The sequence below is a fragment of the Tinamus guttatus genome, unplaced genomic scaffold, assembly GCF_059628265.1.
Source record: "Tinamus guttatus ecotype Peru unplaced genomic scaffold, ASM5962826v1 Tinamus_guttatus_pri_ptg000150l, whole genome shotgun sequence".
Lineage (NCBI taxonomy): Eukaryota > Metazoa > Chordata > Aves > Tinamiformes > Tinamidae > Tinamus > Tinamus guttatus.
This window is the reverse complement of record NW_028288684.1, coordinates 12,092,681-12,381,038: the sequence shown is the minus strand read 5'-3', so window position 1 is coordinate 12,381,038 and position 288,358 is coordinate 12,092,681. Positions and strand designations below refer to the sequence as shown.

Below are 288,358 nucleotides of genomic sequence, written 5' to 3'. Positions count from 1 at the left end.
TTGTTTTCTTCCCTTGTTCATAGATTCATAGAATGCTTAAGGTTGGAAGGGACCTCTAGAGGTCATCTAGTCCAATCCCCGCAGGGCCACCTAGAGCACGTGGCACAGGACTGCATCTAAGGGGGTTTTGAAGATCTCCAGAGAAAGAGACTCTACAACCTCTCTGGGCAGCCTGTTCCAGGGCTCTGTCATCCTCACTGTCAAGAAATTTTTCCTTAAGTTCCTGTGGAACTTTTGGTGCTTCAGTTTCTGGCCATTTCCTCTAGTTCTGTCAGTGGCCACCACTGAAAAGAAGCCAGCACCCTCCTCCTCACTGCCTCCCTTGAGGTACTTACAAACACTGATCAGGTCTCCTCTCAGCCTTCTCTTCTCCAGGCAGAACAGGCCTTGGTGAAGTCGAGCTGGATGACATCCACTGCTCTCCTCTAATCTCTCCTATATCTCCCCAGTTCGCTGCATTAAAATATTTATCAAAAGGTAAGGTAATTCTCAACCTGAAATTTTAGCTTGTGTTCAGAACATCATCATATATATGTCTTAAGGGCAATTTAAGTACTCTTCTTGGGTGATGAAGTATACACTATCAAGTATTAATTTCTTATGCAGAGCCAGGTCTCTGCTTATATACTCGGACTGGCTATTTGGGAAGAAAGCGTAAAACAGGAGAATATTGTACTAATAGTCGTAATGAAGAATTTTGATATAAAAGTGCCTTAAAACTCAGACTGAAATAATAGATGTCTTTCTGCCTGACTATATCTTTCTTAGACTGGCCCAAAGTCCATTGAAATCAAGGATATTCTTCCACAAGCTCAGTGAGTTTTGTATCAAAGTCATCCTGAGCTTCTGGTGGTGTTCTGACTACAGAATGGAGGCGAGCAGCTTGGGGGTATAAAAAAGTCAAGGCATCTTTAGCAGAAAAGTCTTGGTATACTTGAAAAGATTTTGACTGTGAGTGAAAAGTAACAAGTTTGTAATAAAGAAGAAAGAAAAAACAAAACATATTTGAATTACATATTTATGTAAACTGTACCTGTCAACTAAGATAAAAAAAAAAACATTTTCTTGTAGCAACATTTCCTTATAAATGGTAAAATCAAAACTGAACAATCCCATGAATTTGACCACATAACTAACCTTAGTCAACTGCTTTGTTACCTATAACAAATGATAAATACATACATTTTAATGTAAGAGCTAGTGCATTGAAAATAACTGAAACAAAACTGACTTGGGAGAATATGCAGAATAGCGCTTAAAGAACAGCTGCAGTTTTGTATCCACCTGGACTAAGCAGCAGTCATTGTAAATTAGGTTAAATGTTAGCGTAAATTAGGAAATGGTATAAACTTCTACTTAGATTCTGTGTTTAATGTTTTACAGCTGCAGTGTGTTTGAAGTTTAATGACTGTGTATCTATACATATTTCATCACACAGAGATGCAAAGCATAGATCTTGTAAGGGTCTTGGTTTTGTCCCCATGCTAGTTGTTGCTGTACTCAGTAGAATTACCAATAAAGCAATATGAACACGAATGATAAAGTCTTAACAGGTAGCCCTCCACCATCACATCCTATTATCAAAGAGGTGGAAAGCAGTCCTGAAGATAAGGAATATGTGCAAGTATTCAACACTTGGAAAAGCTCTCCAGTCCTGCAACTAACTAAGCATGATTTGGCAAGGCCGGCACAGAGCCTGCCACTGATGCAAATACCACACACTGACCCACAGGATGCACTTATTGATTCAAAGCTGCTACTAATCTCTCTGTAAAATCACCACTAAGTGAAACTGCAATAGTTTATCTTTTCAGCTCTTTTCATAACAGCAATGAAGTTCCGACATCAGAACAGCATGCAGATTCAGCTGCAGGTCTGTTTTTGTTAATAGGTGTGTTTCTCTATACCTAAAAATCCATTTCAGAAAAATAAATTCCAGTGCTAAAAAATAAATTCCAGTGCTAGAAAAATAAATTCTCCTTCTCTACCCCCATTACACACTCCATCACTAAATCACTCCTCTCTCAGTAGCTCACCAATTCCCTCTCACTTCCCTTTTTTCATGCCAGTGTTGATTCAGAAAATCACTTTAAGTGCTGGACATCAACCTTAGCCCATCTTCTGCTCCAATCAGTCAGCTCAGTAAATCAGTCAGGCCTGCTCTCATCCTCCAGCACCACCTCATTTTGGCTCCATAAAATATGGTTATCTCTCAGCATCCCTTACTCTTCCCTGTAGACTCTTCAAAGACCCTGCAGAAGGTTTGTGTACACAGTAAATCTGAAGAATAAACAAACAAATCACTTTATGCCAACCAGTAATTCCTACCTTCCCTGCCCAGCTAAGCTAGTGAGACCCAAAATAATTTTTTTCTCTCATTTCAGAGCCTAACTACCTTTGGGTCTTTGGATCCATGACGTATGGCAAAGGCAGTAGACAATTCCCCAGTCTGAGGACAAGTTATTTTTATAGTCAATGGCTATTGTTCATTTTCATTCTTGGCATGAATAAATTAATACATATGTGTAGCTTTAAGATCTCCATAATCACCTATTTTAAGATTTTTTTAATATATATCGAACAGCTATGCAATTTTCAAGGCAAAAATAAGAAAGTTATTGGTGTGCATTTCATGTTGCCTTAATATGATCTCATACTTCTAATGTTTGTGTAATACCTGCCTATTTCTACTACTTTAAACACAGCTTAATGGAAAATATTTCTGAGAGAATTTGTCTTCACAGTTGTTTAATCATCCATAACATTGCTTATCCAGGGACCTTGATGCACTGGTTTTATAATTCATGATGAAATTGACCTGACTACAGGCAGGAATCTGTTTGGTGGGAGGCGACATCCTGAGACCAGGCACTGGGGATTCCTTGCACACTGAGCTCTAACTCTCTGTATAAACCTGTTCATCCATGAGAGCCCCTTTTCCAAAAGGAATGAGGCAATTTTTAAAAACATCTTGGCTGGGGAGAAGAGTATATAAGAAAGACTGTATGCAGTTTGAAATAAAGAGAGTAAGAGATAGGATGAAGCAGAGCTTAAGATGTCTCCAGGGATCATCATAGCATGATAGACTGGGTATTGACAGACCTGCAAGCAAGTCACTGCCCGATTCATGTGTGTTTCAGTTGTGCTACTTGGTGTGAACAGAAGAAGCTCAATTTTCCATTGATGGCATACAAATACAGAAGACCAATGAAAGCTTGCTTATTTTTAAAGGGAGACCTCCTTTCTCCCAAGTCCAATGGAAATGCTTTGCCCTTCCTCATTCAGTTCATTCAGGGTTGGAGATGGGAGGTGGCAAAGGGTGTCGGGAACTGATATCATGAAGTTTCACTGATGTTTTCAAAACACAAAACAAATGAACCTCTTAAATTGCAGAGAGACAAAATTAACCTCTTTCTTAGAAGTGAAGCAGAAGCAAGCTTTGAGTGTTTCATATACACTTGAGGTTTGGAAGTGAAGTTGCTGAGTGATTTACATAAGGGTTTGTTTTTAGCTTATTTTTTAACATATGTTTCAACTTTTAAATGAATAAAACAATGTGAAAAACATCACTTTGTGCAATGTATAGGAGTCTGCATAATCTTGTCCTAAAAAAAAAAAAAAGGAAAATTGTCCTAGATTTCCCATCCTATAAAACTCCACCATAGAAACAGATATAAAACTTGCATATATATATATATGTATGATATGTATGTATGTATATACACATACATATATACAAACACACACATATCAGGCTCCAAATTTATAATATGACCTATATCTTAGTCTTGTTGAAATTACAGGAATTTCTATCATGGACTTACTTGCATTTCAAATAACATAACTCAAAATTTAAAAGGCAAAAATATAAGCTCTGAAATTAGATGAATAGTGATGGAACACAAAAATAATTGAAGTTCATATTTTAACCAAATAATTTGTCAAGGAGAAGTAGGGTCAAGCGTATGTAAAAATATATTGAAGGAAGAAAAAAGAAGCTGTTGAAAACTTTATATCAAAGTTCAGTTATTTTGATGACTAAGAAAACAGGAATGCTAATTCTAAAGAAATTTATGTATTTCTGTGGTCTTAATTTGTGAATATCGTGTGTGCTTGTTTGCTGAGCTGTTAGTTTAGTAAGGGTGAACCTCTTTTTTTTTTCTCTAAAATGAAATAATATGATTAAGATTTAGAAAATGCAAAATGTGCATCCAAAATGTGTGTTAATCTAAGATCTTACATATATTTACAAATATACTACAAATCTATTGACGAACATTAGACTTTTATCATGTCTAGATGTCAAATATAAAATCATTCACTGTGTTTTTAAACTCATTTAATTTAATTTGACAGCCTAAGTGGGATTTAGACATTATTTGGACTCAATTATTCCTGCAAAAAAGAAAAATTGTCACTGATGAATGGCTATCAAAGGCACTTTTACACTGTTTGTTGTCAATTGTTCGTTGCCCTGAACCAAACATGTTAACTGGTATGTTAATTCTCTAGTTGTGTTTCAGCAGTCTACAATTCAAGAACCATTTTTTAAATGAAAGATGAGATTTCTCTCCTGTTTCCATACTTACAGAGCAGATATCTGAGTGAGTCACTCCAAGATTTCCTTTTTAATCAAAGAAAAAAAAAAAAAAAAGGCACATCTGAAGGACAAGTTCATTTGACCTCTTTTAGACATCTAAGTGTGTATCCTTCCAGATGGGTCACTGTTAATGAGCACTTGAGACTGGGGCTGAGGTGAGTAAGGGTCTGAAACGAGGCAATAGAAGTTACACTAATGCTGCTGGTGGATCCCTAGACCCCCAGACTGGGGAAACTTCAGAGACCTTCATGTTTCAAGTATCAAAGAAATAAAGGAAAAAGTAAATCTCTGAGGAGAATAGAAGCAGCCTTTAAGCATGTAAGTTCGTGTGAGCAATAAGACAAAGCCTCGGAAGGGCACATGAAGGAGCTGAGTTCATTATCAGATGGGTAGGAGAGCTGCAATAAGCTGTGCCATGAATTTGCTACAAGTCCTTCCTGGGAGGCACCACGAGTCCACTGCATCCTGTCCTTCTTGCTGCTCTTCTGCCTTACATAGTCTTGAAAACCAAATGTGGTCCACAACCAATTTGAAAACAACTAGTACCAATAATTCTATTTTTCAAACTTCTGGAGTTATTTTCAGAAGTTCTGCATTTGCATTCCTAACATGGTCATGGATTATAAAAATGTACACAGTACGTTAATTAAATCTTTATTCCACAGGCAGGTACACTCTGCCCTGGGTATCTCCTTCAAGTGCAAGAAACTGAGAGCTCCGTTAGGGCAAAAGACCTAACAAAAGTTGGTTGAGATCAGGTGCCATACAGATGAAGGAAGAACATTTTTTGACTAAAATTTTAATACTGACCATACACACAACTTGCATATGCTAGAAAATTACAGTTGTCAACTCAGTATCTTAAAAGCACTCTACTGTTAGAATGACTTGCTTCTCCAAAAAGGGAGCTGTATGACTAGATTAGAACAGTTAGAGGTATAAATCTTTCTTTAACATTACACTAAATTTACCATTTAGATTATGTCAGTATGACTGCTTGTATGTGTTTCCTACAGCTCCCTTGTTGGCTACATGCTTCACAACATTAGATATTCTGACATAGCCTGTACATTTTTTGCTTATCTTCTGTTTACTTTTCTGTTTGAAAAGAAAGATAGGAAAACCAAATCTCTCATTTTCTATTTTCCAGGCCCCTCTTCCTAGAAAAACAGACTATTATCAATTATATTTATTTTAAGTTTTTAAGACACTTTGCAAAAATATTGGGTATTTTATTATATTTTTGTACTTTGCATAATTTCAAAATGTAGTCCAACTGTTTTATTTATATTTTAATGTCTGTTACAGTTAGCTCACGGATAGTAAAAATGGAAAGCGAGCAATGAGAAGAGAGAAAGAGGAGCTGACTTGTCAAGTCAGCTGAATCCAATAGGTCTTGAAACTCAAGCCACATTTTATTACTACGTCTACTTTTAAATGTAAAATCATCTTTGAAGTACTAGCCATAAGTTTTCTGTTTTTATTCTCAGTAAGGGCAAACTTCAACTATATTTTCAAATTTACTTGCAAAAAAAATCTAGGAAAGTTCATCCATATAATTATACAGATGTATATCTATATATATCTAAACTGTAACAATTTTGTATATTGACAATGATTGTTCATTTAAAAGAGGAGTTTCATTTGCTGAATTGCTCTTTTGGCTCTGTGAGAGCTTTCCTGAACTGACACTATTCTTAAACTGGCAAATCTCAGTAATATTATTTTGAGTAAATGTGATCATAAAATTAGAGCCAGTATTAACAGATTCAACCTCTGTCAACCATGGTCTGCAAACCAGTTTCACAAGGTAATCACCATTTAGCATTATTTTGGTAATCTTTCCAGGCAGCAAACTGACCTACTTCTCAAGTTCTAATTCCCTACTTTTTGTCAACCTCTTCCTCATAGTCACCCAGGTTTTACTTTATATATATAAACATGCAGTTATGCCTGCTACCCCCTTCTACATCCAGCCCCTTTCTAAGCAGAAAATATCCTTTATTCTTCTATATAATTCTTTCGACACTTAAAAGACTTTATTGAACCTGAAAATGCATTCTTTTAATCCATTCATTTTCGTTTTTTAATTTTTGGTAACACATTTTGACAAGCTCAATCCAAATTTTCAGAAAGGTGGACTCTGCAGGTTTCATTGTCTTCAAGCTCACTTAAACATCTACTAATGAAATGCAGTCTTCTTTCCTTTACACAGCTTCCTCCCTCACCCAATTTGGCTAAAAATATATAAGAAAGTGAATTTGCTATTAATCTCATGCAATGAACACTACCTCTCTGAGCGTCAGGCTCAAGACATGCCAAGCTGAGATCCTAACATTATTCCATGTCTCAAAATTTTGGCCTAAGTATAAGAGGCATAAGAGCAAAAAGCAGAAGAATATCCAATCCACATTGTAAGCATTTGCCAGAGTTGAAAATCTGCAGGAGTTATTCCCTGCTCTGCAGCATCACAATTGGATTGTGGAAACAGAAAGTCAGAGGCTTAGTCGTAGATCACGCAGAGCTCTCTGCCAGCTTCTCAGGAGCAAAGATGGATTGAAGGAAAGAAATCCCATAGCGAACATTTAACTCAGTCTTTTCACAGTGCAGAACTGTGTTTTACCATGTGGTGCTTGGTCTGATGGAGGGTGCAGTCAGATGCAAGACAGATTGAATCAGTCTACTACATGCTTTGCCTCTGAAAGGCAGCTCTTCTGAGCCAGTTCTGGAGCTCATCCTGCCTGCCCCTCAGGGAGCAAATCCCATTCCCTAATCTAGTGGAAAAAGGAAAAAAGAAAAAGAAAACAAAAAGAAAAGGAGGGATTTTTTTTCTGGGTAGCAGAGTTGCATTTTTCTTATTGAGGAATCATGAGATCATGAGCAACAGGAATAATAGATATAGGGAAGTGAAGGTATAGATGGAGAAGGGATGAGTAGAGGTGAAAGATAAACCTATCATAACTCTTAGCAGAAAGAGACAGTATTACCTCTTTGCTCCTTCAAAGGTGTGCTAAAAGTACATATGAAACATCTAGGAAGGAAGGATTGAATACAACAATAGTATAAATTGGATGAGACATATCAATTATCTCAAGCCTCAGATTTACTTTTGAAAAACACAGAAGAAATGACACAAGTTAAAATAATAGGGAATGCATAGGAGAGTGCAAATGATTAAAAATAAAGAAAGATTTATTATTTCTGACAAGTTTCACTTCAGCATCAATATTTTTTTTCCCTCCTTGCCATGCTTGCTTTTTATATATATATAAAAGAGAGGGCCTCAGGACTATACAGAAACTGGAAACATTTGGTATAAATTTTAGAGTAAGTTAAGTAAGTTGTTCTGAGGATTGTAACATTCATTTTTCCTACCCTGAGCATCCCCACTATGTTCTAGATAGCCCCTGACAGACACAGGTGTCTTGGTGGTACATGTACCCTGCCCCCAGCACTAAAGACTCGGTATTTAGTCATCATCAGAGCAGTGCCAGGGAAATGTTTCCAGATATCACTGAGTCAGATGGGGAAGCATCTGACAGCCCAAGTATGGTGTACTCCAGACTGTGCTGACTAGGCCACTCAGTAACTCTTTTTCAGGATTTCCTGAAATCAGTCAATATCTACCCTAGCCCACAAACGCCTTCAGCAAGCAGAACAGAGGACTGAGAAATGACCTTAGCATATTCTGATGAACTGTGGGCCAGAGACTCGCTAAGATTAAGTTCAAGAGTGTGTTTTCCAAAGAAAATTGAACCAGTTCCAGGTAAAAATGAATGAAAGATACACTGCAGGCATAACAGCTTTATTCTCTGGCTTATTTTAGTCTCTTTCCACAGATTGTACCATGTAAATCACCAGTGTGCTGAAGCACTTCTATTTTGCCTCTCCACCGTGCCTTTCTTTTGCTTCTGTGCTAGAGACTAAACAGACCATCAGATATGGGCTCAGGAAGCAGAAATCCTCTGCCATATTGGGGTCATATTGGGAAGACACTGGAGGTGATAGAGGCAGGTACTCTTTTCTAACCTTTCTCTTTAGCATGGGACATGGTCCTCTTTCTAGAATCCTCTGGGTATCCCTATCTAGTCAACTCCTTATAATAGCCAGAATATTGGTTCTGCTACATGCACATCATTTCTCTAGACTTCACTGGCAGTGTAGACATAGATACTGAGGTATCACACTGCAGTTTGGAAACCTCAGAGATTGACAACAAGTAAATACCTGAGCATGAAAGCTGCAAAGGAATTCCAGTTGTATGCTTCTGAGTAAAATCTTGTCTGATTCCCACCGTGGATAACTTTACATCAGTGAAAATAAAAAATATTCATTATGTGCCTGATGTATGATTCCAGGGTGTACTGGATTTCTTTGTAAACAGCACTCAGTCATTTCCTCTCCCCAGTTCTTACTATTTTTTTCAAAATACATCCAAAAAGTCACTTGCAGAGCACACATCTGGGCATGCAGTATTATCTAAATAGAGATGCTGTCCCTTTAGGAAACGGTTCAACTAACAAAATCTGCATTTGCATACAACTCATCCAAAAATAAACACCCTAGCTAGGTCAGACAAACTGCGCTTACAATGCCTATTTCTCACAAGTACTATCAGGGAGCAATGCCTGACCAGATGAGATGATACATTCTGGACATCTACAACATAGAGGTTTAGAAGCAGCTGAAGGGAATCAAACCTTGGGTTTGTTTCATGAAAATGGTAAAAGTTTTCCTGTGATTAAAACTTAACATGTAGATGCCCATTTGGATTTCTTTACCCACAGAATTGAAGAAATGTTCAGGTTGACTGTTCATGTGTGAATAGAGTTCCCATTTCTCCACAAAAAGCAAGTTTTCTACCATACCAGTGCCAAAAAACTCTTTCAGCAAGCATTATTTCAAAACTTAGGCAGCTGGGTGATAAAGCTCAGGAACAGGTCTTAAAGCATATACATCACTGGTGGCTCTGGCTCATAAACCAGGAGAGAAATAAAACCTCTTGAACTAACATGATGTTTCATGTGAATTTTTGTTTTTCTGAGCATTTTACAATGTTCAGAGACATTAACAGTATATTAATTTTCCCATATGGAATTCTACATACAGATTAATTTAAAACTGATGAATTTTTTCAAGGTTATGAGTCCCTAACGTATTGTACAAATGCATATTAACTACTCTTTCAAAGAATTAATTAAGAAAAGAAGAGAAAATCAAGGAGAATGACTGAGGGTAAGTAAGAATGCATTGAAATCCAAAATTACTTTATTTTTTTTCTATATTATAAAATGTTAGAACAGAGAATAAATAAAAGTTTCTATAAAAAAAAAAAACACAAAACATCTCATCTATAAATGTGTTGCCTCAGTACAATCAGTACAAGAATTATTTTCGTATTGCATTCAGCTACTGCCATGACAATTTCCCTTGCTCTGTTCATGTCTTTGTATTTAAAGCTGAAATATTGCTAAGAATAAACCATGATTAGAGAATATTGTATGTGAGACAATTGGATATCTTGATCTGAAGAATCTAGGGAGGGAAAGAGACATGAGGAGAAAGTTTCCTAACTCCATGTACATTGGATGTAAGGAGGGGAGTAGGTCACCTAGACAGATTTCCTGTAAAACATGTCACTACTTCTCCATTCAGACATTCAAACTAAATCAAGGTCATGCCTGAGAGCTTCCTGAGTTCAATAGGAAAATAAAGCAGGGGAAGACTTGGAATTAAAAAAAAAAAAAAAATCTAATTTCGGTTTCAAAGTCCTTTGACATCTGGTACCTGCCACTCTGGACTCGATGCCTTCAGACATCCAGAACATCCCAAAATACTAGATCAGCTTTGTAGCAGTGAGTTTTTTAGTCAATTCAGTACTGAAAGGGACCCTACTGCTTTTCTTCTGCTAATATTGGCAGACATATAAGAAAACTAGTGCTTTGGCTTAGATTCAAGTTGTAGTTTAAGGATTGTTTTTATTTTCACAGAATCACAGAATCACAGAATGGTTAAGGATTTTTTAGAAAGAAAACGATATAAGAAAAACGGTGTTCAATGAGAGCCCTCCTCAGATAAGTTAAAAGGAAAAAAAACAATGACAAAATTTCATATAGCTAAACCCAAAATAATTTTTAATGAGCAAATTTTAATCAAATTTGCAAAATAAGCCTTCTATCGTACTGGGACAAACATGCAAAAGGAAAAAATGACGATCCTTAGATCATGAACTGTGAGCAGGGTGGTAAAAATCCTGCCTGACTCTGCACCAAAGAGGTTGTTTCTGATCCCTTCTTCAGTCTCCCTGACATTTATTTTTAAATCCACTGAACAGAGCAAGTGAAACTAATGTGTGGTTGGGGAGCTTTTGAGATGGTTATGTCTGGTTGTTAAAGGTGGATTATAGAGAGCTTCTCTCTTAATATTTGTGTAATAAGATTTTCAGCAAATGGTAAATAGGTCTGAATTTCATTTGGATGGAATAACCATCCATGGTCTATCCTAATTCTTGACTTTTAAGAATCATAATTTTGGCGTTTCTTTCCATTACTGATAATGATCCAGGCAGAGTGAGAGCAATCATAAATAAAGTTGCAATGAAATAGCCAGAAAAAAATGATGCTATCTCAAAGAAAGTAAATTTCAGCATCATTTTAAAGAAACAATGGTTTAAGCATTATACTATAAACAGCAAAATCTGACATTGAAAACTGGCAGCAAAGTAAATTCTTCTTTTAAAAATGTATAGTAAGTGGTGGCATGATCATTCTGAAAGGACAAATTGTTTCTCAAAGAAGACTCGAGCAAAGCAGTGAGGGAGGGAGATGCAGACAAGCAGCAGGAGGCTGCAGGGTAATTCATGGGCAGAGGAAGAGGAACACGAGCATGGGTCTGCACTTCTGCCGTACCTCTGAGCAATGTCACTCAGAAAAAGCAGGTCAGAGCGCCAGGCTGTGCGATGTGCAGCCGTTTGTGGGCGAGTCCTCCCGACGATGCTGCTGCTGCTGCACAACACACACGTTCAGGGCACGGTGCACTATGAAAGCAGCTGCAGCATCACAGGAAACCCCTGTCTTAACTGGGATGCAGCCCGAGCAACTGCTCAAAAATGACAGCTCTGCTTAGTCTCATAAGCCCCCAGACTAACCCTATCCTGAACACACATTCCTGTTAACTTCAGTGCTCTAGTTTTGCCAGAAACAAGCATATCCTCCCTCAGCAGCTAACCTCAGTCCCTTTTTGACAGCACACACTGGAGCAGCTCCAGAGCTTCTGAAAAATACGTTTTTACTCCGTTGGCAAGTTTTCAGCTTTGTCCCTAGGATGCCTTATAACTCATATCCTTATAATTCACACTTTTCTATTTTAAATGATATTTTCTGGATATTCATTTTATAGTGTATTGTATATACTATATAGTATAGCCATCACACATTTCTTTATATAAAATGGCCACATGATCTACACAGATTGCATTATTAAAAGTATGGTGCATATATATCCTTTTCCTGAAGCACATTTTAACTTATTATTTTAGGGAGATAGGCATGTATAACCAGCAAAATCCTGGACTCTACCAACAGTGTAAATACACAGAATTGTCCTGCCTTTTTCTTCTGTGTCCCAAGCAATCTACAGTTTTACTGCCAATTAAATATTTATACATTCAGACATTAAATGTGCTGAGAAAATATCAAAGCACTGGAAGTACCGGAAGAGAATTGCTATTGAATCCTTCTAGTAGTTAGCAATATAATTAATAGAATATAATAGTATATAATATAATTTAAAATATGACGTGATATGATATGATATGGTCAATTACCTAAAATGGTTTTCCTAAACTGAAAAATAGAGTATTTTACCCTTTTTTCCTTTCCAGCCTAAATTTATTCCTGGACAGTTTCTTCTCACTTGTTTTTGAGCCAACACTGTTCTTTAGCTTAAATAGTTCCTTCCTGTCTCTGGGTTTGCCATCCTGATGTACTTAAAGATAGCAATCTTATCCTTTCTCTCCTTTTGTTCTGCTAAAAGTCTAAGCTCTTTCAGTGTCCTTTCATGAAATAGACTCTTCCTTCCCCTGAGAATCCTAAAAGCCCTTCTCTTGCACTTTTTCAACTTCATTTTCCTTGACTATGAATGAGGAATTGAACACAATATTCCAAATGAGATCTCATCCAAGCCTGCCACAGTAGCATTAATATTCCCCTTCCTCCACTGGAAATGTCTCCCTTGACACATCCCAGTCTTTTACTTGTTTCTTTTTCACTGTTGCATTACAAGGGTAGCACACAAATTATCCTGTGATTGATGAATGCACTCATACACTTCCTTCCCATTGGCATCCAATTGATAAACCCTCAGTTTACTATAAGGGCTTTGTTTGCTTTTAATTTTATTTATTAGTCACTGATAAATAAAGTCCTTTGTATTTTATAATTTTATATGCTATTCTGTTTATATTACCTTCATATTAATGTAAACTAGGTTTCTCTTAACAATATCCTTTTACTATCCTGTATCAGAAATGCTTGTCATTTTAAATCAGTGACAAATTTCATTAGGACATTCCTACTTGTGAGTGAAGTTTATCACAACACTAAATGAGCCAAATTCCAAAATGATTCTTTAATGACTTTACTCCTTAACAGCTAGCTTAAAATTTCTCATTTAGACCCTATCCATCTTTTCTTCTTGTTGGCAGATTTCTTACTCACTTTGTACTTTCGTATTTGACTCTGTTCTCACTAGCAGTTCTCCATGTAGAATCATTTCATGCTTTATTAACAAGCAAATTTTAACGATTCAAATCAATTAGATCTTGTAAGATCCCTCTGCTCTAAAAAGCAGTTATTTTATGAAAGTAAGACATTATGTTAGTTGGTCTAATTTGTTTTTTGTATACTTCTATATAATCCCATTTCACATTTTACTGTTCTTTATTTCAAATTTTACAGTTGCCCACATCAGTCCAGAACACCTTTTCCCAAAAACTACTAGATATTCACTACCTCCTAGTCAAATATTTTCCTTTCATCCCTGCCACCTTTACCTTTCCTCATTTATCTTTAGAATTTTATTGATTTATTTCAAATTCTAACCACCAGGGCATTATTTTAAAATGTCATTTTTTTTTCAGAATTATCCATCCCAAGCTAACTTTATTAATCTTGTATAATGCAGCATCGAACTCAGTTACAGTGGTTTCCATTTCTAATGCCTTACCTAATTTCCCATATCTATGTATGCATCACCATTGCAATTAAAAGATGGGACCAGCTATTCACATAGTTTTGAGACCTAATAGATTTAGAAGTATTTCTTCCTCAACCTCTTCACATAACAGCTGTAGCTACTTCTCAATTCTTTTTATTTATTTATTTTTTTTTCCTGTAGAGCCTTCTTGCAGGCTTTGGCATTTATACTTTGATACAAGGACACAAAGAGACCAAGAACAACTACCACAACACTTGGTGGATGAAATATGCCCATAATATATATATATATATGCGTGTATATATATATATATATATATATAAAATATGAAGGTGCTGTTATTATTTAATTTTGTATATGATTGCCAGCAAGTTCTGAAAAATGTAACCCATGCATTTTATTTAAGGTGGTTTTTGAGTGTGGGTTGCTCAGACGGAGCTGTATCCTGCTCAATACCTAATGTAGCACAGGGAATGTATTCAAAAGGTCATTGAATCTCTACAGAATGGTAAGCACCAAAACTGCTTGTTGGTTTCTATTCTCTACTAGCATTCAGTTAGTTGGCTTTAATTTGTACAGTACTGGTTGGCCGCCTTATACTTTTTAACTCTTTTCTCTCCCTCCTTGGCATTTTTCTGAGGAGAGTAGAGGAGGTGAAGGATAAAGGGAGAGACCTGTACAGATGTAATTTTGCTTTTCAGAGGCAATACAAGCTTTATTCTCAGGGATATTTCAGTGTGTGATAGATGGTTGATGCTGTATTTGCTTCTTGATTGCTTATGTAAAGTGTGGGCAGGTATACTGAACACTCCCAAGCACAGCAAATTAATAGAAAAGTGTCTTGTTCAAGTGGAAAATACTGTTCAAACAGGGTAGTCCTTAGAGACAAACCGTATTTATAGGAGAAGTTTACATAACCACTGATAGTGCTACTGTTTTAAAATGTATTCCTCCTCCAACTCACATCTTAGCAAATCCTATATTTGGGCTCAAATTTTCCCAGGATAGGCTTGAAGGCCACTTCTATATGGATAAATGGTAGGAATGTATTTGTTTTTAGTGAGATGTGGAATTATTTGTGCATCCTGTAAGGCCACTTGGCACTGTGACCTAATAGAAAAACAAACCTTAAGAATTTACTATTATACAACTGCAACCTGGGGAGATAAATTCTTTGCAGAGAGAGAAGGAAGTGTAAGCTGCAGAAAATTAATAATAGTGATTTCTCTATGAGAGTGACCTACTCCAAGCTAAAATTTATTTCACCTATGTCTCATGCTTCTCACACTTTCTTATCTCCCCCAGGCATAGAGTTACACTGTTCTATTTTCCCAGCTTGTTTTCAGAGGCCCTCAACGTCTCAAATTTGGCAGACCCAAGCAGACAAGAAAGGAACATTTTGGGAAAGGTGACATCTTCTTTCTCAGTCAATAGGTTGAATAGTGTGCTTATTTTTCCCTTGTTTTTCATTCTGCTGATTCTAAAGTCGGTAAATATTTTGAATGCATCTGTAAGTATAACATAGCAAAAGTAAGATGTCAGTATATATATATTTGCATATAGAAAGGGATATTACATAGACATAGAATTCCGTAAGAGGAGAGGAAAAGTGAAGAATATGAAAACATCTGACTCTATTTAGCACATTTACTGTGCAAACAATAGGGTTTTGATATCACTTACAATGGCATTAGTCCTCCAAAGGTCAGATCAAACAGGCTTTTATGTGTTATGATCACCTATTTTCTCAGCAGAAATTCTAAATTCTTTATTAGCATTGATGAACAATTTGCTAGACTATCACCATCATTGCATGCTCTATGAGCATGATGATGACTGAAGCAGGGTATTTTTCAGCGAGTACTGTCCCTGATACCATTTCTTCTTCAGAAAAAAAAGACATATGTTGAAGAGTATCATTCCACCTTTCTCATGTTCAGCATCCTAATCTTCCATCTTGGACCCTTGCAGTACCATTTTCACCCAGATGCTGTGAAAACATAGTGGCAATACCACAACAGGAAGCCACTAGAGAAAACAGCAGTTGGAGAAGTCCATGTTTTGGATTTTCTGCTTTAGTCTTATCATAACAACTACAGAAGGATGTGGAGCCCAAATTAAGGATACCAGCAGTTCTCCTGGTGATAATTTTTTTCTGACTCTTCTCTAATTCTTGTTATGTTTCACTGACTGGGGACTGGTGTCTAAAGAAACACTGAAGATGGTCTCCCATGCCTGAATAGCACAGTGTCTTTTCTGAGCACAATGTGAAATGATCAGTTTGTGATAATGTAGACACAGGAACAAAAAGGGAGGGTGATTCTTCCTGAAAATCTTTTGTGATTATACTGCAAAAGAGGTCCAAAGGGAAAGTTATTTTATAATTGAGCTCATTTAAACAGTCCCTATGGCCAACATAGTAGTGATGCACCTGCAGCTCCAGGGACAGCCCAGTGATTACAATAGTAAGTACAGAATAGGGAGAACTGACTTCCTGCTCTTGCTTTGCTGTTGGTTTTTGTATTATCTTTGGTAACTTGTTTAGTTTTTATATTTCATATGCCCCTTTCTGCCAACAAGACTATAGTTTCTCAGTTTGTCACAGCGTTGTGAAACAAAAGGTTTTGAACCTAGGAAATGTTTAATTATTACTGTGAATATCTGCTTATGGAAGATCTTATCCTAAGAGCCATGAGGCAATAGAGAAATTGATTTAACAGTTAACATGCTGATAGCTGCAGCACAGGCATACATGGACTCAGGGTGGTGCACTCCATTGAAGAGGGGTTTGCTAGTGTGCTCCTCAAGAGTGGAGTCACCACACTGTGGGGATGCTATAACCCTCCAAGTGGCCTTATAACTGCTGAACAAATCCAGTCATCAAAGGGGAAATGACACTGCATACTCACACTGTGAGCATTTGGGTACTGTGAAGCTTTGCATTGGTTTATCTGTTGAACATCCATGCTTTTTGCCTGTTGAATATTCACACTGTTATCTGCTGAACCCCCATACTGTTGTTGTGTATATCGTTGTTGTCTGAAGCCATCTGTCCTATCGTGTAACCACGGTCAGGCATTGCTCAATGGATAATGAACTAAGCCAGGGAAAGATAAAAGAAAGTAAACCCCTGTATGTGGATTCAGCTTCACCATTGGCTGGCCTGCAGACCTGACAATCCATCCATGGGCAGGGAAATCCCTGATGCTGACTGCAAGGGAAAACCTGCATCATCTTGGCACAGCTCAAGTGTGATCAGAACAGTCTAAGGAAAACTATACCAGAGAGGAGGCCCGTGAGGGCAAGGAAAAGATTTTGATATGGTTTTGACTCTATAATGTTTTTAGCTTTGTTACACTTGTAGTTTGTAGATTGTTTAGCATTAATTGTCCAGTTTTGTCTTGTATCTATTGTATGCAGAGGACTGCTTAGCGATAATAACTGTTGATCTATTGAGTTCAGTACAACTAATCAAAGAGATAGGCAAAAATAGAAAATGTTGTGAATATCAAAGCAGAATTGCACGTTAAAATGAGGCTGTGTCCATGTGATGGTGTGGAGGCCTGCTTCAGGAACAACAGAATGGGTTGTCTTGCTAGCAGAGTAGCTAAATTCAAGGACGGCAATGCAGGTGCTCTGTCAGCAAGCTCTGACAGCAAAAAAAGAGTAAAAGAGTAACTATATGTCTGCTTCTAGAAGTTGATGTAATCCTTTAAGCTATTGGCTGTACTTCTCAAGCTTGTTGACAAATAAGGTACTATATCTGGAAAATTTATTATAAGTATGCATGCTGATGCCCTAATAAATGTCTTCTGGCTCACTGCCTTGAGACCCTGTTCCTCCTTACACCCACATGATGGAAAAGCAGTCTATCTTTTGGTATTTTATAGGAAGTATAAGCAGGCCAGGATATATCATTAAAAATACTTTTCTAAAAAATTTTAGGGACATTTAAATTTTAGAAAACTTTTTTTTTAACTGTATCTCCTAACAATGCAATGGTCTTCCATTGAATTCTGCCCAGGCAGATCCCTCCACCCTCCAAGTGGAAGCAGATCCATGGACTTGCTACTCTTCCTATCTGCAATTGTAGAAATGCATTGGATTTATGCTTGAGAGGGGCAGTTCCAACATGCTAAATCCTTCTGTACCAAAAAAAAAAAACCAAACAGGGTAAAATCTCATCAGTATACAAAATAAGCAAAATTTTATTCATGATTAGAAGGAATGAAATCCTCTGTGACATTAATTTGAATTCTTTCCAGCAAGACAGAATTCCACAGATCTGTTCTTCCAGGCTCAAAACAGATATTTGAAGGTATATATATAATTATCTATTTCAAGTCTAAGTAAAAATTACGTCACTCTTCAGAAAAAAAAAAAAAAAAAAAGTTTTGGTGGCTCATATAAAGAATCAAAAAGATCTCAGATTTTGTCACACTTAATTATAGAAAAGTGAGAGAATTAAAAGTCATAATCATAAGGTATAAAATTATATGCAAGGTCAATGGGGACAGTCCTGAAAATAATTACATTGTGCCTCATAGAAAACAAAAATATTGTCTTTTGCATCAGTAGCCATATTTCTCCTTTTGTTTTTTTCATTCCAAATGTTATAGTGTTTGTAAACTTGCATCTTCAAGCTCTTCCCTGATATTGATATGTGCAAGAACACAGCGTTTCAGAAATGGAGAAATTGCAGAAGGTCAGACTCTGCACATGGGCTAGTCCTATGAGTTCTACTTTCATGCTAGCAAGTAGAGACTTCTGGCATTTAAAAGGAAGGAAATACATCTGATGTGGTCTACTGAGAATTTACTAATATGAAGAGTTGACAAGTGCCCTAGGTATTTTGGCAGTCATGATAAAAGCTGGGATCCAAGGGAGATCATACTACATATTTGTTCACTGAATGGCAAGTGTATTACCTGCTACCAAGAAACCCCCCAGGAGAGCAAAGATGCTTAAGATAGATGTTCTGATTGTCCGATAGAATTAAAGTAGAATGTTTGATTATTGCTGCAAATGGATCCTCACTAGGTGATTTGGTTTTGAATTAACACTGCTTGTCTCTCCATACTCACCAATCACTGTAGGTGGTGTATTTGATTTCCTTTGTTTAGTTCATAAGTGAAAACCTAGGAGTGTTTTGTTTTCTGTGAAAGTTTGCTGCAGAAAAACTTCCATTGGTTAATGATCAAATATCAAGAAGGAGGGTGGAATGCCATTGTGTAAGATCTATAGATACATGCTGTCTTTCTATATGTATATGTTTCACAAAGGCAATTAGAATGGGACCTGCTGTGCTAGTTTTATCTCCACGGAACAAGCGATTTTGAAAATGCCTTTGATGTATTCACTATCAGATACCACAGCACCTATTCTCCCTAGATCTGAAAGTCACTTTAACAGCTGTAGCAATCACTCTTCACTTTTCTAGAAAAATAAAATATCCTTATGTAAAAGTGTAGTTTGCAGTGGTTCCAGTTGAACATTAAATTAATCTTTCCAAGGAGGACAGAAAAGTTATTTTGGTTTTCAAGAAGGTTAAAAAACCTCTGCCTTGAGCAACCTTTATTTAAGGCTCTGGATTTAACAGACTGCAAATAGTATTTGTTTTCCAACATTCCTCACAGCTCTTCTATACCTTTGGTTTCTGTTTTATTCTGGGAGTAATCAGCGCCAATAACTTGCTCTTGCAACATAGTCATGTTGCGTCATGTCAAATATTACTTGTGAATTTCTGATACATTTTCAGTAGGCTGATCTGCAATGAGGCAGCATAGTCACATTTATATATGACTTCCTTTTTCACAATGACAATAGTCTGAAAACTAATATCCCTCTTTGCATTAGGTAATCTCCAACAATATATATGATATAATACGTAAAAAGTGTTTTAAAATGCATACAGAATACACAGAGCCTTTAGTGTTCAAAGTTAATTGAATTGAATTATTGCAAATGTGGAATATAATCTTACTTTGCCATTAAAGTTAAAAAAAAGAAGTTTCATGATCAAATGGTTCAAGTGGTGGGTAGAAGTAGTAGAAGTAGTATGCAAATATGTCATCAAAGACATTGTAAAAGTCCATGACATTCTGTTTGCAAATGCATACGACACAGAGTACCTGTATTTCACTCCAATCCAGAGTATCAACAAAAATACACCATCCAGAAGCAAAAATAAAATAAAATAAATAAAAAAGTATCTAAAGACAAGAAAAGCTTGATTTGGGAGTAAAAAAAAAATTAATGCAAAAGAACACTTCAGTTTTTGATTCAGTGTGTTTTCCCAAAGTTTTAAACTATAATAAGCAGAAGATATTTATGCAATTTAATAAAAAGTAACTTCTTGAATAGAGAACAGTTTGTCACTCCAAAATTCCATCTCTAGGGAATATAATGACTTCAGAGGATATTAAAACCATTTGTTTGCTTGTTTCCTGTTTTATTGGTTGTACATTCCAAAAGAAAACATATATTTATTGATCTGGGTAAGCATCAATTATGATTTCAATAATGACAAATTTTCTAATTTGTGATTATCTGTTCCTAATTCTGATTCCAGTAAAGGCAGAGGTAAAATTGTGTGGAGGGGGTGCTCTTTTGGGGAGTTGCATGATTTTTTTGTCTCTCAGATTCTACCATCTTTGACCATGAGGCAGCAGTGTGCCCTCGTGGTCAAAAAGGCCAATGGGATTCTGGAGCGCATTAAGAAGAGCGTCTCCAGGAGGTCAAGGGACATGATTCTCCCCCTTCACTCAGCCCTGGTGAGGCCACATCTGGAGTACTGTGTCTAGTTCTGGGCTCCTCAGTATGAGACGGACGTGGAGCTACTGGAGAGAGTCCAGTGCCGGGCTATGAGGATGATCAGGGGCCTGGAACATCTGGTGACAGAGCACTGGAACAGGTTGTTGAGAGAGATTGTGGAGTCTTCTTCTCTGGAGATCTTCAAAACCCACTTGGACGCAGTCCTGGGCCACATGCTCTAGGTGACCCTGTGTGTGCAGGGGGGTTGAACTGGATGATCTCCAGAGGTCCCTTCCAACCTTAAGGACCTGTGATTCTGTGATTTTTGGCTTATATACAGCTTGGTAAAGAAAAATTAAAGATATCCAGGCACAGACAGGCAAAATAACAACATAATTCATGAAAATATAGAAAAATAAAACCTGCACGTGTTGATTCACATTCACATTTTCTATACAGTCAAGTGTTCAGGTCTGGTTCAGGTAGGAAAAATATTTTTGTGACTAATCTGATGCCTCATTTTCTGCTTTTATATAAGGCCCATACATAGAACATTACAGCTAAAATTATTTTCTTCAGTGGCTGTGCTATTCACTTGAAATTCTGTTTTTACTGCTCTCTAAAAGACTAAACATTTACTGTCAGAGGGACAATATCCATTACTCAAATCCAGCATTTGCTTTGTCTCTTTAAAAATATCATACAATTTTCACAGCTATTTATATTTATTTATTTGGCAAAGGTGCTAGTAAGACAGTTCTAAGAGCAGTAGGATTAGTACAAACTCTAAATATCCAGTAATTGAACAAATCTCTGTTGCAGTGCACAGCTTAAATGGAACCTGAGTGCATCACCCCAATGTGGCCAATAGTTCTGAAATGAAGATATTGACTTAGGAGCATAATAATGGCAAGATTTATTTTGGTCACTTAATGGTTACATAGCTTCTTCAAGCTAAAATTTTCCATTACTGATAGTTGTCTTATGCCAGTTCCTTCTAGAATAGAAGTGTGGTAATAACGATCTAAATTAATGTTTCATTTGAGGTCTGAAAAAAGCGTACATTTTTCAGTTAAATTGCTATTACAAAGTATGCTGTGTGGAGAGAATGAAGCTTGAACCTTGAAATTCTGCATGTGACAAAATAGCTAAGTCAAAGATGTAACAGTTCTCTTTGAACAAGACCTGCCATTGACATACTCATTGGAAGAAAAAGGGTTGTAAATGAACTATAAAAATGTTAAGCTATTTAAAGACCTTAGCTGAAACCAGAAAAGTTGCTTAAAGAATTGGACTCTTTCAGTTGAGTTGAAGCAATGGCAAGTCATTTTTACCTGCACCAAAAGAATAATGTTCTTCTTTTAGTTATTGACAGGTTTGACATATATAACAACAACAACAACAAAAATGTGTTTAGATCATGGGATAGTTATTTTATGTGTGGTATTTCAGCTAAGTAGTCTAAAATAATGTAGCTACCACTTTCTGGACTAGCTACAGGGATAATTTCTTGAGAAACATCTATTGGAGTCCTTTTCCTAATGATATACACTTTCCCTCAATACTTAGCATCCTCCAATAACCAGAAATTACTTTTACTCCCAGTACTCAAAAAAAAAAAAAAAAAAAAAACAAAATTAGGCTGCCACAATCATGGTTATTCTGTAGGCACAAGAGGTAGCTGAAAGTAGTATGCCAATGCACCCAGGACCAAATTAAGGACAGTACACCCCTGATTGTTATACTTAAAACAATCTTGTTAATCACTGAATGCTAGAGATCTTGTGTCTACAGATTTTTGAAAGGATGTTGGGTTACAAACTTGCCATATAATTCTTGCCTGAAAGATGATTCTTTCCCAAAAATACTTTCCTACATAAATCTGTGGGCTTAATGATGATTACTGAAGAATTTAAGTGAAATTAAAGGAAATACCAGATAGTATCAGTTAAAAAAACTTGTAGGTGAGCACAAACTAGGAATCTCAGCATATCACTTTATATATCAAAAAAAAATTTTGATCTTTACTCTTTTGAGAGTCTCAGTGAAGACAATAAGCTGCTTGGAGTAAATCAGGTACATGGGGGTAATAAAAGTAAATAATGGAAAAATGTAAAGAAGCAAGCAAGTGATTAAATTCAAATCTAAAGAAAACAATACCCCAGAGATGTTGCATGTGATAGCAGCACATGCCTTAAAACACAAAATACTCTCGTGACTGCCAACACGTTTCAGCACCTTGGCCAGTGCTCTGGTTTTCATGCAGGGGTTCGAGTGGAACAACAGTACCAGACTAATGATCTTCTTGCTGTAGGTCAGCAGCGTTATATACTGGCACAGTTGAGTGAGGATTGAAATAGGAGGAACTGTTTAAACAACATTTGAACGTTTAATGGGAACTAAATGTATTTCATACTCCAAACGTCATCTGTAATTTAAGGACACAAACACTTGAGGAAAGAAATATCAATAGTTACTTTAAAAATATGTAGTAGTATCAGGATATTATTTCTTAGCACTCTGATATGACTGTTTGCCTAACAGATAGCACTTATAAGAATTTCAAAGAGCAATGTGAATTTGAAAATTATTAATTAGTAATTTTACTCACTACATTTTGTGTAATCTAGATTTTGCTAATTTTTAATCGCTAGTGATTCCTAAATCACTGTGAAACAAACCAACGAGAAAATCAAAATCACAGGAAACATAAAGTGTTAGGATAAAATAAAAGAATAAATGATATTCAGAGTCTGACAAGATGCAAAGACTTAATTCTTCATTGTTAGCTGAGCATAAGTAACCTTATATCATGAAAATTTGTATTTTTTAAATATAATTGCTCCATGAGCTGCTTCTAAAAAGCTTCTCCAATAGAAATCCTCTGAGATAAATGAAACTTTAGGGACCAGCCCCAAGAGAGGTGTCTTTCAAAATCTGATATATTTTTTGTCTTACAAGAATATTTGCTATCTTGTCAAAGCTGAAGTTTAGAAAAGACTATACATCTCACATTTTGTACTGGGCATATATTTTATGGTTTCTTTGATACATACTTCCTGTCTTAGAGGAGTCTGCCTCTCAGAACCCTTGCTTTGTTTTTTCTTCTATTTTGGAAACTGAATATATGTGTAAATGTGGCATTTGGGGAAGGAAAAACAGCTGGACATAGATATTTGCTTGTTTCTGTGTCTCCTTCAGTGTTACACCACTACACAATCAATGTGTTCCTCATTATTGAGCATCCACCACTCACCTTTAAAAAATTGTAGTTTTTACATTATTACTAATAATTTATTTACCTTCCTTTTGTTCAGCTTTGAGAGAGAATTTTCCAACCTGATTTTGTGATACTTTACCCATGATCAGAGAGAGATTGCTTCTTGATTTTGTTTTTCCCATAATGTGTTAATTCCATGAGTCATCTCTCTAGAGGCTATAAGAAACTTTTGACATCGTGTTTTCAGCAGTTCCTCATTCTGTAGTCCTTGATACTACAATGTATCTGAATGAAATGATAAAGTGCTCTTTGTGGTGATCCCTCCACCTACCCAAGCCTGGCATTCCTTTCATAAATTTGATAAATTATTTTATCTATTCTAAAAAGTTTTCACTTCTAAATTTTCACCAAAGCTTTTACACTCTCAGGTAAGTGAGGAGAACCAGAGACCACTCTGTCAAGGAACAGGAGGGGAAAAAAAAATAGTATGTCTCTGTATGTGTGTACACATTCACTTTCTAAAGTTTTCCAGCTCTGCTGTAGATCTGCATTTCTGATCTAGTTTATATAATTATACTGCAGATGCTTTTGCATTTATCACATTTCAAGAGAAAATATTTTGTTTCAGTAATGTATACCATATTTTCCAAAAGATATTTTGAGCAAAGTCATCCCCTTGTCTTTCAGGGAAAAGACTTAGAGCACCCTGAGCTGGACCCATATTTCCAACTGCAGTACTGTAATCCAGAACAACTCAGATGGATTCAATTTTCATCTGTTTTACATATTAATTACATATGATTGAATACCCAGTGGTCTTTTACTATAATTTATGCTTTCTTTCCTGATTTTTTCACCATTCAAAGCCCTTCATGTATATACTTATCAAATTCTCTTAGAAATTTAGGCATATGTCAACAACCCATCTCAAATATTTTCAAATTAATATTAGGTTTTAATTGCTTCCTATAGCAGTAAAGCAAATACACTCAATATTATTCTGCCTGAAATTTTCTATGTCATTTCTGATTCTCCTTTTCTTCCTGCAGTATGGTAACCAGCATCATATATAGCATCCTCCCTCTACTTGCTTTTTGAAACTTGCCCATATGTATCACAAATGCTCATACGAATTTCATTAAAGGAACATTAAGTTGTGAACTCAGGCAACACTTGAGAACTAGGGACTGCCAGGCATATGAACTGAAGAAGAAATATTACCAGTTAAAGGACTGGTAAGGTGAAGTCCTGCTTTTCCACTATAACTATTTCTATTCTACCTTCATTTCAAGTGCTCACTGTCAGAGAGATTGTTAACTATTCATGTCCTATTCTGAGCCTGGGGAAATTAAAGCAATACAATAACATTGCTGCTGGATGTCTCCCTTCCTAGGAAGAATTTCATGACTCCCTTCTGAAGGAAATAAGAAATCAGTAATTTGGTCATTCCTGTGTTCATAGAGAAAGCTCATACTACTTCCCTATATCCTGCTATCTTTCACTTTGGCTATTCTTTGGTGTACAGCAAACATGTCTATGTGATATGTGTTTGTCCTCATAACATTTCTTAGCTTAGACAGATTAACAAAATCTTAACCAGAACAGTAAGTCATAAAAAAAAATAAAATAAAAGGTGCTCCTGAAATCCAAGAGTCCTTTTTCTGGCAAAGAGCAGAGGCCTGTGGCAAATAATGAGTGCCTGGAAGTGTAAGAAAAAAAGTTCAAAGAACACTTTATAATAGAAAGTGCATTGTCCCTTATAACTGTACAGTTCACTTGACAGTTTCCTCCTTCTCAATCTCTATTCATTTACTACTATTTCCTGACCTTGGTAGCTACATTTTTTTTTTATGAAAAAAAATTACCACTGATAATGCATTTACTAATGTCACATATTATCCTTCAATACCACACAATGTGAAAAGACTTCTTGATGTCCAGGTAGATTATGTCACTTCTCTAATTCTTGCCACCTCCCATTGTCACTTGCTCAAAGCAGTTAATTAGATTGTTTTTGCCAGACCTCCTTTTTTAAACTCATCTGATCAATTTGCCTGGTTTCTATCTCTTTTTATGAAATAGACTCAGTACTAAAATATACAAGAAGCAAGAATAACCACACAAGGATAAGTGCGAAAAAGGGAAAAAAGATGGAATGGAAGGAGAAACAGGAAGGACTAGGAACATGTAATTCCAAACTCTCTACTGAAGGCATTAGAACAGCACATAAGGCTGCAGCAGGCATGCTTATAAAATCGTCTTCACTTGATAAAGAGGTTGAAGAAACATCTCTGAGCTCTACCCAACTTACAATTTTTAGACCGTTGCTGCTACCATCATATCAAAAAGGATGCATTCGACATCTGTTGCCTAATACTGTGAGAAACCCCACATGAAATATATGTGTATGAATTATATCCAGTTTGAAGAAAAATCTCCTATTTTTCATGTGTAACGCCTCAAAGAGATCCCTTGGCTCCATCTTTATTCACAAACTGGACCTCTGTGAAATTGTTAAATACATAACCACATTGTATTTTGAGGATGCTCATTCAATTTTCATTAAAACCTGCTGTTATGTGATTTGCTACCATTTAAGCATTTGATATCACAAATAATGTATTTCCAGTAAAAATTATGTATGCTTTTATATGTACTCTAGAGTCTGTAGAAAGGTGAATGTGACCATAATGATACGTACAACATACATATTCTTAATTAACCTCTTACTCTTCACAGTTCTGCTACTGTGTTTACTCAGCATCCTTCTTCATGAAGAATACTTCTCAACAGTTACTCTGATCTTCCAGTTCAATTTTATGTTCATATGCTTGTTTAATTTCTTTCAGTTCATTTCCTACAGTATACAAATCTTCTAACAGCATTATAAAGTTTGTCTTCACATCACACCTGTGAGCTTGGGTTGTTGGGTCAGTTTCATTTTATATCTCGAGAAGAAAACTTCAGAAAAGCTGTTCTAAAGTGATTGTGTGCTCATTCCTTATGAAGTCTCTGCTTGGGAAAGCAGATCTGAAAGACCTACTCTTTCACCTACTGGATCAATATTCCCAAATCCTTTGCTCATTAATAGTCTAACTGCCAATATTCTTTCATTATTTCCTTCTTGGTCAAACAGAAATGGCAAGATGTTGGTTGGTCATTGCTATCATAAAGAAAATTGATTTTGAAGAGCTTAGAATCAGTTTCCGGTTAAATGGAGAGCTATGCTCTATTTTCTTCTACCCTTTGTATAAATTTTGCCTTGGCTGCCCCAGCTGAAGAAACCTCTGTTCCTGTCCATATCCAAAACAACAACAAAAAAATCTTCTTTAAGAACTTCAGGTTTTTGTAGGTTTAAATCTTGTTTACACTGGGTGAACTACACAGTCATAATGAAAGCAAAAGTGGTCAGACAAATATAGCCATATATATCAGATATAATATCTTAGCTGTAGAAAAAAAAAAAGACCGTTCTCAAAAATATGTCAGTACAAGGTAATTTTGATTTTTAACATAATCAAAAATATTGATTATTGAGTTTATTTTTTGTCTGTTTGCTTTTTTAAAATAAATTACTCAGTGATGACACCTGAAACTTAAAGAAGGTACGAATCTATATGGCCTGAAGCTAATGTTCCTGTACTGAAAATTCCAGCCCAAATGATTAAAGTTTCAACATAAATGATGAAAGATAATGGGAAACGTCTGGTAACCTAGCTAAATATATGTCTAATTACAGACAGTGGTGATGGTTTATCTTGGCATATACTTACATTCTTTACTAAAAGAGTAGATTTTTACTTCATCCTTTTCAGCTATCTCTGTGTCCTATATGATCTGCTCTTTTGTATGCTCTTTCTTCGGGCTACTTTGTTCTAGTCTTTGACGATCTTATGGCAAAACCAGAGGTACTCTGAATGGTGAATGATATGCATGGTCAGTCCATGAATGATCAGCCCTGACGGATATTGAAGGGATCGTGAAATGAAACTAAGATGGTAGCATTTATTCTTAATTTTAATATTAGACCCTAACAAAAAATTATAGGTTAAATCAATATAGTTTATAACTTTACATTCTAAATTCATCTCATTGTGGTCCTTTTGGAAATCTTCTGAATCACTTATTTTAAGGTGATTGATAACTTAAACTTGATTTTAATTCCACTGAAGACAGAGGTCAGAGCTTGGTCCTTTCAGTGCCAACCAGCCTCGTCCCTTTAGATACTAGTGTGGTATGCTTTTTTAAAAAAAAATATTTCATATTTTTGCTGATATACCAATTAGTTATTCTTTTCATTCAATATCTTCAATCAATTTTTCTCCTTAACACTTTCAATGGATTGTATTAGCAAAATCAAATTTTTATGCTTTTTGCATCTTCAGTGTTTTGAAAGCTGTATATGTAGACATCAGGCATTCGGCTTGCTCATAGTTTTTCATCTTTCCAGTATGTTCACACTCTATAGGCTTTTGTACAAAATCTGCCTTTAACAAAGGCCTGTGTTTGCCACATCTGTTGCCAAACTCTGTTACACTTCTTGCAGAGGTGGCAACCTGTTCGTACCATACAACTGATAAGCTATATAGAATGATAATATATCTGGTAGCCAACAATGGTGCCAGAATTGCCATCAGAAGTCCCTTCTGATGGACTTTGCTCAAACTTCTCATTCTAATCTAATTATAATACCAATACAGAACCCCATCCTAAAAGCTCAAAGGAATGACCACTCCTCACTTAGCATGTTCTCTAGATTTTCGATTAACTCGGGAGACTTTTTAAACAATCAGTAAGGGAAGTAAGTATGACTAGAATCACTCAAGCTCCACCTAAATATAAAAGAAAATATATAAAAGGTGAACTAGGGAGAGAAGTAGGGAGGAAGGAGGAACAAAAGAAGAAAAGCAGAAAGAAGGAGAGAAGGAAGAAGGAAGACTCCGTTTTAAGTTCTGGATCATTCTGAGGGGAGGAAAGGGCTGAACCCCTTTCCTCCCCTTGGGTCAGGACACTGCCTGAGGAGACTCCTCAAGACCGAGGGCCCTCTCCCATCTTTTCAGGTGAGTGATGATTGAGAATTTGTACATTAGACACTAGCTAAGAATCCCACACTGTAGTAGAGGATTTCTTGTACTGACATTTGAAACCTATTCTCTAAATGTTGCATTTGAATAAATTGTGCTATTTGTGAACTCGATTCATTGTTTTGAAGGCGATCGGACCTACAGTCGACAGACTGTTCGTGACCTCGATACTGCCAGAGTCGGGCCTATAGTTACCACAGGATTGATATTCCTATTAAAAGATGTCAGACCTCCAGTCTCTATAACCTTTGAGGATCAGCCGGAACACAAGGGGATTCATCTCTTACCAAATTTGCCCCCCCTCCATCAAACCACAACAGGCAGCCAATAGGATCCTGGTCTGCATTAGGAGGAGTATTGCCAGCAGGTTGAGGGAGGTGATCCTGCCCTGCTCTGCTCAGCTCTAGTGTCGCCACACCTGGAGTATTGTGGGCAGTTCTGGGCTACCCAGTACAAGAGGGGCATGGAACTTCTAGAGAGGGTCCAGCGGAGAGGAACAAAGATGATTAAGGGACTGGAGCGTCTATCGTATGAGGAAAGACTAAGCAAGCTGGGCCTATTTAGCCTAGGGAAGAGAAGACTGAGAGGAGATCTGATCAACATGTACAAGTACCTGAGGGGAGAATGTAGGGAGGATGGGGCCAAACTCTTGTTGGTGGCCAGTGACAGGACAAGGGGTAATGTGTACAAAGCGAAACACAGAAAATTCCTTCTCTGTGTGAGGAAGAATATCTTTCCTGTGAGAGTGACAGAGTCCTGGAACAGGCTGCCCAGGGAGATTGTGGAGTCTCCTTCTCTGGAGATCTTCAAAACCCGCTTGGACGCAGTCCTGTGCCACGTGCTCCAGGTGACCCTGTGTGTGCAGGGGGGTTGAACTAGATGATCTCTAGAGATCCCTTCCAACACTAACCATTTTGTGACTCTGTGTGATTCTGTGATTATGCTTGTATCTATCACTTGTTTGACTTTAAAAGTTAAATATTTCTAATATTTTCAAAAAAAACTCATTTTTAATAGTTCCAGTCAAAATCTTTATTAAAAAATATTGCATGCAGTGTCTGTTAGAACATATGTTTGAAGCTTTCTTGGCAGCAGGTTATATAATTGTCATTCTCTGAATCATTGCCCGATTTAATGCACATTCAGAGATGCCAATATTCTGTCAGGAATACATATTACAGTGGTCACCTTTTAAAACCATTTGAGGTAGTTCATGTGTTGAAATTATATGCAGAATATCTACTAGCATTCAGGAGTCTTAAAAACATTTTACTTGTAAAACAACTTGTTGAGAAGCTTATGAATTCCCTATCACCATAAATTAGGGAGTTCTCATCAAAGCAATTTAGTAACATAGGAAAAAGTTACCCTGATTTTCTACAGGCAAATTCAAGCACAGTGTTGAAGATACAATTTGCAGAGAAATTTGCCATTGTGTCAAAAAATGGAGTTATCTCATTCTACATGTTTTTGTACCTCTTCTAACAGGCCATATAAAAATCAAATATGTTTTTTATACCTACTTATACATTCAATAGTATACTTGTATTCAAAATGTGTAAAGACTTTGAGCTCACATGAGACTTTATGTCCCCTAATAGGACTGTACATAAGAAGAAATTAAATCTCCCTTCACCTTTTGGAAGTTGATCACATTGTTAGTTCACTTTAAATCCCATTGACTTGATAACCAACTCAAGTCTTTTTCAGACTGCTAGGAAACTTCAGCTTCACTCTACCTATACGTATCCGGATTGTTTGACCAGCCTATTGGTAAGGATCAGCATATATATGAAGTGGAACATATTTTATTTGATTATTTATTATTTTATTTAAGCAGAGCATTAGGGAGCAGCAAAAGCAAGGCTGCTCCCTAAAGAAGGATAGGCCAGGAGTCAAAGGCTGGATCTCACCAGCAGGGTGTGGTGGCACAGCATTGGAGGCAGGTGAGCAGAGCAGATGGTGACAGCATTGGATGCAAATGATAGTCCTGAGATCGTTGGGCAAGAGACCAGCACTACGGTCCATCCAGGGAGCTCTTCAAGAGATCAGTGGGGTCAGGGCTGCTGGGATGGACACAAATGAAGCAGGATCTGAAAGTCCCAGCCTGAGCTAAAAGCAGGGTCCTGGTCAGAGGGTCTTCTTGAAGCCCCCATGAAGACCAGTGAGGGAATTACTGATGCACTCAGAGCCTTGAGAGAGAAAGGTGTGCTGAGATATTTTTTGGTCTTATTCTTGTTAAGAATGTATTCATTAAATAAATATGGTGCTACAAACAATGCAATAACACCACAGATCTAGATGTTTGCCTCCGACAGTCAGTTTTGCTGAGGTGCGTTGCCCTAGTGCTATCAAGTCCAGGATCTCCTGGAGAACATAAGCCAAGCAGATCTCCATGGAGTCAGGCAGGCACCCACATCCAATTTTAGTGAAATCACATGATCTGCAGGCAACTCTTTACATTCTCACAGCTCAATGGATTCTGATTCCCTAGCAGATATGCAGCAGGTAAAACCACTGTTTATCTGAACAACAGGTTAAATTCAGGCAACATATTCCAGATTATGCTTTATATTTGGTTTGTGTTTTGGTACTTCTTGTCTGACTAATTAGTGGAATTACTCAGTTGTGAATATTTCTTTCTCAAATTCAATCTGGCAAGCACTGCTGTAATAACTATTTAGTTAGAACTCCTAATTTCTTATGTGGACCCTTAAATAAAACATCGGGATGATGACTCCAGATCACTGCAGCAATGAACACAATTATCACATTTATGCCATAGTATTGATTTAAGTCTCTGTGTTGAACGTGGATATCCTGTTTCAGATATTCTGCAATCTGTTAAATCACCTCTCTCCATCAAACTTTAAATAGTCATTCTACTCTGTTCCAGTTGACAAAGGTCAAAAGACAAGTAGTAAATATTCCTCTCTGCTTAGAGAGCAGGTATTTCCTTCCGAGACTGCTTTTAATCTGCTTATAAAACAAAAAAGCAACAGGTGAATAATAAATGAAACAGTAGTTTCATTAAATATTGCTGTTATAGTGGTGGCCATTTCTTCTTTCATTTCTAACTATTTAAAGAATACCAGTAGAAAGAGGCACCATTTTTTTTTTCCCACGAAGAAACTTGCATCTGTAACCCCTGACGAATAGTTGCACTAGTCTGCTTAAAAGCCTCACCAGGTGATTTTTCAAAAGTTAAAATTCTAAATTACTTTTCCCAGAGTGGAGTCACTGGCTTCCATTAACAAAGACATCAAAAACTATGTGCAGTGATCTACTTCGAGGAACAGTACAGCAATCTGCCACTGTTCCCTAATTCTACTGACCTGCAATAGTAAGGACTACATTAATATCAGAATGACCATTCAATCTCCATCTTTCTTGTACTCAGGTCAAATGAGGTCACAGGTTTGCTAACGTTGGGATTAGTGTAATGCAGGATTGTAGAAACTGCAGTGATTCAAATACCAAACTTCAGTGTTCATATTTAAATTTATTGCTTTCCAACTTAAATAAATGCAACATTTGCACAAAGCCCGTATTAATTAAAATAAGAAATATATGAACTTACAAATATTAAAAAATACTACTGTGACTGTAAGAAATAATATTTACGTAACTAAAGGTCTCAGTCTTGTAATTTTCTCCCTTTAAAACCCTGAGATATCATGTTGTATGCGGCAAAATCTCTTTTATGGTGTCAGAAAGCCCAGTCAGTTTTTGATCTTCTTCCCTTTCTTTCTGTTTTGCGGCAATATGGCAGACTACATCATAGTCTTTAACAATATATACACACATACACATTTTTCATTTTGATTCACAGAGTAAATGAAATTACATTAGGTCTCATAAATATATTGTCATCAAGATGGTAGGTTCATTCAACCTCCTTATAAATATTACTTTTATTATTTACAAGCTACTGTAATGCTGACTACTGTTTGTTTAGTTCCAGTAAAAAGTCTGTATGCTTTATTATATGGAGACTGAATCTTAGAAATCTATTGCACGAAGACCTGAATATGCAAAAGCAAGATTTCTAAATTGTTTTACATTTCCTAAAGGGCACAGCCATATAACTACTACTGCTAAAATGAACACATGTAAACTCAATACGAATGAAAAGAAAATTAAATGAAAAATATAGGGAGAAATAAGTAACTAGAGATTAATAAAACATATCTCCAAAAGTCTCAGATAATCAGAGATACATTTCTTCAATGCTACTAATAGAATGTATTATTAACACTTAAATGTATTATTTATTGGAATAAAATTCCAGTCCAAGACAGTGAGCTGGGCATAAGACAAATGAAGGTAAAAGACGGATGTTACACTCTCTCACCCAGGAGACCAAACACTAAATAGCAACAATTTCTACAGGAGTAGAGTGTATCAGAAAAAGTATTTGCAGAAGTTCAAGATATAGTAACGTAGAGTAATACATAGTAATATAGCAATATAATGTGCTCGTGAGACTTCCTCTGGAAACTCCATGAAGTTCTAGTTATCTTCACTCTAAGAAGTGGGCATAAAATTGGAAAAGAAGCCAAAAATCAAAAATATTTCTTAGAATGAACAGGAAAATGAGAAGGTCGACTCTATAAACAGATCTGAAAAAGTGTGACTTGTTTAGGTTACTAAAATGAAAGCCAGGATGTTGAGAAGAATTATGACTGTCTTTTACACAATCTAGGTTGAAAGTTAGAGGAATGATTTTAACACCAGAAGAGTAAAGTTCTAGGACAATCTTCTAGCTTGCATGGTGGAGACAGAGGACCAATATCTAATACGTAGATGGCATGGGCAAGACTGGCACACAGATAATGAAGAAGTCTGAGTTAAAGTCTGAGAGGTTACTATATGCAGGATCCCTGCTGGATCGGTTTGTTCACTGGAGTCTCAGAAATGAGCCCTAATGAAAGGATGGATTAAACACATGAGAAAGCATCGCTTTTTATCCCCACACCACACTATAAATGCCTCAAAAATTAGCATATGGCTTGTTGGAGGCTCCGCTTGGCTCTTGAACTCTGCATTCATTTTCAGTGACATTCGAAACAGCTGAACTGATAAGGTAGATTTTGACCCATGAAGAAAGTATTGCGTGCTCTAGTCTTCTTTTTTTCCATCATTTGATTTTCTTAACATATATTGCAGAGACTGTCTGCTCCTGATCCCTGAAATTTGGCAGAGTATAGATTTTTATAGAGCCAATCACCATGGTATTCCATCATTTTCTATATTTGGACATTTCAGCACTTGGCTTGATCAGGAATATTCTTATAACTGGATATCCAGAACAGTCAATAATCCTATCATGCTCATTTTTACTGTGTAAAAATGGACACACAAATTGTCAGTCAGAAAAAAATTGGACTGCAGCAAGATGCTAATGGTGGTCGGTTATATGCAAGCAGCACCTATCTTCCATACTCTTCTGCTGGAATTAAAAGAATCAATACAGACAATTATGTATTCAATTTCAGAATATCTAGCACAATATTAAATATAAGCTCAGAAGAAAATGTAGTCAGCTGTTTCCACTTGATTTTTCTTTGTGCTATGGCTGTATAAAAATAGGTTAATATTAAAAATGGTTTCCAATACAAAGAAAAAATTGCTGAAGAAAGATCTAAACTGAAAAAATAATCTCATCAATTATGCTAAGTACATTAATTTTGCTTCTTAATCTTGAAGGAAAAGGTCATCAGCCAGATTTCATTCTGTTAATAACTGCAGAATGACTGAGAATAAACTGAAAAGAGCTAAAGCAGCATCTGTGGTAGGCTTGAAAGTTATGTATATAACTCTGTGTAGGTCTGCATATTAAAAGACAAAGTAACGCTGCAGCTGAGCGTAAAGCCAGGCTGAGTGTAAAGCCAGGGACCAATATTTATCTGTGCATATATTGCCTTCTATGCTAAGAGCAAACTGGTTCACCCAGTGAAATGATTTATTTCCTTCCTTTGGGGGTCTTGCTGATGCCGAGGCCTTGCAGAGAGTGAGGAATGGGCAGAAATAATTTGAAATATACACTATGTGCCCTCAAAAGGCCATGCTGTGTTATTTGGTTCTATTGCCTTTTCTAACAGGACAGTCTGCTTTACAATAGATAGACCGGATACTAATTTTGTGGAAGAGTTTTTTTCTGTAAATTTAGTCCAGGAAAGAAATTCAGAATACAAACCTGCCACTCTCTTAATTATTTTTCAAATATTTCCCTGGGAAAGGGATTAATTAGCATTCTTACTGCAACTAGGACTATTCACCCAAGCTTTTGTTTCAGTAAAAGTCTGGTCTAATTCAACAAATATTTTTTGAAAGGCCAGCTACCTGAGCATTATGAAAAGCCTCTATTTCATGACATTTGAAGCTTCAATAGAAATATAGGCCATATTCTCAGACCATTTTTTTTCCTCCATACACCAGGAGAGTACAACTTGATTGCATATATTGCCTGTGGCTGCATTCCATTTGCAATTTTTGTGAAGGCAAACTATTCTTTCTCTGAGACATACTTATTATTGAGTAGTGTTATCCACAGACCACTGTATCATGGAGTCACAAAACGGTTGGGATTGGAAGGAACCTCTCAAGATCATCTAGTCCTATGCCCCTGCTCAAGCAAGAGCATGCTGCACAGGATTATGTCCAGGTGGGTATCGCACAGTTTGTATAACTGCAAAGTCTGGTCTGGAGAAAAGTGTCATATATTATCATTGTTAATGAAGGAACAAGTTTCCCTCTTCCGCTCCTCAAGTATTAGCAGGCTAAGGTTACAAAACTTAAGGAAGTTCTTGTTACACAAAATAGTGTAACTGAATCATTCTAAAGATGACTGCTTTAGAAAAAGCTGATGAAAGGTTAGAAAAGTTTAAAAAACAATAAAATGGTTCCAAAAGGAATATTTGGGATTGAGAGAAGAATAAAAATCTGTAATTGGTGTGAGGAAAAATCTGTTCAAAACTTCTGCTTTAACACTTTACTGGCACATGCAATATGGTGGAAAAGAAAAAGAAAAAAGAAACAACTCAATTGGTTATTTACAGATGAAAGTTAGAATTCTCAGAGATGCAATTTATAATGTAATCCTGTAATTCATCACTAAAATAATGTCAGCAGTATGCTGCAAACATCAGACCATAGATGAGAAGGAGACAGAAGATTAAGAACAGAGCACAAAAAGTCCCCCCACCACAGCAAAATGGTGTATATTTCCTTATCCTTCTATCAAGTTTCTCTGTCTACGCAAAGCCAAGATGAATGTAATCAGCAAAAACAGCATACTAGTTAGAGAACCGTCTCAGGTAAAATCGAGTGTGGCATTTTGCTGATCTGAGGGGAAGACATATTCTTCAAAAAGTATTCAAAAGATTAATAAAAACCCAGTTTAAACCATTTTGTGGCCAACATCCTCAATATAGACAAAAATGGGTGAAGCATTTTTCTAACCTCATGCATAAGGCCCTGACCAAGTAAAGAGCAGGGGAATTAATTTTGTTCCAATGAAAAAAACTGGATGTGCTTGAAGATCTCCCTTTTATCAAGCAAGTTACCTGTTCTGAATGCTGTAGAGTTAATCTTGTTTTTTCTCTTAAAGAATATATAAGATTCCCATGAGAAAGTTCATTCAGCTATTTTAATTGACTGAGGAAACTGTGAGTACCAGGAAAATGGGCAAAAATGTCCTTAAAACAAACCAAGGGCCATCCTGGCCATTTATAGTCATATATATTAAGGATTCTTGATTCAGCTGATTTAGCTGGGAGGGGGAAGAGTTCCATAAACAGTTTCAATTATTTTATTCACTGCTATATTCTAGTCCCAAAGTTTGCTTTTCTAGGACTTTTCAGAATATTTTCTAGCCACTGAGTTATTGAATAAAAGAGGCTGCATTATTCAATGCAGCCATTAAACACACACACCAAAAAAAGGTTAATATATTATATTCTATTTGACCTAATTTTTGGTGTCTTAAGTATACCATTTAGTTTTTTTGTGTTTTTTTTTTTTCCACTGGATCTCCTTGCTATAGACCTGTTTCTTGAAGCTGGGGAGCTTGTTCATGTGTACCTGATCCCAAATTGCTCAGGATCACCAGAAAAATTTACATGGAAAATAGAATGCAATTCCACCAAGTTCTAAAAGAAAAAAATAATTTATTTAAGTACAACATGTAGAAAAAAAATAGTAATTTTGTAAAAAGAGGTTATAAGTAGAAGGAGCCCAACTATTCATGTAGTACTGCCTGAAAATTCAAAGAATGAAGGCAGCAGGAACATATCTGATTCTCTGGCAGAGTATCACCCATGAAATTTCTCCTGAGTAGACCAGGGAGGCAATGTCAATGGGTCCTACCAAAAACCCATGCATCACCAGGCAAAGGCCAGGTACAAGGCTAGTCCAGTAAGATTAGCAAGTCAGATCCAATGCCAACCCAGGAAATCCAAGCAACATCTCCAGAGCAGAGCTCCGGGCAGGCACATGTACAGCATAGCTCAGGCAGGGATGAGAGGCAATTGGAGTCTCCCAGTAGAGGTAGGTGCAGACCCCAGGTGATGCTGGTCATGGCCAACAAGGCCTCCTTGTGTACCCAGGATCCTATGTCAGCAGAACTCTTTGGGACCTACATGATTACACGCAAAAACTCTTGTCATCCAGACCAAGGTGCAAGATCCAGGAATGTAAAAGGTACTAGGCTGTAATATGATAGGATCTCACCCTTTGCAAGCCTAGCTTCTTGTAAAAATATGTTTTTCACATTTCCTAATAAATTCTAGGACCATCTTAGATAAAGTGATTTACTAAAGCTTTTTGTTTTATAACAGAAAAAAATGTTGGATAAAAAAATGCTAATTTTATACATTTTTGTCTTAAAAAACAGAGGGTGTATGAATGCTTATTAGGACAATATACAGTTGATCAAAACAATGGGGTTTGTATAGTGTTTGGTAGCAGTGTGCAAAAAAACTGACAGCAGTATCAGGTGCCTGAGCCTTAAGGAAAATTCAGTAATGTTTCTGCCCTGTTTTGTATCTCGAGAATATATGAAATTACTTCATTACCAATACCGCAGTGGTAGCAAAGGTGAGACAGGGAGGCATCAACCATACAGCTCTCACCTGCCCAGTCTGTACTGGAGAGTACAGCACCATAGAGCTGTTTCTCTGCCAGGCTCACTGGTTTTATCCGGTATCCATTTGTCTCATTTTCTTACACTAGTACTCAATAACTGCCTTCCTAAAAGACCCAGGAGGCCATGGCATTTCATGGCATTTTAGGCTGTGTGAAGGTATCATTGCAGTACTACATTAAGGCAGTGCTGTGGAGGGTATATGAATCATCTAGGATAGGATTTTCCGGCTCCAGAAGACGACTGTCACTTGCCAACTGGACCTGACTAAATGCTTGTAGTTTATCATGCAGCTGTTTGGCTTGTGAACTCAGACATATGTAGCACCAACATGCAAGGACAACTCCCATTCTCTACAAGTCAGTGGAAAACTTTCCTTTCTTTGTGAGAAATGATGGGGGCAATTTTACATCAATCAATCAACTTTGGTCTCCTGGAATAATCAAAAACATTTTTAAAGCTTGCTTGAAATTTATTTTTCTGCTAAAAGAATCTACTGATATTGATTACCTAATCATAGACCTTACTAGTTTCTTTCTACATTTTCTAATAAAATTTACATCTGCCGTGTATCAGTAGGCATGATAAGGTTTGTTTATAAAAGAGAATATGTACTCGGAGGAAAAAGTCAATTCACTAATTTTGGTCATAACAGCTAAACTGTAGTTTGACTTTATGTAGTGTTGTGAGCTCCATCATTCCCATGTAGAATCACAAGAGCAAATAATGCTTTTCAGGTATTAACACAGACCATACAGAAAAAAAATCTGAAACTGAAATGTTTTATTTTGTTTTTTAAAAAAGTCTACTAACCAGAGCATCTAGCCAGAATTGATTATTTTCTTGATTATGTTCTTGCATCAAAAATTACTCTAGGTCTTCTCACATATTAATATACAATCAGACAGCATTATTTTCAGGCACATTTTTGCAAATGTGCAAAAAATAGCTTTGTAGAAATACCATTCAGCAGATATTTTGAAGCATTGCTCTAGAAACGAGATAAATAGTGTTGTTAATATTAAATTAAATAATAAATTAAATATATTTAATTTTAATAAATAATAAATTATTAATAAAAATTCCTAACCCACATTTCTGAAGTTTAGCAGTTCTGCCCACAATCTCTTCACTTCAGAATATTTTACATCAGTAGATTACTTCACACTTATGCTAGAAGAAAAGTCTATTAGCATAGGAAAACCAAGACTGGGAAAAGGACATGTCAAATTAATACTGATACTTTCATTTCAACTGGAGATGCAAGTATTGCTCAACTTCTGTTATAACTCAAATTTTATCGTGTTTTTAAGCATAATACCATTTCAAAGAAACAGTATCATCAATACAAAATCTATCGTATGTGACAAGTCTACATATATTATCGGAATACATCAAGATTTTGATGTATTTTTTTCCAAGGAGTATCTATGAGTAGATCATAATGCTGAGTATTAAATTTTCTATCTGTATCATCTCCTCTCCATGTCTTGCCTTGGTGATACATCTGACAAGCTTCATAGCAACTTTATCAAGACATTGAAACCTAAAACATCTCAAATTATACCTGGATATTTCTGGATATTTTACACAACACTATAAGAAAGAAAAAAAAATCTATTAATTTTGCAAAAGCATCTTTCACCTCAAAAAAAAAAAAAAAAGAAAGAAAAACTTACTTGTTTATTGAGAATCTCTCCTACTACCAAAGAATCTGAATGATTAAATTTCTGAAAAACTGGTGACATGGCAAAAAATGTTCATTGCAGAATTTCCTTTATTTTTGAATTCATTAACTTGTGAAAAACTTGTGAGTAGCAGGCTGGGATGCCAGTGCTACCAAGGGGAGTTATGATCTTAAACTCAGAAAAGTATAGTCGACGGTGCAGGAGTTCCAGATAATCACAGCATCACAGAATCACAGAATGCTTAGGTTTGAAGGGATCTCGAGAGATCATCTAGTCCAACCCCCGTGCTCCAGCAGGGACACCTAGAGCACAGGGCACAGGGTGGCATCCAAGCAGGTTTTGAAAATCTCCAGAGAAGGAGACTCCACAGCCTCTCTGCACAGCCTGTTCCAGGGGTCTGTCACTCTCACAGGAAAGAAGTTCTTCCTCACATGGAGATGGAACTTCCTGTGTTTCAGCTTACACCTGTTACCCCTCGTCCTGTTACCAGCCACCATGGAGAATTGCCTGGCCCCATCCTACCTACAATCACCACTCAGGTACTTATTCATATTGATCAAATCTCCTCTCAGACTTCTTTTCTCCAGACTAAACAGGCCCAGCTCACTCAGTCTTTCCTCTTATGACAAATGCTCCAGTCCCTTAATCATCTTTGTGGCTCTCCGCTGGACCCTCTCTACAAGCTCAATGTCCTTCTTGTACTGGGGAGCCCAGAACTCCACCCAATACTCCAGGTGTAGCCTCACCAGAGGGGCAGGATCACCTTCCTCGACCTGCTGGCAACACTCCTTATGCAGACCAGGATCCCATTGGCCTTCTTGGCCACAGGGGCACATTGCTGCCTCATCGGCAACTTGTTGTCAAACAGGACTCCCAAATCGCTCTCCGCAGAGCTGCATTCCAGCAGGTCAACCCCTAATCTGTCCTGGTGCCTGGAGTTGTTCTTCCCTAGGTGCAGCACCCTGCACTAGTTCTTGTTGAACCTCATGAGGTTCCTCTCTGCCCAACTCTCCAACCTGTCTAGGTCTCTCTGAATGGCAGCACACCCCTTGGGAGTGTAGGCCACTCCTCCCATTTTGGTGTCATCTGCAAACATGCTGAGGGTGCACTCTGTGCCCTCATCCAAGTCATTGATGAACAAGTTGAACAGCACTGGGCCCAGTACTGACCCTTGTGGGACACCACTGGCCACAGGCCTCCCACCAGACTCAGCCCCATTTATCACCATCCTCTGGGCTCTGCCATCCAGCCAGTCCTCAAACCACCTCACTGTCCACTCATCCAGTCCACTCTTCCAGAGCTTTTCTATGAGGATGTTATGGGAGACTGTATCAAAAGCCTTGCTGAAGTCAAGGTAGACAACATCCATGGCTCTCCCATCGTCCATCCAGCCAGTCACCTCATTGTAGAAGGCTATCACGTTCATCAGACACAACTTCCCCTTGGTGAATCCATGCTGACTACTCCCAGTCAAGATCTTTTCCTTCACATTCCTAAAGATTGTCTTTAGGATGAGCTTCTCAAGGGACATTGTTGTGCACCTTGAAAGCACAGCATTTATATATATATTATAGATAGATTATTTACCTATATAACAGAAAATAGAAAATTATTCTATTTATATAACAGATAATAAATACAAATGCATCCCTCTCTTGAAATCTAGTTCTACAGTTGTGCTCATAAGCTATGAATGAGGCATGATGAATGTGTGCATATGTTCATGGAACGTTCACTGGAGTAAAGGTCAAAGTATATAAAATCAGTCAATCAATCAGTCAATCAGCTGTTTCTATTGATTTTCACAGACTGTCCTTCAGACTCACAGATGTAGGATTCAAATTGTGTGCTGCTCTAAATTATGGTTCACTGGTCCTTCCCATACTTCAGCTTTGCATTTTACATGTGATAATAGTATCTTATTCTTGAAATTCTTAGAATCATTCTTTATTGTATGGACTTTGAATGGTCTTTCAGAAAGAGTGGAGTTATTTGTATGTTAAGTTATGTAAAGCGTGGATGTTTTTGTAGGATCAGGACAGTATTGCGTAAGCATTTGGGACTGACATGATGTGTAAGTTAAATTTAAAATGTTGCTGTTGAACTTGGCCCTATATTCCAGATTATAGGCTATAAGTAGTCACACTTTCAAGGTTTCAATGTTATCAATTGTTTCTTAAACTCCTATTAACACAAACTGATGTGTTGCTTTGATATACTGACACTTTGGGGTTCATCTTGTGTTAGAAAGGAAATCCTAAAGCAGCTGCAGTAAGTGTTGATCTTCTGGAAAGCATTCAAGCATGTCCACATTTATTTGGCTCAGATATCAGTGTTCTCACTACAACCTGTGATCCTTCTCAACCAGCTCCAGTTTCTTTATTTGTCTGGGAATTGTTTCCTGCCATAAACCTTTTTTTTTTTTTTTTTGGCCTATCCAAAGCAGGAACTTCTTTGTTTCCTTCAAGTATGCTATACCTGAAAGAATGAGGAGATCTCTTTAACATTTGTAGCAAAAGCAACTTCAAATATCTTGGAATTCAGAGCATGGAATTTCTACAAAATTCCTTTTTCTTCCCCTGCCTGAGAAAATAGGTCTAAACTCCTGAGGAACCTTTTTATTTAAAAAGTTCCACCAATTCTGTAGCAGTTTAAGAGCTAAAGAATAACTTTGAAAACTGACTTATTTAATGAGGAAAACCCACTAACCATTTGCTTGAAATTTTATCTAAATAAAATTCTACTTTTCAATTTGCTATAGGTTTTAGTACTTTATCATGGATAAAGATGAGCATTTGTTAACATTTCCTCCATCTCTGCGATTACTGAACATTTCTAGAGCTATCAAGGGAGAAATACAATGCACTGAGTGCAAAACAATAGACAGGATTGATGCACTATAGAGAAGGAATGAAATTAATCACCCTATTTTGTTTTGTTTGCATGATATATATATATATCAAAAAACATATAAAGCAACACTTTATCATTTGAGTGTTTCTTAAGTTCATAATTTGCTAAATATATTTGTTCCTTCATTATAACTATAATACATAAAAGTATTTTTATTTGTATGAATGAGCACTCTTGAACTGTGGGCCTTGCCTCTCTCATGAGACTTTTATCTCTCTTAGAGCAAGGTCTATCAAATGTAGAGAAAGTATCAAAATGGCATTCATTTTCTCTTATTTTTCTCCATTTAGGAGTCAATAAAAACAGGATTTTCTAATTTATTATGATCCTAAAGGATCATAACACCTAGTTCTGGTGTTGCCAATTTCTAAGCAGAAAAAATCTTGCAAGACAAGAAATAATGACAATCATCTATATCCAGATGTTATAAACTATCACAACAGCACAATTTTTCAGAGAACTGCTGGAGGAAATGATTCCACATGTACTTGTATGCATCCCCCTTCAGAAGAGGACATATATTAAGTTGCTTTTATTTTGCAGGGTGGTGTTTTTTAAATTTAAAATCTTTGACAGAATTTTTATAAGCAAGCCAGTAAGTCAACCGAAAAGGTATATCCTGGCTCTGTGTTAGGGAGGCAATAACTAGGCTTGTATTGGCTTTTTGGAATAGCTGGCTTCTCAATTTGAAATCACATATTTTAAATTAGACACTTCAGCTCTGTATGAAGGTATCTAAATATGGGACAAAGACTCATACTAAGGACTCAAGCTTGAAAATAAATCTCACAATAAAAATGACCTCCTCACAGTGGTAGGACACACAACATCAATAGAATAAAATACTAGGAATAGAAAAGATTAAAATAATACATCAACCTAATAAGAACTATACTTTTCAAAAAATATATTATCTAGAACTCAATCTAATCCTGATTTAAAATCTTTAAATTAAGGGTATTTTTATTCCTATAGATCAAGATACCCAATTCTCAAATGCAATGTCAAATCCCGTATCTTCAGGGAGTGCTAATGGTGGATCTTGAATTAATTATATAAAATATTTTACTAAAAAGGTTAAATATACCTACATTTTCCCCATTACTCACTAAATACCGAATGTGTTTCAGAAAGTATTATTTATAAAAATATTCTGTGGTTGATTGATTGAATTATTTTTAATTTTTATATTTTTTAATCTAGATAAACTATTCAGGTATAACAAATTTTCAGGTGTTCTGACTCCTCCTTTGCTCTGTAGCAATTCCCCCTACTTCCCCTTCCAGTGAGCTACAGTTTCTTTACACATACTCTGTCTTGGAAAATCTTACTGTTTTATATAGCCAGGACTTCTACTTTCCTATAAAAACAGTGCTTCAGAGCTGTTAGTAAAGTTCCCTGTAACACAGTAAACTTCATCTTCAGGAAAAAGATTCTAAAATTTTTGACTAAAGACCTATAAATCAGGAATGTGCTGTTACTAGACACTGACTTTTCAAGTACCTTTCTATAGAAAAATGCTTCTTACTGATGAAGAAGCAAACATATTTCTTATATGTTCTATCTCTCATTCTTAAAGATTTCTTTTTTATTTTAGTGAAACCCTAGTGAAACCCTAACATAACTACGGGAGATCCATATTTCCACATAGGTAGATACCAATGTGATAAAAAAACTGACCATTGAGAGTAAAAAACAAGAAAAGATGAGCAGGTTTTCCAATTCGAGTTTGGACTAAGCAATCATGAGGCATAAGACCTAATGTTTTCCATGTGTGATAGTCTGTTGTTACCTTGTTGGAGTTGAAATAACTTTTAACTTCTCACTAAGTATTATGCTATACAAGAACAAAAGCTCTGTGTCAAAATACCATTAAGAATGCAAAGTCAAGTGCTTAGAAGCATGAAAATCATGTGACTAGAGTTGCATCTTAGATTTTTAGTTTGCTGCTTTTTATACATACATCATTTATGATAATCTGCCAGTACCAAATTATGTTGAATATTTTCCACATGATCCTGACTCTGTGTATAATCATTACCCAAGTGCTCAGTGGTGAGCATCAACCAAGCTTTTCCTCCAAGAAACTTTATGGAAATGAAGAGATCTGATGAATATGGTACAATGATGCTAATAATTTCAGGAAACACTGAATTTTAAATATTCCCCTTCATTAAGTGCCCTTAAATATATATAAAATTTAACTGTAAGATCAATCAAGCATCCTTTTTCTAGGGTTGCTGAATCCTTCCTGGACAATATTATAATCTAAATTCCAAAAATGTCTGCAGAATGAACCTAGAAGTTCTAGTTATCATTTTGAAGTTCAATCTATGAAAGTATCAAAAATGGGTAGAAAGCCTCTGGAATTTAATTATGAAGGTATGGAGAAGGATCCAGACATTTTACTGGTTGTAGAGTTAGTGTAATGCACAGACATACCTATGCAAACCCTTAACTTAAAAATGAAGGAATTAGTGAAAAAAAATGCAAAAATTCCAGAAAATCTTTCTGGTAAGCAAAGTATAATGACAGATTTCTATACTAACAACTTTATTTCTATATTGCTTGATGAAGTACTAAATATGTTCCTATTGATATTTAAGCTTATGTAATATGCCACATTGCATCACAAGTCTTCTTATGGGCTTTTTTTAACATTCTTTTCATATCATTAAGTGATTAGTTGAAAACTAATAAGCTGTCACACAGAAAAACGTACACAAATGTACAGAGGAATTACTCAAATCTGACAATTGCTAAATTTTAAGCTGTCAGTGTTCTTAGTAGCACTACTCATTTCTTGATTTCCGAGTAAAATGACTAATGGCTAATGTAGTAATGTCCTTTTAATAGAGTTGTTTGACAACAATAATGTTGTAAGAAGTATCTCTTTTTGATTATGTTTACTCTCAATTTGATTAAACCGATAGTTCTAGTTTGATTAGACTACTGAATTTCTTTTTATTTATTTTTTCTTATCAGATATAATAAAGTATATACAGTACAAGGACACTTCCAAGCACATTTTCTTATTGGGTGTGCCAACAAAAGTCTTGAAAGTCTAATTTCACTTTGTGAAACCTGTTAGACATCCCAAGTGAAGAATTTCACATGAGTATTTGTCACATTATCAGAAGTCATGCATATTTTTAAATTATTAAATTTTGATTAAACCTTTTCAGAAATGTCTGGTTAAACACCAAATACAGAATGTGAGAAAGTTAAAAAGGAAGTTCCAATTTTCCAACTGTCTAGTAACAGATAATTGCCAGTATTAATCTGGAGGAATAAATTAATCTGGAGCAATTCTGGAGGAATCTGGAGGAAATAATCTGAAGGAATAAGTCATTCTATATTTTCAATGTCTTTGAGTGTTTTTTGAGTATTTGAATAATATTCAAGGAAATAAAGAAAACCACATGTTGATTGATATATTTGGTTTTGTCCAGGCTACTATGCTAGGAACTTTTGATTTAGGTTGAATGTTACAGCAAACTCCTCTTGGTAGCTTTGATTCTGTGATTTCTATTCGACCTGTGAGATGTATTTCAGAGTCTTCTTGGATCTTCATGCTAGCACTGGTATAGTGCTATCTGTGTTTCAGAGATATATTTTAAAAATAACTTGGTTCTCTAACCTACACAAGAGTCACAAAAATAACTGTCACCTAGATCCACTCACCAACAATGGTGTTACACACACTAGGCCAGTCACTGCTGATTCTACCTTGTTATCATTAACCAATGAAAAGATTGTGAAAGTAACATAACCTTAGTAAAGTAGTTTAAATCAGCTGTTTCAAAAAGTAGTTCAAATCATTGTTTGCTGCAGGTCATTAAGAAACTAGTCAACAGAATATTTAACTATGATGCTAATGTAAATTTTCTATGACAGCAGTCACTGGTACATTGCTGACAAATGACAGTACCATTGCGACATGTCCTCGGAACTCAGTAATTACTTCCACATTCATGAGTGTGCATGGCTGGAAGCTTACCTGATTTGAATTAAAAAAAAATCAGTAAAGTTCACACATGCTATGTGCGTTGAGTGCATGTGTTGCATGAATACATTAGAACTACCTCTAAATAATTTGTTCAGCTTTCACTCACTTGGGGCCATATACTCCGTGATGTCTCTACCACACAAGATTCTTCCTGAAATATTACATTATTAAACTATTGCTTTAACTCCTTACCTTACAAGATAATGCAATAAGAATAAAATGTTTCAAGGAGAAAAAATTGAAGTACTTACAAAGTATTGCAATACCTGGTCTTTAAATGTGTCCTGCCTACCTGCACAAAACCACATTTTGTTAGTTTGAACAACACTAAACCTAAGTATTTTTGATGTTCTGAGAAACACGGAAGCATAACTGCTTGATTATTATTATTTAAATAGGCTTTTAAAACCTCTAAATTACTTGGAAAAAAATATTGGGGTTTTAGTAGTTAAGGGAAAATAGCTATCATTTCTAAATGAGCTTGATATACTAAAGGGTCCAGGACCTGATTAAATTTACCTCCAAGTACATAAGGAAACCCCTAACTCTACATCTGCAGTGACTATATGGAAGAAGCCATACTACATGGAGTTAATCTCAGAAAACAAGAAAGTCTATCTTTGAAAGAGGGATAATAGAGGATACAAAGAAAGCATAATGCTCCACCTAACTATGGACTGCAGAAAAATGAAATATATTTGTTCACCATTTAGTGCTCTTCCAAGCGCCTGAAGGAGAATAAAAACAGTCAATATGAATTTGTCAAGAACAACTATATCAAACTGAACAAATTTCCTTCTTGAACAGGAAAACTGGAATACTGGATTAAGGAGAAGGATAGATTTACTATATATTGAGTTCAGTAAAGATGTTGATTAAATTCTCAGAGAAAAACAGGGCAAATGTGGTCTAGATGAAAACACCATAAGGAGAGTGTGTAACTGCTTGAAAAGAGCTTCTCAGAGAATAGTCATCGGTTGTTTCTTGCCAAATGGGATTTTCTTTCAGACTGGTTCCCTCAGAGATTACAGACCCTACTCGGTTCAATATTTTCATTAAATACATGTGTACTATAAATGGGTAAAATTTGTAGATGAAGCCAAGATGTGTTAAAGCTATAGAATTATGGAAAACAGTATTAGAATCTAAAATTGTCCCAATATAGGCATAATCAAGACTAAAAAATTAAATAAAGGTCATTCATAGTACAATAACAAGGAAGGAGGAATGAAAACTTTACATGTCAAATTAGGAAAAGATATCTAAGGAACGATGCTACTGAAACAGCATCTGCAAATTTTAGCACATAAGTAAAATGTGAGCTTTCAGGGCTATATCATCATGATGGAAGAAAAGAGTTCATCTCATGTCAAAATTTCTGCAAGTAAGATACAGGTAGTGATCACTCTGTTCTACATGTCCTCTGGGAGACTACAGCAGAAGTAGTATGAGCAGTCTGCAGTGCTATACTTTCAAACTCTAGAAGAAAATACAGGAGAAAATGGCAGGAGTGCTCAGAACTCATGATCTATGTGGGAATTTTGAAGAAATAATGTTCTTTTAACCTAGTCAAGTAAAGACTTGATAAATCTTCCAAACTATAGAAGGCTGTTAATAAGAAAGAGTAGGATCAAGTGTTGCCAACTTTTCACTAGAAACAAAGAAGAAAAAGAACACTGCTTAACTTGCAGTAAAGACTATATAGGTCAAATACTGAGAAAATCTGGACCAAAAAATAATAATAGTAAAAAAGCTTGAATAGGCCACCGTTGGAAACTCTTTTAGTAGATATTGTAAAAAACACACCAGACAAAAATCTGTGTGGGAAGCTCTATTGTATTTGATCCTTCCTCGGTGCCAGGGGACTGGACAATGTAACCTTTGGAAATCTATTCCATCTCTGTATTTCTAATTCAATGACCACATGATGTGCTTTAGCAAGAAGCATCTATGGATTTTTTTTAAAGAGTGCTCTAAGTGCGATAAAGTTAGATAATTTTGCCCTTACACAAAGCAATGCTTTCTTCCCCCAAAGGTACCCCTGCTTCTCTTTGGCCTGCTCACAGTTTACAGTGCTGTTCAGCTAAAGAAGATTTAAAAAAAAAAAAAACACTTTTTTTTGGATGATTTTATTAAACTCTCATGTCCACATGAACAATTATCACAAAATCTGACCTGTTTTAAATTAAATTTGGATAATATACTTTTCCTAGCTCCACAGAGTATAAATCGTTGTTTTTTAATGCTAAATAAATCAACAGCATCAAAAATCAAATGCTGTAAGAGAGTTTAATGCTAGGTGAGATCATTAAGACACTGATGACACTGATTTGCTTCCTATAAATTTGGCCAGTAATATAGCAGACATATCCACCTTCCTGATGATTTGGATAACTTATCCTCATTGTACCTTTTTAAAGAGGTAGAAATAGAAAGAGATAATAAGTGACTATTTCAATAACTGAAGGAACATATACCTTTGAATAAATACTAGGTCTACTTACAGTATTTAAGGCATTTAAGGTTGTTCTAATTTCCTAGGAAAATAGATTCTAGTAGTACAAACGCATAGCACATGGCTTCAGCCCAATGACAGCAATTAGCTAATCTGCAGCTTTTGCCAGTGTGGGGAGCGGGTGGTGGAGTCTGGCTAGAACTCAGGCAAACAGACAGATTTATTGGAGGTAAACTTTAGTCCTTCCAGCAAGAATAACAGAAGTACGAGTACAGAAAGGCCAAAAATGTGGGCTGAAAATGCAAGCAATATTGTATTAGTTCTAATTAATGTGGAAATAAGGAAAAAATAGAGTCTGTCTGTCGTAAGAGAAGCACTAGATTATTAGACTTTTTTTTTTTTTCCCCCGATATGAGAAGTAGCTTTAGGTAAATAACAGATGTCTTGATATAAGAGCAAGGATAGCTAGCATGGTGGCATGATTTTTCACTTGCAGATATGTTTCAGTTCGCTACCATCAAAGATAAGACCAGATCATAAGACATGTGAAAACTGTCATGCTATATGCAATAAACTCCACTAAAACTAAATTTCAATGAGCAATTCAGTGTGTTAAAGTGTAGTTACATTCCAGAAATCTGATTTTATAGAAACCAGGCTGGTTTCCTGGTTATTATGCTTGATTTCGCTAACACATTTGTCTCACTTTATGAGCTAAAAGATAGGGGTGGTTTCTCCTTGCCCTCTCTTCCCTTAAGTTTGGAATTTAGAATTGTCCTTTATTGTCCTTTTTGTTCATCCAGCATCATTAATACCAACATTTCTGTAGCTGGAGATGAGGTGGCAATTCTCCAACACTGCTTTATGAGCCAGGGAGAATCCAGCTCACCCTTTCACATGGGTGGTCATGCTAAAGAGTTGAGTGGGAGAAGTAAACTGAAACATGATCACAGGAGAAAAAAAAAAAAGAAAAGAAAAAAAAAAGAACTTTTTTCAAAGGAAATGATAATTAGGTCAATACAGCAAGAGAGCTAGCTGTTTTGGGTAGTAAACAGATGCTGGTTTTTATGCTGCTCTAACTATTACCAAACTCTGTTTAGATTATGTCAGACGCTATGGCAAGAGGTATTTTAATGAGAACAGGCTAGAAAATGGAAAGTACTCTTCATCAGTGCTTGGCAAATAATAATAAAAAAAATTAAGAGGAAAAAGAAATCCAGAATTGTATTGGAGAGTATGTGATATTTTCATATGTGTCTTTTTCTTTGTTTCCTTAATACAGTCCAAGGAGAGGTTTTTATTATTATTATTTGAAAACTATAAATATTTAGGGAAGAGTAATTTTTATTCATTATAATTCAGATGTCAAATATTTCTCATAATCCATCTCCAGTTTTCATCTTCTGATAATTTTCTTCCAATTTCTTCCTATCTTATTACACCCTAAAATTCAGTTGCATTGCAAAGTTTTCAACTCTGAGGGCATTTTTGTTTGTTTGTATGTTTGTTTTTTGTTTGTTTGTTTCCTTGTGCTTAGAAGACTGGAATTAACATCTTACAGTTAAAAAGACAACATCTAAATGACTTCAAAATTCAGGAGGGCTGTATACATGCCCCCTGATTGTATCCATAGTAGATACATCTTCTTTGTTATGGATAGCCTGTATCCTCACTTTCATGGAACCAGTAGTTTGGCAGGTCTCTGGGATCACCAGAGAGCTCAAACACAATTGAAGGAATCCTTTCTTTGCTACCTTTGATAACCACTCAAAAGGAATAAGTATAAAATCTGGAAGATAATGCACCTATGTTTGACAGCATTTCATGTAATCAGACTGACAGACTGTCTAACTCATACATCCCTAGAAGACTAGCAATAACTCATGTCTGTTTTACACTGTGGATCCAAGTATTAGAAGTGATAGGCAGAAACCAGTGCTAGCATTTCACTATATAAACATGTCCAGATGGGCTCAGGTGGGATGCATCTAAGTTGGTGTGTTTTTCTGACACACTCACCTCTAACTAATGAGGAAATTGTCCTGTTTTTTAGAACTGGCAATGAGTTTCCATGTATGTGTAATGCGTCAGCATTCGCTGCTGAATATGCTGTACTTAGGCAAGAATCTTCAAACATTCATGCTTTGCCTGGTACATCCCATGATGCAGTTCAGGTTATAAATCTGGGCCAAGAGAAACCTATTACGCCATTAAAAATGTAACAAAGATGAGATCAAATTTAAAGGCCATAGATTCCAATTTTACTCTTGCATCAAATTTTGAGGGACTTAAACTGTCTGGGAAGCATTGCAGAACCTCACAATACTAATTGATTGAGCAAAAAAAGCCAGAAGAAATTTAGTATCAAAAATGCAAAGCAATGCACATGGGAAAAATAACCTTAACTATACATATACAACAATATGCTCTAAATTAGCCATTACCACACAGGAGAGAGAACTTGAAGTCACTGTGGATTGTTTCCTGAAAACGTTGTATGCGTGCTCAGAAGGAAATGACATTTTAGGAACTATTAGGAAAGGAAATGAGTGAAATAAATAGAAACCAGTTTTACACCTGAAAAATGTGTCCCACTCTATGTGTCCTATTTTCCAGAAAGCTATAAGATGTAGAGAGAAGAGTGGCAAGAATGAGGAATACATAAATAGAATATAGGAGGACAGAATACATGGATCAGAATTCTGCACCTTAGACAAGATGTGACTGAAGAGTGTTAAAAAATATGAATGATACCGTATGGTAAAAGATTTTTACTGCTTTATTTTGCGTGTAAGGCAATATTAAAGAAGGCTTGAAAGAGATCAAACTAATTTTTCAGAATGAGATTACAGAGCTGTTGCAGAGCTGTCCACAACGTTGGGGACACTAAGGTATAAAATATGTTTGAAATGAGCTGCATAAATATATAGAAATGTTGCTCCAAAGGAATCCTTCAACACAAGGATCTCTATTACATCTTTTCCTTAAAGCGATTGTTGCCAGAAACTGTGAACATTCTCCAAGGAAGGATGTCTCCAAAGTCCCTTCAAGTTTGAAAGAAGGACTGCTCAGCTTTTTATATTCTTCCCAAACAGAACACTATCAGTTAGTGTTGGACATAGGATACTACTCTAAATTGGCCTTTGATCTAACTTAATATGGCAATTCTAAATGAGATCAGTGTCGCTATGTTTTCTAAAAATAAAATAAGAATTGTGTGGGTGTGCTTTAAAGGATAATAAGGATTTAACTATCTACAGGATGTTCACTGTAATCTCAACAGACACTCTCCTTTCCTGGTCAAAGTCACTTAGCATTTCTCACAACTGACAAATTTTCCAAAGTGTGATGTTAGCATACAATATGGTGGAAAGTAACAGGAGCAGAGGATGAATATATCCAAAGCCAAATGAACTATGCAATACTTGTCTTACTAGTAATGTAACACTCTATAATGCTCTTAATGAGAAGCATGATTAAAAATAATCACTTGTTCTCTCTACCCTAGCATTTAGATGAATGAAGATTAAGTAAATAAGAGCAAAATACGAGAAAAAAAAACAACAATAAAGTAATGTAGGGTTAGTAATATAGGTAACAGGGGTTGACCTGCTGAAAAGCAACTCCGCAGAGAGGGATTTGGGAGTCCTGGTTGACAACAAGTTAACCATGAGGTAGAAAGGTGCCCTCGTGGCCAAGAAGGCCAATGGATACTGGCTGCATCAGGAGGAGTGTTGCAGGTGATCCTCCCCTTCTACTCAGCTCTGGTGAGGCCACACATGGAGTACTGGGTACAGTTCTGGGCTACCCAGTACAAGAAGGACATGGAGCTTCTAGAGTGGGTCCAGTGTAGAGCAACAAAGATGATTAAGGGACTGGAGCATCTATCTTATCATAGAATCATAGAATGCTTAAGGTTGGAAGGGACCTCTAGAGATCCTCTAGTCCAACCCCCCTGCATACGCAGGGTCACCTAGAGCACGTGGCACAGAACTGTATCCAAGCGGGTTTTGAAGATCTCCAGAGAAGGAGACTCCACAACCTCTCTGGGCAGTCTGTTCCACAGCTCTGTCACCTTCACTGTTAAGAAATTTTTCCTTAAGTTCCTGTGAAAAAAGGCCAGCACCATCGTCCTCGCTCCCTCCCTTGAGGTACTTATAGACTATCTTACGAGGAAAGACTAAGCGAGCTGGGTCTGTTTAGCCTAGAGAAGAGAAGATTGAGAGGAGATCTGATCAACATGTACAAATACCTGAGGGGAGAATGTAGGGAGGATGGGGCCAAACTCTTTTCGGTGATGGCTAGTGGTAGGACAAGGGGTAATAGGTAAAAGTGGAAACACAGAAAATTCCTTCTCTGTGTGAGGAAGAACTTCTTGACTGTGAGGGTGACAGAGCCCTGGAACAGGCTGCCCAGAGAGGTTGTGGAGTCTCCTTCTCGGGAGATCTTCCAAACCCGCCTGGATGCCACCCTGCCACATGCTCTAGGTGTCCCTGCTTGAGCATGGGGTTGGACTAGATGATCTCTAGAGGTCCCTTCCAACCTTAACCATTCTGTGATTCTGTGAATCTCTAATTTCAGAAAGTATATTGTTACTGAAAGGAAACTGGTTCTCTTGGTGCACTGGTAAGGTACTCAATGCTGGTATCTCTTCAAAAGGTGATGTCCAACAACGTTAAAAGGGTGGGGTGTAAGAAATAGATTATTTATATTTTATTTATTTTATTGTCCAGAAGTTCAAAGTACTTCCGAGAAGATATATCTTTGTCCCAGAGTTTATAGTCTATTGGATCTATTTGACAGATATGTGAGATACAACATATCATAAGGAAGGACTAGGAAATGACAGGGTGCTGAATGAATTCTTTTCTCCATATTTTTTTTTATTGCTGAAGAATTTCCTGTGACCACACAGTGAAAACTCCAGCAACAATTGCATTTCATATGTAAGAACATATCTTGGCCAAGCACACTTCCATCTGACCAAGACAATAGCCAAAAGTTTTCAATCCTTGCTGGAGAGAAATTACATCTTATTTATGCATCTTCTGCAGCATGGTTCATGCAGGTGCAATAACAGACAACCTCTCAGCTCATGCTCTGAAGAATCCTCTCTAGCAGTGACCTCCATGCAAGACCAGTAAGTGCTGTTATGTGCCCTAAAGCAAAAACCCAGCAGTCCCTCTCCAATCCCCTCTAGCCTATTCCTTCCTCACTCTTTACATATTCTGTAAAACAATTTTCAATCATATCATCATTTCTTTGAGATTTCTGGACTTTCTGTCTTTGCAGGTCTCAGAGACCTGTCCTTCACCACCTGCCACAGCCTTCTTGCACTGCTCAGGAGGAGTAAGGGGAAGCAAGACCCCTGATCCACAATTCCAAAGTCGCTTTATGTGGAGGCCTTCTGACAGCCATCAGAAACACTTGCAAATGCTCCCTGTTGTCCTCCCCTTGCTTGGCAGTGTACTGCAGTGAGTAGCAGTAGTAGGGGTATAAAGCTTATTTCCCCTCTCTTAATCTTGATTGCATCCCTTTGCAGTAAAATCGTCTCCAGTTTTACTTTCAGATAAACATTCTGATCAATTACGTGATCATCATCCTTTCATTTCTCCAAACTTTGCTCAAATGGCATTTTTTTTCCCTTTTGACACTGCAACTTGCCTCTTTTTTCCCTTGTGTCTCTTGGACAAGATTGCTGGGGTGGCCTCCTCCTTCTTCCTTCCTCTGTTTTCCAGACTGGCAAATATGATCATGAGATCTCTAAGCAGGTGGAGTATCAAGCAGAAGATGGAATTATCTCTAGGCATGGCACTGAGCGATACTGTCACTGGAAAGGGCTCATCTTTGATAGCCAACACTAGAAACTGAAGTTAGACAAATGTACCTTTTAACAAATGAGAGTAGATAACAACTGGAACAATTTACCACAAAAGTGATGGATTTCCTGTCTCTTGAAGTCTTGGTATCAAGACTGGGTGTTTCAATAAAATATATATTCCAACTCCAACTGAAGTTAGAGTCTTGATTCAGGAATTTCTGGGTAGGACTCTTTGCCAGACTAGACTCAAGGATCTTAGAAAAAAGTTCCTTCAGACTCTTTCAAATTAATTTAAAGTGAACATATTACCATTATATTTGAAAAAGACTATAACAATACTCCTCAATTCAGCTGAAAGGCAACAGTTTGCGGTGGCACTGCAATGGACATATCTGAACTCCTACTATACCATATTATGCATGAACACATGTGACTATATTCTGAAATAAATGCATGTTTTACCTGCTTCCAAGTTAATTAGCTACTACTACAGAAGAACCATTCAGCTATTACAGAATGGAAAAAAAAATACTGCATTTTCATTATTCTTACTGTGATTTACAAAGTCAAAATTATAAATGCATGAGAATGGAAGAAAGGAGGAACTGAACTTTGATGAGAATCTAGGGACATGAACGAACACCCGGCAAGGAGAAAGAGGGGAAAGAAACTCAAGAGCAAAAGAAAAGGTCAAAATAAGTAATGGGTAAACAATGTGAAGCGTAAGGAAGTCTGTAAGTTCAGCAGAAGGAAAGGAATATGTGGAGGGAGAGTAAAGGGAAGCAGAAGACTTATTTACTGAAAAATAAATGCTCCTAAAGAATTAGCGCATCCTAAAATGAAAGAGAGGTCTGCCAGCAATCTGCAAAGAAGTCTTTCAAAGAGTAACATTTACAGGACCTTCATACTCTTGCAAACACACACAAATGTATAGACATGCAGAGTTATATATGTTTATGTGGATATGTTTACACATATGTTTTCAATGCTCTTTGCTGTTCTTCTGGTTATATGGTTGATGCTGAGGAACTCACAGTCATTCCTCAGAAAACACAATCACCCTCTGCAGCAATGAAAGCAGGTGTCTTTCTCCCCAGCACAGGAGAACTTGGGAGCATGGAGTATATTAAAAGACTAAGAAAGCAAAGCTCTCTCTGGTCATGAGAGAAATGCAAGCAAACAGAGAACAACAAAATAATTATAATAAGAAAATTAAAAACCTTAAAAATCAATATTCTTCCATATTCACAATTAATATTTTAAAATTAATTTACTGATGCTCCAACCACTTCATACGACAAAAAAAAAAAAAAAGAGAAAAAAGACATTCTCTGCAAAGCGGCATGTAAAAAGACCCCTCCTATAACATAGAGCTATTGTTGTATGATTTTATTCCTTATTGTTTATTATATATGTCTCTCAATTATTAATTGCAACAACCCCAGACCTCTGTCAGCAGCGCTGGGGAACTTCCAAGGCTCGGAAAGAAGAATCCAAAGCCACTAAAAAGAAATGTCTAGCTACACATTATCCCCCTACTTCAAAAAATAAAAATAAAATAAAATAAAATAAAATAAAATAAAATAAAATAAAATAAAATAAAATAAAATAAAATAAAATAAAATAAAATAGCAGAGGAATGGTGAAATTTTCCTGCTATTTGTTCTCTTTTGGCACCAGTGCCCAAAACGACCGTGCTCGCCGCGGGTCCCTGCTGTTTCCCATGCTCTTCCTCCTCTGCTGCAAACCCGCGGCGGCAACTCGAGGGTCCCCCGGTCCCGGAGTGCGGGCGCCACCGGGAGAAGGGGCTCCCTCCAGCCCCGACCCCGCGCTGCGCGGCCCCATGCGCCCTCTCCCCTTCGTTAATAGTAATAGGCACCCAAGAGTCCCCTCGGCCCGTCCGCGCTGCGCTGCGCGGGCGCAAGAAGGCGGCTCCGCGGCGGCTCCGCGGCGCGGGGAGGGGGCGCACGGCGCATGTGCGGTCCTGTCCGCGCCGCGCCGCGCAGCTCCGCGTATGTCCGCGCAGCGCCGCCACTAGCCGCTCCCCGCGCCGCCGGAGTCTCCACCATCTTCTGCATGTGCAGCCTCCGCGGGCGGACACAGCGCGCTCCGCCGGCTATGGAGACTGCGGGAAAAGCACGGCGAGGCGGCAGGCACTGCTAGAGGCGGCGGCCGGCAGCGGGGGAAGAGCCAGAAAACGTCAAAACAAAAATAAAAACAACAACAACAAAAAAAGGAGGAAACCTCTGCTTTTCTCCCCCTCCTTTTTTTTTTTTTTTTTCCCCTCCCCAATTCTTGATTTTGTTCGTAGCCGCCTCGTCCTCGATGCCTCTCTGAGCAGCATCCAGTGAGCGAGCGGGAGAAGGCGAGACTGAGAGGCAAGAGAGAAGATGAGGATAACTGGCAGACAGCTGGTCTTGTTGTTTTCTGGCTTTTGGGGACTAGCAATGGGAGCTTTTCCTAGCAGTGTGCAAATAGGTAAGCGCTGCATTGGGCTGCGTGCATCTGCCAGGGCTTGCGATCCTTTGCAAAGTGAGTTTGAGAGCTGGCTGCGAGGGGAGCTTGGATTCCTCCTCCAGCAGCATCCTGACTCCATGGAAAGCCCGCGCAGACACTGGTCTGTGTGTGTGTTCGGTGGGGGGCAGGATGCTTATCCTTTGCAAAGCTTTTTCCGACTCCGGTGTTTGAAGAAGGGGAAGGGGCTTGCGCGGTTTTGCAGGGATGGGGGAAGATGCTCCCAGGCAATTTCAGCTTCCTCCAGCATTCTCTTCTCCTGCCTGACTCCCGGAGGGATGGCGAGTTATCTGCCCTGCACATTGCAGTAGCTGGCAGGGGTGGGGAGTAAAGCCCAGCATTGCCCATCTTTTCCCTCTCATAGCTGGAAAGTTTGGGATTTTGTAGCTCTCTGTACAGTCCCGTGCCCCCTCTTCACCCTTTGCCCATCGCCTCCTGCTTCTTGGCTCTCCCTGTTCCGTATGGGACGCAGTTATCTGTATTCCTTGCAGCTCTGCTCCATCACTGCATCATTTCTCAGGGACTTGTAACGATCCTTCTAATAACACGGAGCTGCTCCCTGCATGCACATGGCTGCAGAAGAGCAAAGTTCATTATATTCCAGTTTAGTGCAGATCATCCTACATTGAGTTTTATTTGTTTTGGGGTTTTTTTTTTCTTTTTTTTTTCTTTTTTTTTCTTTTTTTTTTTTAAATCCAGAAAGCATCGCTCTCCTTAATCAGCACAGCACTTAGTGTAAGAGGCTGTTGAGTAGCTGATTTGCCAATGTGTTCAGTAGCAGGGAGATGGAGGCTAAACACTTTCAAAGGTCACTGTAATCATGACAAATCTGGGTATTTATGTATGAAAGGCTAGAAACTGAGAGGACAGAAAAGAAGTGGGAATGCGTCTGCGAGGTTGAAATCGATTGAGGACAGTGATTTAAAGGCAGCAGTTGTGATTATGAATATGATTAGTTCCTGATCCATTAAAGTCAGGAACAGCCTTACTGTGCAGCTCTGGGAGAGACAATTGCTTGGTGTTATAGGATAAGTAGTAGCTTGCAAATAATTCATGCTGCTTCCTTTGCTTTTTGCTCTTTTTTTTTTTTTTTTTTCCCTCTGTAGGTGGTCTTTTCATCAGGAACACGGATCAGGAATATACTGCTTTTCGATTAGCAATTTTTCTTCATAACACCAGCCCCAATGCATCTGAAGCACCTTTTAATTTGGTTCCTCACGTAGACAACATTGAAACAGCTAATAGCTTCGCTGTAACAAATGCCTGTAAGTAAACGTGCTGTTGATCTGACCAACTTAGGAGTAAATTGTAATGAAAATAACAGGAAACTACATCATCATCTTGCATTGAAAACACATCAGTAAGTCTGTCTTCAGTCTAGCTGCCCTTTGCAGAAGAGGAGAAGGGGCAACATCTTGTCTAGTTTCTAACTGGAGCAGACTCCCCTCTCCTGCCTTATGCTGACTAACCTGATGTGACATTTACTTTAGTGTTATTACTGTAGTTTCTTGCTTTCTGGTTTCTATGGAGATGAATTTTGTGGTTGTAAAGAGAAATTATGAATGTCTCGTTCAGTCAGTAAGTCCCACAGTTACTCTTGTTTGCTTTTAGCTATGGCATGCCTTGCATTTTTGAAAATATACAATAATATTTGTGATCACAACTGCTTTTCAAATAATAGGAGAGGGGATAGGGAAGCAGTGGTGTGCAGGATAATATATCTCAGTTGGTTGACGCTGCATTTGATCCGGTGATGTCACTTGAGGCAGCCCTGCTCTTATATTGTAGGTTGTAAATGTCTCTTACCATCTCGTAATGCATACATCCTGTGGATGTGCCTCTATGCATCCATACATTGGTGCCAAATCAAGTTAGCATCTGATCTACTTGATTTCACAAACCACCTCAAGTGGAACAAATATTCTCTTCCTACTATATATTATACATACACACGCACACAGGGGTATGAGCACACACACACCAGGAAAGGAACAAAAAAGGGATGCCCTTACCAGCTGAGGTAACATTTACATTTTTTTTTAACAGAGTATAATTAGCTGTGCTGCCTACATTTATATCACTTCGGGGTCCTTACCAGTGCACAGAACACATGCTGGATGCTGCTTAATCTCCAAGAGTGGCAAGGAGTTAATTCTGTTTATCTTCACATACATCAGACTTTTAGAGGGGAATTTGTTTCCATTTGCAAGACAGTAGAATATAGTGTGGTAAAGCTAGCAGAGATAGTAACATTCCTACTTTGATATTCACATTTCAGGATCCAGTTCTATAGGTTTTTCTCCGTGGCCTTTAAGTTTCAGAATCCCTTCTCTTCATTCAAGAGTGAATTGCTTCAGGAACTAGATGCCCTGAGCAACAATGCTTAGCGAGTTTAAAATAGAAACACGCTGGAGAAGGTCTTGCTGTTCATTGTGCCTTTAAAACACATACTCTGCTTCTCTCCAGTTTCTCACAGCCATCTCTTCGGCACTTTGCCATTTGTAAACATACTGTGTGTTGCACGGTTCTCATGTATAATTTATCGAATGATTGCTAAATTTATTTATACAAGTCTTTGGTTCTCCAAGTTGCAGATGACCTTGCCACCTTATCTAACAGGAAAAGCTTCTGGGCTGCCAAAATGGCTTCATTTATTTTATGCAGGAAAGACAGATGTCCCATTAGGTGTGAATTCTATATTAAGCAACGTATTAGTTGTGTTTAGCGTGAAAATCAATATCAAATTCCATAAGGAGAAAGAGTTTCAAAAGGTGCTTTGAAACTGGGAGGAATTAGATCTATGCAAGCGTAGTTCATTACAATATATGTCAAATTTTGCAGATGATGATTATATATCCTTTGAAGAGGAAATGACATACTGTTTTTTCCAAAACCTTTATTTCTCCTAGAGGAGTAGGGGACTTACATACATACATACATATATATATATATATATATATATATATATGTATCTGTAGACAGAGAGAGAGAGAGAGAGAGAAATCAGCAATATTTGACGAGGTCAGTTACCAGTATACTCAGTACAAAAGCCCTAGAGTTACCTTAGATTCTGCCTACACAGTCAGCTCTACCAAATGATTTTATATGCTATTCTTATGCTATTCTTATGTTTAAGAGTAAAAAAAACTTGCATGTTTCAGTTAGAACATTAGCGAATTATTTCTGATTTGCATATTTTTTAAATGCAACTAAACCAGTTCTACTAACCAGCAAACTAACCAGTTCTGCGAAACTTCAATATCACAAATTCAGAAAAGGTTTGCTTAAAACTTTTCTTCATTTAGACCAACCACAGCTGATTCTTATCTGTCATTCTAACCACTTTCAATTATGTTTAGTTTGCACTATTTTAACCGAGGAAAACCTGTCCCCTTATATTTGCTGTCACTTGCAAAAATAGTGATTTATAACCTGATTCTTTTTTTTTTCTTTCTTTTTTTTTAACAGAACTCAATTTCATTTCTAAAGAGTTTAATGACTCAGAAATAAGGAATCTGTACAGTATGGGGGGGGGAAATAAGATAGTAAATTTATATGTTTATTCATTTGTTTCATATTTTGCAATCTTGTGACAGTAATCTGACTTTCTTATTCTTCTTTAACGTTATAATACTAAAGAATATATATTTTCTATCAACAAATGTTCTCCTAGTGAAATGTAGGCAAAACTGACTGACAACTAAATGAACATGAACATATCACATGTCCCTTAAGCTAAATATGAGCAGAATCCTGCAAAAATCAATTGTCTGATAGCTGGAGGACACCAAGTTCCATGTGATGGCATTTGCTTGCCTGGCAGAGGCTCCAAAAGTGCAGATGTGTGAGATTTTCTAACCTAATTAACCTCGCTCCCCCATCAGCTCTGAATTAAATGATTTAATCGCAATCTACATGTGAAATAATAACTCTTTCCTGAACCGCTGTGAAAACAGAGGCTACTTGCATAGAATTTACTTAGTGCACACATTTCTCCAAATACTCAGTACAAAAGCCCTAGAGCTACTCACAATATTCATGTGAGTTTAAGCATAAAGATCTAAGACATGACCAGTTACCTTTATTTCCGCTTATTGCAGAGGTTGCTTGTAAAGATGCCTAGCCCATTGCTTGAGTTAGGGACAGTAAATTGTATTTCAAATGGTTATAGATGGCATATTAGTGGGTAAATCACTGCAGTGTTAGAAAAAAATAAATAAAAAGCACATACATAAATACTTAGGTTTGAAATTAGATTTTTTAATGTCATTTTTTTGATGATTAGGCATCTTTGTTTTCTTTTAACAGACCTAAAACATTGATATTTCTGCTCTAAATCATGAATGAATATGAAACACATTATTTAAGCAGATCGTCTCTGCTGCAGCTCAGCAAAGTTAGTCTGGTCTCTACCAGTTTGGAAGTAGCCCTCTTTATTTCCTCCTTCCATTTGTGTGTTTTATTTAAACCAGTTCGTTACTTTTGTACTCCATACATTATTCAGAGGATCTCTTACTGGCAGAGAGAACTCAAATTATTGGAAAACATGAAGAGTACAAGTTTCATACTCATCAGAACACAATACACCAAAAATGAAATATTCAACTATTGGAATACGTGGGTTTAAATATTATAAGCAGGAAATTTTGCTCACACTTTGAAACCTAGCTTCAAGTTGGTTTCAGATGTAAGAACTATGCATTCATATCTAGGGAGAATTGTATATATTCTTTAGCTGAATGCAAAAAAAATATTTTCATTGCATGCACCATCTATATTACATTCATATATCTCAACGACACGGTGAAGATTAAGCCAGTCTGCATGCATACTTTGGAAAGATAGTTGTACAGTTTTACAAAGAACTATTTACCCTCCAGCTCTCACCTAGTGGTTGTGAGTATTTGTTACAGTGTCAAAAATTCTTAATGCACAGCAAGTCTTGCAGCTTTTGGACAAGATTAGTCTAAATGGGGGGCAAATAGATGTTTCATGTGTTTTGACAGGGTTTCATATTGGAAGTAAAGATTATCCCCTTGAATCTCGGTTTGACTTTGCGTGTATTTGGCAGATTCCTAATAAGTGTAACTTGGGGCAAATCAACCACGCTCTTATTTCATCTCAGGTTTTGGAATAATTTTCCTCTTTCTCCAAGAGCTGGCCTCTTGATTTTTCTGGTTTATTTATTATTTTTCAATATTCTCTCAATTTTTAATATTCTGTCAATGTGCACTTCAGAGCTCTGGACTAGTGCAGGGGTGATGTCCTGAAGCAAGAGGCCCTGCTGCTGTCTCACCAGTGCAGGTGCAGCTCTGCCAAGGGCGCTTCACTGCCTCTCGAGGGCGGATGTGGCTCCAGCTGGTGGCTCTTGGAACATGAAGAGGTTGTGTCATTTTGGAGTTAACTCTTCTTCTGAGGCATCCATGAAGATGATCAAATGTAGCGTTGATTCTAAACTCTGAGTATGTGTCATTTTTGCTTAGAGCAGCTTCAGTTTTCATTTGCTAAGCTGTAGTATAATAGGATTTTCATTAAATTTGCTTATTAATTCTGCTTTAACAATTACATCTGGATTCAGCAGTAGGCATGTAACCTTGCTTTAATAGCCAGTATTATTTTAAAACATAGTGGTGTTCTTTACTTAGAAAGCCAAGTTTTATAAGACAGAATAGTATTTTGCATTCAGACTACTGTGGTATTCCCAAGGAATGCATTTGGAGTATATTTAGGGTTACTATGAAGGTTTACTGTACGGTCAGATTTGAACTGTAAAAGGAAGTATTTTGCCAGTTGGCTAGAAAAATAGAACTGGATTTAATGTTACCCTTCTAAAACAGGGTTGATTGCAAAAGCTGATTTGAAGTGAGTGTTTGGTTTTAATCCATGGAATTTATCTCAAGCTAGACCCTAATTATTGAAAATAATTTCCCTTCAGATTTCTATTACTATCACTTGCTGATGGAATCAAAAAATATGTGTGTTTAAGTGTTATTTGCATCAAGAGGGTATGTGTGCACCAGTGAGAAGATCTATATTCGAACAATTTTGTAGCTCTAAATGCAAGCCCAGTAAAATAGCTGTACAGCACAGAGAAAACCAACCATCCATAGTTCCAATCCATCAGAGTCTGGATTTAATTTTCAAGGTTATTATTGGGAAAATAAAATGATGGGCCTTCACTGAAATACAGGCAGATTTCTTCAGAAAATGTAGAACATTTGTCCATCTGGCTTTTGTCCAGCATGTTACTGGACTCAGGAAAACTGTAAACTCACAAGTTTATTTTAGGCTCCTAAAATAATTTCTTTTAAAGGAGGTAGTGAGGACTGAGTACCTTCTTTCCTTTTGCAGGCACAATGCAGTACTTGCTTAGGACAAAACACTTTAATGAGTAAATTAAATCGATTAATTTCAGATTTATTATTGTAATCTGTTTGTATGCTAGTCAAAATCGCTCATGCATTTTATTTTTAGGTCTTGGTTGTTTTGTGATTTGCTTGTTCCTGAGAGAGGAAGCTGTCTGCTTTGATTTCTTAACTATTTTAGATCCAGCTATAAATTGTGAAAATTCATATTGTGAGCAGATAAAGTTCTTTGGATTTAAAGATGTTGGATCAAATATTCTTCTCGCATATATCCTATTCCTTAATTTAACTGTATGACTGATGTAAAGGGGATGAACTTTATGCTAGGGAAAAAATGAAAAAATCGGTAAGGTTTCTCCTGTGTAAGTAAAATGAAAAGTTTGCCTCTGCTTTAAGTACTGTTCTTCTGCAGAGCTGTCTTAAGGCAATGCTTTTGGACTATTACAACACAATGCCTCTTTTTTTTTTTTTTATCATGGGCAGGAGCTTCTGCAACTTTGAAGTTCTTCAGTTATGGTCTGGACATGAAGCCACTCTAGGATAATTTATTCCTGTATTAAACAACAGTTCTTTTGGATTCATGGAAATGTCTTTATATTGACTCAAAAGTAACTGATCTCAGAGCCTGGTTCCAAATTTGGGCGTTGGTTTGCTTTTAACCATTTTCTTAGAAGTTCCATTAGCTTCCTCTATCTAGTTTGAGTTTTTGCATAATCTTTTTGTTTAAAGATTTTACTAGCCTTAAACAATTCTAGAATAGACATTCTGAAAAACCTCATACAAGCAATGTCTATTTTCAGGCACCCAAGTTCAAGTGGAGAGGCCTCTGGCATGCAGAGGATGTTCTGGGATTTTCCAGAGTACTTAGCAGCAGCAGCCTTCCCACTGGGAACTGCTTATTCCTGAGTACTTTGGAAACTCTGCTTTACCTGAATGGCTTCACATGGGTCTGCTATCTTGTCTCGGTGGTGTTCCTTTTTTTTGAGAGCTATGTTTCTTTCCAGTTTGCTTCCCTCATAGTCCTGGTGAAGCATCTGCACGACTTGTTCAAACAATTGCAGTTATTTATTTTATTTCTGGTTCCTTATGGTAAGAAGATGAAACCAGAGTGTCAAATATGGATCATCTTTATCTTGGTTGTGCAGTTGAAAGACCAGCTTGTCCTTCCTCTTCACTAGGTTCTTTAAAAAGGTGATTTTAGATAAGTGTTATGTTGACCTCAGTGGGGAGTACATGGATGCATATTAACAAGATACTTTTCTTGCTGGGTTTTGGCCAGCTATGCTAACATTAACAAATTCCTGTTCAAATATTGGCCTTTGTCCTGCAGTTCTTTCCCCAGGCAGAGCTGTCTGCTTTAAATAGCAACTTTACCTGAATGGGGATTGCAGAATGGAAGCCATTATAATTAAGGACTAGTAAGAATCAGATTTTATGCAGTGTGAACTGATTTGTATTCTTATGCCTCGTAGCTAAATTTTTAAAAGCATTAAGTTGCTTAACTCCTTTTTTATTATTTATTATTATTATTATTATTTTATATATATATATTTATAAATTGAGCACCTGGTGTGTAATTGCCTTTTTAAATTATTTTCTTGCATTCCACAGCCTATTTCATTGAGATGTGTGTGTGTATATGCAACAATTGCTCCTGAAAAATGCAATCTGGTGCAGTGCCTCTCTGTATTCTAAAATCATGGACAACATGAGCATGACTGCAGTTATTTTCTGCAAATACAAACAGAGCTCAAGAGAAACAAAAACTACTGGGAAGGAACACTTTTGACAATCCCACTTACTGGTTTCCTTGTGGAGAAAGCTTGGAGACACATTTTGAAGACTGATATTAAAATATATCTTCTTTTATCAAATATATAATCATAGCAGGTCTTTGGTTTTTCTCTGGAGTAAATTCAGTACCATTTTGCATATAGACTGTTCCAGCTGCTTTTATGGTATATTTGCATAGTACTCTCTTAAACCCATAAAAGTTGAACTTCAATTTTATTTGCAAGTCACCTTTTCTTATAATTCAGAATTGCTCAGTGAATATCCATTAAATAGATGTTTTAAGGAAGTTCACAGGTAATTGCTGAAAAGAATTAGGATTTTAATCTATGCTTCAGTTTTCAGATCTTCTAAAGAGCTGTAAAATTCACTTTTTCACATTTGGAGATAAGAGGCAATGTATGTATTGGGAAATTATTATGCAAAATAATTAGGAATTATTCTGCAAAATATTCTGTTTTCCTCATTTTCTTTTACAGTTTCATTCAAAACTTAGAAGTTGCAGCTTCCTTTCCTTTGGTTAAACTGATATTACATGACCTTTTTTTTTTCTTCAACAACAACAGGGTCATAGCAGTTTCCTTAGTGGATAAAATGATTAATATAATATATAACTGAGGTAAAGGCAGAGGAAAAGGAGAAAATTCCTCTATTTGTCCCCAGAAGCTTCCTGCTCTGTGATCATGTTCCTAATGTACCGTACCAGTATATTTCACACTACTAGTTAATGTGAGATATAGGTCGTACTATACTGTGATCAGATCTGGAAAATAGTTATCAAGTATAACTGCAAAATGCTTTTTTGTTCAAGTGCAGGTATATTCATGGAGTAAAAAACTATAGCATAAAATATATCAATACACTTAGTCCTTTAGGTCTTCACCCAAGTGGATGAGAAAAAGGAACAAGGCTTTATAGACTCAGCCTCAGCAGAGTCATGAAGGGCCTTTTATTGGTGATTTCCTCCTGCTTTCTGTATGGATCCATTCTGAAGCATTTTGTTCCAAACATTGTAATTCCCATTCATTTAAACCACCATCAGTGTCTAAGAATGGACTTTCCAAAACACTGCAGTTGAAAAATAATGTTTTTGTGCTCATAACTGACTCAGGAGTTTTTCTTAATCTCTCCTTTCTACTCTAAGTGGAAACCCCAAGGCAGATAAGAACCTGCCTCTCAGGATTGCTTGCCCACCCAGTTAATCTGCGTCTATCATTTATCTGTTTTGGGATCTCCAGGCATGATACGGCTGGGCAACTGCTTGCTTAGGCCTTTTTTTTTTTTTTTTTTTTTTTGTGACGGTATCCTTGTTCAGTATTTCTCTTGGATTGTAAAAGGATCGAGGTAAGATTTGAAGTGGTGCACTTCAAATAGATAAGAAGATTGGGAGTTGGGAGTGGGGGGCTGTTGGCTGGAGACACAAGCAGCGCACCAAGGAAAAGAGCACTAGATGCAACCCATATGGGTGTGAGGACATCAACAGCGTCTGTTGCTGGATAGTACTATGCTTGGAATATCCTATGCTTGGACTATGCTAAGGACTTCCTTTGCTTCATGGAAGTGTGTGGCTGGCAGGTCAGAACTAAAGCCACTTGGAAGTGCTCAGGTTTACTATTCCTTGCAGATGGTACAGAGATGTGAAATCAGTCTATTTCATGAAGTGTTTGCTGCTGACTGTAAGCACCAGTGCCTCAAAGAAGAAGTAAAGAATTCATCCAAATAAGCAGCAGGATAGATAAACCTGCAATAGCGTTCCCGAATTGTTGTGTTTTAAGGATAGATAAGACCAGTATGATGGTCTAGACTGATGTCCAGGGATTTCTTTATCCAACCTGTAATTCTCTTCTGGCTGAGTACCTACCTATTCCAAATACATACAATTTTGATTTAAAGGCTGGAAGAAGCATAGGTGGGTCGTCATGAAATCAACACATCATTTGGATGTATCACCCATTGTCTTTATCTTTGAATTGAATCTGGGAATCCTAGAGAGTTGTCAGACAGAAAAAGAATGGCCTACTGCGTCTGTTATTGCTCTTTAATTTAGAGAGATGCTATAACCAGCAAAATTTGTACCCCGTGCTGCAGCTCCTAGAGTCCCTTGAGCTTGTTCTTTGCTTTTTTACTGGTTGGTTTTCTGTCCTGCCTGAGCATTGAGCGGAGAGGCAATATGAGATTCCCTTGGCATTGAGACTCACATGACAGCAAGACATTTAAGAAAGGCCTTACTGTGGCCTTTTTGAAGTACCCTTGAAAAAAAGCTTCTAGTGGACACATTTATTTTATTTTTCTTCTAACAGAGAGAATCTCCTGCTACTAAGCTGAGAGGAAGAATAGATCTGCTTGAGGGTAGGAAAGCTCTACAGAGGGATCTGGACAGGCTGGATTGATGAAATGAGACCAACTGTATGAGGTTCAAAAAGGCCAAGTGCCGGGTCCTGCACCTTGGTCACAACAACCGCATGCAACACTACAGGCTTGGGGCAGAGTGACTGGAGAGCTGCACAGCTGGAAAGGATCTGGGGCTGTTGGTCAACAGTCAGCTGAACATGAGCCAGAAACGTGTCCAGGTGGACACAAAGCAAGCAAGCAAAGCAAACCAAGAAAGCAAACGCCTCCTGGCTTGTGTCAGGAAGAGTGTAGCCAGCAGGACATGATTGTCCCCCTGTACTCGGCACTGGTGAGGCCACACCTCAAATACTGTGTTCAGTTTCGGGCCCCTCACTACAAGAAAAACATTCAGTCACTAGAGCGAATCCAAAGAAGACCAAGAAAGCTGGTGAAGGGGCCAGAGCACAGATCTTACGAGGAGCTGCTCAGGGAGGTGGAGTTATTTGGCTTGGAAAAGAGGAGGCTCAGAGGAGACCTTATCGCTGTCTGCAGCTACCTGAAAGGGGGTTGTAGAGGCAGATTCTGTTCTTCAGAATAACTACCAATAGGACTAGAGGAAATGGCCTCCAGTTGCACCAGGGGAGGTTCAGGTTAGACTTTAGGAAGAATTTCTACACAAAAAGAGTAGTCAGGCATTGGTACAGACTATCCAGGGAAGTGGTGGTGTCACCATCCCTGGAAGTGTTCAAGAAGCATGTAGATGAGGTACTTAGGGACATGGTTTAGCAGGCAGGGTGTTGAAGGGTCTACAGTTGGACTTGATTATCTTGAAGGTCTTTTCCAACCATAACAACTCTATGTTTCTATGATTTCTTATCCTACAGTAGTGAGCATGGCTTGAAGTAATGGTGTTTTGTGTTTTTTTTTTTTTTTTCCCATAACAAATGCACGTTAATCTGCAGCAGTTGTATTTACAGGCTTGCCTACCCACAAATACTACTTAATGGTCATATATGTTACACATATTTCAATTTCTATGAGCCACAGAGGATGTGAATGCTTCCACCTGGAGGGTTTTGGCTGTTAGCTTAAGGTACGGAGAGTTATGAATTTAGCTTCGGAAGTCCCTGGCTTCATCTGCTTTGTGTCAGAGGTGATGGCAACCTGAACAGAAACACAGTGATGAATGAGATTTAATGCACAAGAATATCTGCAGAAAGCAAAAGCCTGAATAAAGAATACAAGAAGTGTTCCCACAGCTGTCTTTGCTGATCTGTTGCACTGTTCTGAGTGCAAACATATATGGAAAGAGGACTGACTTTTTATTCCCTTATACCATAAGTCATCAAAACTGGGAAAAATGGTAACATGAGACGTCAGCAATTAATCATACTAATAGCTGCATTTACAGTGTCCTGTTTATCAGCACTCCATTGGTTAAGTCATTTACTTAAATGATTTATTGTACAGTTATCATTAAAATAAGTGGAAACATGACAAGGTGTTTTTGGATAATTAATTCAGAAGGAAAAAAAAAGACATAGTTAACACAAATGTGTCTGTGCAGTGTACAATTACTGATGTTTTGCCAGCAGCTATGTGATGATTTGAATGCATGAGTTGGTTTTGCCTCTTTGAGTACCCTCAGAGAATCAGATGGATAAGGAATCCACCAATTCTGAGCCTTGCTCCCCAAGTCTCACGCTTAGTGAAGAATCACCGATGTCCACAGAGCTTGTTGAATAGGGAGTAATGCCTTTACACAGCACAGAGGGAGGAACCACCAGTGCAGAGGGAGAGTGAGTAATGCTTGTAAACTGGTGATTGTAGCTGGTGGGAGCTGACAACACTCTGAAAACTTTAAGCTGGAGATATTCTTTTGCTAAGTTGAAAACTTAATACAGAGAGGGAGGTAGTGAAGAGTCCGCATGTCCAGTGAAGTACAACAGGAGTTAACAAGTGTGGAAAGGCACAAGAATAAAAGCTACTGCTCAGGAAGACAGCAAGAAAATTCTGTACTTTGCCATCTACTGTCCTGGTCTGCCTCCCTGCCATTTGACATAAAATGTCCCCACTTTTCATGAAGAAATGGACACAGAAGATGTATGAGGGGAAGCAGTGGGTGAAGTGCTGATGCCTGCATATCTGGAGAAGTGCTGTGCTGGGAGACGCTATCCAGCATCCTGGAGGTGGCTGAGGGATCAGTTCCCCTTCCTGCCCCTCCCCTAGGGACAAGCTGCCACTTGGATTCAACTGCTTCTGGTCTTACCAGCTTCTGTAACACTTAAATTGATTGCAAATAACCATCAACATGACAACAGCAGGGAAAGGGAGTGAAGAGGCAGAGGATTAAACATTTATTTTTTGGTTATGAACAAAAAAGAAATTGCATCCTTATAAAACTTCAGAAAAATTCTGCCCATTTCCATCTCCTACTCCTCACCCCCCCCCAGTCTGCCTTTGACTCGATCATGGTCAATACTTTAATATTTTAGAGGAGTTAATGGAAGGAGGGAGTGGTGGTGGTGTCCCGCAACAGATCATTTATATAGATGAATTGGATTGCTCTCCTCCATTCCTCTCTGGGTTTCTGACAGAGGGAGAAGGACTCCTGCATTTTTATTTCCTGATGAAAGCCCCAGACTGCCCATCATTCTTTCAGTTACTGTTTATGATGGGAATCTTTTGCACTTTAGCAATGTTGGCAGGCAGCAAAGCTTCACACCTTAATCACACTTTCCTTGTCAGCCTTTTACATTCTGTGTGAAACAGGAAAGTACCAGAAAAATCTTTGATCGATTACAATAATGGCTAATAATAATTACTTTTCGTTGCGTTCATATAGAGTCTGTGAGGCATAGCATTGCACCTTAAAGGTAACTGTCCCCTGTCGTCAGCATCACCGTGAGAAACTGTTCTCCATGGCCTCAGTCTCTTGCTCCTTTAGATTTATCAAGCAGGGATGGTCCTCCTGCCACACCATGAGTAGCTGATTACATGAATAAAATTATTAAGAGAATGAAAATGAAGGGAATCAGCAACATGAGGAACACTTTTTTCCCTATGTGTGGCTATGAAAGTCAGGAGAACATTAAAAGGTAAAGTGTCTCTTCCCTTCAAAGGCAGCATGTTTAGAGGATGCAGTTTATTTCTTGACTGCACATACACATCTTGGCAGCATTATTGGAGCTAAATGTATACAACCAACACTGTAGCACACAAGTATAGTTTTAAAACTGTTGCTTTTTTAAGATTTGCGTTAAGGTAATGCACACTACCTTCATCTGCAGTCCTTTATGTGAAAAAATTGTCTGAAAACTTTTGGAGTTGCTGATAATAATAAATTAGTTGTCTCCATCTACTGTAGGAAAACTCTTTGGGGTGTTTTCTTGCCTAAAACGGTGTTCCAAAATTTACAAAAATTTTTAAGTTTAATCTGAAGGGGGATTTGCAAGACTGATATAGACACATTCTGAATTTTTTAGTGTAGAAAAACCTGATACAATCCTGGAAGCATGGAGGGGAATTAATTTAATTTGATGGGTCTGTTGTTCATTTCTTGTTGAAATTATTTTTGCCTGTAAACCTCTGTAGGTAATGTATAGCTAACAGAGAGCTTTCCCTTTCTGCATACATTTTATATTTTTTTCAGTTAATTCAGTGATTCAAATACTAAATTTAGCATTCAAAGACAGTTTGTTGGAGTTATGATAGTCCCTGAGGGACTTTGACATACAGTTATTCATATAGATAGTTTTTAAAATTTCTGACAGAAATAAGAACTCTGTAATAATATTCTTCCTTTTGCTTGTTTAGAACACTGTGTGTGAATTTTAGAAGCTCTGCTTAACTCTTTCCACCCAGTTATTGTTTCATGCTACTCAAGGATGTGCCTGTGAACTGTTAGGACATTTGTTGGGTCTCCTGTGTTCTGCTGCCAATCCTCGTAGAACATCTGCAGCTCACAGGGGTGTTGTGATTTGTCCCTTTTTGCTCCATAGTCAGCTGTGTTACTTCCCACAGAGCTTGGAGGCAGCACAAATGCACCTGGATCTGATGGGGTAGTAAGGGTATCCTGGGCGGTGTAATTGCAGATGGGCGATATTTTTGTCATACTACCCAGCTCTGCTTTCTGTGTTGCTGTGGCAATTTCTTTGTTGGAAGTGTGATGTTTCTCAGCTTCCCATGAACCCAGTGAAGGACATGGAATAGAAATAGGCAGGAGAAATGAAATCAAAGTTTCTTCTGTATGCTTACCTCACGGACTGAGGAAACTGTTCAGATGTAAACCTATTTCTCCTAAGAGCTTTCTCTGCAAGGGGAAGAATGTTGGTTTAAATTGGTTTATTTTAATTTCTGAATAAATTAATTTTTATTGAAATAAACAGGCTGTGACGTGAAGAGGGGTCTGCAGTAGGGGCAGAAAATGTCTTTGAAAACAGGAGGTCACTGATGTGATCAGGTATGAGCAAGCTGAATGATTTTCAGGTATGTTTGAGATGAGGTGACTATGCCTCAAACAGAGGGGACGTGTGAATAGGAACTGAGAAAATATCCCATTCCTTAAAACTTTTTTTTTTTCATTTGACAGTCAAAAGAACCAGGATATTCTTGTAAAACTCTAATTAAAATGGCTGATTGTTGGGAAAGCTGGTGTTTTTCAAGTATGCGAGGCACACGGATATGAGTGCTGCTCTGGGCTAAGCCATTTTGCAGATCATCATTAGGGACATGCTGAGTTGTAGCTACCTCACCACAGTCCCTGAGCAGTGGCTGTTCTCCTTTGAGAGGCATCGCGCTGGCTGATGCTGGTGGCAACTCTGCTGCTGTCCCCATGTCATGGAGCATGGATAAAGGAGGCATCATCTGTTCTTAAACAGAGGTAGTAACCCATAGACATTCACTAACAATCTAATGCATACCACAAAAAATACTGCCATTGAAAGCACAGTCGTAACCACAAGGGTGAATTATAAATGACTTCAAAAATAGCTGATTTCAGAAACTTTCAGACTCTTCTCAACAAAAATGGCTAGTACTTGTTTGAATAACTTGAAACTGTATGATGTTTTTTTCTCATTCTTTAGGGCTAATCCGATGTAGTTAGGTCTTAAGAGTGTGCATGCTAAGTGTTTCTAGTAATCTTGAAGTTCTGCCGAAAGACCTGTAGAGCTGTATACTTTGTTTTTAACACAGAGTGACATCTTTGCATCATACATCGTGCCAGTGCAAAGTGAGGATTGTAAATACCAGACTTTAATTATCAGGTGTAGTTATAATTCATTAATATGAGGATGGTAAGTAGACTAGGCAGGCCTTACAACACCAAAATAAAAAAAAAAAAAAAAGGTGCTGCATAGATAATAGAGTAGATATAGAAATAGAAAGTAGAAAATTTTGTTTTCCTCCATTTTACTTAGCTGCACCTATTTTTTTGAACTCTGGAAACTATTCCAGGAACAGGGGCTAGAAATAGAACAAGTATACATCCATCATAAATGCTTAGAAGTCTGAAATTAAGCTTTAAATACAACATGAACTGCTTTACACAGAATGTCCTAATATCTTGTTATATTCTTTGGTAAATATTTTTCTAGTTATTTAAACAGCACCTATTTAGATTTTGGACATATATAATACTTTTAATTAACTTTATGATAAATACTCTAGGAAGTGTTCATCAATTTTGTCACCATATTTAGGTACTAAGTCTTTCAGTCAGTCTTTCTTTTGCCGCCCACATATTGCAATCTATTTAATGGTTAATTTTCAGTCTAAATTCAAAGCATGTGAGAACAGTGTTTATATAACATATTCAGCTGCAAGTTCAGCCTAGGTAGTAAATAAGCTGTTGCCTAACCTTCAGGCTGTCTTTAGAGGATTAATCAGCTGTAAGAAAATAAGTACATAATTTTATATCAATAGAGATAATTATTATAACCGAGAGTGTTTTTAAATGAAAGATGGATAAATGGCACCTGTGAAAAATGTATGTCCACACTTTGAAACATCAATTTAAATGAAAGATGCAGTGGGAGCTAGAAAATGGAAACTCACATAGCACCCTTTTTTAACTTACAGAGTTGTCTCAGTGCAGTTTCAATAAACATGTTATTTCAGTACGATGTGCTGGCTGTGTGTAGGCTTAATGGCAGGTATGTGTTGCTGTTAAGTGTAAATGTGGTACTTAGGTGAGGCAGGCTGGGGCAGGCCTGGGTGTTGCCTGGCCTTGGCAGCCCCAAGCCTGGGCTTTTAGAGAGCCTGGGGGAGCATCAGCCCTCATGTGGGAGCTCAGAAAGGATCCTGGGACCACTTACCTGATCAGCTCACTCTATGTTACCACTGGAGTTGGAAAAATAATTCGGGAAAAGCATTCATGTGTGGGAAGGAGGGATTTCTGAGTGAAAAAGACACTTGTCATCATTCTAAAAAGGCTTGAAAATTCAAAGGAGTGATATGCCTGGTTTCCGTGGAATTTGGACACCTTTAAAACACTTGCTTATAAAATTAAAGAATCACAGAATCACAGAGTGGTTGAGGTCAAAGGAACCTCTAGAGATCATCTAGTCCAACCCCCCTGCTCCAGCAGGGACACCTAGAGCATGGGGCACAGGGTGGCATCCAGGTTGATACTGAACATCTCCAGAGAAGGAGCCTCCACAACCTCTCTAGGCAGCCTGTTCCAGGGCTCTGCCACCCTCACAGGAAAGAAGTTCTTCCTCATATGGAGATGAAACTTCCGTATTTCAATTTGTTCCCCTTGCCTCTTGTTCTGTCGCTGGCCACTACCGAGAAAAGTTTGGCCCCATCCTCCCTACATTCTCCCCTCAGATATATATACGTATTGATCAGTTCTCCCGTCGACCTTCTCTTCTCCAGGCTGAACAGGTCCAGCCCGTGGAGTCTTTTCTGATAAGATAGATGCTCCAGTCCCTTAATCATCTTTGTCGCACTATGCTGGACCCTCTCTAGAAGCTCAGTGTCCTTCTTGTACTGGGGAACCCAATATTCCAGATACGACCTCAGCAGGGCTGAGTAGAGGGGCAGGATCACCTACCTCCCCCTGATCCCCTTGGCTTTCTTGACCATGAGGGCACATTGCTGCCTCATGGTTAATTTGTTGTCCACCAGGACTCCCAGATCCCTCTCCGAGGAGCTGCTTTCCTGCAGATCAACCCCTAATCTGTCCTGGTGCCTGGGATTATTCCTCCCCAGGTGCGTGACCCTGCACTTGTCCTTGTTGAACCTCGTGAGGTTCCTTTCCGCGCTAAATTAGAGGCATTACTTCTTTAGTTCCTAGAGACATGGTTTATTTATTTCCTTCAGAGCTGACACTTTTCCTCAAAAGGTCAAAAAAATCTACTTTTGGCTTCTTTTCATCTGATGATTTCAGAGGTGTTTACCCATTAACTAAGTTTCTGAATGTTCTCTGATTAGGTATAGAATATGGAAAGACCATTTTGCCTGTTCACTGGAGTTAACAAAGTTGAAGAAAGCACAAATGCAGAAAATGGCGTGCACTGATGCAGGGAACAAAATTGGGCAAAAGGCAAGATCTCTAAATCCTAAGACCAAAGTTAAATAGTTAGAAGCAAAGAACAGTCTTCCTCATTGTCACTGCCTTAGAAAACAGAAGTGACCCGGACTATTTTCTACTGATCAGATGACTTGGACCTGATTTTAAGCAGTGCTGTGCTGAGAACACCTGCTGCTCCAGCAGCAGGACATGTAATGGGAGATGCTGTTACTCACTTTTCTGAAAAGTAGGACTCAGTTTTTCTCCTGATTCTATCAAACTATGTCAAAGGCTGAAATTTTGGCTGAAGAAAAAAAAAGCTGAAAAGGTTTCTGCTGGAGCACATGTGTACATTCAGCGTATTATGGAATCAATATTATGTAAAGTGACTTTAACCATAAAATTTTCTTTCAATTTCAAATTTTAATATGAAAATAATCAATCCTAACCCCCTAGATCTGCTGCATGTTAATCAGGTACATAAGTGTGGCAAAATGACCCTGCTAACGACATGTCCAATTTCCAACGACTTAGTCATCAGTGTGCCAAAGACAGAAATGTTATTGCACCCAAATAGTCTCATCAGCAACAATAAGTTGTTTATCTAAAAATACACAGAAAAATAAGAAAAGGAAATAAATGGTGTAAACTCTTTGATTCCATTAATTATTTTATGACATATTTCTCTTTTTTCATTCTTTTTTCATTCATTTTTTCATTTTCTCTTTTCCAGGAGTGTAAGGAGTCACTTTTATACTTCAGAAATAAGCTATCTGATAGCAGTGAAAACTAAGGCATTGAACAGTCAAACTAAGTGTAAAAATAAGTATTGTTTTATATTCCAAACAGTGTGAATTTAGCAATTATACCTTGAAACCAAGGTCCAGTGTCATACTTTGATGTCCACCTAAGAGAAAAATCTGCTTTTCTGATTCTTTACAAAAACTCTTTCAACTCAAGTCATAGCAATATGGGTATGCTTAAAGTTAAGGATACTTTTAAATGTTAGCTTGATAAGGCCATAACATGATTCAGTGTATTTCAAACTTCTTTAGGCAGAAGTGGAAATATTTTACAAATGGGGAAGGAAAAATGGAGTGTTTGCTTGAGGTCAAAGAAGCAGTTATCAGCAGGATTGGAAGGAACCAAATTCTCCACTAGTTCTTGTCAGATGGCTCACACATCAGGGCCATTTTCTTATCTAGATATAGGTGTGAAAAATTTCATGATGGTCGTGTTTTATGGTTTTCTTTATTCTTCAGAAACGTTCACTCTGAAAAAAAAACTACTTTTTAAAGAGCAAATAAAGTATTATGTGACAGTTTGTTATTATTATGAAAGTAAACAGTTATTTGTGAATATTTTATTCTCTTGTCTGACAGTGTTGTCATGAATGAGTTTACAGCTATACCAATACAGTGCTTCTTTGCATGGTTAAGTTGGATAAGATGTACTTTCATGGGACCCTTTAAAGATCCCTCTTAGCACCAATTTGTAGGATAACAGCAAGGAAGAGGTGTATTAAAGAGAATCAAGATACATGTTGGCTTTTTAATAAAATTTGAAGCATGGAAGCAATTGATTTCTAAAGATTGTTATATTATACGGAGATAGGAAGAGGCTAGAATACATAGCCAACCAACATCTTTGGAGTTAGTCTTACGATTGGAAGGAATGAACCCTAAATATGGTTTCCTGGATCTGGGTAACACCAGGAGAATGTTGTTGGACATCACAAGATGCAAAAATGGGAGAAAATTTGGCCCAGTGGAGCAATTGTATCTTCAGTGAACATTTTCACACCAATGAAAGCCTTGCAGGTATATCCAGAGGAGAAGGGACCCTTTCCACTCATACACATCAAGGGATCTGTAAGATTAATGATTAGGAAATGCACCGTAGCATTTTTGTTGGTACTGTTGTTTTGGAATGTCTATTTTTTTTAATGTAAAGAAGGCAGAGATAATTAATGATTTTGCATTCTGATTAGAAAATTAACATTTCTAATGCTATTACTAGATAACTAAATTTTGGTTTTATGAAAGCCCTTTGAAATGCAGTTTGACTAGAGCATATATCAAATTAAATTGGCTTGATTAAGGGAGTTTTGAAGTTCTTGATTTCTTTGAGAGCTCTGTTAACGAAGCATTATATTGTAGCAGAACCCATTAATAGCACTGTTCTACTTAGCTAACAGCCCATTAGCACAAGAGGTAATAAACTACATGCTCTAGACTCCACAGGAAGCAGAGTAGGACAGAGTATTTCACAAAGTCCACTGTAGATCTCATAATAAAGTTCTAATTTAGTGGTGCTCTGGTGGTCTATTTTCACTGTAAACCTAGGGCTGATTATCCTGAGTCTCATGGACCCATGAACGAACACCATGGTTTTGTCCTCAGACTTAACGCTGCTTACTTGCATTGGTGGACCACTGTGAAAATACCACAAGGAGACAAGGCACAGGGAGAATAGTCCCACTGTTCCAGGAACTAGTGAAAAGATACATGGGAGTCCTGCTGGGGTGTGTGCTGTGACCCTTCCCAAAAGAACAATGATGTGATAATCACCAGCATGTAGTTTTCCTTATTTCCTTTTGGACAAAATACTCTTTTCCCTACAGGCCAAAACCAAAACTGTATTCTACTATTGAGTACCATGAAAGACATTAAAATGTGCACTAAATAAGGATTGCAGTCTCAAAACTGCTAGTTATGACTAGAATTTTAGAGACTTCGGCAGCATATTAGAAGTTTTCTTCAATTCTTAATTTTCCAACTTTGAATTTTGGCCAAACCTGATCACATTTTGTATTCAAACTTTTGAGAGAAAAAGTCTTAGTGTGTCATTTATAAAATGCTGTATAGTATCTACAGAGTTCTTTACCATCTTCTTGTATGTGACTGTAACAAAGTCTTGTAACAAAAGTGGGCAATGTGAGGTATAACTCCAAATATAATCATTAGTCTGATGGCACAGAGATAGCAAGAAGAATTATTTTTCCTCTGATAGGCATAGTGATGATGCAAGAAGTGCAAGATTTGCACAGTTGGCAGTAAGAAGCTATGCCTTTTGAGGTCAGGAAGATATGAGGTAAAAAAAATGATGAAACCCATGGTTCTATCTTTGGTTACTTTTTGCAGTAAAACTGCCTCATATTTCAGACATTTCTAGATCCACAGTTAGGTGGCTTGGCTGTCTGGAAGATCTGAAAGAAAAGTAGCCTGCAGAGGAAAATACTAATAGGGAAAATGCATTAAAATTGTTTTGTCATCCTTAACTTGGTGTCTGCTTCACTGTGTCTACAGGATAACACAAAATCTTTTATTCTATATGGAGATTCCCTGGGTGACGGGAAGATTAGGAATGTGAGAAATAATGTACTTTCAGGAGGTTTCTATTTATTTACTTGCCCCAAGCATCCCTGCTTGATCATGACTGTAAAAGGCACAATTTGAGCTCAGTAGAGGTTAATAGTTCCGAGAGCAATAACTGAAGTAAACCTAAATGCCCCTGTCAAACACTGATAAGACCATAGGTCTGTCAGCCACCCTTATTGAAAGAATCTGTATTTTGGTAGATCTGTCATTATTTCAGTCCAATTTCCTTTCTCTTTTACTACTTTTCAATAACAAAAACTTCTTATGAGTGTCTAGTGCTTTGTAATCCCAGAAAATAATTTAAGATATCTGATTTAAAGTATCCGATGTTACTCTGTATATAATGTTAAAAAAATACACAAGAGCTACAGAAAGCACAACAGCAAGACACAGCATCAGTGATGTTCAGCATTAGACTTCTCCAACGTATTAAGAGCAATTGTTTTTATTATTATTATTGATTTTCTTTGCCAGGAAAAGTGGCTTAACAATGATGTAGTTATTTTGACTTAATTGACATTAATCTGCATTTATATCAGGCCTTGTCTCTTTCCTTTTAGGAGACTTTAATTCTCAGTAGTTTAGATCTTACTTTGAAAAGTCTTCTCCAAACCCTTAGTTTGTCTTGTGGAGTGGGATCTAGAAAGAAGTAAGATTTTAGTTTCATCTTTAGAAAAAGTGCATCATAGACACATTTCTAAACTGTGGATTGTGATATAATTGTTTATTTTAAAAAAATCTTTTGAGGAGTGGTAAGTGAAAAAGAGAGATTAAAAATGGTTAAAAGGAAAGGTTGACAGGTGCTGGGGATGGTGAAAACTGTTGTTAATGTACTGTCAAGCTAACAAAAGAGAGCAAAAGCAGATAGAAAAGATTTACTATCATGAATCAAATAGGAAAGTAAGAAAAGTAATTCCAGTAATTCCACTGGAACATATGAATAGTTGTATAAACTGGACCAAAGTCCATCTAACCCAGCACCCTGCCTTTAACAATTACTACCGGAGAAAATTTATTAAAGAAAAAAAAAAACAGTCTGTGCAGGGTGGTCATTCCCCTGTGACCTTTGCAATTTTGGGCAGTGTGTAGGGATTTCTGGAGCCAATGTTTATATCTCTGCCATAAAAACTTATTCCACCAGTTTATCTATTCCCCGTGACTGCCTAATCCCTTTCTAAATTCATGTATCCTCCTGAACATCCACTGCAGTCTGTGTCAGAAGGGTCATGTTTGCGACCTGCAGCGTGTTTCCTCTTGAATTATCATATGAGTAGGAAGGAGACAAATCTTCAGCCATAGGCAGTTGCTTTCTAAGAACATACACAGAAAGGCATAACAAACTGACTGACTAAACCACATGAAATTATTTCTCCAAACTATCTTTTAGAGAGACATACAGATTTGGTGATATTGAAACATATCATTAATCTGTTCAGGTTTTTTTGGATATGTTTAGCAGCTCTCTTTCCTTCCCCATTTGCTTAGGAACCAGTACATTCAAGTTGGATATACTTAAATACCATTTTCCAGTTTTTGTGCTTCTTATATATATTTTTAAAATTTTGAAATCTGTTTTAAACGCAGTGTAAAAGGCTGAACATCCAAAAATGACTCACATCTAAAAAGAAATGTTTTGTTTACCCTTTGGTTAGCTTTCTATTTGCTTGCCCAAAAAAATATTTCATCTCTACCCACAGAAGATAATTTTCTTCTCAGAATTGGAAACGAATTGAAGAAGTATGTTATTCAGATGATTTTTTTTACTGCATCTTCAGAGAAGGCATGTGAAGTTTAATTTTATTTCAGATGTCTCACATGCAACATTTATATCTCAGCAAGTAGCTGCTGGTTTACTCCAGCTCTACAAATAATGATCTCAAAATACCCATTCCTTCAGTTCATGAAGAAAAATAATCCAAGCAGTAAAACTGTAATATTAGGTCTCATAACATACCAAAAGATATTAACTGCTAAGAATTATATTCTTTGCCCATATCAGCTATGAAGTTATTAGAGAACACTCTCCCTGTTTATGTTTTTTGTGACTGCTGAGTAAATCAAAATCCAAACAAAACACTAGCTCCTAAGGACACTCTATATTTGTCAAATTTCTTTAAGAAGTGGGATTTAACTTTAAAAAGTCAAAATGTTAGGGTAGTCTGTATATCTGTGACCTCTTTTCCACCACACTAAAATATCAAAACAGGAGTTTGAGATTTCTCTTTGGAAATTGTGTTTTAATGATAAGTAATATAGAACAATTTTGAAAAATCTATTTTTTGACCCAAATGATAAGATAAAGAGCTCCTACTAATGTAAATCAGTATAAAGCTAGGAAGATAGAGTTCTAATTTAAGATTTCTGAAAAAAGAAGATATAAGAAAATCTCTTGGAAAATGCATTTTTCTTTTTCTCTTTTTTTTTTTTTTTTCTCTGCAAAGGACATGGCCCTTAGTGGAGTTTTAATTTTCAGAATCAAATGTTGTAATGCATGAGCTAACGTTTTTGGATTAATATTGCAGACTACAAATATGTCATAATAGACCTATCATACCATTTCCTTATTACCACCTAGGATGCTTCAAAAGCAAAACAAGTTCATTTTTTTTCTATCAAATCGACTTCTGGTTGTGCAGACAGTGACTGAGCATGATTTTACATCAATATTCTCAGTAAAATTAGGCAGATGTATTAGTAATCTTGCTCCAGTCTGCATGCTGACAAACAGTGCATGAGTAATGAAGAGGTCTTTCCAATGTGACCCTACTGTAGAGCACTAATGAACAGGGATGTGCATTATTAGTTGATAGTACATACCAGAATTAGAACAAGGAAGACGCAATTTAAGGCGCTGCTTACATATATAATGCTCTAGTTGCCTTAGGTTAGGGAAAAGTAGAGAAACCAGAGTCTTGCGCTAAGCCTATATAGTTAATGTTTAACTTTCTTTTAAAGAATCAATGCTTTTTCAATAAAAACGTACAAAGCTTCAAGAAATTATTAGTCCTAGCTTTACAGACAAAAGCAGTCTGTATTACCTATAAATATATTTCCATTTGAATTACAGTTTGAATGAACAGATAGATGCTTAAAAAGTGAACTCTCATGTTCTCTTAAAGGTACATTTTACCTAGAAATGAAAATCCGTTTATGTTTCAGGTTTTGTTATCCATGCCTACCTCAGAATTAATAGTCAAACAAACTGTTTTCTGCCTTTTTCTAAAACATATAAGGAAAGCAGACCTTAATTTTTTCATGCTTTTTGTGATTTGATGATAATGGGCAACAATATTTATGTGATAGTAGTCACTTTCTTATACCTTGGGCTAACAATTAATTCTTCATGTGCTTTGATTTTGCAAACAGTTCAACAGCAAGAAACTTTAAAAAAGGCATAAATTCAACTCATAAACATCACAGTCAATAGTTGGTCATTCTACTAAGATGGCAGTCGCAGGAATTTGTCACAGATAGATGGATTCAAATCATAATGGCATGTTGATGCCATATGATAATAGCAACATATGCATTTAGGTCTGCACTGCTACTGCCAATGACAGAGCTGTGCAATGAGGTGGAGGCAGATATTCACCTCCACACAGACTCAGTCCTGTCCTCAGACATAATGTTTTCACCTGTCCTCTGGTGAAATGTCTTTTTCTGTTCCTGAAAATGTTCAACTGCATGTGTAAAGTCTTTCACTAGATGCTTATAGAAAGAATAACTGGAAAAAGTGCTGTGATGACCTGCATATTGATAGTAATGTGTTGGAAAGGGAATAGTTTGTACCCTGAGGAGTCTTTGGCTGTTAAGTAAAAAATTCAAAGACAGGATCCCAACAGCATCTAGAGAGATTGCCAAATAAATACTTTATCAGCCCATGCTATTGTAAACAAAATTTTATCCTCCCTCAACATTTAAAATAAAGCTAGATGAGAACAATAGTTTAAAAGCAGGTCCTCACCACTGTTTTCAAATTCTGTCTTTATTCTAAACCTTTCTTTGCCTCAGAGTTTCTGGAAGATATTGGTCAGTTTAGTTAACCTTTTTGGCTTAAATTCTCCTTATTTATTGTCTCATTTCTCAAAGATTATATTGAAGAGCAAGTACAAGTTGCTTCCATAAATGTTAGCTAATTCATTTAATTAGCAAAATACAACTATTCATGTTACTGTTTTATTGTTTTAGAATTTACTGTTCTCCAAGTAAGTTAAAATGCTTTATTAAGTCTCTTCAAGCAAATAATAATTAGAAATCACTTCATAAAATGAAACACTTTTTCATTGTTGTTGGTTAACAATATACGTATAGGCTAATGAACACCTAGTTATTAACAGAGCGTGAAATCATCAATCTCTTTCAGTTGACCAGATAATCTGTGGAAACATCTGGTCTGTAGTCTACATATTCCTCAGACTACTGAGGAAGCCAAGAAAAACTGCTTGGAAGACTAATACAGTCCAATGTGATTTCTTTAGTTTTATTGAAAATGATACCGACATTGTTCATACTCATTGGAAACACAGCAGGAGAGATGATTTGAGTCCAGCACCCCCATGAAAACTCCCTCAAATTTTCTTTGCTTTCATTAACAATAAAACTTAGGCCCAAATCTGTATTCTGAACCCTGATACAGAAATCACAGACAAGCAAGTAGTTCTTTGTTGCTGTTCTGTCCAGCCTACTTAGTTTAAAGAGATTTTATTCAATAACTTGCAGATATCCTGGAGCTCGTATCGAGACCAGTGAGTTTACAGTTTCAATGAGAATTTGCATGTTTATTTCCTGTTGTATTCCAGTGAGGCTAGTGCGGTGGAAAGGATAATTTCTGACTACTTTTAGGTTGTTTAATTTATGGAAGAGATTGCATCATATGGTTGACAATATTTTTAAGGTGTTAGATCTGATGATGCAAGATTTTACTTCCAGACAGTTATTTTTATGTTTTCCTCAAAACTTACGATTTAAACCATTCTGATGAAGAACATGGGCAATATTGAAGAATGCATACATTTTTAGAGCAAGGAGATTTAAGAAACTTGCTTTTGTTTCTGCTTCTGTTTCTAACACTAGGTATTTTAAAATATGACTCTTTTAATCTTTTAATTATATCTTGCAAATCTAATCATAATAATTATTATAACTATGTGTTTTGTGGGTTCCTCTAGAAAATGGCTTTTCCTTAAAAAATGTAGCAAATGTGCATATACATGCATAAAGATGTATGTATAATTATACACATAAGTGCACAATTCAAAGTCACCATTAGCATTTATGAATATAAAGGCTCTTAAGGTGAATAAAGATTGTATAAGACATATGTAAAGATGTGCTTCTTGTGCTTATGCTTATTCAAGGATCAATTTATGGGAATGTTTACACAGACCAAATTAGTCAGGCATGATTTTTCTCTGGCCTTATTTTGTTTGGTAGCTGTCAAGTGGATTTATTAGGATTAGTGTGGTGAACTGTGAGACTGCAACTCACTGGTCTGTCAACAGTTTTGAACTGGTGGCAGTAGTCCGGTGATCCAGATTGCAAAGACAGCATAGAAGAAAGTAGCTACATTAGTCCGGATGTTGTCTACCTTTCCGATACGAGCCTTGGCTCCTTGTTGAATGTTTCTGTCTGTGTATCAGAATAATGAATGGAGATTAAAGGATTATCCCCTCCCTTTCATCTTTTAGTGGAGCCATGAACCTATGGAAAGTGAAAGTCCTTGCGTGTTTCAAGGTGATAAAGAATTTTCATGTTAGAAAAAGTCATATCATCTCTGAGCGTGAGCTCTCCTGAACTGGCCTTGGGTGCAGCTCATGGCACTTGTCCATCCAAGCACCATCATGTCCATACTTTCTAGACAGTACATCTCTTAAGTCCCCACCTCTAGCAAAGCATGAACAGAGCAGCATAGCTCACTTATCTTTTTCATATATATGTACTTTATTTGCTTTTAATCATTTGTGTTTAACGTGTAACTCTGACATTCTCCTTGGCACATCCCCTGCAGACACAGGCTTTCTGCTGCCCTGAAAGTCCCTTAGCATTTCTAACGGGTCTGTGCTGTGACCCCATAATATGGCTCCTGAGAGCTACTGTTGTCATTTCTCTCAAAAAAAAATAAGGCCTTTTTTCATTACTTTCTGTGGGATCACCTTCTAGGCTTTCCTGGTGGTAAATGGAGAGTACCTCTCACTGTGACCCAATTCAGATAACAGCTTCCACCTGCATGTAGCTGAGAAATTGGCAGCCCTTCTCTTTAACAAAACTATTCATCAGTCTTAAATAATTCAGGGTCTTGAAATACATATGTAAAATCCACCTTTTCACATTAGAAAAATAATGCATTTTTTTTCCCAAGTAATCCATTGTGTTTTAATATAACGTGTAACTGGTAGGCTTTTGTTGTTGTATGACTGTGATACACTTTAACCATTATCTTATGATAATCTGGATAAATAATGTTATCTGCAATTAGAAGTATCAACATAAAAAAAAGGTTTTTTTAATCAAACACACACAAAAAATATTAACCAAAACTTTTATCTCTCATATTTTAATTTCACTGACTCATAAACAACAAGCACTGTCTTTTAGGCCATTATGCACTGATGATTTGCTGGCTGTAGACAGGCCATTTAAACCGTCAGAGTACTTTACTATGTAGCACAGTTTGTTTGGTGTAACTTACCATCATGCTTTTTATGTGAATTGTGTTTAAGCTTTACCTTACGTTCAATGAGAGAGCACGGCGGTTCTACACTGAGGATTTGTCATGCCTGACAAAACAAATAATAGGTTTCATGCACTGGGACCGATGCCCACCAGTACGCTCCAAATTAAGCTACGAGGGGCATACTTAATCACATTCATTAGATGAAAATAGAGTCGCAGACAAAGAAATTCAAGTAGAGCAAAACCCATAGGAAGGCAAAAAAAAAAAAAAAAGGCACAATGCTAAACTTTAGACATCAGACCTTGTAGATGTTTCTGCCATGCTCTGCTCCCTGTGCTTCCTGTGCAGAATGAAGCAGGATAAAGGTATATAATGGAGCAGTATGTATCTGTGTCACTGCCCGCGCAGCCCAAGCCAGCACTGACTGACCCTGTTGTTGCACTCAGTATTGAACAATTGCAGTGACTGCTATGGGCTCATAAAACGGGTTCATACTAGAATCAGTGCTAGGAACTGCTAGGAATTATGAGAATTATCCCGTAACTCATTTTAGGCTTTTCTGGATGGCAGTTGTCATATACTATTAAAGATTGTATCTCTTTGTGTGTTCTATTGACTAAAAAAAAATTAGTTTAAACCCTTAAAATATACATCACAGCACAGAGTCTAATATTAATAAGCTTGTGCTATGCCATGTTGACTGACAAGATAAAGTATATTTAAATAAAAAATGACTGTGGTGCTCCACCAGACTTCTGTAGAATTCAAGCAGGAATTAAATATTATTCAGTCCTGTTTGTACCACAAATTAATGAAGAGATAGAACAATCAGCCTTCAACCTCACAGCCAGAAAATAGCATTTATGTAAAATGCTCGTTAATATGAAGTCAATATTTACTACAGTGTATATGCGCAAAGCCTTTTTTAATAAAATCAAACAGGGCCATAGGAAATGTCATTTCTCTACAGTGATGACTACTGTAGCTGCAAACAGCTATCAAATATATATACTGCCATTTGGTATTAATACTTGTGCTTGCCATAGAAATTACAAAAGCTTACATACAGTTCTTCAATGTGGACAATAATTCAGACTGCCTGATCATGTCAGTTTTACAAGATGAATATAACTAACCATAGCTCTCAGGAATAGCGAGAGCAGCTTGGTAGGGATGCTTGATGAGGAAGTTCAGGTTATAAATTATCTCAGTGCTGCTACCCCAGGTTGAGGCATGCTGCTTTCGGTGGAGTTAAATGTAGATGAAGGGAACCACTGGATTCAGCTAATCCTGGAAAGGTTCAGGAAAGTCAGTGTGGTAATGAAGAATCAAGAACTGAATATGTATACAAAATGCTTCTTGCACATAATGATGTGATGGGCAAGAGCCTTGTAGCCTCTTGAAAGGAATCACATCCTTCAAGATACTGGATTAGATTTGAAAGGTGAGATAAAGACCAGCTGTGGTGGTGGAGGAAACATGCACAGTTGGTATTGCTTTTGCTCATTCCTGTTGCGTAAGGTCAGGGATTCATTTTTTAAAGATAGCTTTTACAACATAATCAAAAATAGTGATGGATTTAAAAAACATAAAATTAAATATACAAAATAATACCTTATTTGATTGTATTAAAGAAGAAAAAAATCTCAGCAAGTGTTCTGAGCAATATACTCGAGGAGTGGGAAAATCTCACTAATTCCATGTAAAACAAAACCTTATATTGAATTCTAAGAGTGATCTGCTTGGCTAAAAATATTTGTTTCCTCACTTCAGTACAGCAAATAATGGGCTTGATAAAAGGATGATAAAAATTAACCACTGTCTACACATAAATACAGTATTGGAATGTCAACATTATACTTAATGTTGCACTGACAGATTCCATCTCGTAAAATGTTACTATAAGCAAGTAATAGCGTGAGAGTGTCACTCATGTCTTTGATTGAGGTAATGTACAAAGTAATCAACAGACAGATACATTAAGATCAGTATTACAGTTAAATCAAATGCTTTGTGATTTGGTATCGTCACATTTGCCTTAACTGGAGGTGACTTCAGGATAAACTCTGAACACCCTGGATTAGAAAGTGTGGAAACGGTGGTTTCCTTTCAGCCAGAAGAGTGGTTGGAAACATTTCCTTATACTTATAACTAGGAAATAGTTTGATTTTTGGATCCTTATGTTTGACCTACATAGTATTTTCTTGAATGAAGAAATATGTGTGCTGTCTTACATGTATAGTTTTTCAGTGTAATACAAGTACTGTTTAAACTAGATGGAAGACTATGATGAAAGACTGTGATATGTGGATTCAATGTTATAGTGAGGGTGCTGGTGTTGTACTTGAATAAGCAGTGGGAGTGTTTGAAAATTAACAAATTATATTTTAAATAATTAGCTTTTAGATAAATTTCATAGCATAGTGCATATATTCTTGATATAAGCAAATCTCAGTAAGTTATTGTATGCATTTACATTTGAGTTTCTAGAAAAGGAATATTTTCCAAATACTTGATGCTTGACGAGATTTTAAATAAAATGCAGATTTTTTTTCAAATCATTTCTTTGGATTATTGGGAAGAATGAACTTTCATCTTTTTGAAGATGAAAATTTTCAGTTTAAATGATCTGTTTTTTATGGTGTGAATTAAAATATTTTTATGCTTGAATTTTCATGTTTTAGATCTGAAAAATTGAACATCACTCTTGAATTTGTAATAGTATCACTCGAGTTTCTGCAGCTAAATAAAGATGGTATCCTAATGCCAAATAACATATCACGTTTGGAGTGTACTGTTGGGCATTAGTCCCAGTCCTCAGCTTTTTGACTATTTTGTCCACTGCTCTATTTTGAATAGGTGTGATGGTGGGTTATTTGGCACTAGGAAACCGTCTTTATTTAGTTGCAGATGGAAATAAATCTTTTTGGGAGAACTTATTATATAAATAACACTGTTGTGGGGAATTGATACAAACCAAGTGACTGATGATGCAAAAGCCAAATTAAATGGACTTGGCTGAAATGTGGATGAGCAAGAACTTAATATTATGGATTCATTGCTCTTTGTCAGCTGGGGCTCTCCTAAGTGATTATAAATGGAAGCAAATCTTCTCCTACCTGATGTGCTCCATGTTTTCCCAGTGGTAGGCAGTTGCAGAGAGGAGGAGGTACCAGATCTTCAAGCTGAGCTGGGACAGGCTATCTGGCTGCTGTGCCTGCCGGCTAGTTGATATTCTTGCTATAGTACTAAATTATCCTGCTATTGGCCTATGACCTCAGATCCTCATCACTCCATGCTGCCTTTTAATATCATACCTAGACACGAAGGACTGGCTCCTGCACTGTTTTGTACTAGGGGGTATTAAAGCACTGTCAGATTAGCATCAAAGTATTATCCAAAGCCTTTTCTTTCTTCCCTCTTTTTTGACTGAGTGTAAGTTATTGCAGGAAGTTCAAGGCAGGGGAGAGTCAGTTTCAGTTTGGAGACTGTATGATGGGAGCTCAAGTTCTCAGCATTCTGGCTTTGACAAAGAAAACTTGAGATGATGGTAGGTAGAAGTATTTTTAAAGTCATGTTATTCAAACATTGGATAATAATTTATATGATTATTGGTAGCTTTATTGCAATAGAACTATAAGCTGTGGACTCTTTTGTTTTGTGTGCAGAGACAGGAGTGTATTTGCTGTTTTCTTATGTGTTTTTTTTCCTAGATTCCTATATATATACATATATATATATATATAAATATATATAAAAATCAGGAGCTAGATTTTTTTTTCTTAAAAATCAAAATTGTGAGGTATTAAGTCAGAAGGATTATCCTACTTCTAGTGTGGGTTTTTGTTGCGATGGTTTTGTATATGACATGTTTGTGAGTATTGCACCTGGTGGCCCTAAGTTTGTATATGTGCTTTAGAACTTTGATAGCAGAGGTGTACAGTATTAATGATTATCCTGGAAAAAAAAAATATGAGCTTTACTTCTGCATAATCTGATGGTTTTATATATTTTTCTCTTTGAACACCAAGATATTGAAACCATCGTGTAAGTTTATGACTCATTTGGAGGGCTTAAGGCACCTCAACATTTTTTTATGTGTGTCCATTTCCCACCTATTTCAAGTGGACTTGCTAGTTATTTGTATGCCTAAGACAGTCTATAAATCTCTGAAAATTATTCATTCATTCATAAACTCTGTTTTGAAAGCCTAACATTTATCATGCATTCAACTTTTCAGTCAAACAGAAGTGTAATGTTAATATAACTATAGATTTAGTATAAAAATGTAGAATGTTGCATATTTAGAATATGGAGTATTATGAAGTATAGAGAAAAGTAGATCAGAACTCTTTATGTGAGTCATCAAATAAGATTTAGAATGTGAGGTGTCATATCATGAAAGTGTCACACTGATTTTCTAGTTCAGTTGTATTCACTACCAAAATGTCAGGTTGATGCACCTGTTTTATTTCAAAAAGTCACAGATTGTGGTAGCCATGTTTACAGTATATTCTTACTTGTCCGTGTTCCTGATTTGAATGGTGGTGATATCTAGGGTGCCATTATGGTGGACATTATAGAAGCCGAAAGGAGCTAGGCCCTGGCCAAGGCACGTTGTATTCTAAAATATGAAGTAATTGACAGAGCAATTAGGAGTGCAAAAAATAAAACATAAACCAGCAATGCTTATGTGGTCAGGGATACAGTATCAAGCTTATTAGTCAGGTAGTAGTGTTACCAAACTTCCATTTGTTGTTGCAGCTGTCATGACTGATATGAAGCAGGAAGAAAATGCATATTTTAGTTTAAATTTTCAGCTACAAATGTCTAGTATAAAATATTGAAATTAATAGCTTAGGAGATGTGAGAGTCTCTTATAGTTCCCACTGAAATTAATCAGGATGAGGCTTGAGAGCAGCTCTCAAAATCAGGCCTGACTTTATGCATTCATATTTGGAATTATTAGGCTTTATTTCCTCTTCATATGTAAGTAAATTTCTCCATATTTTACATCCCACACTTTTTTGCAAAGTTTATTGATTACAGAATAATAGTTTTAGCAATTTGTCATGATTCTAACTGTATTGCAGAAAGCCATATCCAGCCTAAGTGGAGATGAAACTTGCCTATACACACTCATATTTAAACAGAAGCATTACTATGTACATTAAAAACAAAGATCTGCAACGTGTTGTTTAATTCTGTTCCCATTTCAGGGCAAAACCCTAGATTCTAGGACATACATACACTCAAGAGAGGCTTTCTGATATTTCTCATATAATAGCACTCCAGATAATGCTTAAAAGATATAAGTGTTTAAAAGGCAGCTTGGGAGCTGTCCGTCCTTCAAAAAGATGTACTGTAAATTGTCATTTTGAACCTAAGGTGATGGAAAATCAAGACAGACAGAAGTATTCGTGGATCTAAATGGCTTTCAGGCCTATTTTCAAAGCTGCACCTTTCTTCTCATTTCCTCTGTGTCTCTTCTGCCTCTCCACAGAGCTTTCTTTCATGCATTTATTAAATATTAATTATATGGTAATGTACTCGATTACATTACAGGAAACGTTCCTGTGATTTTTTTGCTTTGAGCTTTGCAAAATCAGTAAGGAAATACATTAAAGCGGTAGTACAGATGTAGTGTAGTTATATTCACTTCTGCCACATGAGTGTGTAGTGCATTTGTCATAAAACCTCCAGCAAGTGGACACCTTTGCACAAATGAGACCACATAAACATTAGAGTCACAAAAAAATAGGAGCCCTTGTTCTTTATGTCTTTTTACTTAGGTAAGTTAGTTTTGGGGGGCTGTAAAAAATACCAAAGTTATTAAAAGATAAGTCTGCAAACAGACTTAAAGCAGAATAAAATTATAAAAATATTGCTTTAAGGTCAAGTATGTTTGCAGATTGAAACTAGCCACCTTGTACACTTACCATATGTGCCTTTCAGGACTGAGAAGAATGTGGTCTTACTGCTATGCCCAGGCTGAAATTGTGAAAGGAAAAAGGAGGTAGATATCTTCAATTTGCAATAGGGTTGTTTTACCTCATTTTTTGTAACCAGTCTCCCCAGAAGAGATTTCGGCAAACTGTCATTTTCAACTCACTGAAGAAAAACTATAAGTTATGCATAAGTCTTTCATTTACAGAAGGGCTTTATAGCTAGCATTTGTTAATACTGACTGGATGGTGGCATTGATCCTAATCTATTGTTTACATTCATTGTGTCATTGTTAATGTTTTATCCATTGCTAATTTAGAGGACATTTGCCATGGAACTTCAAGCTTGTTTGAAATCTAAGTACATGTTATTTGCTCCAACAGCTACAGTATCCCTTCTGCCATATACACATTGATAAAAATGTTAGCTCATTTTTTTACTATTTATTCTTTGTGCAGGTAGTTTGAAAGTAGAAGGTTTTTTGTGATGCTACTTATGCCAGTCTGGCACAGAAAAAAAAAAAAAAAAGGAGCAACAGGTATAGTCAGGATGTTGAGGACTTTAAAAAAAAATCAGGCATGTTTTCTGTTTTGGACCGAATAATGACAAACTTTGAATACTGAGCATGGACCCCACTTCTTGAAGTCAGTCCTTCAATTAAGATATTTTCTCTTGTAGATATTTTTTTCTTATTTTTTAATATTAATGTTATGCCTATGCAATGTAAAATAGAAAATGACAACCTACACTAATAAACTGAATGTGATAAAGAACTGGGGAGCAATAGTGCTGCAACAGGGAGAAAAACTGCTTAGTTGCATTATTTCCTATGTGACATTAGTGAGTATATGAATTGATCTGATGTTACTTTTTCTGCAGTTGTCACCAGATGTATATAGCATCTCTCTTATTACTACCTCATATTATCTAGTGTGAAAACCACAGCATTAATTCCCCACCAGAATATTTCAATATCCTATCCTGCTTTATGGATGCATGCAATATAGGAATGAGATGAAGAAGCGATTGCAGTGTAAAATGCAAAATTCCCATTTTTGTGCACACTGGGGAACCTGAACTTATATTACCCTGTTGGAGTGAATGTGCGGTGAAGCCCACTCTCTAGAGAGAATTTTAGTACCTAATTAATGGAGCTGTTTCTTGTTCTGATTTGGACTGAGACAAGACGGCTGGCGTGTTACGCGCTTGCTGGAGGCAGTGGAGCTGGACCTGCGTGACCTTTACATTTTGCTGCATGAGTGTGCAGGGCTGGCTTCTCTTCTGCCTCCTGTAATGAGGGAGTGCAGAGTATATCCTGCTTATGATGCACGCACTTAACTCCTGTTAATCCTTTGGGGAGTTACACACTGATATCAAAAGGAGTATATACTTTTAATCTCTAAAGCAGCCCTCTAAGAGCTAACTGGAATTTATAGGTCTTATCAATTTGCAGCAGTGTAGGTGAGTAAAAAGAGACTTTAAAATAAAGCAAATGCTGACTCAGTCAAGATAGAGGCTCAGGAGTAAAACTGAAAATTCAGCAGTGCTAGTTCCTCTTCATCTATCAGCTGATTGAAAGTATTACCCTTTTCGTGCTAATCCTCGGAGACTAGTGTAATGTAAAGAACTGGAGATAGGGGTTTCTGAATAATAGCAGACCAGTAGTGGATGGAGATACTTTAAAGGGTAGTTCCTCGGGGTATCCTCCCATAGCCGGCAGGTAAAAGTAAAAAACGTCAAGGTTTACTTTACATCTGAAAGCCAACAAACAAAACTGTTCAGGCAAATTCAATAGCACTAACTAGCTAACATGGAGATATCACAGCCAGATTTCCTTTCCTATTAAAAACTGATAGGAGCAGTCCTGAGTATGCATTAGAACACCTCTATATTTTGATTACTTGAGGAAAGTACGTTAGGCAGTTGTTCTGATTTGAATAGCATCTATTGCTGGCGTGTGTTGAATGAGGGTGTTATCGTATAAGATCAGATTTATGTATTATGCTACCATCATACAATAGATAGTAGAAATTCAAGTATGTTTTATGGTACAGTGTTGGGAAAAGTAACATTTGAATCCACATTTTGGGACCTACTTCCATTATATGAAAGGTCACTTCAATTCACTTATTCACTTTATTCATATGTCATTTTAATCATAAATCATTATTTTATCCTTTCAATAGTCCAAATGGCTCATATAACCACTTAAACATTGAAAACTTGAAAACTGTTCCTTAACACAGATCAGTAATAAAGAAAGTCGCAGATGCTGTTCCTGTTGATAATTTAAAATTAATATCCTTTCAAACACAGAATCACAGAATCACAGGAGGGCTGAGGTTTGGAAGGGGCCTCTAGAGATCATCTAGTCCAACGCCCCTGCTCCAGCAGGGACACCTAGAGCACGTGGCACAGGGTGGCATCCAGGCGGGTTTGGAAGATCTCCAGAGAAGGAGAAGCTACCTCTCTGGGCAGCTTGTTCCAGGGCTCTGTCACCCTCATGGTAATAATAATGTTTATTTTTATTATCATCCAACTATATTTATTTCCTGATGACATGATTACTCATAGGAAATAGTAGAGTCTAATAAGAAGGCTGATGTATAGGAGTTAATAAAAAAGTTAAGTGGTGAAAACACCACTGAAGAGCTGAAAGAGCTCATTGTGTTGGGCTGTCAGTCCATTTCTTATATCTGATATTTTTCTATTTATTTATGGAAAATTCTGGCCATATAGTTGTGTCACTTCATCTTTTTTTTCAAATTTTCAAAATAATCGTAGCTAGTTGTCTAAAACCATTCTGAGAGTTAAGCATTTCTCAGGGCATGTTAAGAAGTAGGAAGATTTGTTGAGCAGGAGGTCAGTCAGTGCAAGGTACCATTCACAAGTGTTACTTCATGGAAGAAACTAATTATGTTCAGTTTTAGGAGATCAGCATATTGCAGCTAACTTTGTAGTTTTAAAGTGGTCAAACACATTGAATGCTTAGTTTAAAGTATGCAGAACTACCAATATTTCTGAATTTTATCTTCAACAACCCATTACATAGTGTTTTTGAATAAAATATGTACATACTATATATGTACTTCACTATGTAGAACTCAAAAAGCCAGTACTAGGAACAAAATTCCACAAATAAAATATTGCCTGTAGTTGTAGATATGGGGGTAATTTGAAATTCAAAAGCAATAAAAAAAATGCCAATAGAAATACTCTGTGCTTACAGATATTTATGGAGAAATTACCTGGATCATTAAATGCTTCATTTTATTTATAATGTGGAAAAGTAGCAAAATGCACCTGGTATTTCCCATGGAAAAAATCACATTCGATTTTTGTAACTTCCTAAAAATGAAAATGATGTAAATCCACGATCTAAATAACAGTTTTACAGCAAGATATTGTATGGATTTATTCTTCAGGCTAACAACATGAGACGTAATATGAGAGCAATTATGCCTAAACCAAGATAAGAAGAATGAAACAAAAAGTCCTTATAAAGTCTTTATGAACACGGGACACGTGCGTTGAGTATAGTTCCCTAAGAATTCTTTCTAAAGAACTCACAATATCTGTAGTTAAATATTACAAATAATGTTACAAAGAGCTATATTATAAGCAATGCAGAAAGGGAAATTTAGAGTTTTTGTTCATGACTAAGGCCTAAAGATCTATGTTTCATCTCAAAAGTGAAACAAAAGCTGAATCCTAACACCATGACTATTCGTTGAATTGTATATACTTAACTCAGTGTGTCCTTAGAAGTGAATGAAACAGAACAGAAAAATACGGTAATTTGCTGTCTTTTCTTAAAGAATTTACTATAATCTTTTTGTATCATGATTTTTACTCGAAGTTCTTCAAGCCTCACAATGATCAAGAGAGTCCAGTAGCGTTTTGCTCTTATGTAGTGCTGGGAAGTTTGGGCTCAGATTGCTGTGCAGTGAAATCCCCCAGCATGGGCATATTTCCTTTCCTGAATCCAGGTGGCAGTAGGCACCGTATGTCCCAGCCCACCTTAACATTAATGCCAGGACTGCTGCTGCACAGCTCAGTGCATGTGTGACTGCTCCCTCCCTGGGCCTGTGCCCTCTTCCCTGCTAGAGTGTGGAGGAAATCACATTAGATTTAAAGGCCTTCAGTGTAAATTTAAGGTTAAAAAAAAAAAAAGAAAGATTTTGCATGGAAGCACTGAGTTTAGGAAGCACTCATTCAGTTAACTTTCCTGTTGTCATGGTGATCTCCACCCTAGAGGTAGTACAAATGGCCTGAGGTCGTAACATTTGCAGCTATTCCAGATGCCTGCAAATAAATATATACAATGCAGTTTTTTAATAAGGGGTGAATTTCCAGTCTTTATGATAAACATAGTTTTTCAAAGCAAATTCTTTAAGATGTATACTTATTTAACTCTATAGGATGAGATTTTAATTCCAGTGTAGTTAGTCGTTAATGTAATTGCATGTTTATCCTTTGAGAATGTATATCTCAGTTTTTAATTTTCCTTGGGCAGATTCTAAGATCCCATAATCTTTTCAGGTCCAGCAACAGAAATAATCTTGAAAGTCCAAGAGCCTTTTCCGTATTAAGTGCTTAATCCTGCAAATAAAATATTTGACAATGGGTTAATTGGTCATATTTAGTTTAAGGTAAAAATAGATTATATGAATTTAGATTAAGACAAAAAAGTGAGACATAACTTCCACACATTTATATCTGTAACACTGCATAAAGATATCACATTATTGACCTAACATGTAACTAACTTTTCAGTCTTTTTTTTTTTTTTTTTTTTTGTCCAGTAAGAACTGGTGAGTGTTACTGTTTACACAGTAAAGGGAATGGGATGGAAAAAGTGTGTTGTTGGAGGGGCTGGAAAGTCTTTTCACGTCACTTTCTGAAACACTGTGTGAGATAAAGGAATTGTACTGTTCATCCGAGGCCTCCAGCTTCTTTTGTAATTCTTTAAAGAAGGCTGAAGAAAATAGACCATTCCCCAAGATATCATCTATTTTAGAACCATGCTTAGAAGCTCAATGAAGAACAGTATTTTGGTACCCAGGTGCCAAATAGGGGGATATTAAGCAGTCCTTGACTTCCCTCTGTGCCTGCTGATGTTGATTCTCAGGCATGTGCTGTCTCATCTCTCTGCAGCAGAGAAAAATCTCTTTGGGCATCTCCAGATGCTCCCTCCATTAAGCAGTGTTCTGTCTTTGTTGAGTCCTTACCTCTTACAGGACTTCCCTGCTCTCCTAAAACTGTGAAATATGATTCCTTAGCGTTAGACGAACACCTGCATATGAATCCTTTACTGGCCCAGTATTCCAGATTCAGGCTCTGAAAAAGCAGCAGCAGGCTGGTTGCTGCAGAATGGTACCAGCAGAATTAGACCTGTATCCATCAGAGCTGGTGCTTCATTTCCATATGTCGTCTCCAAGCTTAAAATGTGAGGCCGAGAGGGATGTGAATCTGTGATCACAGCTTTACTTTGGAGCTGAAAGTTTAGGAAAAATCTGTCTTAGGAGTTTTATCTCGGACAAGCTGTATGCACATCTTAGCTGGCATGATTGTAAGTGACTCATATCCATAATGCTTATTCTGCCAGGAAAACTGAAGACAGTTCTACTTAGTGATCAGCAAATACAAGATTTATGCACAGACCTTAGTGTACAGTCACAATTAGGCAAGTTTTACCTACAATCAGGAATGCCTTCTCAGCTTCGTTGTGGTAAGAGCTAGTGTTTTATAACCTGATGTGCAAACCAAGCCAACTTAAATCAGTGAGAGAAGAAATTAAATGAGAGGATACAACACAGCTGCTGTCACTGGTTTTAAGTGTAAGACTCAGGTCCTCCGCATGTGTAGCTGTTCCATTGGAAAGACGCAGGGTTGGCAGCAGGGGTTTTATGGCTGGCCGTACTCCCTCAGGTGCTGAGCTTCTTGTGGATAATTTTCTGTAGCACATGCGAGTGTAGAGCCTGCCATGGTTATGCATACCTTAAAAAGGTAAAAAGTGAGTAGAGGTGCTTTAGGAAAATGCAAAGGGAAATAGGTTCATTAAGGTGTATAGCTCTGGGTGCCTTATGAACATCTACATTTCTTCCTGAGAATGGCACTGAGCAGAGTTGATAGAATTTCTGCCATTTCACTGAGAAGGCCGTAAATGGCTGTGAAATTTTGTGATTTGAACTTACAAAGGCTTGGAGGAATTTTGTGGGCTGCATCAGCCAGTTATTCAGCATGAATTTATAAGTTCAGTTTCAATTTTAAAATGAAGTTGTAGCTAAGCTTTCTTAACCATATATCAGTGCTTCTGTGGGCAATAAATGGAATGGAATGGCCTGTCATTTAACCAAATATTGTTGTTTTTGTGGAGTCTTTCTGAGCAAAAGACTGTATTTGAATCAGCTTACTACCATTTCATTCTTGCTTTTCCCCTAATATGAAAATTGTGGGGAAAAAATCTACCTTTTATTGCCTGAGACAAAATTCAAGCATTAACTAAATAATAATAATAAACATTTATTTTTTTAGACGCCTTAAGCTAGTGGAAAAATTCTTTATTATATAGCAAAATTTCCTGCCTGTTTCTTAAAGAAAAATATTTTCCTACAGTTGTCTTCAAATGTAATGCTATTTCCCATATTCACAAGCTATTTTTAGTTTAAATTTAATCATATTTTCTCTTTGTCATTGGGGCTTTTTAGAGTTACCTTAGAGATCGAAATCTTTTCTGGATACTTAATAGCATAATTAGTTTTGATGTATCATACTATGTTTATCTCATTTGTTGCCTGAAGGCTTGATTCTGATCTCAGGTCTGCAGAGGCAGAGCACCAAATTTGGAATAAACTCTGTATCAGAGTTGCAAATAGGCATACCAAAACAGTTAGTCTGCACTCCACTTGTCAACTAAAATGTGTCAGGTTAGAAAGATAGCTTTAGGTTATGCCCAAAACTAATGCTCTAAATTAAGACCTTGTGGTGTCTCCATTCTTGGAGATACTCAGCATATGACTGGAAATGGTACTTGACAACCCACTGAAGGTGAGCAGGGGATTTGGTCTTCAGAGGTGCCTTCCATCCATAGCTGTTTTGGGATTCTGTGACACTGTATTTTGTCTAGACTGTGATAATGGCAGGAAGCGTCCGTAGAATTTAAATCTTTTGTTTTGGTGCTTTCCATGAATATCTTTGTAAACCTAGCATATAAGTACACTTTATTTATTGGAATAAATATGTCTTTTGAACTTTCAAATCCATTCCACCACAAAGAGACCTAATCAGTTTTGATTTTACTTTATACATATATATACATTTTACTTTACATATACACATTATGTTATATATATATTTACTTTATATATATATATAAAATATATAACTTCACAGATGCAGATATAAAATTCAGCATTAGGGATAGTAATTCTATACTGCTGATGCTCCATAGAGAACTCTATTTTCATGATATAATAAACTAATCATCACCCAAAATTTGTTCTTTACCCTAACTACACAGAAAATACTATATAATTACCTTCAAGTGCATCTTCTGAGGATAACTCTAGGCATGTGACTGTCATAAATTCACATCCTTCCTTATTGCAAAAATGTTTACTTTTTTAAATTCATATTCCCTACAGCACTCCAATACAGCTGTAGTACTAGAAGGAATATTGCAATACAGATTTCAATGGGGAGGCAGCAATTCGCAGGGCTGGGTTACTGTGCCTGGAGCAGAGCAAACTGGAGTATAGCAAAAATCATGCTTCTTTATCTCATATATGTTGACAAAATTCTGTAATTACCTGGACACACCCCTACACCTTCATGGAGAGATTGACATGCAAAGTTTACTAGTATTAAACTGGCCTGGGGGACCTGTGGGCTTGTTTGACAGCAAATTAACCATGAGTCAGCAATGTGCCCTCGTGGCCAAGAAGGCCAATGGGATCCTGCCCTGCATCAGGAGGAGCGTTGCCAGCAGGTGGAGGGAGGGGATCCTGCCCCTCTACTCAGCTCTGCTGAGGCCGCACCTATTGGGTGCAGTTCTGGGCTCCCCAGTACAAGAGGGATGTGGAGCTTCTAGAGAGGGTCCAGCATAGAGAAACAAAGATGATGAAGGGACTGGAGCATCTATCGTATGAGGAAAGACTAAGCAAGCTGGGCCTGTTTAGCCCAGAGAAGAGAAGATTGAGAGATGATTTGATCAATATGTGTATGTACCTGAGGGGAGAATGTAGGGAGGATGGGGCCAAATTCTTCTCCATGGTGGCTAGTGATAGGACGAGGGGTAATGGGTGCAGGTTCAATCACAGGAAGTTCCACATCCGCATGAGGAAGAACTTCTTCCCTGTGAGAGTGACAGAGCCCTGGAAGGCTGCCCAGAGAGGTTGTGGAGCCTCCTATGCTGGATATCTTCCAAACCCACCTGGATGCCACCCTGTGCCACATGCTCTAGGTGTCCTTGCTTGAACAGGGGGTTGGACTAGATGATTTTTAGAGGTCCTTCCAAACTAAACCATTCTGTGATTCTATGATTGTGACCTTCTTTTCTTCTCTTGCGGGGGATATGACAGGAAAACGCTGATGTCAGTAGATGCATGTTTGTATTGGTTTTGGGTGAACCCTCAAAATATATTCATAGAATCATGGAAAGCTTAAGGTTGGAAGGGACCTCTAGAGGTCATCTAGTCCAATGACCCTGCCCATGCAGGGTCACCTAGAGCACGTGGCACAGGACTGCGTCCAAGCGGGTTTTGAAGATCTCCAGAGAAGGAGACTCCACAACCTCTCTGGGCAACCTGTTCCAGTGCTCTGTCACCCTCAGTGTTCAGAATTTTTTCCTTAAGTTCCTGTAGAACTTCTGGTGTTTGCTTTTGTGGCCATTACCTCTAGTTCTGTCGGTGGCCAAAAGTGAAAAGAGGCCAGCACCATCCTCCTCATTGCCTCCCTTGAGGTACTTATGGACACTGATCAGGTCCCCTCTCGGCCTTCTCTTCTCCAGGCTGAGCAGGCCCAGCTCCCTCACCCACTCCTCATCGGGCAGATGTTCCAGGCCCCTGATCATCATTGTGGCCCTGCACTTGACTCTCTCCAGCAGCTCCACATCCCTCTTGTACTGTGGAGCCCAGAACTGGACACAATACTCCATATGTGGCCTCAGAAGGGCTGAGTAGAGGGGCAGGATCACCTCCCTCCACCTGCTGGAGACGCTCTTCTTAACGCACCCCAGGATCCCATTGGCCTTCTTGGCCATGAGGGCACACTGCTGCCTCATGGTCAACTTGTCGTCCACCATGATACCCAGGTCCTTCCCTGCAGAGCTGCTCTCCAGAAGGTCAGTCCCCAGCCTGTACTGGTGTCTGGGGTTATTCCTCCCCAGGTGCAGGACCTTGCACTTGGCCTTGTTGCATTTCATGAGGTTTTTCACCGCCCAGTTGTCCAGTCTGTCCAGGTCCCTCTGGATGGCAGCGCAGCCCTCTGGGCTATCAGCTACTCCTACCAGTTTGGTATCATCAGCAAACTTGCTGAGGGAGCACTCAGTAAAGATCCATGTGATTGATGAATAAACTGAACAGGACTGGACCAAGGACTGGCATCCTCTTTTGTGAGAGAACTGTCTAGACACATGTATGACTACAAAATATTTATTTGAAAGCAGTCTCTTTGAAAGCGTAGATATGTCATGCATTTATGGGAGTATTTTTGACTTACCCACTGCAGCAGGTTAAAGATAGGCAATTGCTTTTAGAAGATTATTTGTAATGATATTTTCTGTAGAACAACAGTGTGCCACATTAACATTTTCTGACACAAAATGCTTTTCAATACTAAGTAAACAAATCTTTCTCTATTTTTTTGAGTTACAGTTATGAAAAAATGTACTGTGATTATCATAAAAAATCAGGTACACAGATTATTTTTTCTGGTAAACCCATTATATGTAGAATGCTGATTTAGTACTCACAAAGCAGTAGATAATATGTAGCTATTGGTAAAAGCTTATAGTGCTTGGGTGCAATATATTAAAAAATGGTAGTGCATAAAATTAATTTTTCTATAGATTTTAATTTCTTATTGCACTATTTATGTGGCTTTTGAAAAAAATAATTTTATTAAAAAAAGATAAATGAATATTCTTCACTCATTATTCAGTGCTTCTGCAGTCAATAATTACCACTATGTCTTTTTTTCAAGTTTTCAAATTACAGTGTGCAAATAAATTTTAATTGCTATTTATACAAAAACTTTTTTTTAAACAAGTATTAATTTCATTATAACACAATGTTTATTTAGTGGAAAATTATTAACATAGTAAGTGATTCAGACATGAGCAGGGCAATAATGACTGTTACTATTTGCCTTTCAGTGCCATCCAAAATTTCCCAAGCACTTTAGAAATGCAGAGGACAGCACAGACTGTATCTTAAAAAATGCATAAGGCAGCGAGAACAGATGTAAGAGAGCGAGAGTCAGACTGATGCTGGGCAAATGTCTCGTTATTTACAGGTTTGCTCCTATCTGAGTCTAAAATTACCACTTCTGCGATATTTAAGCCATTCCTCTCTGTGTCGATTCCTTCCAGCTCATGGCTCCAGGAATGGCAGCCCTCAGTTGTCCTGCACAGGGCATGGCCTCCACGATAGTCCGTATCTGCATCCCAGGAGCTAGCAAAGCTACCAGGGCTACCCAGGTCCCAGCCTGGCTGCGTGTCTGAACTGGGGACATCTCGTTGCCCCTGCTGGGTGGGAGATGCTCAGGATGCTCTGGGCCGGCTTCCCGGCCCTGCTGCCCCCTTGTTCCCCATGGGAGGTGCTTACCTGCTGCTGTCACCCCATGATGACTGATCTTCATGTACTCTGTGTGTAGTCAGCAATGGGGCCACTGCTAGTGGTTTTCCTCTAGTGGTTGCCACCTGGAATAATGCCAGTACCTCTGCCCATCTGGTGCTTAACGGAGATGTGTTAAGGAGTGTCCCCACACAACCCCTGACCATGTGGGAGGGATTTTCCAAGCCCTCCAGAGGGTGATTCTGTTGAAGACAAAGCACAGACAGAAGTGAGGGTGTCCCTGTGAGGAAGGCAACAAGCGAGGCTTGCATAGTGCCAAGATGACAATGACAGTATGCTTTTAATTTGCTGTAGTCAGAAGTCTTGGGGCAAGGCTGCAGAGAGCTTGAGGTGAAGCTGCAATGCGAATGGAGGAAAGGAGATGTGACTGGAAAGGCCTTAATATGATACTCTGGTAGGCCAGGGCTAATGATTCTCTGCGAATCAAGTGAAAAAAAACACAGTGTGAGGACATGGAAAAGTCTACATCTTCAATACTACTACTTTTTTTTTCTCATATTGCATCATTTGTATGTGTGAGTTGGGTGAGCAGTAGGAGTCAGAATAATTTTGGGCTGTGGTCAGAGCAGTATAGAGAAGAGTAAGTGATTCTGCAGGAGACATTAGGAGGCCTGTTCGTCTGCGATTAATTTAAGTGAACATTATGAAGTTATGTGAGTTAAGCTGATTTATGGAATTGGATAAATGGAGACAGGTCATCGCCGAAGAAGTAGCTTTGATCTGAGTCACCTATACAAGACTATTACACAGCAGTGTTTGAACAAGCCAAATTGCAAAGAAAATGAGAAAAATAGCATATAAGGGAGGAGGAGTTTAATAAAAAGCCATGATAGCTATAGGTATTGTGGAAGAGCAGGCATCAGTGTATATGGGTGGTATTTGACTTAGCGTCTGAGTTTACCGTTCTCAATGTTTGCCAGCTTCTCTGCAAATTGTTAATTATGTCAATTACTTTCAATTTACAACACTGAGAATCAGACCTTCCATATTGAAACAGAATGGCATGTGTAAAATGTGTAGAGAGATTCAATAAGCAGTTTATTTGACCTTCTTAGGTTATTTGTAAAGTGCTAACCATGCAGAGTGCAAGCACATTTTGTTGCCATTGACTTTGCAGGATTACCAGTAAACACATTGCTTCAGTCTAGCAAGGAAGGAACATGGTTAATGTAAAATTGACCTCAGTCAGCAGGATGTGGACTGTTCTGTTGCCCTTGTAACAGGAACCAGCTTTGTAGCAGTACCTTAGTGAAGATTTTAAATAAATCAATGTAAAAGTAATTGTGCCTTTATGGAACTGGTGACAAGACAAAGAAAGAAAAAATGTTCAAGTCCTCTATTACACATTAGCTTAAGCATAGCTTTATATTTAAGACTCTGTTCTGTAAAATGAAGTTCTGCTTGTAGCAAGGGTGTTAACAGAGTCTGGACTATCTGGGAAATTTGGTGCAAGCCAAGTATTTATCTATGTTAGGTGTCAAGTTCAAAGGTTCCATAGAGGAACAGTGACTGGAAGCTGCGGCCGTTTAATTCCTCGCAGGAAATGGGTTGATAGTCACAGGCGTGCTTTTTAATTTCTGAGGCAAAGCTGCTGGAAGGCAGAGGTGTTTATGTGATGGATCAGAGCACTGTGCACAGGGTCACTTATGCACAGGCTCCCCCAAGCCCGTGGGCTGACTGCTGCAAACCAGGCTTTGTATCGGTGTAAATAAGTGTGGGGTACCAGAGACTGATGTTGAATCCAGGAGGACCTTCATAGTTTTAGCCCCTTCTTTCTCTGAAAGCACAACCTTGTTGTTGCAAATACACATGCATATCTTTCTCACAATTAGAGTGACTTTTTTTCTGTGTCATTAAAGCCAAAATGGGTTATTTTAAAATCATATCATTTTGGTTTTAAAACTCCATGAAAATTTGTATGAATCAGTCCAGACAGGGCAAGCAAAACATTGTAACATAGTTACAGACTTATGTCTGTAACTTACAACTTATGTCACAGAAATGCTCAGACTGGATCCTATGATGATTTCTTATGACCTAAAAATCTGTCAGTCTAACAACACATTAGGCCATTGGTGATGAGACCCAAATGTCATGTCAATGTCATTTTTCTCCCACCTCAAAGAATATTTGCATCATTTTGTTTGCAGTTTATGAGCAACACCTTTTAGTGTCAGGATAGTTCATATTCAGCTTATATTATACCTTAGTTTCATTCTCTTATGCTTCACTGTACCCATATGTGCAAACCTGAATATTTTCTATCTGTTTATCATTTAAATAAATACAGACTAACAGCCTACCAAATTTCCACATATAAATGAATTTCTGCTTCTGTATACTCAGAGAAGGCAAATTTTAAATTCATTTTTCTTCAGAATTTTCATTCTCTCCTCCTTTTCCTCTCTTTTTCCTGTACTCCTCTTTTTCCTTAAAAATGCACTGAAAATATTTCCTGAAGAGGCACAATCTAGTGAAAACACCCAAAGGAATATTTTTCTTCCCAGTCTCAGATACATTTTCTCCAGTCAGTTTTCCAGTGTTTCTGAAATCCTTTCTGTGGGTGAATTTGTGTTTCTTTGTGCCTATGAAAACTCACTTTCTCTTTAAATAAAAAGAGTTAATATGTTTCAGTTTTTTTTTTCTTAGAATCCTAAATGTTGCTGTTTTTTTTTTTCCCAAGTTGTACTGATAAGTAAGTCTTACTGCTCCATAGTTCTGTATTTATCAGAATTAACTCTGTCTTTTAATGGAGTGTTATACCTTCCTCATACTTTTTTGTTCATGGTGGTATGGATAAAGGGTTAGTATGCATCACTAGACCCATTAACTTCATTGTTTTTTCATGTACTGATCTATCTGGTTCATGATAGAGCAACTGGCAAAACCTTGTGGGTGCTTCTTTTATTTTTTCTACTATTTTGTATTAGAAGTTTCAGCTTTCTTTTTCCCGTTCTTCCCAGTTACCTTCGAGGTTAATCTGTTCCCTTTTCTCTTGTTTTTTTTTTGTTGTTGTTGGTGGTGGTTTTTGTTTTTTTTTTCATGGACATTGTTGCTTTTTCATACTAAGACATTGGAGTGGTATAACTATACTGCCTACTTTGCATTTGAACTTTTCTGATGAACTTTCATATCTTACAGTATTTGCCAAATATATATATAATATTAAAGAGTTTTCTGGTGACACCTTAATGATGATTTTGAATGGTTTGGTTCCACAAAATATCTTTACCCCACACTGGAAGCGTGCTTTTGATTTCAAATTCTAAATGTTTCTTCAAATGCCATATATTACCTTTTGTTTTGGTGTTTTCAATCTTTTCCTCTTTCACAAACACATATCATTTAAGAATCAAAGGAGTCTTCTGTGAATAGAAGTAATTGAGAATCATAAATGTTGAAAATGTGAAAATTTAGACTCTGAGGGTAAATTTTCTGGTGATCTGATTAGACTTTCCTGTTGTAAAGATAGTCTGCACAATAGAAAGATAATTTTACTGTGTCTTTGAGTTCATCTCTGCATAGCTTCTGATTATAACACACACTGACGGAGGTGTGAATGCCTGATTTTATCATAATGAAGTATGATCTTCCCAAATCTAAACATGTGATCATGTAAATACCATGTTTAACAAGTGGTACAAAACTGAGTCACTGAAGCTGAATTGCAAAATAAGTGGTGTCTTGGGAAATCCAAGTCAGCTATTCTTGTCTTTAAAAAAAAACAAAATGATTTTAATCAGTTTGCCTTTCTAAACTGCTGCCTGTTCTGCATGTACTTTATTATTGAGGAGGGTATATGTAATACTTATGATCACTGAATGTCAGGTGTATTTTCAGTTGCATAGTTCACAAAGATAGACTGCTCAATTCATGTCAGTTTTTGAATAGTGTCAGTTTTGGCCAAGTCATGTATTCAAAAATCCTCTATTTTTATTCCTAGAGGTTTTTTTTAATATCCATGCAGCATTGTGTGATTACACTAAACCCTGTACATCTGATGAAAATAAAATATGCATATTACATGGTAACTCTTGCATCTCTTATGAATATCTTGATATTCTACATAAAAAAAAAAAAAATCTAATTACCTCATCCCTCCTCCCATCCACTCAGACTGCAGCACTTACTTAAAATGACCTTGGCCATGGTTGTGTTCTCTCATGGGAAATATAGTCTAGTTAGACCTCTGTCTTTGGAAAACTTGGCTGCAGAACGGAGTGACTACTGATAAACAATTTTGAATCAAAATCTTCTGGATCAGTTAAAAAAAAAATCTGATTTTATTTGAAATGTAAAAATTGGTTTTGATTTTACTAATGTCAAACTGGTTGGCACAGGCTTCCAGTTTTATGGAAAATATGTTTCCATGATAATATTCCCACTTAAGCAAGGTCACGTATCTGAAAAAGAGATAGCTTTTCCGATCATACTTTATCCTATGATATTACCCGTGTGTTTCTTTTATTAAAACTGGCACCATTGCTTGTCATTAGTTTTTTTTTTTTTTTGCTTTGCTTTTCTCACATCATTAGTAGTCCTTATTTTTTGGCATGTGAAAGCTCATGAGATCAGATCACAATTGGAGAAAATAAGGTCAGTAAGTAATGCTCTGTGTTGTTTAAAAAATCAAACCAAGATGAATATGACCATACCTAAGATCTTTCTTCTCATATTAAATATGCAAACCAAAAATCAATTTTAGAAGATAACAATTTACATCTATAAGAACATGCATACAACCACATTTTTAAGTCTTACTGTGCTTGCCATCTTGGCTGTTTTATCACCTTATACTTTGTTCCTATTATGTGTCTAAAAATGTAGTAATTATATTTTAAAGAAGATAGTCTCAGAAAAGAAAAGATTTATGCTCTTTGTCTATGCTACAGAGTATATACAATAGCACAGTAAGAAAAATTGGCAGCATTTTGGATAAGCAAAGGCCCTCTGCATCAGAGACTGCTTAAAGCATCTCTCACTAGCTGCTTGATTTCCTGATATCTCAGCATTTTGCTGAAGTTTGGAATTACACCAAAAGTACACTTATGTGTTATGTACAAATTGTTCAGTATTTCCTTGCTGCAGGGATATTGGAAAACGACTTGTACTTTTCTACTTTGTTAGCAGAGGACCTTTTATATTCAAAGGCAGTAATAACCTTACTTCACCCGGTCAGATGAGTATAACCTTAATGCAGTGCTTAGTATTTAACACCCAAATTCAAACAAAACTTACAGCATCATAAGGAGCCTAAATTGCTCATGTCTTCCTCTGAAACAGAGTCGCTTCATCTTTCCCTTTATAAAGAAAAGCATTCCTATCCACCACAAATCCCACAAGGAAGTGCTCTACACTGGTGGAGGCTCATTCTTTATGGAAATGTTCATTTCTGAGTTAAAAACATAATCCACCACTCCTTATTTCTTCTACTGGTAAGACAAAACTGGGGGGACATTTCAGCTATGTGATATTCCTTAAATCTCTAATTGAAACAGTGGATTTTAAAGACCTTCGCATATTCACAGAATCACAGAATGTTTAAGGTTGGAAGGGGCCTCGAGAGATCATCTAGTCCAACCCCCCTGCTCCAGCAAGGACACCTAGAGCATGTGGCACAGGGTGGCATCCAGGTGGGTTTGGAAGATCTCCAGAGAAGGAGACTCCACAATCTCCCTGGGCAGCCTGTTCCAGGGCTCTGTCACCCTCACAGGAAAGAAGTTCTTCCTCACATGGAGATGGAACTTCCTGTGTTTCAACTTGCACCCATTACCCCTTGTCCTATCACCGGCCACTATGGAGAAGAATTTGGTCCCATCCTCCCTACATTCTCCCCTAAGGTACTTACTCATATTGATCAGATCTCCCCTCAGTCTTCTCTTCTCCAGACTAAACAGGTCCACCTCGCTTACTCTTTCCTCCTATGATAGATGCTCCAGTCCCTTCATCATCTTTGTTGCTCTACGCTGGACCCTCTCTAGAAGCTCCATGTCCCTCGTCCTGGGGAGCCCAGAACTGCACCCAATACTCCAGGTGCGGCCTCACCACAGCTACATAGAGGGGCAGGATCCCCTCCCTCCACCTGCTGGCAATGCTCCTCCTGATGCAGGCTGGGATCTTATTGGCCTTCTTGGCCACAAGGGCACATTGCTGCCTCATGGTTAACTTCTTGTCAACCAGGATTCCCAAATCCTTCTCTGTGGTGCTACTTTCCAGCAGGTCAACCCCTAATCTCTACTCGTGACTGTGGTCATTCCTCCCCAGGTGTAGGAACCTGCATTTCTCCTTGCTGAACCTCATGAGGTTTCTCTTGCTCAACTCTCTGCAACCTGTCTCGGTCTCCCTGAATGGCAGCAGAGCCCTCGGGAGTATCGGCTGCTCTGCCCTGTTTCGTATGATCAGCAAGCTTGCTGAGGGTGCACTCTGTGCCCTTGTCCAAGTCACTGATGAACAAGTTGAACAGCACTGCATCCAGTACTGACCCCTGTGGGACACCAGTGGTCACAAGCTTCCGACAAGACTCAGCCCCATTTATCACCACCCTCTGAGCTCTGCCATCCAGCCAGTTCTCAATCCACCATTCCTTCTAAAACTTCCCATGACTTATAGAAGTAATCCTTCGAGAAGTAAGCTGTAGACTTACATAAGTCTACAGCCTCCTAAATTTGTTAATGAATGTCTGTGCAGTAACCAATTTTCACAAGTATTCTATGACAGCTCAATTTTACCATTTAATTTAATGAGTCTTAAAATGGTTGTAAAGTTTTCAAGGCTAATGTCAGTAAAAACCTGTGGAGATGACATTACAGTATCAAAATGTGAAATGAACAGGTAACACAGCAAGTCCCTGGAGAGAGCTTTATGATTTTGAGAAGAAATAAAACACTATCAATGCAATCTCTTTTACTAGTGGTTTAAAATCAAAAAGAAAATTAAGCTAAAGCCATTTGTTAAGATAATGGGAAGGTGTAACTATAGATAGAAGACAGTATGAGATACAGCTGTTATAGTGAGTCCCTTTGCCCTATTCTGACATGTGTAGGCCTAGGCCTTAGGTTGCATACAATATTAAATAATCAAATTATGTTGTTTAACATACCCATGGATATTTTCTATTACATTTTCTGATACTGAAGGATGACTTCAGGCTAGATTCTGGCCTTGAGGGTGCACAAACAGTTTCCACTGATTTTGAGGCAAGATTACTCCACATAGAAATAGGATATCATCCCTCAGTCTTTATGGTTATACAGTTATGTAGTTGATAGGAGTTGTGTTTCTGTGAAAGCTCACAGTGCACCTAATCAATAATAAATAGTCCATCAGTAGTTCAGTTTTTAGTAAATGATTTGGAGTGAAATGTATTCCTTGTGTTAATGACAGTATGTCATAAGTTCAGCCGTACATAAGCAGGTAGAACTTCGTTTTGTTGCAGCATCTGCTTTATTCTTTGTCCAGATTTGACACTATGTAAAAATATAGGTATCAGGCTATTTTATATATATATATATATATATAGCTATTCTAATCGGAATTACATTCAGATGTAAAATGGAGTATTTTCTGGAAATCCTGTGGGATTGTACCAGGTTTGTTAGCACTCAAGTAGGAGCATTGTGACAAAGGAGCATGATGCTTTAGAAGACTCCTTTAAGCCTATAGTATGGTTCCCTACTTCTTGAAGGCCACTGGTGGACTATCTCTTTCATTTTGTCTAGATGAAACAAACATAGCAAATTAGGCACCTAGTTTGTTTAAAATGTCTCTCGATAGTATTATACTTGTACATAAAAGAAGACCTATCCAGCGAAGAGTATCATATGAAGGAAATGATTATAAAAAATCAAGAACATATGAGAAGTGGATTAAAGCCTGGAATACTGTGTAGCTCCTCTGTGGAATGAGACAAACAGCAAAGCAAGTACAGCCTAAAAGCAAGTAAAATAACCTACCTAGATTATATTTGATCCCTGTTCTGAAACACTTGGAGCCCGTCTTCATCTTTTTCTTCTATGCGACATTTAGAACTTAAGCATTGTCATAAAAATAGACTAAGAGAGTGTAGAGAAATTCACATATTAGAAGGACAAGTTTTCTGTGCTTGTGTAATTCCCATTTGCCACAACTCTTCCAGTTCAAATCTAGCTGTGAAAAATATTTGTTGCTATATTTGTATATATTCCTTTGTGTACCCGTAAACAAAGCCATCAAGCTAAGGGTAGTCAGTTTGTTTTGCACAGCTGCACAAAGAAGAAAAATGCAGCATTCAATACATTATTCTGGATTGACTGGGTTTACGTATATGATTTCAATATTTAATTCAAACTTTTGGTTGCTTGACTTTATATGGTGTATTCAATGTATTTTAAAGTTGAAGAATAGAGTTAGTTTTGGTCAATAATTAAATATTTATATAACAAAAGCATTATGGTTCCCAATAATCAATGAGTTTTATTCATATTATAAATGAAAAGATTCTAAAACATTTTCAAGACAAATATGACTCAACTGAGAGTGCCAAATATGAATAAATTTTAATGACAGAAGTATTTTGAATACTAGTGTGTAGATGTGTATTAAATATATAAATACATGCATATACATATGAAAGTCATTATGTTGCAAGATTTATTCTGGAAAATATCCATTGCAATTAATGTAGTTTTTCTGGAAATCCAAGGCTTAGAGTAAGCCAGAGAGAGTACCAGAGAGTATGGAGCAATTTGCTTTATAATAGCTGTTTTGAATATTTCTCACTAGGATCATCAAAACTGTGCTCTGGGGAAAACCGTTTAATATTGTTTTCATCTAATTTTATAACTAAAAAGAAAAGATTGAATAGACTGTTTTCTTAAATACTATACCTACAGCTGTCTGCCTTCCACCAATATGCCTCTGAATAGAGTGAATTCATTATCCGAAAGATGGTCAGTTTGATCCTGTGGAGCTTTGCAGAGCAAAGCAACACATCCAACAGCATGGCTGCACGTCCATGCTTTGCCTGACTGATTTGGTTTAGGTGCACATTACCACAATCATATTTCATCCACCAACTGTAGCCTTTTTTCATTGGTTCTTGGGTTGTTTTTCTCTACAGCAACAGATTCTTGGGGAATTATGAATGGATATATGCAAATTGAGATAATGAAGTGTTTTAAAGATACACAAATGTTAATAGGATTTGAAATAAAAAGCAGCTTGAGGCCACTGCTATAACAAACAGGCTGTTTAAAAATTATTAACATCAGGCCCAGTAGACCAGTAGTAAAATACAGCTGCTGTTTTAGTACAAAATCTGAGCTAGAAGCCCCTAGACTTTGAGTTTTACTCCAGTGGTCACAGCTGTGAGCCATGCTGAACTAATTCTGCTTATTGCTGCGAATGCCAGCATAAAAACTACTAGCCTTACATAATGCCCGGGGCAATATTTACAATATTTTGTCATTTGTAAACCAGTCTTTACAGCAAATTAATTTAAGTACATCTGAGTGGATCGACAATGACATGTTGTTGCATTATTTACATCAAGCTGCTAAATGTTTTATTAATTCACAGTGTCTCATTTTTACAGCCCAAGACTGATATTGAAAGGAAAATAGGTAGAATGTAACACTCAGTATGTTGATGGAGACGTTCAGTGAAGAGAAGACTCTACTATGATACTTCCTATGATAGTGTAGAAATGAAACAACAACAACATAAAAAAGAGTTCTGTTTTATAGGGCTGCTATTTGGGCAGCAAAAGAAGTTTACAGGTGATGACAACTATTTTAAACCTTGTGTGATAATAAATACAATAAATAAAAATATTTTGCAATGGCAGACTCTATTTGGCAGACTACCTTCTTTTCCCAGTTTACCTGTGTTTGGTTCGTGAACAAAGATGACTCTGTGCTAATCAAATAAGCCCAAGCCCCTTCTAATCTTCCTTCTTTTCAAAAATTACCACTAGCACATTTCTCAGGTCTGTAGAGGTTCTAATTATAGATAGTCTATTTCAAAGTGCCATGCAGAATAAGGCCCCAGTCCTGCAAAAGATATGAGAGTACAAAATGAGAAAGTTGGTTCTTATGTTTGAAATTAGTGAGGAGATTGTGGAACTGATTGTTTAAGACTGGGGTCTAAAAATCTGGCACAGAGAAACAAATTTAGCTGAAAGCTCAGAAGAGAGAACTTGGAAACATAGTTTGTTTCCTTCCTTCCTTCCTTCTTCCCTCCCTCCCTTCCTTCCTAACTTCTTAACTTCCTTCCTCCCTCCCCTCCCCTCCCTTCCCCTCCCTTCCCCTCCCTTCCCTTCCCTTCCCCTCCCTTCCCTTCCCTTCCCTTCCCTTCCCTTCCATTTTCAAATATAGACATCATGATCTTAACCGTCAGAAGATAGATAATGATTTTATGAGTTTATGATTTTAGGAAATAGATTATACTGACACTTTTTTAGTGGATTGGGAAATAATCTTGGAAGAGAACTGGAAATGCAAGAAAGATTCTAACATTATAATAGTCAACTATGTAAAATGTAATTTAGTGACAAGATAGTGAAACTCAATTGATTCTAGTGTGATTTAATTCTTAAAGGAGAATGTGCTAAACAAATTCAGCCTATTGAATGGCTGAACATTTGAAGCCTGGCTACTTGAGTCAAGGGGAGGTAGGGCATGCCAGGCATAATAACCTTTGTAGGAGTTATAGAGGCTTTTTTTATATACTCTTTTTTATTATTATTATTGTAGTAGCCATTGTTGTCTCTAGTTATAAAGAAACCATCTTGTTAAATGTTGTAAGACTACAGAGTTTCAAAGAGATGGTTCATTCATCACAGCACTTGCATGAAGCAATGTTTTGTGGGTGGTAAAAATGCTTTATGAGGTAACATAAACATTTTCTTCTCATCAACTCTTAGACTCTCAGACAATAACATATTCATTTCTCCAAGTATCTTCTGCCCCAGAGCTGAAATGAAATAAACTCTCCTTCTTAAATTAAATATGGAAAAGTATATAAGTAAAACAAATGTTAGCCACAGTTTCAGAGTTGTCTGATTTTATTGGTTGTTGCCTGCTTCTTTTAAAGGTATGTGAGCTGACATCTGTTCAGTTTTATAGTGGAGATTTATATGTACTTAAAATAAAAATTGTTAACTGTAAAGTCAACATTAAAAGGTTTTGTGAACCATGAACATAAAAAATCTGCATACATATCCTTTCTTATATGTACATACAGAGATATATTTATATATTTCTTAAAGCTTTTCTTAAATCTTGGTTGGCTATAACAATAATAGACATACATAAAGAATAGCAATGGTATATTCTTTTCAAGGAATTATTTAAGAGATATGCTCCATTCATGATTTTGAATTCTGAAAACCACTTTTCATGTGAGGAACTTAGAATGTGAAATCATTAAAGACAGGTGAATGACCAGAATCCACCTTGTGCTCAGATCTGATGAATCTAGCCTCTGATTAGGCGGTGAATGCCTTTCCCTTTAAATAATCTTGGTTGAACAGTTCATTTATATTTTATATTTTGAGAAGTAATTGAATTTCCTAATTCTTTTAATTACAGGTGAGACCTAAAACTGTTTAGAATGCCTTTTATACATAAATAAGCAGAAAAATTAGTAGGAGAAAGAAGCAGCAGCTTGGTGAAAACAAAAGGGAAGACAGAAGAAAATGCATTTCCAGTAATTCATGCCAAGCATTTGATTTTAAAACCACCCAACTGCATTACGCTTAGTTCCCACTGGAATAATCGTGGAAGGCTAAGAAGCAGCTCTCTCAAAATGCAGAGAAAACAAATTGCAAGACACACAGTCAAAAAAAAAAAAAAAAAAAGGGCAAAGAGATGAAAGCTCAGACTTTCTTATGTCTTGGACTTTTGGCTTTTGGCCCTCCACACACAGTAATTCCCAGATGTCACTTTGACATGACATCTTGTTAGTAAGCACAGTCTTCATCTGAAAAATCCATTAGCTGTGATCACTGCATTATCTAGGAAGAAGAGACAAACTGCAAAATGCTGAAAAACTTCAATACAGCCAGATGATCAAAACAACAACTCTACAAAAAGGAACAAGACAAAGTAGTAGAAAGAAAGAAAGAAAAGGGGAAAAAAAAAGAAAAAGAAAGAAAAAGAAAGAGTGAACCCTCGAACCCAGTCAGATTAAGGTCCATATTCCTCGGAAGGAAATCACTTGTTTTAGTTTTGTTTCTATGATGAATAATAATTCCTTATATGGTTGGAGAGGTGAGGAGCTAAAGTCTGAAGCATAAAGAACCCAAAGAACAAGAAAACCCAAAGAACTCTTGCTGAACAGGCTAGTGAGGATTGTGAGGGTACTTATATTAATCATGAAGATTCTCTGTTAGTATTTTATTCATTATCACAACTATGTGAAGTACAAGGAAGTAATTATTCTGGGTAAGCAATTGTTACTGATAGTATTATGTAAGAAGAAAGACCTGGCATAACTCTATATATGTTGAATCTAAATGACAAAATAAAGTTCACAGTTATTCAGGACACAATTTCTTTATGGCTTGAAATAAAATCAGATGTTAACTAAAGCATAGTGCATGATTGCATCTAATACATCATAGTTTTAAATATAACTGGTTAGTGACAGAAAGTCCTTAATTACTTAGAAATATGTCTTGCCAAAATGCATATATTAAACTTCTGCCATTTCTGGAGTCAAGCACAGAGAACAGTGCCATGTCTGTGTGGGATAATCTTGTCAAATAGGTTTCCTTGAGATTTAAGATTGCAGTAAATTAAATGAATGAAGCGGCATCACCTTATGAACAAAAGCAGAGCCAGACGCAGTTGTTCTTACTGAGTCCTCAGAAAAGGCTGCAGCTGAACACCAGGCCTCAATGAAGTTAGTGTTTCCATTGATTTCAGTAGAGCCAAGATTTTATTTTCTACTCTCATCCTTTCCTGCGTAATGGTAGTCTGCCTGTAAATGATTTTCTGAAGTGCTTCCTAAAACTATTCAGATCTCTATTAATGCTAGCCTACCAAATGCCGGGTTTTGCGTCCTGAATGCCAAGTAAGTGTGGAAGTAAGAGGCTCTTGCCTACAGGAAATGAAACCCAAGTCCCCAAATGTGAGAAGACTAGTAGGAGCAGTGAACGCTTAGCATGTTTTGATCCCTGAAATGCCATATTGATGCTCAGGAGATCTGTGTTTGTGGAAGGGATCCAGCAGAGCCCTGGACATCTGGTCAGGAACTGATAGATTCTCTCAAAATAAGGTCCTGGGCTGCAGAAGGCAGGGGAACAATTTTGTTTCTAGGTCTGGGAGGAAGTTTCGTCCTTCTAACCAGGGTGTGTGTAATCTAGCTATGGGATACAGTGCTGGTGTCAAATTCTGCTTTGTGCTGTAAAAGGAAGGGAGGGAAAGAAGGGAAGGGAGGAAGGAAGGGAGAAAGAGAGGGAGGGAGGGAGGGAGGGAGGGAGGAAGGAAGGAAGGAAGGAAGGAAGGAAGGAAGGAAGGAAGGAAGGAAGGAAGGAAGGAAGGAAGGAAGGAAGGAAGGAAGGAAGGAAGGAAGGAAGGAAGGAAGGAAGGAAGGAAGGAAGGAAGGAAGGAGAAAGAGAAACAACAGAATCTATCAAATGTATTCAGAAACTCTTCTCATAGAAGTCTCAAATGTGACCGAGCAAGTGCCTAAAAAGCTTTTTTTTTTTTTTTTTTTTTTTTCAAGCCAGGAGTTTTATATAGAGATAATAGCTTTTATTAAACTTTGTGATAGAGTAGGAAAAAAATATATAAACTTTCTATCAGGTAGGTCCTTTTGACATAAAAAGTGTTCTTAAAATTGTGAAACTACAATTTTAACTGGCTTTTTAAAAGATACTTAGATGTACAAGTGACCAAGGATGCAATGCTGTGTTTAAAACTGTTGACTACATTATGTAATACACAGCTGTTGGCTTTACCAATGCCAAAAAGAAATCATTACTTGATTCATTCATCATGTGAACTGATTTATTTCAGAAAAGGAATGTGCGTTTTTTGTTTGTTTTTTAACCATGGTAAAATAATAACTTTCAAAATTATTTTCTCTTCAATAAATGAGGAAGGCTGAAGTCAGTCTTGCAGTGCAGAGTGCATGCCCAGGCAGGTGAGATCTTTCTATAGTGAGGTTATTTCCTTCCCTGAGAAGGACATGGCTGAGGTGTAAAGCCAAGTAGGAAGACTGAGACCAATGTCCAGTCTACCAGTTTACAGGTAGCCAGGATAAGTTAGAACCATAATTCAAGAAGCTATCCTTAATCATCAGTGGCAGAGGTGTGAGTCAAAATGAACCACAATGTAGGAGGCCAGCTCAGGAACTCTTCGGGATGCAAGATCAGTTATCGAGGGTAGAAAATAAGAAAATGCTGATTGCACCCCCAACCCTGGCCATGTTCAGAAAGCTGGAATGGGCAGAGAGCACCGCAGACCAGTGGCAAAATTTGCTAGGCTGGAAGATATGGGAAGTAAATAAGAGAGCAGGAGCTAGACTCATTGGTGAGAGAAATGGAGAGTTCCAGCAATGGATCAACCACTCCCCTCAGAGCAGGCTTTAATTCTAAGAATAGAAGTACAAACCGAGGTGAGAGTAAAAAAAAACTATCTTCAAGTTTGAATGACAACCACCTAAGGTCTTTCCCTCTTCAGGCAGGACCAGATTAGTCACATCTTTCATGCAGCACATCTGTAGTTGGCATATTCTTTGAACTTGAGCAGAAGGAAACTGTATGTCACTTAAAGAAATGAATTCATCCAAGATAGCAAAAAAATGTTTAGTCAGTTAGGCAGTCCGGACATATTATGAAAAATTATTTCTCTAGATGTTCATATATGATCATGATGAACAACTCCAGCTAATGAGGCCCGCACAGATGAGCAAGGAGCTGCTGGCAAAACTCGAATAGAAGAAGGCATTATACAGAAAGTGGAAAAAAGGACAAGCTCCTTGGAAGGAATATAGGAATGTTGTCCGGGAATGCAGGGATGTGGCAAGGAAAGCTAAGGCACAATTGGAATTAAATTTGGCAAGATATGCTTTCCATCATCTTCAAAAGGTGCTGGAGAATGGAGGAGCTGCCAGAAGACTGGAAAAAAGCCAATGTCTCACCGGTCTTCAAAAATGGCAAGAAGGAGGACCCCGGCAACTACAGACCAGTGAGCCACACCTCCATCCCTGGAAAAGTCATGGAGCAGCTCATCCTGGCTGTAGTCTGCAAAAATGTGGAGGATAAGAATGTGCTCAGGAGTAAACAGCATGGGTTCACCAAGGGGAAATCTTGCTTGGCTAACCTGATAGCCTTCTATGATGGAATGACTAGCTGGATAGATGAGGGGAGAGCAGTGGATGTCGTCTATCTTGACTTCACCAAGGCTTTTGACACCGTCCCTCACAACATCTTCCTGGGCAAGCTCCAGAAGTGTGAGATAGATAAGTAGACAGTGAGGTGGATTAGGAATTGGCTGGATGGCAGAGCTCAGAGAGTGGTGATCAGCAGTGCAGAGTCTGGTTGGAGGCCTGTAGCTAGTGGTGTCCCCCAGGGGTCAGTCCTTGGTCCACTCCTGTTCAATTTATTCATCAATGACCTGGATGAAGGCACAGAGTGCTCCCGCAGCAAGTTTGCTGATGATACAAAACCGGGAGGAGTAGCTGATAGCCCAGAGGGCTGCGCTGCCATCCAGAGGGATCTGGACAGACTGGACAACTGGGCGGTGAAAAACCTCATGCAATTCAACAAGGCCAAGTGCAAGGTCTGCACTGCACCTGGGGAGGAATAACCCCAGACACCAGTACAGACTGGGGACTGACCTTCTGGAGAGCAGCTCTGCAGAGAAAGACTTGGGTGTCATGGTGGACAACAAGTTGACCATGAGGCAGCAGTGTGCCCTCATGGCCAAGAAGGCCAATGGGATCCTGGGGTGCATTAAGAAGAGCATCTCCAGCAGGTCGAGGGAGGTGATCCTGTCCCTCTACTCAGCCCTACTGAGGCCACATCTGGAGTATTGTGTCCTGTTCTGGGCCCCCCAGTAGAAGATGGATGTGGAGCTGCTGGAGAGAGTCCAGCGCAAGGGCTACAAGGGTGATCAGGGTCCTAGAACACCTACCCTATGAGGAGAGGCTGAGGGAGCTGGGCCTGTTCAGCCTGAAGGAGAGAAGGCCGAGAGGGGACCTGATCAGTGTCTATAAATACCTCAAGGGAGGCAGTGAGGAGGATGGTGCTGGCCTCTTTTCAGTGGTGGCCAGCAACAGAACTAGAGGTAATGGCCACAAACGGAAACACCAAAAGTTCCACAGGAACCTAAGGAAAAATTTTTTAACAGTGAGGGTAATGGAGCACTGGAACAGGTTGCCAGGAGAGGTTGTGGAGTCTTCTTCTCTGCAGATCTTCAAAGACAACTTGGACGCAGTCCTGTGCCACATGCTCTAGGTGACCCTGCGTGTGCAGGGTGATTGGACTAGATGACCTCTGGAGGTCCCTTCCAACCTTAACATTTCTATGATTCTATGAACTGAAGAAGTGTGATAACTCTCAAGGTGATCTCTAAGCACCACGTGAGTGCTCCCTGAAGTGAAATATTAACCTAACTTACCCATGAACTAATGTTTTAATGTTGGTGCAGTTTCATTTTTACACTGTTAGGCCTCTCTAGATTTCTATCTGGAAGGAACAAAAGTAGAAGATAACCATAGTCATTCTTTCTTCCATTTTGTCTGTGAGAAGACCTGTCAGATCCATGGGAACTAACCACCATAATCTTCATCTTTAGCTTTTTGTGAAATCTTTACTAATCTCTACTACCAGCTATTAAACTAATCTCTACTACCAGCATTCTCACCTGGTACTGATATTTATTCAATTTTTAAAAATAGTCAAAAAAGATCTCCTTTACCACCATGGAGTTGTGTTCAGATGAATATGAAAGGTAAATGCTGAATGTGGATTCTCTGTAGGAAAACAGACAAAGAGGAAATTTTGGCAGAGTTAGTGAAATGCATGTGTATATATGTGCATTGCCAGACAGCTACAAATATCAGATCCGTGTAGAGTGCACAGGACTGGAGGAAAAAGGTGCAAAGACTGGATACTTTATTTTGCAAAGAACTGTAAAATACTTTTAAAAAAAATCGAGAGAAGATTTGTGAGCATTTGGCAAATGTGAAATTCATGAGAAGAATTCCATCAAGTAGATTAGGTGAGGCACAACAGAAAGAGAAATTTTATAAATAAACCCAGTGGAAAATGTTTTCTTGTTGTATGAAAATGTTCCACTAGGTTTAAATTATTTTGAATTATATATTAATGAAAGTAAAATACTTTGCTTATGGAAGTTTCCATCTGGAAATTACTTAAAGATTAAAGCAATTTTCTTCATAAAAATTACAAAAGGCCAAGTTATTCTGTGTTCTCCATCAGGAAAGTGGGAGTTGTCAGCAGTTTACAGGCAAGCAGAGATACAGGGTCAGTGTATGAGAAATCATTGCAGCCTCTGATTAGGAGGGACTTGTGTTGGCCATGGGAGGAGGGACTCAATTTGGCCAGCTCCAAATTGCATTGAATTCAAAACTAGGCAGGAGGTTAGAAACACAGAGAAGTGCTTCCTAAACTGGGAATCATAATGCATTTTTTGTTGTTCTTTGTTTGTTTAATATAGTTATCTAAATGTAGATGTCAAGTTTTCTAATTGAATAGACTTAACAGGAATATATGGGTACTTCCACTGGATGAATCAAATCAGCGCACTTAATCTACCACTCTTCGGAACATGGGCTGAAGCTTTTTTCCATTTTAGAGACAAAGAATCTAACTTTCAGATGGTAGATAGTACTCTCCACTCAGCTCCTGTACACACAAGCACACAAACATACGCTCCTTTCACAAATTCTTTTTGGGTTGACTTGGAGATGGTTTCCATCAATATATTAATTGGTGAAAAAAAAAACCTTGCTCCATATGAAGTATGGAGAACATTTTAGTGGTTGGATCTACAAGTCAGTCTTGCCAGGTCTGTATGTCCCCTTCTTTTCTGTTATTTTGGGCAGTTCTCAAAATAGTTTCTAAAGTTTATGTTCTGTAAATTAGTGATCTGGTATAAGACATCATACACAAAATGTTATACTACAGTGTTCAACTAATTTTAAAAGAAGAAAATACTGTGCAGGTTAGCTAACCTAATTCAATTTTGTTTTCCATTCAATGGTAAAGAAATGCATTATCACTTTCTGCTGTTGTTTAGTCAGTAGACTTTAAACAGAAATAGCCATTTAGAGAAAATTCACAAGAATTGTTTCTGGAAACCTAATTATTAATTAAAATTTGTAGCCAGTTTGAAGCTTTCTCTGCAATATGTTCCCACATCTGCAGTTGCACAAACAAAACTGCACTTCCCAAATCACCATATGATCTAGCACAATAAAGGAAAGTTTTCAGTGTTCCTAGAAAAGCATTTTTAAATGAACTGGAAAGTCAGTTGCGGAGTACTGGAAGTAACTCGTTGCTTTCAGTTGAATTTAAGAGACACTTGTGACTTTTCTGAGCCTCAAATTTGATTGATTCATCTATTAATCTCCAAATTATTTTCTTCTAGAGAAGTGCTCTAGCACACACTTTAGAATGAGCTTAGTTTTATATGTATGACACACTGACTTCTAGGACAAGTGCTTAGGTGTTTATAAGGTTCTAGAATTTACAGTAAAATTACATGATATGAGGCTATGCGATGTGACATGATTATTCAGTGTGGAACAATGTCCAGAGGCCACAGTTGAGACGACTGGACCAGTGTTACACTTTTTACAGATATATAGCAAAAGACTGCCCTTTCTCTCACTTGTTTCTAGTCTAAAATAGACAAGATAGTTGAAACATGTAGAATTGCAACATGGGAATGCGAAGTGACTGGCTCCACATTTTGAATCCAATCAGTTTCAGAGATTCAGTGCCTTACCAACTAGACCTCTCCTTATGTAGTTACCTTGATCACTTGATAATCAAGTCATCTTGATGTTTGAGATGAATAAATATTTGAGAGGGTAACACTAGTGATTCAATTTACTTTTTTGACTAGAAAGATCTTAATTCACTCTCCTTCCATTCATCTTCATTATTAATACTGTGTTTAGCGCAATAAACTGATTTCAGTTATAGTGACAGTGTGGTATTATTTCCAGCTACAATACTTTAGCCTGATGGCACCCAAAATATGATTGATACAGGTTCTGAGTGCAGGGAGAGATAAATTGATGAAGTTTGTGAGGCAAGGTCAAGTAACATTTTGGAGAATGTAATGTATATAAAAAGAAAAGCATTGGGATTATAATGAGTGCTTCTTTTATTAGACACACAAAAAATAATAAACATAGAATTAATAAAAAAATCCATTTCCTTCTTACTCTTTTTTGGATATCAGTATTGAGAAATATCCTTTCTTATTCAAGACATTTTGTAATATAATTGTATTCTGCCTGTAATTCAGCTGCAATGGTTTTATCTACCCACTTTATGTGGCACCATTTATTATTCTATACACCGTCCTGTACAATGCCTTAACATCAATTATTTACTTGATGAAGGTACTGCATTTTAGTAGTCTCAACACTGGAAGGTTTTCTTAATACAACAGCATAATTTAGTATAAAATCAGTAGTCTCAAACACAGCCCAGAGGAATAGAATATTTGTAACAAATTTGTATTTGAATTAAGACTCCAGACTAAATCCAGATTACACTGGATTAATTTAAATTGCTTCCTCTGTGATTCAGATCAGTGGCTGGCCATGTGTTTAGCTCCAGATGGAGGCATTGAGTGCGTGGAGACGGGAGTAAGAAGGTGCAAGAGATCAGTAATGTAGTAATGATAAAGGAGAGGACACTATTGGGTTGTTGTCTCCACATGAATGGAGATGGGTTTCGACATTTTAACAGAAAATCTCAAAAGTGATCCAGGAAAACTATTTCATCTCTTCTGAAATCTTGTAGCTCTCATGCATAGATCGATAAATTATTTGACCTTGGGAGGCAGAACTTTGCTTGAATTAAGTCATTTTCCCTTTTGTACTGCATCTCACCTGTAGATCTCCAGATAGCTAGGCCAGACCTCTTTGAAGGTATTCTTTAGATTGAGAAAGTTCATCCAATACTGTTATATCAGTGCAGGCTATATGTAGGTGGCCAGCAGCTGAACAAAATGGGAAGTATGTTACTGGGATCCATGGCTTGATAGCATTGCACTCACTCTAAAATGAGAGCCTTCATATAGGACTGTGATGACAAGACAATGTAACTCAATAATGGTTCTGGAGTGTAGATATAACAAAAGCTCGAGTCGTAAAGTTGTGCCTCTGAAGCAAGATCTTCCATGCTTCTAGCGTGCTAAACCATGGGTCGTCCAGTCTCCTGTGTGGTATCAAACACAGAGCTGGTGGAAACCTTATGAGTGTGTGTCTGCGTGCTGCGGATTCCAGCTATTTCCAGGCTGCTGAGCAGAACTAATGCTCTTGGCAGAATCCACAGTGCTCTACTTACCAGTCTTGTTTTGTTAAGAGACTGTTAGAGTAGGGCTTTTTTAAAGAAGAATGCATTGTGTTTGGATGTTTAGGTCTTGAAGAATTTATAAAATGTTTGGACCTGACAAAACAATGAAACACGATCAATATAACAAATCTATGTGCAGTTATTTATCTAGGCTATGTATTTGCATGTGTACCTTTCTCATGAACTAATACACTTTCACTTGATCTCTTTTGTGTCACTTTTATGATTATGATTACAGATATATTTGGATTGTGTCTTAACCAGCGCCCCTTCAGATGATTTAAAAGATTAACTTTTGGAAAATAGTCAATAGTAGAAAAATGAGGCGTTTTGTTTTTTCCTTCTCAGGAAAAGATCTGTCTTTAAAGTATGGGGCTTATTTTTACAACAGTAACAAGATCTGTGGCTTTACTGTGTGTCTCAGTCAACCCTGCAGTTCTGCCATTATGATTTCTTCATGTAACTGAAGGTCTCATGAGTCACTCCTTTGTTTAAAATGATAACTTGTTTGTTTAAAATGATACTACTGTAATATAGTTCTTCTAGACTACTATAATATGTATCTAATACAAATTATATCTACTGCAATAACATTATCTAGGATATGTAAGGTGCATTACATCTTCTCTACAGTCTGACCTCTAACTTCAGCTTCTCTTTGGAGAATGGTATTGCTATATTTACAGGTGAAGATCTTGTGTAATGCTAGAATTGAGTTGTCAACTTTGAAGAGATTTCTGGTTTAAAGACAAATTCTTTCTCAAGAATGAGAAGATATGCATAGCAAAGCATATTTTTGAAAATCTATTTATCACTGCTTTATAGGGAAAAAAAGTCTTGAACAAAATTATCTTGAAATACTAATATGAGAAGATGTTGTACCAAGAATAATTTACTCAATTTATAATAAGTAAAATGACTTTAAAGAGAAGTAAGAGAAGTAGATAAAGAATTGAGAAGTCCAGGTAGTCATGTTTGCCTTGAGGCTTTTTTCTGAGAACAGTAGTGAGTCAGAATGCAAATCCTGATGGCTTTGCTGATTTCTGTGGTGGCTGCTGATTACTGTAAAATTGATTCAGGAGCGCTGAAGCATCTCTGCATATGTTTAAACCTAATCTCCATAGTGTCACAGGCATTTTTCCTCTCTGTGGGTATTGTACTGAGAAAGAAAAAAAAACTGAATAACCCTAATCTTGCCATTTTTTCTTATCCAGGAGCAAAGGAAATTACTCAGTAATTTCCCAGCCTTAACCTCAAGTATGGCTGCATTTGCTTTCTTGTATGGGTTTATTTAAGGGCTTTAAGGACATTCAGGAAATATTTTACTGCGTTTGGTTCTAGGGTAGAGAAAGTGTTGTTTTATTTGAAAAAAATCTTCTGTTATTAGTATAGAAAGGTATTTTAGGGCCTTATGGTATTTTTAAATTAATTTTTGAATTTTACTTTTTTCTTTCTTTTTAAAAAAATTCCTCCATCCTGAAAATGAGTTTGAGCTTTAACTCCATGAAGTGGTGCGTTTCACAGCCTGACATCAATCTCTTGATTTTTTGGTATGTGGAAGCCCACTATATGGACTGTGTTGTATGAAGAAAACGCTTTGTTCACGTGAAACTGACTGGAAGAGAGTGAGGCAAAGCAAAGCCTGTCCAAGCATTTTCTCTAAATACAATACACTAATTAGCTTGCTCTTATGTGCACAAGGTGTGGATTCAACTATTTCTGTTGGCAAAGTCAATGGTTTTGCACTTACAGAGAAGTCTGCAAACATCCCCGCATTAGGAGTTCTAAAAAAGTGAGAAATCCCCCAATAACACATGGGATGTGTCTTCAGACCAACCTGGATGAGTGATTATACACGGAACATATGAAAAGCAAGTGCTTAAAAAAATGATTATCAGCAAGAAGGCTTATGTTGATGAAATCAGGAGGTATAAAGGACATTTGTCGCAGAAATTAGAGACAAAGTGAGAGCTGCCAGTGAAAACTGAGACTTCCAAAGAATATTTAATAGCAGCAGAAGGTCATTTACATCTATAAAACATCACCTTTATACAGTGATGATGGAATGGAACATAAGAAAAATACCTTGCTACAGACTTAAAAGTAACACATACTTCACTTTGACTTTCACTGACAGAAGACTTTGATGTTAAAAGAAGCTAATGGGAGTAAAGAAATAATCTATTTTTTCATGATTCTTAAGGAACTGTCTAATTAAAGGGCAGATGTAATAACAACTGCTTCTTGGCAGAGCTCTTAAATTAATGGTGATACATTGATCAGTAAATAGGAAATATAATATCTATTTTAAAAGGAGGATAGAATCTGGCTGCCACAGACCTTGTGTCTTAATATGAACAGTCTGTAAAGTTACAAAACAAATTTTGAAGGAAAGGAAACTTTACAGTACAGAGATAGAAAATGAGATATAATGCAACAGGAAATTACTAAGGTAAAAAGTACTGGATGAACCAATATCTTCCTATTACAAAAGGAGTAACATAAAATAGTCATGCTACTACAAAAAGTGTTCTATGAAAATGGAAGCAAACAGGAGGATTGTCAGGTGGGCAGGAAACTAAATAAGGGGAAGGTGGCAGCAAACACTGATGGAAAGAGATATAACAACCTAACATAACTAATGGAGTAAGATATTGTACCCTAATGACATTTTGATGGTGAAGCAGCTATAGGTAATGTAAGTTCAAAGCAGGCTAAGAATATAGCCGCAAATAAATTATTTTAAGGTTATGATAATCATATCTATGACAATAGACACGATGTAAAGGAAAACTTGTGCATTGGTGACTAACCAAAATATTATGCTATAAGCAGAAATTCTTCATTTGGAAGTAGCCAAGAAGTTAAAAAAAAAAGGCAGAATTTTGATCCAAAGATTATCATCTGTCATCATTTTGATGTAGATGCAGGAAAAAAACAAATGTGATCTTAGGATATGTCAGCAGAAGTATTTTACAGTACAGATGAGGAAGGACAGCAGAAAGCCTTCTCTGTTTTGGCCATCTCTGTTCAAGAAAGATGGGATGAAAGTGAGAAAGTGCAGAATAGCACTTTCTGGAATGGTTGGCGGAATGGAGAGCCAATCATTAGGTGGGTCTGGAAGAGCCTGTCTTGTGTGGTTTGGCAAAATAAACAGTGAAAGGGGTTATTGAAGGGCAAGGAAGAAAGCTTTTTAAGTTTTTGAAGTATTTATGTGTAAACCAACTATGAATATGGTGAGTTTGGGGGCTGTGAGTGTGAGGTGGCACATAAAATTCCAGAGCATCTCCCCAGCTCTGTGTTGCAGTCTTGACAGGTCCCACTGCTTGTATTTGAGTTGAGTACAATGATAAATTACACAAATCCAACCATAAAAATGCACAATTTGTTTATCTTTTGCTCTTTGTTCAGGAATAAGAAGTTCTTTATAATAGTTCTTTATAATAGTTGAATTAGTTTGAGTAGGCCTGTTTGCTATCTATGTCTAGAAGCATGTTTGCTACATATGGTACAACTGCACCTAAGCCCTGCTGCTTTCACAGGGTGACTGTGTATTCCACCTTCTAGGGGAAAGGAGACCTGAGGACATAAAGTCAAGTTAAAACAGGATGAATTTAAGGTCTCATTTTCAGTGTACATGCAGAGTGCAGAAAATAGGAGAGGCTTAGGAAAAAAATAATCTGTAAAAAGTGGATATGATGACCACCTAACTGACTGTTCTTTCTCTAGCTTCTGTGATACTGGGATAAGTAACATCACTCTTAATGATCACACAGAGTTTCTAGTAAGTTAGAACATTTTTTATTGCACCCTTTATGAGTGGTTAAAAAGGCAGCACTCAAAAAAAAAAAAAAAAAAAAAAAAGCTTCATGCCTGTTTTTATGTGCATGGGTTAGCAAAAGCCCTTTTCCAGTCTGCTAAATTCAATGAAAATGTTTCTTTATGACTTAAATGAGCCCAGGAGCAAATCAAAAATCAAAATATAGATTGAGGTCATTTGTTTTCTGGTTCAGAGGTTGACATAGAGTAGAAAAAAAAAAAAAAGAGATTCTGGGGACAAGAGCCTGGTCACATTAGCTACTACATTTGCCCTCAGTTAGTCTCTTAAAGTCAAGGAGGTTATTCTGAAAGTAAGTTTCTATGCAGTAGCTGTAGCTGAGTCTCAATGCTGTGCAAGGACTGTCTGTGTAAAAAGGAATGAGATTTCTAAATTGTTACAATTCGAAATGTCCAAATTTTACCTGTGAGTTAAATGACATTTGTGATAAAGAGGAGATTTTATATGTTGAAATGTGGACACTTTTCTGTTTAAATTGCTGAAAATATTCAGGGCCTAATAATATGCACAGATGCATGGATAATATGCAGAATATATGCACACTAGCAATGTGCAAAGAAAAAAAATGAACAAATTATATTCATATTTATTAAAAGAATGATTAAAACAGCATAGAATGACTTTTCACTGGCATACAAAAAAAATCTTATTTTGTTTATACTTTGTTTATTTTAGCATTAAAATGCTTTGGATAGTGTAATGTTCTACAGCTAGGATCAAAATTAATGATATGTTATTTAGCTATTTATTTACTGATTCCAGAATGAAACACATGTGAAAATTGAATCACATAGGCAGAAATGGAAATCACTAAATTAACAAGACTGGGATGCTTAAATATGTGTGTACAGATTTTATTGCTAGTTGACCTGTACATGTTTTTTTTAGTCAAACTGTATCTGTTTTTTTTTCTTTCAGTTTGCTCCCAGTATTCTAGAGGAGTTTTTGCCATTTTTGGACTGTACGATAAGAGATCCGTACACACCTTGACCTCATTCTGCAGCGCCTTGCACATTTCCCTCATCACACCGAGTTTCCCCACAGAGGGTGAGAGCCAGTTCGTGCTGCAGCTGCGACCATCCCTGCGGGGAGCCCTCCTGAGCTTGCTGGATCATTACGAGTGGAACCGCTTTGTCTTCCTCTATGACACAGATCGAGGTGAGTTGCAACCCAGCTTTTCTGTCTTTTTTCAGGAAAAAAAAAACAGTTTTCAGGTTTGACAAGACTTTTTCAGTCTGTGCATTTTTCTAAGGTACTGAGAGTTTGGGGAGTAAAATTTTGAAGGGACTTTGAGGTGGTCTAGCTTCTACTGTGTAACTCTGTGGCTGAAGAAAGAATTATTTTGTCTGCAAACACTAGTTATTGAATGAAGGTAATATGTAATCAACCAGCCTACACCATGCTGTACTATTAAAAAACTTATACCCAATTTTAGTGACAACAGCAAAAAAGTAGAGGGGACCATTGCATGTCCTTCGTGTGTGCACTGATACAAACACACATGAGTGAGCCCCAAGGGGTTCCCAAGCTGTGAAAACAGGTTCATTCAACACAATGTCAGCTCACTGACAACATCGAGGCTGCGACAGGGAAGAGGACCTGCTACCCAGAAGGAATCCAGCAGACATCACTGGAGGTGGGTAGCACAGCCTCTGTATCTTCTCTTTTCATCTGAAATTCTGCCACTGCAATCCATTTATAAATGTGAACATTTATAAAATATGTATTGCCTTAGACCAAAGGTCACAGCTTGGATGGGCACTCTCCATTCTCTCACCACATCACAGAGCATCTCAGAGCCTTTTAAGTGGTAGAAAAGCACCAGTATGTATCAGAGTGCCTCACCACTCACTGCTGAATGGAAAAGCAAATTTTCAATTTCTCCACTTTCTGCATTTGTTCTGCTGGCAAAGCCCCTTGTTTATGGAAGAGGATTGCGCCAACATAACTGAGCTTCTGTGAAAGAGGCAAGATTTTTATTTTCATAGCTCGCTTGCAGGGGGAAATTGAGTGGCATAGCTGTAGTCAAGTAATTATTTTACTACAGCTGTTTCAATATAGCTCCCCATGTGGACATTCTGTTCTGGAATTAACGTGGCTTTATTCAGTATAATTACTCTTCACTGGAAAAGGGGAATTATGCTGACCTAGATAAATCTTTATAATTATTTGATTATGGTTATAGAAGTTAATTTTCTCATATATACAAACCCCAATTTTAGTGATATTTAGCTTGATTTACTGCCCAAACACCTGAATTTAAATCAAAATGAATAATGCCCCAAAATTAAAGGGATTGGAATGCTCCATAATTGTAGTCTTTTTTTTTTTTTTTTTTTTTTTTTTTTAGGACAGACTGATTCTGGGAAGCATTTCTGAATGCATATAGAAAGTATTAGATACCTGAAAAGGGAAAAAAAAATCAAATTAAATTGTATTGTTACTCAAAACACACTCTTGGGGAAATAGAAAACAAACACACAATTGCAGATGTGATCCTGTAGGTTCAAAAAATTGGTCGAAGAGGTGTTAAAGATGCTGTCAATATTCAACTCATCAGTGTGACTTTGCACTAGATAGTCTATCCAAATCTGAAGTCTAGATCTTATGACTCAGTTTAATGCAGAAGAAAATAAGGTTTGATATATTGTTAAGTGTTAAGATTACTGTAATTCACTGAATTACATTGTTGAATTATTTTTTCTACCATTCTATGACAGAAGTTTTAAGTGTGGAGCTGTGATAAAAATAAGAATAAAAATAGTTGGAAACAAATTCTGCTTTTCCTTTCAGTGTTTTTATATGAATGGAAAAAAAATAAAGAGTTGATGTTAAAAGAGTTTTAAGAGAGTCTTCCTTCACACTCATGATTTTTCCCTGTTTCTCTGAGCAGCCTCATCCAATTAAACTGAAGGAAGCAAAATCTCCTTGGTCTTTTGTGTTTAATACTGGGCTTGTGAGTTTGTCTTTGCAGCTTACCCAGAACCACAAACCTGCTCCTGAGAGGGAAGGTAGGCAATAAGCACAGATCCCAGCCAGGCACAGCAGTGCTCTGGAGCAAAGGCGGCTTTTAGCAGCAATCAGTACTGAGAAAGGCAGAGCTCCTTGGCAGCAGTCAGTCTAACAGATTGCATTTAGGCAGATCTTCAACAGTGGTGGAAACACGCTGCTGTGGACAAAGTCCCTGCTGTGGCCAGATCTGCTTTCCTGCTTGTCCGTCCTGCTTCTCACTTTTGATTCTTGTAGCAACTTTGCTGCTCTCTCAGAGGGGGCAAAACATTTAATCCTGGGAGCTGAGGCTTCTGCTATGTTATTAGAGCAGATTTTTCTGCTGTGTCGCTCACATCCTGATATACCACACTTAGCTTTACATGATGGAACAGTCTTGGGGCTCACAAGCTCCAATGAGCTGATCGTTTCAGCCATTGGGTTAAATCTCTTCTGACGTTTTACCAAACTGGCAGTCTGGAAAATCACCATCTTGTGGATACTAGGAAGAATGGCTAAATGAAATAAAATGAAATGTAACTAGCAGGAAACATTGCAGGAATAAAGAACATGTTTTGTGACATTAGACCTAAGAAAAAGTTGAAGGAAAATGAAGCTCAAGACCTCACAGGGGAGGTGGATAAGTAATGAATGACATAGAAGAGAAAGCTAAAGCCTTCAAGGACCCTTTTGTTTCAATACTTTCTCCTTCCTCCTCCCCTCTTCCTCAAAAATTAAACAAAGTTTTAATTGTGACCCACTGCTTAATAGAAGTAATATTAACAGCAAAGTGCTGATAACACAGACAGGGAAAAAGCAGACTGAAGGACATTCACATAAGTCACATATGTGCAAAGTATAATAGGGAAGCCCTAAGATGAATGCCTTCTCCGGATATCCAGAGGGAAGAGAAGTCCATCAGAGGTGAAGTGCTCAGATGATATTTGATATTACCTCCAAAAGGGAGACAAATGAAAGAAGGAAATGGCCAGACCAAAGCCATATTTATTTTATATGTTATTTTATTGCAATGGAGATGCATTAAAAATAGTAGAACAAAGTTTGTAATTATAATAGCAATGAAGAAAATAGTTTTTAGCATTGGGATGCAAAAGTTGGAGCTCAAAGCCACAAAAAAAGGCTGGAGAAGTCTGTCTGGCGTGGGAGAAGCTGTTTAGAGCCTTGTGCATGCTCTAAACTTCTGCATGCCGTGATGGTTTTCAGGACCCTGTTCCTTCCTGCTAAGTCTGCAGTAGCAGCAGTTGCTCATAGGGCTGCAGTGATGATCAGGAGCTGCCAGAGCTGCCATGGGAGCAGGCAGAGAGCTGAGGAGCAGCCAGGCAGAGCAGGGCACGTGGCAGCCGGCAAGCTGCAAGTCGCTTTCGCAAAAGTTCAGCAGCCGTTTGCATCCACCCTGCTACCCAGCAAGACTTGACAATCCCTGACTGTGACTAAAGAGCTATAGCAGGAGGGGGGGAGATACCAGCTGGCCTAGCAGTTGGCTCACCAGAGGCGAGGGCTGTAAAATAGTTATAGTTCTGCTCTAGAAATTGGGCATCGTGTGCAAGTCTGTTTATGTATCTTAGTGCCTTTTTTTTTTTCCTCTGCTCCTTTTAATTGTATATACTTAAAGCAAATCATTCATGGCTGCAGGTGAGGAAAACCAGATCACTGATCACAAGATAAATGTAAGTTTCACAGACTTTTGGGAAGTGTTTTTGTAAAAACTCCTTTAAAATTGCGTACATTTTATTTTATAACAATCTAAACCTGGCAGAAGAGATACATACATCCTGATGGCTTGTCTGAGTTTGTTCAACACTGCTTATTGGTAACAGAATGCAATTTTTTGTCTTTGAGGACTGTGGAGGTTAATTGAGATCTCAGATGTCTGGAGAAAGTGAAGAAAGTGATGAAAAATGTATAGCCTGACTCTTGTCTTGAAGGAGATATTGCATTTTTTTTTAATAATTAGTTTATCAGACTGAACTATTTTGCTCCTTTGACAGAGTAGTTGATCTGGAAACAGGAGTGGGAATAGGTAGGTTATATCCACTCTTATTATGTCTTGTGGTATAACCTTATGCCTGGTATTCTCCCATAAAAATTAGAAAATAAAGATGCAACCTGGTGCTTGGAAAGTTAGAAACCAAAGCTGCCAAACTGGTATCAGTGACTGATTTTAAAACTAATAAAACGTGTCAGGTGAGATACAAGAGATTTTTGCAATAATCTTTTCTCTGATCTATTCAACTTTAGTATTAAGGTGGATAATGGAGAATTCCTTTTGGTAGGTGCACCGTTTGGGTGATGTAACTAGAGCGAGGCAGGACAAGCTTAGCGTTCAAAGTCACCTTGCTGAGTATTTAGATCAAGAATGTGAAATGTGATAAAGATGATGCAAAGTGTAGACTTAGGAAGGAAGAAGAGAGGTACAGCACTAAGTGCAGAATAACCAGCAAGGCATTAGTATCATGGAGACTGTTTCAGGAGTTGCTATGAGCCAAAGTTTTAATGTAAGAGTTCTATGCTGTTCCAAGAAAGTAAATGTTATTTTGAGATTTAGGAAAACTGATATTGCATTGTGAGAAATGAAACCTGGATATTGCTCTCGAGCAACTGGTGCTGGAGAGCTTCAGCTGAAGTGCTGCGTCATATGTCGAGAATCACACTTCAAGGGAAAATTTCTGCTGAGAAGGGGTAATGGAGTCATGTGTTTAAGGCACACAGAGAATATGAGATGGGTAGCACTGTGTCCCACCAATTTTTCTTTGTCACATCATTATCATTCACAGCTAGGTCAAAGTCCTTCAGCATGAATATGTCACTGGAAGTCAGAATGGTACTGTGGTCATTGGCTACCACATACAGATATTACATACATAAATTTCAAGATTCTGAAGGAGAGGAGCAATATGAGAATAAATAAATAAAAAGCGTAGAGAATTGAGGTTGTTTATTCTAGGACAGAAGATCTCTTGAGCTGCAGAGAAAAACTCTCTTTTGTACCCACTGTGATTAAGGAAAGAATTATAATTATTTTTCAGGAACACTATTTAAGGTAGTTACTAGGAAAAAAATGTTTGTAAAATGTTAGATAAGCACCAGAATAAGCTGTTGAGGAGATTGTGGGAATTCTTGCCACTGAAGGTTTTAAAGAAATGGTTAGAAAATATCTGCAATGGTGAACTGCTTTGATACATCCTGCCTCAGATAATCTTTTAGGATTAATATTTGTGTAATTTTCATGATTTCTGTGGGAAAAAAAGGGAGAATTGCTTCTTTACAATATTTGGGGCAGAGAAAAGACATCTTAATTTGTTATGTAGTGATATTCAGTAATATATCATTGCTATTCAATAATATGTATCTAGCCTTTGTAAAACATTTAGTATGTTCTATTATTCAAAAATCAGATTAAAACATCCTAAGTGGAATAGTGAAAAAACACCACGAAATCAAACTGAAAGACTGTCGTTAGAATATGGCATTCAAACAACAAATTGAGTTATTGTTAGCTGGGCATTTGGGAACTCCATGAACTGGTCTTACATCAGTCTTGATATTTTTACTGCAGTTCTGAACAAGCTTGTAGATATCTTAATAAGGAAAATCAGAATTAATGGCACAGCAAATTGGAAAGTTTGTATCCAATATTTAGCTCCAGCCAAAGAGCTGGGTATACTCAAGGCAGTACCCAGTTGGGATTACACCCTGCATATTTATATCTGCATAAAAATACTGGAACAAAGCTCTTACTAATGAAAAAGACCAAGTGTTACTAGTAAGTAGCAAATTTAAGACAAAAATGTAAAACAGTACTGCCAAAAAGAGATATTGCCACTAAGTGCTGTTTACTTACTAATTCTGTTCTACATAACACTGTTAACACACTCTTTCTAGCACTTTTGTTTCAACTTCTAGGATGTCACACAGGGTTTCAGACAAGTCTGAGAAATAACAATAATGCACTTCTTCATAAGGAGTAGATTAGGGCTGTGATAATGCTCAATTCCAGTAGTCCACTTAGTCTCGTGCCCTTTCTGTCAAGGTTGTTTGACTTCTGCTTCTCCTCTGTTTCTGGACATTTTGCCAGAAGTTCATGACAATGTCCACTTCCCCGAAATAAAAAATTTACCTACAATATGCATGTATTTACCACACTTTTGTGAACCAAAGATTAGAGCCCTCATATTACAGAATATCACAACAATGTATTCCAGAAAACAACAACAAAATCCAAAACCTGTTCTGACAGTGGTTGTTAGACTACTCAGACATCTGTTCTGCATGTGCTGTAGCATGTGCTTTTACAATCGTTAGGATCTAGATCAGTAGCATCTCAGCTGTAGCCTATTTCCAAGCGGTTCAACCAAATTATGTCACTGGTCAAGCCAGTTTGGAGAGTTCAATGTTCCTAATTACATCCCGGTGACTGTAAAACACTTATGCTTCATGTGATCAGAAAAAAAATCCTCACCAGACTTGATTTAAAAAAAAAAAAAAAACACTCTGGAGTAACTTCTGCAAGAGCAGTGGTTCATATAATATATTTTGAGATTCGGGTACTTATTGTGTTCCTTGCTCACTAAGCCATGTTGTAATTTTGTGCAGGCCAGACTAAATTGATACACAGAATGTTGAGAGAGAGTAGTTTATCAAATATCAGTCAGTATAGCAGTCTACAGTAAGCTTGACAGCTCCCTTAATATGATCTACTGATAGGTATGCTCAGAAATAGTGAATTCCTTATGTCTTGAATGTCATAGAACAATGTGCTTCATCCATTGCTAAACAGTTTGCAGAGGATTTTGTGTTAGTTCATTAATAATTAGATTAGCAACATGCCAGCTTGTCCTTATCTTCTTAGCAGTTGATTAAAGCTTGGAAATACAGGTAGAAAATGTGCATTTAAAACTAAAAACTGACTTTCAGCATAGAATGCTTAAGGTTTGAAGGGACCTCCAGAGGTCATCTAGTCCAACTCCCCTGAACACGCAGGGTCACCTAGAGCATGTGGCACTGCCATCCAAGTGGGTTTGGAAGATCTCCAGAGAACCTCTGGAGATCTCCACAACCTCTCTTGACAGCCTGTTCCAGTGCTCTGTCACCCTCAGTGTTAAGAAATTTTTCCTTAAGTTCCTGTGGAACTTTTGGTGTTTCAGTTTGTGGCCATTACCTCTCATTCTGTTGGTGACCACCAGTGAAGAGAGGCCAGCACCATCCTCCTCACTGCCTCCCTTGAGGTACTTATAGACACTGATTAGATCCCCTCTCATTCTTCTCTTCTCCAGGCTGAACAGGTCCAGCTCTCTCAGTCTTTCCTCATAGGGTAGATGTTCCAGGCCCCTGATCATCCTTGTAGCCCTGTGCTGGACTCTCTCCAGCAGCTCCACATCCCTCTTGTACTGTGGAGCCCAGAACTGGACACAATACTCCAGATGTGGCCTCACCAGGGCTGAGTAGAGGGGCAGGATCACCTCCCTCCACCTGCTGGAGACGCCCTTCTTAATGCACCCCAGGATCCCATTGGCCTTCTTGGCCACGAGGGCACACTGCTGCCTCATGGGCAACTTGTTGTTCACCATGACGCCCAGGTACTCCTCTGCAGAGCTGCTCTCCAGAAGGTCAGTCCCCAGCCTCTATGGTGTCTGGGGTTATTCCTCCCCAGGTGCAGGACCTTGCACTTGGCCTTGTTGAATTTCATGAGGTTTTTCACCGCCCAGTTGTCCAGTCTGTCCAGGTCCCTCTGGAAGGCAGCGCAGCCCTCTGGGGTATCGGCTACTCCTCCCGTTTGGCATCATCAGCAAACTTGCTGAGGGAGCACTCTGTGCCCTCATCCAGGTCATTGATGAATAAATTGAACAGGACTGGACTGAGGACTGACCCCTGGGGGACACCGCTAGCTACAGGCCTCCAACTAGACTCTGTGACATCTACAATGATATTGTGGCTCTCCCTTTTGCACTTGTCTCATCACTAAAAAGAAGCAGTAATGATAAAACATTGTAGCCATCTAGTAAGGAGCTCAGAATTCTCTACATTTGAAAATCTTCCAAGGCCTTTCAAGCTGCCTCATTAAATTAAATGACTCTTCTTATTGTTTATTAAAGCTCTTGAATATTAGGTAAAGACACGGACAAAGGGAAAATATAGGTACAGGAATCAAAAGCTGGTTGTCATGAAGTATAGATGTGTCCCTTGACTGTCTGTCAGAAGATGTCTGTAAAACTAATCTACACCTGAACCTCTATGGGTTCTGTGATTATCTAGCTAAACATAAAGAATATGCAGTACAGCGTAATACACAGATTAGATAGAAATATATCAATTAGAAAATATTTAATAAAATGTTACCCATTATATTGCTGATCTCAAGAATTTTCTTTCCTTCATTCTGTGTCAGTGGGAGCCCTTGAAAAGGCAAGAGAGTCACAGTGTAATTTTAAATTTACCACAAGTAAAGAAAGCAACTTCCTCCTGAGTAATGATTTCTTGTGGTGTGTTTCGGAAGCATTAGCCTATTTGTTAAATTCTCTTTTCAACTGCATTCATCTCAGTAATACACACATGTAACTGATGAGTGTGGCTGTTGCTTCCACAGGGTATTCCAACCTCCTCATTTATAGAAGTAACATTTCTACTTCCAATGACCAGCTCTAATAATTTCAGAGCAATTGCATTTATGGAGCCTGGCAAAAATGGTTAATTTGTTGTTACCTGAACATGTAACATGTTTGATTAAATAGAAGCATGTTTCTTCTTTGCTGATTTTCACACAAAAATGCTGTATTTAGTGAAAACAGAACAGCGTGCTCGCTAATTTTGAGTAGCTGTTTCCACATATTTCAAGGCTTTTCCACAAGGAACTTACACTGCAGTAAGATCAGAAGTGACTTTATAGTGCAGTAGTTTTTCTAAAATAACTCCTGTACTGCAACTTTTACTCTGGGTTCTTTACACGTAAATTGCTTGTATGACTAAGGAGGAGTGACTCTGGGCACATTTCACATTAGTATTTTTAATCATTTGCACCATTTAGACAGTCATAGTAGAAGCTCTGCATACTATGTGTGTAGAGTCTTTATGCTATAAAAATTATAGCATTTATTATTTAATACCAAATAATTTATATACCAACTTCATTTTTTATACCAATATCACTTATACTCACCTTTTCAGTAGATTAAATAAATTCCTTCCAACAAAAGAAGTTTAGGTGAAAATTTGTTTTGTGATTATTGATTATTTGCTTTTTTAATCTTTAGGATAGACTGTTCTTTGTTATATAGATGTATATCTGTGGTATCACAATGGACAAAAAGTTAAAAAAAAGCGAGAAAACTCTCTCCAGTGAAGGTACCATGGCAGACTTAGACCAGCGTAACTAAGAGCATCTTTTCTGAGTCGGAGCCTAGCCTATGTTATCACTAAGCATTGGTCCACAATAAAACTACAGACAAGTTGATAGACACAAAGCCCAGCAGACCTCCAAAGAAGGCCTTGAAAAGAGTCAGACGAGGAAGCCAGCCACACATCCAAATGCTTATGCTTTAGAAATTTATTTCAGTGTGGACATCTGAGTCCCGCAGCTGCTGTACGTAGCCTTTTATATGGCCACAGGTGTTGGCTTCATGCTGGAGCAGAGAGTGGCAGCAAACAAAGGAGAGTATAGTAGAGGCTGCCAGAACAGACATTGTGCCAATTTAATACTGAATGTAAAACAAATACTTGTGCCAATTTGTTTCTAAATGCATTTTTAGTCAGAAAAAAATAGCTTGTCTTTTGAGAGCATTATCTGTGTGTGGATGAATGTTCCAAGTTGTAATACAGTATAAAGCGGGCTTTTAAAAAAATAAACAGAAGTAAACAAAACATATAAGACTTACAAATATCAAAACCTACTACTCTGGTGTTTATGCTTTTTTTGCTTAGAAACATTTCAAAATGTATGAGACTAATTTAATTCTTCATGGTCTCACCTTGATGTATTTTTGAGACGAATTTATCCCGACATAGTAACAATGGCTTCTTTTGAACTGCAGCAGGAACTGAAGTTAATTTATTTTTTTCCAAAATATAATGAATTAAATCTGAATGTTTATATTAGAGGAATTCTAAAGCTAGAAATTTTTAATTGAACTGATTGAAGTGTTGTGTATCATCCACTCAGTAATCAATAATTGTGAGACATAACATTTCCTGCTTTTATCAATATGTACTGCAGTCTATACAGCATTTGTAGATTTAAGATGAAAGCTGTCACCTGTAAATAGAAGTGTATTTTAGGCGTTTCATTAATTAGATTTGAATTCTATTTACATATATATTTATATATGTAATAATTTGTCTTTGGTCTCTTCCAAAAGGAGAGGTTGAAGTGTGGAGATCCTTTTGAAATGATTCATTACTTATCACCGTATTGCAGATGCTATTTCTGTTTCTCTACAGGGAATTTCCTATACTAATATTTACCAGTAGTAGCATTAACAACTGCTTCTGCTACCAAAATTGAAGTGAATGTTTGAGGTGCTTAGCATTTTGCAATTGAAAAGAGAGTTACCAAAGGGTCCTTTAGTTGTAAAGATTCAAAATCCTTCTTTTGTAGCACAATCTTGGTGAGTTTTAATATTAATGCACACCTGGCCATTGCAGGAAGATTTCCTGTGGGCAGATGACATGCATACATTTTCTTTCAGTTTGACTTGGACTGTGAACAGCAAGCAGAACATTCATTCAAACCTCACTTAAAAAAACACTAAATCACTAAAAGATTCACCAAATCATTAAAGTGTCACCAAAGAGAAAAGCTGTAAATGCAGAATGGAGGTTCCTAATATGGATTCCTGGAACATTTCCTGTTCAATATGCACCTTCACAGATCCATTTGATAATTCAGTTTGTTGAAAGATTATTATATGGATAAATCCCTATAATAAATCCCAGTTTTAGCAGATTGCTATCACTTCAAAAGGTATTCTCACTTTTCTTTTAAATGTCTCTGCACCAACTCTGCAGCTTGTGCCCATGTATGTGACAGGTTTCTGTACTTCAGCTGCTCACTTTTTTTTTTTTGTCTAACATTTTTGTGTGTTGCTATTTTTGGAAATGAATATCCAAATTGTCAAAATTCAAATATTTTCTGGGACATATGAATTTAGGGAAATATTCTAATGCAAGGAGAGAGTTTTAAATCTAAAATTAATTTTAACTTTAAAATTATTTTTAATATAAATTTAAATTTCTAAATTTACACAAAATTTATTTTGTTTTGTAAAGCAGGTCATGAACCTGACCCTCACACAAAAGTTACTAACCTAATCACAGACATATCAGTTATTCTTGACTGAGTTTGTTTTGTGTACATTGCTGATATGGTTGTTTTTTTATATGTGTACACATGTATATGCATAAATATATATGTATATGACGTATATATTTAGTAAAAATAATATCTCCTAATTTTATCTAGATGCAAAACAATTAAATCATTTAAATTTCAAAAATCTTCATGTCCTAAAAGTTCAGACCATATGTCTGAAGAAGATTTTTTTCTTTTGTTTTCTTAATTTGTATTTCTGCTCTCATTAAGCATTTCTTAAAAAACAAACTTATTCTACAGCATTTGAAGTGCATGTCTCAATATCTTCAATATTTTATTTTGAAATTTACTCAAACAGGAAATTCATTTGAACCAGTCTTTTCCCATCAGAAGGACTTTGATGTTTATTTTTCCAATAAATAATTTTTTGAGAAAGAATTCCCAGCTAACCATGGTTTCCTAAAAAGAGAATATCTTTCCTCTGAAGTCCTTTGTTAAAAATGTTTTTTAAATGTCTATACTTGCCTACATCTTTTAAGTTATGTCTCTCACTGGATTGATTTCATATAAAATTTCTCCTGTGCCTCTAAACAAGGATGCTGACAGGCATTTCCTAATTTTGCTACATGCTGCCGGTCTTTAGGCAAAGTGAAAATCCAAGACTGAGAGATGTGGGTCCCTTTCTGCACAGGACTATGAAATTAGTCTGTGAAATATCTGCAGAACACCTCCTCTTGATATACCCTTCTCCAACCTAAAAACAGTATTTTCTTCTTGTAAGAAGACTAACTTCCTAGCTCCTCTATCTCATGATATCCTGTTATGGTTTCCTAATCCTATGTACACATTATAAGTTGTGTGTAGCACTACAACATCTTTTATAACTCCATAAACTTTGCTTGCTAGGGCCTCCCAAAATCCTAGTGATTTATTTTGTCGTCTATGTGTCCTCTGTTGCAGGTGTGTTCAAATTACCTATCAAATGTGACCTTAGGATCTATTTCTTCACCGGTCTCCGTATTTTAAACGGTTTTCACATATTTGTCCAGATTTACTCAGTTGTGTTGCATTTTCTTGATCACCATTGACTTCATTCTCAACAGCTTATTCTACTCCTTGTGCCACACCTTCTTCTTCTTCCAGCATGTAAGCATGTAAGGCTGATTCATTTTCAGCTCTCAAACACTACTTGAGAATCCCAGAGCATTGTATTTTCAATCTTCATAGCTATGGCAGATTTTTACTTTCAGCTTGAAAAAAATTTCGAAATCATTCTATGTGAGTCTGTGGCTTCCATGTAGGAAAAATGCAGTTTTGTTTCCAGAGTGAACAAGTAATCATCAATATATTTTAATATATTAGCATTTCAATTTGGATGAAATGTAAGATACATGTAAGAATACAAAACAAATATTGATTTCTTATTATTCTTAATCAGTTTAGAAAAAGATAGAATTGGGGATTTGTCTTACTTCTTTTATTGCTACTAAAAATGTCTATGTACATTCTGTGTGTGTATTTATCACCAAATAGCCAAATAAAGACGTTTGTCAAGTACATCATCTTCTGTCCTCAAATGCACTTCCAGGCTACCAGACAGGAGGAATAATAGGAAATACAGAGAGGTGCAGTATTTTGTCTGCACGAAGAGCTGAATTCACAAGTAGACTAAATACCAAATTACATAATTTCTCCTCTCGCCAGCCAGGCCCATTCAGGATGACCAGCACACAGCTGTTAAACTGGGTCTTATCCAATCAGACACAGTCAGAATTGTGCCTTTTCATTTCGGCAATTCTGAATTCCTTTAGCAGGAAATGGAACACAAGCAGAAAAGTTTTAAAAACATCCCAGACATGAATCAACAAAAACCCTGAACATCTGCTCATCAAAGAACATCAGAAAACAGTGTATTTTATTTACACTACTCTTCGTCATGTACTTAGAATGCCTAATAAGATTAGAGATCACTGGAAAAAAAACGCTGGCGTTATGTGGCCATTTGACTTTCCATCTTTTAGTTAGATTAGTGTAATCTAACTAAAATATCTGAAATACAGTGAATCAAGCCATAGCTTCTGTATTTTTATTAAGTATTTTAGTGTAGAATGGTGTGATTTTATAAAATCCAAAAGACAATTCCAGTCCTCACCAAATCCAGGCTGGCCAAAAAAGTACAATATTTCAATCAGTATTTTAGTTTCTTTTGAAGATAAAATGTTCCTAGCAAATCTGAAAACCAGGATAGTAGAAACTGTGGTTCCTGTGAGTGAATTCAGCAGAAAGAGTGAGGAACACTTTCAGTTAGGAAGAATTCAGTCGGATACTACATCAGAGCAGGTCAGCACAACCTACTGACCAGGCTCTGCAGTGTATGAAAATCAGGCCACTGCATTTGAAAGTCTTAACATTGTATAGATTTCTCAACCACAGGAAAAATCCCACAGTCCATTCTCATTTAGGATTTATGCATCCATATATCCTTGTGAGATGTATTACCAAGGCAAGTCTGATTTCAGCTCTTAGTTTACTTGCTTGTCCAAGAAAAGGGCTCATATCGTTACCCTTCTTAACAGCATCTCAAGGTTTTTAGAGCCATATTCAAGCTATGACACAGGAAGTGTTTAGCCCAAAAATGGTTATGGGGGTATCTCATCTTTTTCCGGTATTTTGGGATGAGGTTGACTTTGGCTCCTTTTGACTTACAGATGCTAGTCCTTCTCTCTGCATATCAGAAAAGAAACAACTGCTTTTTTCAAAGTAGCAAAATGTAAAGGTTGGGGAGCATTTTAATTTTACTTTCCCACTGAATCTGGATATTTTTAGACTTTGAAAGCTGTGCCTACCACCTCAGCATCAAAACACTGCATAGTGTTTCCTCTGAGGCTTTTTAATTTATGATCATAGAAAAGCATATTCCTCAGCAATCAGTGTTTTCTAAAGGAAACTGGTGTAGCACCCCGGTCACTCTTTGAAAGTTAGCTTCAAGGTTGTGCAATTTTCTCAGCAAATTCCAGAAGCAACACTGTAATAGTGTTGGTTTGGAAAAAGAGGACAACAGCATTGATGAATGACTAGAGCAGCTGTAAGTCACATAAGGGGTAATTATTTTTTGCAAGTGAGGAGAAGATTTTTATTCTGCCTGTTTGCTGCATAGATACAAAATATTGCTGTCAATGCCAAAAAGGAAAAGCACCTGCTAAAAGAACTGTGGAGAGGATTATCTCCCTTTCTTACACATGCACTTATGAAATACGTACCAAATGCTGGACCATCTCCAGAATTTTCCTCCTTCTCTCAGCATATTTCTAGCCATTGAATCAATTGCTCATCCTCTCTGCCTGACCTGTGAAAAAGACATCTGCTCTAGAAAGAGGCCAAATATCAACATATGACATCCCTCAGTCACCCGGTGCCAACCTGCTATGAGAGAGTGTGTGTTGGTTTTTTAAGCAGACTACATTTGAGTGGCACTGGGTGGCTTTGCCATTCAGACATGAGCCCCCTGCTCTTGCCTGCCCTTATCCCAACTCACCAGGCTAGGGAGAGCCGCTTGCTCATTTCTCTCCACCTGTGCAGCTCTGAGGACACTCTGCCAGTAAGGGTCCCTTGCCAGTTTTTAAACATCCTGCCAAGGAGAGAGAATTAATAGCAAGATCTGAATCATCTCTAAAGTAACCTTAGTGCCCCTATGTCCTATTCCCTCAGTATTATGTCATTTTTTTTCCTGCTACTATCCAGGATAATAAAAAGGATTTCTTAAACACCCACAGCAGAGAAGTGTGTCAGGGCAGAGTGAGCCATTTATTCATTCTACCCTTTTGCCTTTGTGGCTCTAAACATTTAAAAACTCATAGATGAGATTTTCCAGTCCATGCCATGCTGCTGAGCTGGTGCAAAGAGGATGGATTCCAACCAAGGTTGATGAGAGTCCACAAAATTCCTAGTCCGTTGGTCCAGGCAGTCAGGAAGGGCTGGCGTGGCTCTGGCCCTGGCTGTCCCTGCACCATGTCACGTGCAGGGCTGGCCAACCCTGGCTGCCTCCAGCCCTGGCGGCACCAGGAAGCCACCTGCATGTCTGCATGCCAGGGGACATACAGGGGTGGCTGCTCTTGCCTCCTCTGAGGACAGCTGCACTTAGAGCAGACATCTGATTTTTAAGCTGGAAAACAGAAGAATTAAAACAATTGATTGGTTTGAGGGTAGGTTAAACCATGAGGGAGAAACTGATAAAAGTGAACCATATCTGATAATGTCTGAAATATATCTGAGAACTAACTTCAGCACCAGCTTCCCAGTATAGTGTGTTTACCTGTTTTATGTACTTTTTTCATTTTGTTTCATATCTTTCTGTTCCACTTCTAAGTTGAATGAAGGGTCTGAAAGCACCAGAGTGAACTGTTAGAAGTAAACAGTGGGAGATGCATTGTGAGGACCATGCTCAGTTAGTGCACATCTCTGAGAAGCGCTACCAAGCATTCCTTCTAGATTTACAGAAGGCTTTCAGTGAGGAAACACAGCCCTTTTAGTCTCCATGATGTTCTGCAGAGAAAGAACAAAGTTGTCTGTTGTGCCAGTTGCCTGTAGGTCTCATTTCTGCTCCTAACACCTTTCACTTCTATTCATAGAATCATGGAATCAATATGGTTGAAAAAGATCTTTAAGATCATCATTTCCAACTATAAGCCCATCATGACCCTGCCTACTAAACCATGTCCCTAAGTGCCTCATCTATGCATTTCTTGAACACTGCCAGGGATGGTGACTCCACCATTACCTTGGGCCACCTGTTCCAATACTTTACCACTCTTTCTGTGCAGATTTTTTTCCTAATATTCCTACTATTCCTAACTTTCTTGGGCTTGGGTGTCATGATTCCCATCCCTAAGACTGTGGGAAATGTCTAGACAGCCTTAAATGTGACTTTGAGCTTCTCTTTTCCTTTCTCTCTCTTCTTCTCTGCCATACAGATCCATCATAGCTTGCATTTTGTATTCAGCTGATATCCTTATCTCCAGCTGTACCCCTCTCTGCAGGTTTGAGATTCACCTGAGCACCTGATTCAAGGCTTCAGGGCAGCAATTCTGCAGTTCCCTGTTTTGAATTCTGCAGCCACATCCTCTGTCTATCACAGGGAAAGAAAACAGTTTAGAGAAATATAAACATGCTATAATATACTTACCCGGGTAGTCACACACTGACCATCTCCTGCTCTGTGGATGTATATGTATATCACACTGTGTGCGGGATGTGATATACATATATCACAACACACCGCCTTTGCCCATATATTCGCTACTTTTATTAGTAAGAGTCCTCAGTGGTTCATAGTGATGACCTCAGCATGGCCTGTGGTAGTGAACAGATTTCCGTGATGCTTAAAGCACTGATGGGAAATAGTGTGAGAGAAGAAGGACAGATTTCAGATGGAGTAATGCATGCCTCCTTGTCCCCACTAAAAAGGGTTGCTTGGCTTGATGCACCAGTCGAAATAATTTTTTGATTTGTCTCACGTCCATCTTCCATGTGCTCTACTGTATCTGTTCATCCATTAAAAGCTGCTCCTACCTCAGTATGACAAATTAGTATATATCAAAAAGTTATCTGGCACCTTCTGGTTCTTCTATTCATTTTGTAGTAAAGAGGCAGTCTGTGAAGGCCTAAAAGTAATTTGGGTTTTAAAGGAAAATTCAACCCCTGGCAAAGGCTGAAAATACAAAATATGGCCTACTTAGGAAAGAATCCTATTAGATGGATTTACACATGGCTCCCCGAGATCAAACTGTCCAATATGACAAGTAGGACCTGAAGCATTTTGCTCTTTAATGCTATCAGCTATGTTTTTCAGGTTACTTTTCCTTTCTCCCCTTCAGCTTTTTGTGTGCTATAAAAAATGCAAAGTGCAGTATGATCCATATAGAACTTAGGGGGTTAAAAATCATTTTTCCCAACCACTAAATTTGCTATATTATGATATGATAAACAGTATTGCTGTAAACAAGAAAAAAAGCCCTAAATCTTGATTTGCCAAAGCTAGTTATGTGACATGGCACAATAGGCCTCCTCAGAGGCTATTCTGAGCACTGCAACAGTCAGTTCTCATATGCTGAACAAAACAATCTATTTTCCTGCAGTCAAAACCATTTTTTCCTGGCTTCAAACTGCTGCATCTCACCCCATGGTGCAAAACCATGTGACTTTATTGCAAGGCTAACAGTATTGAGCAGTGTTGTCTTGAGCCTCTTGCTTCAAGAGTCAGGTGTTTTTGTGAAGTTCTTAGCACTTCTTCCTGCCTGAAAAAAAAAAGAAATAAAAGGAGATTTATGTGTCCCTTGGGTGCGGTAAAGAGTTTGCGACACTAATACATTTAGGTGGCTCAGAAACCACGGGTTAAACCAAAACAAACACAAGCATATCTGTCTTTATCTGTCATACCTGCCTTTAAATGTTTTCCATATTAATCTTATGATTATTATTTTTTGGACTTTGAAATTTGGAAAGTTGAAGTTTGATCAACCAAAATAGTAGAACCAAATGAAATGATGACAGGGAGAGAGAGAGAGAGAGATTGCTTTGTGAAGCTGCTTTTGATCTTGAGATTCATGTTTGATAATATTCCTCTATTACAACTGTTGCAGGAATCTTAGGAACTAACTGTCTTTTTCGGTTGTTTGTTTTAAAACCAAATGTTTACCAAGGGCTTATAAAAATTCTGCAAAAGATGCTATGAAATCCATGACTGCTTAGGGCTTGGTTTGTCAGGACCACCCTCTGCTCGCTTGTCCCCTTCTACTTCATTTCCCCATGAAGGGCCGTAATGGTCCTCTAAATGGGAGATACATTTCCTGGAATCCTGTTTTTGGTTTTGATAGCTGTCACAATTCTCATAGTCGAGGCAGAAGAAAACACAAGAAGGAAACCCTTGCTAACCATGTAACTTGCTTACTGCACTCACAGCACAAAATACTTAAAAGGGTTACCCTCTGGCAAAACTTGGCTGGATATTTTCTACGTAAAGTGGCAGTGGCAGTATTTCTGAGTACTGAGCCAGCATCTATCTCTCTAGCATCTTGCAATCCACTCTTAAGGAAAGGACATTTCTGTCTTGGGCAGACTTAATTTTTTATTGGTTATGAGCAATACTGATACAATATCACAAAGCAAAAGAGCTTACATCCTAGATAATAAACTAAGGATCTCAGTTCAGCATTGTCTTTTTCTATGTTCTTTATATGAGAAGTTATGGGGAGTCTTTGACAAAGAGAAAAAAAAAATTCTAGCCATAGCAGTAAAATTTCCCTATGCTTTAGCTTTTTTAAAAATATGGTCATGAATAATTGTGTAAGTGGGCTAGATTCCCAGCTGTCATCAAAAGCAACAAAAGAGTCATTTATGTATTTATCCTCTCAAGGCTGGCTCCCAAGGCTCCCTTCTGACATAACTATTGTGCCAGGAGCTTGCAGCTTTTGCTAACCCCATGCTAGGGAATCCCCATCCAGGGATGGCTACTTTCAAGGAGCTAGAAAACAGACCAAGCATTTTTTTTACTCATTTGACTAATCTGAGCTCAGAACATCTCTCTTTTCCTCAATCTTCCTGCATATTTTTGTCTCCATAGACTGGAACAGTGATGTTTTATAAAATGAATGCAAAGGTAAAATACTATTGGTTGGGATTGATATGTTTAGAGCAGTTTGCATTCAGTTATCATAATTGTTCATGAACAGAAAAGGCCTTGAATTACCTCATCCTTAAACCCATAAAAATTTACAGTACAACTGAGTGATTGACCTTGATGTTTTGAAGGCCAATATTACTTCTTAAAAGAGTAAAATCTTAGTATCATCCAAACAGAAGTGAATATCTGCTTTTTACCTCTTCTCTCTCTGCATATGTTATTTTATTATACATGACAATATATTAATTTAGTTTGGCCTTACTTTGAATCTTACATATATTTAAATTTTCAAATAGCATATTTGAAATGAAAATAATGTATTAAAGATCTCTAGTAGAACCTAATGCATTTATAAAAATAGAAGACTTGAAGTACTAACGCATAAATATTTATGGTGAATTTTCCTACCCTTGTTTATATTTTATGTAGCATAATTTTTCTGTTATAGGATTAGGTATGGTCTGCCTTAGATTTATCTGAAAGAAAATTCAGAGCAGCTCATCTCAAGCAAGGTAATAGCAGATATACAAAGAGCTAACATTAACACTGTAAACTTCAAAGTTTTAAAATGAGTGATGAATTTATGTGCATGTCTTTTGCTTCTGAATTAAAAGGACAATTTTGTGCTGAAAATTAAATCCCTAGTAAATTACATTTGTTAAAATAAAGTAAGGGAGACAAAGCTTTAAAAAACTCTCTATTTCATAGATACAGTATAGTAGGGGCTGTCCAATTCTGATTTCATTGAGAATGATGCAAATTGAGGGTAACCCCAGTGAAGGCCATGGAGCTAGCTGGGATAAGGTGAGAACAGAATGAGGAATTTATTGTCACAGCTGTGGAGCAAATATGTAGCAGTGATGGATTATTTCTTTATGGGCTATGTCACAGCTTGAACGGAGAAAAAATAATGGTGGCCTATACACAATTGATTTTTATTCCATCTCTAAATGCAGGTAGAGCCATTGTTTGCCACTGTTCTTATGCAGAGAAACAACTGGAAAAGTACAAACGAATTGTACTGGATGTGAAGATCTTTTGCAAAGATATTTTCAGTTTATTGATTGGAGCACAGCAGTCTGCCTTTTTATAAAGGAAAGTATAAGTCTCTGAAACTGCTGACAAAGCCTGCCTGATAGAAAACAAATTGGAGAAATACAGGCCAGAGATTTCCTGAAATTCTTCATTTTAAGTTAGTGATCTGTGGGAATAAATTGAGACTCATTCAGATTATTCAGATTCAGATATTTTATTGGATATGAGTTTGCACCATTGCACCTTTCATGACAAGCAGTATGTTCCTTTTTTAATTAATATAGGATGGATATCTTTGAGTTTAACAGTACACTATAGATTTTAATTCCTGATGTTTCTCTCAAATTACTGTTAGCTTCCCCAGCAATTCTAAGCTTTACGTTCATTCAGGTTAGCACAGTGGCTACGTATGATTCATACTATATATTGGCAGTTATTATTTTGTGCTAGTATGTCACACTTCATTATCATTTATTTGTTTTTCCTTGATGTTCCTTGTCCTCTGCAAATTAGATAACATATGGTTGTGATCCTTAGCAAAAAAAAAAAAAAATCCCCTGGATTTCTCTTTTAAAGGATCAAAGGATTTTCCTTCTTCTCTGGAGATCTTCAACACTCACCTGAATGCAGTCCTGTGCCACGTGCTCTAGGTGACCCTGCCTGAGCAGGGGAGGTTGGACTGGATGATCTCTAGAGGTCCATTCCAACCTCAACCATTCTGTGACTCTGTGATCAGATAACATGGCATACAAACTGACTGCTTAATTTTGACTGCTTAAAATGCAAAGGACATTCAAAAACAGATCTTAAATAGTCATCAGTACTTCAAAATTTTATTGAAAGAGAAGCAAAAGAAATATATTGAAGAATTGTTTTTGTTTGGTAAAAAAATAAAGAACTACTAACAAGATAGGGAGTTCAAAAATCAAAACTCTTAGAATTGCTTAAACATTATCTTGCAGTACCCAAGAAAAATTTCTAGGTGGAGACCCATAGGCTGAGAAAATGCCTGTATGAGTAGGGTGAATTCAGCTGTTGGCAAATGTAAAACATTGAAGCTGTAGAGGTATCCGGATTTCACTACAGAGAAATGAAGAAGGAAATGAAGGGAAATCCAGGGGATTCCCAGGAGAATGAAGAGGTTTGATATAAGTTTTTCAGTGCCTCTGCAATAATGCAGAATTTATCCAGAAAGAGAGAAAATAAAACTGTTGTTACAAAAAGTCAAGGGCTGCTCTATCTCCATGTCATTTCATATGAACAGTGATGCAGTAGATAGATAGCATTTCTATTCCATGACCATAACAGGTGACTGTTTCCGACTTTTTGAAGAACTTTGTGTACAATTTTGAAATTATACTTTGAAAATCACAGTTACAGGATATTGGTGGGGCAAAAATATAGTGTGCATCAGTTATTAATTGTAGATAGATGAGTAACCAGAATAGTTAAGTTATACTATTAAAGCCCATGGAGAATTGTTACAAGAATATCTCATGGCTTAGATCTTAAACTAGAATCTGAGCATTATGATAAGACTGTCACAGAGTATATAAAAAGTATGTAGCACTTGCTTTTTATCTCCTTCTGTGAAGCAACTTATGTTGCATATGGTAAAAGTCAGAATACTGGATGGACTGAACCCCGTTTATTAAGTAAAAAATGTTAGAGTTTGTTAAAGTAAATAACTATCAAAGTGATACAGTGCTTGTCTTTCAAAATTATCTGGCCGCAATTCTTCTTGGATAAATTGTACAATTGTATTCAGTCTGGTAGGACTGTGGTAATTTATCCCAGGTGACAGTAAGCCTTAAAGCTTTCAGATAAGCTATAAAAGAAGAGATTTCAGCAAAATAAACATTGAGAAGTAATCAGTCTTTAGCTCACGAATGAAAAAGCAGCATAAAGCTAATGAAGTGTTTTTAAACCTAATGAGAACATGCAGTGAAAATCTCACCTTTGAGGGGAACCAACAGTTCATTCTGAGTCTCAAGCTGAATCACATAAAGTTTCCTTGAAGGGACCAACTCCACTGTTTCCTGCTGTTAGCTTGTAGGATGCACCTTCAGGTGCCACTAAGCTAGTATAACTGGCTAATATTTGTGCAGAAAATTGGAAAAGTCAAATGCTCCAAGCTATATATTAAGTCACATTTTGAACAGGTATGATTATCTGCTTTAGGAGCAACCAAATTTAAAATATAAACGACAGAATAGGAGAAAAAAAAAGATGCAGAACTGTCCACATCATTTTTCTCCTATGTACATAATGACAAATAATACAGAAATGCCTACATCAGTCATTATGTTGCCTAAGCACGGATGGTGTTTTGTAAAAGCCACTGATATATCTGGTGTTGTGACAGTCTAAGTTGGTACAAACTCTTTATCACAGAGTGAGAAGCTTGCTCAAATAATTAGTAAAAAACAAACAAACAAAAAATAAATGCCCTAATTACAGAGCAAACTGTTGGGAGAGTTTTCCATGATCAGTCTTAGGATGGTCACCACTCACCAAAAAGATGTAGAAAGGGAGTATTATGCCCAGAACTACATCGACAGAAGTTCTGTGAGTTCTACGGCAAATAGTTCAGGTGCCTAGTGAAGAACAAACAGGTTGACAAGCTTCTGTTCTTGCTGGTAGCTTAGAAATGAGATACTTCAAGTGTATCAAATGGTGAATATTCATAAAGAGGTGAAGTGAACCTAAAAATCTACAATCAATGTGAACAAGGTTTTGCAATGTCCAGTGAAGTTTTAAAACATGATTTTCATAAATCTCTGATATCTTTGTCAGGTCTTATTTGTCCACATGGCTTAGCAAGAGTATTTGTGCTAAATCCTTAACTTTTATCTAAAAAGCTAATATTTGCAATAGTTGGGGATTAATTAATTACCAAACTGCTTTGAGACAGATTGTCTCATTTGGAAGAAGCCTACTTAAAGGATTTTGAATCAAAAGTATTTAAAGAGTTCCAGAAGTATTGACGTGTGGTATATTTGCATACGGTAGACTTGATTCCTACTAAGAGGAGCAGTAAATAATTTTCAGCTCAGAAGTCTTCAAAGTATATATTAGCTCTTAATCTACAGTGTTTACATGCTTTTAATCTGCATGCACATATGGTGGAATGTGAAGTTATCAGCCACAGTTTTCAAAATGCACTTATGATTTGGAACTGTTCCATTTTTAGCCAATTTGACCACTGATTTTTTATGTAGGGGCCTTATTTTCTGCAAAGTTTAAAGGCTGCAGGGAAGAATCTAGTCAGGTGCCTCATGCTGGGCGTTCAAAATGATTCCAGGCTTTAAAATATTTAGACAACCTGAGCATGCCCTGTTACGCGTGCTTTAAAGAACCTTTCAAATATGTCCTATAAAGCATATTGGTTGTTTGCAAAATATTTTTAAGACAATTGGGGAGGAAAAAAAAAGACATTTTTGTCAGTAGATTATTCACAAAGACAATGATATGCTGATGAGGTTGAGGAAAGGTATCATAGCAAATGAATAAAAACATGGCTATCAGAAGGAAATGCCAAACTCAAGAAGCAAAATATTCTCTACAGACATGGCTAGAGAAATAAACTACTTCAGAACTAACTAGTGTATGGATTTACAGTAGATTAATTATTCCACAGTAACTACCCGTCTATGAAGAAAGTAGACTAATTTATCTGACACAAGTTGCAAGGAAAGCACACGTGCTTCTTTTCCTGGTGGGGACACATTAATTAACCTTCTTAATAATTATTTTTAAAGGTTTAATTACATAGTACCACATTATTTAGACTCAGAATACATTGACTAACCACTTAATTTTAGTTCTGATTGGCAAAAATATTTTGGAGCTCAAATTCAAAAATGAAATTGCACTTATTTTTTCTTGGAACTTCAGTGGAGGTCTAATTACAATGAATGAATTAGGACAAATTTAGACCACAAGGGGTAACAGTGATTTGAGCTCAAAATCCTGGAGAATTAAACCAGACTTAGTGTTTACCTGATTGCATTTGATGTGAGCAAGATACAAAGCTGCCACATTTGTCATGAGCACTGAGATTTACAGAGCAAAACTATCTGTGCAGCAGTCTCAGACTTTCTAATACTCTTGCTATATCCATAGAATCATAGAATCACAGAATACTCAAGGTTGGAAGGGACCTCCAGAGGTCATCTAGTCCAACCCCCCTGCACACGCAGGGTCACCTAGAGCACCTGGCACAGGACTGCATCCAAGCGGGTTTGGAAGATCTCCAGAGAAGGAGACTCCGCAACCTCTCTGGGCAGCCTGTTCCAGGGCTCTGTCACCCTCACTGTTAAAAAATTTTTCCTTAGGTTCCTGTGGAACTTTTGGTGTTTCCGTTTGTGGCCATTTCCTCTAGTTTTGTCGGTGGCCACCACTGAAAAGAGGCCAGCACCATCCTCCTCACTGCCTCCCTTGAGGTACTTATAGACACTGATCAGGTCCCCTCTCAGCCTTCTCTCCTTCAGGCTGAACAGGCCCAGCTCCCTCAGCCTCTCCTCATAGGGCAGATGTTCCAGGCCCCTGATCATCCTTGTAGCCCTGCACTGGACTCTCTGCAGGAGCTCCACATCCCTCTTGTACTGTGGAGTCCAGAACTGGACACAATACTCCACATGTGGCCTCAGCAGGGCTGAGTAGAGGGGCAGGATCACCTCCCTCGACCTGCTGGAGATGTTCTTCTTAATGAGCCCCAGGAATGGATGGTACGCTTTAGAAGTAAAAGAGCATTGAAAAGGTTTTTTTTTTTTCTTTACCTTTTATCTTTTGTGATACTGAGCTGATTCATTCTGAAATTTTAGTACCATTTTCATTATAATTTCGTCAGCTCTTTGTTGCTTTGTTCCAGCTCTTTCAAATTCAAGAAGCATTTCTAGTGTAGCCAGCTGAAGTAGAGGGGCAGGAAGGCTTGGCTGCAGGTGTTGGACTTCAAGCTATTTCACAAGTAGATCTGGCACTATAACAGTGTTGCTGTGTCTAATGCTCCAACGTTCCTGACTCCAGCCTTGGGTGCCTACATAACGAATATGTAGAGAAATATTAGATTTTTGGGGTGAGAACCCCAAGGTGAAAGGAATTGTCAAAGTCAGATAGGAAATGTGAATGAGAAGAATGTTTTGCACACAACTTTACAAAATAAGACAGTAGAAAGGCATCTGTTCGGCTCAGAGTTTACAAGCTTCCCTTTGGAATTGGCCATCAAAGCTTTTTGTTTTGACAATCCTCTCAAGCCACTTTGCTTTTTTTCTTTTAAAATATGACTGGAAGGAATGATGCCATCTTGGATTTTAATATTATGCTGCTAGACACAAGGTAGACTCTGTACTCTCAGAAGCAAGAACCTAATTCTGGCGTAACTTGGGTCCTAACAGTCTAATCAAAATACAAGTTATTATCAATCTGTTCAGATAATGCTAAGAGTCAATATACTGTTAAGATAGTTAGGCATAGGCTTTCTAGTCTCTGCCCTTTTCCTCTGTGTTGTGCTTATCCTGGCTCTGCTCCAAGCCCTGAGGCCAGTTCTCCTCAGGAAGAAGATGAGGACAAGTGGAGCTGGACTGTCAAGAGAGACAAGGGTTTTGCTAGAAGTGCTATGTTGGTAGAAGTTTCTTCCTCTGTGCCTCACCTGAAATTCTTTTTATATTTTCTAATGCAGTCTCCTTACTTGCTCTTTTTTAAAAAATTTATTTGCTACTCAACATTATCCTTGTTTTTCTGTTATCCTTGAAAACCATTCTACCTAACTGACGAGGCTGCACTGAACGACTGTTTATTATTACTATCTACTAATTTGGAATAGCTGTCATACCACACTACTGCACATAACCAAACTAAAACTTAAGTGTGTTTATACAATGCTAAATGTTTGCTAAAATAAGCTCAAGCCAAGAGAAGTGCAGGCAAATGCTGAGGTCAACACAGAGTTTTGTACTACTGATAGCAAAATCATGTTTATTAGTGTACAAATGAGATATATACTTAAGTGTATCTCTATTTCTGGGTGTACGTATGGTTTCTGGCATGATGAAAAAGAAAACACTAAACAGAGAAGGATACTTCTGTTGGGTTTCCGTCTGTCCAGAGCATTCAGTCTGGCTTGTACAGAGAGGGCAGTCATGGGACGAGCGTTGACTCATAGAAGTGCACTAAGGTCTGTAACTGGAGAAAGAGTGAAGAAGAGACAAATGAAATTGTGAAATGGTGGTGCTGCCTTCTCTAGAGAGAAGCTGACAGCCAGTGCTTTAGAAAACCATATGATTTCAAGAGAAAATCAAGACTATTGTTTAGAACATTTTGACACTCATTAGGAGATGATGTGTCTTTCTTTAAGATAAGAGTTAGATCAATTCACAAACAAATTCCGATAATATATATGTGTTGGTATACATGTAAATTGTTGTGTTATACTTCTGATATCACAAGTACTTTGCAACAAAAGCTCATAAATGAATAATGCAATAAGTATAAATAAAAGAACAGGCAAAACAGTAGTTCATATCAAGAACATGTAAAAATATTATTTATCATTAATGAGTCAAAGAACATTAATTAGAATGTTGATGAGTCTGTGTTTTCAACCACTTTTTATCTCCTAGGGTAGAAACAGATATTTATTTGAGACCATCAACTTGTATAAATTTCATTGTAAGATTTTACCAAATAGCTAATAGTGTCTAAGTTAAGGAAGTATAATTCTTCCTTCAGGTGAAAGGGATCTGTCCCAACTGTCCTCATAAAATGAAAAATGAGGAACCTTCATGGGTAAATATGTCTGCCAAATTTAAGCTTAAACTTAAAAAAAAAAAAAGACACAAGAAAACTATTTATTTATTGACAGAAGTGAACTGCTTTTAAGTCTTCAATTAGTGTACAGGAGACCCCTCTATGGTCTTCATTAGTAAAATGCCATAACCTTTGCAGTGTTGATCAACCACCTGCTGAGCATTGGATTGATTGTTCATCTTGGGATATTTTTATGCATTTTTGTCTTTGTACATTGATATGCATTAATACAGGATTCTTTACTTTGTCAGACTTGCAATTTTTTAAATGAGCCAACAGATGAAAAGAAAAAGAAAGCCAGAGTTCTTTCTTAGGATAGGGCAAAATTTCTCACTTGCTTTTTTCCCCTTTTGTAATTCCTTTTTCCCTTTTCTTTTAATTAATGCTGAAAAGCAGAGTGTTTCCCATTGATAGCACATAAATGGTGAGGAAATGCAGCACCTCCCATCATTCCTGTTAGTGTGACTCAGTAGAAACTCAGGGATTATAAGGCCAGATGAGTGGACTGCATTCATCTAACTGGGCGTTCTGCCATGCATAGTGTATAGATTAGATTTTCAAATTTTGCATATAAACGCCTAGTTAAGCAAATACATGCCATGAAAAACATCACTTATCAGTCATGCAGTGCTTTAATACTGAACAAAAGTATATCTTAACAGTATCAGAACACAAATTTCTCTAGTAAGAAAGTTTTTTGCAATCCCATAGGGATGTGGTAGTCTAGGATCACAGTGACTTAGCTGGCACGATCTGAGTGGTAGAACTGGAGAAGAGGTTTCAACACAAGGCAAAAGAAAAGCTGAAACACACATCTGGGTCAGTAAAATAAAGTATAGATTGCAGAATATGTGTTATATGGGAACTCTGAATGACACCTGCCCATTCACATTTTGAATATTTCCAAGGATGGAGAAGCCACATCCTCTCTGGGAGATCTGTTCCCTGAACACCCTAATGATAATTTATTTTCCTCAGTATCTAATTGCACATGCTGTTGTTGGAACTTGTGTGGGCTGTGCCTCTTCCTTCCAATGCCAACCTCTGAAAAGCGCAGGTCCGTCTTTCTTCTCTATCCTCCTCTTATGTAGCTTAGGTCACCTTTAACCTTTCCTTCCTACCTTCTGTCTGGCATGACAACTGTGAAGCTAAAGGATGTAATTCTCTCAATTTAAACTTAACATTGTGAAACAAAAGAGGTTTTGGCCCAATAGTTTAGCCCTGTGCAGACAAGGCGATTATTCCTCAAAGAGTTAATATCCTTCTATTACTTCATTTTGAGTAGAAAGTGAAAACAAATAAGGAACTTCATTTGGAGTAATTTAAGCTAGTAATAACTGTTTTCAATCTTAGTTATAGTGTCACTAGTATAATATAATAATAAGTAGATTTTCTTCCTCTGCCTTAAGGTAACTAATCGTAGAGACAGAGAATGCACATTGCAGGTTAGACAGCACCAGCTATATGCCCTCTTAGCAGGGTGCAACAAGATGTGACATTGCTCTGCTACGACTGCTGTGGATCATCTTCTGTCCCCCTGTCTCAGCCCAGGCTTTTCTGGGATGCAGAAATAGTACTTCAAAATCAGTGAGCTCAAAGGCTGGAAATATGCCTGACTGCAGTGAGTAGCACATTAGTGAGGTTGCACAAGGAGGGGAGATAATGCAATTGCATGGAAATATCCCCCTATTTCTTAAATATACAAACACAGCACCAAATGTTGATTTTTTTAATTCAGTGCCTCTGAAGATAGGGGCAAGGATGGCAACACTGATGGTCTGTTCATGGATTGAGAAGAGGAGAAGCCACCTTTCAGCCACTGTTTCCCCAGGGTCCTGTGCCTCTGAGGATAGATGGAGGAGGTTAGAAGAGGCAGAAATAATAGGCCTCTATCTCTAAAGGTCCCTTCCCACCTTAACGATTCTATGATTGTATGATTCTATGGGTCTGGCTCCAAGATGCTGTTTCCTGCAGCTGAGCTGTCAGGAGGGCATGTAAGTATGTTTGGTGTAAACCAGACTCATGCTGTTCCTCCGTCATAGCAAGGGGAGGCGGAGGACTGAAATGTGACTTTCTGGGTCATGGTGCACACCCAGACTTTCCTCGAGCTGTGCAATTATACATTTTCCTTATTCAGAGTCTATGCTGACTATTACATCTAAATAAGTTTCAAAGCTTCTATTCATATAGCTATGATTAAATAAGTTGGCACAATGGGTGATTTTATACAACTGCTGTGTACTGCTGTGTCCCAGTGCACATAGGATGTAGTGACATGTTGAAAAGAAAATGCTTAACTGATACTTTCCTCAATTCAAATTTGGTTTTCAGATTATAAATGATTTTTTGAAAGGGCTGTAATTTGATTTTTTTTTTCCTCATGGAAGATGTGTGTGAAGCTCACTACCCTGTTGATATTGGCAATGACAAGGCTAAATCTAATGCACTAAATGTCATACTTTAAAAATTTTCCAGTGAGCATACATTGTAATGGTGTTTACAACATGAATCAGCATAATTGCTTCTGACAGGTTGCTTGTATCATTTTATCTTTCCCCAACAGAGACAGCTCTTTACTTCTTTCTTTTCAAAAGTTGAGCATCTCTTATACAGCATAAGACTGCATAAAATGAATTTAATGTTATTGTAAACTGCAACAGAAAATACCTTTTATTGTCTTTATTCCTGATGGAATTATTTTGCAGGGTGAATGCTTTTGATCTTAGCATAGCTCCTCTAAACTATAAATATATTAATTTGAAACATCCAGCATCAGAAGATTATAAATATACAAATGTCAGAAAATTTACAGTTATTGTTCCTGCTCTGATTATAATTTCTTCTTGCTGGAGGTGCAGTGCGTAGTATTTCTCGGTAATGCTTTACTGTACTTAATTTTAATTTCATAGTCACCTTATGCATGATTTGTGATTACTGCAAGGCTTATTAATTCAGATTTGCCAGCTTTTTTATGTTCGCATTTTAAAATTTTCCAGTGTGTTAGTATATAGAAGAATGATGTGGGGTTTTTTTTGAGGGAAGAGAGGACTGAAGTAAGAAAGATAACTAGGTAGGTAAGAATGTGCATCCTTAAAGGATACTATCTGTTTGTGCCAGCAGTGTATCTCTGAATTGATGGTTCTTTGATTGCTTCTTCCTTTCATTCATCCTCCAATGATGGAGTCAACATCTCATTCCAAAATATTTGTACTGTGACTTCATAAATATATTGTTTTAATGAGGAGCCCTTCCACACCAGCCCATGAGTGCCACTGTAGAGAGCAATGCAGAGAGGAATGCACTTAAGCACTCTTGCTGAAAACACTGGAAGGTTCTATAGTCTTCAGAGTAAGAGTAAAATAGTCTGTCCAGTAAGACCCAATAATGACATTTAATCTGCAAATTGTTCTCTAATGTCCTGAAAAAAGAGAAAGAGGTCAATTTTTGCCTAACCTGAAACATGTTATCTCAAAGTGCCTAGGGCAGAGGAGATCTTGGCATCTAGCTAAGTATTTAGGATGTTTATACTGCATGAGATGAAATGGTCTGTCCAAGTTCCTTATTTGTAAAATGGTGATAATATCTGATCTCTTTTGAAAAAGCAAGCACAATAAAGTACATATATGAGATGTGAGAGACAATGATACTGGAAGCTGCTTGAATAATAAAAGAAGCTGAAGGTCAAAAATGGTCTATTATTAGTAATAGAAAATATACTTTTTTTTTTCTTCATTTCTTGTTTCTGGTGAAGTTCCAGATCATATATCCAAGGGCTCTGTGTTTATGGGAAGGAAAAATCAATATATGATCAGTCACATTTTCTGGACTTGTAGCAATATCTCATGAACTAACGCCCCATTTTCACTTTCCAAGCTATTGTGCTACGAGAGTCCACATTTTTATAGAAAAAAATCAATTAATAAAGTGTCAATATTTGACAAGAATAGTTTTCTAAAGCATGGAAAGAATAGCATCCTCTCTCTTTTCATTGGGAATATATTTAATGAGTAGCATTAAAAAAATATTAACCTATATCTAAGAGAATACAGGAATGGCTCCCAATTAGATTTTCTTTCAATTCATTTCTTCTCTTAAATCCACAAAAAATACACCTACTGATAATAATAAAATATCACTGATACTTGTAAAGCTCCTTCACTAGTGTGCATTGGCAATTGCAAAACAGTGGGTTTATTTCTCTTTTCCATTATTCTTTCCAACCTTTCTTTCTGCTTTTCATTGTTCTCAAGCTTAGGGCTAGATCTCTTTAAGCTTTATATGCCTGCAAGAGTATCTGAAAGTATGTGTAAAGCTAAAGACTTTTAGCTTTACTCATCTTTCAGAATTCCTTCAGAATATCTCTTGAACTTCATTTTATAGGAATAGTCAACAGGAAATAGGACTTCATGCCACAATTATAATATCTAAATGTACGTCTTAAATAAATTTAAGAATTTGCCCCAAAATCACCAAAATAATTTTAAATTATTTCAAAAAATTCTTAGGAAATTGCAAGGTTTTCATTGACTTAGTTCTTAGTGAATCACTCCTGAGTGGTTAACTGGATCTCCCTTCTTATTTTGAGGGAGATGATGGTGACAGAACAGAGATAAGAAAGAGGCAGCAGTTGTTGCTAGGAAAATGAAAGAAGAGTAGGTGATAGCAAATGAGAACATAATAACCTAAGAGACAGAAGCTATAAACCTGGAAAGATTTTGAGAAGGTGTCAGCAATGAGGTCTAGGTACAAAATAACTGAGCACCATTGCCCAATACTCTGATTTTTTTATACTATAAAACTAATCCACAAAATGCAGTAAGCAATGAGGTCTAGGTACAAAATAACTGAGCACCATTGCCCAATACTCTGATTTTTTTATACTATAAAACTAATCCACAAAATGCAGTACACTTACAAATGGCAGGATTGCTGAAAGCCAAAAGGCTGGAGGTTATGACATAGTCATGTTATTTGCTTTCAATAGGATGGAAGAGCTACCAAAAAATTGCCAGGTGATCACTCTAGCTGTTATTATTCAGAAGTTTTGGATTTAAGCTTCCAATTTTCCATATGTAGCATTCTCACTTTGCATAGTTAGTTGAAAGCGAATTCACTGAACATAATTAAAAGAGAGTCAAGAAAATCTAGGCTGTGCCCACATTGCATGCTATGCTTTGGTCTGTAGCCTTGGCTTTTGAGTTTCTTGATCCACTTTTTCCATGACCATATTTGCACTTAGGCTTCACATTCTGTGAGGTTCCTGATTCCTCAAGAAACATTCCAAAAATGTCTGTTCTTAAACAGCCATGATAGCTGAATAGCATGAACATTTAGAACAAAATTAACAGCAGAATTATTCAGGTACCAAGAGCAAAGTGTACTAGGAATCAGCATGTTCATTTGAATTTTATATGTTTGGGTCATTGCAGCGCCTGAGAGCTCTAGTAAGAGAAACAACTTCATCCTTAAAAGCACAAAAGAAAGAAACCATCGTTACCTAAAGGGAAATAATCAAGTGTTAAGCAGGACAGTAAAAAGAGAGCAAAAGATGGGAGAATTCACTGATACACTGAGACATGAAAAGTGCTCTTAACACAATAGCAATCTCATAATTGTCAAGTCTTTTTATAGGTATAAAAGAAAAGCTGTATCTGAGGGAGCATAATGAAGTGACTAAGGAAATGTTCACAGGAAATTTCTGCTGAACCTGCAAATATATGCAAAAGAAACCAGAATGATTTATGTTGGAAAATCTACCAAGTGGGGCTGAGGCTAGTATCATTGCTTAATTAAAAGAGGTCATCAGCATCTCTAAAATAAATAACAAGGTAGAGGTAAATCAGGAAGGACTTCGGAAGTGTGTAGAAATATTTGTTTGATGTGATGGGGAAAGAAGAGCCAGTGAAGGAATATAAAGAAAGGGACAGCATTACCAAACAGTCATCTAAGAAATTCATTGGGCAACATTCTGGATGCATATGAGTGAGGAAAATACATGCATGTTAGGTTTAAGTAACTGAGGAAAAAAAAATAGATGGAAGTGAATTTTCACTGCTATGTGGATAGGATAGACTTAAGGAGGTTAAAAAGAAAAATATAATAAAGACTGAGTGTTAGTATGTTTAATGGGTTGGTTTATTAGGGGGTTCTGATATGTAGGTTAAGACCCTGACTCATTGATAAGATATGCTGTTTATGTTATTACTACATTTACAAAAAGTAAATAGTGAGGCAGTTTGAAAAGTAAAGTTATTCATGTTGACCCTGAGCTAATGAGGAAACGCAAGAAAGACAGATGACAATCTTTAATCTTTAAAGGATTTGGAATAGAAAATGCATGGGTTATATGTACAGATAGGGAAAGATTTGGGAAACTGGGATTATAAGGTTTGTGTAAAAACTTTAACTAGGACAGGTTAGAGATCTGAGATACATCTGTCAGAGAGGTATGATCAAATTGTTTCAAACAAAGTATTCAGCGAATTAAGAGAAAGGAAGTATGATCAGTAAAGGCAAATGGAACAATGACTGATAAAAATCCATGCACATACTGTGAGGAAAGAATGATAACTAAAGAATACTAGATTATATTTGTATATAGAATCATAGAATCATAGAATGCTTAAGGTTGGAAGGGACCTCCAGAGGTCATCTAGTCCAACCCCCTACACACACAGGGTCACCTAGAGCACATGGCACAGGACTGCATCCAAGCAGGTTTTGAAGATCTCCAGAGAACCTCTGGAGATCTCCACAACCTCTCTTGACAACCTGTTCCAGTGCTCTGTCACCCTCACTGTTAAAAAAATTTTCCTTAGGTTCCTGTGGAACTTTTGGTGTTTCCGTTTGTGGCCATTACCTCTAGTTCTGTCGGTGGCCACCACTGAAAAGAGGCCAGCACCATCCTCCTCACTGCCTCCCTTGAGGTACTTATAGACACTGATTAGATCCCTCTCAGCCTTCTCTTCTCCAGGCTGAACAGGCCCGGCTCCCTCAGCCTCTCCTCATAGGGCAGATGTTCCAGGCCCCTGATCATCCTTGTAGCCCTGCACTGGACTCTCTGCAGCAGCTCCACATCCCTCTTGTACTGTGGAGCCCAGAACTGGACACAATACTCCACATGTGGCCTCAGCAGGGCTGAGTAGAGGGGCAGGATCACCTCCCTCCACCTGCTGGAGACGCCCTTCTTAATGCACCCCAGGATCCCATTGGCCTTCTTGGTCACAAGGGCACACTGCTGCCTCATGGTCCACTTGTCGTCCACCATGACGCCCAGGTCCTCCTCTGCAGAGCTGCTCTCCAGAAGGTCGGTCCCCAGCCTGTACTGGTGTCTGGGGTTATTCCTCCCCAGGTGCAGGACCTTGCACTTGGCCTTGTTGAATTGCATGAGGTTTTTCACCGCCCAGTTGTCCAGTCTGTCCAGGTCCCTCTGGATGGCAGTGCAGCCCTCTGGGGTATCAGCTACTCCTACCAGTTTGGTATCATCAGCAAACTTGCTGAGGTAGCACTCTGTGCCTTCATCCAGGTCATTGATGAATAAACTGAACAGGAGTGGACTAAGGACTGACCCCTGGGGGACCCCGCTAGCTACAGGCCTCCAACTAGACTCTGCACCGCTGATCACCACCATATGTATATGTGTAAGTCATAGAAGATGAAGACAGGAAGACAGGAAGTGCTGCTGCAACTTGGAGAAGCGCTTCTATTATTTTTACTGCAGCTTTATTGTCACTGTGCTTTTGTAAGATATATATAGTTTATTATAGGATTTAGCCATCCCTTGAACGTAAAAAGGGCGTAATACTGGCTACATTTAGGACTAGTCTGTATTAAATGGTTCTATTTAGAGCTTTTTTTCCACTAATTATACAGGTTAGTATTAATAGAGGTGTTTTATATTACATTTAGAGTATGATATGTAAGAGGAAGGATGTTGCTTTTCTAACTCTTTTTTTGTAGCAGAAAAAGATAATGAGAGCTATGTAAAATTCTGAAACCACAGGCAATTTATCAGGCCCACTGTGTGAGCTATTGCAATACTAGAGACATACTACATTGACTACTGATCATTTTATACCACTTTTAATGCCTTGAAATGAAAAGAAAGAAATTATTGGGGAAATAAAGTGAGAAAATGGAATATAAATAATGTATTTTTTGATATTTTGAGTCTTACTCTATTATTAGTCTTTTTATATGGGAAAATCCAATCAAATCAGATGACTATTCAGATTCACAGCTTAATCACATACACAGGAATTAGAGGATACTTAAAGAAGTGTTGCAAAATAATATGGTATTTTTGATACAGATTGAGAGCAAACAGTACAGGAAAACTGATACAAATATGTTTTCCTCATCTATGCTGTTTTGTCAGCATTTCTTTTATACCACTATATTTAGAACTTTAGTCCATAAGATTTTGCTTCAGTCTAAGAACAAACATACAAAATGTGAGCTAGAACAGCTACAAGATGTAAGGATAGAACAGATTTTAAGTAAAGAAAGAGGGTAAAGGAAAATGGAGATGGTAACTATTTCAGGCACATTTGTGCTCAGGTAACACAAAATCTAATTTATTTTCTAAGATGAACTGTTGCTTTTAGCCCTAAAAATACACAACTGGATGTTTTGTTAATTTACAATGATGCCAGAGGCCACAGCACAGCCGTGTCAGTCAAGAAGCACCCTGGGAACAGAGCATTGGAAGAGGCTGTCTCGCTCACCTTATGAAAGCAGCACAACTGGGAGGCCATCTCAAGTGCCTTTGGACTAATGCAAGCATGAGGGGCAAAAAATGGGATCGGTTTTCTCTGCACAGCTTTAGAGATGGGTTCTCATATGGGATGGCAAAGATTGGTTGGGGTGGCTCATAACTGCTGTGCAATTGATGATGGATGCAGACTTTTTAGGAAAGGTGGACTAAGGAGAGGAAGGAGAGCTGTTGCTCTCCATGTGAAGAAGCGGTGGGAGTGCATAGACTGTTGCCTTGGAATGGGAGACAAGAATCATAGAATCACAGGATGGTTGTAGTTGGAAGGGACCTCTAAAGATCATCTGGGCCAACCCCACCCTGCTCCAGCAGGGAGCACATGGCACAGGGTCGCATCCAGGCAAGTTTGCAAGATCTCCTGAGAAGGAGACTCCACAGCCTCTCTGGGCAGCCTGTTCCAGGGCTCTGTCACCCTCACAGTCAAGATGTTCTTCCTCACATGGAGATGGAACTTCCTGTCTTTCAACTTGTACACATTACCCCTTGTCCTATCACTGGACACCATGGAAAAAAGTTTGGCCCCATCCTCCCTACATTTATCCCTCAAGTACTTATAAATATTGATCAGATCTCCTCCCAGCCTTCTCCAGGCTAAACAGGTTCAGCTCGCTTAGTCTTTCCTCATAAGATAGATGCTCCACTCCCTTCATCATCTTTGTGTCTCTATGCTGGACCCTCTCTAGAAGCTCCACATCCCTCTTGTCCTGGGGAGCCCAGAACTGCACCCAATACTCCAGGTGCGGCCTCACCAGAGCTGAGTAGAGGGGCAAGATCGCCTCCCATGACCTGCTGGCAACACTCCTCCTGATGCAGCCAGGATCCCATTTGCCTTTTGGCCATGAGGGCACATTGCTGACTCGAGGTTAATTTGTCAGCCAGGACTCCCAAGTCCCTCTCTGCAGACCTGCTTTCCAGCAGGTCAAACCCTAATCTGTCCTGGTGCCTGATGTTATTCCCCCAGGTGTAGGACCCTGCACTTGTCCTTGTTGAACCTCATGAGGTTCCTCTCTGCCCAACTCTCCATCCTGTCTAGGTCTCTCTGAACGGCAGCACAGCCCTCAGGAGTGTCCTCACTCCCACTCCTCCCAGTTTGGTGTCATCTGCAAACTTGCTGAGGGTGCACTCTGTGCCCTCGTCCAAGTCATTGATGGACAAGTTGAACAGCATCAGGCCCAGTACTGATTCCCGCGGAACAGCACTGGCCACAGGCCTCCAACCAGACTTGGCCCCATTTATCACCACCCTCTGGGCTCTGCCATGTTCCAGCCAGTTTTCAGTCCACCTCACTGTCCACTCATCTAACCTGCACTTCCTGAGCTTTCCCATGAGGAAGTCATGGAAGTTGAAAGCCTTGCTGAAGTCAAGCTGGACAAGGTAGACAAGGTAGTCAAGACTCTCCCATCGTCCATCCAGCCATTCACCTCATTGTAGAAGGGACTAACCTTCTGGAGAGCAGCTCTGCAGAGGAGTACCTGGGCGTCATGGTGAACAACAAGTTGACCATGAGGCAGCAGTGTGCCCTTGTGGCCAAGAAGGCCAATGGAATCCTGGGGTGCATTAAGAAGACCATCTCCAGCAGGTCGAGGGAGGTGATCCTGCCTCTCTACTCAGCCCTGCTGAGGCCACATGTGGAGTATTGTGTCCAGTTCTGGGCTCCACAGCACAAGAGGGATGTGGAGCTGCTGGAGATAGTCCAGCACAGGGCTACAAGGATGATCAGGGGCCTGGAACATCTACCCTATGAGGAAAGACTGAGAGAGCTGGACCTGTTCAGCCTGGAGAAGAGAAGGCTGAGAGGGGATCTAATCAGTGTCTATAAGTACCTCAAGGGAGGCAGTGAGGAGGATGGTGCTGGCCTCTCTTTACTGGTGGTCACCAACAGAATGAGAGGTAATGGCCACAAACTGAAACACCAAAAGTTCCACAGGAACTTAAGGAAAAATTTCTTAACACTGAGGGTGACAGAGCACTGGAACAGGTTGTCAAGAGAGGTTGTGGAGTCTCCTTCTCTGGAGGTCTTCCAAACTCGTTTGGACGCAGTCCTGTGCCACGTGCTCTAGGTGACCCTGCGTGTGCAGAGGGGTTGGACTAGATGATCTCTGGAGGTCGTTTCCAACCTTAACCATTTTGTGATTCTATGATTCTGTCAGGGTTGTCAAACATGACTTCCCCTTGGTGAACCCATGCTGAAATAATGGGAAGCGTGAGGATATGGATCAAAACACAGATGAGCATGGGTGGCATTATGATGCATGTTGGCTTCAGATACCCAGATCAAGATGTAAAAGCAGAGTAAGATATCATTAGGTAGCTAGAGAAAGCCTCATAATAGTAAGGTCCGGTGGTCATGGAGGCCTTCAACTGCCCTGATAGCTGTCCAGTGGGCGATATGGGTGGTCACAAGCAAAAAGCAACACAGGAAATTTCTGGAGAGCATCAAAGTGATGCATGAGCTAACTACAGGAGACACTCTGTTGGACCCAGTGTTCACAGATAAGGAAGAGAAAGGTTACAGATGTGTTGGGTGAAGTCATCCTTGGCAGCAGGAAACATGAGATTCTGAAGTGTATCCAGATCTTGAGAGAAGTTAGCAAGATAAATAATGCGGTTATAACCCTAGACTTCCGGAGAGCAGACTTCAGCTTGTTAATAGTCTTCCTGGCATGACCCAGTGGACACCTATCCTGGAAAAGGGACTCAAGAATCTGCTTGATTTTCAAAGACAATTTTCTCAAACCATAAGATGCACATAAGATCCATGCTGATCTGCAGAAAATTGAGCAAGCATAGCAAAAGTCTAGCATGGATGAACAGGGAATTCATGACTGAACTCAAATGGAAAAAAGTTCACAAAGGGTGAAAACAGGGTGGACTATGTGGAGGATTATAGATAGACATTTTTTGCATGCAAGTATAGAGGGAAGTTGGAAACAACAAGGAAAGTGAGGGGTTTCTGAAATTACATTGACATTTATTCTGAGACGATATGGAATCTCTACCTTTAAGTACATAAATAAGATAAAGTTCTTTGATGTGGACAGAAATCGTCAATCTGTGTATATAAGGAAAATGTGGAATTTCCTCATCTTTAATGTGAACAATAGGTATTTAAATGAAAAAACTGGGATTTCCTCATCTTTAATGTGAACAATAGGCATTTAAATGCTTTCTTAAACAGCAATATTGAAAACCTGACAGTCAGCTAGAAGTATTTCTTAGGCATGATTGACATCTTTCCTCTGCCCCACATAAAAAATACTCTGTGCTTGAATTTTTTAATCATTATTGAACATTTTTGAGTGGCAGATTAGTGTGCATGACTTATGCTGTTCGCTGGCTTATTGGAAACTGCTGTTCTGCTTCTAAGCTCCATATTTCATCTTTCTTCATGAAAAGAAAAATTTTTCAAACAGCACTGACACCGTATGCAGGGGAATGTGGTTCTCATGAGATAATCGCAGCTCTGGAGAATTGTATTTGCTTAGCTATTGCTCCGTTCAAGATGCTGTAAGATAAGATTGTCTCATGAGACTTCACTCTCAGTTATGTTAAGTAGTCTATGCATTTCATAATGCTTTTTGAAGCTTTTCTGTTTTCCCCAAACTCACCACAGATAAATAGTTTATTTATCATGATTAGTGTCATTTATAAGAACACCAAAACATCTTATTTTTAAATCATAAACTATTTGAAAGCATAAAAGATTTTTTGATTTACAGTGGGGTTTATAAGGTTATGTAAGCTATAAAGTACCTACAGCTACTACGGTGTAATTTCTAAAGGCAAACTGTGAACAGCAACAGATTCTAGTTACTGAATTTAGAGGAGTTCTAGGTTGTTAGTTACTGCCTTAGATCTTGAACTGTGTGGAATATGGTCAGAAATGTCACCTACCTGAATTACACATGGAGCTTCATCATCTGTTAGAAGTGGAAGAGTGCTATTCATTAATTCAGGCAGGATATCTTCAGTTCATTCCAGACTCTAAGCAGAACCCAATTCTCCCATTTTGTTTGCATTTTTTTTCAATTGAAGAAATGATTAGAGTAAGTAAGTCATTAAATATCCACAGAACCTGATCAGTTAGGCTTTATGCAGATAGATAAAAGATTCTGTCTCCTAACATAAAGTTGAACCTTCCCTTGTCGCCTTCCCCCTATCCCCCTCCATGTTATCCTGTTCAAATCGTCTGTGAATACCTAGGATTTAGTCTTGTAAACTGGGGGTCAGTAATAGTGTCTGTCTGGAAAGCATGCTGAGGCAAAGCAAAGATCAGGCTGAGCACAGGAACTGTAAGGATTTATATACTTGCCAAGGAAAATAAGTTTCTGAAAAACGTGTTTCCTGACTCTTTCACACAGTGTGCCCCTCTGTTTGTTTCTTATTATATGTCACTGTTTGGAAGGAAACCGTTCCGCCTGCTGGGGTCAAGAAACTCCACTTCCTTTTAAGATAAGGCAGTCATTGAAAGATAAGACAGTCATTGACAGGATATTTAGAAAATGAGTCCATTTTCCATTGAATTTTCTCCCATCTCTGATACTTAACCAATACTTTCAGGGAAACCTTTTTGTCTTTTGCTGTTCTTCTGGGATATTATGTTTTACATGACAGATTTAAAAGCCCCAAGTTTTTAATTGGCAAAATGCACCATCAACTCAAAAAACAACAACAAAAAACAAAACAAAACAAAACAAAAAGTTAATCAAGAAAGGACCTATTCAGAAATCTCTTCTACCTCTCTGATAATACATGCTACCTGGATTGTTGTGTTGTCATGGAAAATCCCTTCAAGTTTTATGCAACAAATTACTGAGTGGAATTTGCTTCAGTTCATCTCAAAGATTACTTTAGGTACTTTGGGTTTTTATGGGATTATGCGTGAAGAAAAAATATCTTTTATGTTCACATCCCTCAACTGAGCATGTGTTCAGGGTCCATATATCCTGAAAGAGCAGTGAGTGGAGTAGAACAACCTCATGAAACAGTGGAGAGGATGCAGGAGGAAATCGAGAAGGATCAGAGCTCAGGATCTATGTGATTCCTGGTGACAGAAATAAGCCCTACGTGTTTATTAGATTACAAGAAAAAGGCACCAGGTGAAATTGCATGTTTAGAGGTAATGTGGGACTAAGTAGCATAAAAACTATCTAATTCCCTTTTCAAATATTCAGCATATTTATGTGGTCAACAACAAAAACTCTAGAGAATTGGAGGAGTTTTTAAGTTCTAATAATATACCTGAATGAGGAACAGTCCCAGGTTTTATACTACTATCATCAGTATCTGATAACTTCAGTCTTTATCTAATTCTTAATCTCAGTCATGGAGTGACTAGACACTTGGAGTGGCTTGGCACTCAGTTCTCTGAGAAATGAGTAACAAATTACCGAATGTGATTTTGAGTGTTTTTAACTGTATAGTACAGAATAAGAATGAGGATTATTTACAAATCTATGGTGCACTTTCCACATCACTTATACTTTTTGGTCTGCATACATTATATTTTTTGGCTTACTTTTCTGATTTTATTGGAAATAATTATTTAAATAAAATAATAAAAGCTTAAGATGGGGGAATAGGTGTAGTGATTGGACTGCGGGATCTGGATTCCTGTAATGTCACTGTGTTGCTAATTAAAATACTCTAAGGGTTTTGCATGGGTTTGGTATTTAGGGGGAGTCTAGCACAAAGGTAGCTTGGAAACCCTAAAAAGCCCACTTTATCTCATACTCTTTTGAAACCTTGTTTCCTGCCAAATTTGCTTTTCCACTCTGGTGGCAAAGCCAGGCATTTAGAAACCCAGAGTGCCAACCTATTATAAAAAATATTTAAAAATATATTTGGATATTCCAAAGATCTGATAATTCTTGTTAAGTTTATTCTGCGCAGGTAGCTCATACTGTGAGTTATGTTGCTGAGGAATTTGGCCAGCCACAATTATGGGAAAAACGTGTGGCTGTCTGTCTTCTGTGATTATGGTTGCTGTATAAAAGCAGTTTTGAGGGGCCCTTTCCATGATGCTGGTGAAAGGCGACCATAACATTGGCACAGGTATTCTTGGTTTAGCAATATTAGGTATTTTACTACATTTTCATTATACCTCTCAAATGCATCGGAGAAGAAGATCTGTCGCTGACTTTGTGTAAAATTTTGAGTAAAATCTGTCCATAGGGAGAAAGAAAAATGGAGTGTTGAACACTCAATATAATGAAAACTATGGCTTTTAGGTAAAAATATGTAACAAAATGCAAAACACTGTAGCCTTCTGATTTGAGTATTACTGTCTTGCAGCAAAAAGATCTTTTTTAGTACCAGTTTTGAGTGGCGTGAGACCGCAAGTTCAATTTCTTGTGGCTTTCAGTAGACATGCAAGGTTGGAGCATGCCTGAAGCAAGTTATTGTACTAACAAAGTTGCCCATTCAAACAGAATGCTTATATGTTACTTTTCTGCAAATTATCCTTAATAAATACTAACAAATTCCTAGTAAATGTTTTGTGGTGTTTTTCATCATGGCATATTTTTTTAAAGTTTCTTTCCTAACCAAATATAGACTTTCTTGAATATTAAGCGATTGAGTTAATTTTGGGTGGGGAAAGTATTTTGCAAGTCAATTCTTTGAATGTTGTCACATACATCATTCTTCTTGTTCTCATCAGCCAGGAAATTACTAAATCTGCAATAACAACAGATTGACAACTAACTGCCAAATATGCCATTCTAAAGGGAAAAACCTATACTTTCTTTATGGCAAACATATTTGGTCATGTTTTAAATATTCCATGTGCAAATAAGGCATATAATTTAAAAGTCAAAATCCATAGTTTCATATGTCTTGGAAATGATCATAAAACATATTTAGTAGCTTTTTAAATCATAGTATTGACATGCCCTAACTGCAATATTGTAATAATCTTGAACTGTGAAACTGAATACATATGAAAGATATACAATAGGAAGTTTCACAGAAGAGATGAAAATTCAGACAAAAAAGTCTATTTCTGGAAAAGAAGCGTATCAAAACAAGATTTAACACAAATACAAAACATCATTTCTAGTCTAGACTGAGATTTGGAACTGTGTTTATACCCTAATTCAGCTATAACTTTTAATATTGTTTGCGATTTACCTGTAGTTCTTAAAATAGTGGTCGTAGGTCTACCAAGCGGTACTCCCTGCCTGCCTGTCACCTTTCTTTCCTCCCTTCCTTCCTCCCTTTCTTCCTCCCTTCCTCCCTTCCTCCCACCCCTGCCTGTTTGGGGTGGAAGGACCTGTTTGCCTGCATAACAGGGTCTCATTTCTTCACTGGCTCTTTGGCTATCCTATTTTTTAAAAAGCAATTCTCAGCAAAAGCAACATTTATAATGTTTTTTTCTCTATTTCCTATTCTGTGCAAGTACAATTTAACAGTGTAATATTGCAAAAGAATGAGAGACAGGAAAATGCCAAGGAAATTAGATATATCTTTGACTCTTTAATATATAAATACATATAACAAATAGGTATACATATACAAATTCATATACAAACATGTCTAATTTGTTTTATGCTATATTACATTCACTATATTTTCACAAATTTCAGAAGATCCAGGTAAATTCAAATTGCTGTGTAAATTTACTTTCATAATGTCTTGCAACCTAATTAAAAAGAAAGAAACAAACAACTTGCCCTTCCTACAAACATATTTTGACTGAGAAATCTTCTTGTTAGAGACTTCTTCTGCATACATGCTGTGTACAGTAGCTAGGAGAATGAGGCCTCTGCGCACAGAATTATTTATGTAAATACAAACAATTATTGCTAGCAGGGGGCCTAAAATTTTATCCAGATTCTCTATTATAGGTTTTTTTGTACAGGCCTATTCCATATTTCATCATAGTTGTTTCAGAATCAGAATTAACTTTTTTGATCATGAAAATGAATTAACAAGACTCTTCTGCTGGAAAAAGTACTTGCTCATTTAAGCTACTGTGGAGATGAAAGCTAAACAGTGAATATTAACATTTTCGGACAGAGATAAAACCTTAAAGAAACATTTTATCAAGTAATTACATCCATTTTTCTTCCCAGAGTACATCCTTAAATTAAACCACTGAATTTTTTTAAGTGTTCATTCAGTCATATATAAGTCAAGATGCCATCATCAATAGAATGTTAAATGTAAGTCAAACTGGTATCTTTTAGAATATTTTTCCATAAATAAATGTTTCATGTCTATCTTATTAAATTAAGGGAAAGTCTTGTCTTGTGACTGTCGTGTATGTCTTTGAGAGACGCTTACAACATCAGATAAGCCCCAGCCTGCACAGGCAGCTTGGCCCTGGGGCAGGAGTCTCTGCAGGGCACCAAGTACACATGAGCACTTGTCAACTCGTGCCCCTCTGTTGCAAGGGCTACGTACAACTTCTCATGATGTTTTTCCTTGTCAACTTCCTGGAGTTTCTAATTAAAGCAACTGTTTATCTACAGGCTGTTGAACCACCTGAGAGCTGGGGAGGTGTGTGTGCCATCTTCAGTGTTAACAACTCAGCAGGGAGACTCCTGCTGTCGCTTGTGCTGGTGCGAAGTCTATCTCGTGAAACTGTCTCATAAGGGGCATGCAAATGTCCACTTTCTCCAACAAGAGAAATTTATTTGTAATTTACATTTATTTGTAATTAATTAGCCTGAGACCTAGCTTGATTAGTCTGTACCTTGCTTAGCAGGTAACTGTAGCAGGTAACAGAGTGGTGTTATTGCCTGCTGCGGCCAGCTATCATACACAAGGAGACTGCACCACCAGCTGCACTGGGAGTCTGAGGGATGGTCCTTGCACCTTGGGGTCCTGCCCTGCAACAGCAGTGTGATTTACTCCTTCCAGACACTAGGAGGCTTTACTTCATTTCCTCTAAATAACAAAACCAAAAACAGCTATATTGGTTTGATTTGCGGTAAGGCACTGATCTATCTCTTCCCCAGTCCTCTTCCACTTTCTTTCCTGCTCCTTGAGAGCATCTCCAGCTGCAGAAGCAAGACCCTAGGCAGCACAGCCAGGAGTTGGCATAAAATATGATAAAAGCCCTGATATCTCTACCTACACCTACAGAAATGGAACTATGACCAAAAATATGTGGGTTTTATAAGTGTCCTACACTTGAAAATCACCAAGTGTGGTGTCTCCTCCCTTTTGTGCCTCTTCCAAAGCATATTTCTCAAGTATTGACTGTGGCCCACTGACCTTTTTGGAATGGTGTTTCAGCCCTCAGGTTGAAAAGACTGGATATTGCTACATTATGCAGACTAGAAAATTAAAATTAAAATAATATCTCATTACCTGTATTGAAAAGGGCAGTGTAAGGAGAAACAGAAACGTATGACTAATAGTAGTGGGCAGCAGTTTTTCCATGGTAGTTGTGAGCAGTAACCACAGAGACTGTCATTCCAAGCAGCAGTTTGCAAGAAAATTCAAGATAAAATAAATAATGTTGCATAGATAGATAGATTATTGTCTCACACAACCTTTTTTTTTTCAGGAATAGATTGTAATTTCCAAATCTAGCAGTAGAAAACTCTACAAATTTGGAGAAAGTGATACTTTTCTGGTTTCACACCAGTAGAACTGAAATGAGACTGTCTTACAATTTCATTGCAACTCGAACTTTACGACTTTAAATGCCAAACATCCACACATATGCTGGAAGAATTATGAAGCATTTTACAACATTTTCACAGCTACTTGATTCCCACTTCTCTTGTACAGGGAAAGTTCATCTTCTTATTTTCGTACCTCCCTTATGTTTTTGCAGCCAGTTCCCACATCCGCAGTAGCTTTTAGGGATATTCTTTTACAAAATGCTTTACCACTGGGGAAAGATTACAATAAAAGCTTTCTACCTCTCTACTGACTGTTCTTCTTAACAGGCTGCAAAGTGATTCTTTCTGTCTTTCTCTGCCTCAGTGAATATTTTAGCACTGTTGACACCGTTGAGCAGCTCTAGATGGAGAGATCAAGACTAAATCCAACCAGGATGCTGCTGATCCCAGTGATCAGGGCATTGTGGACCAGGGGCGTCAAGTGGCTGTCGCAGAGCCCAGGGCTTTCCAGGAGAGGAGAGAGGAGTCTTTTGACGGCTGCTCTGTGGGGTAGCACTTATGCACACATCAAATCTTGCCTGATGTTTCCTTTAGTAGAGATGCGCTAGACTGAAATATTCAGGAAGTGTCCATTGTGATTATGTGTTGTTTCTGAAAACTTTGTCATTTTTCTCTTAGCTAGTCCTATGCAGAAAAGCTCACTCATGTTCATTAAGACTTGAGATGTCACTAGAGCTCACTTTCCTGTGAATAAACAGCTGTTCAGGGGGAAAAATACCCAACTCTAAAGTGATCGAAGTTGTTAAAACTGTTTATTTTCAAAATGGTCAATGCAAGATGAAACGTCACAGGTACTTAATTTTTATGGAGTGTTTATTGGCTAGTCACTGTATTCATTTTCAGATATAGATACCAAGGTCAGTTAGAACTAGACAGAGTCCAGATCAACATATATTTAACAGAAAAAAATTGCCAGGATTATATTATAATTTTCTGTCCTGGCCTCTTTTCAGATGCACCAATCACCACTTTTAACGTCCACATCCTTTTTCCTGTTATCTTTGCATTATACCTTGCCCATTTCCATGGTTTCCATGAACTGTCAGTTCCTACAGCTGAAATTTAATTTGGATCATTGAATATATTCATTCTACCAAAGCTTTGAACATGAGTTTATGATTACTTCTTGGAATATAGCTTGCCTCAGTGGGACATAATAAATTAGTTTAATCATATGGTGAGTACTTCATCCTGTGTTTGTTCCAGCTAGGAACTGAAATTGTCTCTGTAATTGTATGCAAATCCCTTCACCAGAATAATCAAAGCTACGTGTAGCTGCCCATCCTCCATAAAAGAAGTAGAAAAGTAACCTAACTTTTAATACTACTTAAATGAAAAACTCTGACTTTATATAAAAATACAAAATAAAGTGTGCATGTGTGTAGCAAACAGATATTTTGCCAATATTATAGGCTGTATGATGTCTATTAACATGCCAATTAGCTCTGCTGGTTTAAATGTATAGAATACTATGCTAATAATATTTATTGTATTGAACCTACAGAATAATTTTGAGATTTTTCATTTTAAACATGCATATCACTTCACAATATTTATTCTTAAGAAATAATTGCATGGACTGATTATTTCTGGTTTTATTTTATCAAAATCTAGACTAGCAGTGGGCAGAAAACAAGTTTACAAAATTTAAGACTGTTAGCAGTTTGCCCTTCATTGCATTAAATTTAAAATAATCCAGACAAAAGTCACGCTAAACTTTGCCATTACATGAAGATACATGAGACAGATTATAAGACATTATATGACTTGTCTTCTGAATGTGCTTTTTTCCTACCACTGCCTGTAAAAGAAGGCTGGACATATAGCCACTTTTCAGAGGAGATAAATCTTGCTACAGTTTTTTTACTGCAAAACATATGGCCCTTGGACCAGTTGCTTCTCTGAACTGTGTCAAATGTTTTAGCATTATTTTTTAAAATGTGGACACTGAAAAGAGATCTAATTATGTAGTCCAAAATCCTGTATGAAGATCATACTGCTCTTTCCTTCCTCTTCCCTGTTTCTCTATTCAAATATCTAAACATTACTAGTTACTAGCTGTCCTAGTAACGCAGGAAAAGATGGTTCTCTGCATTTATGACTGCAAAAGCAGTATTTGTGGTAACATGCAAATAAGGAAAGATTTTAACTGCCCATCAGTTGTTTTGGGGGAAGAGGGAGAAGAGACTAAAAGGGTTGAAATGTTGTTCATTTTCCTTCTTTAGAAATTCTGTTACTTCTTTACATACTGTATTGCACCACCTCATACAAAGTATGTTTCTGTATATATGTGTGTATATATATATGTACACATTCATATATAGGAATATATATGAGTATGTTTATAATCTTGGATTATTTCAAAGAGCCTCTTAAAATATTGTCTCATTTTGTTTTTTTTTTATGGGTCATGATTTATTTGGGAATGATATTTGCTGTCTTTTAACTGAAGTGCCTGGGAGGTGCAAGTAAAAGTCACCATATAAAATCTTTGACCTAATTGTTGCTCCAATCCATAAAGAAAGAACCAAGTGTTAATTATGATCTGCATCAGAACAGGGGATTACTTTTAGGAACTGGACAAAAACATTCATAGAATCATAGAGTGCTTTAGGTTGGAAGGGACCTCTAGAGGTCATCTAGTCTAACCCCCCTGCACACGCAGGGTCACCTAGAGCACGTGGCACAGGACTGTGTCCAAGCGGGTTTGGAAGGTCTCCAGAGAAGGAGACTCCGCAACCTCTCTGGGCAGTCTATTCCAGTGCTCCATCACCCTCACTGTTAAAAAAATTTTCTTTAGGTTCCTGTGGAACTTTTGGTGCTTCAATTGGTGGCCATTACCTCTAGTTCTGTCGGTGGCCACCAGTGAAAAGACGCCAGCACCATCCTCCTCACTGCCTCCCTCAAGGTACTTATAGGCACTGATCAGATCCCCTCTCAGCCTTCTCTTCTCCAGGCTGAACAGGCCCAGCTCCCTCAGTCTCTCCTCATAGGGCAGATGTTCCAGGCCCCTGATCATCCTCGTAGCCCTGCGCTGGACTCTCTCCAGCAGCTCCACATCCCTTTTGTACTGTGGAGCCCAGAACTGGACACAATACTCCAGATGTGGCCTCAGCAGGGCTGAGTAGAGGGGCAGGATCACCTCCCTCGACCTGCTGGAGATGCTCTTCTTAACGCATCTCACGATCCCATTGGCCTTCTTGGCCACGAGGGCACACTGCTGCCTCATGGTCAACTTGCCATCCACCATGACACCCAGGTCCCTCTCTGCAGAGCTGCTGACACCCAGGTCCCTCTCTGCAGAGCTGCTCTCCAGAAAGCCAGTCTCCGGCCTGTGCTGGGGGTTATTCCTCCCCAGGTGCAGGACCTTGCACTCATTATTAGGTTTATCTCCAAACTGATAGTTCTTTTGCTTTCTTTAATTGTTGTTAATGATTAATGTTGATTGTTAATTGTTAGACCATAGAATTATGGTTTATATGCCAGTTGAGCAGAAAAAAAAATACATATTTCACTTAGAAGGTGACCATGTTGTAATCATAGCATTCAAATGTTTAAAGCTTCTTTCTCAAGGACATGCATGTTACACTTTTTTGAAAAGGTTAAATGCACGAGAATGTAAATTTCAATGTGATTTAATCAGAAATAATGCCTATGAGCTACAGAAAGGAATTATAGAAAGAATAAGGTATATAAATCAACTGGTATGTAGCCCCCAATAAGTATGGACATGGCCATGTTTGCATGGAGGTGGAATTAAGGTTGCCTCTCTGTCTCTCAAAATGAATACTACTCAGTGTGAGTGCCTGTTATTTCAGCCTGAAGATTGTTCTTGCAATTTTCTCATATGTGTGTATTAGAAATGGCACTACGTTTATGCCGATGGGCAGAGATTGCCAGATAATTTATATTAAAAGACAGTTTTCTAATAAATTCTTGTGGAAAGGAGACAGAAGTTCCGCCGTCAAGATCTTCATATAGTGCCCACAGTCACTTCTTTCCTAGGGCAGAGCCTATCTTTTGGATGGACAGAGGCAGGAGCTTTGTAGGAAAAAAAATAGTGTGCGGCATGTAATTAAAGGCAGTGTCATAGTGTATTAATTAGAATATTTTACTATAAGGCTAATTCTAACATATACTAGCTCTTGAGTCTTTTAGCTTGCAGTCTTAATATACTTTAACATAGTCCTTTTGGATACGGTGGGTGATCGCCATGGGTGACTCTATGCTACAGGGTGTGAAGGCACTGATATGTAGACCAGACCCCTCATCCAGAGAGGTCTGCTGCCAGCCAGGGGCCCGAATAAAGGATGTTACAGAAAGGCTCCCAAGGCAAATGATGGGAAAATGGGGAAACTGAGGGATATCAAGCCTGACTTCAGAGCTCTAGGGATGGCCATCAAAGGTATGGGAGCCCAGGTAGTCCTCTTTCACTCCTCGTGGGAAACCTGCAGGCTCGGTTGCTTCCCTGAAATGCCTGTACACCAATGCACGAAGCATGGGGAATAAGCAGGATGAACTGAAGATCTGTGTGCGGTCCCAGCGTCATGATCTCATCGGAATCACAGAGACATGGTGGGATAGCTCACACGACTGGAGCACTGCCATGGAAGGCTATGTGCTCTTTAGGAAGGACAGGCTGGGAAGGCGAGGGGGTGGAGTTGCTCTTTATGTGAGAGATCAACTGGAATGCATGGAGCTCAGTCTGGGGGTGGATGATGAGCGAGTTGAGAGCTGGTGGGTAATGTGGGAGACACTGTGGTGGGTGTCTGCTACAGGCCACCTGACCAAGATGAGGAGATTGATGAGGCCTTCTATAGTCAGCTGGATGTTACCTGACAGTCACAGGCCCTGGTTCTCATGGGGGACTTCCACTACCCTGACATCAAATGGAAGGACGACACAGCCAGCCACAAACAGTCCTGGAGGTTCCTGCAGAGCGTCAACGATAACTTTTTGACACAGGAGCCATAGAGGAACCAATGAGGAGAGGTGGGCTACTGAACTTCGTGCTAACAAATAGAGAGGGACTTGTAGGAGATGTGAAGGTGGCGAGTAGCCTCGGCTGCAGTGACCATGAGTTGGTGGAGTTCAGGATCCAACGAGGAGGAGGCAGGGCTATAAGTAGCCTTGCAACCATGGACTTCAGGAGGGCCAACTTTTGCCTCTTCAGAGACCTCCTCAGAAGAATCCCATGGGCTAGAGCTGTAGAAGGAAGGAAGGCGGACACAAGAGAGCTGGTTAGTTATCAAGCAGCACTTCCTCCACGTCCAGCAACAGTGCATCCCTGTGTGTAAGAAGTCAGGCAGAGGGGGCAGGAGACCTGCGTGGATGAGAAAGGAGCTCGTAGCAGTGCTCAAGCAGATGTTTTTTCCACAATTCATACAGAATGTGGAAAAAAGGACAAGCTCCCTGGCAAAAATACAGGAACGTAGTCAGGGAATGCAGAGATGCAACACGGAAAGCTAAGGCACGTCTGGAAAACAATCTGGCAAGGGAGGTTAAGAATAACAAGAAAAACTTCTTCAAATAAATTAACAGTAAAAGGAAGATCAGGGAAAATGTGGGTCTGGTGGTGAACGGGATGGGCACCCTGGTTATGAATAACACAGAAAAAGCAGAGTTGCTGAATGCCTTCTTTGCTTCGGTGTTTATCAAGGGCAGCCCTTTAGAGTCCCAGGCCCTAGGGACAAGAGAAGAAGCCCCGAGAGAGGAAGACTTGCCCTGGGTAGAGGAAGATTGGGTCAGAGAGCACCTAAGGCAACTCGATACCCACAAATCCATGGGCCCTGATGGGATGCACCCCAGAGTGCTGCTGGAGCTGGCAGATGTCATTGCTAAGCCACTCTCTATCATCTTTGAAAGATCCTGGAGAACGGGGGAGGTGCCAGAGGACTGGAAGAAAGCCAATGTCACGCCAGTCTTCAAACAAGGCAAGAAGGAGGACCCAGGCAACTAGTGAGCCTCACCTCCGTCCCCAGAAAAGTAATGGAACGGCTCATATTGGCCGTTTTCTGCAGGCACGTGGAGGACAAGAAGGTGCTCAAGAGTAGTCAGCATGGATTCACCAAGGCGAAATCATGCTTGACTAACCTGATAGCCTTCTATGATGGATCGACCAGCTAGATAGATGAGGGAAGAGCAGTGGATATCATCTATCTCGACTTCACCACGGCTTTTGACACCGTCCCTCACAACATCCTCCTGGGTAAGCTTCGGAAGTGTGGGACAGATGAGTGTGCAGTGAGGTGGATTAGGAACTGGCTGGATGGCAGAGCTCAGAGGGTGGTGATCAGCGGTGCAGAGTTTAGTTGGAGGCCTGTAGCTAGTGGTGTTCCTAGGGGTCAGTCCTTGTTCCAGTCCTGTTCAATTTATTCATCAATGACCTGGATGAAGGCACAGAGTGCTCCCTCAGCAAGTTTGCTGATGCTACAAAACCGGGAGGAGTAGCTGATACCCCAGAGGGCTGCGCTGCCATCCAGAGGGATCTGGACAGACTGGACAACTGGGCGGTGAAAAACCTCATGCATTTCAACTAGGCCAAGTGCAAGGTCCTGCACCTGGGGAGGAATAACCCCAGACACCAGTACAGGCTGGGGACTGACCTTCTGGAGAGCAGCTCTGCAGAGAAGGACCTCGGTGTCATGGTGGACGACAAGTTGACCGTGAGGCAGCAGTGTGCCCTTGTGGCCAAGAAGGCCAATGGGATCCTGGGGTGTGTTAAGACGAGAGTCTCCAGCAGGTGGAGGGAGGTGATCCTGCCCCTCTACTCAGTCCTGGTGAGGCCACATCTGGAGTATTATGTCCAGTTCTGGGCTCCATAGTACAAGAGGGATGTGGAGCTACTGGAGAGAGTCCAGCGCAGGGCTACAAGGATGATTAGGGGCCTGGAACATCTGCCCTATGAGGAGAGGCTGAGGGAGCTGGGCCTGTTCAGCCTGGAGAAGAGAAGGCTGTGAGGGGACCTGATCAGTGTCTATAAGTACCTCAAGGGAGGCAGTGAGGAGGATGGTGCTGGCCTCTTTTCAGCGGTGGCCACCAACAGAACTAGGTAAAACAGCCAGAAACTGAAGCATCAAAAGTTCCACAGGAACTTAAGGAAAAATTTCTTGACAGTGACAGAGCACTGGAATCGGTTGCCAAGAGACGTTGTGGAGTCTCCTTCTGTGGAGATCTTCAAAACCTGCTTGGATGCAGTCCTGTGCCACGTGCTCTAGGTGACCCTGCATGTGCAGGGTTGTTGGACTAGATGACCTCTGGAGGTCCCTTCCAACCTTAAGCATTCTATGATTCTATGTTTTTTGCATGAAGGCCAAATATAGTGGTATAGCATTTTGGTTGCAAAATAAAATCCTATTAAATTCAAGCTAGAGAACCATATTATTGGGATATTAAGAACTTCTGGAAAAAAAGAAAAGCTGTGCATGAGCAAAGACATTGTTGAAGAAAGAGATTTTTATTAGTAGCAGCAATACAGACTATAAGATTTTAGTGAAATAAAGTATTTTGGCTTTAAGGTTTTGCACAAAAGGACAAAAATTTAATCCACAATATATAAATGCAAGAAACATTAAGGACTAAGATGGATATTTTGTCAAATAAGTAATACTAACAGTATCTTTACTTCCAAAATAAATTTATTTTTTCATTTTGCTCACTTTTTAAAAAAATATTGATACACAGTAGCCAAAGTGATAGCCTTATATGTCATGTAAGCGGATATCCAGGGATAGGTAGCATCTACAGTTTCTTTAAATTGTTGCTCTTGAACACAGAGTGAGCCAAGCATCTTACACATTTTTTTCCCCCCATTGGTCAGTGTTTTCATGATGTATTAGCTGTTTTTAAGATAGTAGTTTGTGTGGGTTATCGTTTTCTGTAAATACTGCAATGATATACAGATTCTGACTTAGCATTCAAAGTTCTGTAGCAAGAATTTGCTTAAAATGCTGTTGTTGCTGCTCATAAGCTTTGCGAGAGCCAAAGAATTCTCACCTGAACCAATTTTAGCCAAGGCCTTTTGCACAGCTAAGGAATAAACAGTTAGATAAAAGCAAAAGAATATATATAAAATGCTAACAACATAAATAAATGTGATTTTGGCATGTTATCTGTAAGCACGCTTAGGTGTAGTCTCTTTGTTGTAAGAAAGGTTTCTCGACTTTCATCTTACGGTGTCGGACTGAAGGCATTTAGTGAAATGGAAAAGGAAATGGTATCTGAGAACCAGTAAAGAGCAGAAGGCAAACAACTAGAAATCCTTCAAAAAACTGGGGCTCTTCTTCAGTCCCTCTCAAGTTTCCACTCATCCTTTATCTCTTGATATTTTGATGCAACCCTTTGATGGTGTATTTCATATGAAGGTTATGGACTCTGAAATGCAAAGAAGGGTGAAAATCTCACTCCAGAGTGGTTGTAGCTTAAATGGGATCTAACATCATCTGAATCTTTGATCATGAATTCCAGCTCCAGTGTAAGCCAAACCACCTTCCATATGCTCACTGAAAGGAAGCGTTATTGCTCCTGTGAAGGCTTGTTTTTTTAATGCTTGTGGCTGCAATTTATGGTCAACATTTCTCTTTGGCTGAATGTCCCTCTCAGGAGAATTGGATTATTAAATACTACATGTGCAGCAGTTGTATGTGCACAAATCTCTGTAGGACTAAGGGAGATCAGACAGAAAGTCTGGCTATAGACCACTACTAGAGCTTATGTCAGTTGTGTATCATATCCGCGAGGAATTACTCAACAAACTCGTTTCACTCAATTACATGATACAAATGATTGTGAAGCTTAGGGTACTACTTCAAAATATATGGGTGATGTCATACATTTTGAAATCTATGCAATGAAATAGCTATTGTGGAGATGGATAAACTGGGCCTACTAATTACCCAGTTTTGTTTCAGACTCATCATTAAGAATGCATGTAAAATTATTTTGATCATTGATAGTATAGATGACAACTCACAACCTACATCATAATATATCTATTTGAAAGCATGTAGAATTTAGAAAGCTAAGTAAATGCAAACATGCTTTCCTTCAAGAACAAATCACACTAGATCAAGCAAATTTCCTTTTATTACAAAGTAACAGATTTTATCAACCTTTGAAAAATAGTTATCTCCTTTTAGTATCATTTTTTACACAGTTAGGCTGAAGTCTTTTTAAATGACTTAAGGAAATCTGGTCTTGATGTAATTTCTGCAAGATAAATAAAATACTTGTCGCACATTGGACAGAAGAAAGTCTAGTGGACTCAGAAAGAAGTAAACAGGTTCACTGTCAAATAAGGAAGTATTGAGTAGCGATCCATTCTGGTTGCAGTTTTTGCCAATATCTTTGTTAATAATGTGGACGAAGAAATATAGAATACATTTGTTAAACGTGCAGATGAAAAAAACTGAAAGGACGTGCATACTTTGGAGTACATTTTTTAACTATATCATATTGTGAGCAGTTCAGGAAAAATGTGGATCAATTACAACACATCCAGAGGAGAGCAAGAAAGATTGTCAGGATACAGACTAAAGCATATTCCACAAGGGAAAACATGAAACCTAAAAGAAACATTGTTTCAGCATGTGAAGAGTAGACAGAAAAGAAATAAGGCAGTCTTCTTTTGTAAAAGATTGCTTTAAAGAAGAAGGGAACAAATTGTTCTCCAGGTCTGCTAGAGGACAAGACTGAGTGGGTTTAAATTGTGCCAGGGGACATCTAGGTTAGACTTTAGAAAACATCTTCTAATGATAAGGATAATTAAGTAAAGAATATATTATCCAGGAAGTTACAAATTCCTCTCTAATGGTGTTAAGGACAAAGAAAGATAACTATCTAGAATGTGTTAAATAAAAATTGTGTTTTAAGAATGGAGATGATTCTGTGAATTAGAACTGAGAAGAGCACAGAACACTCCACTAGTTCTAACTTTCAGTCTATCATCTACGTTGAGTGCTTCGTATGAACTTTTTGTTGAATGTTCTGGCTGATTCCAAGCACAAAAAAAAATAAGCAGGTGAAAAAGTTAACATATGTCAAAGGTTCTGCAATTAATTTTCTAAATCTTACCAATTCGTCTGTATACCGATCAGAAATTTGAAACAAAACCATATGTTCTTAAAAAAAGTATCTATTATGAAGAGAATGACCCAGATACTCACAATTGGGCAATGATGTTCATAATCATTGGATGCATGCTCATAATCATTGGGTGAATGTATTACTCTGTATATATCTTACATGGTTTTCGTCAGTGAAATATCTGGATTCACCTCGCCATACTTTGTCTACCCAAACAGTAGGTGTTTTGGTTAAGCCTGATAATCTCAGCTCTTTCTATTTGGAGTAAGAGAGAAAAGCACCTTTGAGATAATCTAAGACCAAGAAAGACCTTTTTTATGGATTATCTGTCTCTCATTTCAAAGCTTGAATACCTTGAACATCTACCTTAGAGACAGATAAAGTGACATGAATCCAATCCTGAATGTCAAGTGTATTGATTTATCCATACCAAATGATTTGATCATTTATTCCCCACTTCTGCTGAGTGTAGGATTTATAACAAATGCATTTCTTCCATGGATCTTATTGCAAATTCTGTTAAAGTAATTTTCATAAAGTAGCTCCTACAGCTCCTCCTAGGTCTTTCTGGTTGTAGAGGTCTACACCCACAGAGCTAGTCTTCAGAGTGGAGTCAGTTTCTGTTTTAAAATTGTATGGACTGGAAAGGGAAGGAAATAAATTTGCTTTCCTGTAATGTGTACTTTATTATATCCAGCTTTGGACAAGATTTATGTTCTTAAGTGATGTCTTCTACTTTTGGGGCCATATCAAAAATATATTGTATGTGCTTTTTATGAATATATTAACCCACGACCTGTGGCAGTCTACAGTGACAGTTTGCTAGCCAGAATAAAATAAGATAATAATAAGTAAATATTGAATCATGCAATCTTAATAGTAATTTAATTCCTGCACAGTAGTACCAAAATTTGCTACAGAGTTTGCTCATATATGGAACAAGTAGCCACTTTAATAGTAGTTTCCCAGCAAAACTATTTGAAATTATTTCATGCTCTTGAAGAGCTGGCTAAAAAGTCTTTCCAGTACGAAAAAAAAATATGTAAGCTTTTGAAATTTCAATTGTAATAGAAGCCAGGAGAGCACAGGAGAGGAGAGGATAAGGAGGAAGGGGAAGAAGAAAGAGAAGGAGAAGTGAAATTGGAAGGAAAAGGACAAGGGAAGGAGAAGGGCAAGGAGAGGGGCAAAGGGAAAAGTCAATCACGTGCATCCAGCAGAAGAATAAGTCAAGAAAATGCTCTTCTGATCTCCTTAGTTTATTCTGAACACACTAAGGAGATTTAGATATCAGATTTTACTTTCCATTTAAATGGAAATAAATAAAATTAAGCTGTTCACTGCTAAAATGAATTTTGAAGAGAGAAAGCCTAGCTGGTACAAGAAAAGATAAATAAAGAGACTGAAGGAGTCATTAACATTTAAAATCAAAAAGATCACTCATTATTTCAGCCACTTGCTATATTTCTATGTGTGTGTGTGTGTCTGTGTGTGCACACCAACCATGATTTAGATTAGCTGGCAATGTTGCAATGACTTAAGAAGTATCCTGAGTTTCCAAACCCCTGCACTTATCATTTTTTTTCTTAAATACCAAAATTACCCAAATGCTTTACACACTTTGATGTTCAGAAGACATATCTTAATCTCTTTAAAGAACTACCGATTTTCTCTAAAAAACTGGAATACCAGGTACATATATGACATTGTCTCTCTGCAGATGCCGCGTCTTGTAATAGAAAGAAATGCCTGTCCAGTGTGAAGTGAAGGAAGCAGGTTTAAAAAAAAAAATCATGAGAGGGTTTTGTTTGTTTGTTAAGTTGCTTAGTCAAAATATTGGTAGGAATAGGTAGATGCATTTATGGTTATTCCAGGGATGGACACGCTATTCTTACAAGAAAAGAAGAAAATTCCTCTCCGTTTTCACATTCCCCTTTCCCCCTGTGATGAATTTCTGGTCTCTGTTTTGAAATAAAAACAGTAGTTTGTTAGATCATAATTCCACCTCACCAGAAAAAAAGGAAAAGCAAGGTGGGAAATAACCAAGAAAACAAAATCTTTGCAGACTTTTCCTACCTCAAGTTTGGTTTCAATAGTATTGAAGTGGAATAAACAGTTGTCAACAATATCTGCATTTGAGCAACGACCCCCCCAAAAAACAGTTGGCAGACATTTTACTCCATGCCATTTGTGGAAAATTCCACCCTAAATTCTTACAAAAAAGAAAATGATTCTATTCTTACATTTAGCAGAACTTACATGCAGAAGAACTTTACGTATGTTTTCAGGCAATTACCTAGGTATAATTATGTAGGTGTTATGTCTTGTTCATAGACTTTCTACTTAAAAAAAACAAAATCCTAAAAGAATCAGCAGTTCATTGACGCAGACCACCAGGGTTTAAATCAATTAAGTATGGACCCAGTAATCCATATTTTCTGCTGAATCATTTATATGTATTTCAAGGCTGAAGGAGTGTGATGCACCAGTCGAGTTGTGTCTGGAATTCTTTTGGATACTGGTGCCTAGCTGCACTAACTCAGGAGATGATCATTTTCCAAGTATAAAAAATTATTAGAGTTATTAGAGTTTATTAGAGTTAAGCAGTTCTATACATATGACAGGCGCAGGAAACGCTGAACAATTAATACCAGGCAATCTACAGTTATAACCAAGAAAAACGTATATACTCTCACATATACTCTCTCTCTCTACACTCCCTCAAGGGAAGGAGTGTAGAGGATGGGGCCAGCCTCTTTTCAGTGGTGGCCACTGACAGAATTAGAGGTAATGGCTACAAATGGAAACACCAAAAGGTCCACAGGAACTTAAGGAAAAATGAGGGTGACGGAGCACTGGAACAGGCTGCCCAGAGAAATTGTGGAGTCTCCTTCTCTGGAGATCTTCAAAACCCGCATGGATGCCACCCTGTGCCGCATGCTCTAGGTGACCCTGCGTGTGCAGAGTGATTGGACTAGATGATCTCTAGAGGTCTTTTCCAATCTTAACGATTCTATGATTCTATAATTGTATGATATAGTGAACTGGAAATAGAATACACATACCAGAGCCCTGCGGCTAAGCCATGACTGCATGTTACAATTACCATTCTCAAACACATGGTGCAATGACTACTCCCACCCTTTCCTTTTCTTATGGGCCATCCCTGCAGTATAGTCCAGAAGTTTTCAGTAAAGACTAACAAAATCATATTTTGGAAAGGGAAAAACATATGGATTGTGTACTTCAGTTGGTGTAATTGAGCCTGATGAGATTTTTAGCTTGCTTTATGCAACAAGTAGTATTTCACAATAAATGAGATGGAAGGTATTCCTATTATGAAATCTCCACAAAGTGCATCATCTTGCCCTGATAGGTTGTGAAGTCTCCATTACTAGAGATATTCCAACCCGACTGGATGGGGGGTGAGTAGGGCAGCAGGAGTGGATGATCTCCAGAAGTGCTTTCCTACCCCAACTAGTCGTGATTCCTCTCTGTAGAAGAGTAACTGAGGATAAACAGGAAAGTTGCATCTAAAATTAAATTTCCTGAAAATTAGATGACAACTGTTAAGATTCACCTTTGCTATGCTGACTTGGGGAAACATCTTTTTGAAGTTTGAGAGTTTTGTTTAAATGGAACCACTGCTCTCCCTTTCCCTGTTGGTAGATTTATCCAGTGTTAGTTTCAGGGCTCCTTTGTTTGCAGTACAACATACAACTCATTTTATTCCTCATAGCTGCAACCAATTATTTTAGACAAATGTGCATACTCCTCAGCATGTCTTGAGTTTTATGCCAACAGAAGCTGTGAATGCTGTCAATTATTCAGCTTATACTCCTCCTTTGTCAGTCTATGGTATTAAAATTTGTTCCTACACACTGAGTGCATGGATGTATGGAGAGATTATGAACTCTGCATTAAAGAAGATCTCCTCCGATGGAGATGTTGCACCGTATCCAGTTGACTACAGTTTAGCTGTATTATACTATATGTGAAAGGCATCTTAACACAAAAATACTTACTGACAAGAAGATATAGAAGCCTGAAACACCTAAATGAAGGCAGATGCTAATGAAATATGGCAAGTTCAGCCTTGATCCAAGGTAGAAGAAACGCTTTTCTGTGTGTCTGTCTGGTACTTGTCATGCTTTATGCTGGATAGATGCCTGGTTTGATCAAAATACATCTTAGTAAAGCTGTCCAAACTAAATAAGAAAGGAATGAGGAGATGTCAATTGCTGTTTCAAATACCATTTATACAGAATCAAAGAAAATGTTAATTCGTGTCAGGAAGCTGAATTAAGTAAATGTTGACTGTCTTTGTAGCAAAGATCAAGTCAGTGTTACAGTGTAAATGAAGCAGGAACACATATAACACTGGAGTAGTTTTAATGTACATCTATATATGGCAATGAGTAGGAAATGAAGCAAGAAATACAATGTTTGGGAAAGAATCTAGTCATGATTTGCAGAGATAATTGCAGGGAAAATGGAGAGTGAATATAGCAAAAGGAAAGGCAGAATAATTATGCAGCAATTAACAAGAAAACTGTATGGTTCTTTGAAAAAAAAATAACAGACATCAGGTTAAAAATGTATGCTGAGTACAGAAATGTTTTAACAGTCTATACAGCAAGTATTTGAGTTCATTTCCTAAGATGAAAAGCTATTTCATAAAATGAATATCTCATTTATAGGATAAAATATATTATGCATTTTACATGTTCTTTATAAATGTTTATATTCTCATTTTACATGTGTCATCTGAATTTGAGAAAAAAATGTTTACTTTAGAGTATTTTAGCATCATAATGGTAAAGAGAAACAAATTTTAAGTTTACAGAAAAAGGACTGCATAGGTCGTTGGAGCAAAATTCTATTCGCAACTGAGTTTGTTTCTGATGTGTCCTGTAGTCATCACATTCTGAGGAAACGATCATCTGTTTTTATGTCATTGGAGGCAAATCCCCTTTTCTGTGTTTTTTCAAGGTCTTCTGATATTCTATTAGTTGTCAACAGCATACTTAAAAATACTCTTTCCATTTCTGAAATGTAATTTGCACACGTTACTCTCACAGTTTATGGGGATCTCAGTCAGTGCTTTTCGTGTGGAACCTGCTGTCCCACCATGGGATAATCAAGCACATGACATCTAGGGATCATGATGCCTCCAGTGTGGGACCCACCTAAACGGAGGAAGGAGCCACCACTGTAAATCCATATTGTTTCAGGGTAGTTTTAAATAGGTTGTAGCTTTAATTTAAAACTAAAACTAAAAGTTCAGCTAGTTAGCAAGTCAAGATACCACGGGGAGAATGGGGATCATCTCTGAATCATTTATATCACCAGGTAATCTACAAACAGTTCTGTCTTTCCTGAATGGTGGTAATTCAGAATGTGAGCTGAAGAATCATCATTGTTTTCAACAAATTCCCTATTCTAGGTAAAGATAGAAAAGTAAGTAGTCCCTACTTCAGGAACTGATTGGGACAGTCAGTTCTCTTACCCTGCAAGGGCAAACTGTCATCTGATAAACTGCTAATTCCTCTCTTCCCCACAAAATATACTGCACACTGCCATTAGAAGAAATAGGGGAGAACAAGGTGAAGGGCTCTTAGGCGAGTACACCCCAAGACTGGGGAGAGAGGCCAGCCCTGTGGTCTGAGATGGAGATGTTAGAGAAGATGCTGCCTTTCCCTCTGTGAATGGTTTCAAAGGTGACAAGGGGAGCTTTGAAATTATGAGAACAAGGTTCCTGCTAATAGTAATAATAAATGACTCTGTAGTGCCCTTCATTATTTGACCTCTAATCACTTTGCATATGCTAATTAAAGCTGTATAGGATCTCTGAATTAGGTTAATATATTTTTTATTCATCTGTAATTTCTATTAATCTATACTGATAAATCTATGTCTGTATATAAAGAGACAGATAAAAATCCATGAAGAATGATGATTAAAAGCATTAAAAGCTGCTTTGATTAAGTGTTATTGAAAAAAAAAATGTAAAGCATCTGAAGGGCTAACATACAATTTTTCTAATATATATATACCTGGGTGAATTAGTTGACTCAGATTTTTTTCTTGCTGTGTCATGAGAAGTGACTGAGTATAGGCTGGTCGACTGTAGCTCATACCTGTTTTTAATATGTGGGTTATGTATAATGATAACTGTTTTTCCAAACACTATGATAAGAAAAAAAAATTAGTTTTCATTAATTAAAATTCTGTAAACTGATCATGGCTTGTGACACAGGTAAGGCAAGAAACTGTCTTCCCCTTCCTGCAATAACAAATATTAAGAGACACCATATTGATTAAGAATAATTCCTATTCATAAAATGCAATGATTGCATTACTAGGTGTATTATATCCTTTTTGTTTGTTTGTTTTAGGTTATTCAATACTTCAAGCTATTATGGAGAAAGCGGGACAAAATAGTTGGCAAGTCAGTGCCATATGTGTGGAGAATTTTAATGATGCCAGCTACAGGAGACTTTTAGAAGACCTGGACCGAAGACAAGAAAAGAAATTTGTAATAGACTGTGAAATAGAGAGGCTTCAGAATCTTTTAGAACAGGTAATACCTGCTTTTAATGTCACTGTAAACACATTACGAAATCTACGTGAGAGTTACCACGGTGCATTGTCTTCTGTTTATGTCTTCTTGATAGAAATGAGATTGCCTGTTTTTTTTTTTTCTTCTTCTTTGTTTTATTTCATGGGCTTGTATTTTGATGTTCACTTGCTCTATCAGGAGCACTGATAATGCTCCTACGGTACCAGTCATCATGTTGGCACCACTGGCCATCCCAATCCCTCTGGTTCCTGGACAGAGGCTCCCAGCCCTCAGATGTATCCCCGTGTTGCAAGACTTCTGTGCATGATAAACCTGCCCTCAGGATTTACAGGCTGGCAGAGCATCCCAGATGTGCTGGATTACCAAGATACCCTCAGACTGTACCTTTATCAGGAAAAGGCTCTGTTTTGTCTGAGAGGAAAAAAATCTGCTTATTTGAGTCTAGGATTACTTCCTATTCTCCAAATAGCACAGACCATATTTGTAGCCATAAAATATTTTAAAATTATTATTGCACATATTTCAACTGAGAGTTATATTACTGTAGGAGAGTATTTATGGATCTGAAGAACAGTAAAATAAAGATGCTATTGAACTGGGAAGGAAGGTCAGATTTTCCATCAGCTATTAACGGAAGCCTCCTATTACATTAAGGCAAAGCTTGGACCTGACTGACTGGCTTGCAGTGTACTAGTGACTAGTACTGATACTAGTACTGTGTTTTGTGCAAAATGAATAAAAAATGCTCCTTGTTTGATGTGGAGAATGCATCGGCATATAGTACGTGTGAGCTCTTTCTTAAATGATGCAAAAAAATAGTGGTTTGAAAGGAGCATTTTGTTAAGGGATAATAAAATAAGTGAGGGTTTGGGATTTTTCTGCCTTTTACATGATGCGTATATAATGTTTAAGTGCCCTGTACAGTACCTACAGCTGCTGCAAGAGAACTACAAGCAATGAATGCCATCTAGTGGAAGCAAGCTCAGGCACTACCATGCTTCTCTTTGCTGAAATATTAGCGATTTCGAAAACTTTTATTACAGAAACATTCATGATGCATCTGCTGCTAAAGTCATGGAAACATAAAATGTCATTTGTGATACTAAACTGCATAAAATGATATTTTATAGAAATACGTACATCAACTTTGCTTTTACTGAGTGGAGAAGTAAACTGAGCATTAACTGAGGTGATTTAGTAAGGATTATTTCTATGAGTGTTACCAAGAGAAAAATAGATGGACTAGATTGCTATATATATCCATTTGGCCATTTTTTAAAGTTATGAAAGTAATTGTGTTTTATATGCTTTCTATTGCTTATAATTAAATTCTCTTGCAGTTCAGCCTGTGTACAGAACACTCATTTGGGGGCATTTTAAAATATATTTAGGATTTTTTTTTCTGCCTCAATTCTGTATATATGCAAGTGTTTTTTTTTTTTTTTCAAACACGTTAACTGCAGCTTATAAAATACACGCTATTCCCATAGGTCTTAACTGGAGCCACCTTTGTATGCCACAAAAAGAACTCATTCAGTATATGTTTTGATCTCACTGATCTTAGCTGTACATTTTATTTGCTTCCAGGAATTGCTACACATTTTGTTTTCAGATTGGCATCTGCATAGTCAGTTTCTTTTCAGAGTAATCTGTACTCTTTACTCAGATCCTGAACAACCAAATTTAATATTGATCTTAAAGGAATAAGCTTTTGACCTTCTCTGGATTCATATAGGTCTGGATTTTGCCTACCTAAAATAGGCACGTAACATAGGCAATGCAAGTCATAGAACCCAGTGCCTGGTGGTCTCAAAGAGCGAATCAGACTGTGCGAGTTGGGTTACAGGAGAGTCTCCAAAACTGACTGAGGTTTGTCTCCCTTAACTGAAAAGAGAGAGCCTAGGGTAGGAGCTAGATCTAACTTGCAACATAGCTGTATCTGAGCTACTTGTGCAAGCACTTTTAGGAAGTGATTCTTTCGAACACCACCTAATTGTGAATGGGCTGAATTTTACTCAGGAGATGAACTCTTCCATGATTTGTATTTGTTTTGGTGTTTATTCACACTAAGTGTAAAATTTTACACTTGAATTTGTTAAACTGCAACTTACATATTTCAGAATGTTTCTGTAATTTGTCCAGGTCATTTGAATTCTATTCTTCTCCCTCATCATCCCCAGAACTCCTCTCTGTCTTTCCTGTTTGAAAAAAGAATGAAATTATCACCACACTAGACAGAATACTCAGGAGCGGCTCATATTTACCCTCTCTTCCTCAACTAGCTCACTTGCAAGAAGGCCTGGGATGCTGGCTTAGCTACTGGTTTGGGATTCAAAATAAAAGCACTCTCCCTGTAGATATTCAAGTGTGGCTTAAGGGTGAGCTCTCAGAAATTCTTTGAGATAAAAACCATCTGCCAAAAATGGGAGAAGGCAAGAAGAGGCTGTACCAGCGAAGAAAATTCAGAATAGCTGCCATTTTAAAAATGGCAACAAGTCACATGATTTTTCCTTCTGCATGGGGGCTTCAATAACCTGCAGCTGCAGGTAAGGTGGCTTCACAAATGGACTGAAAATTGGAGAACTCTTCCCCACATACACAGCTTCAGTGACTCTAACTCAACTTCTTTTCTGCCTAGTTCTTACTTAATTGAGAACCAAAGTTGTGACTCTACTGTAATAATTTGCAATGTACAAGTAAATGTTCTCCAGAACATTTTGGATAAGTAATTAAACTTCAGTCATGAGACCATAACTCAAAGTACTTTGCCCTTAAATCCATGCTAATGAAGGGAGAGAAACTGGCTGGTGGGTTTCTTCTCTTCTCAATAATGACTGCCCATGTACACATTCATGTTCCTCATGATGTGAACCTGAAGCAGTCAAGACTGGAAACTTTTTTGCTAGCCTTGTCCAGACAGTGAGCTCATGCCCTGCTCCTGTGCCCACGTTTGTTGTCTATGTATCTCATCTGGTTCATTCTGTGTCCTTTCTTCTTCCAGCTGCCAAGGTGAGAAAAGCAGCACCTGCTGGTTTTTTTTAATCTTCTTGTGCATCTTTAGTCTTACCATTTTCTATTTGTACTGTATCTTCTGCAGATGTATTTGCCTCAGTCACAGGTATTTATCATCCTTTTTCCTTGAATGGTCCACTACCTTCTTGGTGGAAAAAGTTTCAGATCTTACCCCTCAAGGCTATGCCAAAGCTCACAAGATGATGATGATTTTCTCAGTAGAGCGAGGCTCTCCTACTTCAGTCATGTACTCCATCACAAGACCATGCAGTATCTAGCCGAGTCTGGCAGTATTTGGGAGTGACTGGAACATTAATGCTCATTTTCTGTATTAGTGCCAGTTGGTACAGCTAAGCTCAGAGTCTTGTTCAAATACATCACTGGAGAAAGGCAGCATTTTCTGCAGGGTCACAGAGTTGCTGCTTTAATTCATCAGTGTCTTCAGTTTATGTAAAAGTCAGCAGATCTCCACCCACTCTTGAGAATCTGTTTCAACCTAAGTGCAACAGGATAGTTTTAGATCATTTTCATACTTTATTTTCAGGATGGTGAAAGAGTTCCCTACTTCTTTAATATCCTATAAGAGTCTTGAGAGAGACTTTTTTGTTACCTGAGTGAAACTCTTGCTTTATGTCAGGCCTCATTATCCTGTTACGCCAGTCTGTGAAAGAGACCATAAACATCAACACTCCCACCTAAGTGTTTTCTTTACTTATCTCCATTCTACTAATAAGCAATGAAATACCACGCAACTTAGAAGGAAGCCCTTTAAATTCTCAATCATCTAACTCTTTCTCCAGTGCAAGCTGAAGAATTATCAATACCTAATATAAATGCAGAAGTTTTTACATGGTCCTAAGTCTTTACCAAAGCCAAAGAAGAAAATGCCTTCTTTAGACTAACATCAAGATCTGTAGTCACTGCAGGCATCACTATGTGAGTTGCTGGTGTTTGCTATCATATAGATCATTGACTTCCACCTTTGCAGTTTTGTACTCCTGCCTCTTCATACAAGTTCTCTGTAGTCTAAAAAGAAAGCTCATACAATGGGAATTTACCAACCATACACTGTACCTTCTGCTAGATGTTCCCAATCTTTTTAACATTCAGACAAGAACCATTATGCATTCAAACAGTTCTGACTGACTGCTCTTTTAATATGCTCCTTTTCAAAAATAAAAGGATTTCATTCATATCACCATTGTTTGGAAAAACTATAAAGAGCATTTGTACCAATGCCATTGCACTGTTCATATAAGCAAGAATCTCAGAAGAGGAGCATAATAAATAAGGAAATGTTATCTGACCCTTCCATCTTTTAAGTACATGCATGGGCATGTTTATGGCATCTGTGAAACACTGTTTGGAAGGTGTTCAGAAGCTTTCTTTCTCAGTTGTTACTGCTCTTTCACATAGTAAAAGGCATGTTCTAACCTTTGGCTAAAAGTGCTCATACATCTTTAGCAAAGAATACGCTAGACAAATGTGCTAGATAAGGTGATATGACTGAATTTAGTATCTTTCTACTTATGGCAGCTGTTTTCTTACTTCTTTCTAAGATTGGCCTGGCAGAAGATCTCTTCTTGCAGTGGAAATGGAGAGGTTTGTATGGCTTTTCTTCAGAGGAACTTAGAGCAATTATATTTTAATACCGAAAAGGAAAGAAGCAGAACACTTTCTAAAGGTGACCGTCTTCTGCAAGTTCCAGTTTAGTGGATAGTACTTTGTACTATCATCCTCTAGTAAAGTCTAGTTTGTCAAGTAGTTCTGTCTCTAGATCTCATTCTTAAACGCCAAAGTCTGTGTCTCTCAGATGTCCTAATACAGATTCAACCACACTGTCCATCATCTCACAGCTTAGGCACTGTGTTTCATTAGTAGAGTAACTCTTTTTTTTTTTTCCTTGAAGGACATTTTTCCTCTTCAGCACAGAGATGGCGACCTACATATGCTAGCTATGTGGTTAAATACTTAAGCTCAACCTTATCAAGATCAGTTTGCCCATTGCAACCTCTGATCCCATCATGTTTACTGAAAAATAACTCCCTTTTCCCAGAAGAGAATACATACTGTTAAATATTTCTACTTCTGAGTTTCAAGAAGTGATGAAGGAAAAGACAGAGAGAATTTTGAATTGATCATAAATCTGAATAACATTATTTTTCAAGTAATCTGACCTTTGGGAACCATCTCAAAGTTCCAACCAGTGCTGATAGTAATGACTAATACAGAAGCAAAAAGTCTAGCATATAGTGTAGCTGTGTGATCCTAGTGGGAAGAGATAGAAAGATAAGGAGGGAGGGATTCATTTTAGAATTAAAATAATGATGATATGCCAGGTCAGACTAAAAATGTGCACTTACATTGCTGGCTGAAAACAAATTCCATCATTTTCGACTGTTCTAATCTTGCTACAGAGATTCATTTTATATCCACAAGAATGTCTTGGAAGCATTTTTATATATATTTTTAAAATCTGAATTAGACTTAATTGTCCTACATTTTTTTCTCCATAGGGGATGACCATCTAATACTTGAAAGAAACTTTTAACTCAAATCAATAGATAAGTGGTAACCACTACAAAGTATCTCACACTTTACTGCTTTAGTTTCTTTGCTAGTATATTGCTATCAATATGTGTAGAAACTTTCACACATTGGAACACATTTTCAGTGAAAAATGCCAAGCAATGTGGTTATTTAGAGGCTTGAAGCTTCCTGACACAAAGATGGAAACCTGAAAAAGAAGGGGAGCATGCAAATATCAGATCACTCTGAGTACCTTGGTAAATATGTTTCTGCTCTGCATGTTAGTTTTGAATTGGAGACTGTATGAGTGTGAAAATAGGAGGACCAATGTATGGACATGACACCTGTCACACAATTCCTGGGAAAACTTTGGCTTGTGCCAGCAAGCACCCTCCCATTTCCCAGGGCTCCCTAGAGTGCTAGCATGTACCAGGGTTGCTGCTGGGAGACAATGGGTATAAGGCCACCTTGTCTGGGGGAAGACAGTGCGGCCAAATGGCTTTCAGCTGTGTCTGTAGGGATATATGCATTTAATTTATGAGGGTAGCCCTGGTCTGTGGTAGGAAGTTACATGGCTGTGTGCAGGAGCAGGGACTGTTCTGCAGTGGTGGACAAAGCTGAATGACAAAGGTCTACTTCATATCAACATTCCCCAGTACTGCCACAAAGTGTGTTCCCATTTTGGAGAAAGCCCATTTGCTTAGTTAGACGGCCACAATAAAATAAACCATTTGTTTCTATGTGAAAATTATAACTCAAAAATTCAAGCAAAAGAGTCTTTATTCATATTACATAAATGCCTAGGAACTCACTCAGAGAAGGTCTCATTTTCCTATATGCACACCAGAATTAGAGGCTATGTTCACCATTAGCTTTCCTCTCAGTTTTACATAGCTTATATGCAGAATAGATTTCCTATGACGTAAATTCTTCTATCAAGGACAACAATGTCCTTGCTATCAACAGACCTTTTTTTTTTTAATGAACTGCAACATATTTAGCAGGTGGGCCTTAAAAAGCACAAGAGTATTCTGTTTGAATCAAAGGATGAAAGTAAGTGAGAGAGACTGCAAATCCTCTCAGCTAACGTGTTGCTTTTTTCTAAGCTGTTTCCAAAGTGCTTCCCTTAATTGAGAAAAAGAAAATTCTGCTTAAAGAAAAATGAATACTTGAAATGCATCGTAATGTTGTGATTTCCATTTTTTACTGACTAATCTGCTGATAGTAGCAGCAATAAGTGTAACATTTTAAAGCTGAACTGTCCAGGCAAAAGTGATCATTTGCATATGACATTATAAGAATCAACTTTGAGTGTTTTACTCACTTTACCTTAGGAGTTTTTCTTCTTTTCTTACTTGTCTGTACATAAGATTTTTTCACCTGCACTCTAAAGTATGCATTTGTGACTAATTTACTTATGAAGGAAAGTAAGTCAGATCAAACTAAGGATAAAGGATATATCTATCAAAATAATAAAAAATAATTATTTTAATCTTGCTGAAGATTACTGAATTATCTACTGAATTTTTACTTAATTTATTTACTGGATTTTATTTGCTATATATTGAACTCCCATTTAACAACAAATGTGCCTGTAAAGCAAATATGTTATTTGTTATTTCTTTTCCCTGAGAACAAAACTTAAGCCAGGATAGCTATTTAAGTGAAAAGTCAGGGTTTTTAGCCTCAGCAAATTAAACAAAACAAAACAAAAACAAAAACAAAACGAAAAAAAACCTGACTTTTGTTTTCATTAATATTAATAATTAGTTGTTTTTTATCAATTTTGTATCAAACAAAAAAATTTCAATCTAAAGCCACAAAGAGGAAAATTAAGCAGTCTAAAATCAACAAAGTTAATTGAAGTTAATAAGAAGTGAGAGCTGATGATGCCTCATTTTTTGTGTTTTTTTTTTTCTCTTAAACTATCACTACACACATTTAAGAAAAATGTCATATCACCCTCTTCAAAGATTTACTTGCATATAGTCATCTGTCTTAATTTAGCTACAATGTTATAATATACATGTCACAGATTACATTATTTCTTCATTTGCTAACTTCAAGTGTGAAATATAGCAAAATAATGAAATTATGATCTGATTTGTACAGCAACATAGAAAAATTGTTTTAAAGATTTCAGTAAAATCTGGTTTAACCATAGTATTTGATCTTTTCACCTCTTTAGATACTAATTTTACTTGAGTATAATATTACTAGAGAATAATATTACTGCCAATAACTGTGTAAAAAGTATATTCCCATGTATTCAGTCATAGCTGTTCTCACTGTTATTACTTATACTTTGTACAGTATGCGAAAATGTGTTAAGATACACAGGAAAGTCAATGTGCCAGATAGATTTTACAATTAAGTAGAAAAAGTGTAATAACAGAATCATTTAGATGATGATGGATGCTTTTGTTAACTACAAATACCTGTATAACTGTTGGCCTTTCATTGGGTTTTATTTTTGTTGTTAATCTATATCAAAAAAAAAAAAAAAAGTTATGAAAGGAAGCTTTAAAAAGCAGAAAATGTTGCAGTTGAATATTGACTGTTATGGTGCTCCATTTATTTTTCTGCCAAAATAAAACCACAGAATCACAGAATGCTTAGGGGTTGGAAGGGATCTCTACAGATCATCTAGTCCAACCCCCTGCTCCAGAAGGGACACCTAGAGCACGTGGCACAGGGTGGCATCCAGGAGGCATGGAAGATCTCCAGAGAAGGAGACTCCACAACCTCTCTGGGCAGCCTGTTTCAGGGCTCCGTCACCCTCACAGGAAATAAGTTCCTCCTCACGTGGAGGTGGAACTTCCTGTGTTTCAACTTACACCCGCCCGTTACCCTTTGTCCTATCACCAGCCACCACGGAGAAGAGCCTGGCCCCCTCCTCCCTACAATTACGCCCCAGGTACTTGAACAAGTTAATCAAATCTCTTCTCAGCCTTCTTTTCTCCAGACTAAATAGGCCCAGCTCGCTTAGTCTTTCCTCCTATGACAAATGCTCCAGTCCCTCAGTCATCTTCGTGGCTCTCCGCTGGACCCTCTCTAGAAGCTCAATGTCCTTCCTGGACTGGGGAGCCCAGAACTGCACACAATACTGCAGATGCGGTCGCACCAGAGCTGACTAGAGGGGGAGGATCACCTCCCTCAACCTGCTGGCAACACTTCTCTTGATGGAGGCCAGGATCCCATTGGCCTTCTTGGCCACGAGGGCACATTGCCAACTCATGGTTAACCTGTTGTCAACCAGGGCACCCAGAACCCTCTCCGCAGAGCTCCTCTCCAGCAGGTCAACCTCTAATCTGTCCTGGTTCCTGGGGTTATTCCTCCCCAGGTGCAGGACCCTGCACTTGTCCCTGTTGAACCTCATGAGGTTCCTCTCTGGCCAATTCTCCATCCTGTCTAGATCTCTCTGAATGGCAGCACAGCCCACTGGAGTACTGGCCACTTCTCCCAGTTTGGTGTCATCTGCAAACTTGCTGAGAGTGCACTCTGTGCCCTCGTCCAAGTGATGAACAACTTGAACAGCACCCCTGCGGGACAGCACTGGCCACAGGCCTCCAACCAAACTCGGCCCCGTTTATCACCAGGCAGTCCTCAATCCACTTCACAGTCCACTCATCCAATTCCTAAGCTTTCCTATGACAATGTTATGTGAAACATCTCATTGGCAGTACATATTAAGACTGAGCCTTATAACTCTCATTGGCAGTACATATTAAGACTGAGCCTTATAGCTCTGATTATTTTTAGGTAAATTTAAGACCAAGTTTGAAATTCAGACTGTGAAGTACTGACATGAGCAGCTCTGTTTTACCAAACAGAAATAAAATTTGCATACATAGAATAATATAATAATTGGTGTTAGAAGAGGACTCTGGAGGTCATGCAGACCACCCTTCACTCAGAGTAGGGTAAGCTTAGATGAGGTTACTCAAGACCTTGTCCAGCTGAATTTTGAACAGCTTCAAGGTTGGAGGTCCATCTGAATGGCAGCAGAGTCCTCAGTTGTATCAGCCAGTACTCCCATTTTTGTATCCCATGGAAGCTTGCCGAGGGCGTTCTGTCCTAGCATCCAAGTCCACAGTGAAGATCTAGTGCAGTATCAGCCCATGGGGTGTACTGTGAACAGGAAGCTCTGTTCAGCAGTTGAGGCAAACACATTAAGGAATGGTTTGAAACAGGAAACAAATTCAGCATCTCCTACAGTACACATAAACCATCAATGAGAGATTCTACTGTTACCATCACTCTTTTCTCATAATCCTCTTGGGTGGATTTTAATTAGGTTTTGAGTTTATCTATGCCTGTGCTTCTGCATAATGTTTATTTAGACCTTAATGGAAAGCTCGGTGAAGTAATCTGAAAAGCTAACTGTAATTGAATTCACTCAGGACTTTTTTTGTTTACTTCTTTTCTAAGGAGAATTCTGCTATTCCTAATTTCTGTTTTCATAGGTTTTTCATGTGCAGTAATATTTCAAGCGTGTGTGCTTTTATGTCTGTGTACACACACAGATATGTAGATAAGATCATGTACACAAACATGTATATGGCTCTATCCAGAAAAAAAAAAATCCTGCAAGAATGGCAGTGGGTTTCCTTTCTCTTCTGCATCTAGCAGCTCCATCCTCCCCCACCAGTCTCCATGTCATGACGTTCAGAACTGCAGCACTCCATGCATTAGCCTTCAAAGCTGCCCTCTGTGAGCAGGAGCATCTTCTGAGTTTTGCAGAGTGTATCAGTTTTGCTATCAGGAGTCATCAGTCTGGCTACTGTTCTGCCAGACAGGCTTTTTTCTCCCTTCTCTCCTCCCCAGCTAAGCGTGAGAGGATGTGGGATGGGATGTGTTCTGATAGCCTTGTACCACATACTTCAGCTCTAGCAGTGCCCTGGATCAGCATGGTCAAGAATAGCTATCCTTACCTTTAAACTGTCAGGTGAAAGCTCCTATACAGTATCTGGCATGTAATTAATGGTTCAATTTAGAAAGCTGAATTTATACACGATAATAAAAAGAATGTTCATCATACTTTGTAATATTAACAACTAAACATGGGAAACAAAATCACTTGACAAAGTAAAATTATAGTACAGCATACTCTAATTAATAACATCTAGCAATAGTTGTTAACAAATACAGCAAGGAAGCAGAAGCCTAATATCTTAGATTCTGCTTATAGCTGTCTAACTCTGGTTTTCAGTATGTTTGAGTAATGTTGATCCTCTGCTTCTCCAGCCTTAAAGAGTTCTGAGAGCTGTAGCTAAAAACTACCGTAGAGGAGACAGATAGGGCTGGACAGCAAATGTCTCTGATGGATAAGATGGAATCAGATGTCTTTGCCAGGACTGATTATCAGTAATAGCAAAATGAGAGTAAATAAAATACAAAAACAGACATATTCCACTTCTTGCTGTCCTTGTAATTATTTTGACACTGGAGTACTAAGCCAAAGCAATGGTTGACTGGTAAAATTAATATTAATTCTCCAAATTGATCAAGTTATAAATTTATATATTAGCTGTTATATATATAAATATATATATTAGCTGTATATAAATTTAGCTGTTTTTTAAAGAAAAAAAAAGGGTTTTCTATTTGTTTTCTCCTCATTTTCCCATGTGCATGTGCTAACTGAAACTGAAACAGTTGGCACTTTATAAATGATGTTTAGATCATTGGCATAAAAAAAGAGAATAAGAATAGGAATAAATTCAAAAGTAGTACTTACAGTAAAATTCATAAAATCATAGAATCATAGAATGCTTAAGGTTGGAAGGGACCTCTAGAGGTCATCTAATCCAAGCCCTGCACATGCAGGGTCACCTAGAGCACGTGGCACAGGACTGCATCCAAGCAGGTTTTGAAGATCTCCAGAGAAGGAGACTCCACAACCTCTCCTGGCAACCTGTTCCACTGCTCTATCACTCTCACTGTTAAAAAATTTTTCCTTAAGTTCCTGTGGAACTTTCGGTGCTTCAGTTTGTGGTCATTAACTCTAGTTCTGTTGCTGGCCACCACTGAAAAGAGGCCAGCACCATCCTCCTCACTGCCTCCCTTGAGGTGCTTATATACACTGATCAGATCCCCTCTCAGCCTTCTCTTCTTCAGGCTGAACAGGCCCAGCTCTCTCACCCTCTCCTCATAGGGCAGATGTTCCAGGCCCCTGATCATCATTGTGGCCCTGCACTTGACTCTCTCCAGCAGCTCCACATCCCTCTTGTACTGTGGAGCCCAGAACTGGACACCATACTCCAGATGTGGCCTCACCAGGGCTGAGTAGAGGGGCAGGATCACCTCCCTCCACCTGCTGGAGACGCTCTTCTTAACGCAGGATCCCATTGGCCTTCTTGGCCATGAGGGCACACTGCTGCCTCATGGTCAACTTGTCGTCCACCATGACACCCAGGTCTTTCTCTGCAGAGCTGCTCTCCAGAAGGTCAGTCCCCAGCCTGTACTGGTGTCTGGGGTTATTCCTCTCCAGCTGCAGGACCTTGCAGTTGGCCTTGTTGAATTGCATGAGGTTTCTCACCGCCCAGTTGTCCAGTCTGTCCAGGTCCCTCTGGATGGCAGCGCAGCCCTCTGGCATATCAGCTAGTCCTCCCAGGTTCATATCATCAGCAAGCTTGCTGAGGGAGCACTCTGTGCCTTCATCCAGGTCATTGATGAATAAATTGAACAGGAGTGGACCGAGTCCCGCCCCCCGAGGGGCCACCGCTAGCTACAGGCCTCCAATCAGACTCTGCACCGCTGATCACCACCTCTGAGCTTTGCCATCCAGCCAGTTCCTAATCCACCTCACTGTGCACTCATCTATCCCACACTTCCAGAGCTTACCCAGGAGGATGTTGTGAGGGACGGTGTCAAAAGACTTGGTGAAGTCGAGATAGACGATATCCACCCCTCTCCCCTCATCTATTCATTCCATCATAGAAGGCTATCAGGTTAGTCAAGCAAAATTTCCCCTTGGTGAATCCATGCTGACTACTGGAGATAACGGCCAGTATGAGCCGTTCCATCACTTTTCCGGGGACAGAGGTGAGGGTCACCGGCCTGTAGTTGCCTGGGTCCTCCTTCTTGCCTTTTTTGAAGACTAGTGTGACATTGGCCTTCTTCCAGTCCTCCGGCACCCACCTCGTTCTCCAGGATCTTTCAAAGATGATGGAGAGTGGCTTAGCAATGACATCTGCGAGCTCACGCAGCAGTCTGGGGTGCATCCCATCAGGGCCCATGGATTTGTGGGTATCGAGTTGCCTTAGGTGCTCTCTGACCCAATCTTTCTCTACCCATGGCAACTCTTCCTCTCTCCAGGCTTCTTCTCTTGTCCCTAGGGCCTGGGACTCTAAAGGGCTGCCCTTGGTAAACACCGAAGCAAAGAAGGCATTCAGCAACTCTGCTTTTTCTGTATTATTCGTAACCAGGGTGCCCATCCCGTTCACCACCAGACCCACATTTTCCCTGATCTTCTTTTTGCCGTTAATGTATTTGAAGAAGTTTTTCTTGTTATTTTTAACATCCCTTGCCAGATTGTGTTCCAAACGCACCTTAGCTTTCATTGTCACATCTCTGCATTCCCTGAGTACATTCCTGTATTTCTCTCAGGGGGCCTGTCCTTTTTCCACGTTCTGTATACTGCCTTCTTCCGCTTGAGCACTGCTACGAGCTCCTTTCTCATCCATGCAGGTCTCCTGCCCCCTCTGCCTGACTTCTTACACACAGGGATGCACTGTTGCTGGATGTTGAGGAAGTGCCGCTTGAAAACTAACCAGCTCTCTTGGGTCGACCTTCCTTCTAGGCTGAAGGAGAACCAGGGCCTGTGACTGTGAAGCAACATCCAGCTGACTATAGAAGGCCTCATCAACGTCCTCGTCCTGGTCAGGTGGCCTGTAGCAGACACCCACCACAGTGTCTCCCACATTAGCCTGCCCTTTAACCCTTACCCACAAGCTCTCAACTTGCTCATCATCCACTCTCAGGTTGAGCTCCATGCATTGCAGTTGCTCTCACACATAATGAGCAACTCCACCACCTTGCCTTCCCAGCCTGTCCTTCCTAAAGAGCACATAGCCTTCCATGGCAGCGCTCCCGTCGTGTGAGCTATCCCACCACGTCTCTGTGATTCCAATGAAATCATGACGCTGGGACCGCGCACAGATCTCCAGTTCGTCCTGCTTATTCCCCATGCTTCGCACATTGGTGTACAGGCATTTCAGGGAAGTAACCGAGCCTGCAGGTTTCCCAGGAGGAGTGAAAGAGGACCCTCTATAATCATGTCCTATCTTCACTTCCCCACTGCCATACTCCTGCTGGATGCCATCTGTCTTTGGCTGTGTTGTACTGATTGCTGTGTCTGTGTGACACTCCCCTTCCACCTTCTTGCCACACACACATGAATTAAAATATCCTCCGTAATCTCCTCTGTCATCTTTCTTTTCATCAACTCAGCAGCACATGGGCACAAAAAATCACTAAAATGGCACAGATAAGTGTTTATCAAGAGATCTGCATTGTTTTTATTTGTAGTTCAGTTGCAAAATGAGGATTTCTTTACCCTTCAGTCTTGAAACTGCATGAATTTACTTCGCTGCTGGAGACTTCCACAATTTCCAATTTTCCTGCATAGCTAATTGATTTGTCTGAACAAAGCATAGTCTTCTTCTACTTGAACAGGACCATAGAAGCAGATCATTGGCCAAATATTTGTGTATGTGTGCAGCACACCGCAGCTGGTAGCAGCATCACTAGACTGCATTGCTCCAGGACCATAGTAGCACCACCTCTGTGCCTCTCCTCTTAAACCCAAGGGACTTGGGAGAGTCATAAAATGACCTTTCCTCATCATTCCTCTCTCCCTCTCCTTTTTTTTTTTTTTTTTTTTCCTTTGATGTCTACACAGTCCTTCTCAAAAGCACTGTAATGCCTTTGCAAATTGGTAGCTCTTTTCCTGAAGGGAGCTGACTGACACCACCACCCACAGTGACGTCTTTACCCTGCAGAGATTCAGGAGGGGCTCCTCTGCAAATACTCATTTTCTGTGGAGCAGCTGGGATTTCACATGCAATAATAATATCATGCTGTACAATAATACAAAAACATTTTGTCACTGCACCACATCTCTAATGAAGTTTGGACTCAAGAAATTGGCTATTCCTGTTATTAAAAGAACTGTGGAAGCACTGGGAGACAAAAGATGAATACAAATGTTTTGGGAGAGTCTTAAAGTGACCTTCTTTGAGAGGGACCCCTCCCTCCATACCTGTTTTTTCCCTAAAAGTTAAATATAACCAGTCCACTGCTGAGTGAGCATTTCTAGGATTAAGCTTTGAATGCAAACAGTTTCAGAAGCAGAAGAAAACACCTAGGTGTGCCTAGTGTGATGGTCTTGACAAAATGCACCAGTGGTCTTTGAGACACTTTTCCATGTGGTTCCTGCCCCATACACCACACTGGCACTGCCAGCTGATAGTGGTGATGTTTTGCTGCGCTTGATTCTCTTTTCTCCTTTCTTCGGCCATGTAAGAGGACCCCCTTGCTGGCTCTGTGCCTTTGTCTTACAATGCAGAAAGAAATACACCTATTTTTAAGGAGCACACTTCTTTGTTGCTTTATTTAGCTTGTTCCTCGGCAATCTTATTCTGTTAAAAGTCCATCCTTTCCCCAACAATAGTGCCATTTTCAAGCACTAGCTGTTAAAATTAAGCTTGTTTCTCAGTGACTTTTTTATGGCTTTGTAAAAGATTTATTCTTGCTTTAGATATTGTATAAAATCTCATTTCATTTGTGGTTTGTATCATCACTATTTCTGCCACGATAATTCAGCTAAGCTCTCAATCACTGTCTTTAAGAGGTCTCCAAATTTTTTATATTGTATTACTCAGACCTCATTTTATTGCATGTGTTCTTTTTCTTAAGGCAACAGATTGCAACAGAATACCAAAGAAGAAAATCTTCGTAAAAATCCCATTGGTAATGCACAACTATCATCTTTTGACAGGATTTAATTGAAAATAAGTGCTTTTCACTTGAGCAGTACTGACCTCCATCTTCTGGAGATCATAACGAGGGACATGTCATGCTACAGAAGTTTAGCATTCTTCTGAAATGAGTTATATTTAATATCCATTTCATCATAGTAAAGAAGAGAGACTGACTTGTGGCCTGTTTCTCTGTTCCATTGCTCCATTGCGGATATAAGTCTGGGAATGATTCCATCAAAATTGGGGGTCTTGCCATTTATGGTAGAATATGAAGATCAAGGCAGACACTGGTAGCTCTTTTCGTTTTTGACATTAGAATAGTTTCTGAATTTCCTAGGCCAAGTTATTGTTCAGCTAATATAAAAAACAGTTTTGCGTGATGCTAAAGTCTGAAAGTTGTATAAAAAACTAGGTTTGATTCAGATCCCACTAGTTTTTACCACACTTCAAAGTCAGTGGTATAGTTACTTTTGATTAATACTGGAAGCATGGAAATCAGACTTAATTGCAATATGATAGGCCAACAATTAAAATATCAACTGTTCTGTGATTCAGTTAAAAAATCTGTGAAAACAGCATCAATGTGCTGTTTATCTGGTTTCTTTTGCGGAAATGCATTTAGTAGTTTATTAAAGAAGTACATACATTAGCTCTGAGTTTCTGTTCTTTGTTGCATTGATTCAGAATTCAAATAAAATAATGAATGTTCATTGTGGGGCACAATTTTTCTTACATATATTCATATGAATGAAGGAAGAACGCTCAAAAACTGCAACAGAAATGTGAATGTTTCTACAACAGAGCCTAATACCAATTTTTTAAAACTTTGTCATAAAGACCTTTCTGCAGATTTATAAACAGTCATGTACACAATAATGTTAAAAAATGCTGCGTGAGGTTCTGAAACAAACTTCATGGCCTTTATGGCAGTTTGTTTGGTACTGTGCTGCTGCATTTACTGAAATGAAACATTTACTAATATTGCGAGTTCTGGATAATGCATTCAGTGAATCTTGTTGTCTTTCCTGTTAACAATAATTTGAGCAGACTGTATTTTCTCACTCATTCTTCTTTAGCGTATTTTATTTAGTGCTTTTTTTTGGATTTACAAATGAGAGTATAAAAGAGCTCCCTTCTAGGTGCCAGGCACCATCAATATACAAAAAAATTAAGCAGTTCCACTCTCCCCTGTTCCTTCCCCAAATAAGTCACAAATTCAGTTTGCCCTTTCTGACACTTTCTTCCCAAACTCTCCATGAGGAGGCTGAGGTCATTTTAAACTCTCCCTGGGATAGAAGACAGGTTCTTGTGTGGTATTGAAGTTGGAACTAGACTACAGGAAAAAAAAAAAAAAAGTTAAAGTTGAACGTGAATGCTACATGAATGGGAAAAATAGGATGTATGTCCCACTTGATCTTGTCGGCCCTGTGGATGCTCAGGGCATGGCTAAGAAAGCAGATCTTCAGGCACACAGAGTGCTTCCATATAGCTTTTTAGTTTGTGTCAGGAAAGTGCTTTGGGGGTAAATGCCCTGATTCTGGGAACTTACTGTGCTGTTATTCACATGAAGCCCAAACTCAAAATGTTATGAGCTTTTTTTCCTCTAGGACAATCATGAACAGGAAGATGTGCCCCAGAAGCACATCTGGAGTGCTCCAGCTCCAAGCGGGAATTAGTCCAGGGAACAGGTTAGAGCTGGTGGAAAGTAAAACCCTGTGATGTGCGTGCTATGGATATGTGCTCTTTCTGTACAAATCCTACTCTACTACATTAGGCTATTTGCTAGTGTAGACGTTTAGTGATGCAACTCTTTTTCCTGTCCATGAACCATGACCGACCTTGGCCCTTTGGTTTTGGATTTAGAAGCTTACAAGGAAATATCTGTTGTTTTGTGGGATCCCCAGGCTGAAGAATTTCTGTAGGAAAGGCCTTCTGGAATGATATCTTCTACTTATTTACCAAAATCTCAGGTTGCTTTTCCCTTCCAAAGTAGGCAGTCTGTTTTTTTTGTTGGTTTTTTTGTTTTGTTTTTTTGCCTCACCTCTGTGCTTTGTCTTAGAGGAACGATATTCATTCCTTCCTCACCAGCACTCCGCTTAGTTTGTCATTCAGGGTAATGTCTGTTATTATTCATGCTGTGCAGCTTAGGCTTCATCTTGGTTATAGGCTGTAGCCAGTGCTGTCAGATAAAGGAGAGAGTTTGATTCCCAGGCTGAAGAGCTGTCAGGAACTCCTTTCCGTGATCTAAAGGGTTTGATTCTTTGCCTCTATTATCTCATTGTAGAGGTGCAGTGTAAAGAAAGGTGGTTCCTCGGGCAATAAGGATTCATATCCTATTTATAGATCATAATCTGCACCTGTAAGTGTGCAACAGAAAAATGACTGCGTGTATATTTTGGATATGCAAGTGTATGAGATGCTCATAGAAAAATGTTTCACTAAAATGTTTTCTGTTCTTGAAATAATATGCAACTCCTGGTTTGGAAATTCTATGTGATCAGTAATCGTAAACATTTTTAGATTTAAAAACAGGATTCCATTTAGTCTTTGTTGAAATACAAAGCATATAATATAATTTTGCTTCTCTGTCCACATGATCAACATTGTTAGGGTGAAATTCATCTAAGTTAACATTAGGGTATAAAATCTAGGTGTTTACATCAGAGCTAATCAGCAGCAGCTTTTTTACCAGGCAGTAGAGAAAAATAAGCACTTTCAGGGAATATGCTAATTTATATAAATACATTTGCTTTCAAGTAAGATCAGTGCCTGCTCTTTCCACTGACTATACATGAAGTTCCAACAAGTAGCTCATGCATAGATGTGCACTTCTGGTCTGATGAATCCCAAACATAGAGTCCAGTTTTCAATGAAAAAATCATTTTTTTGTTTCACAAGTATTGTGTCTTGTTCAAAGTGATTTGAGGAATACTTAAAACATTTCTGTCACTACACACTTTTACTAGGAGCAAGCATAGAACAAATCTTGGCCATTGTTAGCAGTATTTGCTCATTTTGATTGATTGACAAGTATGAACATGCACCTGACATACTTAAACACTTGCAGGTTGATCACGTGCTTTTTCCCTGACAAATATATTGCAATGATCATCTCAGTTTGTGTTATGGAACAAAACCAGGGAACAGATCACTAAGGGCATTAATTGCCAAAGCTACATCAACTTCAGTACACTTCAGGGAAGCTGCAGTGACTTGCATTAGCCCAAGCTAAGGATCTGACCTCACACAGTTATCATGTCACTTATATTTTAAATCGCATCAGTCCATTTGTACACCAGCTGTGATGGTGTAATTATTTAAAGTGGAAGTTTTAAATCTCTATCAGATTCCCTATTCTAGAGGGGAAAGTATAATTGAATTGTCACATATTGGTGAAGGAGCAAATGCATTATATGTGTCGTGGATCACATATCCATTGAAGCTGACTGATTTGCCTCTTCCTGTGCCAGCAGGAATTTTTAATATTTGTATATAATGTGAAAAAATGGTTTGACCATACCTTCCTCACATGTATTCAGTTGCCAATAGCAAAAGGTGTGATTTCTCACATCTCCGCCAATAAATGCTGTTTAGTCACTAATTTTAAGGGAGGTCTGACTGGGTACAGAATAGGAAATCATTTATATGAGGGACTGACAAGATGGTTATGTGTTTTTATTTGCTTTGTTTTTTGTAAATCAAATCATTTTAGTTAGTTACAAATAAACAAAAAAAATAGAGGTTGGGAAGCAAGAAGAATAAAACAAAAACATACAAAATTCTTACTCATTTTATTATTTTAAAATAGTAAGATTGAAACAAAACAAGATGCTGGTGCCAAATCCCTAGATTTTTCCTTTTCACTGTGCTACAATAGCAGACTGATCTACTGGAACAAGAGAGCTGGAAATGAAGCATTTCCAAACCAACATCTCCAAACTGTGATACTAATTATTTATCTGCAGCACTGCAAAGATCTGCAAGGCTTCATGAATGTTTGTTCTGGCTTTGAAACTTAGAAAGCCTTCCATGAAGGCAGGAGATTGCCAACTCTTCAGGATGAGTCTAGAGCTAAGAATTTCAAAGCAGGAAAGAAGGCAGATCGATAAATTCCCTATTGATTACTGAGCAACCTGCACTGTATGGGAGACTATGCTTGTGTACTTTTTATGCATTTCAAGGACTAATAAAGACTTTGTGGAGATCAGTATGTGAGAAGACCATATACCTGAGCTGCAGGTAGGCTTTTTTTTTTAATAGGTGAATTGTAAACCCTGGAAAGTAAGACCTTTTACTAATATTAAATGCAAGCTGCAGGCTGCAGGTGTTACTAAAACTTTCTTTAGTAAAAGCAGCTTTCACTTTAAAATAAAACTATTCCTACAAGCAAAATATTATCTCCTCATTTTAGATTTTCAGTGTATTAAATCTTCGTTATAGGAATCATCCTTGAAATGGGAGTAACACTAATATATCACTGCGAAATATTGGGGTTTGAAAGCCGTAGTGGTAGTGGTGGGGGAGGAAGGAGATATCAAATCAATATTGGATTCACAAACAGTCTGTGGACTGTAGGTCCGATCACCTTCCTAGGAGCGAATCGAGTTCCCAAATAGTGTGATTTATTCAAATGCAACTTTTACAAAGCAGATTTTGCATGTCAGTACAGGAAATTCTCTACTACAGTGTGGGGTTTTTAGCTAGCTCTGATGTACAAATGTGCAATCATCACTCACCCCAGAAGATGGGAGAGGGCTCTCAGTCTCGAGTCTCCTCAGGCGGCGTCCCAACCAAGGAGTTACGATGGATTCTTCCCTCCTTCACTTTTTAGTCTCCTTAGGCGGTGTCTCGACCCAAGGGGAGGAAAGGGGGATCAGCCCATCAACTGACTCAAGAGTTACGATGGTTTCTTCCCTTTTCATCCTTAGTTCACCTTTTATACTTTTCTTTACATTCAGGTGGAGCTTGAGTGACTAGAGTCATACTTAATATTGATTGGTGAAAAAGTTTCTTGCTTTCATTTAAAGGTACAGTCAATCAAAAACCTAGAGTGCATGCTCAGTGAGGAGTGGTCATACCTCGGAGGCGGGTAACTTTTGGGATGGAGGCGTGGTTTTGACATTATAATGAGCAAAGTTCAATTAAAGTTCATCAAAAGGAGTGATTTGCCACCCTTGCTGGCTCAGCACAGGACATGTTATCGTATATCTCCCATTAGACAGCCACTGGGCGGCTTATCAGCAGCCCAGCACAGGGAGTGCAACAGAGTTTGGCCACGGTGCCTTCACTCCGCTCCATCCTCCGTTACTCCCCTTTGCAGCTGCGAGGAGGGCAGATTGTGCTGCCCAGGGAACCGTGGAGGAGCAGAGTCCATGCGCACCAGCCATCCTGGAAGTGGCAACTGTGCATCACTCCAAGTGAGCTTCTGTAATGCCAAAACTTCTGTTAGGCCCTAGTTTTCCTCTCAGTTCCTGCTTTCAAACAATTCTTCCACAATCACGAGAGGCAACATAGAAATTTTATTTTTCTTTTTTTTTTTCCCAACCTCTATTATTGTTCTTTGCTAAATCAGGACAGTAGCAGTTATGCATTACAAATGGGCACCTATGGCATCCCTTGGTGTTAGATATGGGTTCTCAGTGCTGGTTGAACACTCCAGGGCAGCCTGTGGCCTCAGGGGGAAAGTGGAGAAGACAATCATCTCATGTGTGTCCTGAGCAGGGATTTTCCAGCAGCGCATAGTGCTTCCGGCACTCGACCTCCCTAAGGGCAACAGCTTTGATCTCAAGAGTTGAAAACCTGGCTTGGTTCATAAATACTGTGCTCATTTAAAATGAAAAGGTACAAAGCAGCAAGGAGGCTTTCTAGCTAATGTGTGACCTCCTGCTTTTTAATTTATAGCACATAGATATTTGCTGTATTTGGTAAAATGGTATGCTGCAGTTACATTTTCAGTCATATGGAAGGCACTCAGACTGCTGAATTACCCATTCATTACTTTGCTCCCTTTCATTTTAGCTTTTTTTTTCATGATTAAACACCTGGAAAACGATGGCTACCTAATTGAAGAAATGCTCTCAACACTATGTCACTCATGCTATATATCTCACAGTTTGATCTATGTGAATGGTAAAATGCCTTTCTAGAGAAAACAGTGTTGTATTTTTCTCTTTTCTTTCCCATTTCTCTGCTACAGATTGTGAGCGTGGGAAAGCATGTTAAAGGATACCATTACATTGTGGCAAACCTGGTAAGACCCTTTCCTTGAATTGTACCACTGCTCGGTAAGTGATACTTTGCTTTGGGCTTGCAGAACTTCATATATGCTCCCCGCTGGTCACTAGTATGTAGAGGAGCAGCACGTATTCTCTGTAGTGCATGGAAGAACTTGGTCTTTAGTGCCATCTATACCAATCCTCTTAAATTTTATCAAAATCAATGTAGTGTAAAGGGCGGCTAAGTGTATCTTGTGGCTGAATTAGATGCATTTACAGAATCAGTTTTGACTCATCTTTCTAGTGTTACTAGCATAACAACTCTCAAAGTTACTTTTCTATATTCTCTAGGGAACATTTATTTTCCTATGAAGTTATTTAAAATCTAATTATTAGTTCAGTATTTTCCCTCTAAGTTTAAATTGCACACTCAGACAGTTAATGTTCAGAAGAAGGCATACAAAGAATAAATGCTAAATTTTACTTTAAAAATAATCCATTCTTTAAGCCCAAATACCTGCCTGGCCAAGCATAGTGAATATGAGACAGAGCTAAATGCATGCTCTTGATTGTTTCCTACTTTTAGCTCTCCCTCAAGGAATTTTAGTGACATAAAATATTTCATTGTGCTCTGCTGTACTTGTACCTTAACTTAAGATGATTTTAGGTTATTTTTAAGACCTTGGGCTTTTAAAATGAGACAAGTCTATTCTCCTAGGGCATAGCAAACTTGATTTTCAAGATCCCAACTTTATAATTCCCCTAGTAAGTTTTTCCACGCAAAGTGGCTGCTGTAGAAACTGTTCAGGTTTTTTTGTTTGTTCGTTTTTGGTGAACATCTATGTCAGCAGAGATAAATGCTATCTAGTTTCAATAGTGCAAGAGGTGTGATTTCACTATCTGTTACCTTTTCACTGTTAATTTCCTTTAGGACATAAATCTGTATCCTTATTTTTTATTATTATTTTTTTTTCCATGGCTTTGGGTCAGTACTGCAAGCTTTTTTGATTTTTTTTTAATATTATTATTTCTCTGACTTTCTTTTTTTCAAGTTGGGTGTGATAATACACTTCTGCTTGCACTAGTAACTGCCAATTAGCGGGACTTACTTAAGAATATAAAAGTAGGATTTATCTGACATCGTTAAATATAAAAGATTCTTGTTTGCTTATTAACTTGTTTTAGCAGTTTAGCATTTTGCAGTTTCTGGAAGATCAGCTACATCTCTAAAGGCAACTTTAATTAAATATTTGTCTTTATACTTGATGAATGGATTAACCATAAAAACTAATAAGTCACAAAATGTATATACTTTTTTTCAGTTTTGGGAGTCACTCGAGTTTAAATACATAACAGATGTGAGGACTACTAGCTATCAGGTTTCACAATGTGATTCTGGTGTTAGAAGGGTTTTTTTGTGCTAACAGTTAGATCCTCATGGGCTGTCTCTGTCTTCTAAAGTCTTGTATCTGACCTCAGGAGCCTTCATTCTGAACAATGAATGCTGGAATAAATGCATTTACACAACGGTGTTGTTCACTCTGCAAACCTACATAGAAACCAGCACATAATAGGTCAAGGGCCAGAATAGTTCTCATTTAAATCTGCCAAGCTTAATGGCAGTTGCATTAAAGCTTTAATATTCTGCAAGTGCTTTTCAGTTGATTGATCCACCTGCATTTCTTCAGACTCTGTCTTCCATCCCCAGCAATGCACTGTATAGCTATGGAGACCACCCCAGCTATAATGTGGGATTTGTTTGTTTTGTTTTTGTGACACAAGCTGAAATTATGAACAAATTTTCAACATTCTTTTCTGGTTTTAAGTCATGGATTCTCTTGGATATCTGCTACTGGCAGTTTTTTATGCTGACTTGCTGCTCTAGAATGGATTGGACCAACAGTGAGGTAAGAAGGCAAACAAAATCTTAAATTGATTTTCTAGGGATTCAAAGATATTTCTTTGGAGAGATTTATGCACGGAGGAGCCAATGTGACAGGATTTCAGTTGGTAGATTTCAGTACCCCAATGGTAACTAAACTGATGCAGCGCTGGAAGAAGCTGGACCAGAGAGAATATCCAGGATCCGAGACCCCACCAAAGGTATTTGCTGATCTGAAGCACTATCAAAGGCACCACTCACATATTCTAATTTCTGATTGACATTACTGAATACATGAATAAAGATTTTACTATTGAGAAAGAGGAACAGACTTTTCATCTTACTATTATTAGTAAGTGATTATGGCTTTTGTTTGCATGATAGCAACACAACTCTAACAGGCTTCAGTCCTTCAATGGCCTTTGCGACAGTCTCAAACTCTCTCCTTCTTTGACAGGAATTAAAGGTCAGACAATTAACTGACAACTTAATTTCAACCAATTTTTCATGAATTCTTCTAATTATCTAAACTCACTCAGAGTGCAACGCTTTCCAGACATCTTAATTCTTCTGTGTATGAAGTATAACTGCAATTGTAGACACACTATCCTTAAATTTTTAGATGGAATTTTTTCTGGAAAGTCTATCCACTTCCAAACCTGAAGCAGTTATTACTTACACACACACACACAAGCACAATTGTGTGTAAGCACAATCTTACAATGAAATTACATCCTTGGATTCATTTATCCTAATCCCTCATAGCTCATAACCAAGTATTTCTGTTTCCTGTAATTTGCTTGGTTGACAGATCACAGCATAGCTATAAGTATGACTTCATCAAAAACTTTTTGGTTCTATATTGTATGAACTGGCACTTTTCAAACCCACTTGAGGCTGGACGTCGTTGTGCTGGGGACTATCCAGTTGTATGCAGTCAACTCTTGACTGGGAAAGTGAGATGTTGGCAAAGTCTATGAAAACATCTGCATGGATAGTATAAAATATATCTATGCTATTCTATGAATAATCAAGAAGTATTACTCATGGAGGAGAAAGACACATGGATGCTGTGGGTTATGGAGTGCAGGGACTCCTTACAGAAGTACCATTGTCATGCTGCACCTTTCTAAGGAACCAATGTGATTGACCTGAATTGCTGATAATTCAGCTATGGATAATCAAAGTAATACACAGTGAAGATAAACCATGTCACAAAGAGCTTATAATATGCACAGCAAAAGACACAAAGGGAATTAGACTTCAATGAGTGAACTGAAATCTTAGAATTTACAGAACATATCAATGCCAGCACTAGGCATATAACTGCTTCTGTTGCAGTGCTCTCATCAGAGGGCCGTAATGAGAAAATTCCTCTTCATTTATGTCCTTTCGAGTTATCATTTTCTAAAAACTTGTTTTACATATTTTATCTGGCATATTCTCTGCGTAAAGCAGTTAGTGTATTTAGTTTAGAAACACTGACTGTCTTATATGACCTCCCCAGCCTTTTTTATTCTTCGGAACCCTGTACCATTCAGATATCTAAAACAGAAGTTTTGCAGATGGGAGGAATATACCCTTGACCATTCTTAGCAGTTCCAATAGCTTGGATATCTGTTCATTTCCAATAGATTTATTCATGCTTATAAGCTTTCTCAGTGAGCTCTTCTTTCATTCTTTTCTTCTCAGTAAGGTGTATGGGTGGGTTTATTCCCTAATGGATAACCCAATTGGAAGAGAAGTTTGAGAAGAGAATGTCTCTAGTTTGTTCTTTTCATGAAACTTTAGAGGCAGATCTCTCTGGCCTTACAATATACCGTCTTAAAGCTTGAACTACTGAAATGTGTGCTCCACAGTCTTGCATGCATCCCTCAGAAGATTACTTGTGACTTTGAGGGAGCAACTGCTGCATAATGAATCAAACCAGAAATATCTGAGACAATTGATTTTTCTAAAGACATAAACAACACTGAAGCGATGTATTTGTCCATCCATTTAGTATACATCTGCACTGACATATGACGGAGTACTTGTGATGGCTGAAACTTTCCGTAATCTTCGAAGACAGAAAATTGATATTTCACGGAGAGGAAATGCCGGTGATTGTCTTGCTAACCCAGCTGCCCCATGGGGTCAAGGGATTGATATGGAGAGGACATTAAAACAGGTAAGGATAGGATTTGTTCTGGTGATTTTTATGAATATTAGATTCTATTCATACATTATATGATTTGGAAGATCATACACCCACTATCCTTACATTCAAGGGTAAGGATAGGAAAGGAGGAAATTATTTTTTCCTTGCCATTGGCAGACAAGTAGTTCTGTTCTGGTCTTGTTTGGTTTATAATTTGAAAGAAAGGTATGGGGAAATTACTACTCTAGATAGTTGGTTCTCCTCCACTGAAATGTTACCTGTTGCATGTAATCTGGCTATACAGATATGATCACTTAAGGTGTTTCTGCGTAATATAACCTTTCATCTATGTTTCTGACATCTTGAATGAATGTAGATTTCTCCCAGAAAATCAGCATTAGTATATTTATCTTTCAAAAGAATTAATGCAGAGTCATTGTTCACTGGTGTCCGTATTTTGAATTCCTGGTAAGTATGGATGCCTAGAAAGTTCCAGGTCTCTGTCAAGATAATTTAGCCTTCCCTTTGAAAGAGACAGGAAGAAAACAAAAATCCTGCAGTAGAATTTAAATCATTGCAAATGAGGAGACTCTGCTCAGGAGACATTGCTGAGGAGAAGAGTTGCTGACACTACTGGCAGCTGTGTGCCTGGAAGCCAAAGTTTCAGTTTTGGAGAATAATTGGCAGAAATAGAAATGGACAAAGGAAAATAACTTGTGGTTCAAATAACCTGCAGCAACATAGATTGGTGACGTGTAAGAAGCAGGAGGTCATGGTTCTATATCCGAGCTGAAAACAAAGCCTTTCAAGTCTGACCAAAGAGGCTGTCCCTATGCAATTAAAGACAGCAGCAGTGTGGCTGTGGCTTCTTCTGGGCTGAGGACCAGAGCCATGATATCCTCCAGTGAAGCAGCAAATAGCTGAATGAAAAAAAAGGACAAAAACAACAATTTCAGCTCAGTTCCTGCTACCACTGCATCTGCTTCACAAACTCAGGGGCTAAAAATGCTGCTGCCTTCACGGCAGGCTTAGAGGTAGTGAAAAATTGCCACAGCTGATCTTAACGCTTTATGTCTCTCCTTCTTCACTTTATGGATCTGGAAATAGTCCTTCTGTGCCTCATGCAGGTCATCTATCTGCCATGATGAAGAATTGCTTTGCCGCAAGTTTATTGCTAAGTTTACCTCAATAAGCAATACATGCTCAATATATACTTTCTTAACCAACAAGGTTTGAGTTAAAAAGATATATGATTCAGGTGAAACATCCTTTAGGTTTATTATGTGATCTAAAATATTCTGCAGCACTGAGGGGAGTGGAAAAAAATTACTTCTCAATAGGACCTGTAGTTGTCCTGAAAAATGTTTAGTTGCACGTCATAGAAGAAGAGAAGTTCTATTGTACATCTGTTAGCATCCGAGATACTGACATATTTCTGCCTATTTGGAGCATGGTTCTTCATGCTCAAAGGAATACAAAGGCAAAGTAGCCAGACCTTTACTTTATAGTGCCTGCCTGTTCTGCAGTACTGCTGTAGTTATGTGATCTAAAGACAAGTCTAGAATAACTTTAACTGTTATGTGACTTTTGGAATAAAAAACATAAGGCTGGATCTTCCTGATGTGTTCTCTTTTAGGTTCGAATACAAGGACTGACAGGAAATGTTCAGTTTGACCATTATGGTCGCAGAGTCAACTACACCATGGATGTGTTTGAGTTGAAGAACACAGGCCCTCGGAAGGTAGATGCTGACAACATTTGCTATCCTGATATTATATAAATTATTTTTGCTTAAATAAATAATTATAGAAACTTAAACAGTACTCTGCCTGGGTTTAAAGTGGCTTCTGGATAATATATAGCCCTGGTAATACTTAACTCTGGGTAAACTACATCTTTTAGTAGATACAGTTATTACATGCAACAAATTTGGAAACACAAAACCAAATGAATATCTTGGAAAGGTGAGATGTGAGGGAATCAGGCGTCCTAATGAAAAACAACTGGATGGCATGCTGTTGGGAAACTGGGTGATGAAGAATGGTGAGAACTCAATCTTCTTCCTCTCTTAAATCTTTCCATCCTGCAAATGCAGGGGCATTTTTTCTGTCACTGTAAACATAAGTCAAAGGCTTTAACAATGTTATCTTTTTAAGGGGGAAGGGAGAGATGAGGGGAGAAAGAGAGAATGCCATGAAAACTTACATTTTAGTAGGAAAATTTATTACAGCATGCAGTCCTATGTGCTTAATTGGTTTGTCTGTAAGCAACTTAGGTAAATGTGTGTTAGCATAATTCCAAGAAGATGCTCCATGTCTGAATGCTCAGCTTTCAGTCAGTCACATCACGCTGAAAAGATATGTCTGTGTACTTTGCTAGCCCTTTCTCATTTGTCCTGAAAGTCTGTACATTTTTCATAGAATAAAATATATCAGAAAAAAAAAGGAGAATATTATTCAAGCTTAAGCATTGCAGTCATTGTAGCCTGTTTTATTTGTTACGTTTTCAGAAAAAGTGAAGGCAAAAGCTGAAGGTGAGAATTGAAGCCACTTGACTAAGGCAGAGGTGGTCAGAATTAAGTTAAAAGTCCTCAGCTGTGAGGCACAGAAGTGTTTTCAGAGGTGACAAACTCAGTAACTAGTGCCCCATGTCAGCTGTTAGACCCAGAGGCAGTTGCAGAGGTCGAGGAGGAAGGATGCTACACTCCAGATCCAGAGCAGAACTGGGAATCAAGACAAACTGACTGCCTGTGTAATGTAGTGCAGGGCTAATGTAGTGGAGGACTAAGGCAGAGGATGTGCCGGTGTGCATGAGGTGTATGGTGCAGTTGTCTTTTGAAAGTATGACAGATGGCTAAAGAATAAATTGTGAAAGGCAAATCTTTCTTGCTTCTCTCCTGGGAAGCCCTCTGTCTCATGACAGTGAAATACTACCCCTCCCTCCCCAATTCCCAAGGAAGGGAGGCCATGAAGGAGGGACGAGTTAACTAAACCTAAATAGGTCACAACTTTATTAACTCCTTAGGGAACCTGCTCAGCAGTAAGATGTAGAAAATGGATTGTTTCTCCTCCTGCCTGTTGGGGGAGAGGCGCTTTGGGCTAGCACCAACGCGGGGATGCCCCTGTGCTCTTTTTTTGCCAGAAAGGAAGAGGAGTTGTGTCTTTCTTTTTCTAGAGCACCACATGGGTCCTTTCTACCCTTCCAAGGCCTTCACCTGTCTTTAGAGTCACTCCCAAACCATTACCAATCTTTGATAAAATAAGCCATAACAGCTTTGACAGACAGGAATACTCGCAAAAACTTATTTCTCATGTATTACATAGTATTTCATATAAACTTAATGATTCTGTGATTCTATGATCGTTGGATCAGTGGTGTGCTCCTGGCCTAACAGATCCTACATAGGATACATTAGAAGCGACTATACTTAACTGAACTAAGAAGCCTTCGCTTGTAATATCTTATTTTTGTATCCTCCATAACATTTATGAGTCACCCAGCAGTATCCTTTCAGGACTAGGCTTTCCAATCAGAGTAACTCATGCTTCTTATCAAAAAGTGTTTTTCATTGTTGTTGTTGTTGTTTTATCCACAGATTTAGGATGTGAATGAAGCATCAGAAAACTGCACAACTGGATTCTACATAGTATAGTAAAATGGGATAGAGTATCCCTTGTTCGTATAGGTTTTACTTACCAGAATTGCTTATTTAGTTCCCATCTGCAGAACAGAAACACCAAGGTTAAAAGAAAAGAAAAAGAATGTATAGAAAGCATATGCATATAAATTCACAAGAAAGCCTTAAATCTGCCTTCTGACTTCCAAATGAGGCAGCTAAATTGGTAATTTGATTGTAAATTTTTTTTGATATTCTATTGCCGGTAATGACTTGTCTGCTTCAGCAAGAGCACTCGGGGTGCTACAAGGTGCACAAGCCTTCAGAAATGATCTCATTGATTTAGCTGTCCAGCTGCTTAGATAAGTTTACTTTGAAGCACCTATTTTTACAACATTATTTTTTTGAAAGTCAAATTCAGCCTCTCTATAAGTGGATGTAATGACTATAATTTCAAATTCAATTGAATTTTCTTATGTAATGGCTGAATTCGGCTATATCTTTTAGAGGGGGTTTCCCTAGGAATTTTGAATTATCTAGGAGAGCAGATTGTCCCTTACTGTTTTAATTGTTATTGTGAATTCATACGCGCACAGGTATGCCTCATAGATACCAAAAGAAGAGTTACTTTAATACAGGTTTTGAGATGTGTGCATGCAAGCTCACAGTTCCATGCACCAAGCTGCAGTTCCTTAAAAAAATATCCACCATGCCTCAAAAGCTTTCTTTATCTCTGTCAGCACTTTGATATGGTGCTTACTTTTGTAACTCAGTATATCATTCATTTTCTGCTTTCTTTCTGAACTTTTCAGCAGTGAGGAATTACACAATGAACACCAATCATTCACCATTATAACAACCTTCTGAAACTGCCAGTTTTCAGTTTACATGTTCCACCCTCAGTTGGTCTCTCTTTTTTTTTTTTTTTTTTTTGGCAGAACTTGACATTTTCAGCTATCAATTTTATCTGTGAATCTATGGTTGTCTGGATGAAAAAGAACATTTGTTAGCAGTGCATCCATCCAGGAAAGAAAACCTGCCTCTCCACTTAATCAGCAATGCTGAAGTTTCTTGCTAGCTGCAGACACCTATTTCAAAGTCCTGTGCTATTGCATGCAATTTCAAAGAGAAAATATGTCGATTAAATCTACCAAATGTTGTGCATTGGGAAAAAATGTCTTTTTGCTTCATGTATTAACTGAGAGAAAATATTTCAATAGAAAATAGAAACCTCCTTATTATTATAAAATTATTTCTTACAAATGCATATACATTGCAGTGGTGCAGTGTTAAGTGTGTCAGCATACTACTTCAGAGACTGTTAAAATGACTTTCCTTAAAATAATTAATGAAAGGAAATGAATGAAGCAGGAAATGGAAAAATCGAGAGGAAGATTGCTTTTTTTTCACAAAGACTCCCTTGCACTTCTAGTCTCTTGTATTGCTTCACTGCGTGACTCTGAACAAGATGTTTCTCCACATTTCTTGGAGGTCCTGTTAACCGGCTGGATTTTAGCCTAGGATTTGCAATCATGTTTAAAAATATTATTGACTGCATAACTGATCAGATCATTCAGCGTGTTTTCATTACACCAAAATGTTTTCATCTGAGCCACCGACTGTCCTCTGGCACCTGTAGTCTCACAGGAGATCTCCCCTGTGTCTACTTCCCACAAGTGGTTCCTTCTCTCGTCTCATAGGATGGACAAGAGGCCTTGTAGGCAACCTTTCCTAGCTAGGCCTGATACAGTCACTGAACATGGTCACATCACAGGGAGCAAAGAGCTATGTGTAACATTCAGAGTGGTCAGGATTTACAAAAATAATGAAGTATTATCAGACCAAATCTCCAATGTACTTTTAGCCATCCAAACACATCATAAAAAGCCTGTTTTTTTTTGTTGTTGTTGTTGGGTTTCTGTGTGTGCGTGTTTGTTTTCTTTTGAAGTGCTCACTGATAGCTCCCAGAAGCATCGATATAAGCTTGAAAGGGGCTCTCCTTACTTCAGGCTGCCTTCAAACTGATTTTCTCTTACAGCAAGCGTTATATCCCTGGGCCCTCTCAAGAAAGGATGTTGACTCATGCCTTATGCCCAGCAGCCTCACCAGCAATGCAGAGTGCACAGCTACTGTCTGCACTGAGGATCAAAGGTGTACACTGCAGGGAGCAGCTTCTGCATGCAAGGGAAAGCTTTTGCTAGCAGTCATACCACTTTCTTTAAAAACTAATTTTCTATAGAGGAATACAAGTCATCTGAGCCTGGCTCCAGAGCACTTCTGCACCAGCAATGCACACAGGCACCTCTTTCAAGTTAAGGTTTTCCTGGGAAGGACTGTGGCAGTCTAAGCACAGTCATGGAAAATAAGACCAGGCTTTTTCCTCCTCCCTGTAGGCACTGACCAGAGACACTTCAAGACCATGCTTCATAGTTGAGAAAGACCACGGCTTCTAGAAGGGGTGCTTATCTGGCGTGAGCTCTCTGGGCGTGCTTGTCTGGCTTCCCTGAGAGTAAAGAAACTTTAAAAAATGCCCTTACAATATAGGGACTCATTTATGTCCAAAGTAAGCCTTCAAATTACTCAAAATGGTGTTTAAATTAAGATTCTTTTATAAATAAGTAACTCAGATCATTCAGGAGCAACTGAATATCATCAGTACCACATCTGGTTCTGGTTTCAGCAGTGTGAGATGTTGTGCGTGACCGTTTGGTGCATACTCCAAGCACTCATCCATGAATCCTGCGGCATTTCCTTTGGTACAAAATTAACCAACAATTGTTCTTTTATTCCTACAGTTATTTATATTTGAACAAAGTATAGACTTACATGCTGTAAATTACATATGTTTTATTTTGCAGGTTGGCTATTGGAATGACATGGATAAATTAGTTTTGATTCAGCATGAACCTACACTTGGAAATGACACTTCAGCCATGGAGAATAGAACAGTAGTTGTCACTACGATTTTGGTAAGTTTTTTTTTTGTTTGTTTTGTTTTTTGGGGTGTTTATACTGGTATGCTGCACACACTCCTCTGTAGTTTTAGTCTAATTGAGTCTGACATTTCTACGTTAATGAGAGGGTGAAAGCCATGTTATTAATTATCTTGGCTGTCATGTCTGTAGAGAACTTTTTGGGTGTGCATTTTAAATAATCATTCATTTGAAATCTGTTTTTTAATTCAGATATGCTAAATTATCTTTTCCTTATTCAGTCTTTTCCATTATATACCTAAGTAATTATCATAAATGCAAGTGAATTCTTTTAACCTCTGATAGATAAACTGTAATTCACAGGAAACTGAAAAAAAGAAAAACATGAAACATGTAAGTGATAAAATTGAAAGGAGAGTATGAAAATCAGATGGATGTAATACCATTTGTTCTTTTGTTGATGTGTTATATATTCAAAATAGGTCTTAGTAATATTTCAAGTTCTAAACATTATAGTTCAGTCTAGATTATGTACTTTTTGTTGCGAATGAAAACATGAATTTGTTATATGCATTTAAATATATTTTAATGAATTTATTCAGTGTGTTAGTAAGTTTTTGTTTTTTAATAGACTAAATAGACTTCGGTTTTGATTTTTCAGTTAAATACCTAATAGGTCATTTTAAAGAGTGTCTACAAAGAAAGAAGAATTCAGTTGCTCCATTAATTTATTTTTTAATTTAGTTTTTCAAAAAATATTTTTCTTATTAATATGTATTTTTAATAAAAATATCTAACAATTTCTCCTCAGAATTCGACCTGCCCTTTTAAGCTTATGTTTGTCAAAGCCAGCTGAAAAAGGGCAACCTTTACCTGACTGTTTTTAAAGTTTTACCTCTCAGTTTCCTGCCCTTTTCACCTACTTCATTTAGACAAGGCATTTTTAAATATTCAGGATAAACTGTGTCTCAAATGGGACGGAATATATATGTGTTGTTAAGCACTGGTTTTCTAACTTAATACAGAGTTAAAAACAATCCAAAGGAAAGTACCAAGACGTTTTCTTGCTCAAAAATATAGTTAATTACCAGATTTCCAGCAGTGTGTATCAGCGTTTATACATTAAGTACATCCTAACAAAAATTCCTGTTGAAGATTATCGTTCCAGGATGCAAACCAACTAAACTACTATACAGGAATTTGGAGTGTAACTCCTAAGCAAATTGTGTTTTTTTTTTTTTTTTTTTTTTTTTTTGCATGGGACGTTTAAAAATATATGTATCTTTTTTCCTAAAAAAAAAAAAAAAAAAGACTTGGTGATGGAAAAAAAAATATACTTCAGTACAGTCCTCCTCTTTTCAGCCTCTGATGAAGAATCCTATTTTAAGAAATTGATCAAGGAAGAAAAGAGTCCCAAGATGCTGCGAACAATCCAAATTAAGGCTCAAGTATTAACCACCAGTGTAGTAGCATTGAGCTAATTTTTCCATATGGATTACTGTTCCTCTGACTGGATGACCAGGCACTGAACCACCAAGAAAAGTTCTAATCTGAAATGTCTAGAACAGATGACGTTAACCTTCAACTTTGGCGAGCTGAGAAGAGAACGATGTGAATAACAAGCTTTCAGTCGAAATTTTCCTCTCATAACAATCTTGATCCTTGACTGAAGCTGCCATACATGAATCCTGTAATTTCCATAAATAGCTCCAAGCTTAGGAGAAGCAAGTAAAAATAATAATAAAAAGTAATATAAAAAGTTCCTGTTTGCCTAAAAGGAAAAAAGAAAAAAGGCAGCAAAAAAAAAGCTTTTAAAATGTCTTATCTTGCCTGTTTGCATTGAAGCATTTTGATGTGCATAATAAATGTTATCTTCAGAAGAACTTTTCCAGTCCCTGTACTGAAAAGACTGATGGGATCATTTTCAAAACCAAAAAGCTGAGTTAATGTTCCAAAGCATGCGTTATGTTTATACAGCATGTCATTTTGGGCTAATTGCAATTATTTGAAAGCAGCAATGCTTCTTGATCGAAAGTGTCCCCTTTTTAAGTTTCAAAATTATAGTGCAAGAGAAATATATCGGAATTTGGTTTGAATAAGAATATATGGTGAATTCTGCCTTATGATAGTCATGCGCCTCTCCCCTTGACATCACTGGGAGCTGCAAACATGACTCTGATGGCAGATTAAATCCATGATTCTTAATATTGGCCTAATGAGGCAATGTATTTAGAAACCTGAAACATATGTTCACGTAGAAAAAAGGGAGTTATTTGATAAGAAAATCTTTCAGAATCCTGTTGTTTTATTCTCCTCTGTATTATATTCGTTTTGTCTATGCCAGAAACTTTTTGACCTCTTTATCTCCCTCTTCACGTTCAAGGGAATTTGAGCCATGGTAGATGGCTGTAATGGCATCTCATTTTGGTTGCATGCAATGCTGTCAGACTTTTCAGTCTTCAAAGACAGGTGTCACGGCAGAGCAAAAATGCTTACAACTTGTCAGCATGGCGCTCTCTATTTTTTGCCTAAAATCAAATAGCACAAGTTGATATGCCGGGTCTTTCTTCTGTTTGTACATGTCTGTGCTTACTTTGCTGTAGTGTGCCTGTATGGCTATTGCATAGGAGGTGCAAAGAATTAGCTCTGCACTCAAAAAATTAGTGCAGTGATTCTTCTCAGCAATGTTCATTTTTAATATAGTGAGAGTATATAGGATTTATTCTGCAGCTTTGTTTTAGTATAGAGGCACTCAACCTGTCTCCAGGTGGTCCTGTGGTGAAGGGCAGCCCGGAGGAACGTGGTAGCGGGGGCCCTGGTATGTGTTGTTCTCCTCACTGCTGCTCAGTCCTGCCTGTTACAGGTTCTGGCAGAGCCCAGTGTCCTGAAGGATGTCTGTACCCCTGGCCTTCTCAGAAAAGACAAATCTTCTGCCTGTGTGCCCTCTCCAAGGCACCTGCTTGTGGCCTTCAGGAGCACAGTAGACTTACTATATGCCTACCGTCTTCAGCTCAGAACAGTGAGCATTTCTAATACATTGACTGAGGAATGCAGTGGTGAGATGTAGAGAGCGAACATAGAGCAGATGTTTGGGAAGACTAATCCAAATTTATTTCATGAGAAATGTTATTGATTAAACTCTTTAGTAGACTGGATAAAAATTGGAAGTTTGTTGCATGACAGTAAGAAGGTCTTCAAACTGAATCCTGCTCACTTTATTCAGAAAAAAAAAACAGAGAAAAAGCTTTTAATTAAATTCTGTAAATTTTTTTCAGAATAAAGTGTGTCATTCTTGTTCTATAAATATTTCCTTGCACAAATTTTTGTCACTTTTGCAAATTATTTTTACAATAAATTAAAGATTTTGAAAGGAACTTCTTTACAATAGGCAAGCCAAGCATAGATCTCTTTTGACATTTGAGTTAGTTCTGCAGCTTCCCTTACAGTATGGATCATCAGTTGTGAGCATTTTACTGTGCACATGAATTTGTGGGAATGTGGTGAAATTATTTGTTTACATCTATAAAGGCAATTGTTGCAGACATCAACTTGTATTTACAAATGTTAAGTATTGTTATAAAATTGTGAAATATATGAGTAAAGCTTGCACCATTTCAAATATCTGTTCTGTGCTACTCATTAATCATTTCAATGTGGACTTTTCTATGATTCACTACCCCACAGAATGTTATTAAACAGCTGAAATCTTGCAAATATCACTATGCTAAATCTCATTCAGCAATAAATCAAATCTGTTTTCCATCATTAGGTTACTGTGAACTCTTGCTTATAGTTGAACTATAAACTTATGTTTATAGTTCAAAAATGTGATAGATACAAAGCTTGTGGGGAGAAGAAATATTTTTATTAGACAGGATTCTATAACTGGAAAAGGTGAAAAACCCATCTGCTGTTTCCAGCTCTTTCAGTTGACTCAATAAAGGATATTACCTATTCCTAGGTATCTAGCATCTCTCATATCCTTAGACCGGCGTGGTTACACTTACATTACTACTAGTTTAGAAAATGCTATTCTAATAGATAATACTGAAAAATATTTACTTCTTCAGTGAGATATATAGAAAATGGCATAAAGATATGGCTGAGCATACGCTGTTGATCTATTCATCAAATTTACGACTCTGCAGTGCAACCTTGCAAGTTGCTCTGTTAAAGTTGTTTGTTAGCAAACCAGCAGAACTTGCCTTTGAGTGTCATGCTTTATTATAATGGTGTCAACACATAACATTAAGTTTCAAATACTCCCATAATCTGAAATGTCAGAAATTAAAAATAATGTTTCTGTCTGACATTTTTGCAAATGATATTTATCACAAGAATGTAACATTGGAAAGCCAATTTCAAACATATTCACATTCATTCATTGAATTCTACCTTGAGAATACATCTCTCAAGATATGGCAAGTAAAGTAGGAGGACAAGGATAACATAGTAAGCAAAAGCTGATACAGGTTCCCCATATTTTAGATGTATTGTCTCACAATGCTGAGCCTTTTAAAGCAGTCGCAGCAAGAGGTAATATCTCATTTTGTAAATATATTTGTTTAAAAATAAAATATGTTTACTGCATTTTGCTGTAAAGTAGTAAGATCAGAGTGGATAAAAAAGAGAAGCAGGAGCAGACAGAAACAAGGAGGTTTCTCTAAATCACCCAGCAGATCAGAGAGTCTTCTGAGCTCATGCTTGATGGTCTATTCACAGCATGGTGGTCTCATCAACATTTGCAGTATCTTTTGCCCCCTGCAGCTATGTTCCATGCACAGAGCACATGGGGAAGAAATAGTGAAATTTATTCAGTTTTTACAGGAAAAAAAAAAAGAAAATGTTATTTCACTTTGCTGGGTAGATGCTATTGAAATGTCTTTGTTTTATTTTTTATATATGTAACAGCCCTGTCTCTGCCAAGGTGCAGTCAGAGGCACAGAGCCTGGGACTTACGAGAAGGAGCAATCTGACCTGGCTTTCTCTGCTTCTGCCTACTTTGAATATCTCTCCAGTTTGTTTTGGTTTGATTTGGTTTGATTTTCAGCATGATGACTGTGATTGTATGCCTTTGGCTTGGGATTTACAAGAAAGACTGAATCCGGAAAGGTGTCAATCACTGGCTGTGCTTTTTGAGAAGAAAATGACTGTTAAGGTGCACCAACCAAATGTAACTGAAGGTTGTAAGGAGTGTCCATGAATGAATATTGGACAAGATTTGCTTGTATTTTTAGTTCTCAGATGGCTAAATCACGGTCAAGAGATAGACTATTTTTGTCCTCTGCTTATTAGTAACCATTTTTGTGAAATAGCATATCAAGAAGCGTCCGAATTTTCTCTATACTTCTTCTTTGGAACTGAACCTCTACATGTGAGTGAGGAGCATCTGCTTCATTTGCCTTGAATGTTTTCCAAAAACAAAATCCACAGGAAAGAGAGGACAGGTAGCCTTGTATCTCCCTCACAGATAGTTGAGATTAAGCAGATTTGACAGGGAACAGGAACACCAGGAGTCGATGCTCCACCGTTCCATTGAAGACCCAAGCTCTGCACTGCCAGGGCCATTGCACTGCATTACTGTAGTGCTCACAACATGCAGCAAATGCTACCGCTTAGCAGCCTTCTCCCATTGCCCAGATCATGCATGGCATAATGAGAACAGCTTTTTTTTCTGATGACTGACCAGGTTATAGAAGTGCTTGGCAATCCTTAGTCATGCAGCGGTCATAGCTTTGTGCTCAATACAATGATGTGCTGTTGTCATCCTTAAATTTCTCTGGGCATTTAAATATATACAGGGCAAGTACCCAGGTGACCAGACAGGATGTGACTTTAGAAGTAATCATTGTAAACTCTCTTCTATGCTGTGCAGTTCTCCAGCTGCATTAATGTCTGTAATTTAACATCTGTAAGTGGCCTCCAACCCTGAATTACAGTTTATGGTTATGGTTCACATAAGGCACATCAGAATTAATTCATAGCAAAGTGTATTGTAATAGGGCTGGAAGGAGGGTTTTCTTGGGCCAAGGCTGAGAGTGAAACATTATTGCAGTACTTAGAACTGCTGATCTGTTTAAGCAAATATTGCTGCTACCCCATTCTCAAACTGTACTTCGCACTGTATAATAGTAAATTGAATATATTGTTCACTCTTTTCTATGAAATTTTATTGGGTGTATCTAAACCCTATTAATAAGAGCTCCATATTTGTGTCTAAAAAGAGAAATTAACTTGCCATACAGAAAAAGTATTGGAATTAGATTATGCTATCCCCCATAATTCACATAATGCCAAATATTGTCAGTTGTTGTCACTATTTAGACTACAAAACTACTACTGCTTACAGCTGATGTTCGTGTAATTTCAATGAAGAAGACCTCAGCTACACATCTTACCTTTGTTTTATTGTGTGCTAATGAGGTATGTAGAAAATATGTGATTAGGCAGAGAAACACCAAGGTCAGTGTTGGATAATCAGCATTTGCTATTGGCACAGCCATAGTCTAACAGCAAATTGAAGTTACCAGTATTTTATGAGGTAAATTCAAGCAAAGGGTGACATCAGTGGCAAGCATTGTACCTATAAGTGGCTATTAATGTGGATTATATGAAGTCATTTCAAATAACTCCAGAAAATATAATTTTGCATATTATGATTGCTAAAGTCTAAATCCACAAATAGTCAGAAAGAAAAATATGACATTGTTTTGGCAATCACATAGTGTTCAATACTGTTGTATGAATTACATAGGGAATCTAAGTTCAACTTTTCAAGACAAGTTTTACTGGTTTCCAATGGCATTTACCAAGCAATGTGATACTTTAGTATGTCTATTTTCTTATTAAAAGCATACATAGCCTTTTAGTAATTATTCATTGTAAACTGCAAGAAAGCAAATCATTCAGGTTGTGCATCTGAAATTACAAAGACAGTAATCACACTATGTTAAAGAATAGGTGTATATATTTAAGTTGAAAGGATAAATTATGCCTTGTACTATCTCTTGGTCATTTGCATTACACTGGTTCAACTCCATCTATGCTTTCTGTTTATTATATATTGCATTAAAGTCTTTCAATTAAAACAAAGTAAAATTTATATATGTTTGTGTTTATAATTTATAAAGGTTGATATTTCTTGTGAAATTTGTAAGCCAAATTACAGTGTAAATAGTACACCTCTCCATAAGGATTTATGTTCATGCATTTAAACATATATATCCATGTACTTTTGATAATATATGTGTTGTTTAATCAGTAGATGATATGGTACTTTTCAGAGTCTATTCCCTATACTTTTCCTTTACAGTTCTACTTCTTTCATTATAGGAAGCCCCATATGTTATGTTCAAGAAAAACCATGATACGTTTGAAGGGAATGACAAGTTTGAAGGATACTGTGTAGATCTGGCATCAGAAATTGCAAAACATATTGGTATCAAGTACAAAATTGCCATTGTCCCTGATGGAAAATATGGAGCAAGGGATCCAGAGACAAAAATCTGGAATGGGATGGTGGGAGAACTTGTTTATGGGGTAAGCATACCAATTTTTGAAGTAGGATTTAACTTACCATAGTATCAGTTGTAAAATAGGAAGTATATATGCATTTTGTTTAATCTTGGGATCACAGAAAAGAAATAATTCTATTTCAGATCTCTGCACTTTCATTTATTTTCAAGTAAATATCAATTAGTTTCATACAAATTCTGCTCTTTATTCAGCAAGTACCTATTAGAACATTTCATAGTCTGAACATCCCTTAAAATCATTAATGTTAGAACTAATAATGGAACATTAATACCATCTATTCCTTATGTATTGTAAAACTCACTTGGGAAGTATATCATTCATTTATTCATTATCATGGAAAGGACTATCATGGAGTATCTTTATAAAAAGATAACACTCTTGGTCTAGATGTTTTGAGGGATGGAGACTCCATGATCATGTATTAAAATTTATGTATAGCAAACCACTCTAACAAGTACACACCTAGACTGTCCAGAATTGCAATATATATTTTAAGATTAACATCAACAATAATATTTAAGAGCAAACCTAGCAAATTCAGCAACTAGGAGCATGCATTATAGAGCGATCTGGAGGAACGTTTTCAAAATAGTATAATTCTGTAGACAAATGAAGTTGCAATATTAAATGAAAATAGATCCAACAAAGCAAATTAATATCCGCAGTATCTGGTGTTATCAAAGGTAGTAAAAGCTCAGTGCTGTGGTTGCTGATGGCTGGCTGCAGTTGCTGATATCTGCACTGAAAATGAATGAGAATTTTTAGAGAAACTTTAATTTTGGTGATAGACTAAAAAGAAAAGTCCTGAAACTGTTATAGTCAGAATAGTTTTACTAATGCCCTTGACAGAAATATGCCTCCATCTCCCTATAAGAAACTACTGCATACCAGTTGGCTCACCCGATAGTCTGCAGTTTCCCCCATAACCTGGCAGTTCCAGTGGGTTTAGGGTACCTGTGGCAAAGCCTGGCAGCTTTTACAGCAGCTTCATTCTGTTCCCTTCTGTCAGCTAAGTAAAATTGATTGATTTGTCAAAGCCTTCTCCAGTAGTATCAGTTCAGGGGACTTCTCAATGTGAAACTGTAGGAATACAGTAAATGGTGTCTGAGAGTTTTATTTATTTGCCCTTCCAATGGGAATAGGAAGATTGCAGCAGCCTTACAAACCGTATATGTTCTTGGAAGTTTTTGGAGGAACGAGCATCACTTGTGGAATGCTCGTAGAAAAAGAGTGAGAAAGCTGTACGGATATGTATATCTCTTTCAGTGTTCTGCAACTAGCAGAATTCCCAGTTTGTTAAAAGGCAATGGTTTGTTACAATTATTTTAACAAATGGCTGAAAAGGAGGGAGCAACTCCTTACCTTACTTTTAATCATGACAGCCATCTCTTTGATGTCCATGTCCATGCAGCGTTTTACATCAGTTGGTTTAAAACATCTGAGAAATCGTGCAAATTGTGAGGAAATTCCCCTGATTAGATGCATAGAGCCTCAATAGCAGTTTCATTAGCCTATAATCTACTTAAAATATATATGAAATTCAAAATTACACTTTTTATTTGTTTTTTTTTTCCATTTGCTTATCTTTAAAAACATCAAAACCAAACAGCTATACTTCTAGATCAAAATGCAAAGAAAGTTCACACTGAGTTTCATACCACTTCACACTGTTGGTAGTAGTATAGTCAAAAATGATAAAACTGAAATACATAATGAATTTATTGCATATTGGCTGCATGAACAAGGCATCCCAAAATACACAATCAACATCTGGCTTTCTGTAATGGAAGAAAGGTAAAGGCTTTATATAAGGTTTGATGGATAGGTTGAGAAGCTCCTGAACAACTGACTGTTTAGGGTTAATACAGGCTCCTTTAATTTTGGAACTGAGCTGTGGGAGTGAGGCCGCAGTGGAGCTCTCAAGCTGCTTGCTGTAGGAAAAGGACCAAAAACACTCCACTCTTGCTGCCACATGTCCACAGTGTATTTGCTGTACCATTCAAAGGGTCCCTAAGGCTGTATCTATCCCAGTATAAGAAGCAGTACCAAGAATGTCCCTGGAACTGAAACTCCCTTGTTTAATCTGCTAAGTTGCTAGAATGGTCCCTGGTGTAGTTTTGGCACAGGTCTATTATTACTCTTGGGAAAAATTTCTGTGCACAGCTGGACAGAAGCATTAGGGAGAGACTGTTCCTAATAAGCAGCTTGAATGCAGCAAATGGCGGCCTGGAGGTTAAAAGACTTTCATGATGACAACTATCCTGTGCCAGCTGACCTTAATGCCAAGAGGTACCCCAAGCATGTTTAATTTGCTATTGGAGATACAACTTCAAAGCAATTTTTTCTTCCTATTAAGTTATGAAAGTCTGCTACTTCGGGTTTCCAAATGGGATCAGAGTGAAGACCATCCCCTCTGCAACTGCCTTGATCACTGACCAGATGGTTTACACAGCAACAGGTCCCCTGGCCTGTTCCATGTACAGAAAACAATTAAAATCAGCCAGCCAGGCTTTCTTCTGCTGTATAAGGGAATGCTTATCTTTGTGGTAGATCCCCAGTCCATCATCACCAATATCTAACCAGTTGGCTCTGCTTCAGGCCAGACTTTTTCTATACAGCCAGGATGGGACATAATTAGCAAGTAAATTAGCAAATTAGCAAGACTGTGTGTTTGGGAAACATTTAACAGTTATGTTTCCTAATTATGTGAAAGGATCAGCAGATGCTTTTGTGCCCACCAGTGCAGTGGAGCTTTGCTGTGTCATAGGAGAGTCTCCCCTGCTACCTGCTCTTTACACCATTCTCCAGTGTTACTTGGCCCGTGTTTGTGCTATGGAGAATGGATGCATGTGCATCCCCTCCCATGAGCCATGTTCCCCTGCAGACCGCAATGCATCTTTGCCCTTTCTGAGCTGAACTCCTCTGATCCTGCACAGAGCAGTTCGCTTGTTATCTAAAATCTATAGCTCATTTTTCCATCATGCCCTGGGGGGACATTGTGTAAAAAGTGCTGTGGTGTGCAGAGTTTTTATGGCTGTACATAGGGTGTGTGTGGGGAGGAGTGGTTTATTCTCCTGCTTGTTCTTAGATCTTTATTTAGCATTCTATTAAAAACTATCAGGTAATGCTAGTCATGTGTTCCTGATGGATCCAAATGCCAGCAATAGTCCCCGTAGGGCTCTGCAGCCCTTGATAACCAGCTTACGTGCAGAAGAAATGCGGGCAGGGAATGACATTGTATCAACCACCTGCAAGCCTGTTTCCAAACACTCTAGGAGTGAGCCCCAATTAAATATTTATTCTTCTGACACAAAATGCTATTCTCCCACTGCTCAACATGAAAGATCACAACTAATTTCTGTTTAGTGTCTGAAGAGCTATCAGCTTCTGAAGTTGAAATTCAGCTGCCTGATTTTTCTGTACAACCTCTGTTCAACTTATATCAAGCACAGGCTTTATTCACAAGGTTGTAATAATATATTCTGGAGAATGAAAGTCTCCTACCCTCAAGTCTAATCTTGTCCCGTTGTACAATATCAAAAGGATCCAGAATCTATTTGTGCTTGGCAGTGAGGTAGCCTTGCTTGAAATGTTGATACAGATGCAGTTGTTTTAAATATGCATCATTAGTATTTGTTAAAATAGATTTCACTATCAAATTCATTTCACAAACAATAGTTTGCACCATTGTTACATTCTTAATCATGCAAATACATAGTTTATAGTGTATACTCCATGGTGCAGCAACTGGGCAAATCCAAAGTGCTGGTATTTGTAATGCATAGCTGTTGTCATTATCTTGCTTTCGACAAGGAGGAGTCTCTATAGCCTTTAACGTGCCACACTATTCCCACAGTAATAATACATAAACACACACACATATATAATATATAATGTATAATCACACAAAAAAAGAAAGGGAAGGGAAGGGAAGGGAAGGGAAGGGAAGGGAAGGGAAGGGAAGGGAAGGGAAGGGAAGGGAAGGGAAGGGAAGGGAAGGAAGGAAAGGAAAGGAAAGGAAAGGAAAGGAAAGGAAAGGAAAGGAAAGGAAAGGAAAGGAAAGGAAAGGAAAGGAAAGGAAAGGAAAGGAAAGGAAAGGAAAGGAAAGGAAAGGAAAGGAAAGGAAAGGAAAGGAAAGGAAAGGAAAGGAAAGGAAAGGAAAGGAAATCCTGGATGGGAAGGATGGGAAATCTGCATTTGGTCTAATTAGATTGTTGTTTTAATATGAATTGGATACATTCCTCTTCCTCTCCCTTAACTCCTTTAATAGAGTAATATAGACAGCTAGTCCTGATGGTGGTGTGTACTTTATAAACTTTAAAATTTGCTAAGCTACATCTCATCTAGTGTTTCACCTAATGTATGCAACATGCTAATTTTGTGATCAAAATCTCCATATTTAGCCCTCAAATGGTGATGTCACCTTTCCACCTCATATTGCAAAATCCAATAACCCTTAAAGATCCCTATTTCATTCCAGTAATAATCTGCAGACATAGGAGTCAAATTTGAGCCAACATTTTTAAAGACCTATAATCAATTCCATCACTTGCAGCGAATGGGAAATGACAGAAAAAATATATATTTCAGATCCTCTTTTTTTCTTTACCACAGTAGAAAAGCTTGGATTTTTGTAATGCTTACGTTAAGCAAAAGACTTAAATACATCCTTAATTTTCATCATTTGTTAATTGCATTAATATTGATGGGATTTAAATATGATTGAAATATATGTTTTGCTGAGTATAAATGCCCTTAAGAATTGGCTAAAAGTCAAGATAGCATAAATGCATTACTAAAATATGTACTATATCTCAAGCTGCTGTTGTGTAAGATGAGTTCAGGAGAACTAAGTATTTAAGGAAAGGGGAAGGAGGAGGTAGAGTTATTTATATTATGAAGATTTATCAATAACTCTTAACTGTATCTATCTGTGAAGATGAGTGGGCCAACAGAGGAATCTATCTTATTTGCACCTGGGAGGTTGTAGCTGGTGTTGGGTGAGATACGTATTGCCAAATACAAAACAAAGTATTGCCAAATATGCTCAGTTGCCCTCTGTAACCTATGCTTAACCAGCATAGTGACAATAAGCAGGAGAAAGGATTCAACAGCTGCTGCATCTCTGTTGCCTTCCCATTAGCGTACCTTCTGGTCCCCATATTTCTTACAATTCCCATCTTAAGTACTAGTGTAATGGCATCATTAACATACAAGGCAAGGCAAGGAGCAAACTTCAGTTTAATATGGAGTTTCTGAGCACTAAAATGACCCATTAGCACAGCTGGAATATCTTACAGCTTAATGTACCCATCGCTGTTAGCAGCTGTAATCATCATCATCATCATCAATAATGATACATTCAAGACTGGCATCTTCATTCTAAATGTATTAGGAAAACTTTTTTTTTTCTCTTATCTTTGTAATGGGAATGATGTCAACATATTTTTACTTTTAGCCTTTAAGATTTTGCATACGTACTTTTGGTATACTTGCCTTTATGCACTGTTTACAATCCGTTTCATTCCCATTGAATTATCTATCCCACAAGAGAACTGTACATACATAGTTTCATGGCATTAATCACAGCATTAATTCGTCACCTTTGCTGATTCATACTATTTGTAATGTCTCTTGAGACTATTAGTTGACCTCCCTAAAAGAACAGTTCTACCTTATGAAAATATGACAATAAATTACTATTTTGGGGATCTCACTGAAAATTCAGTGACAGGAGGCCCATATTATTTTGCATTCTTTTTTGAATTCCTTTAAAAACTAAATTAATGCCTAAAATGAGCTATCTTAGGGTAAACTGCTGCCCATGTCTGTAAAACTTAAGAGTGTCACCTTCAACATGAAAATTAAGAATTTCAATACTCTTGCAAAATAAAGGTCTGAAAAATAAATATTTTAATAAAAGTATATTGGGTAAGGACAACTTGTGATGGAAAGAGGTAGAAACATTCTATAAAAACATTCAAGCCACAGTATCCTGACATTAATGGCATTCCTTTGGAATTAGCTGCTTAGCTGAGTTTATAAACCAATTCCAATTAATCTATACATATATATTTCTTTTTTCTTTATAGAAAGCAGAGATTGCTGTTGCGCCTCTGACCATCACTTTGGTACGAGAAGAGGTCATTGATTTTTCTAAGCCTTTTATGAGTTTGGGGATATCCATTATGATCAAAAAGCCCCAGAAATCTAAACCAGGAGTATTTTCCTTCTTGGACCCTTTGGCATATGAGATCTGGATGTGCATAGTCTTTGCCTACATTGGTGTCAGTGTGGTCCTGTTCCTAGTTAGCAGATTTAGCCCATATGAATGGCACACAGAAGAACCAGAGGATGGGAAAGAAGGACCCAGTGATCAGCCTCCCAATGAGTTTGGCATATTCAACAGCCTCTGGTTTTCCCTGGGTGCCTTTATGCAACAAGGATGTGATATTTCCCCAAGGTTTGTGTCAAATCTTTTTATATTTGCATTTTATTTTCAACTCTGATGCATAAAACGTTCCTTCTTTCATTTTCCTGGCAATGTTTAGGAGTTCATTCTTTAGGAAGCCTTTTCATTTTAGTTCTTTAATAGCTATGATAAGGGCAACAGAGAAACTGCTTTGAATTTCAGTCATTATTATTATTATTTTACATATGCCAATATATATAAATCACAAGCAGTACCCAGTAGTAGCAGGTACACACTGGGAAATTTCCATTGACTTGACTTCAGAGGAATTATGTTGTTGCCAAATTAGTTCCATTGTATGATAATTATGAAATTTATACTATTCTGCTGAATATTTGTCTTGCATGAATGAACACCCCATTTTTGTTCCCCATTAAGTTCTGCAGCATTGCTTGCAGAATATAATTTTCTAAGAGAGACAGAATATTTGACCATCTGTTTCTATGAAATCACAGTGCAATACCAAGCTATGCTTTCAGAGTGGGTGCTTCAGATTTAACATATTATCCCCGTTCTGAATTTCTCAAGATTTTTAGATGTTCTGGAAATTCAATTTGTATTAACTGCAACTTCTTAATTCAACGTTATGTCACAGTCTTTCAAACTTGGATGTTTCCCTTTAGCCACTATCAGTGATATTTTGAGAGTGTTTGGCATTGGCCTAACTTTGCTTCCTAACTAAAGGTAGCAAAAAAACTGCTATTCACTAAGACTAGATGTTTCTTCAACAGCCTTCCCTTCAAGTTACAAATATTGAAACAGAAAACAGAATTTATTACTTATCATAAATGTCTCTGTAATCACAAAGCACTTAAATAACTAAAATGCAAAATTTCCTTTTTTTCACTTGTTTGTAGAATGTCTGAAGTTTTCTTGTGATGAATGGACAAATGCTGTATGAGTGACAGGAACATTCAAATAGTAGAGTCAATGTATGTGCAAAGCCTTTTGTGTCATGTTTTTTTAAAGGAAAAACAGAAAGAGGGAGAGATTTGCAGCCACAGTGCTTTACTTTTGTCTCCAAAAATAGATTATCCAGGATATTTCACAACGTTTTTCCATAGTAGGCACTTCTTGAAATTAAAAGAACATTAGGATTATTACTGAAGTGAATTCATACTGCTGTACATAAATGATATTTCTTTATACATTGGGCTTTGTACTGTAGGCATTATAATTCAAGGGAAAAAAATGTATATATAAGTGTTTAAAATGCAGATAATCTCACTTCCACTGACTGTTACATATTGATACATGCTTAGTAATAATGTGCCTTCTCTCTTTATCTCTCTCTGTTCTTGTGGCTTAAGATATAGGAAAATATGCATTATCTTATTCATGTTTAGATCCCTCTCAGGTCGCATTGTTGGAGGTGTCTGGTGGTTCTTCACGCTCATCATAATATCATCCTACACTGCTAACCTTGCTGCTTTCTTGACTGTTGAGAGAATGGTCTCGCCCATAGAAAGTGCAGAAGACCTTGCCAAGCAAACTGAAATTGCATATGGGACACTGGACTCAGGGTCAACAAAAGAGTTCTTCAGAGTAAGTTGTCATGTCTATTAGAGCAGCTCTGCCTGCAGGACAGCTCTGCAATAAAATTTTGAGAAGGTGAAACTTTGCAATAATTATAATTCAGTTTGTAACCCCTGCAATACTTGAGCCGTGTTTTTACCCCCGATTCCATTTGCTGGAATTTTTAGTCATTTTAATTTGTGGAAAGCTTATTGATCCTGTCACGTCAGGCAAAAAAAGCTGCCTGCCCCAAGGGATAATGGAACTAGTGATAATTAAAGCTGCATTGCACTATTGATTCATCAGAGGCTACAGTACTGAAATAATGTGCAGCATTGAGTGCCTATGATGATAACACGGGGTCTTGCTGGTTTTTGTTCTGCTTATGGGTTTTGCTGCGTGCATTTTGCATTAGAAAATGCATTTTGTAATTTTCTGACTTTCAGATGAATAATAAAATGAAAATATAACTTGGGGGAATGTAGTTGAAGCATTAGGATATAGCCTAAATAGCCATTCACATGTCTGTGCTGTCTCTATTGATTACTTCATTTTCATTTGCTTTCCTTTGTTAGTTGGCTGATACGTAAACCTCTCTGTTTGCCAGCTGTAAAACAGGGAGCCTGGGCATCACAAAGAGTGTATAATAAGTCATCCTTCCTGCCTAATTTTGTGTCTCTGGCAGATGCAAGTTAAGCTTAGCTGAGTGAACATCTGTGAGTTTGGTGTTTGACTGTGCCTCTGACTAAATGGCTGATAGCCATGCAAGTTAACCAGTTCAGGACCATGATTTAACTGCAAGGTGAATATTAAGGCATTTTTAGAAGGCAGAAGAATGGAGTGATAGTTTCTCCTCATTGCCTCCTCATTGGAATGAGTATGTTTTGTGTCAGATATGCCCACCACTATTTTCAGTTTCACCAAACTGAACTCACTAAATCAGATGCACTTTATTAACAAAGTTATGAGTAAGATTTATAAACTACAGACAGTATTTTTTTTCTGGTAAAACAGTAATGATGTGCTAATGTAAGTGGCACTTAACTAACACATGGTGGCTGAGCCTTTAGAAACTGTTTAAAACGAGAGGGTTGGTTTAAGCTAGTCCTCTAGATTTCTTTTGTAGTCAATATATACGTCCTAGCATAAAAGAAATCACTCTATAAATTATCTTCCTCTCTGCACAGATTGTAGAGGTTTCCCGTAGAAATAGTTTAGGATTTTTCCTGAATTTTTTATTGCATGCAATTTGGTAACTGGTGTGTAACTCCACCTGTCTTCTTCTATATCAAGTGTCTGGGTACAGAACTAAATGCATTGTCATAGACACTCTCTGTGAGCCTTGATCTTTACCCTCAAATGGTAGAAAATCAGCCTCTGATCACTGGAAAATCTGACTTCTCCTCTAAAGCCTGCCAAAATGATCAGGTGCAGGAAGCTTGCCTCAGAATGGAAATACTGTGGTCTTGAGGTGGACAGATTTCCTATTTAATGGAGGAAAAAAAAAAGTGTAGTCTCTCATTATTACTTGCAATTTTCTGCAATTTTTTTCCTCAGTGTTTAATTCATAGAGTCTCCTTTACCTGAATTTGTGCAGCCGTGCATTTAATTCTGGGGATTCTCTTTTCTGTCCCCCTAAAGCAGGTGTGGTGTATGTATACCTCTGCATACCTCTGGTGTATGTATATCAATATTTCTTTCAATTAACATGAAGCTATGATGGTAATTAAAATCAGTTTACTTAATTTTGAGTTCATTAACTTGTTGCATTTTAAAGAGTTTCTAGAGCTTGCAAATTTTAGGCAATGATGGAAAAATGAAATTCCAATGAAATGTAAAAAGAAAAAACAAGGGATTTTTTTCTTTGCAGTTTTCAAAAATTTTGACAATCCATGGTTTTGAAGTAATCAAGATAGGACCTTTGACACAAAAATAGTCTTGGTCACAACATTTCCATGACTTTTAAATCATGCTGTAAAAATAGCTATTTCTTTTTTTTTTTCTTTTTCTTGTCTTTTCATGGATGACTTTTAATTGGAAATGGAAAGCTGTCTCCTTAAAATGAAGTGAGATTTTTTTTTCCAGCTATGATAGCCCTCCTGTCAAGTTAATCTTTAATGATTAGGAGGAAAAAAAAAGAAAAGAATAAGAAAATCATATTCTCTGCTTTATTAGAAAATGTAACAGGAAACATTAAAAGTAGCCATAAATGCTATATATAGTTGTACATACAAATTTCAAAGCATAATCAATTTTTTGACAGTTGATTACTTTTTAAAAAAAATGGTGTAATTGAAGCCTTCTAATCAGATGATTGCTAATCTCTACAACAGTATAATGATGGTTAACAATATTTTATATGTAATTTCTAACAAAATTTTTCAGAAAACAGAGACAATGCTAAAATATCATTACCAAATTTCTGTTTGTCTAATGCATTAATTTCAGACTCAGTCTCAAGCACTATCAAAAGAAGACTCCATCTGTTTACCAAGTCTAACATTTTGTGTAGTTAGAAGCAAATGACCTCAGTTTTGGAATTAGAGTCAAGGACAGCTTTTCTAAGAGTGATTGATTACTGCCTGGCTGAATATGGTCTTTTTGGACATTTTTATATTGAATCAGAATCAGAAGGTCTGAGCAGCTACTAAGCCTGCTTTAATTAAAAACTGAAAACAGGAAATAAAAAAAGAAGTAATTTGAAGATTTCATAAAAGAAATCTTTATGAGTATTAGCTTTCTTTGTGAGTATTAGCTGTTTACTGTTTTGGAAGCAGTTGGAGCAGTGGAAGGTGCAATTTTGAACAAACTGCTCATTTTTTAGCAGTCTTACTCAGTAAAACCCTAAATCGAAATCAGCATGTCTTGACTGACTGTGAGGGGAAGCTCCAAGGCTTCGTCATCAGATAAGTATGAATATGTGTTGGTTCTGTCTTCAGTTTTCACTCTGGCTAGACATATAGACATATATATACTGAATCTTACCAAATGAAAGCCTAGTAGAAAAAAATGTTCTTAAAGAGCAGATGACTTGTTAGAGACTCATTTTCTGTTTCTTGCTTGGCAAAGATCACAGAATCACAGAATGGTTGAGGTTGGAAGGGACCTCTAGAGATCATCTAGTCCAACCCCCCTGCTCCAGCAGGGACACCTAGAGCACGTGGCACAGGGTGGCATCCAGGAGGGTTTGGAAGATCTCCAGAGAAGGAGACACCACAGCCTCTCTGGGCAGCCTGTTCCAGAAGTTCTTCCTTACACGGAGGTGGAACTTCCTGTGTTTTAATTTATACCCATTACCCCTTCCCCTTTCACTGGCCACCACTGAGAAGAGTTTGGCCCCTCCTCCCTACATTCACCCCTCAGATACTTATACATATTTATTAGATCTTCTCACAGTCTTCTCTTCTCTAGGCTAAACAGGCCCAGCTCATTTAGTCTTTCCTCATAAGATAGGTGCTCCAGTCCCTTTTTGTAAGATGATTAGGTCTTAAGACCTAACTAGAACTTAGGAAAAAAAATCTAATTTCAACTTTTTCAATTGATTTAGAATATAGTTTTCTCTTACCCATAGTGATAATTTATGTTGCATGTTTTAATTTTGATGGAATATGATCTAACATTTGTTTACCTTAAAAAGATTCTGATAATATGGAGGTTAAGAGGTAAGAAACGATTGGAAGTGAAGGTAAACAAAGGCAAGAAAATATTCTTGAAATGATACCCAATTTATTGTTTCTTTCTTCTATTCCTTCGAGCTCTAATTTAAATCCATGATATTTTATCTGTGTAAAGCAAAAGAAACGCATGGGTGACTTGGCTTAATCTCTGCTTTCAGCCACCATTATGTAAATGAAGAGCGGCTGTGATTACAACAAAAAGAAAAAAAAAAAGCAAGGATAATTTATGATCTTCTGATATGTTGGATTTTTCTTGAACTTCTGGTTAAATGCTGCTTATTTTCAGCTTATACCTGCTTCTGTTACAAATTATTTTCTAAGTAATACTACAATCTTTCAGTAATTTGTACAAATAAATGCTCAGGGAAGTTACTCCGACCTATGCTGGGGCTCTGTTCCAGTCTTCTGAAAGTCATTCTCAATTTGTATAATATCCATATTTCTATGATTTATGTTTAAAAATTCTAAGGCCCTTTATTCTGAGATTTCATAATAGACTGTACTTTCCTGGAGTGCTGAGTGCAGCGTAGGAATGGGTGTATGGATCAAGTCCCATGTTGCTTGAAACTCCTGTTGACTTGAATAAAAATAGAGTTGAGCCGTGAGTAGAAAAGGTATTCTTTTACCATGCACAAGACAAGAGAAGTGCCATCTGCTATTAAAAATAGTTAATCCAAATAGGAATACTGTCATGTGCTCAGCTGGCATACTTCTAGTTTGCATTTATGTATGCTGGAGGGAGTAAAGTACTTGCTGAATGAAAATAATAAGAATGAGAAGTTTTCCATTTTGATAGCAATTTCACCACCAGTGATTCCAAGTTCATTTTTCCTCCTTCCCTTCCTACCTATCTTTTTTTTTTTTTTTTTTTGTGATCACACTAAACAAGGAAAATTTTCCAGTTAGTGCAGTCCAGGTCATGAATTCTTGCATATTCTTTGAGCAAGCACATTTCTTACTCAATTACTTCCAGGATCACAGTCTTTTAATTAAGACCAGCTGAAACTGAAGTCCTAAATACTTAGCTAACATTTCTTTAAGACAAAAGCTTAGGATACTTTGTTTCTTTTAATGGCATATCTTGTCCAATTTGCTGTTTATATCCTTTATTGTGAACCATGTCTTGAAATATTGTGAAGCCTTTCTGAAAGCATGATATGTAGGAAGAATGAATATAATGAATGAATTACAAAAGCAAAAATCTTACTTCACCTACTCTGGTTTTGTTGCCATAAGAAGTGGTCATTAAAACTGAGAAATGCTTCAAGATTTAGCTCAATATTTATAGGTGGCTATTTTATTTGTTCCCTTTTTCATACGTGTTTATTAGGGATATTTGTTGTACAATTCCCTAAAACCTGTTTTACGACAATTTGCCTGTGTAAAGTGCTTTAATATAGCCATAACTTTAACCTCCAGCTTTGCAGTTCTTTTATTATGACTCCTAGAGGCTGACTGTCTGAAAGTGATGCATTATTGTATAGTATTTGTATTGTTATTTCTTATGTCTTTTAAAATAATGAAGTAATTGAAAGAAAATCTTTTACCAAGTAAGATTTTCTCAATTCCAGTTTCTTAAAAATTAAATATGCTGAATTTTATTTTAAACAGTGCCATTCTGAAATGTTGCAATGTTCTTTTATTGTGTCTAACTTCTTTTTAATTTTCTCCAGAGATCAAAAATAGCAGTGTATGAAAAGATGTGGACCTACATGAAATCAGCAGAGCCGTCAGTGTTCACTAGAACTACTGCAGAGGGAGTAGCTCGTGTCCGCAAATCCAAGGGCAAGTTTGCCTTCCTGCTGGAGTCCACCATGAATGAATACATTGAGCAACGAAAGCCATGTGACACCATGAAAGTGGGAGGAAATCTGGATTCGAAAGGCTATGGCGTAGCCACACCGAAGGGTTCTCCATTAAGGTGGGTGGAATAGTATAACAATATAACATGTGTTGTTATAGTATTCCACCTTCCCTGATGTCCCTGATATAGCTCTTTTTGTTTTGTTTGTGAAGGTGGTATGTTATTTTTCTTTTCTTTCATTTCATTTTTTGCTTTGATCAACAAAGGTAACAGTTTCTAATTGCAAAATGCATTTAACAGCTTTAGTTGACAAACCTTTCAAGGCCATATAAAAACCCAACTGGTTGAACACTAGCTACTCAAAGTCAGCCTGAGTGGAAGTAACATCAGCTGTTCAATTTCATCAGCTTTTTCACCAGATTCAGCCCAGTAGAACAGTATTATTCCTGCATTATGTTATCTTTTGCTTAATGGTCTTGGATGCTGATTTCTGAATAAGAAGCTGTTTGTAACATTTTTTTTCTTTCAAATGCCAACACTCAGAAGTATCTCTTCACTTGTTAAAGCACCTTCTTATTTAGAAAAGAAAGTTTGTGTTTCTAGCATTATGCATTTCAGTACTGCCTTCAAACTCACCAGTGTTTCATTAACATGCTATCCAGTGCACTGAGTTAAGTAGGAGAGGTTTTGATTTAGAGTCAGAGCCTCATCTGCTTTTTATTCAAATTGTCAGGGAAATGGAAGCAAAGGTACAAGTTCTGTGTTAAAATTGGCAATATTTACCATCATATTACCTTTGATTTTTAAGGCCAACAAAACTTGCTTTTTTTTCTTCTGGTGAACTTGCCAATTTTATTTAAAGCAAAAGAGCAACTTCTGAACTGAGAAAGTGTGGGCTTTGTAGTTTTAAAGCAACAAGGTGCATGCGAGCATGCGTGGAGAGGCAATGGCATGCTAAGCAACCCACACCCCATAACTGCTTGAATTTTACCCATGTTATCACAAAGATGGGATACAACAGACTCTGATGAGACAGATTCATTAAGAAAATAAGGTGGTACCTGTCTCATTCCACAACTGTAGAGAAAGTGTCACTACCAGTGTGCAAACAACTAGACTGACTACCAACTCACAGATACAACCTGCCTCAAACCTCAGTAGCTTTACCTGTACTACACACTGATGCAAATTACTCAAGTATCATCAGATTCATTTACATCTGCATCAAAAGAAGATTAGTACATGCAGGGGAAAGTCAGGCCAGTTAGTGACTGACTATGAGTTTTTCGTCCTTAACATTCAGTATGATTCAGATTTTTAAAATGTTGTCTTTGCCATGGAATAAAGTAGTAAGAAGAGAAAGGAGTTAAGACAGGTGAAAATGGCAACAATAAAAACACCAATTGTAAAGAAAGGTATGTCCAAAACTCGATAAAGTAGAAGGCAGCATATGATAAGAAAGTGAGGCTTCTTTTCTGGGTATATTTTCAGAGCATGCAGCCACTTATTTATTGTTTCATATTTCTAATATATTGCTATCTCTTTCTGTGTTTCAGAAAACCTAGAAGTGGTAGGCAGTCCTACAGTTATGAGTAGAGCTGCTTTTCCTGCAACTCTGATACTAAAGAAAAGCCCATGGCTGGCACAATTGTGCTTTACTATACCAAAGCATGGGCAAACTTTTTAAGAATCACCTTAGCTGCTGTCATATATGTCCTAGCAGTAGGCCTTTTGCTGTAAGAAGACTTTATGGTGCTCTTTAGTCTGTCGCTCTTTTCAGGACAGTGTCCAACACTAACAACAAGAGACAGCCTATTATAAATTAGCATTATTAGCCAGTGGAAGGTGAATTTGGGTTTATTTCAGGCTTGTTCACTAGGCTAGATGAAAATATCTAGGAGTAATGGGATGGAGACAAAAGACAGCTAGGCAGAGAAAGAAGAGGGACTAATAAGATAGTATCATAGAAAAAGGAGAGGAAGAGCACAGTCATGATTGTAAGGATGAAGTCTAAAATCCCAGCTCCATCCAGCTAAAGACCAAATGCCCATATGTTTCAGGAACTCCCAATATGGTCAAATTGGGCAACAGCAAGTATTATTAGGGTGTTCAATAGCAATTACTTTTCACATTTTGAAACATGGTTAGAAAAGAGGCTTAGGGAGAATCCTACCCAACACAAAAATCAAACAAAATCTTCTTTCAAGCTGTCTTGACTGGCTGCCAATGTCTATGCCTTTCCCGAGCCTTTCTCTCACATGTGCTAAGCTGCTTGTTCTCCTGCTGAATCAGATCCATTGCATCCCATTCCTTCTCCAGCTTCATTGCTAAAACCTCCAGCAACACATCAGTGCTGCTCATCCATTAAAAACATTAAGTGACTTGCTTAATGTTATGGACGAAAATAAAGAACAAGCAACACCTGACATACTAACCACCTCCTTTATATACTGTCTACAGACACTAGTGCCAAGTGAGGAGGAGAAAAGCTTCCCATGTGCTTTTGAACAGAAAAGATAACTTTGTGTTAGACCCAGATAATTATTGGTTAATATTAATTCTCTGTGCAGATGTATTTTATAACTGCATGCTTCAGTATTTTCTGAAATGCTTTAAATTGTAAAATGTGCTGGTTTGATTGCATCTTGCATAGTGTTGCTTCTATTACTGATCAGATGACTTATGTAACTGCTCTCTGCACAGATAATTGCAAATATTGAACATGCAGTTTGAAATTCATGAAGGGCAGACTAGCTAAGTTCATTACATAAAATAGTTAAAAGACATAATTTGCTATGGGAATCGTAAATTCTATATTTTATTTAATAATCATAGTTTCCTATTTGAGTTATGTATAGACCACAAATTATTTGATATAGTTCACAAATAATTGCAAGTAACATATAAATATTAAGCATCCACATTCTATCTTGGGCTATTCAAGACTAGGGAAAATTATCTTTTTTTTTTTCTTACTGAATTATTCATAGCAAATTATTCACTATGCTCTTTCACGTATTTCACGAGACACGTTTCACATTGACATATTTCACACCTATTTCACATGAGATATTTTGTCTTAATCCTCCTCCTGCTTTCAATGATTATTGTAAATTAGGAATTTCTATACTGACAATGTAGTAGCAGGTGCCTAAAATCGATGTAAGTGTATGGAGAATCAGAGTATGTATTTTCACACATATAACACTAGAAAAAGTGCAGTAGTATCCTGTATTACGTAATCACACTTCTGTGTGTAGTATAAGCCTGGCAATAGTTCCCTACCATCACATTACTGGATTCAAGTTCATTTAATAACGTGTTTCATCACCTCATGAAGATGAAATCCATCTGTCAGAGTGATCGATGGACTGATCTCTCTTTTGCTCATGACCCTAGGCATGAGCAAGATAGTGGATTTCAGTGCACAACACTTTCTTAGGGGGGATCCATGCCTTATTGCTGCAGTGTTCAACCAGTAGATATTGGCAAATTTTCATGAACTGTTCTCTGTGCTGGTGAAGGATTAGGATTCATGCATATCACTGGACAGAAGAGAATGAGAAATGCCTGATGTGTGTTTTTTTTTATGCCCACCTGGTGGTACCATGGTTACACATCATGTATGTCTCCTTCCTTCCTTTTCAGTGATATTCATTTCTCTGTAAGGTGGTAAAAGACTGACATATTTGAAAAAGAATGTGATATTGAGGGCAAAGGCTATCATCAAAACAAACAAACAAAAAAGATTTTCTTTCATGGTACTACCAAGCTGTACCTACTGCCTTCTCTTCCTACCACGGTAGGTATCTGTCCAAAACTACTGTGTAGTAATCAGTGTAAAATAATGAGTTTTCTTCTTCTTAAGGTGGTATTTTCAAAGGTGGTTAAGAAGGTGCTGCTTGTCTTCTTAGTAAGATCTGCCTTTGTGAATGTGAATGTGTCATTAGAAGACATTCCTGTGACCAAGCTTTTGGCCACTTTGGAGTGCCATTTGCTTGTCTGCCTTGTCGGTTGCAGTAATCTGTGTTTCTAGAGGGTAGTACCCAGAGATCTTGTGCTATTCAAATCCTATGCCTTGCATGTCCGTGCTTTTCTGTTTTAGATATGTAGGCATCATAAACAAGTTTGAATAGTGATGAGCATGAAAAGAGTTCTTCGCTCTAAGAGGTAAAGAGAAGGAAAGTAGAGGCAATGTTGCCTTAAAAGTACCCTGGAAGTTGTTTTGTACTTTGTGTGCCTTGAAGCTGCTTGATGCAAGGAATGAATGGCTGTTCAGCTAAAAAAAAACAGGAGGTGTCGTTACTTTCTCTGTCCTTGTTTTAAATAAGGGCTCTGTGCTAACCTGTCCTACAGTGCATAGTATGCAGTGTGAATGAGTGAGAGCTGATCAGGTTGTGAGTGTCTGGTCATGCATTTTGAGTCCCATCAGATAAGAGCTGCAAGATTAGATCTAGCTGAATAATGAACTGTTGTGAATAGACATGTTGTGTCTTAGAGACTGGTGATGGTTGTTAACCAATCTGGTGTAATCCAGAACTACATTCAGTTCCCACTAATGCAATTGCAGTTGACGTTTATACATATCAATCTGTGATTTTACATTTCATTATTCAAGGCTTTTGTCTTATTCTGTTTTGTTTTTTTAGTAAAGAAATAACTCCGGTTTGGCTTTAGACAGAAAAGTATATGATGTGAAGAGGAAGAGGAAAAGGGCAACCTGATGATAGCAGTTCTTTGCTGTGTGACAACTGGTGACATGAACTGACTCTTTCTGCTAAAGTGCCAGTTCTTTACCTGTTCTTTACTGTGTTTGTATTCGTGTGTGGTGGTATTCATGTGTTGTATTAATGTGTGGGTTACTTTCCTGATCATTTTAGCAATTGGTGTGAGGTGGAGAAGTATGTGAATGAAGCTATGGGTTTTAGTTTCCATCCCTTGCAAAGGAAGTGTGTTCTGGGCAGTGGTTGGAATAGATTTCTTGTTTTATAATAATTGTGCAATACCTGAAGATTTAACCTGGAGATGAGAGCCCTGTTTTAGAAGGATCGCTGCCTTGTTAATTTGTGAGTTTGTATAAATAAGGAAAAAAAAATGTTATGAAGAAACTCTCAGAAAGGAAAAGGAGGACTTTATAATCTACCATCCTGATCTCAGTGACTTTAGTGAGTGTTCTAGGTTCCCAGGAAACTTATTTTCTCAATGGTACATCTTTAAAATTGCCATTCTTTCATTGCTTAATTTCAGCATGGTTCTGCAGCTGGCAATGCTTTTCAGGTTTATGTCCAGTATGGTCCTTTGGTTAGAAATGCAGGACTGGGGCAAACTTATTTTGGTAGCACATAAACATTGACACAAAATGTTGGCAGATCTTACATAGTATTGGATATTCCTTATTCTTTGATTTGGACCTGTTCTCTCTCAAACAAGCATGGGAAAATAAGAGTAAATCAGATAGTATAATTTCTTGTAATGGGAGACTGAACTTTTTGTCAAATTCTTTCTTTGATGTTTTCAGAGACTGGAGTATTAGGATTGTAAGAGGAATTCCCAAGTCATCATTCACCATTGAAGCTACTTGCTGTTAATACATTATGCTGAGGTGGTACCAGTTTCCATTTTTACCCAGGTTTTATAGATCAATGAACTGATAATTCAGATCGAGTTGTAAGAGAAATGAATCAGAGTCATTACACTATATTCATCAATGAGGATAGATAGAAATGTTCATACTGAAACTCACATTCTTTAGTTTCTTATGATTCCTATTAAAATGGTTTGGTGTGCACAAAAATAGATATAGTAGTGACTATTCCCACTGAATAATGGAAAAACTAGGAAAATTTCTTGGATCTGATCAGCAAGATAGTTTCATTCACTAATGTTTTTCTAACTTTTTGTGTTGTGGAAATCCATTCATCCTCTCAAAACTAGAATTTTCTCATGAGTGAAGTTTCCTTGCCATGGTTGTATTGTATCATGAATTAACCAATTTTCCTGTGCCAGTATTTGTTGTACCCCATATTGTTCCATTTTCAAAGTACTTGACTGGAGATTTTTTTTAACCAGTATCACTGATTCAGCCATTTTAGCATGTGGTCTTTCTAGGCATCTGTGGTACATTTTTCACTCAATGCAGTGTCAAGTTTCTAGAAAGATGTAGAACTAGGCATTGGTAATGTGCACTTGGGTCACTCTGTAGAGGTCTATGTCCTCCGATGTGCTAATCTGGCAATTCAGAGAGAAAAGTGGGTCTGTCCTCTTTGTTCAGCCAATTAACATTGGTGGTGTTCAAGAAACATGTAGATGACACACTTAGGGACATGGTTTAGCAGGCATGGTGGTGATGGGTTTATGGTTGGACTCGATGATCTTGAAAGTCCTTTCCAAACAAAATGATTCTATGATTCTAATGCTGGAATCTAAAGACTTCTCCAGAGCACCCTGACCACAAGCAACCTCCACAGTGAGGAATGATACAGAGCAAGCAAGTTCAATTTATTTCAAATATTTCTCTTTTCCTACCAGAATCTGTAGTCTTGCCCATAATAAACATAATCTAGCTCTTCATAGAGTCTCTGCAGCAGAGTACTCCCTGCAGCAAAGCACTGAGGTACTAGAAACTGATGTTACTTATGTTTGATGTAGAGGAGATACAGAAGCAGCTGGTGGGATAAGGATGATAAAAATATATGAGAAATGTGAAATTACTTGGTTTGACCTTTACTTTTTCCAAACTAGAAACTCTTTGCCCTAGAAAATGCTTCATTAGTCTTTATGCTGCTGCACTGAGTGCACTTTCTCTGTTCTAACAACAACAAAAAAATCAATACATCTTTGAAGCACTTCAAAGAGCCACCCGCGATCTACCTTGCCCTACAGAACCTATTTCTCCATTTCCACTTCCAGGAATTTGTGGGAAATTCATATTGAACAAAGCTCTCTGGGATCTGGAGAAGAGACCCAAGCACCGCAGGAGTTGCTTGTGTTGTACTTCTCATTTGCAGTGCAGGAATAAAGCAAGCACATCACTGACTGCAGATAAAGCTGCTCTGAGAAGCCCATCTCACAGTTTAGTCACAAAAAGTCACAATCTGACATTTCTGCTCATGTCGTTCTGTACCATATGCCAGAGATGGTCCAGAGGTGGGATTTTTAAATTACTAATTGTGAAACAAGGGCTATAAAGTAGGAGTGAAGAGTCAGAGTAAGCTGGAGATAGTGCAGTAATGAGCGCAATGATGCATGGTCTGGAAACAGCAAGAAAACTATTGTCTAGAAAGGTATTTTATATCTAAGTGTTGCAATGGTGATAGGTATTTTTAAATTAGGTGTGGATCTCAGTACAAGAGGTGACAATACTGTTCTTTCCTTCAGATTTGTCATTGCCTTAACAGTACAGTGAAGTAATTTTCTTTCTTTGTTCTTTTTATTTTAGACAATATTTATACAGGATCCTTGTTCTTCTGATATTTATAGATTACTAATAGTAGAACTGTCCTGCGTTATAGAAGTACTGTTTTGGCCAACCATGGTACTTGGTGCCTGAACAAGTTTCATAACAAGCTTATTTTTTACAGCCAATCATATGCAAACACAGTAGGAGCTTGAGATTCTCAAATCTGAACAAACAAAATTTGTCAGGCTGCTCAGAAAAAACGACAAATATCTGAATGTCATCAATGTACTTCCCTCCAGCTATCAGTGAAGACCAGAAGCTCTCAAAAACACTGATAGTGCTGCTGTACACACTTGTCACTGACTTTTACAAAAGTTTCCTAAGGTGCTTGATAACTGTCAACCAATTCCCAGAGTATCCCAGTGGGACACATAAATGTTATGGCTTCCAATCCATAGATGCTCTGAAGAACACACTCTGCTTCTTCGCACTTCAAAAAAATTTCCCGTGCCCTTTTCTCTGCCATTTACTCAGTCCCTTGTAAAGAAGCTCAGCAGAGGGCAAGATGTAGCCCATTATATTTTAACAATGAGGACAGTTATTATTTCTCTTTTCATTACAACTCTCTGGCTGTTTAGGTGTCAATCCCCAGGAAATTGCTAGGCTTCAGAATATGTATTTGCTAAGGGCCAAGCCAGCTACCCTTTGAAGCTGGTGGTAAAGTTCCCACTAAGTAAAAGACCTATCCTACTAAGATAATAATTGTCCAGGCAAATTGTAGGTAGACTGTAGAAAGAGCACAGGCTGCTGAAAGGCATCTCAGCAGCTTGTAACAATACCTCCCTATGTATCTGACATTTGAGAAATGAATAGCATCTTAAAATCAGTTTGCCATTAAACCTGTGTGATAGTTGCAGAACTGCCCACTTCCAAATAACGATAAGAGACAGACTCCTGAGAGACAAAGAAAAGAACATTTTGTCTTTTCTACAAGCTCTGCTTCTTGTGAGAAGTTCCAACCCAATTCTGGAAAAAAAAAAGTTTGTTTCTTATTGGACCAGTATCTTAGACTATTATGTTCTGTCCTAGGGTAGGCTTTACGGAGGGAATGAACTCCTTAGAATGCATAATGAAAAGATGTTCCATTAAAAAAGCACAAAACAGAATTCAGAAGGCAAAAGATTGACATTCAGTTTGGTCACCAGATTCCTGTGCTGTTTCTGCATATTGTTTTAGCTATTCTGTGTCTTGACATGATACGTTTAAAATGACACTATTCCTCTGCTGCAGCAAAATGCTCAAAAAATGCCCTGGTTCCAGATGAAAATGTCCATACGTGCATCTAGCTAACAACATCAGTTTAAAAGTTTGTGTGATAAAAAGAGTGACTTGTCAATACTTATTTCTTTGAACTGGTCTGTATTGTTCAAGTTTGTTTCTTTCTTTTTTTTTTTCCCTAACTGTCTTTAGATATCTTTTTCTCAGGTCTCTCTATATTTTTATAGGGAGAAGCCTTGCCCTCCGTTTTCTTTTTTCCTCACTTCTTCCCCTCCCAATTAAGTCCCTGAGTAAGAATTTAATCAAAGTAGTGAAAGGATTTAGCTCCTGTTTAACATCTGTGTAATGGAAGAACCAACTCTCCTGTATCCTTCATTCCTAACACCAGGGAGAGGTGAGGCCTGCAGGTGAGAGTTCTCTGAACATCTGGCTGCCCATCTGTTACCTCTGTAAGAGGCATTCTGTGTACATGATTACCCATTAGGCTCATTCCAATCTATTGCTTCTCTGTTTCATTTTAGAGAAGTCAAAATTTGCAGTCCTGGTTGTCTTAAGTATGGCTCTTACTATTAAAACGAGACTTTTAGCTCCCTCAATATGGATTTAGGCACCTAATTTTGCACACAGCAATGTGGAAGTTCTTTTTATAACACTTCATGTGGTGTCATTTGCATTATTCAGATCTATTTTGGATCTGAAAAGTCTGAGTTTACTGAAAAAAATCAGCGAACCCAGCTGGACATCTGGGAGTTACTTCCCAGAGAATGTCTCAACTTTTCTGGTTAAGTCATAGCATCAAAATTCCAGTTGCCAAATTCTTCATATTTTTATGAAATGTAAGAATTCTTTGTGTTTTCACATGGATAATTCTCCATATGTTTTTAAAATATATTTTCAGACAATATTTTTGAATTTGAGATTTTCCAGAAAAGCTTTTTCCTGTTACACAAACCAGTGTAAACACCAGGATGCAGGCCGAGGGTCAGCTCTTTATTGGTGCTAATTAGAAGATTATGTCCTTCTATGTGAAAAGCTGTGGGAAAAGCTTACATTTAGGTTTTCTGCGCTGTGTGAGACCCATTGCCTCCGGTCTTTATCAGTAAATGTTAGTGTTTTGATTATATTTTGACCTTACCTGCTAATGAGGTGTTTTTTCTTTCAAATCTTCATGAACACTTGGCAATTAGTTCTCCTTGTGCAGAATATTGTCAAGTCAGACTATGAAAGTATAGGTAAAAGTGAGCAGAAAGTTGTTAGTTTCCTGAGGACTAAAGATATGCTCCTGTAACAGCTAAATAAACAGGGTGCTGCTTTCTACATCTCTTTCAGACAATGGGCAATTTTACAAGACTGCTTCCAAGAGTGCACTTAGGTCGTCCCATTTGTGGGTTGCAAGAGAAGGTATAATGACATCAAATAAAATAATTGCAAGTAGATATGCCACATCTAGAATACTACATCCTCTTTTGCCCTTCCTAAGAAAAACATCAATAAAGAAGCTATTTCAGTGGAGGGCCATCAGGGTGGTTGGGAGTGAGGCACTTAACCTGAGAGGAGAGGCTGGGGTGTCTGGGTTTGTTCAGCCTGCAGCAGAGGTGGCTTCAGGGGGATCTAAAAGGTGCTTCTCAGTGCCTCCAGGGAAGACATGACCGAGACAGAACCAGGCCCTTCACAGCAGTTTGCAGGGAGGACAAGGGACAATGAGCTGAAGTTGAAACTAGGCTCATGCTAGGTGTGAGGAGAATCTTTTCCCTATGAGGATAGTCAGGCAATGGTACAGGTTGCCTAGAGAGATTGTTCAGTGTCCATCTTTGACGATTTTCAATAGCTATCTGGATGAAGCTCTGAGCAACCTGGCCTGACCTCAGAGCTGATGCCTGTGTGACCAGGAGCTTAGACCAGAGGTCTCCTGATAACCCTTCCAACCTGAATTATCTTTTGATCCCATTGTGCCAATCAATGATAGAGGTGAAAAGGGCACCTCCAGCCATCACGTTCAATCTCTTGGAACACCAGGAATATTTGGAAAATGGAAGAAGGAGCTTACAGAGTTGGATGCTGAAGTTTTCTTCCTGGTAGATTTTCTCCCCTGCATGTGAAAAGGCTGTTCCTAACCACCTGGCTTCAGTTATGATTTCTGTGAATCAAATGTCAATTAACTTGTTTCAATCTAAATCCCAATCTCATGCTGAGAGAGCAAAAGAGAATGGAGTATCTGCATTTAATGGAAGGAGTGTCAGGGCTCTGAATCTCTGCTTTGCAAAGGTGCAGGGACCTTAACTTCCCGAGTGGCCTCATATAGCTGCTGGATAAGTGACCGTAAGGGTCAAGGAGGCAAGAGTTCTCTGATTGTGTGAGGCAGACCACTCACACCGGCTCTCACCATGGGAGAAGTTATGTAGGAAAATCAGGAACATCTCACATTTAAGACTGAGCTGAGAGAATTTGTGTGTATGGTTAAGCTTAGCCTATCACTAAGAAATAAGTGAATCTCATAGGGAGGTCGGAAGACTAAATTCTATATCCAGATTGAACAACTGCCCAAAAAGGCCAAAGATTTCTGAGTCAAAGAAATGTGGCTGAGTGCAAGACTGGAAATCATGTCAGACTGATAAGATTTATTATGATCCTATTTCTGATTTTCAGGGAGTCTTGAAGGAAGTCTGGTCACCGTCTGACTTTAATTAAACCTTTGCAAGTAGAGGGTAATGACAATTGCCCATCAACCTCAGAGGGGTATAGGGAAGATTAATAACCTAAAGTGCTCTGAATATGTGAAGTCCTTTCCTTTTTCAGCAGTTTGTATTATTATTAAAAATCTATGGAATTGTGTGACACAAAATCAACCCCACAATAGACTTCTCAGTGTCTTGGATCAAAGAGACTGTTTTGGAGACAAGACAATAAGGAAAGTGTAACCCCAACTAATGGGTTCTTAAACATGGTCTAATGACCAGATGGTATTCTGTCTTCCCCTTAGGAAACATTAGAAGAAATCTTCATTGCCAATGGACACAGTTGCCTCCTGCTTGTTCTTATTAATCATGGGAGCATGTATTCAGGATCAATAATTGCATTATTTGAATGTCCATATCTGTTGTTTTCTCTATTGCCTGTTGCTTATGTTTGTGCTTAGCTCTAACTGGTACTAGTGTTGGTGCACTTGCATTTTCTGCAATCTACATGGCTGTGCCAATTGCAGCAGCATTATATAGCTCATTGCCAGAGGGATTGGATTGCCCTTGTCTGATAATTTCACCTGATCTTGGACTGATGTTCAGCTGGCTTCAGGGCATATTAATTATCAGAACACAGATATTGGACCAACCATCTCATCTAGTTGCTGGCACCGTTTGTGTTTGTCTCAGCCTATCAGATCTTCCTCATTAACTTCTGTGATAATATTCTGACAGAAAGTCCTAGGAACTCTTCCAACTAATCCGCATTTTGGCTGCTAACCAAATAAGGCTTTATATGACACAACTGTAATTGCTTCATTTGTATGGTATTGATCTGCCATTAGGCAAAACACAAGCCAGCATTTCAGTAAGACTCAAGTTATGCCATATTATTTATTGTTTGCATTGCAGTTGCAGCTTCAGTTCCCACCTGGGGAATAGACCCCTATGTTTCTCTCAGTCTCCAATTCTAATTAAAATAATGGACTTCAAAGTCTTACTTTATAATTAGACCAAGAATTAGGAAACTATCTCTTAGTAGGGATCTTTTGATTTATTTATGGTTTTCTAATCCTTTTTGCCAAAAGAACATCAATATGAAGTCCCAGAAAAAAAAAAAATGCAGCAATGTGGAAATCTCTCTTGCCTCTTCTCAGTCTAATTTTAACTCTGAAAAGAGTATATCAGCCACACTCTTCTTATTAGGCAATGGTCTGTTTCTGGCAACCATAAAAATCAGGCATCTGTTTTGATTTCTCAGTGTCACCAATTGCTTTTGACACAGTGGCCATGTTATGTTAATACCTCTGTGGACACTGCTGTCAATGAATGAATGAACTCATAAGCAAACTGCATATTTGCTCTGTGGCTTTCTCATGTGAGGGAAAAGGCTTTTTCTTCAGCACCAGAGAAAAACAGTGGATGAGCAGACAGCTGATATTACAGTATTTTCAGTACCATATGATATGTTGATGGTATTTAACTTTTCAGTAATTTCATTCTTCTTCCTTTTCAAAGTGAGACTGGGAATTTGAGAGTTGACTGGCTGAAAGTCAAATCAGATAAGTAAAAGATTGGTGCTCATTAGAAACAGCGAAAGAAAATAATAGCTTTGGTTCCTAAAATATAGTTTCAGAAATTCCATAGAATCTGTCTGCTCCTCAAATTCTTGAGAGTAGTAATAAGTTCATTTTTCTCCAGCTGCAGCTGCCGAGGAGATTGCAAGAGGGCTTTAGTTGTTGTTGTTTCTCCCCACCACCATTTTCACTGTGACATTAATGTCTCTGCCATCCTGAAAGTGGTTAAACACATATCAGCTTGCTTGGATTTTCTTTTGAAGACATCTCAGAAACATTGGCTAGGACAGAGCACTTCTTTCAGCATATACAGTATAGTGTTCTCTTGAATCCAGTCTATCAGAAATAGTGATAAATAAATGAATAAACTCTCAGAAGGTATAGCAATTGTTGCCTGTTTAAACTAATGTTTTAGAGTGATGCTTTAAACTAGTTTAAACTAATGTTCTTAGAGCAACAAAGAAAGATGATTAAGGGACTAGAATGTCTATCGTATGAGGAAAGACTAAGCAAGCTGGGCCTGTTTAGCCTGGAGAAGAGAAGGCTGAGAGGAGATTTGATCAACATGTTCAAGTACCTGAGGGGTGAATGTAGAGAGGATGGGGTCAGGCCGCTCCATGGTGGCCGGTGAAAGAACAAGGGGTAACGGGAGCAAGTTGAAACACAGGAAGTTTGATCTCCATATGAGGAAGAACTTCTTTTCTGTGAGGGTGACAGAGCCCTGGAACAGGCTGCCCAGAGAGGCTGTGGAGTCTCCTTCTCTGGAGATCTTCCAAACCCACCTGGATGCCACCCTGTGCCCCATGCTCTGGGTGTCCCTGCTTGAGCAGGGGGCTTGGACTAGATGATCTCTAGAGGTCCCTTCCAACCTTAACCATTCTGTGATTCTGTGATTCTGTGATTCTGTAATGTAATATGAAAACTATTTTCCATAAATATTGGCACAAGTGACCTTGTTATGAGTTTTACCTGCACTGTCATCGATAGTAAAGACGAACATTATAAAGATATTTTTGAAAGGGAAATCATAATTTTCATATGCAGCTTTTTTTCCTTCTCCAGTTGAAAAATAATAGTGTAACTCATCTATAATTTGTCTTATTAACGTAGTCAAAATTCTGAAAATTAGGTCAATCCACAGACACAAAATGGAGACAGTATTCCACAAATGCAAAAGAAAGGTCTCACATAGTCATGTTTTACTCCTCTTAGACATTGCCCTACTTCAGTAAACAATATTATCTTGATTTGTTTGATTTTCTCAATCTGTTCATTTCCTGTGAGGTCTGCTATTGAAAGGCCTTTGGTATTTGCCAGAGAAATGTCAATGTGCAAATTATTTATTTCTAAAAAAGCTGTTTGCTACGCATCAATCAGGATAGACAGTAGCTTACCATTTCTTAAACTAACATCTTAAACTAAACAGTTTTTTATAATGAGGTCTCCCTGCTTGCAAGGAATAAGATGCAGCAACATAGCACAAGGACTAGAATATCAGGAAAGAGCATTTCAAATCAAATATATGCCTCTCATGTATCTTAACAGAACGTATTGATAAAGGGTGAGATGCAGCCTGATATAAGTGAAAGTTGAACTCTGAACAATCTTTTCCAACATTGCAAATTTTTAAAAAAATCTTTAGAAAATGCGAGCGACTGTACACTATGGTATCAAGAAAGGTCTTGGATTTGTTATATATGACAAGCGTACACTTATGTAGAAATAGGACTAGTTACGAATTGGAAAGCTTAAGTTGTGCAGAGACACCAACATGACATTTGCTGAGAGCCAGCAATGAGTTCTGCTGGTTTCTAGAGGCCACAATAGCTTTCTTTTTCTGGAGATAGGCGATTCAACCTGGGTCTGGACTACAGCAGAAACAGCATACACAAAGAATCTTCCCATGGATGAATGCTGTGAAATGCTTAGTCTGATCTGAGGTACAGCATTTCTGCCACTGCTGGGGTGTGTTGAATGGAATGAAAAACAAGAAGCTACTGAAGCAGCTGCCACCTGCACTGTGTTGGAAGATTTTGGATATACCAAAATTTTCCTGTGCCTAGGGTGGCCAAAGTCTGCATTCTTGATGGGGAGTAGAAAAATCTCCAAGTGATATCAGTCTCAGAGAGATGGACATAAGCAGGAACAACTTCCTAAGCTCTAAGGAACTGCACCCCATTTCTATTTAATGAGCACTGGATTGTGTCCATAAGGGATACCATCTTTCTGGGCTTGTCCTGAATGAAAATAGGAGCTCCAAAACATTCAGAAGCATAAATCTAAAATTCCTAATGAATATGTCTAAAGTATTACATAAAACACATTTAAATCTACTGACCAGCATCAGCAATGATGCATAATGTTTTAAATCCTACTGAAATCGTTACACATAAAAAAAAAAAAAAAAAAAAAGAACCTCCTACCCTTTCTTGTCAATGCTCTTTTTTTTTTTTCTTCGTTTAGAGACCTTCAATGAAGGAGTTAGTGGGGAGGCAGGTGAAACAGAATCCAAACACTTTCCTGGAACCAGGCCATGAGGAAAGGGCTGCTTTACTGGCGGGTGTAAAAGGTCCATCATGTTTGGTCATCTCAGGCCATGCCAGAGATGAATCTTGCCCCATCTGAAATAATACATTAAACTGTTTGAGGGCATATATTAATACATGCTCATTTTACTGAATTCATAACTTAAATTCTTTCAGTAACATAAAATGTATAAGCCAAGTAAAGAGCTCTAGATTCTTTATGCTCCTGAGACAAGAGTTTCAAAGCAGTCAGCACTGAGCTAAGTCTATGCATAGGGAAATTCCCAGAGTGTGGAAACAAAGTTATAACAGCCCTAAAATAGTTTCAAAAAATCCCACTCAAGTCTTTAAAACAGGTATTTTCTGTTGCAGGTACTGGGCTACAGCAGCATATTGGCATAATCCTGTTTATACTGCAACCAGCAAGAAAAAAAAATACTTTTGCAAAGTAGCGTCAGACAACTGAGGATTAAGTGATTGTTAGCCAAATGTAGAATAGTTCATAGTTTAGAAAAACTAGTATTTCTATTTTTATTAAAGGACATTTACAGAACTGATAATCCTCAGGACAATTTTACCTTTTTTTTTTTGTTTTTTTTTTTTTCCTTTACAGCAAAGCTTTATGTAAAGCACAGAGACAGGCTGACTTGCTTTAGCAGGTCAAATGCTCTTTTCTTTTACCTAAGCAAAATATATGTTGGATTGCTTGTGCCAAGAAGCTTTTGCATGCTCTAATTGGAGTATCGTGCTGCAAGAGAGCTTTCAATATATGTAAATAATTTAAACGACGGTCAGCAGACCTCTAGCTGGTGTAAATTTTCAGAACTTCCTTGAATTCAAAGTAGGTATGGCTTTTTGTAGCAGCAGTGGGTCTCCCATTAATTGGAACGCCCGCTGATCCTCAAGATGTCAGAATTTTGCTCATATTTGTTTACAAAGCACAGTTCAAGTAAATGAGCTGCATACTCACGCTATACAGAGGAGCTGTAAAGACTTCCTGCCTCTGTTAATTAACAGTTTTATTTAGATGGCTAAATGTAGGGTGATATACTTATTTTAATTAGAGACAACTGAAAAGTATTTGAGCTTTGCTTTTAATTCCTCACCTCTAAATAAAAGAGAACACTCTTAAAAAGATACTTAATTCCTAGTGTTAGTAAAATGTTTTGAGATGTATTTGATAGAGGTGATCAAAATGCAATCAATAGTGGATCTTTAAATAACGTTTAGAAATGTTTACTTCTAATGCAGCATGAAGCCAAAAGAAAACAACCTGTCAATTGCTTTTTTTTTTTTTTTTCCCAAAATTGAGCTTTCTTCAGGCCATTTCCTCAGAGGTATGTACATTTTGCAAGATCCAGTTCAATAGGCACCCACTGTCCCGTGTAATCCTCAGCTGGTCCTATGCTCTTCCCTTGAGAGACTTGATCTAGGCCTTTCTCTAAAATATATGTGTATAGAAATGTAAGAATAGCAGAAGGGCCTGAGAGATCCCACTGCAGAATAGCTAATAATGTTGTGAAAGCTTGAAGCTTGAACATTGGTAGTTTTCTGTAGAATATAAATAATGAGGCAACCTATTAGAGTAAGTGCCAGGGACTCTATTTTTGTTTGAACTATCAGCTAAATGTAAAAACCTCCTGGTATAAGTATACCATTCTTCATAGAAATAGCAATGCAAATATCATGAAAATCTTTAAAAATTCCATTTTAAAAATCCTATAATTTTTGAATGTGTTTAAAAATACATGATTTCCAAACTGACACTTTGTTTTAAACTTTTGTTTTTCTTGTAAAAATGCTCTTGCATTTAGGTCTCTTTTTAATATTTGCATTATTGATCCTTCAAGTCTTCTGAGTATAGAATGATGTAAGCTTTGGCTACATCTTCCTCATTAAAGGAGTGCTTGTTTCATTCCTAATTTATTAAATATATTCAGCCAGGGCATGCAGCTTTACACTTAATTTCTCATGATGAGTTGTCAAACTCTTGAGCCGCACTGTGTATGTGTAGTATTACAATCCGCCATCAATGCTTTTCAAAACATCATTAAAATATATTGCTCAGAAAATGGGCAGTTTTTAATTTTTTGCTTGGTAAGGTTGCATTTTAATTTTTCATGTTCAAAATCATTTGAACAAGCTATAAAAATACAGCAGCTCTTATTTCTCTAAATTTGTCTGAGGCAGATCCTTGGCTTATCCAGGAAATACTAGATTTTATGGTGAGAGGAGCCTGCCATGAAGCTGTGACCTTCTGTTCCCAAGCCACCTGGGCTAGACTAGATCATAAAGGAGTAACTGTGATTTACATCACTGAAATAAGGTCACTGAACTTGTTTTCAAAAGGCCCTGTCTCTGCTTTATCTTATCCTGCTAATTCCAGGAACCTGCCCCAGTTGTGGCAAAGGGGTCATCTTGGAGTGGCTGTGTGGGCAAATGGTTATGGGGAGAGCCAACTAAGAGCCATCTAATATTCTTTGAGTTGCCTGAGACAGAGCTTGGGCACATTGTGAACTGCCAACACACCATTGACTGTCATCACTTGGTACTCATGTAGTGCAGGGTAGACTTGAGGAAACGTTCCTTCCTTCAAGCCCTCCTCTTGGTCTACAACTGCAACCATTACTTTGCTTCCCTTTGTGCAGTAGCTTTCGGTCCTTACTGCTAGTCATCTGAGATTTGCACAAAATTTCTCTCAAAACAAAATAATCAAGATTTTCAATGAAGTGAAAAACTGAAAACTTGTATTTCTCCTCTGGTCATGTGTGGACTGTCCATGGGGCTTTGATAATTCAAAATTCTACTATTTGTCTGAAGGTAGATGTGAGTTCAGAGAATCTGGGGATCATCAGAGGTGGCATTCCTTTATATGATAAATGCTGTGATGTCACACCTGAAATGCCTGTGGAAAAAAAAAAAGTCTTTAATTACTTTGCCTTTAGAAACTGTGGTAGTAGCATCAGCAGCCTTAGATTGGTCAGCTGTGCTATAAGGCTGTGCTTATGAAGCTCTCTGTTTATGCAAAGTCTCTTTAGTAACTCATTTTATTTTTGCATATGCCACTTGTTCATTGTTTGAGATGAACAGGATCCCAGAAACAATCCCAAGCAATGAGATGGCAGTGTTGCCATCTGTTAAAATGAAGGCTGAATTTCACCAAGAATCGGACCAAAATTCAGCAGATCCTTTTGGTGTCTAAAATGCAAGTTACACAGAATTTGTGCACCTAAGTTCAGGAAAAAGATTCAGGAAAAATGTGAAACCTGTTTAAATAGGTAAGAGGCTTTATTTTTCTTGCCAGAACTCCACCAGGTGCCAGGATTGCTATTAAATTATCCCAGTAGAAATCCTGCCTTTATTGTAAAGAGTACCCAGGGACCTGTCTGCAAGTTTAGCCCGTTTAATATTCAGGAACAAGTTTTTGTCACCTGATCCTGTTAGAGGTTTTCTTTGCTGGATGTGCTCAGATCAAGGCTGACTACTCTGAATTATGTTCACAGTGGGCACTGAGTGCCTGCCTCTTGCATGGCAGCCCATTGGTTAGCGCTGTAACCCAGGGAGGGACAGCTTGATCTAGAACAATTCTTATCATGAGCAAAGTAGACCCCTAGTTGATGTATAAACCCTGAGTTTGCACCAGGACCTCTGGAGATTATCTGTTTCAACACCCTGCTCAAGCAGTCAGCTACAGCAGATTGCCTGGGACCGTGTCAAGTTGGGTTTTGAATGTTTCTGAGGACAGATAGTCCACAAAATCTCTGGAGAACCTGCTCAAGTTCAACACCCTCTCACAGTAAAAAGTCTTCCTTATGTTCAGATGAGATTTCACGTGTGTCCATTTCCTCTTATCCCATCGAGTACTACAAGATGAGTCTGCCTCCATGTTATTTATACCTTTCCATCACACGTTTATATGCATTGGTAAGATCCTCCTGAGCTTCATCTTCTCCAGGCTGAAAATCCCAGCTCTCTTAGCCTCTCTTCATACGAAAGATGCTCCAGTCCCGTAATCACAATTGCGGCCTTTGCTGCGCTTTCTCCAGGATTTTTTTTTTTCTTTTGTTCTGGGGAGCCCAGCACTGGAGAGAGCACTCCAATGTGTCCACTCACCAGGGCTGAGTAGAAAGCAAGGATCACCTTCGAGCTCCTGAAAATATTCATCCTAATGCAGCCCATTATATCATTGACCTTCTGGTTATGTCTTGGGGAAGTATCTGTTGCAGTAGGTGACTTTGAATGGGAATGCTTTCCATCCAACCTGTTGAATTGCTCTGCATTCAGGAATGCAACATTTTGGGAGCTGAAAGAATTAGATGAAGAGCAGCTCTGGTTGAGTCTGTGGACATTTTGTTCAATCAGGCTAGAGAGAGCCTTTTCTACCTATTGTGTATATGACTGCTCTAAATGCTAGATTGTCAATATGAATACACAGGCTAGATCTCATTCTACAAGATGCATTTCATGATTTAGCTTTTGGTTTCTTAGAGATGCTTAGTTGCAGCCCTGAAATAGCTGCTTAAAATGATGCATTAGTTCACACCTCCTCCCTTGCTGTTCCCTTGTGGATCCCTCATGGCTGCCTTAGATTTCCAGCAGTGTCCATGATATCAGTTGTTGTGATTCTTAGCCTGAGTTTCTGCCTCATTCTCACTTGGTATACGGACCTTTCTGTGTCTTTACCCGTTTTGTGAATTCCCTTCCTGCAATCAAGCACCTAATTAGCACTTAGATATCACAATGCTGTATGCGATAGTGATCTTATCCTTGGTTGAATGTCTCTCTCATTGCTTTGTGCCAACTTCAGGTTCAACAGATGAGTTCTCTGTTAGCCATTCTTATGATCCAAAACTCACTGGCAGTCAAAGCAAACCATACTTCTGACTTCTGTGAGCTTTGAGCTAGTACCCTGCTAGTATTCTTGTAGACAATACATGAGTTATCCCAGGCTGAAATCATAGATGTAATTTTGCAAAAGCCTGTCTACTTGCACTGCCTGTGTAGTTTTATGTCTTGGTAACTTTGAAAGTCATATTTACTGCTGGCACAAATAGATTCTTAAGAAAAAGATGATGTTGATCAATATTTAAAACTACTTATTACTATTTATCCATGGGTATATGGAAAGCGATTTTAACTGAATGAGAATGATTTAATTCTCATCAGGTTTTTCAACCTGTAATTCTCCAGACAGCTTTAAGAAAGATGTGAGCCACACATTTAAATCCTTGTCCATGTGCTCATATAAAAACAGAGAGGAGTTACTCTGATGTACAGGGCTGCAGTTTTGGCTAAACTGGCTTGATGATCACATCCAAGGATGCTGTTTTCTTCTGAGTAGTAGAAAATTCAGAATTGTATGATGGAAGCAAGGATTAAGAGGCAAATATTCAAGTACTTTCTACTTGAATAGTGCCTTCTACTACTAAATCCTTACTCTTGCAAAGCTTTCAACTCCTTTACTGAGGAACAAATTGTTCTTCAGTTGAAGTTCTAAGTGTGTAACTGAAGATTCAGTCCTATGTTTTAGTGAGGGAAGAGCAGTTTCTGCCATTTGTACTCAATTCCAGAATACCTTCCTCTGTGCCAGAATGAAGCACTGTCTAGAATGAATATGAATGATTATCCTGGCTCTGAGATCTCGGGCATATAATTATTTTCAACATAGTCACCATTATACCTGTCAAGATCTCAATTATACCATTTCTATGTGCAAGACAGAGCAGTACTGAGCATAGATTCTCTGTGTTTTGCTGACCAGAAAGAAGTTAATTATTTCCGCATGTTGGGGTAGACCTGGATAACAAAGCAACAGAGAAAGCAGTGTGAAACTAACTCGTTTTTACATGGCCTACTACATATGATGAGGACAATAATGTGTTACATTTATAAACAATACAGTTTAATTTCAGAACAATGATTGCAGCTTAAATCCACATTTATTTCTTCATCCTTTTTATTTCCATTTCTCTATTGTGCTGTGAAACTGTCTATGGATATGGCTAATAACCCAGCTAAATAACCCTCTCATGAATAGGCTTATTTATTTATTTATTTATTATTCTAGGATTACTATCAACCAGCTGCAGCTTCTCTAAAAAGCAGTAGGAAAATTCTCCTTGATACTATTTAAAATTTTCAAAGATATGTTCAGATTTTTAGTATATGAGAAAGCTTTTCCCCATCAAAATGCAAATTAAACATGAAAATTTACAATTAGTTGTCAAACAAATTTATCATCTGGTTGGTTTTTATTCATCTCTGAATAGCCAGATAGAAGGTCAGATAATTAGACATTAACTTGAAAACACTTGAACAACTTGAAAAACTCTGAGGTCTAAAGCTATTTGAAGACAATGCTGAAGGCAAAAATCAAAAACATCTTTGCCCAAATTAAGATAAGCATCAAATGAAAACTTACTTAGGATTTTAACATAAGAACTTTGTATACTTCAAAAGGATTTAATGTTCATACTTGAAAGAATATAGCTTAGAGGAAATAGTATGAAAATGCTTTTACAGACATACTGATTGATAGGGTTACCCATCTAGTTTAAAATAAGAATGTGCTCAAGTGTCTCATTGAATTGAGAGTTAGTGTTATTCGTTAAGATGCTCTTCATTTTCAGGGACTGATTATTTCTTCCGAAATCTGTAGCACTGCCAAGAGGACAGTTTACGCCATTGCTACTCTGTGTGATTATTATGCATTAGTACATTACATACATTGTAATACATTATGCATATAGTAGCATTAAGATAGACCTTGCTTTCGTTCCTATTGAAAGAAGCAGGAGTTTTTTCACTGACAACAGGGTCAATCTGTATAATTTAGAGATTTTCAAAATAAATACTGAGCAGTGTTGAAAAAATAGGGTTTCTGAGCTCATCTTTCATTTATGGCTCAGTCTCAAAGTCTGTACTCAAGAATATTAAGTATATTCATCTAGTATACTGGAAATTTTGGCTGTAAAGAGTCAAAGTTAGTCAGAGTCAAATTCATGAATGGGGCAAAGAGGCCAAGAAAGCACAGTCTCAGAAACAAAAAGTTTTTTAGGAAAAGTCTGTAGTAAGCATAGCTGGTTCAAAAGCAATTGCTTCTGAGAACAAAAGGGACGAATGAAAAATTTCATTGCAATTTTGCTATTTCCCCTCTCCATCTCAAGTGTGAACCATAATTAGAACACTTATATAAAATTACATTTGTCAGCTTGGCTGCTAAATCCCTCTTAAAGCTTTATCAGTGAAGAGCAGTCTGTAATCACTCTCACAAAGCCTACGATTCTCATTTTCCATATCAGGGACAGACAAGCAATTACATTATCTGTATTGAAAATCTGATATAAATGTAACTACAGTGAACATAGGTAAGGTTATTTCCACATAAAAACAATTTCCAAGCTTCTTGACCAGCCATCAAAAAACTGTTTAAGTCCTAGCAGAAGTTACATGAAAAGCTGTTATCAAATAATGGAGGTATGTCCTAAAACTGGCACTTGGCCCATAAATAGGGTTAATGAGTCCCTCTGTTGGAAGAAATGCTCCATAAATTGTGATATGTTGTTGTCTATACCTGTCTGCAAATAATATTATTGTCTAGTGAGTGAGAGAAAAAAAATCCATTTTAAAATGTGGAAGAGACCATACAGGATCCACTGACCAGCCATCTCTAGGGAGGGTGATTCACAAGGTCTCTGACTTCTGGCACTGTTAGTCACTGTAAGTGATAAGAGCTCTGTCACTATCTATTCTATCAGAATCTCTCTTTTCACCTGACCTTATCCAACTGCTTTTGAGGGCACCGTATCCTTTCATAACTGGTTAGAGGAAGATGCTATTAACAGACATTGTTCTTGCCCAATCCTACACAGTCTCAACAGACAGATTTTTAACATCATTAACCAAATTCAGAGAGAGAAAGCCCATCTTTCTTAGCCTCATGTTTTCACTCAAGAGCTGTAGTTGATTTGAGAGGACATCACAGATACTTCTTTCTCCTTGGGGCTGATTGGTACCTTAAAAATGCGATAATATTGCTGCTCCACATCCTTCCCCATCCCCATGAGCAAGCCTGGACAGATGCCCACCAGAAACCTAACTCTGATGATTGGCACACCAGGGACCTTTGAGCACAGACAAAAAGATAGAAATAGTGTTTATTACAAATAAATATTGATGTAGGTAGCATTAGGATATGTGAATTAAATTTGTAATTTTGGTGAGGCTGTTAATAGTAAGACAGGAAGCTGTATATTAAGCAAGTGCAAAGCTTCCTTGGAAAATGCTGAAGGTTGCATAAATGCCTTGGCAGATTAGTTATTAACCAATTTTAAGCCAATCTTTACCCATTTTAAACCATTTTTAACCAATTTTAAAACAACATATAGTGACCATACTTCTTAGCATAAATCAAGAGGTTTGGGGTTACGTTTGGGTTTGGACAATGATCTGCACTGTCTATCCTCTGCCAGCCAACGTTAATGCTATCTGTATCCCAAAATGAAAATCTCTGAGCAAACACAGAAGCAGCCACATCCTAGCACTAGGTATGTTTCTTTCTTGCCTGAATTTCATTGTGACCCTAATAGTCTTGAGCTTGTACAGAAGTGATAAGTCTCAAATTCGATCTAGGCGATAACAGTGATTCAAAACCCACCTCTGCCTGGAGAGACAGGTTGATATTTCATCTGAAAAAAAGTGTATCAACCATGAGATACAGGACTCTGTGTGTGCACGTACACCCATACTGTCTGTTAGCTCTTAGGCCTCTGTGCTGCTAGAAAGCTAGAAACGTCTCTAGTCCAATAAGCCCTCCAGGGAGTAGGCAGCATCTCCCAACTACCTACTTGCATCTTAGCACCCAGTGAACAGGCTGGGGTTGGTCTTCCTGGGACCTCAGCTTCTGCTTGGCTGAGCCTAAGTTTCCAAAAGAGATGGTCCTCACCTTTCACCTTCCTCCCCTGCAGCGGGCACCCTGGTGTCTGGGAGACACTTTCCAGGGTTACTGGGACTAAGCTAGAACTACGATATTGCCTTCCAGCTGAACCACTGAACTACTGTGCAAGAGGAATGGGACATCTTCTGTAGACACTGCATCTCAAATGCATGGGTGTGTCTAAAGCAGACAGTGAATCTTCAGACTGGCAGGAGCTCAATCAATCACCTCAGTGAATACTGGTTCCTGTTGACTGGCTCTAAAGAGCACCCTAGTCAATGTGAAATTTTTGTGCTAGTTTTGGAACCTAAGTCCATAGCCTGTCTTGGGTCACTCTGACTGCAGCACAGCAGCTAGCAATGTCTAGCACTGGTCATCTGCATCCTACATGGAAATATATTTTCCCATACACAATACATCAATACATCAATAAAAAAATGATCTAGCCCCACATTGAACAGATATTCTAAAGTTAGATTTATATAAATCTGTGTAATTCATGTATAATGCCAGATAGAATTTTATCATAATTTTGCAAAGATTGTTTTGGTTGGTTGATAGAATCACATTTTCTTGCTAAAAGCCAAGACAATCTAAAAGTCATTTGTATGCTAGAAATGCATTTTTCACATTTGAAAGCAACAAATTTTATTTGAGCTGGCAAAGGCTTTAACATATGAAAATGAGAGGTTTATTTAGTATGTGGATCAAGCTTATGAACAGCTTAAGTCCTCATTCCTTCTAACATCTTAACGGCTGTGCAGTTTCTTACAAAATATGTTTTATCGTTTCAAGAAATGCTGTTAACCTCGCAGTTTTAAAACTGAATGAACAAGGCCTCTTGGACAAATTGAAAAACAAATGGTGGTACGACAAAGGAGAATGTGGCAGCGGGGGAGGTGACTCCAAGGTTAGCCTCAATGTCACCAAAAGCGGGTAAACAGTATGTAAAGTAATTGGTGCATCTGCTGGGGTTCCTGCAATGGAACAGCCTCACCAGTGTTGCAGCACTGCTGGAATCTGCAGTTGAAACCTAGGTGTATGCAATTACTGTCAAAGCAAAAATATTTGCATTTTTTCAAAAACTTACCAAGGAAAACTTGCAAATAGTTCCTCATAGGAGATATATCACCAGAACTCAGATGCCTTCAGACAAGCAGCTTAAAATCTTTAGGAGCAAATACTAACTAATTTTCTACTATATTGTACAATCCAAAATAATTTTCTGTGACATTAAAGGAAGGGTTTGCAAATCAGCATGAATTCCTCCTGCAATCTAGTGTTTTGCAGAATTTAGGGACTCTCTAATGATGCAAACATTATTGGTAGGAATTGTAGTTTTCATCTGAGTATCCAACATAATAGGAGGGCAAATTTCAGCTAAAATATCTCCACATTGAATTTGTATTATATCTTACACAGAAACTAAAATCCTTTCCCTAACAGAATTTATCAGAATTTTACAAGGCAGGAATTACCCAGAACTTTCATCTTTCCCTGCAATGGATTCGCAGATATCACAGACATGTCACCTCTAAATTTTAGGCACGAGGCGACAATGACTTGTTATTCTACCCTCATTTCCAGTTCTTCCAAGTGGCCACTGCCAATACGTCTTTGCCTCAAAACAACTTCCTTTTGGGATGCTACTTTGTGCTGAAAGGATAATTTGGAAGACGTGGAAGTGAGGGAGGATTAAGATATTAAATGGGCCTATTCAATGCCAGGCAGAATAGTTTAATATATATTTATGTGCTTGTGTGTGAATAATACATATGAGATTATATATACATATACCTGCACAGTGCAGTGCACAGTGCAGGCAAAGAGCTAGTCTAGATCTAATTATCTAGATACAGATAATTAAACATAACTGATTTGTCGTATACAGTTTATGTAGCTTTCTTTATAATTGCCTACATATAGTTTTTGTACTGTTTTCTCTCCTCCTCTAGTCCTCCTGGTCTTTCATACTGTGTCCTGGCCTCAGGTACCATCCCTTGGGCTGTTCTGCACTCACCCAGAACTGCTGTCCTAATCCTCTACACTTTGCCTTTGATCCTACTGTTCTACCTATTTATCCCCCACTGCTCTGCTGGCCAGCAGTCACAGTTTCAAAAATGGTCTCTACTTTCTCTTCCAAAGTGCACAGGTATATCATACTTGATTGCACTTACCTACAAGTGGAGCAGACACTAACTTCACATAAGACAGTTGACATGTGAACCAAAAAATTCCTATACTTGTATTTCTATATGCTCCACCCAAGCCTGAAATTTTTCATTATTGTGTATGTGTGTGGGGGATTTTTTAATTTAATCTTAAAAAAAAAAAAGTCATAGGCAGGGTGTCACATAATTAACATATCTCAATTTTCTTAAAATACACCCATCACGAACCTATGTTGCTGAAATGTAAAATGAAAGCTCAGTAGCAGACGAAGGTCACTTTTACCTTACCCTCTGAAATCACTAGCCACTGATTATTTGGGTCACAAAAGAACAAGAGAGAGCAAGGGAGAGGGAAGAGTAGGCTTTCACCAGGTACACAGGGAAAATGTCTAGGAGTCACTGGAGGAGCAGGTTTGATGTGATGGAGACAGAAGGACTGGGCTGGAAAAAAAAAAAAGAAAAAGAAAAAAACAGAAAAAGAAAGGCAAGGAGTGGAAATCCTGGTGAAACAGGCAGGATGTAAATGCAGGAGGAGCGCAACTGGAAAGTGGGAACACACTGCCCATGCAAATGAAAGAAAGGTGACCCTAGCAGGAGTTTAGTTTGTGGCAGAAAATATGGTGGGCAAGGGAGCATTAACAAAGGATAGGAAACATGGGGGAGATCAGCCTGTGGTCCTAGGACTATAAACTGCCTGACAGAATGATTTATCAGGCGTGTTCTCACCACACACTTCCTTAGACATACAGGTTTAGTAGGAACTGACAGAATGATTTATCAGGCATGTTCTCACCACACACTTCCTTAGACATACAGGTTTAGTAGGAACTGCCTGGCATTTAGCATGGTCTATATAGGTAGGAAGCCCAGTGTTTCTGGAAAGTCTCACATTTATTGTGTGGCTGTATTGCCCATGCTCATGGGATCAGTCATGTTAGGGAAACAAGCAACACTTCACGATTTGCTGCAATATATGCTTTTTGCTGTTTTTATCCATTTAGCCATTTATCACCTACAAAATCCATTTGCTCGTTCAGGAACAATCCTGTGCGATTTGATCGACTAAAATCAGTAGGCTCTTTTCTATTGAGTTAGTGGAACTATAATATTTTAAATTTTCATGCTATCAAATAATAGTCAGAGAAATGCACTGTCACAATAAACCTTGCAGCTGTCAACAGATCCTGAACTAAGTTTTAAACATGTCTAACTAATACTCCTTTTCATTCATACAAATTTAAAAAAATAAAACCTTAGCTTTATTAGCAGCTCTAGTGTGCATTACAGTGCATTCTACTGTCACAAGTAAGAACTCTCTTCTCCTAAAATACAGCACCTGAGACCTAGCTGATCAACTATGCTGTTACTATTTGAGGTTCACTAGTCAGTCAATGACATTCCAGTCCCAGAATGACCCTGCGTGGCTTAAGAGTAATCAGCAGGTTTCATGAAAGCTCAAAAGTTTTCTAAGGGTTTGTATCACTTTATAAAAAACAGGGTTTCTCCTACCTCCATTACTTGATCTTAACAGGTCATCAGTAGATTTTATGTTAATTCCATCTAATGTAAGGAAAGATTTTCTGTAATTGAGAAAAGTAGTTCACAGATCAACCTGTGTGAACAGCAGTTATCACTTCTCCTCCGGAAGGCTATATTATCCTCTATAGATGGCACTGTGGTTTACTCACTTAAGCAATTAAGTTATATTTGACGATAAAACTGAGATCTCTAAGTCATTTTGAAAGTACTGCCTCCTCTTAACTGTATACTATCATCATTTCATGGGATGTATCTAAAGATATGTAAAGACAGCTTCTGCCATTATAATTCATTATTTTTACAAAAATGTGATGTAATAAGAAGTCTACTGATGAAGCAGTCCTTCAAATTCTTCTGGCAGTTCTCAGGAGAATGTAGTGTTCCTTCTTTTTCATTCAGCAGATAAGACTGACCCTGCTCTTAATTAATGGCTTTATTTTTAAAATTCCCATCTACTAAAATTCAGTGTAGGTTTCAGAATCACTGTATTTTAAATGCAACAACTCCCATTCATTGTCCTCTACATAGATAAGACAGAATTTCATTAATGCTGTTCAGGACACTGTAATTTCTTTGACACTTGCGGCATGAGACCCAGCCCTAAACTGTTAAAAACAAGCCCTTCCAACAGCAAGTGACTGAAGACAGGATAGGAGGAAATGAGGAAGGACTCTAGAAGGGAGGTCAAAGGTTGATAACATGATAAACAGATAGAAGAGCACTAACCCTGAGCCCAGGTCAGGCTACACAGCCATGGACCTCAGGACACATCCCTATTCCTGCTCAGTGGAGGGATTTTTGCATTGTGGCTTCGTAAATTCTTCTCCATACAGTAAGGGAAATTTTAGATAGCATTTTTCTTACATTTTCCTTACATGAATCATTACTTAAAGGCAAAAGGATCTAGAACAAGGCAGATTCTCAGCAGCTATATTTTGGAACAAACAACTTTCATGAACTCTGCTGCTTTATTCTAGCTGAGCACTAGTAATGCAGGAATCACTCAGCAACTTAATAAAATCTCTGTTTTGTCATTTTGATGGGAAATTTTATGGAAAATTTAATCCTAGCTGTTAGATTTATACAATGTATATATATTAAGTGATTTAAATATGTCTCTTGCTCATATAAAAACTTACTGATTTTTACAGCTCCTGCACCCTTTAAGTCAGTGGGGTTGACCTTCACCAACCAAATGTATAAGTAGTGTAGAAACAGGTGTTAGTCTCTGAGTTCCCAGCAGGAATGGTCAAAGTGATGCCTTTAAAGAGGAGTTTTTCAAAGGAAGGAAAGATGCCTCAATAAGTAACTTGCACAGAAAGCCAAGATAATTTGGACATTCCACTTCCATAGGAGCTGTTGAAAATCTCCTACTAATATGTAAAAAACAAATACAGAAACAAACAAATAGTATAAGACTAATATATAATATAGTATATTATATATGCTATATGCTAATATACTATACTAATAGTATAAGACTAAATACAAATAGTATAAGACTAAAGTCATACCAATCACTTCTTATGATTGCAAACATGGGTATATATGTTGTTAGTGTAAGCAAAATTTTTTTTTCAGCTCTGTAGCCCCTCAGTCTGGGGGCTACCATTTAAAAATGCCATTTAGTTCAAAGTGCTTTTTCCTCATGACAGATAGAACTGCATAATTAGAAACGAAAAGGATACATTAGATCTCATCACAAAGCCTCAGGAGGGGCAAACGGCAGGTTTCAGTTAGCTTGTGCAGGACATTGATTCAGGACAGGTTTCTGAAAAGAAAAAAAAAAAAGAAAAGAAAGAAAAATACACTGGCTGTATTTCAGGGAAGAGTGTTAATTGCCTCATCTATCCTGGCCACTGCCATTGCAGTCAGTTATATACTGAAGATAGTTTGGCAACTCTAAGTGTGAAATTGGTTGCATCTCCCAAAGGAAAATGCAAAAGCTTCCAGTCAGAGAGAATACAGAAAAGGTGACATTAAAAGAATTACAGAAGCAAGGACAAAATATCCCCACTCATATCAGACTTTATATGCCTAAATTCTCTTTTGCAATGAAATATCAAGCAAAAGAGTAGGAGACAACTCTTTCTTGCCTTGTCCCAGCTTGTTGCTATTATTGATACATCATATAGAGTCATAATTATCACATTACTTCAGCCAATTTAATCTGGAAAAACTCCACAGACTTTCTACATGATAACAGTATTCGCATGTCCCGTATCTTGCTCATATCCAGTTCTACTACATGCTGGGAATAGGAGATGTGGTACTATTCAAATCATGACTTGTTACAGATAATAACCATCCAAACAATGTTATTTTCACACTTGTGCAAGAAGCAAACAGAAGATCATATTGGCAGGTAACTTGCAAGCATCCCAAACTGCTACCCATTAATTTCACAGCTGTGAGACTCTCATATTCTACTTCCAACCTGCACAACCCACTGCCAGGAAGCCTGAAGACAAAATGTAAGTTTAAATACTGAAAAAGACTAAAAAACAGGCATCTTCCATGCTAGAAGATGCATGTTCCGTATAAATACAATGCATGGTATTTGTAAAGTGAAGGAAGCATTTTCTGTATTTACAGAGATCACTTTAGATCTCTGGGTCTCTGAGTAACTGGGAAGCTTCTCAACCAATTGTAGTTATTGAAAATTGTGATTTGAGCATTTCACCTAGGTTTTCTTAGTAGTAGATGAAGAAACAGGGTGCAATTCGTCCTTCCTTAAAATAGATATCTAAAATCAACTTTTGGAGGTACCTATCTCTTCCTTTTAACTATAGGGAAACTTGGACAGATAACCAAAGTTTGGAACATAATTAGCATGAGAAAAAAAGGAGGTGAGGTGAATCCCACCCTTTATCTACATATGCGAAGAGCAATCCAGAAGTGTTGAAAGTCAGGATCCCTGAATTTAATAGTAGGATACAAGTTTATAGGGGTAGTTTATATGTATATTAAATATATATACAAAAATACATTTATAAATAAGTTTTGGGCAATTTCCACTTAAAAACATAAAGGCAAGCCCCTTGCTCTCTTTCATAGTAATTATTTGAGAAGTTTCAGCCTGCTATGCTTTTTTTTTTTGCACTACTTTTCAATTATCTTTTACTTTAAACTTAGATTTCATGAGCTAACATTTTAGCAATATATAGATTACAGTGCATTCTGTGAGATTAATTTTATCACAAGAATCTGGTGGCACATGCAAGATATTCTTTGTCATGTGATATCACCAGAAACCTATCTCCCTATCACACACCACTTCTGTTTACCTACCTCTTTCTCTAATATATATTGTATTTTTATGCACACCTGCACATAAATACATATTTAGATACATATCATTTTAAGAATTTGATGGTCATTGATTTGAAGTGGAAAATACATAGAATAGGTTCATTATTTTTTCATAGCTTTCTAGAAAATAAAACTGCTACGACTGCATAAAGTGGCATATTATCGTAATAATCTGAGATTATCCACTGAGTTTGAGTAATTTCAGTGTAAAAGCAAAGCAGTTCATAACTTTGAAGCATAATACTAGGTTTCATCATCAACCTCAATTGCATCATCCCCAGCAAAGACCATAAATAAGATATTACAAGTAATAATTTGTTGTCAGTCTGGGGCCACTGCAAGACTTATTTGAATAAGTGAGATTTAAAGAAAGGCTTTGATTTAGAAAATAATGTTCAAATGGGAAATGAAAATAAGCTATTTACCGTCGTGTTCTTCTTAGCTGAGAATAATAATATTACAACTCCCTGTAAGTTCTCTGCACACAGATCTACTGACATCAGTGGGTGATCTGCAAGAAGGGTGGTTATAGATTTGTGCCATTTGGTTACAATTAGTTGCATAAAGGAGCTCATTTCACTTGCCAGCATAATTTTGAGGGCAGTAAATGAAATAGCTATAGCCAAGTCAAGGAACACAAATGAATATGTTTTCCAAGTCATGTATCTGGTTGCATTATATGTCTCTGAAGAGTGTGTTGCTAATATGTCTAAGCCAATAGTTTTGGGTTCACAGTAATTGCATACTATTTATTTAAAAATCTTCCCCAGCAGTATGTGCCTGTTACCTAAAGCGATGGAGCAGGTCCCGGTCATATGTCTGTCTCTAAACCTGGGCCAACAGTACATGACATAGCACCCACTGTGGCCTCTGCTCTGTCACTTTGCAATGCGATTCTATGTAGTTTTACTTGAATAACATAAAATAACATATATAATGTTATTTATGTTATTTTCCACGTGAAGAACTCCTGTAAACCTTGCCGTTTTGAAACTCAGTGAGGCAGGCGTCTTAGACAAGCTGAAAAACAAATGGTGGTACGATAAAGGTGAATGTGGACCCAAGGACTCTGGAAGTAAGGTCAGTCGCTGCAGTTCGGGACCTACTATTGTGTTCACAAAGCAGTAAAGGGAGTAGTAAACAAAATGACATGGAAATAAAATAAGCAGCTGGAGACACATGGAATGGATCAGCCTCACCCCATCTTGCCTAAAATACTGATGGCGGTCACATTTTGATTTAAAGATGCACTATTTCTTGTTAAGGATTGCAATGATATAAGTCATCTCATACCTGTTAAAGGCATCTAGAGAAAAGTTTTGAAGCAGTTATTTTGTTCTGGCAGAGGCAAGGCGGGTTAACTGGTTTCTGTCCCTCTAAGTGGGATGTACATTCCCCATTTACTAGTTAAGAATTTCTTGCCGTTTCCCTCACACTTTCTTCTTTAGGAGATGGCTGCCTCCAAATGTTTTTATAAAGGGAGAAACTCTAATAGAAACTATTTCCTTTCACCACTGTGCCAGGGGTACCTATGCCCAAGTGCCCCGGGAAAGGCTCTGTCTGCTTTGGGAGCGAGGGAAGATTAAGTTGAACTTTGAGGTAAAAGGCTTCAATAGTTAATGGCCTTTTACAGCTTCCAGGATTTACCTGAGTTCATTCCCAAACTATAGTCCTCACGGCTTCAGGAAGAGGAGCCTTCACTATTTCTCCTGAGGACAAACAGGCCAGAAATAACTATTTTTCTGATCACTCAGAAGCAGCACAATTAGTGCCAGCCCTATATTCTGGAAATCCGCAATTTCTCTGTAGTGCCTTTGTCTCGATGCGGATTTATGCTGTCCATACCTGAAAGGGAAGTACAACAAGCAGTGACTGATTGCTCCCTACTTGCCCGAAGAGTTACTCTGCTGGCTAAAGGGTAAAATTACAGTAGGAAACAAACTTCCATGCCCTACACATTTCATTTTATCTGGCAAGTGGTTTTGAAAAAGGAATTAAAATCCATCAAGAAGAATGCAGCTCCCACTCAGGTGGAGTACCTGTAAATGACAACTCAGAAAGCCTCAACTCACTATATAGGTTAGATCCAGTCTTTCTCAATTCTGCCTTTTCCTTGTTCACAAGCATCATGTTAGCGATCAACATTAAAGGAAAATGGTTACCTCTGCAATATTAACGCTCCCCTTAGCCACCTAAAAAGAGACAAACAAAGCAGAATCCAGGCTATAAGGCCACATCACCATGGATTCAAATTTTATGGTAAATATTCATGGTAATTGTTAATTCACTAATCTACCATTTACACAGTAAATAGTGCATCTTTAAATTAAACATCAAAAAAAATTAGTCTTCATCAAATTAAAATTTCATACTGATTATAAGTTAAATACTCTTCTTACTTTAGGTAAAAATTATGTAGTCTGCATAAGAATAAAGTTTTATAAATATCTTAAAGCACATAGTAGTATAGTAGAATATAGAACATAGTAGGTATAGTAGTATGTAGAAGTCAGTTCTCAAAGAGTTCCTTGAGAACTGTGCTAAAAATACACTCAGTTGTCAAGTCATAAAGTGTGTGAATCATACTCAGTAAAGTGTAGAAAAATATAGAATACTTAGCTACTACAGTAAGTCCAAAAAGGTGATCATTTATAAAATGATGTATATTTAATAATTTTCTGAAGAAGACTATAGCTGTTTTCTAAATTACAATGTCTGATTTAATTGTTATTTAAAACTGTATTATTTTAATGTACTCAGCCTTAGTAGTCCATGGGCATATTCCAGAGCTGTATCTATAATAACAAAGAAACAAAATACAATATTTGGTAAGAGGCAAAGAGGTTTATATCATGATGTGTATGGTACAGCATGCAGTTTCAAATGAAGTATTTGTTCAAAGGAATAACTTAAGAAGTCTCACATGTTATGTTCACCTTTTATTTAGGTATCAGAAAGTCATTCTGGATCTTTTAAATTAACAATGTTACCACAAGTAAAATTTGTGTTTTAGTTAAAGTCAAGCAAAGTCTTGTCCGATGCAAATGAATTTCTGAATTCCAAAACTTTTAAAGAGCTTTACATAATCTCTTTTTTACATAAGCTTTCATATCAGCATTAAAGAGAGGAAGAGATGTCCTTGTTTAATTCTCCAGTTAGTGGAAGTAACAGCTCTTTAATAAGGAAGCAGTAACATTGTGATATAGTGGTAACATACTCCTAATACTACTTTTATGTTGACCAGAAAAATTAAAATACGTTCTATAGATCCAGATAGGTTAATTTATTGGGATGTATGTAAACAATCATCATTTAATTTCATTTAAACTTTGTTATTTATTTCCATTTTTGATGTTTAATGTGTAGCTTGTGCTCCTGTAGTGTTTTGTTTGCATAGTTAACTGTGTCGCTTCTGTTTCCTCAGGACAAGACGAGTGCCTTGAGTCTCAGCAACGTTGCTGGAGTCTTCTACATTCTGGTTGGAGGCTTGGGCTTGGCAATGCTGGTGGCTTTGATAGAGTTCTGTTACAAGTCCAGGGCAGAGGCGAAACGAATGAAGGTGGCAAAGAGTGCACAGACTTTTAACCCAACTTCCTCGCAGAATACCCACAATTTAGCAACTTATAGAGAAGGTTACAACGTATATGGAACCGAAAGTATTAAAATTTAGGGGTAGGACTTAGGGCCTACTACAGTGAGTGGGTGATGCATCTTGTAACGCAGTGTTGTGACATGTCTGTCCAGTGGTGGTAATGCTTGCTTCCAAACAGAGCTTTATATTTTGGAAAACTCCAGTGCAAAGTGGTTCAGTTCTTTTGGCTGCAGATGTACAGTATACTATTTTATGTTGCTAATAGACATCTGCATTGAAAGGAATTTTTAACAAAAATACATTTTAACAAGGCAATCTTGTTGAATCAGTTGGGAGATTAGTTATTTGAAATTTTCGTTACCTAAAAAAAAGTTGGGATTTAGCTGATTGGCCAATCTGTTTTCCAAATCATTTGCACTCTAATAGTGATGAATTGCTATAATCATTTAATATGAAGTGTTAGGCCTAACTGGGACTTTAATATAGAGAAGGTTTAGGATAGGCATTGAAACTGAACCATTATTAAGACTAGCAGAAGACAGGGAATTGTAACATGAGGTCTAAATGTTTTTTTACCTTGTCTAACCCTTCCACGCCCTATTCGTGCACCCTCCCTTTGATATATGTTTTACACTGATTATATGTGGCATTTGTTTCACAGTATCCTGCTTCAGATCAAACTTTGTTCACTACAATAAGCACCAATAACCAGCGAAAAGGCTGATTATAATCCTCAGCTTCTACTAATGTACCCTCTTACCTTGCTCAGGACTAGTATATTTTAGACATTCATGCAATGATTTCAGGGACTGAAATGCTGATGCTGCCATGATGCATCCTGTGTAGAAGCCTGAAGTAGGTGTACAGGGAAGGTTCACTAATGTACTGTTCTTCATCCATGCAGTATTTTGCTAACTAATTTTTTGCTAACTTTTTTTGCTAACTTTTGCTAATCATTCGTCAAATCAACACTGTGACATTTGGAAATGGCACATAGTAGCAAATTGAATTTCTAAATATAATTTTCATATAGCTCCCAAACTTTACCTGCTGCTTTATAACAGATCCTGCAGCTAGGACCCTAACCTCCCAGAACTGGCAATGTAGACCCCTCTTTCCCTTGCCATTAACAATGCTGCACATCATCTTTTTAAAAAAAATTCTGAGCTATATTCTCCTGAAATCACTAAGCCCTCTCTATAGTGGAAGTAAGAAACAAAAACTAATAAAAAACAAATTAACAGAAATTTTACATTGCCACCTAGAAAAATTTTAAGAGGAATCAACTATAGATACAATTCTTACTCTTTATTTATTATTTATATAGCGCTGGAGTACACGGCGCTGTACAATAGGTGAAGTGTGCCAAACAAAAAACAGGTCCCTGCCCCGAGGAGCTTACAGACTAAAGGCACAGCCGGTACAATACAGAACCTTACAGTACAGAACAAACACAGAGTGAACAGAGAATGGTGTTTGAGCATGATAGCTGGAGCGCTGCAAGGAATAGGTGGGTTCTCCGGAGGTGAGGGAGGGGGCTTGGTGTGCACTGGCCGGGAAACTATCCCGAACATATTGTCTGTGTGTAGTTTTCTTTTGTTCCCTTTTATACAAGAAGGCATGACTCTGGGTATATATTAATTGGCATAGAGACTAATTTTCCCATGTAGAATATCTTGACTCCACACTTGATTCACTGCTGAAAATGTGAGGCAAACTAAGCAAGAAAAAAGGCCAAACCTCTAAGCAGATGTCAAGATGACTCTAAGAGTATAGGTTAATATTCATTATCTCAGGACTTCCAGATGCTAATACGAAAAAATCTCCAAAGCACACTGCTGACTCTCAGTAACAAAGGTCTTAAAAAAAAATAAACCTGTGCAAATAATTATGTAAAATGCAGATAAAGACATTGCTTCCCCTGAAATTCTTTAATGATATGCTCATTAAAGAAGAGAGACTCTCCAGTCCAGGATAAGAAACAAAGAAACACACAAGAAAGCAAGGAGCTCCAATTATAATTTATAACTGAAAGCTTAAATATATATATATATTAAAAACTAGTCATTTAATTCATCAGTAAAAGACCTAAAAAGCACATTTGTTATTGAGTTTGCAAAATAGAATCCATCAGAAATGTATTCTTAGGAAAATGAACAAAATAAAAAAAAACCAAATCTTTCATTCAAATACTGACCTGGTTTAGCAAGTTAAATATGACATGACTAGACACCCCTGAGTTCCTTCCTAGATCTGTAAACCTAATGCAATAGTAATTATACTTGTAGAATTTATTTAAGTCTTACTTTTTTATTTGATTAAAAATTAGAGCTGATTGAGTTCAGGCTTTTTATGGAAAGTGCCTAAATTTGCTTTTTTGAGAGATTTTTTGTAACAGACAGGTGATATTTTTTAAGGAAAAATTAGGACAGATTGCTCTCCTATCAGTACTTAGCTTTCTTTAGCCATGCCAGCAGTGAGGGGTTACCTGTGTGAATTGCTTTGTGAAGACTGATTGCACCATCTCTTCATTACACATTCTAATCATGGCCTCTGGTAGCTGATAGCAATACCGAGCCTACAACACTATTTACACATATTTCAGCATGTCAGAACTGCCTCATGCATTTAAAAACCTCTGATATGTTAGCTTATCCTAGGATTAAAAAGATTGCATTAGGACTAAAATTTACTAATATGGAAAGACGATTGGCAGTTCTAACCTGGATTTAAGCCTTACCTTAACGTGGATGAATAACCAACATAAATCTGATTTTTAAGCTAAAATCAAAAAGTTCTAATAATTTGTAAGTTAAACTAATATAAAATAGCTTAAACAGACCATTTTTAAATTAGTATTCATTACTTACAATGTGTTTTCTTCTTTTAATTTAATACAGTAAAAAGTGAGTTGTCCCAGGGAAACTCATATGTGTGTGCAATAGCAAGTGAAAATTCAGGACCAGCCCAATGCAAAGACATTCAGAAACACTGGCAAGCTGTTGCATCTACCAAAGGCAGTGTGAAAGGAAGGAGGTTGCCTTTAGGGAGGAATTAATCCCTTTCTCTTCCCTTGAGCAGCAGATTTCCATTTTTGCATATCATATTGTGCCCTTAGCATGCTAATTGTCCTGACACCTTGAAAATGTTGCAGAGCCTGGTATCCTTGCCTCCAGCTACTCTACTGAAAAGTCCTGCCAAATTCCTTGCATCAGGGGATGCCATAGGTTTTTTAAGGGATTAACACAGGTGTGGCTGCACGATGTCCATCCAGTCACCACCCCCAGATCCCCAAAGCTTTCCCCAGTGGAGCTCATTCACGCACTTAAGTTGCCTTCGGGTGTTCTCCCATTTTATGTTGTTGTTTATAAATAACCAAATTAATTGCAAAATTGTGAAAACATTTAAAAAGTTACAAAATGAATCACAAGCAAAGCTAAACACTACAGGATACCTCTGAAAATATGCAATGTGCTTATTTTCACATTTTTTTATTTCCAATTTCATTTCAACATAGAAAAATCATTTAAAGTTTTCATCAAACATTTGTGTGAAAGAAGATGTCTACTAGAGAAGTCAGAGCAATATAAAGAGCCAGGCTAGAAGACTTTTATTACATGGGCTGAGGTTATCAGTGTCCTACATTTCTATTTCCTAATGAGAGCAGGCAATATTTCGCAACAGGTAATTAAACAAAACTAATGACAACATTCAAAAATACATTATCACTATTAAAGAGGTGCACTTACTGCACACAGACCTTCACCATTTCCCATGCTACTCTTATCACAGTAAATACTAAGAATTTTCCCTCTCACCCCAGCCTACCCTGAAACCATTTATGAAGCCAGGTCATAAAGCTAAAAGTATAACAGCAAAATTAAGCAGAGTATTAGCCTGGCTGATTATCCATTGCTTAGTTTAAAATATAATCAGGAACTTCTTTGATTACCTTGCTTTACGACATCATCCTGAATACAAATTGGACCTGATCATACTGGCTTTGTTAACTACTTTTACTATTTTCTCTGTTAATTTATTCTTAATTTCTGCTGTGAAAAATGTCACCTTGGTATAGCTTTTTCTTCTCTTATTCCAGAGAAGATTGCTGAGAGCTTCTTCATTATTCTCATTTGTTTTATTTTTGTGAATCACTTTTTACTGTCTTTCTGTTCTGAGTGCCTTATCAATGGCCCATCTAATATATATTGGGCTACAAAAGCATTAAATTATGCATAACTCACATATTGCATATTCCCAGTGGCTAACTTTGAATGGTCATGAGTACATAGCTGATTAAAGTAACGGAGAGATCCAGATACATAATGACATCTTTCTGGAAAGTTTAGCAAGTATGATGTAGGCCTCCCTTTTTCCTGCAAAGTCTGCAGTCCAGATTTGGTATGGACTCTTGCCCCTCCAAAAAAAGAAACTGGCTGTAAATCCTAGGATTTTCTATTCCTTTCTATTTCTATCGACCAAAAAACATTTGTGCATTTCAGTTGGCAGTCACCCGTTATCAAAATACATTTGCAATGGCCCTCTGGACATGCAGTATGTGGAAATATACCACACTGCAGTGTATCTGTGCTTTTCATACGCAGTTTTATACTGAGTGATAGAATTGAGGTTTGAGGTTATACGTAATTTAGCAGAACTTTCTATACGAGGTTAGGTTCCCACTGTTTTAGTACTTACATATCACTCTGTATCTAGCTACTAAATTAGATCAAGGTACTTTTGGCACGTCCTCGCCCCAGAGTACAATGACATCAGGGAAACTTTTCAAAGGATGACTTGGACACTGCCATTGATGACTAGCAAGGCCCAAGTTTACATCCAAATGGGAATGCTGCAATGCCTTTGGTAGGCTGAGGCATTTCTCTGAATTGGGCTGGTTAAGAGGGCTGAGTTTTTAGGGTAATAGATTAGTTACTTTCATATCCAAGTTCTTATAGTGCTATAAGGTAGTTTTATTTTGGAGGACTCTTCTTTGAGGGAGTTAATGGTAGCAATACAATATTTAATTACACTCACTTGGGGTTTTAAGGAACCTTAAACTTTATATATTTATATACATACAAATACTCATAAATAAGAATAAATTTGACTTATCAAAGACCAGCATAGGATTGCAATGCTAATGCAGGAGGACAAACTGGACTCAGAAACACAAAGCTCTTATCTAAATACAGAGATCAGTAATAAGGGCAAATGAAATGATTTTATAATGTCAGTTTTCCTTTGGCTGCTTTGTGAATGCATCCTCCTATCTCTCACTTTTTCCAGTCAGTACTTCAGATTGCATCGCTGTGCACCAATTGCATTAGTTGCAGAGGCTATAGCTTCCACTAGCTATAAATCAGAATTCCCCACTTAATAATCTCTTTGAAAACCGTTTCAAACTATTGTGGCTTGGTTGCCTGATGTTGCAGGTGTCCTTACACAGTTGGTTGACCCCAGATGACTCTTAATACTTGACATATCATACTTATATGGATCCCATGAGTTAACATGGTCATGTAACTCATGGGGACATGACAGTGTGTGATCAGAAAGAATATATCAATATGATAGCCAGTCACAAAAGAAAAACAAGCATACTGCCATATCCAGACCTCACTTTTCTTGATGTAGGAAAGAAGTTCAGGACACTTGGATTTATGTTACAGTCAGGTGTAACTAATGGGAGTTATTTCCCTAATCTAAGACATCTAGAAATAATTTAGTCTAACCTAGTCATGTTGGATTTTTCAATGTTACAGGAGAGTTCTTTCACAGTAGATTATTGTTGGATAAAATTAGAAAGAATAGCTATAAATCTTTTCCTTTCATAAATTCAAATTCTTCTGAGTCAGTTGGTCTCCAAAGATATTTTGTTCTGACTTATCTGAAGGAAAAAACTTAAAGATAGCAAAAAATTAAATCTTCTTGTGGAAAATTCAGACTTAATGTAAGAGAAAACTGCATTTTCTCTAAATAAATTTCATTTCCTGTGAAAGTTCCTCCCTCCTCTAATTACAGGAAAATATTTACCTAATGAGATTTAAGGACAGCATTCTGATTTGCTAATACTAAATATATGTGTTTTGAATATAATCAATAATTACTTTAGGTTTAATCCATGGAATTTTCAGAAGGATAGCTCAACTATCAATTTCTAAGCAGCTTTCATTAGTCATATTTTTTCTTAAAATACCAAGTTGAAGGTCTAAACCTACAAACAGTGTATGATTTATTCACAGATATTAATGCTTTCAGTTTCATAAAAGTCTTGATTCACATTTCACTACATATAAATGTAGTTTGAAGCAGTTTAGAGGAAGGTATCCTTCTTCTGTTAATTTCTTGATCAAATTGGAATTTTATATCGATAAATCGATAAGGATTTAATTTTAATAAACTATAACATCAGAATTACTAGTGTATTCCCCTATCATTCTTAAATGCAATCTGTGTATGATGTACATATTATTCTTTTTAATGCTAACTTGAAGAAATGCAGATGTCTAAAATCTCTTTCTTTGGTGTTTTTCTGTGTTTCAGCTTGTTGAAGGATAGAAACAATGTAACACTTTCCTCTTTTCTCCTTTTCTCTGATCCCAGCTTACCTTTTCTGAAGCCATAAGAAACAAAGCCAGATTATCCATCACGGGAAGCGTAGGAGAAAATGGCCGTGTATTGACTCCCGACTGCCCAAAGGCCATGCATACTGGAACTGCAATTAGACAAAGTTCAGGATTGGCTGTAATTGCATCGGACCTACCATAAAAACCAAAAAAATAATTGAGTGCCTTAATTAAACTGTGTTGGTGACTGATGGGAACACAGCACAGACTGCAACGACATGGGAGTGTCATTGATGAACTAATAATTTGGCTGAGAAAGGGAAGTACGTCCAAATGCGCCAGACATCATCAGCAACAATGTGTGCATGAGCTCAGCTCGGAAACCCAAACTCAGATTTTATATCAGGAAAACTCATAATTTAGTTTTGTTGGGGGGAGGGGGCTGGGAAGGGTGTATTAACAGCAACAAATTTCACTTGAGTGGACTTAAAACTAATAAGACTTGCCAATTTAGCGCATTAAACTGTGAAGAACATGCTTAGAAAGGACAACATTCTGGTCTTGATAAAGACAGAAAAATAGCTATAGAAGTCAATGAACATGCTAACCTGTGTCTCCAGAACATCAATATATACAATGGAAGAATATTCAGCTATTCAGCTGTAGAAATGAGTCACTAAACTGTGATAAGAAAATAATAAATATGTAAATCCTGTGAAAATAATAAAGAAATTATTTACATTTTATTTGAAAAAAAAAGAGGAATATTGAGACATGCTTGCTTTTTAACTGATGTAAATTCGGTAGAGGACAACACAATTCTTTTCTAACCATCTTAGGGAACAATTCATTGCAATAATTGATATAAAATGCCATCACTGTAATAAAATTCAGAGACTTTTTTTTTTTATAAAAGTTGTTGGTCATCCTCTTGTTTGCTGTTACCTTCATTCTGTTCCATCATTCTGTGTTCCAGAGATTTGCATCTGTCTAACTACAAGAAACAAAATGAAAAAATGTTTAGAGTACATCATCAGTCTGCAGTGTAGAATCAAAAGAGACTACGGGTCACTCATGTTATAGATATTATTTATAATCTTGTTCTGTGTAAGAAACTGTGGTTTTTGTACCCACCAAAAAGAATAAAACAACAAACGTTCTTATAATATTGACACAGCTTGAGTTGTTTTCTGATCACTAGAGATGTCATTTGGAAAATAAAATAAGGTGGTTAATTTCTTACCACAAAATGTAGGACCTTATCTGATATCATCTTAGTTCCTGCACATTTGTGAAGTACTTTGAAGACCTTAGAGAATAGGGATTCTAATCTTTCAGGATATGTTTTTTTCACTATAAATTTTGTAACTAACCACTAAAGCTCTTTTCTAATAGGCTAGGGAAGCATTCAGTGATAGGGTTTGTTCTGCAGTTAGTCAGCAGTATGTGATATTAGGGAAGCAGGAAAGTAGTAATGATAGTCTTTTTAACTGATTTGATACCTGTAGCATTCTCAGAACTCAGACAACTTATTTTTTTATGATCCCACCTTTCAGGCAAACTCCAACTCTAGCAGGCACCACTTCAATAAAAGCTAAATGTCTACAGGGCCAGTCATTGCTGTAGGGGAAAGTTGCAACAGTTTTCTTCGGATGCAATGGCCGTTCCTCCTGGCCACATAGGACTGGTCTCCAAATCAAAAGCATTGCCTTTAGCATGCCTCTACTCCAAGCCTGGCCTTTTCAAAACAGATTGTATCTGCATTAATGATAGTTCCAGATGCTCTCATAATTTTGCTAGACTCGCAATGCACCGTGTTCACATGGCTTAAATTTCTTCTAAACCTCTGTGAAGTAGTGCTTCTAGTGACTTAACCCTTATGAATAGGTGCTTAAGGTCAGAGCAGTCACAATGACCAACACTTAACACCTCAGCACAGGAAAAAAAAATGCCAGGAGATTTATCTTATGTAATACAGTCATCTACACAGTAGATGTTATCAACAACATCATTATTAATTTCTTAGTTCAAAAACCCTAGCCACCCTTTTACAGATAGCAAAGAGAAAGAACCAATGTGAGGAATTGAATGAGCTCATCCTAAGATAAACATTAAAACATCAAACAGCTGAATCACATAAAAAAATAGCCCATATCTTTCCACTGACTATAAATTGGCTGAAGTTGACCAGTTCTTATACAGACCTTGCCACTGCAGGCAAAAGTCAAAATAAAAGGATGATTAACCCTAAGGTGTAAGTAATGACTATAAAGTGTGCTGTGGTCTTAGAGAGAAAGACACAATATGAGTGCAATGAATTGCTATAACTAAACTTATTTTATATCCTTGTTTCACTAGCATGCTTGGCTCATTCATGAGTTATTGTGAATTGTTTGTTTTTCTGTGGCCAATATGATGATTTGTTTGTTTTTCTCCTGTTTTAACAAGGCTATGGGCTTCCTACTAAGCTTCTTTTCTATGCCTGAATTAAGAAAACAACTTTTTATTTTTGTTAAGGTTTGTCTTTTTTTCTCATAAAATAACAAATTAGGTGAACAAAACAAGTCACTGTGAGAGACTGAATATGGAGGATGTTGTCTGTCTTGTGATATTGTGTATATGTTTTACCAAGTGCTTATCTTCAGCACAGGTTCAGATCTTAGTTCAGATCAGTGATCAGTTCCAGTGCTGCTCTAGGATATTCAACTGTATCTTACTCCTCCTACCTGTTCCTCTGTCACTTTAATGTGTTACACTTATTTTACGCCTTCCATAAATAGCACATCACTGAAATCTGGAAAAGGTTCAGTCAAAAGATTTGCTGCTTTTACTCTTTGATAGTTACATTAATTGATACCCCTTTTTGTGATAATACCTCTGAATCCCTGAAGAAACCAGTCATGCCATATCAATTGGAAGAACAAATTAAAAGAAAACATTTTTTCATTTCACCTATTATAACTTACCAGTCTAGGAAAAAAGAGAAGTACTTTATGCTTCTATCTAACGTATTGCTATATGTGACCTATTTTGTCATACACTGGCCATATTCCTCAAGCTCTAAGAATGTCACTCTGTGGATCCCATTTTAAGGTGCTAAGTAGGGGTTTCCATAATGCAATAAAACTCACAAGTTCTTTCAGATATCTTGCCCAGTATCAAGAACTACAGATGATATCCAACTATCCAACTATTGATGACAGAGTGGGTATCACACAGCTGAGTGGCAAGAACAGTTGAGTCCTTGAGCAGCTTGACCATTGACTGGCGTAACCCGCCATGGGGACACATAACTGAGTAGTCAACCAGCAGCAAGAGAGCAGAACTTTGTCATGTTCTCACCACTCACAAACCTTTTACTTTGGAAGGAAAAAACTTTACTTGAAGAAAACTTGGTCAGATGAGGGGGAGAAGAGACTGTGACTTTGCCAAATGCCTTTCAGAAAGCATTACAGGTATGAAATAAAAGAAAAAAAAACTACATGGGAAAATGCTACAATTAGAGCTTAGGCTCAGGAAACAATTGACTAGAAATCAGGTAGCTGAGAAAATAATCTCCATGTATCAACTACCTCTCTTCACAGAAGCTTATTCTGTTAACATGCCTAACTACCGTTAGGCATGCGTTATCCCGCAAAGGGATAACATTGAAGTGACTGCAAAGGCTGCCTTGACCTTCTCACCTATTGATCTCAGCTGCTCTTAGACATGTTTTTTAAAAATCTTTCCTTTTTTTTTCCAACACACATTTCTTGGTCCTTTCTATATCTATCCCCACTAATCCCTTTCAGGATCAGTATTAGAATATGCAAAAGAGTACGCAAAAAGTATGACCAAGGAGAATTAGGACAGGTTCAGGAATTTTGTGGTCTCCAGTCCTAAAGGTATGATGGAGTGAGG

General features: G+C 37.7%; 1 protein-coding gene across 13 annotated transcripts; it reads left to right on the top strand.

Annotated features, from left to right (window-relative positions):
- The first annotated feature begins 57,144 nt into the window (after window positions 1–57,144).
- On the top strand, window positions 57,145–285,624 carry GRIA4 (glutamate ionotropic receptor AMPA type subunit 4). Of its 13 annotated transcripts, none has more exons than XM_088522323.1 (17): window positions 57,145–57,382; window positions 58,525–58,683; window positions 127,581–127,820; window positions 189,382–189,566; window positions 211,290–211,343; window positions 213,253–213,411; window positions 215,193–215,360; window positions 216,967–217,071; window positions 221,805–221,915; window positions 229,212–229,418; window positions 235,508–235,878; window positions 237,234–237,432; window positions 242,753–243,000; window positions 275,263–275,377; window positions 277,722–277,856; window positions 279,217–279,399; window positions 284,496–284,696. In XM_088522323.1, the coding sequence occupies exons 1-16, from the start codon at window positions 57,295–57,297 to the stop codon at window positions 279,349–279,351; spliced, it is 2,679 nt and encodes an 892-aa protein (XP_088378449.1). In that variant the 5' UTR covers window positions 57,145–57,294; the 3' UTR covers window positions 279,352–279,399; window positions 284,496–284,696. The 13 variants fall into 13 exon arrangements, 11 of the variants coding, with proteins under 11 accessions (XP_088378449.1, XP_088378447.1, XP_088378446.1 ...); XM_088522321.1 differs by lacking the exon at window positions 275,263–275,377 and adding an exon at window positions 268,071–268,185 and having other exon boundaries at window positions 57,146–57,382; XM_088522320.1 differs by lacking the exon at window positions 279,217–279,399 and having other exon boundaries at window positions 57,146–57,382; window positions 284,496–285,624.
- The last annotated feature ends 2,734 nt before the right edge of the window (window positions 285,625–288,358 follow it).

Excerpts from the sequence above, each read along its gene's own strand:
- GRIA4 (XM_088522320.1), top strand. The coding sequence starts at position 57,295 with ATGAGGATAACTGGCAGACAGCTGGTCTTGTTGTTTTCTGGCTTTTGG. Across the intron at positions 221,916-229,211 it reads TAGTTGTCACTACGATTTTG|GAAGCCCCATATGTTATGTT; the intron begins GTAAGTTTTTTT and ends CTTTCATTATAG. Across the intron at positions 243,001-275,262 it reads CCGAAGGGTTCTCCATTAAG|AACTCCTGTAAACCTTGCCG; the intron begins GTGGGTGGAATA and ends TTCCACGTGAAG.